Genomic DNA, 225374 nt, shown 5'->3' with positions numbered 1-225374 from the left:
TTCTGAAATAGAGTTATATAGCTCAATGGGCCTTACCTGATCAAATAAAATAAAAATGTAAGTGAAAACACATTTTGAACTCTGAACAAGCATCATAAATGCTACCATAGCAGCTAAGGGAGATGTATTTGTTTACAGGCTTGGGTTTGTTTGATGTTTAGCCAAACCACATTTGTATTTCTTGCCAATAGGGTATCATTCTGTCAGGGTTGTGCATTATGAATTAACATAACATGTTATTGGCATTTAGGGAGTGGCACTTACCAATACAAGTACTGAATGTTGCCAATCCCTGATGGGCACACATCTTGACATGAATGCAGCCTTGTTGACAATTATGCATTTGGGACTTAAAATACTATGTTCCTTCCTAGTACAATATCCAGTGATGGACATTCTTTTATAAACTCTCAATCAGTTTTTTGAAGAACTACATATTCGTGGAATTGTCTCCATTGCCAGATGTATAATTACAAAGTCAATATCATTTGAGAATGGTATATGATTACTGTAATGGAATGCATTTAATCCCAGTGTCTAATTCTCAGTCTCACACGCAGGCCACATTTTAAGCTTGGTTCATGTTGTCTACAATATATATTTTTATTATGAGATTTTCAAGTAATATGGTAACTTAATTTACCATATAACCTGGGACCAATACGACTGGGTTCCTACTGGAACAAAAAAACTCACTCTTGATGGTTAAACTGCAAGAATAAATGTGTTTTTTACATACAGTACAGTACCGAAAGATTGCATAGGACCTAGGGGGTAAACTTCAATGTACAACAAAATGAAAAAAAAAATACTCAACGATCTTTCACAAAGCTTAAAATACATTTTTAGCAAGTTAATTTAAACAGATTGTTAAAACAACTTAAAGACCTCCTTATATAGAAGCTTATTATTATTAATAGAGCTTCTCTACATGAATATATTTAATGTGACCGGGTCTGCCTCGACTTTTAATGCAGCTCCGATGGCACTGTGATGTACAAGAATAATTCACAAAAAGACCAGGGTTCTTTTTATGTTGAGGAAATGTTAATGCAGATTGCTGGAGTTGCAGAAAGGAATGAAAGAGATTTGCATTTTAAAATAATAATCTAAATATAAATTACATTAAGGAGGCTATGAAATAAGGCTTCCATATAATTATATACAAATTGATATTCATAAGCCCTACAAATATTTTGAATCAATAGTGAATTCGCTTTTCTCATCACCTTAGCCTGGCTCCGAGTACAAACGTTTTCCAAGGTTTCAATAACCTGGCTAATTATTGCTCTTAAATGCAACCCATAACAGTAAGACCCGGGTAGACTGGTAACAGACTTCTACAGGATGATACAGAAATGCGATTTAAAGATGATTGTGGACACTGGGATGAAATAAGGCACCATGCCTTCAGCATACAACACAGCCACGACCTTAAATGCACCACCAGTCAAAAATAATACTGCTGACTGATCAATGCACTGATAACTTATTTACATACCATTTGCCCTTCAATAGTGCACGAATGATTTAATTTACGTGAAGGCACAATTGAATAATGTGTCCTACAAATAGGAAAAAGATTACAGTATTTCCTGTTCTATTTTTTGCAATGTTAAATGTTCAATGCACATTAAATTTAATGTATCCTGTGTGCTATTGAAGGGCAGAGGCTCAGTTTGTGAGAAGTGAAGAATTCCACAGTTCATTCATGTTTCCATTTTTGCAGCCATGTTTCAAGTTGCACCTGCAATTTATGACGACTTAATCCCAACTCACGGCATAATTCAAAAGACGAGCCAAACTGCTCATAGAGTTGCAACTGCAGACAAATAATTATCCCTGCATCACCAATCAAACCTACACAGTTGTGTTAAAAGACCTGCCTCCACAAACGCCCCAGCAGTATAGATTCACTATTTATAAATGTGCATTATGTATGGAATTGATCTTCAAGACTGTATGTTATTTATTAAATTATTTACATTCATGTGAACAACTAAAATGGTACAGAACCATATATTTGGATGTGCTGTTTTTAAATACTTTATTTTGCAATCTTTGAAATTCTATGCAGTGTATTTATTTATCTATTTATTTTGTACTGTGACATTTAAATGCACTTTATTTGGAAAATATTATTTGAAAACCTTTTTTAAAAATAACGTCAACTTCATTAAGAGGAGACATCTGTACAAATTAATTACTGTTATGAACACAGTGGAGGTCTGTGTTGTAGGTTATTGTCAAATGTGTATATAATTAACTTAAGGAAGACATTCATTGCATGATCTCACTGTATCCAATACAAAATAAACTTGAGAAAATACATGTTGTCTCTTGCATTTCAATAACGTGGATCCATTTCCTTCAGGCGTTCATTGAAATTAGGAATTATAGCACTGCATTGTATAAACAAATGCCAGTCCCGTCCGACGTGGTTCTAATCCATGGCTAGCATGACGACGTACTGGCCTCGACTGATATGGACAAATATATTCGAATCATTCTAGTTTCCTAAGAGGAAGCACTACAACATACGATGGAATGCATTACATCTCCATTCACAAGTTATGTCCATGGACCCGTAAGACAACTCCAAGACAGCCGGGAAATTAGTACTCTGTTCATTTATTTGGCACTGAAATTCCCCAGCAACTTGAACCGCTTTGCATCACATCTCATACATTAGGGCACCCCCAGTGGCAGCTGTCCATGTGCAGCACGAGGCAACTCGGCACTGGCCTGCAAAATGGGCAATTGCCAGTAGGGGGTAATGAATGCTCGGTGTAATCCCAATTGTGAGTACAATAAAAAAACAATTTGCATCGTTATACAGTTCTTAAAAAAACGCGAATAGCATTCCATATATTTCAGATGTTTTCATGTGCAAGATCTCTTAAGAGGGTGGCAATACATCTAAATAAAGTGCAGTCAAAATTATAACAATCATGTTTCAATAAACTACCATTAATATGTATAAGGCATAAAGTTATTTGGCATTTAACTAAGCTGGAATTTCACTTCGCAGTATAATTTATTTGAATTGCATAATAGATGACAATGATTATTGAAACAATTTAATTGGCAGCTACGTTATGGCAGCGCCAGGAATCTGGTCTCTAAAACACAGGAAACTCACAGCAGTGCAAGTGTGATGACAATTTACTTCACAAATTTCTAACCACATCAAATGTCTTTTTGCCTCATGCGGCTATTATTTTTGCAGAGGTATATACATTGTATTGAAATGTATTTGATTAATCAATTGGAATACATTATTTCAATCGTGAAGTTTCTGCTCTCATGGATTGGCAAGCGGAATTTTTTATATTTCGTATTGTTTCATCGAGTATGCTGTCAATAATGGAAAATAACCGTAATAATTGAATTAATGTCATTTGTAGTTGTTTTATTGTTTTCTGGAAACATTTAAATCCTATGTGTTTTACAGTGTTTACCAAAACAAGGCTTAGGAAAAACTCAACAAGTATCATGTGTATTACATATATAGTCTTCAAAGTATTAAATAATAAAGCAAGAATTTGAATACAGGAATTTTAAAATAAAATTAATTAAATCACGATGTTTCGGGCGCAACACAAGTGTCCGTCATCAGGTGGGACAACCACAGCAAGAAGTGGGCCTACTTGATTTAATTTATTTTATTTTCTATCTACGTGACTTTACCGAAAGATCCAAAAAGTATGGATCCCTGCAGTCACGAAAACTTCAAATCTAGATAGGATTTATTTATTTTTCATTTGACCACAACTAGATTTGGTTTTGGTTTTACTTAGGCTCAGGTAAACCCCATTGAATAATACATTCTCATTTTCGATTTAGACCTGGTTACACCAGACACCTGGTTACAGCAAAGAACCAATAACAATAAAGATTCAACTGTACATGGTCAAGTTTCTCATGACAAAGTCGTGCAATCAACATGGTACGAGGACAACAAAATACAAGGCTAGAATAACGCTTCACAAACAAAAACTATAACTTACATTTTCAAACCACATACACTTGAAAGTAAATCTGAGATCCAAAAGTTATTTAATGTAGGACAAGGAAGTTTAGATCCCAAACAATTTCACTCGGTTATTCCAGACCTGAGGGACCACCACATAGAATTTAAATACGTGTAGTAAGTATATGGAGGCTTGACGACAGGATCGGAGGCACACTTATTTATTACACCAACACAGTTATTACAGGTCACTGGGCTACAGGGATTTCTCGACAGCTAACCCCTCTAACCTATACCAATTCCTCCACTACGGAACTAGGGGAGGCTATCTGTCCCAGCTTGGTTAAGCTGGGATCCCGGCTCCCTGAGTCACCAGACCAGCTTCGTCTGGGCTCTCGGGGCCACGCCACCGGCTTGCCCTGGTCGGCCCTTATAAGGACAGCGAGCCAGGGGAGCTCTGGGGCCTACACTAGCAGGTCTTCCGTCTTCTCTGGTTAAAGCTGAGTCCCGACCTCGAGCCCTCGAGCTCATCACCTTTTATAGGACTCCCCCCGAGGGGGGGCCCGTGGAGGACGCACATTCGGACGTCGGTGCGAGCGCCACCCTTGTGTACGGCCGTAACCCCGCCCCTTGTGTTTGTTGGCCATCCGTGGCCATGCATAATCACACCTCAACATTCGTAGCCGTGCGCAATTACACCTCTACATCACCCCCCCCTTGTACAGCTCGCAGCCGTCCCTGGCTGCAAAAAAAACGTGAATAAAGGTGCATACCTCACGAAAACCCCGTGCGTGTGCCTCGCGTAATTTTTAACAAGAACAAGAACAGGAAGAGAGAGAGAGAGAGAGAGAAAAAAAATAACCCGACGCGCTCCCCCCGAATAAACACCCCAAAACCAACATATATACACACTCCGGACGCCACCCCTCCCATTGTCCGCAAGGCCCCCCAACGGCCGACCTCACAATAGTCTGCGCGTTTTGGCGCGCGTTCTCGCGGCGGGCCCGTAACAAGGGCCCGTCCCGGCACGCTCAGTGACGGTTGTTGACGGTCCGGGTACAAGAGAGTCAGGCGTCGCTCCCGAGTGACCCCCGACCCCTCCGGGAGGGGTTGGTGGGTGTGGACCCGTCACTCCTGTTGCACCTGGGGACGGAATAGTTGATGTCAAGTTAGGCGAGCGCAGCGACGCCGGGGAGTCGGCGGAACCCTCACACGTTTGGCCATGCGTGTGTGCGTGTGAACCCCGGGGCGGCGCGATGAATGGTTTCAACCTTGAGGGGTGCACATACCACCGGCGCCTCCCCCACTTGACGCGAACACACTGCGGCCGCAAGACCTGTACGACCTCCACTGGCCCCCGCCACGGCCGTACCAATTTCGACGAGGTTGCCAGCGGCACCTGGGGACAGTGCAACCACGCCTTGTCCCCCGGTTTCCATTTTACCACCTGTACCCGCCCCAACCGAAGCCTCTCGTTCGCCTTCTGGCGGAGATCAGAATTTTGCGCGGCCGCTTCCCGCGCCTCAGACAATTTGCTGATGTTAAATTTAACGTGTTCGGACAAGTTAGACTTCGCCTGGGGCGCCGAGAGCTTGAGCTGGGTCGCCACAGGGGGGTTTGCCTCGCGCCCATACATTAAAAAGAAAGGGGAAAACCCGGTGGCCGCATGGGGAGCCATTCTGTAGGCCTGCAACACCCCGGCTATACGAAGGTCCCAATCCGTCTGGGATACAGACACCTGCTGGGACAGCATAGACGAGATGGTTCGATGCAGCCGTTCCACCATCCCGTCAGTTTGTGGGTGATACGGAGAGGTCCGAACCTTCTCCGTACCCAAGAGGTCGCACACCTCGCGTAGGAGTTTACCAAAAAAATTCCTACCCTGGTCAGTAAGCAGCCGTTCCGGAGCACCCTTGTCGAGGACATAGCCCTGGACAAAGGCCTCCGCGATGGCCGCTGCCGACTGGTTGGCCAGGGGCCAGGCCATAGGCCATCTCGTGAAGTACTCTACCCCCGTTAATAAATACCTATTTCCCCTGGGCGTAGCGGGAAATGGGCCGAGTATGTCCAGAGCGACGAGCTCGTTAACCCGGGAAACCTTTATGGACTGCAGCGGAGGGTTGGACCCCCTAGCAGGTGGCTTCCTTTGCGCGCATTGCGCGCACGACCCCAGGAGATCCCCCACGTCCTTTGCCATGCCCGGCCAGAAGAAATCTAGCTGGAGCGTGGCAAAGGTCTTGTGAATCCCCAAGTGCAGAAGCCGCTCATGAACAGCCCATACCACCTTACCCCTTAATGCTGCCGGCACCACGAGCCGCTGGCGGCGGGTTTTCCCATCCCAGTGCATTAAAAGACCCTGGAACAACCCCCACGAGTCAACGTTCGCCACCCCCTGACCAGCCCCCCCGACGCGACGGCGCAGAGCGAGGAGGGAGGTGTCCTCCATTTGGAGGCGTCCCCATTCCGCGACCGACAACCCCAGCAATGAATCTCTCCCTTCTTGCTCGATAGGACCCGAAGCTGAAGGCGCATCGGTAGCGGCCACGAGGACCGAATTGGTGGTGACGTTCGGGGGCCTACAACGCCCCGAACCCAAGAGGCACGCGCACTCCGAAGTGGGTGGCAATCGTGACAGGGCGTCAGCGTTCGTGTGGCGGACACCCTTACGATATGTGGTGACAAAGTCATAGTCTTGGAGGATCTCCAACCATCGAGACAACTGGCCCGATGGTTGTTGAACCCGCAGGGCGTACTGTAGTGCCGCATGATCTGTACGGACGGTGAATCGCCGACCGTACAGATACGGGCGGTACTGCTGAATAAAATAAACAATCGCCAATAATTCCCGACGGGTAACGCAGTACCGCTGTTCGGCTGGAGACAGTACCCGACTACCGTAAGCCACCACATGCTCTACGCCCCCAATGAGCTGGGACAGCACGCCCCCGATGCCCGTGTTACTCGCATCAGTATCGAGCAAGAAGGGTTGTGAAAAATCGGGGTAATTCAACGGCGGAGCCCCCACCAAAGCATTCCGGAGGGCGCGAAAAGCAGCCTCCTCCTCCGGCCCCCAATGAAACCTGACTCCCTTGGACGTCAAGGCATGTAATGGTTTCGCAATCGTAGCGAAGTCAGCCACAAATCGTCGATAATACGATGCGAACCCAATGAAACTCCTGACCTCTCCCACCGAGGTGGGAGTCGGCCAGGAGCTGACGCATTCCGTTTTGGCGGGATCAGTGGATATCCCCGAGCGCCCAACAATGTGACCCAAATATCGCACCGATTCGCGGAGTAAATGGCACTTCTGCGGTTTAAATTTCAAATTGGCAGCCCGCATTTTGAGAAAAACAGCACGCAACCTCTGGAGGTGTTCCTCGAAGGATTTGCTAAAGACGATGACATCGTCTAAGTAAATCAAACACGAATCCCATTGCAAACCTGCCAAGACCAATTCCATTAACCGCTGAAAAGTTGCCGGCGCAGAATGTAAACCCATCGGCAAGCGGTTAAATTGGAAGAGACCTTGCGGCGTACGAAAAGCAGTCTTAGGCTTTGATTCGTCATCCAGAGGAAGCTGCCAGAATCCAGATAGCAAATCGAGGGTGGAAAAGAATCGCGCCCCCGCCAAGGCATCGAGCGACTCATCCATTCGAGGAAGCGGGTACGCATCTGCCACAGAGATTTTGTTCAGACGGCGAAAGTCGACACAAAACCGCAGTGAGCCGTCGTGTTTTTTCACCAAAACGATCGGTGCGCCCCACGGACTGTTGGAAGGGGAAATGATATCGGCGGCTAGCATGTCATCAACAGCCGATTTGACATGATCCTTTTCGGCGGGACTCAACCGAAAGGGATTTTGGCGGATTGGCGCGCTGTCACCCGTGTCAATATGGTGTCGCAGCAATTTGGTACAACCAATATCAAATTTGTGTTGACTAAAAACGTCAGCAAATTCGCTCAGGAGAACTCGCAGCTGCGCGCGCTGCGAGTCGGACAGGTCCACTGAACCCGCGCAAAGCGCATCCAGCCATCCGTCATCACAGTCCGAATGCGGTCGCGACGGAGGATCGGTGGATACCTGACCCACGAGTGGTTCCTCATAGGGTACCGGCGTTGCGTGTGCAAGCACGGTCCCTTGAGGAACCACGGCCGTTCGCGATCCCACATTAAGGACTGCAATGAAGGGGTCCCCATCCCCTCTCACCATGGTCTGAGCCGCGAGCAAATCGGGTCCATTGACCCCGGCCCGAGATGGTCCCAACAAGACCCCCCTATCCGCAACCCCTTCATTAAACGGCCGACGCAACCTAAGAGGGACGAGCATCTGAGCCCCCGGAGGTACGCGCACAGTTTTTGTCACGAGCGCCTGCACGGTGGCAAACGCCCGACGCTCCGTGGTGGGGGAAGACAAAAAAGTAACGCGTCGGCCCGATGGGAGCTCAATGCACCCCTGGTCAATCAGGATACGGATGGGCATTTTGGCCAAGAAATCCGTCCCCAACAGGCACGGAACCGCGAGTGAGGAGGAAACCAAAACAGGGCCGGATAACTTAATGTCTCCGATGCAGATAGTGGCGCGGATTTGCCCAATAATGCCCAGCGAGCCCCTGTTAGCAGCATAGCATGGCACGTCAACAGGGAGCAAGGGACGACTTTGAACGGGAAGGATGTTATAAATCAAATCAGATATAATGGTCGCCGATGCCCCTGTGTCAATTAAAATCCGCACCTCTACCCCATCAATGTGACCGACCACAACCGATGATCCCGCCGACGCAGCAACAACACGATGGGCGAGCTCCGACCACTGACCTGGTTGGAGCGCTCGCCGCATTACCGAACAATCGCGCGCGACGGACGGGGAATTTGGAGCCCTGTTTAGTTGAGCGCGTGAGTGTGTGTCGGATGTGTGTGTGGGCCAAAGGTGTGAGGTGCCGCGACTCGCCGTATTTCTCTGCTGGAGCTTGGGAGGAGACGGCGTGGCGTCCTGGCGAGGTGTCGCCCCGCGCTGACGGGGAGCCCGGCATCCTGACGCAACGTGGCCTTGCAGGCCACAGTTGTAGCAGCGTGTGAGCGCCCCCGATGTCCTGGGCTGCTCCTGGCGACTCGGTCCATTCCGAGCCTGTGGCGCCGCCGATCTCCATTCCCCTCGCCGCTCCACCCCGCAGACCTCCTCCGACGGGAGGGCGGTGGCCGCCATGGCATGGCCGGCCGCTCCCTTTGCCGCCTTCCGACGTAGGGACCGCAAGCCCCCGTGTATGTGGCGCGCGATCAGCAGGGACGACATCTCCGCGTCGTCTTGAGCCAGGACGTTGACGTCCAGCTCATCAGCGAGTAGCAGCAGCTTCTCAGCTACCATGGCGTCCACTCCTTCCTCGTCCATCCTTGGAAAAGCAGCCTTTGCCAGGGCTAGGAGAGCCGTCCGGAAGGCCAGGGGCGATTCGTTAGCGCCCCGATGCCGATCGTGGAACAGCTGCCTGCAGTCCGAAGGCGGCCCATAGACGGCCGACAGCAGCTGCAACGCCAGGTGTAGAGTGGCGCGCTTTTCCCTAGGAGCCGAGGTGAGGGTAGCCAGAGCGTCGTTGTCCAGCATCGCCGGCAGCGCGCGTAGAGCCTCGGCGTCCGTCCAGTTCGCCATCTCCTGATGAGCGATGAACCGCCTCTTGAAGCCGCCCCAGTCTCCGTCTGCGCCTACGAATTCTTTCAGAGGCGGCAGACGCTGCTGCAAGGCGACGTCCGTGGCTGTAGATCGCTCTCCGTCGCTCCCCGCCGATGATACAGTGTGGGCGGGCTGTGCACATGGCATCGCCGGTCGCTCCGATGTTGACGCGCCGGCCGGTGTTGATGATGTCACGGCTTGTGCTTGGCGCTCAGCAGTCACGTGACGCGGGCCGGCCCCGCCGTCCGCTCGCACTGTAGAGATGGCGGGAAATTTAACCGCCAGCCGCGTCGGGGTGGCGGGAAACGTCGCCGCGCGCCGGCTGCTGTCGTCGACCCGCGCTGCCCCTCCAGCCCCCAGCCGCGTGATCTCCTCCAACGCAGCGGCGGTGGCGTAGAGCAGTTCCGCCAGGCGGGAGTGGGCCAGCCGGAGTCCTTCAGCCGACGCATCCCCCCCCTCTTGTCGTAGCGGCGCGGGCGTACTTGGCCCCGGCTGCTCCGATCCGACCCCGGCCATCTCTGGTGTTGAATCGGCCGCGGCGTCTTCCATCTCCGACTCCTTGGTACGTGTCGTCCCTCGTGTGTCCATCGTTTGGACGTTTTACTTCTGACACCAGATGTAGTAAATATATGGAGGCTTGACGACAGGATCGGAGGCACACTTATTTATTACACCAACACAGTTATTACAGGTCACTGGGCTACAGGGATTTCTCGACAGCTAACCCCTCTAACCTATACCAATTCCTCCACTACGGAACTAGGGGAGGCTATCTGTCCCAGCTTGGTTAAGCTGGGATCCCGGCTCCCTGAGTCACCAGACCAGCTTCGTCTGGGCTCTCGGGGCCACGCCACCGGCTTGCCCTGGTCGGCCCTTATAAGGACAGCGAGCCAGGGGAGCTCTGGGGCCTACACTAGCAGGTCTTCCGTCTTCTCTGGTTAAAGCTGAGTCCCGACCTCGAGCCCTCGAGCTCATCACCTTTTATAGGACTCCCCCCGAGGGGGGGCCCGTGGAGGACGCACATTCGGACGTCGGTGCGAGCGCCACCCTTGTGTACGGCCGTAACCCCGCCCCTTGTGTTTGTTGGCCATCCGTGGCCATGCATAATCACACCTCAACATTCGTAGCCGTGCGCAATTACACCTCTACATACGTACCCTATTATGCTTTCCAAAATTAAATGTAATGTCTTAAATAGTAGTGTAATATTCTTGGTTCTTTCGGTAAAGTCACGTAGAAGGGAAATAAAAAAAATATATAAAACAATAAAATTATCACGACGTTTCGACTGCAACACAAGCAATCATCATCAGGTGTGAAATCCACAGCAAGAAAATGTAAACTTTTCTTGCTGTGGATTTCACACCTGATGATTGCTTGTGTTGCAGTCGAAACGTCATGAGAAGTTTATTGTTTAATATTTTTATTATCTTATTCTTTCCCTTCTACGTGACTTTACTGAAAGAACCAAGAACATGAATCCCTGCAGTCACGAAAGCTTTAAATCAAAATTTAGTAGTGTAATGCCAATGTGAGTAGTCAAGCGTCAGAGTCAGAGGAGTTAAAATCAGGAAGAATTAAAAAACAACAAAGATTTAAGAAAGCAATGCAATTTTTATGCCCATTAGTACACAAGAGTTTCAGAACATTTGCTGTACACAAGTTTTTCATGGCACCCTGCATCTGGTATGGATTCCACATGCACAAGTACAGAAAACAAAAAGTGGATTTGGAAAGTGAATTGCGACCACCAAATCTGAGACAATTCAATGAATCTTTGAGGCAACAAATAATTACACCCCCTCACAGCCCGAATTCTTATAATACACTTGGTTGAAATTTGAGTGCAAAATTAGTCATACATTCCAAGTATCATACTTGTTTACATTTATAAATGTAAAAAAACCCTTTCAATTATTTACTTCTTAAAATCACATGTAGTTTGCATATGCACAGATACATACACAGTGTGTGAATATACAGTATCAGGTCAAACATATTGAGAATGTGATAATAAAGTTGTACAAACTCCTAAGCTTATCTTGAATTCACAGTTTTATGTATTAATCACATACTATTCTATAGTAACATGAGCTGATGTGTACAGTGACAAATGCAATAATTGTTAAATGTGAAGAGTATAGTAATACACGTTTTTATTGTCACGTTCTCAATGATGTTTGACTGTCCATTCCAGCCAATACTGCTCGAGTAACTACTGTGCATCTGTGCCATTTCAAAATTATAACCAACGATCATTTGCCACAAGCGATGCGTTTGCAGAAGCCGCCTTGCAGAAGCTCACAGTTTCCTTCAAATCACGATGCCTTGCTCAGTAATCCAAACAATCCCTCTTTCGTTTCATTTCATTCTACAAAATTAGACACTCTCATCACCAATGTCAGAATCAATTTGGGCTACAAATCTAAATTACATTCAGTTGCGAGACGAGTACCCTCAGAGTACAGAATAGGTTTAACCTCCATAGAGGCAATGCCGCCTATTTGTTTTGGCATTTGGTTTCAAAGGTGGAGGAAACAATGTTAGGAGAGGGTGACAAGGAAGAGTCTCATTTTATTTGGATTTGTGTGTCTCGATGGACAGGCCATTGTCAGTTCCCCCGGCGAGAGGCTTGAGTCGCCTGTGGCTGTAACGCTGGATGAGAGCTCCGGGCATCAGAGATGCAAGCGCAATGGCCAGCAGCTGCAGCATGGTCGCCCAGGAGAAGACGTCATCCAGGGAAGACACCTCGGACAGGATGCAACCCGCCTGCACGCAGATAAAGTTGTATGGCAGCAGGCCTGCGGAACAATTAGGGAGAATTGTATCCACTCGTTAAAATCCGTTTGGGATGGATGGTATGGTGTACATCAAAGTGCCAGACCCAATGCTTTGTAGACGTTGATGTAAAACATTTCTTCCGTGAAGATCTAACAGAAATATTCAGATGGATCGAAGCAGCAATACCAGCTAAATAAAAAGAACCACGGTGGAAATTTGTTCAGCCACGTCGTCATTAATGAGCTGATAAAACAGACATAAGATGATGGTTCCTTCCTTTATGCCCCTCCCTATACATTACTGCAAAGGTTTACATAACAATAAGGAATGACAAATGATGACCTATAGCGAATGCATGCTTCCGATGATTATAATTAATGATATTGACTAAAACTGTGGACTTGTTTGTTTTTATACATTGCTGATCAATCTCAACAGTGACGGAGAGATAAAATCCTGAAAAACACCGAAAACCTGTGTGCTAACGATGATGAATATAACAGCTAAAGTCGAACAAATAACAACGTAAAAATAACAAGCATAGAATAAAAAATAGGGTAAAGATTAAAATCGTTGTACTAAATGATGACACTAATGTTGAATGAAAGAAAGAAACCACCCAAAACAGAAACTGGTGATATATTATTCAAAATATTAAAGGAACAAAGTTGCATGGCAACGTAGCAGTTCAAAACTGCTGCAAAAAATTACTTCAGGTGGCTGGAGCTAACACGGCTGAAAACCTGAGTTTGAATCCAGGTTTCAGTCAACTGTGATTAAACCGGGTTCTCAAGTGAAGCAAAGTGGTAGTCTTAGTTAAGTCACCAACAATTACAAAAATAAATTCTCATTGTATTTGTTTTTTCACTTAATTAGCCTTATTCAAGCTCTAAAACTGAACATTCTCAATGTTATTGACATGCGATGAACAATATTTAGAGAGCGTTAAAAGATGTGTCCTACGTACGGATAAAAAGGTCTAAATTTATTTTGACGTAACTTCAGAATTAGTTATTTGAAGTAATCTTCAAGGTCAGTCCTCTCACACAAGACAAATGCACTCCTAGCTGCAGAATTCCGAGGATCGGACAATCGAAATATAATTGGTGGGAATGTCTTTTCAGAAAACGATTGTTTTCTGAAACCCTGTCTAACTGCCTCCATAAAATAGCACCGGGATTGAAGTTCACGATCTCGTGCTGACCTACGTTGGCCTGACCTGGCCAAGCCCTCGAGATGTATTGGCTGTCATGGTGCGTAGACGCCACAAGAGCGGCGCTCCTGAATTTGCCTTTCAGTTATTTATTTCTAAGCTTACTCGTAGAGAACATGTTGCCGCGCAATGGAAAATAATTATCATACTCTGCTCACAATCCTGTACTCGGAACACCAAAATAAATATTTTTTTTTACGTAATAAAATGCACAAATGTTAAAGTTATACTGGTAGGAACCACCTGGTTCCACCAGCCCACAGGGGATTATTGTGTCCGTCCATCTGTCATGCATACAAAAATGGGAGGGGTGGGGCTGGGTGGAGAGGGGAGGGTGGGGAGGGGCTAGGTGGAGAGGGTGGGGAGGTACTGGGTGGGGAGGGGCTGGGTGGGCAGGGGCTGGGTGGGGAGGGTGGGGAGGGGCTGGGCCGGGGGGTGGGGAGGGGCTGGTCACCCCGTGGTGCCCTTATAAAACTCAACGTTTAACCTACTCACGCCGGCTTGTGCCCGCCCTCACAGTCGCTGTGCAACGGAAAATAATTATCGTACATATATCGTACTTATATTTGCGGAATACACCACGCCGCCGTTGACCCTGGCCATTGACCGAGCAACCCAACGTTCCTACCAGCTCCCTCCGCAGGAATGAGTTAGCCATTGTAAAAGGAATCGTGTCAGTCTTTTCTATTCGTTACTCCCACCTCTTCCGTGTCGCGATCTATTATAACGATTTGCCTTCCAAACGTCTTCTGCCGTTGAAATTCAACTCAATGGCTTTTTTTGTTGCGCAGAAAATCCCATTCAGCCAGTTACGCAGCGAGTTGCTGTTGTAACGCCCGCAGAAGCCACTCGGAGCAGAGTTATTGTTGGGGTGAAGAGGGAGCCAGCCAGGAAACTCGAGGCACATATTTTTTTTAATGTTTCGAATGGACATATGCATTGTTTCATTAACATATGGACACTCAAGAGCATCAAATTGTGCATTTGAAAATGTATTATTTTATTTAATGTATATGCAATTGATATTCTTGTGCTACCTTTATGCTCGTGAAGTATACATAACTGTACGAGACGTAAAAATAGAAATATGTACAAGACAGTAAAAATAACGCAAAAAATAATCCACTCTTTGATCGATTTATGACCAAAACATTCTGATTATTTGTGGAACCAATGAGGAATGAAACCTTACAGTTGTAATATTTTTGTATTTGTATGTATTGTGTCTTATTTTAAGCTTAGTCATCGGCCTTGCTTACCTATTAGCACCGAGCAGAAGAAATGCTTGATGGGAATGTTAATGATGGGAGCTGTGATGTTCAAAAACCAGTTTGGGGACATTGGGAAGAACCTCAGGAAGAGCAGAAAGAAGAACAAGCTCTCACGGTTTTCTTCCACCTTGAAATATACACAATTACAAACACACAATTAGCATCTATATAAGACAAACGTACAAGTGTGAAACCACATGCTAATTATTCTGTGTTGTTTTAACGAATGCATTTCATGGACTCAATTAATTAGTCAGTTGCAGCAATGGAGACTTGCATATATGCATGAATTATGTACAATTCATTTTAGTGACAGCTACACATTTATAATCAAGGCCGTTTAATGGTGGGCTATAATCAAGGCCTTTTAGTGGTGGGCAGCTGTGCAAATTTAGCAAAATACCAGAGTACTGGCAAAGTAAGAGTGCTTCACTGGGTTTTTCTATGTCAATAATTGATTTGTATCCATTTGCCTAAGGCATAATCTTCATGGCTCAGCAAATGAAGATCCTTCTTCACTGATCATGAGGGTTGGACCATTGCTATCCAAATACAGGCGGTCTCCTGTTTACGACGGTCCGATTTACGAAGAACCACATTTTGACGTTTATCCTCGCAGAGGCTTGTCATCCTTGCAGTGCTTTTAGCTAACCATTGCACAAAGACAGTCACTACAACGCACGCTTTCAGATGCGCTTCTGTGGTCATCTGGAATGCTCTTCCTTCTGATATTAGGAAGCTACTGGAGCGATGCCTTTTAAATCTGCATTGAGAACTCATTGGTTAAGAACTGCTTTTTGTGTTTAGTTTGTTGTCTTTCTCCCGCACCTCCGAGTAGTACGGTTGGCTACGTACCGTGAAAAAGAAGTACATACAAACATAATGCCACCATGAATTTACGACGCAGAAACTTGATTTACGACACATCTTCTGACATGACTCCCAACACATTTGAACAGTCAGTCTGGCTTCTGATGTGACTTCGCGTGGAACTTTTGTTATTTTTGAGTGTTTTTGTAGAAAATGTATATATTAAACCCTAATAAATATGACTGATAAAAGGAGAAAAACAAGTGACGTGTCTACTGTTTATATTATGGGAAACAGTCAGATTTACAACAATCCAATTTATGACAGGGTTTCCAGGAAAGCATTGTGTCCCAAAAGCGAGGGGTGCCTGCAATGATTTTAAACGAAATAGTTGTTTGTAGTAACATGATGGTTAAGACAACACAGTCCAACAACAAGAGCCATGGATATTTTAAGAACAATTATAAAAAAACGCAAACAATGTTTATGCTGACATACTTTATAAAAGAATATCACACATGGCTCCAAAGAAGTTGGCTCAATTTAAAAGCATTTTTAATAATAATAAAAAATAGACAGTAATGTTACATGTTACATTTTCTCGTCAAGTTTTATCATGCAGCTCAATTGGCTACAGTCTGGTGTAGTGATCAGTTGTCAACAAAAAAACACGTTTTCATGTAACGTTACATAACAGAAAATGTTGCAAAGTGTCATGTCTCATTACACTTCAGTGATTGACTGGCTTTAGTTGTGCTCACCTTTTTCTGCAAGGCCTCGACTTTGCTTGGGAATTTGCTGATGATGATTTGTTTACCGAATAAGCGGGACAGTAAGTAGCAGCAGGTAGCTCCACAGGCTGTGAGCAAACAGCAGAGGGGCAGACCTCGCCAAAAGCCAAAGAGCGCGCCTCCCAGGACGTTCTTGCCACACACACACACACCGCCCGCACCAGTGTTACATTAATATGAGTAGATTTGATCCAAACAGACTCAAGAGTTGCACAAGGCTTTCATTAATAAAAATACAGCCAGTGTGCCTAAGGGGCAGATAACATTTGATGCTGAATCATTCCAGCAGAAGGAATGAGATGTACAGTTTGTCTGAATTATGAATCTTCCAAATGTACAATGTGGACAAATGCATGTGACATGTTTACTAACCTCGTTAAGAATTACACATTTAATTTAAAAGGTATACTAAGCCCTGTCTACATAACGAAAGGAGCTATCAGTAGTAGTGGGCTAAAATGAGATTGACACTTGGAGGCATAAGTGCATGCATGTATGTGTACCCGTGTGTGCCTGTATGACCAATAGGGAGCCATCTCTTGACCACACATGGGCATTGATCAGCCTCCAATTGTATCTATACTAGATGGAAATTCCCCCGGCACAGCCATGGAAATATTCTTGAACTATGTGGTTTAAAAATATATAAAATAATGTAGGAGCCAGAGGACATCCTTGTTGCACCAAAAGGTAAACAGGGAATGGCTCTGACCCCTGGCCACATATCTTTACCTGAGCCTGCCCACCATCATGAAGGTCCTTAATGATTATGGCCAGAGAGTCAGACACTACAAAAGCACACAGAACAACCCAGAGCCCTGACCTATTGATGATATTATAGGCCTTGACCAGATCAATAAAGCAAGATGTAATTCATATTGGAATTCCCTACACCTCTGCTGTAGCAGATGTACAGAGAATATGGCATCTGTGCAGCACCGCCCCAGCCTGAAACCACATTGGGGCTCCGCAAGCCTCTCCTCAGCCTATCTGACAAGGTGATGTTGATTCATCTTTTCCAGGACCTCTCCTGTCCAGTGGTCCAGACTGTTGTAATAATGTCATATAGGGCAGTCTGCACACAAACACCACCCTCCCTCAGCAGCTTTCCTGGTCTCAGACTATGGATTGCCATCCGTACATCAACAGATGGCACCTCAGCCAGCCACTCACAGGGGTGACTACTTCTTCTTCCAATATTTGAGGCACTGCAGTTCCAGCAGGGTCATCCCCACCTTGCCCCATAATGAGTTTAACCAGGCTGGATTTTGCGAGGGGCTCACAACTCATTGAAAGACCTGGACAGTCCCATTATTGAGCTCCTCTGGCCGGCAAGGCTGCATTGGCTGGGGCATATAGCCTGCATGCCGAGCCACCACATATCCAAACAGCTTTTGTTTGGCCGGATAGAGGATGCAAAATGGCGTGGCATGGGCTAAAGAAGAAGTGGACTGATATGCTACAGGAATATACGCCTTTTGGCGTCCTCTGGTCTAACACCGTTTGAGACTAGGCTCGAAAGAAAGCTGTCTCTGGTGTGGACCAATCAGTTTCAAAGACAATGCATATATTATCAGAGTATGTTTTTTGTTTGCATTCTGACCACAAGTATTGTGGTTAATGCAGACATGATTCCTTGTAAAAGGTTTCAGTTTGGTGTTTTAACATCGTAACACCTGTTTTGTTGCCAGAAAAAATAGGAAAACCTATTCTCAGGAAGATATGGAGTTGAGTGGACTTGCCGATGACTGGTACCAGTGGTGTCAAGATCGGCCTCTGTGGAGGAGGCTCGTGAAGGAGGCTACTGGGCAGTTGGAGGCAGTCGCCCTCCAACAATAGCGGAGGGCCAGTCATCTCGGTCTGTCAATCCATGGCACCTGGCTCTGTCTTGTGACCGCCTGTCAGCGGGCCTTCAACACTTCACATGGCCTCAAAGTGCACTTAGCCTGGCACAAGCGTCGTGGTGATGTCACCACCACTTAGTGGCGAATGGCGGTTGTTGTTGTTGTGCCTGTGTGCTGGCAGTGGTGGTGCAGGGGTTGCCGTGGCATGCGTACATCAGCATTGCGGATAGAAGTCCGGCCAAGTACAGTACTGGCCTCACCACTCCTGAATTACGAGCAATAGTGTCGTGATTAGCGTGCTGCAATACGAACCCAGCCACCGAGTTCAATTCCCGCTCATGGCCAACACCAGTGAAAATCATGTAAACCAGTCCTGGGCATCCCCTAAGTCGACTCAGCCTTAAATGAGTACCTTGTTGCAATGTGTAAACATTGCCACTGGGGAGAAAAAGGCAGCCAGGCATGATGCTGGTCACTCACCCCCCCACCCCATTCTCTGCACTTGCCTTCAAAAGTGCTCGCTAACGACACTTGTCCCAAAAGTCTGTTAAGGCTATACAGGAAATCTTTGTCTTTGTTTGTGCCTGTGTGCTGGCAGTGTTGGTGCAGTGGTTGCAGTGGCATGCATACATCAGCATTGGGGATACAAGTTCAGCCAGGTATGGTACTGGCCTCATCGCTCCCTTGTGTTTTACCAGCCTTAACAGGTTCCTGTTAGCAGCATTTGCCCAAACAATCTGTGTGGCTATATAAAGACATTCATGTGTGTCTGTGGGGTACAGTGGTGTAGCAGTTCATCCACTGCACTACGATCATGACAACCCAAGCTTGAATTAATGAGACACTGGGTATTAACTAATCCCTGGCTTCTTCTAGGTCAACTAAGACTTAAAATGAATATCTAGTGGATTGTGAGAACATTTATCTTGGGAACACAAAGGCAGGCATTGACCACACCACCACATTGTTAACACCAACCCCAATAGATGTGCACTAACAGCACTTGCCATGTTCTTTTAATGCTAATTGTGAGATGTTAATATTTTTAAAGCATGTGTTGATGGGGCATTGGGGCTATATGGGAGCATTTGTTAAAAAATATAAGCCAACTCACCAGAAATACGGAGCCAGGGATGGCGAAGGTCTGCTTGTACAAATAAGCAGAGCAGAAGAGCAGCAACACATAGCCTGTCTGCTCGGCCTTGTAAGAGTTGAGCACCTTCGCCAGCTGCTGCAGCTCCTCCAAGTTTGATGGGAAGCTTATGGCACTGCCATAGGGCATAATACAATAAAGGTTCATGTACTACACAGGGTTACGTGGTCATACTTCAATATGCTATTGCGTGCGGGTTAGTAAAGGTGGTGAGCATAGATGGCGAAAAACTGTAGCGTGAGGAGACACTCATTTGAGAGAGGATTAACATAAGGACAAAACATGTGCATAGTACCATGCAGGATTGGTTAGAAATCTCAATATCAATTTTACATGAATCTACTGGACATATAAAGGGGACTTTTTACCCACCCTGTACATGATATTAAACATTCAGAGCGTTCTTCTTGGTTCTTTCGGTAAAGTCACGTAGAATGGAAACAATAAAAATAATAAAATAAAACATAATAAAATAATTCTCACGACGTTTTGGCCACAACGCAAGCAGCCGTCTCCCCGACAGACCTGGTCTTCACCTGATGACGGCTGCTTGCGTTGTGGCCGAAACGTCGTGAGAATTCTTTTATTGTTTTATTTTATTATTTTTATTGTTTCCATTCTACATGACTTTACCGAAGGAACCAAGCAGATGAATCCCTGCAGTCATGAAAGCTTTAAATCGAAATTCAGAGCGTTGTTGTGGAAATGTGTATTTTTAACTAACTTGCAAGAACCATACAATTCACTAGTGCCCTGCAGAATGAATTGACTTGTTTTAAAGCGGAATATATTATTTCAAGAAGTTTATTGCAAAATTAGCACTCTGCTTCAGAACAAGCCTACTAATGTGGAATTTTTTGTTGGTACCTTGTTCTCAAAAAACATGCAGAGGTGCAACATTTTAAATGAATTTGGGAGCTCCCTTTTCAGGGGCTTTGTACTACCAAGAGCCTCAATATTATTTTAATTTACATATCTTTTTTGATTAGGCGCAATTCACAATTTGTATCGGGACTGAACAAAGATCATGTAGCAAAATATTGTCAATGCAAATTCGTACAAGTGACATTTCTTATTTTCATAAAATGAGAACTAATCTATTTAGGACAGTGATTCGCAGCCTTCTTTGGCCACTGTTGTACTCCTTGTTGAATTGTTTCAACCAAGTAACCCCCTTGCCTGACCCAAAATGGTTCTGAGGAATAAACGTATGAATAAGGAACATCAATATTTTAACTAATTGTCAATTTTGTGAAGTATCCTAACTAGTTAGTAACGATCAGCGAATAAAAAACATATCAACGGATGCTCTGCATGCATGACGTAATTTGTCCACACTCACTGGTTACTCTTAGAAACCACATTGTTTACGGGCAATGAATTTAGAATGGCCTTTTATATCGCTCTCGGTTACCATATGGATCCATATTGGCATTGTGTGCATAAGTTGAAATATATATATTTTAAAGCACAAAAATTCTGCATTAACACATTATACAAGAACAACATATTAAAGGCGAATGCTTTGGGCACTGTCTCCAGTGTGATTATGAATTACAAAAATATGAGCCTGGGTTCCACACTGACTCGGTCGTGTTGGAGAAGCCGGGCGGCTTGGAGGACAGGTGGTAGAGAGCACCGCTTGCCAGGGCAAACATGAGCAGGGGACCCAAGTAGTATCCCAGTGACATCCTCCTCCCCCTTCTCTTCCTTCTGCCGGACTTCTTGAGACCCTGCTGCTGCTGCTGCATCGACAACAGACACCGTGACTGTTAATGTCACGCCAATAATGACAGCAGACAATGCTGACATGCATTAAAGGAAATAACTACTGCCAGAGAATATATTTTAATCACATCATATTACTGTATGGCACAGTGCATTTGCCATACACTTACGCATGTAACCACACACGCATATGCAGGTATGGCGAATGTATACTGCACACTGCATACTCTGTATGTGTGTAGTTGAGTGCTATATATTATCAGGCCACAATCTGCTGAATGTGACCTTGATAAATAATGTGTTCAAATGAATGCCGGTGAGCAGTTTCAAAATCATCCTAATAATACAGTATATGACATGGGATATTGAATAATTAAATTATTGTACAATATTGATGGTTTTAGAACGTATGGATTTCTTATGGAATACAGTAAGTCATTGTATCACACACACAAATAGGAATGCTGTGGACTGAAGTTAGTAAGAGTATGTCCTCCACCCCAAGTTACTCTGATAATTTCCCCATAATTATAATAAACGAGGACACATTTTTTATCTGCATTATAGTCCTAAGTGTTGGATGTCCCTGCCGAAGTAAAAAAAGCCATCTCATGATTAGACTACCATGATTACCCACGTCTTTAAAGTGTAATAATTGAAATGTATGTCCCAAATCGTGGAACTGCCTTGCTGGGAAATATTGTTGCAGAAGGCTCACACAGGCTGGTGAACGAAACATTTTACAACATTTTAATTTACGTTGTAAAACAAACTCGTTCACGTTTGTAAAAGTTGGAAGTGTTGTGGCTTGGCTCTCCAACACACCGGTTAGTGCTGTACGAGTGACGAATTGTCACGTTCTATTTACATGACAACCCTTACTAGTTGGCTGTGTCAGGTGGTGGCGGGTTTTAACGACACATTTATATATTTACACGATCTAACCCAAAACACCTCTATTATGGACCGTTTATGTTGATTTACCTACAGTAGATCCAGAGCCGGCCCAGCCACTAAGCGACCCTTGCAATTGCAAAGGGCCCCGTGGCCAGCAGAGGGCCCCCTAGAGTCACTGCTAGCTGGTAGGTGAAAAAAAAGCATACATCAAAGGGGCCTCCAACCAAATTTTGCTTAGGGCCCCCAAAGGTCTAGGGCCGGCTCTGAGTAGATCTTTTCTACCTGCTTTCCACACCAGTCCTGTGTAGGGTAGTTTATATATATGTATGCACAGATGTGGTGTATCTGGAAATACTATACACTGCAGTTTAATTTAAGTTATTTAAAACAACTTAAACCGCACTGCAGTGATAACAATAATCTTGATTTGAAGCTTCCGTGACTGCAGGAATCCATACTCTTTGGTTCTTTCGGTAAAGTCACGTTAGGTATAAGTTAAAATAAATCACGACGTTTGGATCGCAACACAAGCGGTCGTCTTCAGGCGGACAAAAATATAATCCAGCAGTGGAACTGCTGAACCATACCTACGTGACTTTACTGAAAGAACCAAAGAGTATGATAACAATAAGTTGTGTCATTCAATTGGGATTATATTCAGCAGCAATTGCCCCAATCCCCCATTGGCCAACTCATGCCCCAGTGTCACTCTTGTGAATGAGACTCATTCTGGTCCTGGTCTCTTTAAGATTTCTCCCATACCTGTCAACCCATACAGTTTACCCGTATTCTTGTACAGGGAAATAGAGTTTTCAGGTCCATATGCCGTGCAGCCGTTTCAATACGGGCAAAATTTGTTTTGTCTATTTGTGTTTCTCCCTTGTGATGGGACTTTGTAGGATGAACGTTGAGATTTATAAGGGACACGGGGTGACCAATAAGGTCGGAATTGGTCTGTAATAAGGTCGGCACTGATAAGAGGTTGAAAGATATGGACTTCTCACCTGGTGAAATAAAATACACTTGAAACGTGTCGTTGTACACCGACTCTCATTGTATGCATGACGCCATTAATGTATGAAAAAACAAGAACACAAACATGCTCTGATAATTATATATGCATTGTCTTTGAAACTGCCTGGTCTACACCAGCGACAGTCTTCTTTAGAGCTTAGTCTCACCAGTGTCATACCAGAGAACGCAAAAAGGTGGACAGTACAAGGGCAATGCACTATCAGGACATTTATAGCTCGTCTTTTGGCATTGTTCTCTGCTCTGACACTGGTGAGACTTTGGTCCTAAAGAAGGCTGCCTGTCTCTGGTGTAGGCCAATCAGTTTATAACATAATGTCATATATTACCAGAGCATGTCTGTTTATAACCACAAGTACGTGTGGGTAATGCAAACGTGATTCCTTGCAAAGGGGATTTATATTTGGTGTTTGAACACCGAAACACCTGCTTTATTGCCAGAAAGGTAAAACCTATTTCTTTAATACTTTGATACTGGCAAAAAAAAATTGGTTCAAAATTAATCTGATTTTTTTCATACTTTGACACCGTAGTCAGTCACGTTACGGCGAGCTAAGAGCCCTGATGTCAATCTCATGCGGACTCGCGGGCTGATTGTAGAGGGTGCTTCAACAAAACGTGTGAACACTTCTGAGAAATTTGCAACAATACTACAAACACATTCCTGCGGCGGGAGCTGGTAGGAACGTTGGGTTGCTCGGTCAATGGCCAGGGTCAACGGCGGCGTGGTGTATTCCGCAAATATGCCCGACTGTGAGGGCGGGCCCAAGCCGGCGTGAGTAGGTTAAACGTTGAGTTTTATAAGGGCACCACGGGGTGACCAGCCCCTCCTCACCCTCCCCACCCAGCCCCTCCCCACCCAGCCTCACCCCCCCCCAGCCCCTCCCCACCCAGCCTCACCCTCCCCACCCAGCCTCACCCTCCCCACCCAGCCTCACCCTCCCCACCCAGCCTCACCCTCCCCACCCAGCCCCTCCCCACCCTCCCCACCCAGCCCTTCCCCACCCTCCCCACCCAGCCCCTCCCCACCCTCGACTCCCCACCCAGCCCCTCCCTGCACGTGTCTGTTGTTGTCGTATCTTCAAATCTTGTAACTAAATTTTAACCCACTTCCCAATGTGGTATCGACTGCAAACTTCGTATACTTATGTCTTACTGATGACAATACTATATTCCATCATTAAAAATAAATAAAAATATTTTTTAACCATCATTTGTATATGTTATGTTTCGGCTTGGCTCTAATTGTTGGCTGTAAATCATTGAAGCGTGTTTACATTTTTATTACTCATTTCCGTTAAAAACGATAGTTCCGTATAAGTGTTGATGTCTTGTTGAAGCACCCTGCACTTTGACCACACGTCGCCACGACGAGCAGTGTCGGGCTTGGTGAACGTGCGGGGGCGCATAGAAGTCCCGTACAACCACGCGCGCCGCTGCACTGACCTCTGCTGTCCGGTACGTCCACGTGACCTGCACGGTTCGAAGCCCAGCAAACGATAATTCTGATACAATTGTGCACAGTATTGTATCGATGCAACGTTTACATATATATACACACACACACATACTTTACTGTACATCATAACATTATCCACGTTGTGTGCTGTAGTCGGCGTGAAGCGTTAACCCTTCACTTAATGTGAACTCGTGTGCCCTGGCCACCGTGTGGTTCGATATGGGTTTCAAAAGGGGGTGGGCAAAGAACACAGACTAACCGTGTTACCACACACACACAGCTTGAAACAATACACGCAAAACCAGCATCCGAGGTACGCGGATGCTGGTTTGCCATCGCCACTGTGTGGTGGTCAAACCGAGCAGCGAATGACTTACCTCTGTGTGTGTGTGAGAATAGTGGTCCGTCTCACTGCGCTGGGGTTAAGAATCGATGTCTCGTCTCTCCGTTTACGTTAAGGTCTCTCGATCTTCTCTTAGAACATGACACCGGCATGGGGCGGAAGCGCTCGGGTTAAAGTGCAGCGACGAGTGATAATGCACGAACGTGGGTGAGAAGGCTCGAGAGCTTCCCCTTGTGGTTCGTTGTGTGAACTGCAAGGGGCAAGTTGATGCCACGTGTGTTGAATTTTACTGGTAGGAACCACCTGGTTCAACCAGCCCACAGGGGATTATTGTGTTCGTCCGTCGTGAATCAAAAAATGGGAGGGTGGGGATCGGCTGGGTGGGGAAGGAGGGGTGGGGAGGGGCTGGGTGGGGAGCGTGAGGCTGGGTGGAGAGGGTGGGGCTGGGTGGAGAGGGGCTGGGTGGGGGGTGGGAGGGGAGGGGCTGGGTGGGGGGTGGGGCTGGGAGGGTGGGGCTGGGTGGGGAGGGACTGGTCACCCCGTGGTGCCCTTATAAAACTCAACGTTTAACCTACTCACGCCGGCTTGTGCCCGCCCTCACAGTCGGGCATATTTGCGGAATACACCACGCCGCCGTTGACCCTGGCCATTGACCGAGCAACCCAACGTTCCTACCAGCTCCCTCCGCAGGAATGTGTTAACTATTTAAAGTAAAAAAAAACACTTCGTGAGATTAATTGTTGTTTTACAGCTGTCGCATATCTGTCAACCCCTTATCAGTGCCCTACCTTATTACAGACCAATTCAGACTTTATTGGTCACCCCGTGGCCTTCTAAATCTCAACGTTCATCCTGCAAAGTCCCATCACAAGGGAGAAACACAAATCCAAAAACATGTGCTCGTATTGAAACGGCTGTACGCCGTACGGACTTCAAAATTAAATTCCCCTGTACACGAATACGTGTAAACCGTATAGGTTGACAGGTATGGCTGTCGTGAAAATGCAATAAAGTTGTTTTGAAATATTTTATGCTCTATGAAAATATGAACAAAACTGAGTGTTTTCAACTTCCCACATTTAGCCAATTTTTGCATATTATTTGTCTACAAGATAAACCAAAATGCGGTATTTACCACTTGGCATACAGTTTTTTTTTTCTCATAAGAAAATAACCTTGTTATTTTTTTAAACATTACAATAGCTGGAAATAAAAAAAAACGACAAATGACCACATAGCTGTTGAACTTAGAATTGTCAATGTTGCATTTTAATTCTGGAATAGCAATGAAAGAACATCAGTACAACTTAAAAAAAATACCTCTATTACATCAAGTTAGTTTAAACCACCATATGGCACGAAGTCAATTTTCATCCAGAAGAATTTCAGAAATACAGCAAATTGCTAAAATGTACAACTTTAATCAAAGGGACCATTGCAGCAAAATGTACATGGAAATATACACAATGAGAACAGTACTTCATAGGGATTTTCACGTGCGATTTTATGACAACACGAAGTAAAGGTTTAACCATTTTAAATAAAAAATTACCAAGCGACCTTTGAGGCACGGCATTGGTGAGATGTTACCTGCCTTGCCTGGTATACAGGAAGTCGCGGATTCTATCCCAAACCTAACACCTGTATATTCGGAGTTTGCATGTTCTCCCCGTGGTTGCGTGGAATTTTCTTCAGACCCTCCGTTTTTTTCCTCCACATTTAGAAACATGCGTTTGGCTGCGATACATTTCCACATAAGCCACTTCGTTGGGCTATCATTTGTGGCCAGGTCACTTCTGAAAAATAGCTATCTAGCTCAGTGGGCCTTACCTGGTAAAATAAAAAAAATTGTTTAGTTTAACCTGGTAAGTAACTGTGAAAACAACGAAGTGCAAAATGCTAAATCTGGAGATCACCTGACTCAGTCCTTTGGTGGGGGTGCATCCAACCGCAACTGAAAATGTTCGTTCTGAAAGACACTCTCATGGCCAACTGGAGACGACACCATGGAGAGGGGACGGTACGATGCACCTTCTGAGTCCGAGTGGCTCTTGGACAACTCGGCCAAGATGGCGATCTGCACATTGGAGACAGAAACCATTTCTTAAAATACTATTCTAAATGTGTGCATCTGTCTTCTAAATGTCTGGCTACAGACTATGGCATTTTAATTCTTAAATTGTGCATGAACTTCCGAAAAATCAACGTTTCCTTGCTCATCATTCACTGCCAAACACAGTGGTACACCCTTGTAATCTAGAATGTTTGAGGCAAAGTTTGGTGGATCATACAGATGTGAAATTCCAAACACTGCTGGGCTGACACGATTAGGAGATGGCAATACAAAAACATATGCTAGAATTCATATATACAGAACCTTCAGTGGTACAGTATTCCCTCGAATGCATGGATTTTCTCTGGTTGCCGTTGCCTCCCACATGGAAAACCCTCAGAAATATGTTTGCAAACACACACACATGAGAAGACTCACCCGAGAACGCCCCTTGTTAATCTTCTGTAGCTCGTCAAAACATTTGAACTGCTCAGGATCAATGACCACTTCAGGCACCTTAAAATAAAAACGTAACCCTCATCAACCATTCTAAAAGCATTACTAGATTAATGAAAGACCACTTTACATATTGTATTGGCTTATACCAGAAGACATTAAAACTCAAGTTCTCATTCCACTCTATAGTGCTAATTTATGTCCATCAATTGATGGATGGGTGGATGCATGCAATGCAATGTGAATAACATGGCTAAATGTGAAATGTGGGAAATATAATTATCATAATGCTATGATGGTAAACATCCATTTATAGTTATTAAAAAAGCTGAAATTGGATGTACAATTGCATGTGACTACAGTCTTTTATAAAGATTTGTTCAAAAAGCTGACAATTATTAATGACAAAACACATTACATTTTTTGACAAAAGCTGACCTTTTTGCTTCCCTTTGTTGTGGCTTTTTTCTCCTCTTTTGCAGATGCAACTCTTATCTGCAATGACACATTTAAGTGTGCAATAAAACATCACCGTATAATACGCTGTAAAAAAATGTTCTACTTAAAGTGATCTGCTATTAACATTAATATGCACATTTTATATTTTATAGTTCTCAATAAATATATTGTAACGCATGCATACATAATTTTACGAGGATATTTTGAAAGTCTTGTTGGTTACAGCAATTGCCACTAAAGCAATATATTGCATGGGTTTAGAAATTGAAATCCCATCTCTACTCAAAATTCCTCATTTGACAAAAAGTACTGCAAACTAATTATACGAAAACAGTTCACACATATCTATGGACAAAATGATGAAAAAATGATGAAAAAATGAGGAGAAAATGAATAGGCTGTACCCTTTCTGGTAAGAATACAGGTGTTAAGATGTTCAAAACACCAAGTAGACACCTATTGCAAGGCATCAAATCTGCATTGACCAAACATGATCGTGGTAAAACATGCATTACAAACATGATTTAACGTGTGATTGGCCTACACCAGAGACCGCCTGCTTTATGGCATTGTCTCGACAGTGTTAAACCAAAGAATGCCAAAAGGCGAACACAAGCACCTGTTCATCTTTTGGCGTAAGACCATACAGTGTGGGGGAGATCTCGACAATACAAATCCATGGACTGACCTGCGCGAGAGAGGTGGTACGTGCGTGCGCCTGGTTTGCGATCACTCCTCCATCCCGGTTGCTTGCATGGCACAGGTAGCAACTCCAGTTGCTCTGGCCCTCAACGGCATTGTGGCAACCAGTGCCTCGCAAGCAGTCCTCGTGGTAGACGTGTCCACAACTGAACCGGCCATGGAAAAAAAACCCCAGAGAAATCCGATGAGCTATGAAGCTCTTCTTCGCAGATGTCCAGTACATGAATACATCAAAGCTGCTCTCCATCCAAAATACAGCTGAACATTTGCTGCTGGTACTGAATGTTCAAGGAAACTAGTGCCTATAAAAAATATAACTGTCAAAAGAAAATTGCATTTAACAATTAAACTGCACAAAAATTAACTACGAAAGGCAGGGAGTCTCCCTCACCCACACACGCACGCTCCGTATTTTCATGATGCGCAGTTGCGCCTCACCATGAACACGCAAACTAAATCATTGCCATGTCACCTTAAGAGTGAAATAACCCTTAGCAAGGGGCAATACACACCCAAAGATGATGATGCGCTGACCAGGGCTCTGCCGGCGGCCATAGTGCTGGGTGCACACCCCGCAGGCATCTTGCCGTGGGTGCAGGCCACGGCACACGGCCTTGCGGAGTTGTGACAGCGACCAGTGCAGGTCCTGGTTGAGCAACCCTGTAGTCGTCTCCAGAAGTGTCTGCCAGTCAAACACCATGGCAAGATGCGGCACAAAGCATTGAACTGTGGTGCAAGGGTATTATTTGCCTTTAATAGGACCTATATTGAAGAAATTGTATGTGATATTGCCTTCATACAATACGTCATAATCCAGCGAGGCTGGGGAAGTGAGAGAGAAGTGGATAGAGGTGGTACACGCCAACCCTCAAATGAATAGACAACAAATGAGACGAATGAGTAACATACAAAAACATCCCCTTGTTGGGGTTAATCCTAAAGTCCGACAACACCAAATGAGCAAATCGAGTGTACTTTGGAGGGATGGGTTATATTCTCATTCAATAAGTTTGGGGTCCCTTGCACCTGCTCGTAGCTGAATGTGTCCAACATCCCAAGCACCAGCTCCTTGATCTCTCCAAATCGGCCAGAGCCGTAAATCGGGTCCTACAGCAATCAAGAAACATCAGGTCACATGATAATTGGTCACATATATAGTTCAACTGTAGCTTTGACATAAATATATCTTAAATGGCCCATAGAGAGACCCAAATGTTTTACAGTAAAAAGATGCCTTTCAATTGTGAGCCTAAAGCATGTGGAGACAGAAGTAGGTATCACACCTGGATGATCCTCTGCAGGATCGCGGGCAAGGTCAGGAACCCCGTCATGCTGTTCAGTAACTGCTTGGTGAGGTTCTTCAGTTCTATAGCACAAGTAGTGGGGGAAACACTGGTGTACAAACTGGTGTGGACACCTCTACTCCTGCACATGTTATGTCTGTGCTTTTGTTGGTGTGCAGTGGCACTCAGATGGAGATATGTTATCAGTGTACAGAACTGCAAGTCCAACAATCTAGGTTCAACTTGTTGCCATGTAAATAAAATGCAAATTATGTCAATAATCGGGTTTTCTGCAACATTCACCTTCGGCAATGACAGACGACGTCATCTTTTTAATTTCCCTCTGCGGTGACATCATCACCTCCAGAAGGGGAAACCAAAGCCCCTGCGAACATCAAGCATAAGTTAAAGTATACATTTTTTTATGGGAGACTGAAGAAAGGCCAGTAGATTAAAAATGTCATTAGTTTTTAAAATCAGAAATGTAAAAAATATTACATTTAAAGTTAAATACATAGCGTATCCACAAGTATGCACACACACAGCATACACATTCTGTACAAGGTTCGAGGACTGATTTAGAAAGAGTGCAGGCATATCTGCGGTTGCCAGCAGCACACACCTCCCTTTCCTCCGCGCCCAGGTGCCCTGAGTTGCGCTGACACAGTTGGGTGACGTCCTCCAGTGCTGTCTGTACCCCTTCAAGGAGGCGCTGGTCCACTGCTGCACTCACAGAGAAGGTACCCAACTAAGCACGAGACAGAACCCTTCTTATTCCCATTACAACTCCAATTCTTAAATATTAAAGGAACAAGTGTGATTGAGAGGTGACTGAGTGGGTCAGAGGTCAGTGGGCTGAGCTGGCACCACAGAGATCATGGGTTAGAATCGAGGCAGCCGCCTGTGATTTAAGTATGTGCGTTCATGGTCTCAGCCCAATCAACGGCTGCACATTGCAAAACCATTACATTTATTTGGTTCTGCACTTAATTTTTGCGACATTTTAAGCTCTGGACAATCATGCAATGAATAGTACTCTTTATCGCAGGGTGGGAGCAAATGTACTGCCCCCTATTGTGTCTAGCAGAGGTCACTTGTATGATTCTCAGAGGTAACTCTGTGATAACTGCTTCCATGGGCCGTTCTATAACACAAAGGGTAAACACTGCTTTTGCAATAAATCAAAATAAACTTTGTCTTAATACATGACACGCACAGTGCAATCAGGATAGAATTTGGTGGTGGGGGATGGCTAGAAAAAAAAATGGTGTGATTAAAATGTGATTAGGTCGCCTCTATAAAAACACCTACCCTATTTCTTATCATATACACTGCTGATATGCACTCAAATATATTTTGGATGCAAATGAATGCATTCTTTCAGTCAAAGTGGAGGTCACAACCTTTTACAAGAATGCCAATAGCAGTAATGGTTTCATCAGACAAAGTCATTCATGTGTTACCCCCATGACACAGTGCACTTACACTGATTCATAGTTTCATTTAAATACTCATTTATAGCTATAATTTAAATGTCACTTCATACATTACTCCATTTTCAATTTAGTAACCAACCTTAGATGTTGATATACCACAAAAGTAGTTACACTGAATTCTAGATTTGAAGCTTTCGTGACTGCAAGGATTCATACTCTTAGGTTTTTTCGGTAAAGTCATGTAGGTAAAAAAAAAAATTTAAATTAATAAAAGTAAAATATTTAACTTTTATTAATTTTTTTTTTTTTATATTTTACTTTTATTAATTTTAATTGTAATTTTTTACCTGAGTGACTTTACCGAAAAAACCTAAGAGTATAGTCACACTGAACATTTTTATCTGTGTATGAATATTTGATGTTGTAAAGAAACGCATACCTTTCTGATTGCTTGCTGTACCCAAGCTTTGCATAAGAACATCAAGCTTTTCCTTCAAAATCTGCAATAACAAAACAATATTTCGATTTAAAGCTTTCGTGACTGCAGGGATTCATCTTCTTGGTTCTTTCGGTAAAGTCACGGCTGCTTGCGTTGTGGCCGAAACGTCGTGAGAATTATTTTATTATTTTTATTTTTATTATTTTATTATTTCCCTTCTACGTGACTTTACCGAAAGAACCAAGAAAACAAAACAATAGTTTTAAATCTCAATCAATTAGTCAGGGGAATGCTCACTCGTGAATAAAACTAGGATATATTACAAAAATTATTACAATTACAATCCAACATCAATACTGGAATGTTATTATATTACAGGCTTTCTTTACACCCTAATCAATGACAACGGATGAACATAATCATTCTTATCCAATTCACCAGTGAGCACAGATTAGATATTGAGGAATTATGGAACATAGCCCAATGCGCATCCAGTACACAATTATTGCATGGTAAAATGTCCATAATGAAAAAAACACTTTCTAAACAAATACATCTTAAGTGGTGGCAAGACAGGGGAAGGGATCGGATGCGCATGTGAGTGACTTGCTTACCTGCAGCATGATGGAGAATGCTCTTTGGACATCATTGCTCTTCTCCAGGAGGTAAGCCAAGGCATTGCTCACCCCATGTTCCTCCACAAGCTATCACATTCCCACAAACACATGGCAACATATGGCACAGTGGCATTCTTCATTATTCAAAATGCATGATTATCTTGATCAATGCTATCTTCATACTGAGACTCAAGAGATTTGTTTTAGCTCAACACAGCAATACACATAAGCCTTTAGAGACCCAAACATCAATCAGAAAGGGATGTGTTCAGGGTGTACATTTCTTAGGAGTACTGAAGAATTCATACTGTTCTTAATATTATCAGAGCAAAGATGGCCTTACCTTGATGGCTTGGTCGATGCGGTACTGCTCAGAAGTTCTCAGAAAAGGGAGGACCTTCTCAGGACTGAATTGGCACAGCAGGTCTATGTAGCGCTCATTCACGTCCGAGCTGGCAGATAGGGCATCTCGGCTAAGCGGAGAGGTCTCCCTACCATGTACACAATCCAACGCACGCACGCAAACACACAGACACATGTAAAAACACAATAGTAAGTCATATTTACATATAAGTGCTGTGTGTTGAATTTTCAGTACAGAAAACTAATTTAACTAATATTAAACAATTACCATTCATGTCAAACTCTCACTTTAAGTTTGTATTCGCTTGCAGTTTTTCTGCAAGTGTACATATTGCAATTCAACACACATATATCAAATAATATATCAGCGATGTTAGCAAAAAATGCAATGTGCAGTTCAATAACTCACCCTGTTTCTAGAATGCACTGTAAAAATCCAAACAGCAAGCGAGGATGGCCCTGAAATTACATAAATATATTATTATACCTACAATAATTGCCACTGTGTGTCTATTTGCTTGTGTTTTTTTTTTTATCATTAGATTACACATGTAACAAAATGCAAATTGCACGTTTAGCATAAATAGTATCAGTCAAGTGCTATTGGAGGAAATTGCATATAGAGAGAATTTATGGGTTGAGGTCAGGAGTGTGTAAACGAAGGCTCCTGCATGCTTGTGCGCATGTATAATGATGTGTTTGACACCACTTACTTCTAGAAGAGCCAAGATGCCAATGAGGCTTTCGGAGAGATCTGAGATCACCAGGTCGGCTGTCTTTTGTGGGCTGATGGACACCAGCTCCTGTTCAGCGGGCGCCCAGGACATTCATGAATTACAAACGTACAGATTTAGGCACCACAATGTAATCACTTTTTGGCATCATATTCTTGGTGGCAATACAGACCGTGCGGAGAGATTTCACATTTTATATTTATTTCATTTATAGGTGCAGGTGGGAGTGAAGCCTGCGGGTGCAACGTCTCTGTATGGCGATAGTTATTTCCATCGGTGGTGCCAGGTCATACAAATATAACCAACAAATAAATATATCAGGTGTAAAATAGAAGCAATGTGAGCTTAATAGATGTAGTATTAGCTGTAACAGCAGTAACGGAAGCAGTCACTATAACATTAGTATGTGCATCGTCAGTCAACAGATTTATTAGAAGTGTTAGCAGCTGCAATACAAGCAGCGGTAGCACAATTAGCGAAACTGTGCTATGGAATAGTGGCTGAGGTATTGTGAGCATTATTCTCCTGGTGAGAAGGGTGCACTTGTTAAGCGAGGTCACCTGTATATTCGCCATAACCTTCTGATGTACGAGAGCTTTCTCTTGCTCACTGTAGCCCGGAATGGACAGGATGTTGTGGACAAAGTTAAAAACGTCCTCCTGCAGCGAGGACACACAACATTCTGAGTTAGATCCTCGTACAGAAAAAAAAGAAAACCGAGTTATCTCCTCTTTATCAGGATGTTGATCTTCCAGAATGTCTGAATTCATTGATATACATGGATATTTCTACACATTTAAAATAACCCCGAAATATATATCTTGCCTCTAAAACTATCGTAAAAAACATTTTCCAAAAGTCAATTAACTGCAATGTTAGAAGCAGATGGCATTTAAAATATATAGTTTGGATGATAGGCACAAAAGAGACATGCACCTCATCTGCTATACAAGATCTAACAATAAGACTGCATTGTGCGGAATACAACAAACTGATATTTGGGGCATATAAATGTGTTGGGTATGAAACGGAGGTACTCGGAGACGGAGGTTGAGTTAGGGGCTTCCGCCAGGGTTTATTAACACTTATCACTATCCCTGGTTCCCTCTTTACCCCTTCCACTATCCCCGTTCCTCCAGTGACCCCGCTTACGTTACGAGGTCTCCCTTAAATACCCTAGGAGGGGTGACGTCACATGCACTGCCCAGTGCGTGCGACCCCACGTCTCGTGAGGTCACCGCACCGGACAGCGCACACGACGCCACCACTCTCCTCTACTCCTCTACAAATGTATGCATATTTCAATGTTTGCACTTAGTCACATATTCACTTTAAGATGTTTTTTGTTCATGTTTTTGTTTGTTACGGTTGCACCCGATTCAAGAGCCGAATGGCTCACAGGGCTATACCTAATAAATTAACTTGAAATTGATGTACAGGCTTGGGTGGAAATTTGTTTCGGAAAGGTGTGTTTTGCTACATGTCTTCCCATGGAAAGTTACGCAACCCTCAGCTGTACAAGCAAACGTGTGTTGGTGTTAGCAACCGTAACGAACCCTCCGGGCCTCATCCTTCAGGTAGCACATCACGATTTGGTCGTACATCTGTTTCTTCTCAAACATGAACTCGCACACGAGGTAGCTGTGCATAGACACGAACAAAGGATGAGCACGCTTTAAATGCTCGCAGTAGCTCACGTTACGCGAGGAAACATTAAAATGATTTCCAATTCATCTAAGCAATGAATACACATCAGCAGCAAACACTTTACATTCTGGTCTTGATAAAACAATACAAAACTGTATACTTCAAATTACTGCTCTACATAGTTTGTATCATTTTATTATGAATATGACAACATGTTAAGTACCATGGATACACATTTGAATATATTTTGAAACAGTAAATCCTTATAATAACCGCTGAGAGTTTTGGGGGAAAAAACGACAGATGTGTGCCACTTAAACACAACATTGATAGCCAGTGCATAGAGAAAGAGCATCAATTATAAAGCCATGCAGACATCTACACACAGGTAGGATACTAATTGAATGAAACATGTGAGGAAGCCCTGTGTGTGGCATCATTCCTCGGCAGGCCGTGTCATTCAGCTGGCGGTTATAAGTTTCTGGTGGTTTAATGGCAAGAGCTCTGCTCTGAAAATAGGCACCAGTGTTAAAGCTGACAAAGTAAATGCAAGCGCAGCGACGTAAATGCAACGTTTGTGCTGCACGCTCACAATTTGGCTTTCTCCTGCCAGTGCCAGCAGCTTGCTCTCATCGAAGTGGACCGTGCCCCCTGCCTGCAGCAGCTCCAGCAGGGCCTGTTGGCGCTCAGCGTGCCGTGAGTCATCGTCCGCGCCGCACAGGAACTCCAGCACCTGCGCCCCGAGTAAGTGTGGTTTGGGGGATGGGGATGAGAGGTCACAGGCTGCAGGGTAACACGAGGATACACAGCATGGGTCGACCGCTGCTAGACTATCTTACATTTATTGTTTAAAATGACAATCCATTGGGAATTGTATGATCAAATATGGAAAAAGATGGGATATGTGTATAATTGTTTTGATAAGTGTTGCTGTTGCCTGTGAAATACCAGAGTATTCTTTGTTTCCTCACCTTTATGCCTTACCGTATTCTCCAGATAATAAAACACACTCTTTGTCCCTGTATTTTAGAGCAAAGATTTGGGAGGATGTCTTATAATCCGGTAGGTGTGTGGGCGTGTATTACCAAATTAGTATACTGTATTTACACCGGCCACAGGTTTGTAGTGCATCTCACTTTCCGGAGCATCTTATAATACGGAGAATACGGTAATTATAATGTCTAATATGATATACATTCTGTGTGAGCTTCGCATACATTTGCAATTTTTCGGTATGCACAGCATTTTAACCCTCACCCATACCTTTTGACATCAAATTGAGAATGCTAGTGAATTTATTTTCTACAAAAGCTCTAGTTGTGTTCTCCCTGTCAGTCAATGCATTTTTTGACAAGTGCTCTTTTCTCATATCTCTCTGCTTCTCACGATTTCACGGTGACTAAAAATAGGAAATTAGTGTGTATCAACACAAGCCTCCTATGCCGGGGTTACTGAAGGCTCACGCTTGCCTGGTCAAAGAGGTGGCGGTTGACGAACAGCGTGTTCTCTGGTTTTGCCAGCTGCCGCGCCAGGAAGGTGAAGAGGGACCCTACCTGTGATGGGGAAAAGCCTTTCCCTTCCACCATCACCTGAGAACCCACGCGTACACACACACACACATAGAAATCCACAAATGCATGCGCATGCACACACGGGTGGAAAATACATCCACAACAACCGCCATTCACCACTAAGTGGCGGTGACTTCACACGGCGCTTGTGCCACACACACACAAAAGCAAACACATACCTACTCGCAAAAACATCAATCACCTATATGTACCGACTGTTTGGCAATTGATGTGAATTAGCATCTCTTCGGACCAGACCGCCGTTTGAGGGGTAGTTTGGCCAAAGCCATGCCGAGCTATCTTTATCTCCCCAGTACGAATGTTAACTACATACAACACTTGTTAATCTACACATAGTCACTGCTGAAGGTTTTCCTTATCTTAACATTACTGCCAAACGGGGTCTGATTGCTCGTGTCCCAGTAAGTTAGAGCTGCTACCAGCTTCTCTTTGAATTAGTTAGCAGGGCAGTGGACACGCACGCCTGTAATCCAACACTCTGGAGGGGAGGGTTGATGGATCGCATAAACGTCGCGAAACTGCCTTCCCATGGGCATTGAGGTACCATACCCTGATATGGCAGAAGGTGGTACAGCAAATGTGGACTCCGCCTGTTCTCTTCGTATGAGATAGAGTATTGTCTCTTCGCATGAGTGGGTTTTCTCCGGGTGCTCCGGTTTCCTCCCACATGTACATACTGAATTGGACAATAACACCTTCATATATAGGGAACCGCAGAGCTTGCGGGGGAGAATGTGGTACTGGCTCACTACCTGGCTGCCCTTCCCACTCGTCTAGTTCCTCATGCTCGCTGTCTTTGAGAGTTAGAGAATACTATGTGACACATTACAAGTCGAAATTATTATTCTTCCATGCGTTATCTTCCTATGGGCAGAAGTGAATGATTGTCCGGTCAAGTGAATGATTGTAAATTTGGTCATTTGCTTAGTGTAGCTGAGCTGAATTCAGATGAAGATTGGTGTTTGTGTCTGTACGAAGGTATCCACCTGTAACAAGACATCCACAATGCGCTGCTGGTACTCCACCACCTGCTTGTCATTTCTGAAGTCTTCAAACGTCTGTGGGAACCAAATCAAGAACCATTTCAACATACAGAATGCATAGCAGCAGTAGCGCTACTTGGTAACATTCCCTTATCAATCCCATATTTATTGGTTGGATGTTTAGCCACTTCTTTAAAGAGTGGTGAGAACTGGAGGGAATATGATGAGATAACACAAACATTTATACAAATAGATCACCACCCTAATTGCTGTACTGCTGGCCATGTCGTACTGATGGCCCCGCTTGATTATCAAAGCTACGTCCAAAGTGCTGGATTAAAGGCGACTGCCACCATATAAGAGCTATATAACTCAGTGGGCCATTCCTGGTAAAATAAAAAAAATGTGTTTAATATGGATATCAGGCTAAGCAGACCATTAGTGTAGGTGTTGATGTCATAGGTTAACTCTCTTGGAGAGGCTGTAGCCTCTGATCATCTACCTCCAACTGTCTCTCATCAAGTGTTGGTGCCTTGCCATACTATTGTTTCATCTCCCAGGTACATGTCTATGCAGGAGGCTGCAGGGCAGCTGTCACACGTGTTTCAGATGCCAGTGCAGACGGGGAGGGGGGGGGGGATATGGAAATATGTGGTTGAGATATGACAGCAGTGGACGTGACTCTAGGAGCACAGAATAAAACCACATCGGGAAAGGAAATATGGGTAGCTGATCCTATGCAATGATGGGCATTCACGCTTAGAAGAAGACATTCAATGTACTGTGTTACATTTAGATAATGCAACAAACAAAACTCTACAAAGCGGAAGAAAATACAAAAGATGTGGTCAAAACCAAATACAAAAGAGCAAATTCTTAAATCGAATAACAAGCCCAGAATCTTAACATAATTTTAAATTATTTGGGGGAAGAGATAAATGTATATTTCTGCCCTTTCGGTACCTCATCTTCTACCCATTCCCACTCCCTGCACATCCTACTGGTACAGCACACAGGGATGCTGTCACATGAAGCCACTTTAAAAATTAAAAAGTTATTGTAAATCATAGCATACTATTACTGTATAGCAACTCCACAGACAGCAGATAATTACGGGGTTCTCGCCACAGGTCGGTAGGCATTGCCTAGCCACTCACCAGGGTGAGCACATTGAGGAACTCCCGTGTGTCAAAGTGCAGCAGCGTGCGGACGCACGGATAGACCTCCTCCTGCACCTCCGCCTCATCCGAGTGCAGCTTGATCACAAACTCAAACACCTGGCCACATGCCCTCCACCAGTCAGCAGACTCAACATCGAACCGAGACTGTTCTGTAAAGGCTGCTCTGTTGTTATTCGACAGTACAGCTATCAGTCTCTGATACTGAATATCCATACTCTTTGGTTCTTTCGGTAAAGTCACATAGGTATAAAAATAATAGATCACGACGTTTCGATCACAACACAAGCAATCGTCATCAGGTGGGACAACCACAGCAAGAAAAAACTGAATATCCATTTGAAAAACCCCAACCTGAATAACTACGTAGTTAATTACTGTGAACTCCAAAAATTCAATGGACATTGACGCTTATCCACTGCGCATCAACACATCAAAGATCTAATATGGACAAATACTAACAAAGCTTTGACATTTACAACATTCTTAGCCATTGACTGCACAATACCCGATTTGAATGCACATTGCTGCCTTCACCTTATCGCAGTATTTTCTTCTTTTATACATCCCTCGTTAAAGGTGCAGAACAATGAGCTGGTCTGCATTCATTTGTCATTAGGACATTTAATTTCCATTTCTGATAATAAGAATAATAATACTAACACATGTGACTGGCATGGGTGAAATTCGTGATCTACAACAACCGGTCACACGTAGTGTCCCGGTCGACCAGAGGCTCAAGGCCTGAGTGAGTGTTGAAGTGCTATAGCCAGGCGTGCCTCCAATGACGACAGAGCATTTGTTATCTCAGTTACACCTCATATTTACATTTACATCATCAGCCAGTCAAACCACTGCTGGGTAAAGGCATCCCCAAGCTTCAGCTATTTCTAACGTACTTGCAAAGTAATAATCCACCTAGCACGTGTACACAAACTCATTTCATGGCTCCATCTCCACGATCGTTATAGTCTCGAATGCATTCAATTAATTGACTGCCACTAGTGACGTGTATTGCCAAAGTCCTTTAACGCCATGCACATTTACATCTCATTTACATTTCTGATCTCACCTGCTTTTTGACGGTGGGTGCCAGGTTCTTGGGAATGTCACCCATTGGGTAAGCTCTGCCAACCAGGCAGCAGCTGCACAATGAAGATGGTAGAGCAGTGTCTTTGCTTAGATATACTTATTTAGGGTGTAACCATAAGCACACAGTAGAGTTCATGCATTGTAGATACCTTATTTATTTGTATTAAGATGTCTTAGATGGTGTCCTACATGACTCTGAATAATATCACTGGTTTTAATCGGCATGATTGTGTAGAATTGCACAATAAAACGTGTGTCGGCTCACCTTAAGTAGACCAGGAGCTTATTGCCTGCAGTCACCTTGTCACCTAAGCAACAATGGTTGTGAGATTAATCAGATTTAACATGCATATGATCCTTATGGCGGTACCCCAGGGTACAAAATAATACAAAATGGCCGAGCCAATTAAATATTTTATTTCTGGGACACAATTTTTTCCAGGGGTGTACTTAACTCCGCGACTGGGGCACCAATCAATCCGAAATCAGTGCTACTCCGTGATGTTGAAACGCCAAACATTAGCATAAAAAATCCGTTATCGAAAAATTCAACTCTGAATAGAGCACCGTGTACAGCTCGCCGAGATGAGTCGATTGTCGCATCGCCAACCATCAAAAGACTAAAAATGACTGCATCACAGATATTATGTGAGAGCCGGGGTACTATGGTACATCGGGGTACCGCCATAAGGTTCATATCATTATCATAAGCTATGCTCGATAATACAGTGTATTCATTAAGCAGTCAGAAAATATTCGCGCTTTTAATAATTTTGGTGAAAGTGTGTCTCCTTGTCTGACGCCCTTACGATATGTATTTTGGCACATTCTGTGCACACTTTAAGCGTAGCTGTTGCAACTCACACTCGACAGTGTTACCTCGGTTAACAAAGTAGATGCGTTCCATGAAGTCACTTCGTTATCAGAAACTTCGTTACCAAAGTTAGATATAAGATGGGAGGCATAGGGATGCATTCCAGGACTTCAGAGAAGGGGGTACACAATAGGAAAAACGTTGCTGCACAGTAGCCTTCACTTTGTCTGCTTGGTTTAAAATGGTCTTTAAGGTGGATTGCAATAACCCTAACAAACCCACCACTTCACTTTTCATCTCTCCCGTCTCCACCCTCATTATTCTTACGATCTGCATTTTTGTTTCGCAAGAGATTTACGCTGCATTTCTAGTCCACTAGCACTAGCTGGGCGTTTGGATGATACAATGGGGATATTAAAATCACTTCATCACTGCAAAAAATTAAAGAACTTTTTTACCAACACGAGGAGCTCGAGCAATGGTGGGCGGGAAAGGAAAGACTGGCGAAGCGTGCCGCTGATTGTGCCGAGTGAGGGAGACTCAGGAAGAAGCCCTTTGCCGATTGGCTGCTGAGAATGCTCATGAATGAAACCCAACTTTGTCGTGTTTACAGGACCTGCGCAGCGCTTAAAACTTGACTCTTTTGAATGGTTTCGATTTAAAGCTTTCGTGACTGCAGGGATTCATCTTCTTGGTTCTTTCGGTAAAGTCACGTAGAAGTTAAATAATAAAATAATAAAAATAAAACATAATAAAATGAACGGATTTGCATAATTTCTGAAAAAAAAATTCATGTTTTTTCAAAAATAGGAAGGCGACGGGACCCCTCCACGGCCGACTTTGTTATAAAGGAGCTTCGTTCCTGGAGGATTCATTCACCGAGGTATTACTGTACATCGGTATATACCATGTTATATACACCCTGATAATATAGTACATTGAGAATCTTCGCAAAACATACCAAAAAGGCTCATACTAAGAAACCTATAATATTGACGTGAAACTGAAATACGATATTCTAATGTAAATGCGCCACGCAATAATATAACATACCAGGCAGCTGACGACCAGTGCTCAGTGCAGTCTGTAGGACCTTTAAGATCTCCTATTAAAAACAAATGACGATATCATTGTCAAAAATATCTGAAACATACACTAATTATGCTGGATAACTGCACTTTAAATTTTTTTATTGATATAGGTCCCATTTACAGGCACTTTCCCAAGTCAAAATAATTTTGTCAAATCAAAATTGCCAGTGACGCCATAACATTTTTCAAAAACACTCTACACTGGTACTAGTATAATATGCAGGATAGTTCTGGCATGAAACTAGTAAGACATGACGCAGGGAATCATTTCTGCATCACGTTCAATTAAGACTACAAATATAGCATATCTTAACATAACAATGAAATTATATTTTCACGAATGAAGCATTAAAGATGTCACACACATACCTTGATGGGCGTGACGTAATCATTCATTCCCGTGTTGTAGATGTAGATTACAGCATCGTACAGGCCATGAGACCAGCAAAGGTTAATCACCTTCAGAAAAATAAAACAAACTAAGACTGGTGAAGTCTAAAAACGAATCTGACAAACAAGACCTATGTATATTCTCCATTTTGAATTAATTTCAATGTGGTTTCACTTGCATATAAAGTTCATAAATGTGAAGTACCGGTGAGGACACTTGACGCCGAGGTTGAGGCACACGTATATTTATTTCACAATACGACAGTGGGCATATACACACTCGAGGGGGTATCGGCCCCCTCACCCGTATAACTCGGGATACACCCCTAGCTAACTCTGTCCTAGCCCCGAATCCTCCACTAATGGGCTAGGGGAGGCTAACTGGCCCGACACTGGTAAGTCGGGCCCGGTACCCGGAGTTCCAGACCAGCTCTTACAAGAGCACCGGCTCTGGCTTTCGGGACCACGCCGCTGGCTCAGTCCTGTCCGGCCCTGAAAAGGACATCGAACTAGGGGAGTCCAGAGCTCTATCTAAGACGTCTTCAGTCTTCTTCCCTTAGCTTAAACATAACTGACTCGAGCCCTTTGAACATCCCCTTTTATACCCAACCCCTCCCTGAGGGGTGGGGCCCCGGGGGATCATAACGTTCGAACCAGCCCCCCCCCCAGGGTGTCTGGCTCGGACGTCGTAGAGGGCACCTCCTCGTGCACTTACGTAGCCCCGCCCACTGTGTTTGTTTTCCATAGGCTGCCATGCATAACGGGCCCTCTCTTTAACACCCCTACAAATGTATGAACGTGAATATCAGCACAGTTGTTGTTGGTGGGAGTTTAATACTGCCAATGTCAATGGGTAAACAAACGATAAATAGATATAATCTATGAAGGCCAAGGCAGAATGGTATTCTTTAATGGTTAACATGAGTATGTGAATGTAGTTAATTGGTTGAGCCCTTGCTATTAATAATGAAGGTCAGTATTGAGAACCTCTATTCATGAGGATGGACTCCCAATTACTACAGACCAATCCTGACAGTGCCAACAGCCACGGATTAATTCTAGATTTGAAGCTTTCGTGACTGCAAGGATTCTCCTCCCCCCCTTAACTTGTATTTAAGAACTTGTATCTTGGAATTTTTGCCTCACTTGATACAGTAAATCTAGCTGTGACGGTCCCACCTGATGACGGAGACTTGTGTTGCCTCCGAAACGTCGTGATTTATCATTTTATTTCTATTATTATTTCTATTATTTTTATTTTTATATTTATTTTTACCTACGTGACTTTACCGAAAAAAACCTAAGCGTATATAGCCACAGATTAAGTCATAGCTGTACCTGCTGGAGGTCGAGGCTGGTGATGTCCATGTGGAGGATGCACGCCTCCACCGTGGCCATGCGTGCCTGGCCCTGGTAATGCAAGATGAGGTCGCGCATGGCCTGCGGGGTGATGCTGGTGAGACGGTCCCCCAAGACGTGGGGCTCCAGGCTCTCAAGGAACACGCCCCGCGCCACTGAGCTCTCCCCAAGCTGCTCATACATCTGGGTGAAGAGCAATTCCCTGCAAGCAAGGTTCAAGGGAACACATTTTGAGTCTTTCCTCCTTCGCTGTCCTGAACCTAAATGTAAGGGGAATTCTAAAGCAATATACAAAGCAATTATAATTAAGTAATTACAATTAAGTGAAAGGGGCACAACCAACAGTGGAACAGCTGTCCAATGTGCATACGGGGCAACTGCACCAGGGCACACAGGCCAGGGGGGGACCAGGTACCAGGCTATGAAGAGGTGTGAAATTGGACAGGGGGTTTCCATACCATTCCTTGCAGCAGGGCCCATGCCAACCATGCTACGCCAACCAACAATAATTGTGTAGAGTAGGGAATAACGTCTGCATCACGTTCATGTAAATATATAAATTCATGATAAATTTTTTTTTTACCCTTCTATCTGGCAACAAAACTGACACCTTTTTTACGAGGAGTCATGTTTGCATAGACCACAATACCTGCAGTCATAATGCAAACTAAAAAACATAACTCTGATAATGTGCACTGTCCTTGAAGTTGATTGGCCACATCCGAGACAGCTTTCCTTAGAGCCTAGTCTCACATGGGTTGGACCAGATGACGCCAAAAGGCGCACTGTCTCGGGTGTGGACCAATCAACTTCAAGGACAGTGCACATTATCAGAGTTATGTTTTTTGTTTGCATTATGACTGCAGGTATTGTGGTCTATGCAAACATGACTCCTTGTAAAAAAAAGGTGTCAGTTTTGTTGCCAGATAGAAGGGTAAAAAAAAACAATTCTATTTTTTACTGGCAAATGAGGTTCCAATGATATAAATTCATTTTTATGTTTTACATAGATCAGGTGAAATGCTAATATGCTAATGTTGACAAAATCTTACAGTGATATAGAAGTAACAGCATTAATATCTAAGTAAAACCATGACGTTGGCACTTTTTAATACGATCTTTGCAAATGCATATTCAGTAAACAGTGCATAAACTTACGTCTTGCCCAGCAGAAGGCAGTATTCGATGCACATAGGAACCACCTCCTGCAAAGAACAGAGCAAACACAATTCAATCAATGCTGCAGTAACATTCCCAGCAGCAATACGTATTCTAGTATTCATTTCCATAGTTAGTTCTAACAAAATACAAATGTGCACATGAGAAAGGTTATTGTCTCCCAGAGGTTGTATTCTCAGTACAGAGGACACAGTGTACCTCCTTTGAAAAGTTAGCTGAATGTGATTCTGCGATGCTGTTTGAAGAAAATATAAAAAGTACCAGAGAGCACTTTGTATACATCCAGAGGAAGAAAGATCAGCACGCAGTTATTGCCATGCTGCAAGAAGTAATATTTTATCTGAAGGACAATCAATCAAATGGCATTTTCATTCAATAAACTACATAGGTGGTACACAATGTGATAGTGGTATTCGAATGTAATTTAAGCTAATAACAATAGGGAAGGATGAAATGTACCTGGAAATGTTTTTCCAGAGCTTGTGTCTTGCCTGGCTCAGGGCATTTTTTCATGGAGATCATCACATACTGCATGAGGATATCTGTCATCTGTAGCCGGGAATAAAACAAGTCAGCTTCTACAACAACAGCAATTCTAACAGTGAAAGGATGGACAGAACACATGCGTTGCAAAACACCATGCACAATACAGTTTACGTATACCAAAATTTAAATCCGCTCACCTTATCTGCAACCAATGATTTTCTCTTGGCAATGTTCACTGGCAAACCTGAACAGAGCAGACCACAGTGTTACACAAGATACCCAGCTGGTATCAGCCACTGCTATACTGAATACAGTATTGTAACGTATAAAATGTGATTTCGTTAGTCATGCTTTTAGCCTAGGAAAGTGTTCCATTTCTTGTTTTAAACCGAAGTAGTTTGATGAGCTCTTGGACTACAAAACGAAGTAGCAACCCACTGAGTAATTAAAATCATCATTGTGATCTTAATGTAAATATATTCCAGCCTTGTTGCGTGTACTATGCAATTTAACTTTCCAGTCCTGGGAAGCAAATGTGAAGCTCATATATTACATTTCCACACTCGCTCACTCGCTCACTCACCCAGAACGGCCTTTGCAGAGCCTTGGTGGAAGGACCAGGCCAGATTCAAGGCGTCTGGAAACCTCTCCTGCCGCACAAGCAGGTCCACCCTCTGCGGAAAGTCACACATACACACAGGCGCACATACACAATGCTCCATCTGGCACATTTCATAATATACACCTTGTCTACTGTAAGGTGGGCTCCACATCACCGGAGTCAGTTTGCAAAACACTGGATTGCCCCCATGTGCAGATATAGATGTGACGGATTTAGTTTAATTATGCTACACAGTGGCATAATGATTTAACATTAATTTCCAGGATTTGAAAAAACGTTTATACAATTAACCAAAATAAATGTAAAAAAAACACTTTGAACATCAACATAAGAAATATATGACAGTGAACGTGGCAAATAAAAATATGTTGATAACAGTTATTAGTGTGGTAGTGGTTGAATGATGATGATGATATTGATCGGGCTAATAACAATTCATCCCCTCAGAATTATATCAATTGTCCCAATTCTGCATCTTGATTTGATTAGAGAATCAATCATGTTTTGCCACCATGATGAATGTAGAGCCTAATGGTTGCTGCAACATTCATCTCAACCAATGAAGTGCTGATTTGAAAATAATCTATTCTTACATGCCAAATTCCATTTGTTTATCATGAGCCAAATAATCCATCTTAATCATTGAATCCTAACATACTCAATGATGATGATTAGGGTGATGTGCAATCTACAATAGTCATGACAGTCCTTTATAAACCCACTAATGAATGAATGCCTCCTCACACTGTGTTGGTCATAGGGACTATTTCATCAGACCTCACCACACTGGTTAGTGTGCCTTTGGTAAAAGTGGGGCCCAGGACTGGTTCAGATATCACTCACTACCGATGTCGATAATGGCCAGGAATACAACTCAGGTTGCGGGGTCCATAGTGCAGTGCGCAAAGGACTGTACTACCACTCTCTCTGACATAAATGATACAGTGAAATACATCCGACTCACCTCTCGCCAAGTTCGCAACGACATCACATGAACTGACTGCGGGGGGGAAAAGAACACGTGTAGACATGAATATTGTTTAGTCTTAACCAGAAATTTGGAAGGAAAAAAAATTGCATAACTGTATAACATACTTTGAGAGGAAGAACTTACTTTTATTCCCAGGTAAAGCACTTGCCCTCCAAAGCTGCAGATGGATTGGTAGCATGCCTTCTCTCCCACAAGTGCCTGTAAAGCAAAGTATTCACATCGAATGATCTGAAAAACTCCAAGAAGAGGGTGGCTGGAGATCCACCAAATCTCTAGACATTCTTTATCAGCATTCACTTATTTTGTAATTGTTTCAATGACGCAAATAATATTGCGTGCACGATAATACAAAACTGTACAATGTGTCAGACTTACAAATTAACCTTATTTAGTTAAACAAATATGGAGCTTCTATGCCTTAAAAAGGATACAGTTTAGGGTAAACGGTTAAACCATTATCATTTGAGGTAAAAACTGCATGAAATGCATATGATATGTACATGTGTTTAATAATAATTTACATGCATTTGTATGGTGCCTTCCATGAATGTCTCAAGGCGCCTTGTAAGAAGAACGAAAAGTCAAGAGAGACGGAGAAGCTAAACAGAATAAACCGACTGAAGAAGATGTGTTTTAAGACGAGACTTAAAAGTATCCACATAATCGGATAAACTAATTTCCAATGGATAGGGAATTCCACAACCGTGGTGCAGGCAAAGCAAATGTCCGCTCACCTCAGGAACGCAGCCAGGATCGAGGTACGCACAGGGATGATTTAACTCATAAATATATGGTGGTGCCAGCCCATGCAAGGCTTCAAAAATTAGTAGAAGGTTCTTAAACTTTACTCGTTTCAATACCGGAAGCCAGTGTAATAGAACTGGAGAAATGTGCTCACGTAATGGAGCTCCCGAACTGCCCCATTTCTGAACAATTTGTAGTCTACGAAGGAACGCATTTATAACACCAATCAGCAAGGCATTGCAGTAACCGATTCGCAAGAGAACAAGTGCATGGACCAGCCTCTCAGAATCAGCCGGTGTAAGGAAGTTGCGCACTTGAGTAATATTTCTGAGGTGATAAAAACTAGGTTTTCACATTATTAACGAACATGAGCTTCGAAGAAAGGATAGAATATCACCCCAAGATTACTAATATCTTGCTTCGGGCAGACGTTCTGGCCATCAATAACGAGTTTTTCAATTTTTGGGGATAGCCGACGAAGAGGAGTTCAGTCTTATTTTCATTTAGTTGGAGAAAAATGTAATAGAAAAATCTTCTCAAAGCTCAAGATGTTTTATACAAAACTAATGACAAATTCCCAACATTTAATACAATAAATGCCCCGAAAGGTCCATCGATCGTGTACATGATGATTTCGTCAGAGCTGTGGGCTGGTTACCAGGGCCTGGCTAACGTTGCCGCCTGTGGCCAGCGACTTGAAGTGGCTGGAGTTGTAGACGAGCTGGAGGCTAGCTATGTCCAGAGCCTCCAGCTGCTCCTGGTTCGCCCGTTCCACCACGTGCAACGTCTCCGTGTCGTCCAGTAAGGCCAGCACGCGCGAGTTCATCCACTGTAGGGTGGGTGCATACACCAGCAGCACTTGTTAAAACAATTTTTTTTTACAATGCCGTCTTGCAGATGGTCAGGTGACACAGGCAGCAGCATTATAATACCCGTGGAACCACCACGGCTGAGCCACGGGTTTGAATCCAGTGACTTGTGAATAAACCAGGATCTCAAGTGTAGGGAGTTAGATGAGGTCACATTACAAGAGAGGTCGCAACCGGATACCCGATACCCGTACCCTACCCGATACCCGGCTACCCGTACCTGGCCGGGTACGGGTACGGGTACCCGTTTGCGACCCTGGTGCGGCCGGTACGGTACGGGTAGGACGTGAGTCACTGGTGAGTAACCGTTTGTCACTCATTTCCCAACGTCTTGTCTCTTCTCACAATTCAAGTTCCTAGAATCAACCGAACCGCGCCTGCAACATGGCTTCATCCCAGAGGTCGCAATCGGGTACCTGACACGACCCTGGTGAGGCCGGGTACGGGAAAGGAATCAAAACCCGTTCGCGACCTCTGCATTGCAATCATGTCTAATTATTAAACAAACATAACGAATATAAAACCAATTCATATCCAGTACTTTCTGTAAATAATGAGAACATCCATCATAACAGGAAGAAGTGTACAGGCGGGATATAAATATATGTAACAACACACAAAGATGTGTTCATCAACAGCAGGAAGGTGCGACTCCCATCATTTTTGACATGCATGCTATGTGACCACCAAATTGCGTGTACAATGTCCTCATAGCCTTGTCCTTTGGAATGGCCACATTTTCTACTCTTGTTCAGTGTGGCTTAAATAAAGGCCACATCGTCAGCTTTTTTTGAGCTTGTGCCTTAGATAGGTCTGAGAGTATCGTGCATGCTATGTGGTGGTCACGTGACATGCATGCAAAGTATGATGGGAGTTGCACAGTCCCGCTATTTGCCAGCAAACCTCTGTACAATACAGAATTAATTCAAAATTAAATCTACGTGAAACATATTCCACATTAAATCTACATAAAACATAAACATTTGTAATGATTACCACCTCAATAATGGGAAAATATATAATATACAACTATTTTGCACAATGACCCTTTTTCATACTCTGCAAATCTATAGGTTCGTGCTTGTATACTAGTGCTAACCCCATACCTTCCATTTCATGTAAAACAATATGAATCACAAATGAACACTAGAATGTGTGCGACCATTCAATCCCCTAGCTTATTCATCCATCATTGTTGTGGAAGTGCTCCACTTGTTAACGCCACGTGTATGCGTGCGCTGCCCTCACCGTGAGGTTGATGGGCTCATAATTCAGGTGCAGCTCCCTCTGCTTGCTGAAGTGGATGTTGTCAGAGTCTCGGCAGCTGGCCTGCAGGAGAGAGAGAGCATGTCAGAAAAAATGAAAGAGCAAGGAGAGATGTAAAAAAACATAAAACAGAGAGAGGCAAAGACATGATGGGCAACAAAGAAAATGACAAGTCGCCAAGAAAAAACTCACACATTTTAGAAACCTATAGAATCAATCATTTGTATTGTAAAATAGCTATTTATAGTACTATTTTTATCAGGCTTAATGGACCATTCCATTTGGCAAAATTGGTCAGTAATAACACATAATGCTCAAAATGGATTGCCGACTCAGCTTCTGAATTGCCTGTTGCATCGATTCAAGTGGGAAAACATTCCATTCTTTGAGTCAACCGAGGCCAAAGAAAAAGAGAAACCGCGATCTCAGGCCTGGGCGGGAGGCATAAGGACCCGGGTACCCACTAGGATGAAGTGGACGACGGAGCCCCTGCAGAACGCGAGCACAGGGTCTGCCGAGCCATTCACCAAGGTGAAGTGCCATGCCATGAGCGGCACGCTCGCCGGGTTCGTCTAAGGTGAAGGGTTGCAACATGTCCACAACATTACTCACACCACCAGCACGAGAGCAAATGTGCGTTGCAACTCATGTAAATCAGCAGCGAGACCCTCATCCGTTCCTTCATCGCATCCTAACTTGATGTGCGCAACTCTCTTCTCTGCGGCCTCCCCAAATCCCTTATCACCAAGTCCGGATCATCCAAAATGCCACTGCCGGACTTTGCAGTCGCACCTTTAAACAAGACGACGTCACCCCATGATTCCAATCCCTTCACTGACTCTTAATCAAATTCTGGATCAACTTCAGGATCGCACTCACTAGTCTTCTAAGCTCATCCATGAGCGCATATCACTCTACCTCTTAAGCATTCTCCGCTCCAGCAACCAAGATTGTTTATCAAAGACACCGGTCAAACTTCCCTGAGTGGGAGCTCACTCTTGTTCCTCTGCTGCCTCCTGGAGCCTCCCAGTCGCCAGTGCTGTCAACTCTATGCCACTGTTCAAGTCAAGGCTCAAGACTCTTTGGTTTTTGCGGTAAAGTCACGTAGGTAAAACATTAAAATAAATTAAATCATGACGTTTCGGAGGCAACACAAGCGTCCGTCTTCAGGTGGAACCGTCACAGCAAAATTACTGTATCAAGTGAAGTTCACTTTATACAGTAAACCTTTAAGTGAAGTTCACTTGCTGCAGTAATTTTGCTGTGACGGTTCCACCTGAAGACGGAAGCTTGTGTTGCCTCCGAAACGTCGTGATTTAATTTATTTAAATTTTTTACCTACGCGACTTTACCGCAAAAAACCAAAGAGTATAAATCCTTGCAGTCATGAAAACTTCAAATCTAGCTCAAGACCTTCCACATGAACGTAGCCTACAAATGTTTTTGTTCGCTTTATAATATAAATACTCATTCTTTCCACGGGATGCCATGTCTCATTGTTTCTTACATTGGCTTGACATGTGTTTGCATTTAGATGCTATAGAATCCAAATTGTACATTTCAATCTTATTAAAAATGCACATACAACTTACCTTTCCATAGGACACAGACAGCATCACTTTGAGGGATGGCTTCAGTCCAACTATTAATATCTGCAAGAATATTAAATATTTCAATTTGAAATATATCATGAAAATGCTTCAATGTGCGTACACATTGCTTCAACATGCATACATATTTGATACCAAGCAAATCCCCTCTGTAATAATTACTCGGATGTAGCAATTCAGTGATGACAACTAATTCTTATACGGACAATACATGCATCCATCGTGCATGTAAGAATTGATGATATACGATTTCTACAAATTAAACTCAACATTATATTTGATCCGATGGAACATACAAGATAAGACATCCAAGCCAGAACATATTAGACCACACAAAAAAACAGCAGAAGATGGTACAAAATGAAAAATATTTTTTAAAACGAATCATGACCCAAAACTGTGACAATTCACAGAATAGGATGGCGTTACATGCATTTTAATCGACACATCTTGCCCGATATTACATATAAAACACCAGGCATGTGTGATTATCACTAACGGTGAATGGACAGATTGCATGTCCTCTCTGCACACAGACACACGTGCACACACCTTCGTGAGAGAGGCCATGGCGAGAAGAAAGTGCTGTGACATGGGGTGTTCTTTGAGGTTGGTGGGAAACCACAGCGGCTGGATGCAGCACACCTCCCCCTTCGCGCCACTGAACAAACAGCGTGACTCGCACGTCCGCACACCCATCACCCTCCTGCAGAGGCGAGGACAGTAACTCAGAACTCGTTGTGTGCATCTCCTTGGCTCTGTATTCCTCTTCGTTCAACGTGACATCACAGGGTGTTTTGCAATAGTGAATGATTGTATTGCATTCTGGGGTGCAATGGTGTGCGAACTGTGCAATGAACTTAGAAACTGAGTTCGACCCTAGACATGGCTAACGTTAGGGGCCATCCATTTAGTACGTAAGCATGGAGGGGGGGGGGGGTTAACCCACTGACAATGTATGTACGCATAGGAAACGGAGGGGGGGGGGGGGGGTGAAGCCTCGATAATAATTTGTCTACATTGGCCTTCAAATGAGTTAGATAGTCCGGTGGTGGACTATCTGTTTGCTTAAACACGTTAATATTATTAATCCTTGATCGTTTCTGCATGGATTAAATATCGGCCGTTCTATGGGATTGGGGGGGGGGGGGTGCATCAAGCTTAAGTACGCAGGTGGGGGGGGGGTGTTAAAAGTTCGCGTGCGTACAGGGAGGGGGGGAGGGGTCAAGTTTTGATAGATTTTTGCGTACGTACTAAATGGATGGCCCCTTAGTGGCGATTGACATCTGAACTGGTCCTGGGACCCCCCTTCACTAACCCACACTGGTCAGCATAGCGAAGTATGGAAAAATAAACCCCTGTGACTGACAAGGAGTAGAAATGCCTTCATCCAGCAGTGTAGATATTAGTACTATTATTTCATTCAGTTCAAAAGAGTATGACATTTAATATAAAGAAGTATGATAATGTGCATGTGTGTAAGGAACCCACTTGAAAGCAAGCTCAAAGACGGAGCCCCCACTGTCATTGCAGATTGCTAAAGTGGGATCATCTGTGAACTGAGAACATTTCCACTTTAAAAAATCTAAAAACTGTACAACTTATCATACCAAACCAAAAAGAACAATTTACAAAAAAAAGGTATCAAGATACATATGATATCAGAATTTCACAAAGAAAAATTTAGATCATGGCAGAAAGTTGTTGCATCACATGCATCAAAACTGAATTCATACATCTTAGCCTCTTCAATGCAATCAATATACAATCCTAAGAGCTCAAACCTTCAAACAATACTTTTGGCTGGAGGCGAGAAGCTGTTTTCGGTACACGTTAATCTCTCAAATTTTTACCCAAATAATGCTGCCAGTCGCTTAATTGTTAGTCATGATGACCCGGGGTTACATGTAGGCTGGCAAGACTACTAACCTTAATGTGCAAACAGCTGTGCCAGGAGGATGTGCATCCATTATTGTTCGCAGAAGCTTTCCATTGGTCAGATCCCACATGGTGATCTGTGGGTTATCATAATATCCACACATCCACATCAACACACTCCAGCAACCATGTAAAGAAAGACACAATAAAAAACAGCTTTGATCTTGTATACACATTAAGAGGCTATATGTCCAGAACTGTTTGACGCAAATGAAGAGACAAACAAAAACACATCTCATCCAGATATACAGATCCACAATATTATAATGAAATTATAATTACAAATGTTGTCAAAAACATAATTTTGGCACACTCGTTATGTCACTACAATTCAGTTTAAAATAATATAGTTACCTAACTAGGGTGCTATGGTGGTGATCATGACTGGTTTGAAAGCCTTTAATTGGACATGTGGCTAAGATACAACGCACTTGGGTGTTTTCACTTGATTATACAATGTGCATATGAAATTTAAAATTATGAAGACATACGATGGGTGGCATATAGAAGTGGCACCACCAACATGCAGGCACTGCATGAGCTAATATAAATCACCTGCCCCTTGGCAAAGCCACAAAGAAGGCGGGTGCAGTCGCGGTTGATACCGAGGGCAGACACGGCACCATACTGCGCTCCGATAGCCGTGCTGCCCAGACACAGCCTCAGTGCCTGGTTAGGGTCTGACATAGAGCCCAGGCCAACACAGCAAACAGACAACAGGTGGTTAGAGATTTGTGTATACAACACCCAGCCTGACACAAGGACATTTAACGCCTGATAAAGATCTAACGTACAGCAACCCAACAAGCTAACTCGTAGCACCTGGCCATGATATCATATAGGCATGTAACGATGCATCCTGCAAGAAAATTAATGCATTTTCAATATTTGGGGTTGCAATTGCATTCAACAATATTTGTTCTTGTTTTTATTATCTCATTTGGAGTGTTCCTTAAATGTCCTGTCTCGTTTGAAGAATTGTGTTCACTAGTTTAGCCAAAAATAAAAAAAAAAACATCAAATGTACATTAAATTTGAATAACTTGTGAGTTATCAATTCTTACACACGAAAAATAGTATGAATTGTGAGTGTAAGATTCGGATTTAACCAAATTTATGCAATGTTACATGCCTAGAATGATGCAGGCAGCACTTATTCCAACATGCCAGCCTGTAATTATACCTTGTTAGCATCTGATGCACGCAATACCAAGGCCAAAAGAGCAATAAATAACACCTGGTTAAGGCCGAAATAAACCGTATTCAAGTCCTCGTGTTAACAATTACTACAAATCAGGCAAACAAATTCAACATGCCAAGGGTATGATGCTCGTGACCATATGCTTATCAGCAAAGTCAGTAACCCAGAAGTAAGCTAAGTTGTATCAAGCACTCAAACTACTGGAGCAGCAAGCAGAGGCAAGGCATGGTTTTTAATTAATCTGTAATGCTCGCCTAACTCAGTCCAGCTTCCCACATCCACCAATCCTTTACAGATGCAAATTATGTTATAAACAAAGTATGCATCTGAAGATTGGTAAAGTTGAAAAGTTGACCCAGAAGAGCGGGCACGATGAGCAGTCTGGGCTGCAGCTAAAATTGATCAATGTTAGGCTGTGAGCATTCCGTGAGCTTACCTCTTCCTACTCATCGTTCCGACAAAAAAGGGAAGCACACAAAAGGGTAGAGCATTGATCAACATTGCGAGGCTTACACTGCAAAAGTGCTGCAATGCCAAAGCACGTTTTAGACAATTGTTGGAGTCTATGGCAGCAGATCTTGAAAGTGCAAGCCACTACCGCTAGTTTTTGACACATTATGAGTTGCTGTTTTTACGTTTTATAACTTGCATTAACAATGTTAATAGGATTAACAGCAAATGAAAGTGAATTAAATGAACACTTAACTTACCGTACACTAGCACTAACCCATGAGCTGTGCCCACTGCGATTACATTGGAGACAGCCTAGGGTAAAATGAAAACACACACACACAAATATTTTCTGGAGATGCTTCAACAAACTTTTTCGGGAAATGCCTTTAGTGAGCATCTAATAAGACCGGTACAGGTGAACGAAGAGCTTGCATGTCCATCACTACGCCTGGCACCCTTTGTTATCCAAGTACTGACGTTTAGAGACCACTCCAGGCACTCATTCAAGGTTGAGTCGACCTAGGAGAGACCCAGGATCAATTCAGATATTTGCCACTGATGATAGCTATGGCTTTGAATCAAACCAACGTCCCAAGGTGCAAGTGACCTAAGCAGTTGGCACACAAGGGATGCATGGGTACCTTTCCCTCTCTGCTGTTACATCTCAACTGGTACTTAATATTTATGGCCAAGTCAACTTTAAGGAGAGGCCCAAGGCAGTAAGGTCTGTACCATGGAAATGCATGAGACATGGAGAAAACCTGTTTTCATTAAACCATAGTGCAGCATTGCTAAACCAACTCACTGCATTGTTTCAACCACGTTCAAACTTAAAAAGTAATGTCGGAGAAAAAATAAACGAGTTCTTCTTGTAACAAAATGTTCCATTTGGATTTGTTGAATTAAATCATGTACAAAATGTTTTGTTGGGTGTGAAAATGAATAAACATTATACAATCCATTTAAATCATTAACGTGAAAATATATTTAAAATAAATCTTGACTTAGAGCTTTCGTGACTGCAGCAATTAATATTCTTTGTTATTTTTGTTATTTTCTTTGAACCTATCTACGTGACTTTACCGAAAGACATAAAGAATATATATTTAAATTATTTAAATTTGTGACTATTTTAAGCTAAACACCTTACATACCATAGCAGTTGGCAGTCCAGCTTCAACTCGATCCTAGAATAAAACATATAGCACACAATGGATCAAATATAAAAAGTAATAACTATTAAAGAGTAGCACATGTTAATCTTGGTACTGTTTAAACATTTCATATGATCGGACCTTGTAGTTGTAATAGGCATGTTTTATAAAATAAAAGAATATACAATTCGCACCTCTTTATACTTAAATTATAGAAATACTATTGATTTAACAAAGTAAGCAGGCATGGGTACGATACACCAATTAAATAGATAAAATCCAATGGATACGAGCAGTAACGGAATTGTATTGAAAAGAAGAAAATAGTCCAATGAGACAACTACCGTGGAGAGTGAGCAATGAGATTAGTGCACGTGCAGCAAAAGCGTTCACATGAAATAACCAAGAGAGATGGCAAAGACACGAGGAGCCCTTTATTCAGGAGTGAACTGGTTGATTGTAATGGTGACTATTTACCCTACTTAATGTTGTTAGTGGGCGGGGGAGCACAAATCAAGCTAGATTAGCTAACTTCAGTATCGAGGTACAAACAGGCTCAGTATTACAGGTAGGAACAACTGGTTCCGCACTGCCCACCAGGGATTATTTGTCTGTCGTGCATATGGGGAGGGGTGGGGCTGGGTAGAGAGGGGAGGGTGGGGAGGGGCTGGGTGGGGAGGGAGAGGCTGGTTGGGGAGGGGCTGGGAGGGGAGGGAGAGGCTGGTGGGGAGGGGCTGGGTGGGGAGGGAGAGGCTGGGTGGGGAGGGGAGGGTGGGGAGGGGCTGGGTGGGAAGGGTGGGGAGGGGCTGGGTGGAGAGGGTGGGAAGGGGCTGGGTGGGGAGGGTGGGGAGGGGCTGGGTGGGGAGGGTGGGGAGGGGCTGGGTGGGGAGGGTGGGGCTGGGTGGGGGGTGGGAGAGGTGGGGCTGGGTGGGGGGTAGGAGGGGTGGGGCTGGGTGGGGAGGGGCTGGTCACCCCGTGGTGCCCTTATAACAAGTCAACGTTTAACCCACACACTACACTATACACGACACGATAGACTACACTTATACAGGTAGAAACAACAAGTTCCTACCTGATAATTGGTTCTTTACCCTTCTATCTGGCAACAAAACTGACACCTTTTTAGGTATTGCGGTCTATGCAAACATGACTCCTTGTAAAAAGGTGTCAGTTTTGTTGCCAGATAGAAGGGTAAAGAACCATTTATCATATTTTTACTGGCAAATGAGGTCCCCATAGTGTAAGTTCCTACCTGCCCACTCCGAAGAAACGTGTTTATATGGAACATAACCCCCGAGCCAACCAGCCACTGGACTCACTGCTGCAGATACAATCTGGGAAGACACGCCCTTGAGGATGACATGTTTCAGCACCGAGCCATGGAAAGGTTTCTTCTGCTCTGCCTTCTTTTTTTTCCTGGGGAACACAAATACACACGCACATACACAGGATTCCAGTCAAACACAACCAAGCAGTCACTGGATTGCCTGGTTTCACTTTTTACCAATATTGTGAGTCCTGAAGGCAATGTTTCAATTCATGATAACATTTCAGATCCTAATAAAATTCTGCAAATGTATATGTTTCATTAAACATTATAAATGAGTGTCAATATAACCAATGGGTTACCATACTTTTCACAAGTTGCCATGTGTATACGATGACCAAGATTCTTGAACAAAAATTTAGTTTGGAAATTATATAAAGTTTAAAGTGGAAGCTTGGAAAAGTTGGAGGAAATTGGCCTTGATGTATCTTGCTCCTCCAAAAGCCGACGCTCAGAAAAAAAATCACTCATATGTACAGTCCTGCATCAATTATAAGACCGATATCATCATCTTCATGGACCGGCAACCTCTCTCATTTCATATCAATCTCCTCGTGCTAGGTGCTGTCTGCTCAAACAAATCAAGCATTCCGTTAATATCTTCAGTCCATCTTGGTTCAATGTGTGATTGGTAGTTACTTCTCTACTGCTGCTCATGTATGGAATTCAATTCCTCTGCCTGTTTGCACTGCTGTATCCATTCCCTTGTTTAAATCCTCTACTCCTCTTCCTATGTAAATCAATTAGTCATTTAAGAAACGCAAAATCATGCTAATATCATCTCTTATGCGCATTGCTATCTCGTCACGCTGTATTCATTAAATACATTTTAACGTCTTAGGACACAAGATATATGATTATCCCATGTGTGTTCTTCTGCATGTATTGCACAATATTATTGCAATTCCTCCTCTGGCCTGTCCCATTCTATCATCGATATACTGCCCTCAAAAAGACCCCTCTTCTACAACCCTATATATATATGTGGATATCCCTATGTACTACATCTTGATACGTGGTCACATGTTAGATTTGATATATTTAAAAAAAATATTCCACATTGTATAGTACAAGCGATGCGCGTGCCTGGAGTCGGGCCGGTCGCCACTGTCTGTGCTGGCCAGTGAGGACGTCTCCACGGAACAAGCGTCCGAGCCGTCGGCCAAGAAGAGCGCTGGGTCATCCAGCTGGAAAGGATTCTCCTCCTCGTCATCCTGCACAACAATGTGGCACTGCCGTACTTAAAAAACACTCCACGTATACCTCGAACATAACAGAACAGAATTCACAACACGGGCCCACAGTCTGTTTCTATATTTGAAGCTTTCGTGACTGCAAGGATTCATATTCTTAGTTCTTTCGGTAAAGTCACGTAGGTAAAAAATGAAATTAAAAATTAATAAAAATTAAATAAAAATCACGTTTGTGTTGATGTGCGCTTTACGACAAACCTCGTTGAGAATGCTTTCCAATGTGGGCGGTGTGTCCACTTGAGGAAGGTCAAACTCTTTGTCATCCAACTGTATTACAAAGAAAACACGGAGCTTGCGCGTGTGCAATTGCAATTCGAGTGCATTCGACCTGCATGCAAATAGGACTGCTCAGATACTTCTAATAACCGATTCCACAGCCTGAATGCTTCGGGGTCCAGGAGATACCTAGCACTTAGAAAAGGCAGATTAATGATTCATCTCAATAAGCTTTCACCTGACAAATAAATACATCGTTCAGAGATACAGTCAATGAACCTCACCTGCTTAAATACGGGACGTTAATCACAAGAGACGACTCATCGCAATGGGCTCTTGACGAGGCTAAATAAAGGACGTCGATCACGAGACAATTCACCGCAACGGGCTCTCACCTGGTTAAATAAAAGACGTCAGTGTCGACATATTTAGAACGAACGCAACATCAATCATTGGTAATGACAATTGGTTTTTTACCCTTTTATCTGGCAACAAAACTGACACCTTTTTTACAAGGAGTCATGTTTGCATTGACCACAATACCTGCAGTCGTAATACAAACAAAAAACACAACTCTGATAATGTACGCACTGTCCTTGAAATGGATTGGTCCACACCCGAGACAGCTTTCTTTAGAGCCCAGTCTCACATGGTGTTGGACCAGATGACGCAAAAAAAGGTGTCAGTTTTGTTGCCACATAAAAGGGTAAAAAAACCAATCATCATATTTTGCTACTGGCAAAGGAGGTTCCAATGGTGTAAATCCCTCATTGGGTTTGTGAGTTCCCTACCTCCTCAATGTCGTCCGTCAGATCAGCCATAGACGCACAGCGGCTGGGGCTGGACTCTGCGGAGGACATGTCGCGCCTCGTGCTGGTTGTTGCTGCTGGTTGTTGCTGGTTGTTGCTGTTGCTGCTGGTTGTTGCTGCTGGTTGTTGCTGCTGGTTAGTGTTGTTGTGGTGCTGCTGCTGTACGCGAGTTCGATATTGACACGGGAGTCAACGCCTGACCCCTGACCCCAAGCAGCTGATCGCTGCCGCTTCCTTGAACATTGCCCGGACCGGAAACAGTGAGTTGAAACGATTTCAAGTTCCGCACCGAAGTTCTCCCAATAATTTTTGTTCTTCATTAAATAAAAGCAAACGTGTTATACAAAAAATGGAGAGTTCAAATGTTGCGTCTGCCGTTGCGACTCGCGAAAGATTACATTTTAAAGGAACGAAACGTCATACGAGACGGCAATGTGTTGATAAATCCGCGAGCGGAACCATTGTGCCGACCGCGTTTCCCCCACGATGGGGGATCATTTTACGGACAGCACACAGCGTGGACCAATCGAATTCGTTGATGCGTTGTCACGTGACGCGGTTGCCAAGCGACAGCGACGCCGAGTCAAAGTTTTTTTTTTATTTCGCAGCGATAATCTTTTTCTCTCGTAACAACAACAATTATTGTTACTTACACTCATAACAAACAGATATAACGTCAGCAATCGAATAGGAAGTAAGTTAACGTCGTGCTGCCTTTGCCGTGATGAATATAGTTTGTGTTGCACGCTTGTTTAATGTCCAACGTCGTTATCGTTTCACCGCTCGCGAAGTTAATAAACTATTGGCACATTTCGAATACATTTAAAACATTTACATTTGAAGTTCGCCGTTGCTACTGGGCTGTGTTGAACTTTGTGCACATTTCGAGTTAAATAAAGTATTATTGGTTCTTTCGGTAAAGTCACGTAGAAGGGAAATAGTAAAATTATTAAAATTAAACAATAAAATTCTCACGACGTTTAGATTGCAACACAAGCAATCATCATCAGGTGCGAAAACCACAGCAAGAAATCTTCTTGGTTCTTTCGGTAAAGTCACGTAGAAGGGAAATAATAAAATCATAAAAATAAAACATAATAAAAAAAGTTTATGTTTTATTTTATATTTTATATTACGTGACTTTTCCGAAAGAACCAAGAAGATGAATCCCTGCAATCACGAAAGCTTTAAATCGAAAATTAAATAAAGTAGTTTCAACCCAGGTCTATACGGCGTATAGCCGTTTCGATACGGGCAAAAAAAATAGAATTGTGTTTATTTGTGTTTCTCCCTTGTGATGGGACTTTGTAGAATGAACGTTGAAATGTATAAGGGCATGGGGTGATCAATGAGGTCTGAATTGGTCTGTAATAAGATAGGGCACTGGTAAGTGGTTGACAGGTATGAGTTTTTGTTAAACTCATAATTTGTTTAAATATTCAGTTGTATTCAGGTCGCCATGTGTCTCAACGAGCCCGTATTTCATCACCTGGTTACATAAATAATAACGTTACTACTTGTAGATACTTAGCCAAGCTGTACGTTTGAAGTTACATTCATGAGAAAGTAATACTGGTAGGAACCCACTGGTTCCACCAGCCCACAGGGGATTATTGTGTCCGTCCGTTCGTCGTGCAAGGAGGGGCTGGGTGGGGAGGTTGGGGCTGGGTGGGGAGGGAGGGGAGGGTGGGGAGGGGAGGGAGGGGCTGGGTGGGGAGGGGAGGGGCTGGATGGGGCTGGGTGGGGGGTGGGGCTGGGTGGGGAGGGGCTGGTCACCCTGTGGTTGCCCTTATAAAACTCAACGTTTAACCTACTCACGCCGGCTTGTGCCCGCCCTCACAGTCGGGCATATTTGCGGAATACACCACGCCGCCGTTGACCCTGGCCATTGACCGAGCAACCCAACGTTCCTACCAGCTCCCTCTGCAGGAATGTGTTATTGTAATGTACTTTAAAGATGCGGTCGAGCGTGTCTTTCTGACGCCCTTCGTAAGTTGCAATGCGTCCGTGTAGCGGTGTCAGCTCAGGACGTTCTGTATCTGCAAGAGCTGCTTGTTTTTTGGGGGTTGTCTCTTGAATATTTTTTTTATTTCAATGGTTGTGCATAATTGCTATTGTATAACTTGTATATAAAACGTGACCTCCGTAAACCACACTTACGGGCGTGTATAATACGTTTGCATTTTACAACAGCAACTTGGAATGGCAGCCAAAAAGAAGGAAATACAACTGCAGGTAAAAATAAACATTTTGGCAATTTCTTTGATTAATTTTGTTGGACCTGAATTTATTTTGAAAAGCCAGTACACAATTTGTATTCTTGTACAATTTCATAAAGTATTTGAGTGTTATGTATGTTAACAGTACAGGATTTATCTTATGAAACAATAAACATTTTCACCCGTATGTTCAGTTGACCACATATAAACATTGTATCTAAATTCGCTAATTCTACTTTAAGAGCAGATTTTCAAGAAGCTAACCCTCGCAGAAACTGAGGTCTATCCGCGAAACAAATCAGTAAATATAAACTCAATGTGTGATTTCGGACTTCCTCAGGTGCTCATCTCCAACCAGGAGCAGTGGGATGAGTTGATGGCATTGAGAGGATTAATAGGTGACAACTCCATGACCTTTCTGCAATCTCATGATTCACACATGCAAACAGGACAATGTCTTTTCATATACATTGTATACTATGTCATGAGTTAATTTACAAACATTTCAAAGTAGGTCAAGTCCGTACTCCATTTGTCATCAGGTGAACAGTTCTATTAAATACAGTAAGTCCTCATTTAACTGCGGTAGATGCGTTCCTGAATAGGGCCACGTTAAGCGAAAACAATTTCCCCATATATAACGTAAGGAGAAAGTTTGGCAGGATACAGTGTACACATACAGTAAGATGCCGGGATAAATAACTGAGGTACCGCTCAGCCACGCTTCTCAAAAAAGTACCTTGTCGACCATTCAAAAACCGCGTTATAATGGGCGCATTATACACGGACGCGTTTATGTTGTGCGAAAAGTTACAGCGAAAACGCGTGTGAACATGCGTTAAGCGAGGACTTACCATACTATATAATAATTCTGCTATAATCTAAAGCAACTTGCACTATATGTATAATGTTCTACGAAAAAAGATGTGTTGTTTTGCACATTGCAGTCATTTTGAGATTAAGTCACTTGTTCATGTCTTCTGACTATGCAGTGCTGTTCTGTTTGCCACTACAGTGACAGACGTGTATCCAGCATGGTGTGGACCCTGCAAAGCTGTGATGAGTCTGTTCCGGAAAATAAAAAATGAGCTGGGAGATGACTTACTGCACTTCGCAGCGGTATGCCGTTGTGTGTGTCCCTGAAATGAAGCTGTTTTAGAAAACATCTCCGAAATATATTTGGAGAATATCATGTACTTTATAGAATTATTTCCAGCAGTATCAGTTTGTCATACTGTGTATGCAACTGAAACATCACTTTGTGTATTGTATCTTTTGTTCATTAAAAGTGCTTTACTCAAATATTAAAAAGACACGTTTGTGGACATGATACAGCACTGTTGATATTACAGTACGGTTTCACTCCTATCATGGTATGATTTAAGTGGCATCCGATTTACAGGCAGAAGCTGACGGTGTGGAGGCATTAGAGAAGTACAGGGGGAAATGTGAGCCAACGTTCCTCTTTTATGCGGTAAGTTATTTTATGGATTGAGTCTAATTTGTGTTTAATAGTTTAAAAGTATAACATTTCTAGGTCCATATAAATATTATACAACCATATATTCCAGAGCACATTTGAATTTGGATGCTTCGAATTTTCAGCTCGGAGGTACATTTTCACACCCATTTGACCCATGTGTCACGTAGGGCGGGGAGCTCGTGGATGTAGTGCGTGGCGCCAACGCTCCCGTTCTACAGCGGAAAATCCTGGCACAACTGCAGGCTGAAAAGCGAGTTCTGGATGAAGGAGGCGAGCGTCTGGTGGTGAGCAGCAGCTGAGATGTTCCCGTTATACTGGTAGGAACGACGTGAACCAGCCTACAATAGATTATATCGTCCGTCCGTCCGATGTCCGATTAGGTGTAGCAACATCGCCCCCTACTGCAAACACTTGGCAGGACCCTACAAAAACCTTTAGACTCAGTGAGGCTTTCCTGGCTAAACAAGTGTAACATTCCCTTATAATTCCCTGAGATAGTTTTTTAATTCCCTGAGATAGTTTTTAATTAAAACATTTAAATTAAAAATTAACTCATTCCCTGAGATAGTTTTTAATTAAAACATTTAAATTAAAAATTAACTCACAGCGGCCTAAAGCCTACAGCTAGGCCTAAAGCCTAGAACTAGGCCTCAAACTCTCCCTTCGTATCGTATTTGTTCGTTCCTACCAGCCCACCCCGCAGGGACCTGTTACTTAATGGAGTAGCGTTGTGGGTTTGTGTCCAGGTAGAATGTGTTTCCACTTGACAATTTGGCTAAAGTTCGATAAACTTTCTCAATAACTAATTTTTATATGAAAGTAGGACTGATAATTACCAAACGAGCCCTCGAGAGGTAATGGATTGCTCTCATTTGCTCAGGTTTAGGGACGCTTCCATAGAGATACCATGGCCCAGTTGCAGTTGCATTCCAGGACAGAATCAGTAATGTGCACTCAAGAGAACAGAGCTTGAGTAAAACAAATTAGATGAATAATCAAAACTTAAATAAAATGTCGATTTAAAGCTTTCGTGACTGCAGGGATTCATCTTCTTGGTTCTTTCGGTAAAGTCACATAGAATGGAAACAATAAAAATAATAAAATAAAACATAATAAAATAATTCTCACGACGTTTCGGCCACAACGCAAGCAGCCGTCATCAGGTGAGGACCAGGTCTGTCGGGGAGACAGCTGTCTTGTTTCCATTCTACGTGACTTTACCGAAAGAACCAAGAAGATAAATAAAATGTGTTAGGAGTGTACAATGAAAATCAAAAGGATAGCTGCTGTTATCATTGACAGTCTTAGAAACATATATCAGAATAATCTTTGAGGTGATGCCTTCTTGAGAGCAGAGTACAGCCATATTGACTGACAGTTGGAAACTACACTATAGTTGGACATGAAGTGAATATCCTATTTCCATCCTTATAATTACTGTCAGATCACAGATCAAGTTCAAGTTCAATTATTAGGTATAGCCCTGTGAGCCATTCGGCTCTTGAATCGGGTGCAACCGCAACAAACAAAAAACTAAAACATGAACAAAAAACATCTTAAAGTGAATATGTGACTAAGTGCAAACAGAAAATCCAAGAAAAAACAGCAAAATATTGCATAAAAAACACCGAACACCAACGCTGTGTGCAAAAATCCCAGTGGGATGCAAGTCAAACAACAACAAGACAACTTAGATTAAGGCCATCAGTCTAACTCTAAATAAATTTTAATCAATTGTGCATGTACGGTTTAAGTGAGAGTTGTATCAATGGGCAATTGGGGTTGCAGGTGCAAGACACTGCCCTGCAGAGCATGGAGGACAATGACTCGGATATGAAGACCCCTCGGGGGCAGCAAGATCAAGAAGAGGAAGAAGGGGAAGAAGGTGAGGGTGCATATATTACACAAGAAGTGCAAAACATTCTTTTAAAAATGAATTGGCCAAGATACATTGCAGAACTCTAATGAAAAATATGACTACTATTTTTATTTTACAAGGTAAGGCCCACTGAGATATATAGCTCTTTTTAAGAAACGACCTGGCCACAAATGATAGCTCAACGAAGTGGCTTATGTGGAAATGTATAGCAGCCAAATACTCTAAACGCATGTTTCTAAATGTGGAGGAAAAAAACGGAGGGTCTGAAGACAATTCCACGCAACCACGGGGAGAACATGCAAACTCCGAATATACAGGTGTTAGGTTTGGGATAGAATCCGCGACTTCCTGTATACCAGGCAAGGCAGGTAACATCTCACCAATGCCGTGCCTCAAAGGCACGGCCCCCATTATGTGGAAATGTATCGCAGCCATATACTTTAAATGCATGTTTCTAAATGTGGAGGGAAAATGATCGCTCAACGAGGTGGCTTATCATGTGTAAATTTGTAGCAGACAAATACTCTAAACGCATGTTTCTAAATGTGGAGGGAATAACTGGAGGACCCGGAGAAAAATCCACACGACCACGAGGAGAACATGCAAACTCCAAATATCCAGCCGCCAGGGTCGGTATTGAACCGACGATCTCCTGTATACCAGGCGAGGTTGTTAACATCTCGCCACCGTGAGGCTTCCCAGTTAAATAAATGTGCATTTATTTTACAATTAATCCAAATCCAGTTGAACAAATTGCAGTAAATGTACATGGTACATTTTTTCAGGCAATCATCTTTCAATTTTTTGTTAGAAACAAATTACTTCACTGGCAATTCTCTTTGATTTTAGACCTAAGATATGTTTGCTTAGCATTATTTTTAATTCTTCAATAAAATTGATTTATATGAGATTGGATCGAAGCAGAAGGCTACGTATGGATGTGGTCACATTGTTCCAGGGCACTGAGTATGTTGTTGATGCTCATTCCTGTTTGCAGCTCTCACGAGCCACCCATACACTGTGGCCCTCATCAAGCCAGACGTGGTCGCTAAGGGGAAAGTGGAGGAAATCATCATGAAGGTAACAATGCATGTGCCCATCTTCACTCTTAAAGCAGCCAATGTGAGCCTCTGAGACACTCTAAATTTTCACGTTGAATTCATGTCCATTGTTTCCCCCATCGATATAGATGCTGTGTGGGTTCCTTTTGCCCCCTTAAACAGGACCCTGCGGGGTGGGCTGGTAGGAATAATACTTAGTACCGGTACAGGGATATCGACCGGGTATAGAGGAGTTAAAGAAAAAATTACTGTATTCTAGTGTAACGTTAATTAAAAGTGTTTGTTTTGACAAGAAACGCTGTGAGATTTAAAGACCCCCCAACACCACCCCTCCCACCACCCCCCACCACCACCCCCCACCACCACCCCACCACCACCCCCCACCACCACCTTCTGCACTAGGCCTCGCGAAGCCTGCCGCACTAGGCCTCGCGAAACCTGCCGCACTAGGCCTCGCGAAGCCTGCCGCACTAGGCCTCGCGAAGCCTGTCGCACTAGGCCACGCGCCGTGCTTTTCGTGAACAATTAAGGCGATTAAATGTATCTCGTCTCTGTGTTAATAAATGTTTCTTGTCTCTGTGTTAAAAAAACGTGCGCGTTTCAGGAAAGAATTTTTTTTTTTTAATAAACGTGCTGCGTTTCATCTCTGTGTTAATAAGCCTGCCGCACTAGGCCTCGCGAAGCCTGCAGCACTAGGCCTCGCGCCGTGCTTTTCGTGCAAAAAAATAAGGCGATTAAATGTATCTCGTCTCTGTGTTAATAAATGTTTCTTGTCTCTGTGTTAAAAAAACGTGCTGCGTTTCAGTAAAGTAAATTTGAAGCGAAGTTTATTATTACACTTGTTAAGCCAGGAAAGCCCCACTGAGTCAAAAGGTTTTTGTAGGGTCCTGCCAAGTGTTTGCAGTAGGGGGCGATGTTGCTACAGCTGTAGGCTTTAGGGCGCTGTGAGTTTTTTTTTAAATTTAATTTCAAAGTTTTAATTAAAAGTTTTAATTAAAAGCTATCTCAGGGAATAAGGGAATGTTACACGTGTCATGCCAAGTGTTTGCAGTAGGGGGCGATGTTGCTACCAGGATAGCGTCACTGAGTCTAAAGGTTTTTGTAGGGTCATGCCAAGTGTTTGCAGTAGGGGGCGATGTTGATATAGGGACGGACGGACAGTCGGACGGACGGACGGACACATTAATCTATTGGTGGTCTGGTCCACTTCGTTCCTACCAGTATAATTGCTCAATCTCAGAACCACTTACAAATACAGATGACATGCACACCTAGCCCTACTACCAAATTAACAATTGATGGGGAAATGTGGTGTTACTTAATTCACACCATCAGGGATAACTCCTGATTTCTGTGAAAATACAAACAACTAATGTTTAATTTATTAAACGTGTTGTGGACAGTAACCTGGAATAATTGACTGGGTTTTTCCAAAGAGCCTGTCTTCATGATTTCTGTGTTTCCGATGTTGGCTCTGATGATGCTTTCAATGGCAATGTCTGGGATAGGTGCAAGAAGCTGGGTTTGAGATTGTGGCTCATGAAGAGAGGACACTGCTGCCCGAGGAAGCACGTGACTTCTACCAGCATCGCTCAGGAGAGGTATCCCATGCACACACCCTTGGACACACAATTTACACGTAATTGCATTGTAAAGAAGGTCGGGACATTGTTGGGGATGCTAATACTATTTCAGAGAACTGAGTTGGCTATGTTCATAATCTGGGTTTGAATCCAGACAGTTACCCTCAATTAAAACAGGTTATCGTGCTAACCACGTAAAAACTGTCAAGTTCTTCTTTCAAAATTAAACAATGAATACCTCAAAACAAATTAAACAGGTTATCATGCCTTGTGATTTCATCAATTCAGTATGGTCACCAATAACATGCACAACAAATAAATAAATGTGTGGAGTTTTCACTTAATTATGCATATTCCAGCTCTGAGGACAAAAAAAATAGGTACAATAAATGTACTTAGACAATCACTCTTTACAGGACATATTAAAGGTTTGCCCATAGTGTTTAAAAAAAAACCTTGAATTCATGTGACTTAAGAAGTCGTTAAGTAACGTAATATTCTGCAGCTGTACTCTGGCACAGGGCGGTGAACTTGTCACTGTGCGAACTGAATGAAAACGTGTTATGGCAACACCATGATTGGAATATAAATTGGGAGAAAACAATTTTTTAACTGCATGTTTCTTTGCACAATCTGCACGTTTGTTTTACCACATGTCTGCTGTGAATGAAGGAGTGGTATTGCCCAAAGTGTTTGCTTAACATATGTTTGACTGTGTTGTGTTGGCAGCCCAACTTTGCAGAGCTGGTGCAATTCATGTCCAGTGGCCCGTGCCACGTGTTGATGCTGTCTCGGCCCGACGGGGCCGACTGACGTCATTCCCGCATGGAGAGAGCTCATCGGCCCCACGGACCTGGAGGTGGCAAAGGCTGAGAAACCAGATTGGTGGGAAACACACATTCATCACAGACTAGGGAGTCCAGCCCTTAAAGGCTTGGTCACAGACAAGCAGCATTCATTCTTCACTTGTAAACTGTCTAACACCTCTTACATGCACATTTTGATTGCTCTACTTGCAATGATGCACTGTGTCTCAAGCTATTCTTGCCTGTTGAATAAAGCACTTAAAAATATAATGGTAAAACTTCATCTCAAAGGCACTTCAAAATATACTGTACTTTTGCAAGCACAATCCAATGTTTCTTTAAGAGCGTACGTTTACTTTAAGTGAAAATTTGGTTGTGTAAGCTCTAAAAATATTTCATAATAATTGTCAGAGATATCTGGTTAGTATGCTTATAATATATATCGGTACAGTAGGTCAACCTTGCCCAGAGCATGATCATGTCGTAAAATGTCAAATATTTTTCCCAGAAAAGCCTCGGCAAGTTTCAAGACTCTTTATCACTAGGGTTCTGTCTCTGATTTTTCACCAATTAAATTGAATGGTGTTTTGAATGTGGGAAGAAACTAGATTATCCAGTGAAGCTCATGTATACTTTTTCATTATTATTTCTTAAAAATTGCACTTGGAAAATCCCGTGAGATACATCTCATTTACCAGGGTGTTAAGGCTGTACATACGGGGGGATAACACAAAAAGTTTTGTACCGAAAAGTTCACAACCCACGTTTGTTTCCAGCTACCTCTTGACTACCTCAGCTGAGTCGGTTTATAAGTTTCACAAGTCTGCAAGATCTGCCAATCCTTGCCTTCATATGTCACTACCCATGCAAATGACAAAATTTAAATCAGTAAAGAGAAACCAAATGGAAGATGCTACTTATTGTTTTTTGCTGACCCAGCTTGCGGGCGCAGTACGGCACGGACACCACACTCAACGCGTTGCACGGCAGCAGCAGCCAGGAGCAGGCGAGCCGCGAGCTGGCCTTCTTTTTCCCAAACCTCCGAGGCTCTTTGGGCGAGCGGGCAGAGCCTGAAGATGGGCGGCGCTCATGGGGAGACAGGGCAGCCTCAGGAACACCACGTGGTGACAGCCGCCAGGGTAGCAGGGTGGAGAGGACTCTCGCACTCATCCGCCCAGACCTGCTTAAGGAGAAGAAAGGTAACTGCGACGTATTCATTCATTGAGAAGCAGGGCATTGAGAAAGATAGGCAAAGGTAGAGGTTTCAAATTTGAAACTTTATTGTGAATAATCTGTGGGTATTTTTTTATTAGAAGAGGACTATTGTCATTGGGACTACAGGTGACCCTTGACATTAATAGAAATATGGCAGTGGTTTGTTTAGATTTGAGGTATGCGCAGCCTTGATTTAAAAATAATACTTTATTTGGGTGTGACTGCATGTGTTCACACACGTGGTAATTGTTTGGTTTAGGTGATTTAAATACAATATTTAAATTATGCATCGCATTGGTGGTTAACAGATAACTCTGCATGCTGGTACACTAATGTTAAATGTAAAAGAGGAAAGACATTGCTTTTTTTTAGGTTGGATGAACTAATCAATTATAAAAAAACAATGCTCCACAAGAGGGAATTTGAAAGGTAATGCCTTAAATATTGCAGCTGAATGCAAAATATAAAGTACATTAATTGTATGTTTCTGCATATCCTGTCCTTCCAAACAATGATGCTCTTAATTTGAATCTCAGAAGTTTTGCACATCCCTATCAAAGGATAGCAACCAGGCAGCAAATCGGTTCAAACAAAGCGAGCCCAGCAGCAACAGCACTCCTGTTTTTAATACAATTGCAGACGCAGTGTTGGGAGCGATCAAAGAGGCTGGTTTCCACATCGCAATGCAGAAGGAGGTGATACTGACCGAGGAGCAGGCGCGAGAGTTTTACCGAGAGCACGAGGGGCAGGACTACTTCAGCACACTCGTCAAACACATGACCAGGTGACCTAACCCTCTTTACTTTACTGGAAATCAACTCACCACAGCTTTAATGATTAAATCAATGCACTGTCGTTAAAACGTGGTACCTTGGTCCAGTAAGATGAATTGTGTCGTTTTACCTCTGTACAAAACTTCCTGGCTGCATGCTAAACCTTCGACTGCATTTGTCTTTGTGTCAGCGGGCCAGTGCTAGCTCTGGCCCTCGCAAGGAAGGATGCTGTACAGGGCTGGAGGGACACGTTGGGGCCCAAGGACTTGCAGGTGGCCAAGGAAGCAGCTCCCCAGAGGTCGGTGTCCAACACATTCTTGCGGAGGGAGCTGGTAGGAACGTTGGGTTGCTCGGTCAATGGCCAGGGTCAACGGCGGCGTGGTGTATTCCGCAAATATGCCCGACTGTGAGGGCGGGCACAAGCCGGCGTGAGTAGGTTAAACATTGAGTTTTATAAGGGCACCATGGGGTGATCAGCCCCTCCCCACCCAGCCTCACCCCTCCCACCCCCCACCCAGCCCCACCCTCCCCACCCAGCCTCTCCCCACCCTCCCCACCCAGCCCCTCCCCACCCAGCCCCTCCCCACCCAGCCCCACCCTCCCTACCCAGCCCCTCCCTGCCCGCCCCACCAAGCCCCTCCCTTCCCACCCAGCCCCTCCCTCTCTCCCCACCCAGCCCCTCCCTGCACGACGGACGGACGGACACAATCATCCCCTCTGGGCTGGTGTAACCAGGAGGTTCCTACCAGTATAATATGGATCACTGCTGAATTACTCAGGATATGCCGAAGACCAAATCACTCACGATGCACCTTAACTCATCCGATCTCGGTAATTTAGCAGGAATAAGCCTAGATAGCTCTTGGATGGGTGATCACCATGCATAACTCGGGTGTTATAGGCTACTTCAGGGCAATATTGGCAGTCGAGGGCAGTGCAGCAAAATCCATTGTTTTATTGCGCAATGCTCCTTCACCAACTTTGCACTGATCAGTGTTGTTAAATATAGTCAATTAACTCACGTGGCATACGCAGCATGGGAAGGTCTTCATGGAGCAGTAATTGATATGTCCTCAATCCAAAAATCAGCCTAGATACAAAATATTAGATGATTTGAAATTTTTTCGTCATATTTTATGTAAAAATGTGACTTAACAGCATGTTAATGTCTTATTATTAAAATTATAATAATAAAAAAGTAAAACAATCTACAAATATCACAATTTAATGGTTACAAAAATAAGATGTAATGTCATACAATAACGATTTTAAAAAAGTGTTTTTTTCTGGCTGCCATGTGGGCAGGCAGGTACGCATTGGTGACATCACTGCATAAAGACGTCACCCAAATCCCACGGCATTGAGCCGGGTTCGTGTGCTGACATCATGAATACCCCCCACCACCAACCCTCCATCCCGGCAGTATATCCTGCAAGTGTGCGGGCAGTGATATGTTTTTAAAATCCTTTATATTAAGTTCACTTGCTTGCTTGCTTGCGCGCTCACGACCGTGCAAATCTTTCGGTCGTTTTTTAACCCACTTCCCGTGATCCAATCGAGCTGACATTTTCCACACAGACTCGTTGTGCGTGACAATTAATTTTCGTGAAATTTTTTTTCCAAAATGTTACACTTTTTAGTAAAAAAAAATTATATTTAATTACCAATTGCTTAATGGTTCCAGGCAATCATCTGACCCATAGGTGGCAGCCATCTCAAGCCAGAGGACGAGAGGACTCTAGCCGCCACGCATATAAAGGATTTATAGTGAAAAACTTTGTTTTTACGGGTTAATTTTTTTATACTTTTATCTGAATGTCCCACAAAATTTGAATTGGTCTTAAAAAACAGAAAATCGGAAATTTAAATCTGAAACTCATCCCTGGCATTATACCTCACTGCCTATTTAGACTTACTGTGTCAAAACAGCAATAGCAGTGGTGTAATAATTGTTGGTTAAAATAACCACTGAGAGTAAACTATGCATGTTTGTTGCAGTACACGGAGCAGTGAGTGAATTCTGCTATTGTAGTCCCATTGCAATAGTGGACCCCATCATGGTACCTGTTTATGTACCTGCATTGCAGCCTCCGTGCACAGTTCGTCTCGGACGCCGCTCCCATCAACCAGCTACATGGCAGTGCGTCGCCCACCGAGGCGAAAAAGGAGCTGGATTTCTTCTTCCCCAAACAGCAAACGCTGGCTGTCATCAAGCCGGATGTGTTGCCACAGCATAAGGGTAATTAATGTGAATAACAAGATGCAACCATGACATTAACGTGCTTTGGAAAATGTGCGTTTGGATTTAATTAGGCTTGTGATGGTCAAAGTTCTGAATTTAAAAGACCCTTGGAAGGTCAAAGTGTAAAATTATAAGACTTCAGGAAGGTGAACACTTTTGTAAAGCTACATCTAGACTGCCTATACACCATCATTTGTTTTGCTTCACGACATCACAGTGATAATACGGTAACTATTCACAATTCAATGCATGCACAGGATATAGCATGGGTGGTTTTTAAATTACTTTATTCTACATTTTTACACACACTCATCTCATGCACTGAGTAAATGTGTTATATTTACTGTGTTAACATATTAGCGTGCACAACGTACATTCATGTCATATGTGCACGCGATACATGGATATCCATCTGCGGAACCTCCGTCAGTGACCATGCGCTCGACTGATTTTTCACAGAGGAGATCATGAGCACGATACGCGACGCTGGCTTCACTGTGTCCATGATGCGCGAGGTGGAGCTGTCGCAAGAGTTGGCCTCCGAGTTTTACCACGAGCACCGAGACAAGGCTTTCTTTCCCCAGCTCGTCGATCTCATGTCACGGTAGGGAGGCCTTTTGTCGATTGAACTGCAGGTGATACATGAGATTTTATGTTTTCACACAAAGACATGCTTTTTGTCAGTTAAATCTAGAAATTAAAGGAAGTTGCAACCCCGTAATAAAATAGCTCCCATGTTGTATATACTGTACATACATAGGCTGTGTATTACAGCATGTCTAACAAGAATTTGTGGCTTCATTCATGAATTATATATATATTTTTATGTTAGTCAGGTACTCTTTAGTGATTGCACTGCTGAGTCACTCCCATTGTACTCACCACAGAGAACTGTAACGACACGACTGCACTTTATGATAGTTGGCACCAAACTGTGCCACGCCCTCCCACATGGCCTTGTGGGAGCCTTGGTACTGAGAAAGTTTGTTTATTTTAGTTTTTCTTCTGGTTCCGTTCCAATGACATACACGTATGTCATTGGAGTGGAATCGGAAGAAAAATTACGATATAGACGTACGTCATCAGAACGGGAAAGGGTTCATTTCCTTCACGTAAAAAAGTTAGTGCGACAGATCAGCAGGTTTTGGTCAGTAAAAATTGATACACCTTGCATGTATGGCTTCAAAATAGGGGGCCTTCCCTGATGCTGGTGCTCAACCGTGAGGATGCCGTGGAGGAATGGAGGCGACTCATGGGGCCAACCGACCCGGATGTGGCACGCAAGACGGCACCCGAGTCCCTGCGCGCACGCTTTGCTCGCAGCGTGTTTGAGAACGCACTGCATGGTGCCTCCAACCTGCACCATGCCCAAGAGAACATCCACTTACTGTTCGGTGACATCAGCTTCTCTCCGGATGGCACTGTGCTAGGTAAGGATATAATGATTTATTGATTAATCGATTGACATTGATCTATAGTAGTGACATCGCGGACGTCACTGAGTAATGCCGGCTCTAGCGAGGCACGGCGAGCGCTGGGATAGCGCTCAGTGGCACCACGCGTGGCGTGCAGTGCTGACTCCTACAGGAGGGAGTGTGAGAGTGTCAGCCATGGGATGAGGTTACCCTAGGCCATGACACTCTGGTTGACCCTGGAAGGCACGTGACCAGTAAGATCTACACAGGGGCCCCAGGTGGGGGCTAGGGGGTGGTCACGTGTCAGGGTGAGATCCTACGGGAAGGGTCGAGAAACAGCAAGAGGTTTCTCGAAGGTGGTCGTGGCCAAGGGCGGGGCCAGCCACGACCCGGGAGCACATACACCGGGTCCCCACAGGGACCAGGGTTCAGCGTTGCTGTTGTCATCTGAAGATCTACGATCTACGTTCTACGTCCAAGAAGAAGTCACCAACACGTGGACGAGGACCCAAGTCAGGGTCCTGTCCGTTGTAGCGACTCCCAGTAACTAGCGTAGTTAGCCTGGTGGTCCACCACCATAGGTTATCTGGTAAAGGGGCAGTAACCCCTTTGTGTTAATGTGTTGGTATTCATAAATGTGTTGCCTCCAAAGAGTGCATCTGTGACTCAGTTGAATCCACTACACACTGAATAAAATAATGCATATAGGAATCAATTATGTTTGACTCATATGTTCATACCACTGATTTCTACATGCACAATGGAAAATAAAATATTCATGACTCACATTTTGTTATCTAGTTGTGACAATTTGTCACTTCATAGATGGGGTGCATTGTTACGTAACTAATACTTGGTGCTCGTGTTGGACATATTTTGTTCCAGCTGCTCAAAAATCAAGACAAAACTAATTAAAATGTATATAGATTAAAATAATTTGTCAACAGAATAGTTTAATATTTAAGCCTTTTCTCAGGAGGGTCCAGGCTGGTAGGTTTGGCCATAATCTCCTTCAGCATATTTGCATCTGGGTGAAAAATAGATCACCTGGAAAAATACCATTCATGTAAGAGGATAATATTCAAATTCAGCACAGATAGGTTCATAAATACATGTTGTAGTGCCTCATATCGGCATCTCATTGTTCAACGAGTAGTTATCCCAAAGTATTGTATAACCCACTAAAGCTGTCTGCCTATTTTATGGATTGCAGCCCGATGTCACAGCAGTGATCTGGCGCCACAGGCAGTCCCCGAGATACGATCGTCCGACTTACGAACGTCCACACTTATGAACGACCCTTCACTTAACACCCTGTCCCACATTTGCTTTTGTAGGAATGGAACCGGACCTGGATAAAGTGGAGCCGCCAGAATACAGAGACGATACAGAGGAGGACAGCACAGAGAAGCAAGATGGCGAGAGAGCCATTGAGAAGGATGCAGTAGATGGACATACACATGAGAATGCAGAGGACATAACACAAGAGGAAAACAAGGTGTATGGAGAAAAAGAAAGGGAGGAGGCTCTAAAGAAGGATGGAGAAGAGAAGGAAAGGGCAATTTCAAGGGAAGGTAATGAGAGCATTCGCAGTGGAGATGATAGTGGCAGGGATGGGGCAGCAGAGTTAAAGAGAGTGGGCACAGGCAACAGAAAAGATGATAAAGATATGAATGCTGAAGAGGGCAGAGTGGGTGATGTAGATGGTGACGAAGACAAGAAGGAAGAGCAAAAGCAACTGCACACAGGTGTATAAAACACTTAGCACCTTTGCCATTTTACAAAGTTATAAAATTCCTTGATCAGTTGCATAATCACAATAAAACACATTCCAAATGATTACTAATCTACAACTCGCATCGTAACAATAGCCTGATTACTAATCTAGTATATAATTACAATAACCCCCCCCTCAAATCTTTGCACCTGATGAGTTAATGAGTTAATGATGACGTCACCCTGCTGCTGCTCTATATAAGAACGGGAGACACAGCAGAGCCTCACCATTCTGGCGAATTGCCCGATGATGCTGGATGCAATTACCAGCGAAACGTCGTACTCAAATTGTAAATTGTTGTGGTTTCACGCTTCAACACACCGGTGGGCTAAAGCAGTGAACTAATTGTCTTTTGTCAACGTGACACTTTTTTACTGATTGGCCGTGTCGGGTGGTGGAGGGTTACGACACATTTATAAATAACGCGATCTAAACCCAAAAACGTTGATTATGAAATTCCTTGATGTTATAAGTAAAATGTAGCACTTAACCATCTGCTGCTAAACATAGGTTATGTGTTATAGTTAATAAATTGGCTGTACTATAATACATGCGTTTGGTAACCTATAGAAACTGGTCTTGTCACAGTATGGTATATGCTAGATTTAAAGCAATTTTACTCATCTCTTGTATTCCACCAATTTTTCTGGAAATACCGATTCCTGAACGTGGAGATATTAACTTGTGTGAACATGCCAAGTGTTAAAGTAATCCTTGTCACCAGACATCTGAGATGGACTGGACCATTGCCAAAAGCAGTACTGTGGAGGTTCTCATAGGAAACGCCATTGAGGGCAGGGTCTTCAGATTAAAACACGTTCCTTCGGAATGGGCAGGTAGGAACTTGGTTGGGCAGCGCATTCGTGCGATCCGTGTCACGTGGTGCGGAGCCCGAAGCGCTCTATGAAATACAAATCGGGCGTGGCTAATCACGACAGACACAAATAATCCCTGGTGGGCAGTGTGGAACTGTTGTTCCTACCTGTAATATTTGCTTATCCGTTGTCGGCATATCCGCCTCGACTGCTCAGTCATCTAAAAGCTACTGGTATTTTTGACCAAATGGGAGGAAATAGCTCGTGATCACTTGCAGTGAAGTTCAATCTCAGATGTACGTGCCATATTAACCAAAGAACAGAAGCATGGATGTCACCGAGAAAATGTATAAAAGTTCAACTCAATAGAAATGTTTAGTCTGGACTTGAAAGCGCAGATCTTTACAGCTCACCAGACTGCAGTTGACAGATTGCTGGAGACCACTGGGGCTCTAAATGCAAAGTTTTGTGGTCCCAAGCCAAATGGATTTCATAGATTGCAAATGCCAACATAGTACTGTCGACTGTAGATCTCTCAAATACAAATTCTATCCCATTTTATGTCCAGCAATGCCAAACAAAAAAATCCTGCCTCATTTCTGTAAAAATTAATGCTCCAAATAGTGCCACAATATATTTATCTTAAACAGGACTTTGGACACTTTCTCCATAAATGGAACATTAATGAGTCCAGTTTGTGATAGTGGTGAGACTTCTCAGACCATCCAACATAGTCAACGACTGCCCAATGAGATAATTCAACAGCGATCTGAAACAAATCCACGTGGCTATTCCTGTAACAGTCGAATGATATCAAATCTCGACATCAATTTGTAGATAGAATGGGGTCTACTGAAATAATATAGGACGAGGGCTGCTTGTGTTCAATGTTTCATTCATGCTGAAATCGACTCTCCTGGTGTTGTCATTGCAGAGTCCTCAGCAGAGCCACCCACAGGCAATGCAGAGGAGCCAGAAACGGCATCCCAGGGTGGACCATAGAAAGGCTTCAAAGCACAGGTAAAGTATACAATTCAGAAAAAATATATATTACACAAATGTTCATTCTCAAATAAAAAAATGTCTGTCTATTGTTTTTTTTCTTCCAGAAAACAAATTGGTGACATGGCTTGAAAATGATGTCATTTTAACCGCTCGTGTTTTTTGTGCTCGACCCTGGATGCACGTAAACAAATATGCGGTCTTTTTCACCTTGATTGTTCATGGATAATATACAAATTTCTATCCCATTTTATGAATTTCTTTTGAAACCCCATCATACGATGTTAAAATGTGAATTGCATAATTTCCAACATCTGTTTAAAGTTGCTATTTATTATAGACTGGCTTGCATGTTAGTACTATGTATAAGTAGCACTGACTTTTGAGATGAACTGTCATTAAACTATGACTAAGCCAAATGGATTTCACACAGCAGGTCTTAAATGTTGTTTTTAAGTTCGTTGTCCTTCCCCTGCACATCTGAGTAGCACGGTTGGCTACGTAGGATGTGAAATAAGTTCAAAATACATAAGATACATACAGACAAATGTACACTTGATTTATGCAACATGCAAAACATATCTTGGCAGGTGGATAGTAAGTGATAGTAAAATCTACACACATACACCAGATTTGTCACCAATAACGTTTATTATTATGTCAGTTACCAATAGAAAACAAACCAATTTTAGACTCAACCTTTAAAGCACTAATGCAATTACAATACTTTTAGCATTTCAAAAGTCAAAACCACAAACTGAACATCACGTGCCATCGAAAAGTTAACAAATTCTTGTTAAATGACACAAAGAACAAGAACAGTTAACCAGCAAAGATATCATTCATCTGAATCCTAGCATTAATTAGGTATGGTCTTGCATACAAGTGATGCAATCATGAAATAACCTAAGGCTTATAGCCATGACATTCTTAACTACAATGAAAGATGCAAGATATGCACTTTTTATAAAGTCTGCAATGGGTGTCAATTAAACGCATTAATCCAATAAATTCACAGAACTTTGTAAATTTGCTGAAGGCATCCCTACATCATGTTAATCATGTTTGACTATACTTCACAAAGCTGGTCAGTGCTGGTTGCTGTATGGCCCTCGATAACAGCAAAAAATACAGTAAGTAAATAAAGTAGAGGAATTTTCTCTTCAGAATGGCTCTTTGCCAAAATTTAGAAAAAGAGGAGACATCTTATCTTTTCTCCAAACGTCCTTTCAATTCTCCTGCATGTTGATTTTTTTAAAAATGTTAATCAGAGGGCATGGTCATTTGTGTTCACTGTAGTCAACCCGTGTAGAGACACCCACAGGTAGGAAACTGTTGATGGTTACAACTGGCACAAGGGGAGTCGCAGCAGTGGGTGCCCACCAACACTGGTCTACTTCCAGAGCTTCTTGATGGACATGTTCTTTTCGCTGTCCTTCTGCATGACCTGTGATACAAAACATTTGAGTTAATGCAGTGCTGGCAGCAACTGTAAACTTACTCATGACTATAAGACAAGCCTTTGGAGCTTGCTGCACACTAGTGAAATTTTACTTCATTACCAACAAAAAAGGCATCAACATTAGAAAATGTTTATACAGTGTAATATATAAAATGGTTATGCACTCATTCATAAAAAAATGGCGGTATGGACAAGAACTAAAAAGCTCGTGAACTTAAATCTAAACGACTTAAACAGGTAAGAGACTTTGACTTAAAACTTTTGTGACTGCAGGAATTCATATTATTTGGTTCTTTTGGTAAAGTCACGTAGATAGAAAAATAATCATAAAAATGTCAAAATAAAATAAAAACACTAATGCAGACTAGCCTGGTTCTTAATCGGAGTCAGTGTACTGGCAGTCTATAACGCAGATTGTAGCCAAGTTATTAAGCTGGTCAACGTATTGGCAGTCTATGATGTAGACTTATTCTTGCTTCTTTCAGTAATAAAATAAAAATAAAAACCACGTTTCGATTGCAACACAAGCAGTCTTCATCAGGAAAAAAACACTCATCAGCTTAAAAACCTAGCTAGTCTACATTATAGACTGCCAGTACACTCACTGATTAAGAACCAGGCTAGTCTACATTAGTGTTTTTTATTTTTTTTATTCTTTTTCTATCTACGTGACTTTACCGAAAGAACCAAAGACTAGGTAAGAGATTTATGGATCTTTTTCAGAAGTGATCTGGCCACAAATGATAGCTCAACAAAGTGGCTTGTGGAAATTTATAACAGCCAAATACGTTACACAAATGTTTCTAAATGTGGTGATAAAAACCGGAGGACCCCGTGATTAATCCACCCGACCATGGAGAACATGCAAACTCCAAATATACAGACATCAGGGTCGGGATCAAACCTACAGCCTCCTGTACACCTGGAGTGAACATCTCCGTGGTGGCGAGAATCACGTGGTAGGTAGGTGCTCGGAAAGGCTAGACAGACCAACTGCTTTATAATTCGAATGTGAATGAAGGCAGGATTCCACAGCAGCAAGACAAAGCTTTACCTTGGCGACGGCCATCTCAAAGTCTTCCTGCGTGACGTGCACGCGGCGCTCCCTCAGTGCATACATCCCCGCCTCCGTACACACACCCTTCACGCGAAAGCACATAAAAAATAAGTATAACCCGTAAAAACAAAGTTTTTCACTATAAATCCTTTATATGCGTGGCAGCTAGAGTCCTCTCGTCCTCTGGCTTGAGATGGCTGCCACCTATGGGTCAGATGATTGTCTGCCAGTATTAAGCAATTGGTAATTAAATATTTAATTTGGTTTCCCTAAACAGTGTAAAATTTTGGGGAAAAAATTTCACGAACATTAATTGTCTCGCACAACGAGTCTGTGTGCAAAATGTCAGCTCGATTGGATCACGGGAAGTGGGTTAAAAAACGACCGAAAGATTTGCACGGTCGTAAGCAAGCAAGCACGCAAGCAAGTAAGCAAGCGAACTTAATATAAAGGATTTAATAAACTTCCATACTAAACGTTTGAATTCCACTATCAACCGATAATTTTGCAGGGCATTGCCACAGTGCTCTCGGCTGTAATTTGGATTATAGATTAAGAACATTACATAGAGTACAAAGCAATGTGGATTTAAACAGAAGCTATATATCCGACAGTATCGGAAAACACAACCAAGGTAGGGAATATGGATATTGGATGTACATGGGAAAAACGATTTATTGGAAGCTACAAGGCAAAGGGAGGTAATATATGGTGATTGATTGCACTTCCTCGGGAGAAAACCAAGGTCTTTAGCCTAGACTTTAACGGAAAAGGATTGGCATTGTCAATGGCTATGGAGAGGAAATTCTAGACAATGGGTATAACCTTTGAAAAGAAACAACATCCCATTGCATACAAGTTGACTTGTGATTTTAACAGGAGGCCTTAAACTGCTGAAGTTAAGATCAAGTGCAAAGCAGTAGGACATTAAGTGATGAAAAGGTGGGCAAATCCATGGAGGATCTTGGAGACAGCCAAGACATCTGTAGTTGAACCAGGATTGTATAGGGAGCCAGTGGAAGGATCTGAAAGATTGGTGACGTAGTCTCGTTAATAGGGAGCATATATATGCAAGTGGATACTTACTTTGACCTCGGCACCAGAAGCTCCAGGCATGAGCTCTGCGATTTTGCGCAGGTTGATGCCGCGTGTCAGGTTCATCTTGCGGGAGTGAATCTTGAGGATGTCAAGACGGGCCTGGTGGAGTCAAAAAGGACAAAGGCCATTCACACATTAGTGGCATCCCACACCTCAGAGCTAATGTCTTTGAGGATTTTTTTACAGTAAAACTTCTCAAAGCCAGAATGACAAAAACACTTCCCAAACATAAAATAAAAACATTACAGCTGGAACACGTTGCATTAATAAAGCTGTCTGTGGAAGAGCATGGCATTCTGCTGTCATGCACAAGGTATCCACGGGAATGGGTTTACCAATTGTATCAATCAGTCTACCACATGGTTTGGGAGTGGTGTTTTTCATGCTGTAAGTTCAATGTAGACTTAATTAAAAATGTCTTTATCACGGCCATTAAACCTCAGCTTCATATTAAACTGTAGTAATTATGAAGTGTTATTAAATTGTAAATATTTAGACAATTGTAAAGTTGTGCGACTTAAATACAAGTGTTTAATTAAACAATGTAAACTTAGTGTTAATTTACTGTACGAAATTATTTGCAGTATGTCAGGAAACTCATCACCAGACAGGCTCGCCTTCAAATTATACAGATTTTACTATTTTGTATTAACGTGGCATAATACATTAAAGCAAGCATAGTGAACAAAGAAATACCATTCTCACGCACTGTCTAACCAGATTAAAATATACATTATTAAATAACAGTTTTCGGTTAAAATACTTTTTTCCATTTAATTTTAAATGCCTTTTCTTTTACATTGCTCCTTTACCTCCTCGTTGGGTGGAGGGAACTCAATCTTGCGATCAATGCGTCCAGGCCGCAGCAGTGCTGGGTCAAGGATGTCGATCCGGTTCGTTGCCATGATCACCTTGGGGGAAAAGATGAACGCTTTTTTGGAAGACATTCCCCCCGCTTCATTTTTTGCCCTGCACAATCGACTACTGTTTCTAGATTATTGGCAGGCACTTCATGAAGTTCACTTGCTTAAGTCATTAAAAATGCAATGCCTTTTAAAACTCTGGGATTAGCAGTGCCGATGCAAGTCGATTAGCTGCTGGTCAAGTCAAAGGGGTTTTTTTTTTCCTTTTAAAATCGCCATAAATAAAATGCGCTGCTCCATGAACACGTTCATGGCTGAATGTCGATATGCCTTTATTCGAATGTTTTTTTCTTTGTACAAGAGTTTATTAGCAATCACTGTTTAGGATCTGCAAATTATTGTGTATGTTGGCATGATACAAACATGTCAATTGAATAAGAAAATAAATTTATTGTGAAAGCCAATTCTCAGCTATATAGAATGGTCACTGCTGGAGCCACTTCTAAGACTCACACCTTGATGTTCTTGGTGGCCTCGAAGCCATCCAGCTGGTTGAGCAGCTCAAGCATGGTGCGCTGCACCTCACTGTCACCCCCTGAGCCGCCCTCCAAACGGGAGGAGCCGATGGAGTCGATCTCATCCATGAAGATGATGGAGGGTGCATGCTCGCGTGCCATCACAAACAGCTCGCGTACCATTCGGGACCCTGGCCAATGTACAGGCACACGATGACGGTTGTGGGAAGGCAGGTACATGGGAATATAGCACAACAGGTGCTTGGTGGGAAAACACAAGGGACCGCAAGAAAGAATGATGTAGAGGCAGAGAAAATGGTTATTTAACCCCCAAAAAAATCTATACTTGTATTCACCAACATGCACATAGAAATGTTTATCTACACTAGGAAAGTGTCATGAGAGAGCTCTTAAAAGACTAACAGCACACAAGAGACAATTATATATTTTACCTGCACACTCAATTCATATTGATTTTTTTGAAATGGCACCGAGTACCCATTTTAGGCTGAATTGACTTGGGGTGCACCAAAGTCAGTTTTTGATTCCACTTGCTAGCAGTGTTCAACACGGCCATGAATTGAAACCAGACCACCGGGATCAAAGCTTAGGATCCAAACTACTATGCAATCACTCTCCATACATGGATACAAACACCTAGACCAAGTGGTCTTGAGGTTTGTTTACATCTATCTAATAGATATAAAAGTAAAAAATTGTCTCTGTGGGTTTGTGTGTAGCTGTGTGTTTTCGCGCGCTTGTGAAGTATTTGGCTCTCCCAACGGTGGGGTTTAGGTTAAATAAAAATAGCCAGGTACCACGCCGTAAGCCCCGCCGTGAGCAAGCACTATTCCTTTTTCACATCCGTCAAGTTTAAATTAGTTTAATGAGCGATTTAGTGCGATCTTTGTGTGCTGTGTCTTTATTTAGTGCACAACCATACCAACTCATGCGCCTTTGGTGGGGGGACGGCCCATGCCAAGTCGCACGCCTTCGGTGGGAGTGAAGGGGACATTTTCTTTCACGTTAAAAACGCTATAAAAATAGACTAAACGCTGAGCTTAAATCTTCACTGTGTGATGTCCCCCCCACCCCGATGCGTGCAGTTACTACTATATACAGTCGCTAGATGCTACCACTATAGGCCGTTGATATTACTGCAGAGCGGCCGGGGAGATTGTGATGGGGGGGCGGTCAGGGGTAGCAGCCCAGCCCACCAAGGTGCAACCTCGACCAGCTGGGCAATCTAGGCAAGGCTGGAGGCTCTGCACGGTACTAGGCCTCACCACGCCATTGTCAGGTAAGTACTTTGTGCTACAGAGTCGATAAATACTGCTATAGAGTCAGCATGTACTACTGTAGTGATAGCAGGTACCACCACAGTCGGTATATGTACTTCCTGTAATTATAGCAGGTACCACCAGTCAGTATGCACTGCTGTTAGATTTTTAAGAGTAGGTTTGACATATTTTTTTGACCCAGGCAACGCTGGGTACTTCCCGCTAGTAGGTTTATATAAGTGAGATCTGTTTGCACCACAATACAGCGAGTGTCCCTCCCACAAGATGACCAAGCCGCAGTCATGCGTTTATCTACCTTCTCCAATGAACTTCTGCACGAGCTCAGAGCCCGACACACGGATGAAGGTGCACTCTGTGTGGTGTGCCACGGCACGCGCCAGCAGAGTCTTCCCTGTGCCTGGCGGTCCATACAGCAGCACGCCCTGCGCAAATGCACAAGCGAGTTATTTGCTGTTCAGGGGCTTGTGTTCAACAAATATGTAAATATACAATGGCTACTGTTTTCAGTGGAAAAGCAGTACTTCAGGTCATACCATATTGCGGACCTTTCTTATCTGGGTATTATCAGCCATTCGTGATTAAATAAAGGACACAAGACGATTGTGGGTCTCACCTTCGGCTGTGCGATGCCGAGTGCCTCAAAGAGCTCTGGGTGCTTGACAGGCAGCTCGATCACCTCCTTGATCTCCTTGATCTGCTTGTCGAGGCCGCCTATCATCTCGTAGGTCGAGTCGGGAACCTTCTCCACCATCATGAGAGATACCAGTGGGTCCACCTTGTTGGGAAGGATCTTATGGAGCGTGTAGCTGTCATTGCGCAGTGCCACGCGGCAATTTGGCGTCACCTGAACAAAAGAGAATCCCAAAGGACTTGATCATGCAGGCCTAAAGGACTCAATTAAAATGTTCTTTTCGGTGACAAATTTGCAATGCTTCGTATATTTGGGGAGAAACAGCCTCTGAAATGTATTTTAGCCCCTTCCCAAAAATATATGACAAAGACTTGCAACAATGATTGATCATTATTTGTGTTACTTACATCGTTGATGTCTATGTTCTTGTCAATGTCCACGACAAACTTGCCTTCTGGATGAACCTGATGGGAGTTGTGAATACAAAAATTATATATATTTCGCACACTTTGGATAACCCAAGCAAAGAGGAATAAACTTTGAAGTATTAAAAGAAAATATTCAATGTTACCATTTAAAAACCATGCCCAACTGATGACTGTGCACCATTACCTTGACAAGAACTTTCTTCTTGTCCATGGGCTTCACCACCTCCCCAACATACGAGCCCTGCTCTTGAAGCAGTTGCAATTCCTCACGCAGCATGCGCACTGGGGTAGCGGACAGAGAGAAGAGTGGGGAGGTCACCAATAAAAGAGTTGTTGAAGAAAGGTCGCTGCATCAATACTGTGCACAATACTGACAAGCTCAAATATAGTAAACGATAATCCATTTCACAAATGTCATAAGATTTTGACTTAAAGCTTTCGTGACTGCAAGAATTCATATTCTTTGGGTCTTTCGGTAAAGCCACGTTACATAGAAAAAATAATCTAAATAATAACAATATCATGACGTTTCGATCGCAACAAAAGCAATTGTCTTCAGGTGTGTTGCGATCGAAACGTCATAATATTGTTATTATTTTGATAATTTTTTCTATCTACGTGGCTTTACCGAAAGACCCAAAGAATATGTCATAAGATTATTGAAAACTTCTATATAACTTTATAATGCACCTAGGTTTCACTGTCTATAGGATACTACAGTAGACATGTATATATTTTCAGATTCTAGAATAAGCAAGGTACCATTTTTGTAAATTGTAAATGTGACAGATCAACCAAACCATTCATGAACACAAGTGAACCACATAAATCGCAAACAATCACACACTACTGCTCAATGAATAAATGTAAAGCATATATATTTAATCAACTTGATTCGTATAAAAACAATCCTGAACTAAACGGACCTTTTGCGTTGAGCTCATTTCGCTGAGCCTGCAGTCGTCTCAGGTTCTGGCTCTTCTCATTCACAACCAACTGCAGATAAAGACGGCGCAAAATGATCAACCAAAACATGTAATTGAGTGATGGCACTTTAGAAACACACTTCACACTCGTGTGAATCTGCACAAGCAAAAAGCAAATCTCCGGCTTTACCTGCAGCTCCTCTATCTTGGTCTGGTAATACTGACGAAGGCCATCACCCCCTTTGACATCATCCGTTTCCATCTGAAATAAACATCACATCCGTAAGCGCTGGTCTCGTCCAGTTTGTATCTTGACGAATGTGCAATGGTCACGTGCGGTTTTTACATCTGTGGATGTGTATTGAAAACATCAACGGTCAGTATCCCTGCTCCAATGAGGCCTGTATGTGCATTCACTACTTGGGTAATAATTGTCTCTGAATGCAGCTCAGAGCTCGGTGGTGGAAATTCTACATTTTCAAAACAGATGCCTTCCCTCAAATGTATACTCGTGTTGAGCTCAAAGGACTAATGGTCCAGGGTGAGCACAGATTAAACTGCACCATCACTCTCAAGCAGCCAAATCAAAGTGTCTCCCTATTCACACCAGCAACAAGGCAATATTAATCTTCGCTGGGGTTACTTGGGGAAAAAATAAAACATCACAGGGATATCAACACCATAAATGTAAACCAAGGGCACCACCTCCCTATATCGTCATTTAGTCAACTTTACAGTGGTTAAAGTTTGTCTAATTGAAATGTCTCCCTATTTTTATTATGGGGTTTTTTTTGCTTTTATTTTCAATGTATTAATTGTATTACATTTTTTTACATTTTTAAAAATTTTACGTGACTTTACCTAAAGAACCAAGAATATGCATCTCACTGTTGAGCCCTCCTCGGCAAATTGCAGAGTAAATCAACTACTGTACAACATAACAGGATCTCAATGCCCTCACGTCGAGGGCATTAAGATACTTGCATACAATTAAATTCCTGTACATTAACAGTTCCTGCCAGAGTTGAGTTTATTTTGATTCGTGTCGCTGACTATCCCAGACGGGACCAGTGGCGCAGTTATTAGCACACTGGCTACGATTCCAGCTACCCAAATTCTGATTCCTGGCCAGTGACAGCTGAACCGGTACTGGACTCCCCCCCCCCCCCCCCCCACAGCCTTCAGTTTAACACGTAGGTTTCCGCTACAAATATCAATAATAAAGGTGTTTTGGGGTTTGATTGCGTAAATATAAGTGTCGTTAAACCCGCCACCACCAAACAGCCAATTAGTAAGGGTCGTCACGTAAACAAAACGTAACAATTAGTTACTTCAGCACACCGATGTGTTTCAGAGTAAACCCACAACATTTACGATTAGACTCCGTTTCCCTGGCGATTACCGTACAACCAGCTTCACATAACGCGTTGACCATCGCGGTGAAGTATGGGCACAACAACCCCCAAAGCCCAATAAGACGAGATTGGAGGCCTTCGGATTTACAAAGCGCTCTTTTACCAAATCAAAGCAATGGACCCCACATTCTTATCCGAGTAACTTTCGTGGTTAAACTCGAGAGACGAATTGAAGTGAAGCCCCCCTCGCCCATATCACAGCTCAACCAGGCAAGATAGGAGCCAGCGTTGGGTGGGTGGCAATTCCACATTGACGGGATGGGGCCCACAGACATACCAAATATCCATGTTAAAAAACGAAACCACACGCGTTGTTCCGCTCAAATAGAACGTTAAAATGTAAAAACAAAACACGTTACAATTTCTACCGATAATTTTCTATGAATGCCACGGTTTTCCAAGGCCCTTTCTCTCTCTTGCGGCCTGCGCAGTCCACAGGCCGTGACTCTGCACGTTCCGTCACCGAGGGCCCAAACCGCGCGCAACCCCCCACCACCTCACCGCAGCAAACCGCGTGAAATAAAAAATAATACAGCGATTAGAAGCGACAATTAACGCGCAGGCGACCCTTAATCGCGAATCGAAGTGTCACGGCTTGTTGCGATTTAACACAAGAAAGTTGAGTTACCCTCAACGGCTCCCCACCACCGGCCATCAACATCGCAGCGGCCGCCGGCATGACTGGAAGTGACGTCACTGCGAAAACTCGACTTGTATAACTTGACGTTTATTAATGTTTTTTTTAAAATATATATTCACACGCGCACACAACAGAGAGTGCACTTGAAAGCCGATGATGTTTCACTTGCCCACTCCCGCGCGTAAAATTAGTGGCTTATAAGCTGTAAGGTGACATTTGCGTAAGCGAGTCGCTGACGCCAGCTCCCGACGCGTCTGGCAATGGCGCGCGGTCGCCGTTTTTTATTTATATAGTCGTGTGGGAATCGATTACGGAACTCGGCACGATTCCCTAGGATCGATTACTCATAGGGAATTCCATTGTATCGGAATCGATGGCAATGATGTGATTCCGAGAGTCGCTTGTACTTTGGCACGAATTCTCTATTTTAATATCATTAGACCTCCTTTGCCAGTACCAAAATATAATAATAGGGTTTTCCCCCTTTTTTTATTTTGGTACTGGCAAAGGAGGTCTAATGATGTAGATGCTCACCCAGAGCCCTCATTACTTTGATAGTGCATTGTCTTTGAGCTGTACGCCTTTTGGCGTCCACTGGTCTAGCATCAATTGGGTCGAGGCTCAAAAGAAAGCCGTCCCTTAGTGTGGACTAATCAGATTCAAGGACAATGCCAATATATTATTAGAGTGTGTTTTTTGGTTTGCATTTTGACTGCAAGTATTGTGGTTAATGCAGACATGAATCCTTGTAAAAGGTTTCAGTTTTATTGCCAGAAAAAAGGGGAAAACCCCTATTATTATAGCTCTATTTTATTTTGACTCATCATGATCATCCGTGTTAAAGGTTGTTTTCTTTTGGGGCGCCTGCGAAAGCCCATGTGTTAAACTCATCAACAGCATCGTCACGAGCCATGGGGCAGACAGCCCCGGAGGTGTCCGCTGCACATTGCGTCATTTGTTTTCCACTTTCCTCCGTCTTGTCCCAATGTGCTCAAGTTGTGGCCACGTCTGTCCTGCCACCAATCTCTAATGTCGTCGTAAAGCCATTCTCTTCTAGCTCTAACTCTTTTGGCTCATTTGACTTACGGTATTTAGGGTTTCCCAAACTCCAGTTCGCTATGTCGTTTACCAATTTACTCTTCCCCATTCAAAAACAAACAAGCTCGTTCCGCGCTGTACGCGCCCAATGATTGTTAAACGCGATAAACAATGAGCGATGTCAATCCTTATTTTACGTGCCAATGTCGCCCTCAATAATGTATAGGCATCGGTGTGTGGTGCCACAGCGACGGGGCCGCTCTGCCGAGCCAGGGAGCCGCCCGGCTTCCCCCACCGCACTGCCCCCCATCACCCGCCCCACATAAGCACACACCCACACGCATCCCCCCCCCCCCCCATAGAGCTGGAAGGGAAGGTTACCTGATCGACCGGTTTTTATCCGAGAGACCCTTATCGGGATTAATTCTCACGGTTTCCGGCGATCAGGGAATTGGATGACCTCCCCCGTGCTACGTGGTACCGCGGCGCTGCTGCCGGCCTTAATATGGTGTGGTCGCGGCGTGGGGCATTCGGCCACCGCGGTTGAGGCGCATTTCCCCCCACACACACCCCCACGAGTCGACGGGGCAAGCAGGGGAGGCACGAGACAGCATGAATAGCGGGGTCACAGGGGCTGTTGCGCATAGTCATGGGGGGTTGGGATAATTGCGCTTGAGCGCGCAGGCCCCATTGTTAGGAAGGGTAAGGGAGTAATTAGGATGTACGCCGCCAACGTCGCTCACTGATTAGCATATCAACAGCGCCTGGGGACTGCCGTGCGCGGGCTTGGGGTGCACGAGCCCATTGTTCAGCGCAGCATCCCCTTTGGAGGTAGGGAGGATAAATAGAGGAGCGCAGAGGGGAAATCGCTCTCTTACTCCAGCGCCAGGCGACCAGACGCAGCTCCAGCCAGCGACCCGGACGTCCGTGCGACGCACCGAGGCGCGCGGTGAGCACCGGGATCAGCGGACCGCCGTGGACACTTAACAGTGAGTAAGAAGGGGAATTAGAATCATAGCAGATACATAGGGAATAGGTACAGGTTTAGTGGAATAGGCCAGCCTCGTCGACTCACTGATTCAACATCAATTCGCAGGTGGCATATAATAAATCATTAATAGCGAAGCGTGGTCTCGCGTGATCTTGTCGTGCAGTGTGAGCGTGTGGGTGCGCTGTGTGCACAGTGGTTCGCCACGTGAGTGAGCGCTGCGCGGAGCGGAGCGCGCGGGTTGCGCGTGGGTACGCAGTGATTCTGTGGTGCTGCGGCTCGCCTCGGGGGAGCGCTGCGCAGAGCGGTGCGAGAGTGGGTGTCGCGTGTGTTCACTCCGTGTGTGATACAGGTGCGCGAGTATAACGTGAGTTGAGTTGGAGTGCGCGGAGCGGCGTGTGGGTGGGCGTGCGTGCGTAATCGGCGTCCCCCAGGTGCGCGCTCATAACGTAAGCGGCCAGCAGGCGGCGAGCGCTGCGCAGAGCGGCGCAAGAGTGCGTATCGCGTGTGGAGCTGTATGCGTGTGTGCGCGCACGTTCACTACGTGTATAATACGGATGCGCATTGGTAACGTGCCGCACAGGGCTATACTGCGAGCACGGCGTTTGATTGACGATGATGTGCGCACGTATGCTCGCAGCGTGGGAGTGCGGCGCGAGGCTGTAACAGTAGGGGCGTCGCATTCGAATGCCGGCGAAACCGTAGCGAGTAATAGGGAGGTGGGGTAACGTAAACGGAATAGGAGATGCAGGCGGGAGGGACCCCTGGGGCCAACGGCCCCCACAGGTGCACATTATTGCAGAACGGGAACGTAACAGGGCCACATGGAAACCCGTCACGACCCCAGCGGCTGCATTCACAGAGCCGATTTTCAAATTAATATTTAGATCTCAGCATGCGTGTGTGTAACGCAAGGCTGCGTTTTAAGTGTTTTTTTAATTCAAAGTTCAGTGCGCACAATTGCATTTTACTGTTCTATCCTATGTCTGCCTTGAAGATTAAACTTCTTAGTTTAACACGAAAGCCTTCGCGACCAATATTCATAATAAAGGTTTTTTTGGGTTAGATCGCATTAATATTAATGTGTGGTTAACCCACCAACACCCGATACAGCCAATTAGTTAGATTTGTCACGTAAACAAAACGTGCAAATTAGGAATAATGTTGTGGGTTTACAATTTGTTCACAATTTGTAGATGTGGATCTACTCTCCAACACACCAGTGTGCTGAAGTATTAACTAACTAGTGTAATTGGTCGTCAATGACGGATTCATAAAATGTAAATGTAATTATAATACGACCATTTAAAAATTTTATTCAATTTATTGAATGTAAAAATTATCTATATATTACATTTGGTGTAAATTGACGATCATCTCCCAAAAAGTTTTCCTTGAAATTAATTTTGTTGAATCAGCGGAATCTGCACACATGGAGGGAAGAATAGGACATCAGTGACGACGGGCGAAGCGCCGAGAAGCCCTCCACAGGAGCTAGAATAAGGCCGTCAAAATTCAAGAGTATACAGGTAGTCCCCGACTTACGATATTTTCGACTTACGATGGGATCGTAGTAACGCATCTCCATCGTAAGTCGGGGACTACCTGTATACAATTGGCACAGATTGTAAATGTTGCGGGTTTACTCTCCAACACACAGGTGTGTTGAAGTAGCAACAAATTGGCACAGATTGTAAATGTTGCGGGTTTACTCTCTAACACACCTGTGTGCTCAAGTAGTAATTAATTGGCACAGATTGTAAATGTTGCGGGTTTACTCTCCAACACACCGGTGTGCTGAAGTAGTAACTAATTGGCATGTTTTGTTAACGTAACATACCTTACTGATTTGCTGAGTCGGGTGGTGGTGAGTCAACGACACATGTATATTTACGCGATCTTACCCAAAAAAAAACCTTCATTATGTTTAAACGTGTCATCAACTCTTGCAACACGACATGCACACAGTGACAGGTTGACATGCATGTTTATTAATCACTCGTAAGCATCACATCACACCTTGCGTTACTACATATGCACAGACGTCATTTGCATAGATAAATCAGTTTACAAATAAAATGCAAAAAAAGCTGTTCAGTTGTCTTATGCTTTACAATTATAAAAGGCACAGTTTTTATACAAACACTGTTTCCAAAATCTGCATGTGCTATTCTAAAATTGTACTCATGTACATAGACAATACAGTGCTGTATTTAAAATGTAGCAGTTCCTTTCTTACCTTTTCACAATGCAAGTTTTACAAAACAGTCCTAAAATGGGGTTCAGCTTATACAGTACAGTATTCAAATTGGCAAAAGAGTAAAACACTAGAAAAGCCAGTCTATTTTGCGAGTTTCAAACATACCGAACACGAGTTACTGCAGTCCATTGCCAAATTTAACACCCACAAGTTGCCTCTTTATAATGGCTTCATGTAAGTCCTGCACAGATTGGACATTTTGTAAAGCTTGTACTCAATACGCAAGTGAATTACTGTACGATAAATTTACGAATGCACCACATTGCGAATTAAATGAATTTCAATTGCTGTATAACATTCAACGTTAGATTTCATAAAGCGCCATCAGGCCAGCCAGAGTGTAAAGCAAACTACCTTGTGATGCTTTACGCAAGTGTGCTTACACAATGTTCACCCATATATTTAAAACCTTAACGACAGTACGTATTCAAGTACTGTACAATCAACTTGACTGTAACTCATTTTATTGTACAGATGTGTTGATTTATACACGACAAAAAGTTATATAATATCATTACTTTTTTGTAAGTGCGTGATTTTGTACAAGGCAATTTACGTGGCAAAGGGAGCCTTGCAACGCTTTACTTAAGCTGACTAGGCCATGCTCGGATGCACCCAGGTAGAATCAAATTAAACTAAACAATATTTTATTCACTTTTAAATTTGTCACAAATTTGTTCCTAACTCAAGCGTTCGTCATCACAAAGAAAAAAAAACCCGCTTGTGTTGCGATCAAAACGTCGTAGTTATTAGTAATTTTTTCTTATTTCCTTTGAACCTATCTACGTGACTTTACCGAAAGACCCAATAATATGAATTCCTGCAGTCACGAAAGCTGGAAGTCAAGATTCAAATATGGGAGGTTGGGTCTTCTAAACTTGCCAGAAAGACAGCCACTGCCCCCACCATTCAGTGCATTTAAATGCCAGCTTAATGGCAAACACATTCAAAAACTCGCACGTAAACCATGTTTTCGTGCTCATAAGGCCATCATATAAGGAGCTGACGATCAACAATCTCAATTTCTTGGTAATGCCTACTCAACCCTGCGGTCATAGTTCTGTATCTGCTAACTATTGTACATGACAGCTGGGTTAACAATCACCCATGCTTACACACTGTGGTTTAACACTGAACTATCCCTGTGACAAATACTGTACACAAAGCAAAAACAACCCAAACAAAAATATAAAATATTAAAAATGAAAATACAGCATTGCAGACACATTGGGCCATACAAGGGGCCATTGTTTTTGTCAGTAAGGTACTGTGTCCTTAAGGTGGTGGATACTGCACAGTAATTCATGGGCAAAGCTAAATGTCACATAAAATGAACAGCACACACTGAGGGTAAAAAAAGAAATCTCATCCCATTTACCCATGAAAAAATCAGATATCCACGTATGGCGTATAAATCAATGCTCTGCAGGTGCTTAAAGAATGACGTTTGCAGAAATTAGGAGCAAGCTGCCCATTGTTGAAATGCTATATCCTGGTGGTTGAACAAATCCACAGTTGATTGTGTAGTTCCCCCAAAATGTATTTACAAACATATCAATGTAAGTGTATTTGTACTCGTGTGTGCATGCCCATACACAAGGCTAGTACATGTCATTCAAACACAAACTACAACACAGTACTTGCGATTTAAACGGCATGGGTTAAATTTCACTATATTTTTTCAGGACCATAACAGTGCCAGCAACACCACAGGTGAAATGCCCACTTACAATAGACTGGTTCACATACTCTCCAGAACAGCCTTCCATCGCAGTTACACAAAAAAATCACCGCAGCTCTAAACGCATAAAAATGTGTGTTTCATGACAGTGGGACCGAGGTGCACACTCTATGATCCAATGTGTGAACAGGCACAGTTATCCAGGCAAGGTAAGGACTTCATCTCTGTTGGGTCTTCAGGTAAACAGGCAGACTTTCACGATAGCCCTGCTGCCTGTCGGAGCTCCTGCTGCCTCCAGAGTGGCAGGGCAGAAAACTCTGCCTGTGGCATTCCTGCGTATACCTGCCAAGCACACGTGCACAAAGCAGATTAACGGTAACAAGTATAACCCGTAAAAACAAAGTTTTTCACTATAAATCCTTTATATGCGTGGCGGCTAGAGTCCTCTCGTCCTCTGGCTTGAGATGGATGCCACCTATGGGTAAGATGATTGCATGGCAGCATTAAGCAATTGGTAATTAAATATAATATTTTCGTCCTAAAAAGTGTAAAATTTTGGAAAAAAAATTTCACGAACATTAATTGTCACGCACAACGAGTCTGTGTGGAAAATGTCTGCTCGATTGGATCACGGGAAGTGGGTTAAAAAACGACCGAAAGATTTGCACGGTCCTAAGCAAGCAAGCAAGTGAACTTAATATAAAGGATTTAAAAAGCCTTGAAGGTCATCTGTGAAACTTTCTTATTCGTCTATTTCAGGGCTACCCAAACTCCAGTCACGTGGAACCATAATGTTGCAGATCTTCAAATGCAGCAATAGTCAGGTCGGTTTAATGTGTAAGGACCCTAATTGTATTTTAATTAAGAAGACTGGTAAATGTGAGAAAGGTACACCATAGCAGATCACAAAGACTGGAGTAAAAGAAGAAGCTGACAATTATAATCATACATTAATTAATCAGGTCAAATATTTATCTTAAAAGCCTCACTGAGTCTCAAGACATTTTCAAAAGCATCCTGCATGAGAATGGTTCATTTATTTTATTTAAATTTTACATGTGGGAGGAAACCAGAGTAGCCAAAGACAAACCACATATCCAAGGGGATAACACTCAAAAGTCTGCATGAACGAGTTCACAAACCCATTTGCTGTACTGCCATGAATTGGAAACCCCATAGCTCAACAGATTTCAGAGTTTAATTATTATTCTCAGGTTTTTTCGGTAAAGTCATGTAGGTAAAAAAAATTAAAATGAATAAAAGTAAAATAAAATAAAAATAAAATAATAAAAATCACGACGTTTCGGAGGCAACACAAGCTTCCGTCTTCAGGTGGAACCGTCACAGCAGGCTTGCTGTATCAAGTAAATGATACAGCAAGCAGTAGAGTGAGATAGACATACATATTATTTTATTTTTATTTTATTTTACTTTTATTAATTTTAATTTTTTTTACCTACGTGACTTTACCGAAAAAACCTAAGAATATGAATCCTTGCAGTCACGAAGGCTTCAAATCAAGTTTAATTATTACCTGTCATTGACTGGTAATTGCCTCCAATGAGCTGAATTATAGGGAAAACATTCCTTTAAAAAAAGGGTGAGTCACATTGGGACTGCAAAAACACGGAACATGTATTTCTCCATTGCTAGGATCTTTATGTATGTCTGTCTCACTCTACTGCACACAGCAATGGTCACCCACCTCTGTGTCGGGCTGTGTGGCTGGCTGGGTCTCGGCCCCCACGGGTAAGGGCCGGCCCCCCGCTGTGCCAGGATGGCTCAGAGCCTCCAGCACATCCTGCACCAGCGTGATCTGGCTGCTTGCCTGCACATTCTGTGGCCATGCACGGGGAATCAACACCGCACAAGACAATAAACTAGAGTTCTTAAAACTGTTTTGCGTTTCTGGTAACTGCATTAAAATAACTGCATTGGACAGCATTAAACGTGCATTTTTTACTTTTTAACTGAAAAAAAGGGAGCTGCCATGGTGTACATGGTTATTTCGCTGGACTTGCACAACCTAGAGGTCAATGGTTCTATTTAATCTCAGTTGAAAGAAAGGGCCAAGTTTCTTAAACCCCCCCCCCCCCACCCCACCTCTGTTCACTCAGCAGTATAAATGGATCCACCAGAGTTGATTGGCAAGATATCAGGTTAGCGCGGAAGAGTGGACCACATTTTTTCTAAGAGCTCTCTCTAATGGAGGCCCTTGCACCGACAGCAGGCAAACAAGTAATTTCACATGGTGGCCTAGGTTACCAAGTGGTATATTTGCCCTCGTTTCTCAGTTAAAAGGTAAAGGTGAATTCATTGCTAATGTTCCACTGGAAACAATTACCGGTTAGTGATTTTCATAACCTGTAATCGATTTTGGAAATGGTTATGGGCTCACCGGTTGTCAAATAACCCTACAATAAACCAATTATAATACAGTCTGTAAATGAGAAACTAATCAGGCAGAAATTTGAGATGCTGTATAAACAAATAAGAGTAATAATATATAATAAACGAGATTCCTCGACAGTAAAAGAGTGATAACCACTGGATCGGTCCTCCCATATGCCTTGCATGTCATGTGACAAAACTAGGTTCGACCTGGTCACACATAATAGCTCATCAAAGTGGCTTGTATCATACGTGGGGAGAACATGCAAACTCCAAATATAATGACATCAGGGTCAGATTGAACCCATTACTTCCTGCATACCAGGCAAGGGAGATAACATCTCGTCACTTGGCACCCCACGGATTCAGACCAACCAAAAAGAGTCAAAGTTGTGGCCATATTATTTCATAAAGCAGCAGGAAAATTACCCAACTGCATCGTGGTTTCCTTCTCGTTAGGAATCATCAATACAGTGCAGCCATCAATACAGTGCAGCCATCATTGCCAACTGCTGCCACACAGGCAACTTCAATATTACATTTGGACCAAAAGCGTGCGCCAAGAAGTGCAATGCTGGGTTGAGATGGCGGTGCAGGGCTTGCCTTCTCGTTAGGAACCATCAATACAGTGCAGCCATCATTGCCAACTGCTGCCACACAGGCAACTCAATATTACATTTGGACCAAAAGCGTGCGCCAAGCAGTGCGATGCTGGGTTGAGATGGCGGTGCAGGGCTTGCCTTCTCGTTAGGAATCATCAATACAGTGCAGCCATCATTGCCAACTGCTGCCACACAGGCAACTTCAATATTACATTTGGACCAAAAGCGTGCGCCAAGCAGTGCGATGCTGGGTTGAGATGGCGGTGCAGGGCTTGCCTTCTCGTTAGGAATCATCAATACAGTGCAGCCATCATTGCCAACTGCTGCCACACAGGCAATTCAATATTACATTTGGACCAAAAGCGAGCGCCAAGCAGTGCGATGCTGGGTTGAGATGGCGGTGCAGGGCTTGCCTTCTCACTGATTTCAGCGACATCCTGCCGATGTTCCCAGGAAGGAAACACATTGGTGAAGGTGAGGGGCTCCAGACCAGCGTGGATCAGGTATGCCTTGGGGGGGTTGCTTGGGGACTTCGCTACATCCATACATGGCATTGCACACACACAAACACACACAAATTCAATTGAGATTACACATAGCAACATCACCTCCTCCTGAGAAAATTTGTCAGGACCTAATGAAAAAATCACGAGGCTTCCGAGACAACAACAATAATAACGTATAGTAGGGATGTAACAAATGTAACAATTTTTCACTTAATCAATTAAATAAGATTTTAGCTCTCACGATACATGCAAAGAATCGCACTTGTAAAACTCAATGGTTTATGATTTACACAAATTATATACTAAATTAAATATTTAGGATAAAGGAGTGAATGAGGTAGAACAAAAACTACAATTTACAAGAGATACAATGCAAACAAGGCAGTATTCCATTTTAAAACAAGATAAAGAGGCAAGAAAATAAATCTTGAATAGAATTATGACCCTTAATCATTGCAAGTCATAGAACAGAGATGGTAAATCATTATATTGCTATTATATACAGAAAGTGCTAGTTTCGATCCAAGTGTTAGTTATTCACTTCCAAGTGCAATGAACGACGAATTTGTACGTACGCCGTCTAGTGTGAGTTGGTAACACATGCTCCCACTTCCTACCAGGGTTGGTGCCACGGGTTCGTACCTGTCTCTGCTTGATAGAATGCAACGTGCATAAGTTCAGTTGATTGATTGATGCTACTGTGCTCAATGATTAATTGTAATCAGTCTCTCACTATTGTTGACTCACCTGCGTATCACTCTTATATCACGACTACCACAGTCAATGTATGTATGTATGTTGAATTTCTTTCACACCCTACATTGCCAACCGTGCTAATTGGAGGTGCAGATAAAGGACAAAAATATGTGATACTCTGCCAATGTCAAGGACTTTTTTTCCCATCAAAATGAATATTTCCTTCCTGTATTGTGTGTTTCACCACCACATTGTAGGCTACGACATTTTTCTTCATCCTTTTTCCCTCATGCTACTTTACTTTGGAATCCCCATGATTTATTTTTGCCACATTGTTATACCCTTGGTCAATGAAAGAAAATCTGTTAAATCGTATCTGTTGAACTATGATGTCTTAATTGCTTACAACAAAAACACATTCCTGCGGAGGGAGCTGGTAGGAACGTTAGGTTGCTCAGTCAATGGCCAGGGTCAACGGCGACGTGGTGTATTCCGCAAATATGGCCGACTGTGAGGGCGGGCACAAGCCGGCATCAGTAAGTTAAACGTTGAGTTTTATAAGGGCACCACGGGGTGACCAGCCCCTCCCCACCCTCCCCACCCCTCCCCACCCAGCTCCACCCTCCCCACCCAGCCCCTCCCCACTCTCCCCTCCCCACCCAGCCCCTCCCTCCCCACCCAGCCCCTCCCTGCACGACGGACGCAATAATCCCCTGTGGGCTGGTGTCACCAGGAAGTTCCTACCAGTAAAATCCAGACTGCTGATATGCTGGCTTGAAGTCACAATTATTGGCATGAGGTACGACCACTAGATTATGAAAATATTTCTATACATATTAATGCTAGATTATCGTACCCTATATTGTTATAATCTCATGAACAGGTTTATAAAAGGACATGCATCAATGGATTCACCATTTTTGTCAGTGCGGTTTTCATAAAAATTATTTACTACTATAATGAGCCAATAATGTCTGTGTGTCCCGCGCGTGACCTCACTCCACGTCGACCAGCCCCCCTCATTAATAATCATAAACAGGTTACGTCCTCCACATGGACCCCTCCCTCATTAATTAATAATCATGAGCAGGTGCCGTCACTCCACATCGAATAGCCCCCCTCATTAATAATCATGAACAGATGACGTCCTCCAAATGGACACCCCCCCCCATTAATAATAATTAGCGGGTGACGTCACTCCACATGGGGGGGCGAGGCGCCTCCTCCCCCCTCCTCAGCATCAACTTATAACCCTCACTACAAAGGCAGAAACATCACGTCACGCGGTCTCCGTAACGTTATTGTTGAGACATAGAAGTGAAAAGGACGTCATGATGATCAAGGGATTATAACCTTAATATGAAATAAGTCTGTGTCACCACGGCCTTACAAATTGCACACGAATGGATGCAATGAATATCACGTCGCAGTCTGCTTTTTTCTTGCAAGTTTCAGATTTACTGCAATACACCTGGTCCTTGGACAGGCAAAAGGCAAGTTCAAAATAATGTCTAGAAACAGCGTTTAGGACTGTTCTGTTTGAAATTAATAACTGTGTGCTGTAATTCAAGCTGTCTGTTATTGGCTTTGGGACTATCTTGTGTCCTCTCTTTGCAGGATTCTTATAATCTTGATCAATATAAAAACTCCCTATCATCATCTATTTTTCTGTGTTCCTATGTCTTTGGCTCAATTTAAAAACAATGGGGTAATTCTTATCTGATGCACAATAATCAATGTTGTCTGTTGCTACCTGCTTTTAGTTACTTGGAAACACACACCGGAATTATTGTCCCCTACTGACAGACCAATACCCATCTGCAGGCAGGCACTGCGTCACATTGTGCCGCACAGGGACAGCTGCCATTGAATGGCTGAGATGAGATGTCATGTAAGGTGCTGTGAGATGCTGAGACATTTGATCACCATATGAATGCACAATGATAAAAGGCCATGTGGGGCACATGCTCAGCACGTGGCCCTGCACATGTGAGCACCTGTGCAGTAGCTCAGGACAGTCTGCATGGCAGCTCGGTGGGCCTGGTCCCACAGCAGGCGAGACGGAGAGTTTGAGTGGGGGTCACCCCCGTTGGGCCACCAGCCCTGCCACAGGTACACCTCCTGGTGATTGTCCACCATGAATAGGGCTGCACTCGCACACAGAGATAAGTATGCCAACTTGTAGCCATAGAGACTGTTGTGGAAAGTATTGTTCACTTGGATATGTGTGTGTATGATTAACTTCTTTCGCACCGTACGTAGCCAACCGTGCTAATCAGAGGTGCGGGGGAAGGGCAACAAACTAAACGCAAAAAGCAATTATAAAGAAATGAATTTTCAATCTAGATAAGCATGCATTGCAACCATATATACTGTTGGGGCAAGTGTTGTTCTAGACTCTAGAGCACCTGTTAATGATGGATAGGGCACATGAGTTGATGTGGAAACTTGAAACGTGTGGCCACTTCTTTGTCTCCCCAGTACCACTTTATTATATATCGCATTAGGTACTAATATAATTTTGAGTCGATTTCGAAGAGGCTCAGTACAAGTTCAGATATCACTCGCCACTGCTATTAGCAGTGGTTGGGAATCAAACTCAAGTTTCCAGGTTCATAGCGCAGCACGCTCACTTTTATCCAGACAAAAAATAAAAAAGTGGTAAGCATCCATTTATTTATTCATATTCACCACCCAGTGCAAAGCGCCGATGACTCGTACCGTAGATACACACGCCTAGCTTAGCAGGGAGATATACACGACTAAGCGGTGCCGATGTACACACATAGGCCTGGCTGACTTGGGATGGACACACACAATCCCCTAATGTTGTTCACAAACGCACGCACACACCCGGCTGGCTGCCGCTGTACAGCTCGTCCTGCAGGAATGGAGTGGAGCAAACGGCTCCGGGAATGCGCGCCGCGTACAGCCGCTCCCGCGCCACCAGACGGCCACATGACACCTCCAGGCCGAACAACCGCGGGGTGAAGTTAAACCTGCCTGGGTCTGCACACACAGACACGCGCACACAGATCCCACGTGTCCAGAGAGCATGTATTAAGGCCGGCACAGGGCAAGCGAGTCGCTGTGGAGAACACCAAGCCCGGCCTCGTTCGTCTCCCCAGTGCCGATGTTTACACAGTGGACCAGGTAGTCATTTTATGGCTTGTTCACCTTGGCGAGGCACAAGATCGGATATCACTTGACATTGATAGTAGCTCGAGCCGGGACATTAACTTAGGTTGCTGGATACATAGAGCAGTGCTTTAAAAATTATGCCACCACTCGCCCACATAAACATACAGTAGACATGCATATAAGCATGAACATATTTGAGAAGCATACATTGACACTGACAGAAAAAGGCTGAGACACAGGCAGATAAAGATATGGATGGCCACACAAACACCACAGACATTAACAAGAATACAACACAGCAAGTACTTTGGGATGCAGAGAGAGAGAGAAAATGATGATAGAAAGGGATGCACTAGTAGACAAAAATGTAGGATGAATGTGAAACAAGTGTAATGACAATAGAGCCTGCATGCGATGTGAGGGGTCAGCCTGCAGTACGAATGCACTCGTGTCCACGGGAGGTAATGACAGGTGTATCTGTGTGAGTGGGAAGGGACTGGTGGCTCAGGGAATATTCGAGAAGGGGGGCGTGGTCAGGTGACGGAAGAGGACGGTGGAGTCTGCCGGTGGAGCGAGCGTCCAGAGTCAGCTGAGAAGGATCGAGAAGGGGGGCGTGGCCTCGTGTTGATATCTAAAGGAGATGCGCGGGAGACTCGGGGCTGTTGCAGTGGGATCTCCGCCTGATGTCAAGTGAACGTGTCTTCAATAAAGTGCCATCTCAAGAGAAGTGTGTCACGTCGTCATTACACAAGGATGACTCGCAAGCAGTGGCGTAGGTATCAAGTGTGGAGGACGTGCAACTGCTCCAGGGGCCATGCAGGTTCCAGAAACTGGCCTACAAAGTGGAGGATATTGGACAGGGGGCTCCATTTAATTCCTTGCATGAGAGCCCATGCCAATCATGCTACGCCACTGGGCGCCGTGGTGGGCGAGATGTTAACTACTTCGCCTGGTATGCAGGAGGTCGTCGATTCGATTCCAACCCTGACGACTATATATTTGGAGTTTGCACATCTCTGTCCAAGTGGTTGCATGGATTTTTATCCAGGTCCTCCGGTTTTTCGCTCGACATTTAGAAACATGCATTTAGAGTATTTGGCTGCTCTAACTTGCCGCATGATAAGCCACTTGGTTGAGCTATAATTTGTTGCGAGGTCGCTTCTGAAAAAAGCACTGCATAGCTCAGTGGGCCTTGCTTGTTAAAATAAAAATAGTTTAATAATTGGTTTTTTACCCTTCTATCTGGCAACAAAACTGACACCTTTTTTTTTTTACAAGGAGTCATGTTTACATAGACCACAATACCTGCAGTCATAATGCAAACAAAAAACATAACTCTGATAATGTGCACTGTCCTTGAAGTTGATTGGTCCACACCCGAGACAGCTTTCCTTAGAGCCTAGTCTCACATGGGTTGGACCAGATGACGCCAGAAGGCGCATTATGACTGCAGGTATTGTGGTCTATGTAAACATGACTCCTTGTAAAAAAAGGTGTCAGTTTTGTTACCAGATAGAAGGGTAAAAAACCAATTATCATATTTTTACTGGCAAATGAGGTTCCAATGTTGTAAGATAGTTTAGTTTAGGTAAAGTTGCGAGGGCGCAGGTAGACGAATGGGGCGTAGAGTCGTGTGCCACACACCCTGCAGCATGCAGTCGTATGCCTTGCGGTTGCGGCGCCCGAGCGCATCCCAGAATGCCGTGGGCTCAGCCCCCTCCTCACACTCCTCAATGTTCAGGCGACTGCTGCTGTGCAGCCCTGCCTCCAGCGGGCACCTGCACGCACACACCACCAGTGGCAGCTATGTTAGGGTCAGCTGCAATGAGGTCGACAAGGTTAACAATGCCACGTAGATGAGAAACATGGGAACGTCGAAAAAGAAAATGGAACAAAAGATGAAAAAATGCATGCTTGCATATACATTGAGACACAGAGAGAGATAAACACATGGATTAGAGGACATATGCAATCTAGAGACATGATATTGATTTAATAATAGTGAGTGAGCTTGTGCAAGACTTGTCACTAAAAGAGATAATGGATGGTGGTTGAGACTAATGATAGAGTGGCAGCCAAGGGAGGGGATATGTTAAGGCTGATGATGGTAGAGTCAGATAATATTGTGCATACACATACATACAGATAAACAAATTGCTATTGCTATTAAGCATTAAAGAATATTAACTGTCAGAACAAGTGCCATTTATTATCAAGCACCTACCAACTAAAGCTGGCATTCTACAGGAGGGTTTAATGGGGCCTCTATCACGAATCCATGGCTACCTTTGCTTTTCCACTGACAATGTTGACCATACCATACCACCCTCTCGACGCCATGCCAGTGTTAATAGCTGCTTGCTGAAGGCATTTGTCTTAACAGTTTGTTAAAGGATATACAGGCATCCTTTGTCATATACATACATGTATGCAAAGACATAAATACCCCAATATAACCTATACAGGTTGTTGGGGCAAGTGCTGTTATTGAGGATCTATGAAGATAGTGCCGGACTGCATTTATCTCACCCGTTCTGATGTTTTCCATACTGCCCCTAGTACTACTTTAAGGCTGAGCTAACCTGGGTACTGATCCAGGCCCAGGACTAGTTCAGATAATCATCACTTATGTTAGCCATGGCTGGGTATCGAACTCGGGTCTCTGGGTTCAAAGCGCAGTGCTCTAACCACTACACTACCGCTCACCACCATACAAACAAAGACATCTCATATAGGCTACACAGGCAGTTAAAGAAATTGCTGTTCGAGAGCACCTATGAAGGTCAACACAGCACATGAGATGGTGCTGTGGTTACACAATGGCAGTTGCTGTTGTTTTATACAACACACCAGGTACTCATTTAAGGCTGAGTCAATATAGGGGAGACCCAAGCCGGGTTCAGATACCTGTGAGCGGGAATGAAACTCTAATCGCCGGGTTCGATACCTGCTCACAGCAAACATCAGTACACGTGCACACACTAATACACTTTTTATTTTACAAGGTAAGGCTCACTGAGCAATATAGTTTTTTGTTCAAAAACGACCTGGCGACAAATTTATAGCGTAATGAAGTAGCTTATCATGTGGAAATTTATAGCAGCCAAATCCACGAAACACATGTTTCTAAATGTGGAGGGAAAAACCACAGGACCCAGAGAGAGATCCACACAACCACATGGGGAACTTCAAATATACAGGCGTCAGGGTCAGGATCGAACCCACGACCTCCTGCATACCAGGCGAGGTAGTTAACATCTCGCCACCGCGGCGCTCCACACATACGCACGCAGCACACACAAGCACTCACAGCTCGCCGATGCGTTTGGCTGCCTGCTTTGCCACGGGCCGGCCGGATGGCTGAGCCTTGCAGCCATGCCACAGCAGGATGGACGCCTGGTGCACGTTGAGCAGCAGCATGTGGGCTCGCGAGCGCAGGCTGCTCACGTGGCACGCCACCTCCAGCAGGTGCGCCTCCACTGGTACCTCGCCTCGGACGCAGTACAGCCGCCAGTCACCTAACACAGACACGTGCGCATCCCATCTGCGGTGATTATGGTGCAACTAAAAAAAACAACGATTATACATGTATGGAGGTGCGGTGGAAGGAAAACAAATTAAACACAAAAATCAGTTGTATAGAAATGACTTTTCAATCGAGATTTGAAAGTGCGTAGCTCCAGTGGCTTCCTAATATTGGAAGGAAGAGCGTTCCAGACGGCCACAGAAGTGCATGTGAAAATGCGCGATGCAGTGACCGTCTTTGTTTTATGGCTAGCCAAAAGCCACTACGAGGATGACCAGAGTTCGCGTGATGGTTTATGCTCCTTGACAAGATCAGCAAGGTATTGCGGTTCATTTGTGGCAAGCACAAACGAATTTTCAGCCCTTTTGCGAATCATCTGCAGTCATTAGGAATGTTTGACCATACTTCACCAAGCCATGATGTACATACTTGTGGTAATATTTATTAAAATGTAAGTATGCTAATGATAATGACACTCACACCCATGTGACGAGTGACTTACAGAAATGAATTCAATGTTACGGGGGTATGACGTCAGTATGCAAAAAACTACAGAAGCTAGAGAAAAATCATGGTGGAATTCTAAAATAATAATAAATAAATGAAATCCCCCTTTTTCTGAATGTACTGTTGGATGAGGACCTTGTGGGTTGTGGGGGTCATTTGACCGGACATCAACATCCTGATTGGTGAGGGTTGGTTGGAGGCAGTTACCGCACACTTGGTAATGTACTACAGTCATGTACAACAATGGATGTTTCTGTTGCCCACAACATAGCTCCACATAAGCACCTGTCACCTGTTTAATGCATAGTGGTCACCCACGCAAGCACTTTCCAGACTCAACCATCCTTAGCTACCAAGATCTGACAGGATCAGGGACATTCCAGGTCATTTGAACACAGGCACACCTTCGACATGCTGAGCCTAGAATGCACACGTGATTTCCCTTTTTTGCTTTACGGAGGAGATAGAGGTAAGCAGATTAATTTAGGCACTCCATGCATGTGAGTGTGGATGTAGGGGCACGCATAGTCGTGTGAGTAAATAATGCCGCTGACCCTGGGTCCCAGCTTCCTCCTCTTCTCTCCGGCCAGCGTGCACGGTCATCCCACCCTGGAAGAGCTGCAGGAAAGAAGGAGGTTCTCTGCCTTGGGTCACTGGAACCTACAAAACACACAAAAAACCATGAAGGTTTAGCAAGGCACGTGAAGGAATGGTGTGGTCTGAACCACACCCAACCACCATTGTCTCCCTAGTGTTGATATTTGCACACCACACAAGGTGCTCATTTACAGCTGAGTTCACTTAGGGGTAGCCCTGGACAAGTTCTCAAACTCAAGTCGATTCTTAGATCAGTAATGCATTGCGCTGACCATTGTACCAGCACTCCTCATGCCAAAACACGCACATGGGTCATTGTTTTAGCAGTGTGGCCCTGTCAAGAGATTTAATGACAGTGATATCTAACCTATGACCAAATCACCCTGAATGTGCTCAGTGTAGTCAGATCTTATTAGTTAAGAAAGATGGAGTGTGGTAAGTATCATAAGAGAATGAAAAGAAAATGCCTTGAGATATCAAGCATTGCAGGCTTAGGCTGTCAGATGGCCAGGAGTTGGCAATACAGTCAAGGATTATTGAATCCATCTGTGTGGAGCTTTAAATGTTGTCATGTTGTATTTGTTGATTTTTTTCCCCCTGAGTACCCTTGATTCATTTCACAAACACTGTATTGATAGAATTGGCCAAATATCCCATTGCAGTACTCTCACACAAAAAAAAACTAATCCTGTGGCTCTACCATTGTTACGATTGTTATTATTGCTGACAGTGACAATGATTAAAGTTGAGGAGAAGTGACCTGAGGTCCCCGGTCTTCCCCCAGCTCCACCGCCATGAGTGCCGTCGTTCCCTTCTCGTCCACCGTGGAGTGCCGGCCCTGCCAGAAGAAGTAGGCGCAGCGCTCCGTGCCGGCCGCGGGGCCCCGTCCGCGGGAGTCTGCGCGGCCCCGGCGAACATGCGCACCGCCCACAGGATCACGATGGTTGGCCGCGTTAAAACAAGCACGAGACGCGAGTGGAAACTCGCCCGTGCAGAGAACACGCACGGCATAGCTGCGATCGCTCTCGCTGGGAAGCATAAAACACGGTACCGCCTGCGACTGCGAAGCGGAGCGAACGCTGGGGCGCGTAAGCCAACTGCTGCCCATCGAGACCATATAAAACTATTTAAAACTATTTTTAATTTTACCAGGTAAGGCCCACTGAGCTGTATAGCTTTTTTTCGGAAGGAACCTGGCCACAAATGATAGCTCAACGAGGTGGCTTATCATGTGTCAATTTGTAGCAGCCAAATACTCTAAACGCATGTTTCTAAATGTGGAGGGAATAACTCGAGGACTGGGAGAAAGATCAATGCGACCACGGGGAGAACATATAAACTCCAAATATACAGGCATCAGGGTTGGGAGCGAAACTACGACCCTCCTGTATACCAGGCGAGGTAGTAAACATCTCGCCGCCGTAGCGGTGACAACCAAAGAAATTCAGCAGCCGGCAACAACTGGCACCTTCGAGTGGCTAAAGGAACTTAAGACATCAATTTATAATAATTTGTGCCTGTTGCACATTCAGTCTCTTCTCTGTGCAAGACATCGTCAGAAAGTACAGTACTGGAAGCGTATCTGTGTTTTATGGGTGTTGGAATGAACTTGGTAAAGTAAGATGATGATGAAGCTGACACACTTGCGCCCATGTGACAACTTATAGATATGTGTGAATTAAGTATTAGGCATACTGAGTTAGTATGCTCTATGAGAGGTATGGTGCAATTATAATAATTGTTATTTTATTCATGAATAATTAAATAATATACACACTTTTATCAACCCACTGCTGGATGGAGGCCTCCAACACAAGTCGGTGATGATAATTTTTTTTTATCAGTCTTCACCATGCTGGTCAGTGTAGGTTCGTGAGGAGAAAGTGGTGGGAGATGAGGGCCAGTTCAGATATATGGGTCACCACTGATTTTAGCCGTGACGAGGTTTCGAACTCAGGTCAGTGAGCTTATAGTATGATCTGGTCACCAATGCACCTCTGACCCAATTATATGGTGCAAATTACCATTGAACACATTTATAGTAACATTGTAGTCGTATAAATATGGTAGATTTATAGATGCATTTTATAGATGGAGCAATTCAGACATTAAATAGACTTAGTTACATAAAGCTCCAATGCAGATGGGGTTATGATAGAATCATAGTACATTCTAGAAGTAGACCATATGTAAAGTGGGTATGTAACAATCCACTCCTCCAGCAATTCAATTAAATGTAACGATTCAGAGTCGTACGCTTCAACAGTTGGTGCTATTTGTGTCACATTTGCTGTTTCTCATTTTGATCATCTAGTTTGTACCCGTTCATTCGCTATTTTACCCTGAAGTTAATGTTCACAAAGCATCCGCACGAAATGCAAACAATCCAGCCGCCACATTGTTACGCGCCTTCTTAATGCACGCACGACGATTCCGAGCATGCACCGTGAGCGTAAGGGATGGGTTTCAGTGGAAGAATCGACGCGTCGTTACACACCCGGTGTTTAGCACACAAAGCCGTGCCCTCACCCGTGCCGAGCAGCACGTATCTCCACTTCAGCACGTAGGTGTCACCCTCGTGGAACTGGCCCACGCTCGACTGAGGTATCCGGCTGTAGTCGCAGTCCAGGATGTGCCACACGTCCACGCCGACTGTGGCAATGTCACGGCCGCCCATGGCGCCCCGCGCCCCCCTGCCGGGTCCTAGCCCCTCCAGAGGGGCCTCTGCGGCACCCGCCGGGTCCTGGGACTCGGACGGCTCGGTGAGCATCAGGCGAATGTCGCACGGGTGCAGCTCGGGCAGCTGGGCGTCACCCTGGAAGGAACGCACCAATCAGAAGCCTTTATTTGGCCTCGTCGAAATTACGTAATTTTTATTTTATTTTTACCAGGTGAGGCCCACTGAGCTGTATAGCTCTTTTTCAGAAGAGACCTGGCCGCAAATTATAGTTAAACGAAGTGTTAAAATTATTATTTTCTCTTTATACGTGACTTTACCGAAAGAACCGAAGAGTTAAACGAAGTGGCCCATCACGTAGAAATGTGTAGTGACTGAAATAAGGGTCACTGTGCTGTTGCGCCAGCCTCAGGTTCTGGAGTGCTGCTGAGCATCGGGAGCCTCCATTAGAGGTTTAAGGGACACGTGACCGGAGGCCGGGAGCCTGGGCTTGATACAGCAGGGGGCGTGGCCGATGACGTGGCCGAGGGGGGAGCGAGGCTGCGGCTTGGAATATAAAGGGGGAGTGCCCGAGGGCATTCAGGGATCGTTTTTGGGGATCAACTGGATTGGATACCTGTTAAGAACGTTACGGCACATGACGAGGTAAGATCGTGTCGTCATAATCGCACATGCCCAACTACCTACGCTCGATGCAGATTTTTTCGCATATCATGATAGGTCGCCATTTTAGGTTGAGTCAACCTATGGGAGGCCCAAGCTATGGGCAAAGGCGACGTGCATGGCCTGGAATTGAACCCAGGTAATCGTGATCGTGGCACAGTGCACAAATCCTGACTGCTCCACGTGAGAGAGTACGACTACTACCACAAATACCCACTGAATTTATCCATAGCTGGGAATTAATTTCAGGTTTAAGGGAGTCATAGTGTACTGTGCTCACTACTACATGGATGGTAGGGCAGGAAATATGCAGGGGAGGAGCAGAGGTGATCAAGGCTCACCCTGGCAGGATCACGAGGAGGTCCACCCGAGGGCACTGCATCAAACCAGTCGAGGAACTTCTGCTTGAAGAGGATGGTCTCGCTATGCTGGATCAGGCGGCCAAATATGGCCCAATCGGGACGGCCGCGACCCTTCCTGTACAACAGGGGACAGAAATGTGCGAATAAATTAATTGTAATGGTTAGCACACTGGACATGCAATGCAGAGGACACCGTTTTGATCTCCCAGCACAGCAGTTTAAACAAAGGACAAGTTTCTTAATACTGATGTGACTACTTTGGCTCACAAGTTGAATGTAAGTAGGGCACAGTGTTAAGTAGGGGGTCTGAGATAAGCCCATCCTCCCCCCCGCCATAAAAAAAATTCACATCAGGGTGCAATAAATTACATTCATAGGTAAGATTGCTGGTCAGGCCTCTTAAGTATTTGACTTGCATAGGCAATGCAATGCTGAGGCTCTGCCCCCATTGCAGGCATGCGCGAGCCGTAGCCCCACCCCTGTGCTGGTGTGAAGCCATCGCATTGTCAATGCGCCCAGCTTATATATATGCTCCAAGCTCGTGTGCTGTTTCATTCAGACTCTGTCGCCTCGACGGACCTGGTTTTCACCTGAGGACGGCTGCTTGCGTTGTGGCCGAAACGTCGTGAGAATTGTTTTATTATGTTTTATTTTTATTATTTTATTACTTCCCTTCTACGTGACTTTACCGAAAGAACCAAGAAGATGAATCCCTGCAGTCACGAAAGCTTTAAATCGAAATTTAAACGTTTTTGGGTTTAGATCGCGTTATTTATAAATGTGTCGTAACCCTCCACCACCCGACACGGCCAATCAGTAAAAAAGTGTCACGTTGACAAAAGACAATTAGTTCACTGCTTTAGCCCACCGGTGTGTTGAAGCATCAAACCACAACAATTTACAATTTGAGTATGACGTTTCGCTGGTAATTTGCATCCAGCATCATCGGGCAAAAGCCTACGTGTTAAACTGATCTACAGTTTGGAAGTGCCACACAGGGACTGTTTTTTGGAGGGGTGGTCGAGCATTGGCGTGGCCCACCGTGGGATGAGGCTATTGCACTCCCCCGGATCCAGGGGGTTGATGTCGCAGTTGGTGTAGTCGAAGGTGCCGTTCCAGAGCTGTTTGGCGAGCTGGAAGGCCACGGCGCGTGCCGCAGATGGGACCCCACGCCCACACCACACGTACACCTCGCTGCCGAAGTCAAACACCAGCACCTGCCACGTGTGGGTATGGATATAACAAGCTCCGTCATTGAGACCACGCGCACGCCTTAAGGCCCACTGATTTATAACGTGCCTAAAATGATCGCAACTCAGCATCATTCCCACCAAACGTTGCAAGAATTCATTTCATATTGAAAACTTTCGAAGGTAGTGCAGAAAATAGCGTCATATTTTTTTTTAAGTGTGAGAATATGTCTCCTTGCTTAAATATTAGGTGGCACCCATCTTCAGTAGCTGCCCGGAGCCACAGGTGGAAATCCAACATTTCCATGGTTAAGAGCATGCTGACTTACAGTGGTGTTTGGTGAGTGTGGTAAAGCATGGTGAATAGTGTTCTGCAGTGTGTAATGAGTGATGTTGTTCAGTATGCAGCCTCGTGTGGCGAGCAATGTTGAGTATGTGCTAGTTTATGGGGAGCGTGATCTGCAGTGTCCAGCATCATGTGGTAAGCGGTGTGTAGTGATAGTAGTGAGCAGCGTGCGGTGCAGCGTACGTCGCTGGGTTCCAGCAGCTCCTGCGTGGGGACGCGGCCCCAGGCGCCATCCTCGGGGATGAGTTTGTCGTGCACCATGCGGTAGATGCAGTTGGTCTCGGCGATCACGCCCTCGTACAGCTCGTCTTCCTCCGTGCCTCCCGATGCTACCGGGATGCGTGTGAAAACACATTAACCCACCGACTGAAGCTGGACCATTCACAAATGATTATTGGGTCAGGTCGCGTGAGTAAAATGTGCATTGGACATCCTTTTCCACCCGACATGGCCAATCGGTAAGGGTTGTCTGTTGAGCAAATGTACAAATATATTACTGCTTCGGCACACCATTCTGTGTTGTAGAGCGATCTACAACGTTTAACAATTGGGTACGTTATTTCGCTGGTATTTACAACCAGTTTCATCAGGCAGTTTCTGGAAAAAGAATAAAGAAAGCTGAAACGATTCGTCAATTAACTGTTAAAAATTGCCATTGACATACCTGTCAACCCATACGGTTTACCACTATTCTTGTCCATACGGCGTACAGCCATTTCAATACACGCAAAAAAAAAATCATATGGCCAAATAAAAAAAGTTTTTAACCCTTCATAATTTTCTGATTACTGTTGTACATTTACAACATGAGTGTGTGCATCCACATATCGAGAAAGCAGCAGCATCAGCATCCAAGATCACAGACAGTAGCATGATAAGTAGCATCATAAACACCAATGATCAATGCTAATACATAAACCAGTTTTTGTTTTGTAACATAATTTTGGTCTATTTGTTTGTGTTTATTCCTTGTGATGGGACTTTGTAGGATGAACGTTGAGATGTATAAGGACACGGGGTGACCAATAAGGTGTGAAATGGTCTGTAATAAGAAGGCACTGATAAGGGGTTGACAGGTATACATTGACTAAGTTCTAACATGTCGGCTTTCGCAACCAATATCATCCATAATACAGGTTTTTTGGGTTAGATCGCGTAAATATATAAATGTGTCATTAAACCCGCCACCATCTGACATAGCCAATAAGTAAGGTTTGTCACGTAAACAGAACATGCCATTTCGGTACTCGTACAGCACACCAGTGTGTTGGAGAGCAAAGCCAGATTGATCTCCAACAGTACTCAGATTGTAAATATTGTGGATTTGCTCTCCACCACACCAGTATTGTTGTACTAGTAAAGAATTGGCCACGTTCTGTTTACGTGACAAACCTCACTAATTGGCTGTGTCGGGTGGGGGCGGGTTTAACGACACATTTATATACTTATGTGTTATGGATGACTAATTTTTGTTTGTGGTCAATTACTCAGGCCCCTTAGAAAATGGCAGCCAAGGCGATAAAACCGCCTCCTTCCCTACATGAGACGCTTAGCTTCAAGCAGATGGCGGTGGTGACATCGCCCTGCCATTGCCCATCGCACATGAGAACAGAGATTTGAAACTTAGTTTTCCCCCAACTATTTTCGCATTATCCGGCGAGTCGATAACTGGACGTATAAGTACTTAAACACAGTGATCGGATAGCAAATGCAGCCAATACCCACAGCACACCATGGCACTGTTGCAAGGATTGTTTCATTTTCAGACCATACGGCATGGCCGATACCCATTACCGGGAAGTCAAGTTAGAGACATAGGTGTTGTGGGTTGACAGACCACATCACACGCAAAGACATAAACATGCACACACAACCTCATACATACTGACAAAAATCTCTAACATATGTGTTTAGCCAGGGAAGACTGCTGAGGCAAGCTCTGTTAGTGAGCACATTTAAGAACTGCGTGTCATATGAGGGGATGTGTGGGCCAGTCCTTGGTTTGGTGTTGACTGCAACACACCGCCTACAATGCTTATTTATAACGAGCCAACCCAGGGGAGGTCAAGTTCAGTCTATTTGCCACTGATGATGCAGGCAGCCAGCAATCAAACCTGGGTCGCAATGAATTCAGCATAGCACACTAACCAGTGGACCACTGCTTCAACACAAGGATGTATTGAAAGTAGTGTTAAAATGGCACAACAAGAACAACATTTGAAGGACTGTTTACATACATTTCTACGCAAAAGTGTTCTAGCCAAATTATATTTGAATTGCAGTATACCATGTTGAGATGATACATTTTCTATATGCAATGGTTACAAAAGGCAAAGCATCAGAGCCCATGTTAGAGAAGAGTTTCTGGAAGATGACATCAAATAACTACTTCTCTGGTCCCATCAATTGCCTCTTACCAACAACGAGCCGTGCACCTTCACATATGCTCTGCGACAGAGGTGTTTAATGCATAGCAATCCAGCTAAAATATTAAAAATCCTCGAGTTGAACTGTATCAAACTATGCTAAAAACTTAATTTACGTGATTTTTTTTTGTTCAAAGGGAACTGGGAAGAGTCCATCAATTTATCAGAAATGATAACTTAATTAAAAAAATTATGGCTGAGAGTTTCTGGAGGGGTTGCACCACCACATGTTGTTCGGCTTGATTTCCAACGTTTCACTCAGTCGAACATCATGAAACGTCGGACATCATGCTGAATAGAAAAGCCGTACAACGTGAAAACACATCGGAGGGCCATACAGCACATGCCGCAAAAACCCACGAGGCGGCAACTATCTCGGCAGCTTCTCGCTCAATGCTCTGACATGGCAACAACGGCTGCGTGCATCCGCGTCGTCCCTTGGCCTCACCCTGGTAGGGCGTGAAGCCACCGAGGTGGGCCCAGAATCCGCGCGCACGTCCACTGTCGCAGTTCACACCCTCCTCGATCACGTGTACGCTCCCGGCTCGGCAGCCAAGGTCACGGCGAGACTGGATGTATCCAGCGAGCTCCGCGGCCTGGCCAGCGTGGATGATAGAAGGACACAGGCTATAAACACGTGTTCATTGTTTTACGTACACAGAATGGGGTGAAATCGGAGAATGTGCATCTGATTTGATTGCCTTTTCAAATAATTGGTCACCGAGTCGTAAGCACCGGCTAAAAATCGAAGCAGCGCAGATGCAAAAGCGACAAATGAGTGAGGAATACCATGTTCAATTTTTCCCTTCTTTTTTGCATGCTCGGTTAATCTGCAACCCAGATAATCCGCAAATGGATAATCGAGAGTTGACCGTATGAGTTACCACGAGAAGAAGTGTGGTGCGCCAAGCACTGTGTATTTTGCTTCCCGCCGACTGCTGTGCAACACCCACGCTCATACGCGAGCTTAAGCCTCACCTTGTTGCGCTCCGCCGGGTTTGAGAAGTGTCCCACCCACAGGTAGCAGTGGTGCGGTGTCACCAGGATGAAGCAGTCTCCGCTGTTCAGGGAGGTAGCTCTGGGCTCCACAAGCCGCGTCTGAATGTGGCTTCGGCCTAAGCGTGAGCAGCACACAAAATGGAATTTTTCTCGGGCGGTGCCACAAGTGGCAAAGAGAGGGGGGGGATGCCCCCAAATTTATCAGACTCTGGGATGGGGGGTAGGGAGGAAGGGGCAACCAGCAGATACCCCCCCGCCCTCTACTAAAAATCTCTCAAGATGGGTTTAAAATTCAATGAACCTTTTTTTACACTAAAAAGTATTCGTCACGATTGATCCCCCACACCTCAGATTAGCAACATACATTGCTGTACACAAGCGTCTGTCATCAGGTGTGAAAGCAGTCTGCCTCAGCAGCAGATCAAGCTTTCACACCTGATGACGGACGCTCGTGTTGCGCCCGAAACGTCGTGATTTATTTAATTTTATACCTACGTGACTTTACCGAAAGAACTAAAGAGTATGGATTCCTGCAGTCACGAAAGCTTCAAATCAAGATACATTGCTGTATGAAGGCCTTCCTGAGCTGTCACCATCTCCCAGTCATGTGGTGTATTTATCTCAGTCACGTGGTGTATTCATCTATTAAGCACCTGCACGCAAACCGATTTCATTGTTTAATCTCAGTTTTGGATGCCCTCTCAGGTGCTTTCCCTCCTTTGGTTGCCACTCCATAATGAGTCCTGACCACTGGCCATCACGCACCTCCTATTAGCACGGTTGGCTATGTACGTTGTGAAAGAAGTTCAACATACATACATATACATCATTACCCCCTTCAAGTGATGTGTCCTGCTCAAATCCACTTCGTTTTCTTTGCCTTTTTGTATGTTCCGTAATTCGCGTCTTCCTCTTACAATATCTGAGTGTAATTTCAAGCTTCTTAGCACACTTTTTGTCTTTTGTTCCATTTTATTTTTAATTGTACATGCTTTTGTAATAATTATTATCAACACGTTTTTGTATGCTTAAATAATATGAATAGTTTTAATGACAATCATTTACTGCTTTTTGTCAATTCACTGCTGGATGATGGCCTCCCTATGCAATGTTGGTCATGGCAGTTGTTTGATCATACTTCACTATATGAGTAAGCGTTTGTTGAAGTGGGGCCTCAAGACCAGTTCAGATACCACTGACCAATGATATGAACCTTGGACGTTAATAAAGCTCAGATCACGGGTTCATAGTGCAGCACACTAACCACTGCTCCCCAATATCAACAGTGCAGAGTAATATTGAGATGGAATCAAAAAAAGTTAGGAGTTTTGCTCAGTGGAGAATTGCAGTAGCTAAGGAAGTTGAATTGAAACAATATCTGGAGAATGGATTCAAACCCATGCCATTCACATATTAAACTAAGCTGCCATCCTCTCGACTACAGCTCCTCCACACAGTTACTGCCCCTCAGCTTCCTCTACCCTGGCCCCCTAATGCCCCCCCCTCCTCCATCATGGGGTCATTTAGCCCTCCCACGCTACCAAGACTTTAAATCGTGGTACTGATCAGGGGCCAGGGACACTTTAACGTGAGTTCCTGCCAAGTGAACTGGACATATCTAACTTTCCTGAGATGCGCCCGATTGTAAACTCTAAAACAAGTTGACAAGCATCCATTGTCCACCGACTGACCTTTGACCTGCAGCAGCATGACTCGCTTGTACGGGGTGGCTGCCGTGGTGGTCTTGCTGCTGCGTGTCTTGGCCACGGCTTGTGTCTCCATGGCAACGACAGGCACTGCTGGGGCCACTGCTAGCGCTGGGGGTGGTGGTGGTGGAGCCGCTGGGGGTGGTGGTGGTGGAGCCACGGGGGCAACGAAGGGCGGCTGCTTCGTAACTGGCCGCTGGCTGGCCGATGTCCACGCTGGATCCGGTGGTTTGGTGAGCGTGGGTCGGGCCAAATATCAAACGCAATTGTCAACAAAAGCCAGTATCATTCCAATGGTCGTGTGTCCATTCACACTGTGGTCGTTTGTACGTTTCAAAAAAAGAAAAGCCAGTGCAGTTGTTTTGCTCAAAATGTAAAAAAATAAACCACTTACTATATATCAGTAATTTTCCATGAAATGGTGAGGCGGTACATTATCTGTCATCTCATACCATTTCAAGATCCATTCTGTCACAAGTATTAGCAGAACCATAGGAGGGACATTGCGTTTCTACCCATCCTGTGGCTCCACTTATACTCATGGGGGGGTGGTGGGGGGTGATCATGCCCCCAACGTGTCACAGTGAGGGAGCCAACGGTAGACATTAGCCCTTGCACTAGAAAACCATGCGAGTGACGGCAATGTTGATGGAGAAAGTGTTCGGAGCTAATGTTCTTAATTTTAACCGTACCAAAAAAATACGTATTACTATTAATTCCATTAAAATTTTCATTTAAAAAAAATTGCACATCATATTTGGAACGTTTCAGTTGATTAAAAACTGCGAAGAAATGGTGTCGCCGAGGGTGGTGAGACACTACTGGACGTTGCTTGATAGCTGAAGGAAATGGGATAGCTTTTAGTTTTAGGCCCCCGGTAGCAATAACGTTTTATTTATTATAGGCAAAACGAACCCCCTTATTTTTTGCCATTAATGCTTATTCGATCTGAATTGAAGTAGATTCTTCAAAAACGAAACACTCAAATGAGCGTATTGTAGTAATCTGAGGAGGGCAATTTATCCCCGTGTCCTTCTAACATTACACAAGGCTGCATTGTGTCCCACCTTTGAGAATCGGCACAGTTACCAAGAAAAAGTGTCACCTCTATGCCACTGCCCTCCCATTGGAGCCCTCAGTGACACAGTGGAGTCAGGTAGCATCCCCCCCCCGCCAACCTCGTAACATTGTCGTGGTACCATGGTCAAAACAGTTGCAACCCACCGATTTATTTTTTTCTACGTTCAAAAAAGCTAATGACAAATGCAGATGAGTTTCTACATCGTTAGACCTCCTTTGCCAGTACCAAAATATGAGAATAGGGTTTTTCCCCTTTTTTCAGGCAACAAAACTGAAACCATTTTACAAGGATGCATGTCTGCATTAACCACAATACTTGCAGTCAAAATGCAAACAAAAATTATGTAGATGCTTACCCCGAGCCCTCATTACTTTGATAGTGCATTGTCTTTGAGCTGTACGCCTTTTGGCGTCATTTGGTCTAGCACCAATTGAGACGAGGCTCAAAAGAAAGCTGTCTCTGGTGTGGACCAATCAGTTTCAAGGACAATGCATATATTATCAGAGTGTTTTTTTTTGCATTTTGACTGCAAGTATTGTGGTTAATGCAGACATGAATCCTTGTAATAAGGTTTCAGTTTTGTTGCCAGAAAAAAGGGGAAAACCCTATTCCTGCAGTTAAGTTGTTTTCCACAAATAACACTTGGCAAGTATAACGGGATATCGAGTCGCTTCGATAGGCAATGCGTGAGGCTTGGGGCTGGGGCACGTGAACGAGTTACGCATTAAACAAGCATGCATTGTTAAAAAACACACGCGTTCCACGTGGCCCGAGTTAAACTCACAGAGCGTGAAACTTGCAGGGACACGTGGAGGGGGGAGCAAGAAAAAAATCACAGAAAGCCACCCACGGGCTGGGACAATTTGGTTAAAACGGAGCAGCACTCGGGTTAATGAGCGTGCGGGCACGATCACACCGATCACACGCAAACACACACACGCGGGCACACCGTGCAAGCATACCGACAGGAAGAGGTGGGGGTGGTGGGGGGGGTGGTGGTGGGGGCGGTGGGGGGGGCGGTGGGGGGGCTGCGGTGTGTGACTCCATGGGCTCTCCCCGCTGGTTAGCGGCCTCCCTCGCAGGCTCAATAAACTCCGAGGATGGTTTGAGCAGCAGCGCTAGAGGAACAAGCGCTAGTTAATAGCACCGGATTGGAAGTCACCTCAATCCCCACCTTTGTGCATCGTGTATCGGTGATCTAATGCGTCATCAGGTTGCGTGGCGTTAAAAGTGGTCAAGAAGCAACAAAGTTCAAATCTCAATCAAGGCTTGACTCAGACCATCATCCTTCGAGGGTCAATCAAATGAGTAGTCTTTTGGAACGACTCACTCTTACCATGGAAATGTGGAATTTTCACTTCCAGCTCAGGGCTACCAAAGGTCCAAACAAAAGGACCAACTCTACTGACCATTTGAGCAGAGACATTTGAGCAGAGACCCTTTTTGACCTTTCAAATTAATTTGAGAAAATATTGTTTTGCGCATTCCCTAAAAGCATAATGTGAAGCATTATCCTGGCATGAAGCTGATAAATATTTCAATTTACATTCAATGCCCCCTCTCCAAAGGCGACATATTGCGTATTATGCTTGGTGATGGCCTTATGGTTTCCAGTGAACAGAATGTCATTATACTTACTAGGAATTCAATTTGCTCGCTCCGTTCTAATAACAGTCATCTATAAAGCACATCTATTTATACATGTTATACGGTGTTGGCTTGAGGTGGTACATTTTATTACCCAGCATAACACAGTAGTTATAAATTGTATTTCATTTCGCAGCATTATTTGGTCATGTATTTTGCCCCCCTTCTACCCACCCCCACAATATGAAACTTTGTATGGTTTTCTCCTCATTTATATACACATTGACAAGTGTTACATAAACAAAGTCTATGCTGATGTTGATAATGATCATACATTTTAAGTTACTACGATGATGCTGATGATAATCAACACACTTGTAATGGCGATTATAATATGATTTTCATGACTCTAAGCATTATTGTGATAATTGGTGACCATAATTAAAGGCTGGTTATGATGAAGATGATGGTGCTGATGGTCACACTGCTGATGGTGATAACTATTATGATCGCAATAGTAAAGGGTGATGACAATAACCACCAAGATAGAAATGATGTTGACGATGAAGATGGTGATAATTATAACTGTGATGATCATTATCATAATGAAAATGGCGATGATGACCACCATGATGATGACGACGACGATGCCGATGAAGGCGATGATGCTGAAGAAGATGGCGATACTGACGACCACATTGGCAACTACGACGATGATGACGACAACTGCAGTGATACCGACGGTGATGACCCCTACGATGGCCACGATAGTTAACGATGCTGCGGCGCTTGGCTCACCAGGCCGCGCGTGGCAAGCGCTGTGGGGCCGTGGAGGGCTGTTCATTTCCAGGCCCAGGGCCACATCCTCGGACCACACATCGGCGCGCGCGGCCAGCACTCGCAGCGGATTGCGGGAGGGCACGGTTCGGCGCAGCGGGCGCACGGCGCGCCGGTGCTCCGCCAGGCTGAAGTCCAGCCTGGAAAAAGCCGGGAGACAAATCGAGGCGCTCAACCCGGCGGCGACGAGAGCCTTGCCCTCGCGCTTTTTGCCCAATCCATCTTGTATCATCGTCATACATCATAAATATTCGTGATATCATCAAGCACTTATTTTGGCAGTGGAGTTGTGGCAAACCGATTCGTGCACCGTGTAATGAATCCGGTGACCTGGGTGCGATACAAGGCACGTGTTGTGGATTTTGTCAGCACGGGTTTGAAGTACCGAGCACGTAGGCCCTGCCGCCCGGCCCCCGCGCATCTGCTCGTGTGCTCACCGTGGTGTGTGCACGTTGGCCACATAGGCAAAGTCTTCATCGCTAAACTCTGAGCCAGCCCAGCCCCCTCGGCCCGTCTGCAGATAAAATCCTCCGTCTCTGGCAGTTGCCTCCCTGGCAACCGTCTCCCTGGCAACCGCATCCCGGGCCATTCGGATATGTGACCGTGCCTTCTCTGCAATAGAATTATAATTGCAAAAATAATAATAAAACATTTCAACAGAAAAATCGTCCAACAGGTTTAAAGTTTTTACTTGACATACAGCAGCTGAAAAGTTATTGCCATTAAGTGCACAGGGGAAATCCATGTGTGGAAAGGGTTTGTAGCAAAGTATGCACGGGTAGGTCTGACACCTAATTGTTATGCTGCCTCCTACAAGCACTGCTCATAAGCGAGCAGTGAATATTGTGCAATGCTCAGAGAACAGCAAAACTACTTTTAATGTCACCTCAATAGACCTCTTGTACAAAATAGGAGCATACCTTTCATATGCCCTGAAAAGAGTGTTAATTGCATGCAATTCTAACCTTTTTTCTCAGATATTGAATATTGAATATACCAAATAAAGTGAGAAACACATTGTAACATCATTGTTTCTGAGCTGAAAACATTGGAGAACCCGATGCAATCATGGGCGACTAAAACCCAGATTCAAACCCAGGATCTGAACAGTGCGGGCTCAGTGTCTCTGACACAGAATTACCCTCTGTGCCAAACTGTGAACTAAAAATAACTCTTCCTTCTTATATTAAGAAACCACTGGAGCTATGCACTTAAAAAACTAGATTTAAACAAATTTCTTTAGAACCGCTGTTTGTCTTTAGTTTGTTGTCCTTCCCCCACACCTCCGATTTCGCACGGTTAGTTACGTCTGGTGCCTCTAACTACGATGCCATGAGTTCAGAGGGATTAGTACCGGCGTGTGTCGCCCTGCGGTCCGGTGACGGCTGTGCGGAGCGGCCTTGGTGTCCGTGCGGGGCAGAAGGTCCTGGTGCCGTTCCCCGCATTGTGCGTCCCTCCTCCCTCTGCGCCAGCAGTTGCTTGCGGTCGGCGACTGTCAGCATTGCTTTGTCGCTCCTCTCTTCAGCCACTCGCGCCTCCTGCTATTTACAGAAGTAAAAAAACCCACACTGATTTGGTGCAATGGCGAATGCCATTAATGGCAGGCATGCACAATGGAATTTTTTGGATAAAAAAAATCCCAAATTTATTCCAATTGTGTGCTCAGCAGCATGTCAACATGTGAAGTATTTATTCTGAACTGTGGCAGAACAGTGAATCACCCCGTGTTGGGGAATGGCCCGTAAAAAGAGAGCTCACAGAACCACTGTTGAGATAATTGCAAATGGCTTATTTTCCACACAAGAGGCACTGTGATTTAACATTACCAGCTACAGGGAAATTTCATTTTTACCAAATGAAGTGAAACACCAAATTTCTAACGATGTTTCTTTTGTTTGTCATTTCTAACTGGCATGAGACAATGTACGCACTATACCTGGAGAACCTGGCTTTACCTTGAGTGGCTGTGACCCAGATTCCAGCAAAGAACTTTCACCCTTGAGCCACTTGGGCCACCTCTACACAACGTCATTTAATTAATTAATCTAAAGCAGGACAATTTCACGAATGGGATTAATCTAATATCGTGCCTCACACGAGCCTACTGTGCTCCTGTCATCAGCTATTTTCACAATAGTGATGTCACACTCAGAAAAAACAATTGGTCAGTGATGAAGTTAAGCACACAAACCCCATAAAATACCTAATGTGAAGGGTGAAGCCACATAACTCACCTGGAGAAGTTCAGCCTTGGAGGATCCAGTCTGTACATGGGCACGTGGCTGTTTCATTGGCCGCTGCTGCTGCTGCTGTTCTGGGAGCAGTGGCTCAGACTCCTGCCCAGGTGTCAGGTGGACTTGCTGAGAATGGCGCTGCATGGGTGGCCACTGCTGTTGCTGCTGCTGCTTTTGTGACTGCTCAGCCAGGCTGGCTGGCTGCTGCAATGGGAGGGGCGAGTGCTGTTGGGCCGGGTGTCCCCACAGCCTGGACGACGACCCCGAAGGCTCCAACCAGGGCTGAGGAGACACCTGAGGGATGGCCTGGCCCTGTGGCTGCAATGATAGCATCAGTATTTAATTTATTATTTTCTCTTTATACGTGACTTTACCGAAAGAACCAAAGAGTAATTCCTGCAGTCACGAAAGCTCCAAATTAAGTATGATAGCATCATTCATTTTGATTTACACAGCATTCACAGGCTTCCCCCACGCCACACATTCCCACCATACACAAGCACGAGTGTGTGTATGTAAGTAGGAATAGACATGCTATTAGTCACTCGCTTTTGACACGAATAATGCATTCATTGGATTGTGTAAAAAATATATATATAATTTATGTAAGTTATATGCGAATGTTAGACTTAGTGTCCAAATGGGACCGAGACAGACCGATGATCATAGACAATACAAATGGGAGATTGGCAAATTAGACAAAAAATAGTTTTTATTCTAATTTATCATTGATCCCAGATCATGACTGTTTATCAACCCGAAAGGATGGAAGGGGAAGGGATTGGGAGCTAAGGAGAGTTGAATCTTTACATGTCTCATGAACATCAGTGCAAGTAAAGCCCTTCTGTCGACCGACTACTGGATAACAGGACTCCCCACACTGTGCAGGCTATGGGAGTTGTTTAACAATAACTTCCCCACTCTGACGAGTACAGGTTCGGTGAAGGCAGGGAGCAGAGACACGGGAGCAAAGAAGTGCAATTCAACATTAGAAATTTTTAACAAAAAAAACGAATTTGAAAATTTACCGGCAAAATACTCAATTTGGAATTGTACAAGCAACACTGACCCTACAGTACAATTACTGCAGACTATGTCTGTTGTAAAAAAAGTGCCTTTGTGAAGGGCTTGTGCTATAATAATGGTGAAAATACCAAATGGACTAATGATTTGATTTGAATGGCTTTTGCTGCAAAGACCATCTGCTACCCACCACTTAGCCCCACCACCTATTACAACCTAAGCACTATCCAGGCTCAACGCTCACGTGCCTAGTATACAGACAGTATTATCCAGAAACACATACGCACTTCCATGCTGTTAACAGCACACGCAGCATAAGCACAAAGTCACCTGGTGTGACGGGCCGGTGGACTGGGTCTGCGGGGATGCCCGGTACAGAGGCCCCTCCTGTGGCACGGACACGAGCAGCACTCGCGGCTTGGGTGATGTTGGGGGCGGCTGCTTCTGCGGCAGCTGCAGTAGGGACAGAGCCGGTTGCTGCTTCTGCTGCTGCTGCTGTGGCACTCCCTGCTGCTTTGGCATTTCATTCTGGGGCGATACAATTCCCTGCTGCTCCTTCTGCAGCGGCTGCATTCCCTGTCGATCGGCCCCCTGCTTCGTGGCTGCTACCCAGGGCTTGGGTGATGAGTGCGACTGCCCGTGTGCTTGCGACGGGGCGGTAGTGGCCTGCGTCGGGGGACCCACCCAGGGCCTCGCGGCGGCATTTGTGGGTGACGAAGCGACGGTGGTAACCCAGGGCTTGGCCGCCACGTGGTGGCATGGACGCTGCCACGGCTGGAAGGCCGAGCACGTGGCGTTACCGATGCCCTGCTGCAATGGAGCGGGGCCCAATGCGTCTACGTCTGCCGGGCGAGAGGTTCAAGAGACAGGGAACTCACTGTTAATACGTGGACATGGGCAATGATTCATACACATCCATATAGGAGCATGTGGCCAAACACCTGGAAAGCACCCGATTAACAACATACAAACTTTTATGGACAAGATGAGTTATTTGTTTTTCCTGCATAATGTCATATTAGTATTATTAATAATCTATATATATATATAAAATCTATATCTGTTTTGGACTCCTCTTAACCGTACTTCAGAATGTTCAGTGCAGGTTGGTGAAGGCAGGTAGTGCAAACACAGGAGCGAGGAAGTACAGTGCAACAACTAATGCTGCTGGACCGCTCTCTGCGGCTCACCACATAGTCCCGCAGAAAAATCGAATTCTGCACGGTGGTCAACCATCTAAGCTCGATCTTGGGGGCACCCTGCTAAGATCCTGAGCTCCAATTAGAACGGGGTTCGCTCCAGGTGAGTTGACCAGAGGTGGAGGTCTCCTAGGTAAATGCAATTGATTGATGTTTGTGTAAATGAACGGGTGAGTGGATACGGAGGCAACACACATGACTGGAAGGTTCCCATGCCTCACGCACCAGCAGTAGTCGGCGTCTGTACGCCCTCCATCTCCATGGCCTCCTCGGTCCCCTTTGTCTTGGTGAGCAGCGATGAGGGTCTCACTCTCGCGTCGTCCGCTGTGGCCGTCAACTCGGTCACTCCCTGTGCCTCGATGCCCTTGCCTTTTTGCTCGGCCCACTGCTGCCTCAACGGTCTCTCCCCTGCACCAGTGACCCCTATCTCCGCTTCGAAATCCACATGTTCCTTCCTATCCCTCTGCCCCGTTCTTTTCTCTTCGACTTCCTCCAATCCGTGCCCCGTCACAATTCGCTTGTCGACACCGGTTCCCAGCCCCTTGTCAGAAACATTACCGTGCGTACCTCTCTCCGCCTTCCTTCCGTGCGCCCTCTCTGACCTCACCTCATCAATCTGTCTCTGCGTCGTCCTCTCTGACCCCCTCCTATCCAGCGCCCGGTCTACAACTTCTTCCTCCACTCCCTCGGCCACGTGCTTACGGTGGCGTTCACTCTCATCGTCGCCTCTCCTTCTCTCCCCTTCCATTTTACATTTATTCTCCTTTTTCCTGTCTGTCTTCCACTGCATTTCATTCTTTTGCTTCCCTCTCTCCATTTCAAACTCGTCCCTCTCCTTCACCACACACTCCCATTCCAACTCCCTCTGTCTTTCCACATCCCTTTTCACTTTCATCTCCCGTTCCCTCTCCAGCTCCCTTTGCTTCTCCATCTCTCTCTGCCTTTCTATATTTTCTCTTTCCAATTCCCTCTGCCTTTCGATCTCCCGTCTCTTAATCTCCCTCTGTCTCTCTGTCTCCTTTTGTCTTTGTATCTCCCTCTCTCTTTCCAACTCCTTTTGTCTTTGTATCTCCATTTGTCTCTCTAGTTCATTTTGTCTCTCTATTTCCTGACGTTCTAACTCTCTCTGTCTTTCTATCTCCTTTTGTCTTTGTATCTCCCTTTGTCTTTCTAACTCCTTTTGTCTTTGTATCTCCATTTGTCTCTCTAGTTCATTTTGTCTCTCTATTTCCTGACGTTCTAACTCTCTCTGTCTTTCTATCTCCTTTTGTCTTTGTATCTCCATTTGTCTCTCTCGTTCATTTTGTCTCTCTATCTCCTGTCTTTCTAACTCCCTCTGTCTCTCTATCTCCTTTTGTCTTTGCATCTCCTTTTGTCTTTCCAACTCCTTTTGTCTTTGTATCTCCATTTGTCTCTCTAGTTCATTTTGTCTCTCTATCTCCTGACGTTCTAACTCCCTCTGTCTCTCTATCTCCTTTTGTCTTTGCATCTCCTTTTGTCTTTGTATCTCCTGTCTCTCTATCTCCTTTTGTCTTTGCATCTCCTTTTGTCTTTCTATTTCCTGACGTTCTATCTCCTTTTGTCTTTGTATCTCATTTTGTCTTTCTACCTCCTGTCTTTCCATCTCTCTCTGTCTTTCAATCTCCATCTCTTTTTCTAACTCCCTCTGTCTTTCTATCTCCTTTTGTTTGTGCATCTCCTTTTGCCTTTCCATCTCTCTGTGTCTCTCTATCTTCTGTATTTCCATCTCCCTCTCTCTTTCTATCTCCTTTTGTTTTTGCATCTCTCTCTGCCTCTCTATCTCTCTCTGCCTCTCTATCTCCTCTCTTTCCAACTTCTTCTCTCTTTCTATCTCCCACTGCCTTTCCATCTCCCTGTGTCTCTCTATCTCCTCTCTTTCTAACTCCCTCTGTCTTTCGATCTCCTTTTGTCTCTCTATCTCCTGCCGTTCCATCTCCCTCTGTCTTTCTATCTCCTCTCTTTCCAACTTCTTCTCTCTTTCTATCTCCCACTGTCTTTCCATCTCCCTGTGTCTCTCTATCTCCTGTCTTTCTATCTCTCTCTGCCTCTCTATCTCCTCTCTTTCTAACTCCCTCTGTCTTTCGATCTCCTGTTGTCTCTCTATCTCCTGTTTTTCGATCTCTCTCTGCCTTTCCATCTCCTCTCTTTCCAACTTCCTCTGCCTTTCTATCTCCCTCTGCCTTTCCATTTCCCTCTGTCTTTCTATCTCCTCTCTTTCCAACTCCCTCTGCCGTTCCATCTCCCTCTGCCTCTCTATCTCCTCTCTTTCCAACTTCCTCTGTCTTTCTATCTCCCTCTGCCTTTCCATCTCCCTGTGTCTCTCTATCTCCTCTCTTTCCAACTTCCTCTGCCGTTCCATCTCCATCTGCCTTTCTATCTCCTGTCTTTCTATCTCCCTCTGTTTTTCTGTCTCCCTCTCCATGACTTTCTTTGCTCCCTTCTCCTCTACATCCTCCTGCTTTCCCACCCCCTCATCCACCCCTTTGCTCAGTTTGGTGCCCAGAATCTCCTGACTTAGCTGTCGGCGAATGCTTCCACCTGAGCCTCTCCTGGCACCGGTCTCTCGCTCCAATCTCTTCATCTCTCCCAGCCCCTGTGCATTCATATCTTTAGCCACATCCACGCTGTCCTCCGCACTCATCCTCTCCACACTCCCTCTGGCCGTGCTGTCGGCACTACCGGGGACATCTCTTGCCTTGACGTCCCCGCCATTGCCGCGCCCTGACACTCGCCCGGGTTGCCTGCAGTCATCTTTCACTGCTTCTTTCACTCTCCCACCACCCGACGCCTCTCTGCCTTCTTGCGGCCTTCCCCGTTCGTTCGTTTCACCTCTCCCTGCGTTGTCAACTTGAGACCACTGGGGCTCCGAGCCCTTGTTCATTGCCGGGCTGTCGGCGTGGTGCTTAGGGGCGGTTTTAAAGGGGTTTTCCATCACTTGAGCACGCGAATCCCGCGTGCAAGAAGACCCAGAGGATCTCGGAGTCCCGGGGCTGGGCGATCGCGGATGCGACATCGGCGGCTCGTCAGGGAGTGGTGGGGACTTCTCAGCTTTGCTGGAGCCGAGCGAGGACGGCGTGAGGGTCCCCGAGTTTGCCTGTGAAGCGGAGGCCAGGGAGGTCACGCAGTGAGTAGTGATGCCGGTCGTAGTGATGTTGTTAGGGATGTTGACGGCGGAATGGAAGTGATCGGAGTGGGAGTGATGTCGGTAGGGATGGTGATGGGTGTGGTCGTGTTGGGAGTGGGAGTGATGTTGGTAGGGCTTGTAACTGGGTGATGGTGAAGGGGGTGGTGATGATCGGAGTCTTAGTAACGTCTGCAGAGATGGTGATGAGGGTGGCAGCGATGAGAGTGGTTGTGACTTAGCTTGTAGTGATTCGCAAAATTAGTAAGCATTAGAAATTGTGTTTATTATTCATATTGTAAAAAGGGTGATTGCACAAACACTCCGAGTCAACCGGGTCATGCCGGGCATTTCCAGATTTTGTAAATAAATGTTCATGAGCAGCTGGGGCCTCTGTACTATCGACAAGTGGAATAACTCCGAAGCCACCCCACCTGCTTGACCTCCTCCATGGTGATGGGCTGGGTCTGGTAACGAGACGAACCGCGTCGCCTCCTGGACACCAGCCGGTCCCTGGGCGCCCCCGGAGCCGCGTCGTCGCTGGGGGTCGTGCGCCCGCGAGCGGGGGACGGCGGGGCCCCCGCGGCGCCTGGCCGGAGCAGGCGGTCGAACAGCGCCATCTTCTCCGTCAGCGTCAGGGTGCTGGTGTCCGGAGCGCCGTCCGACTGGCTCTCATCCTCGTCCCGCGCACGCGCCACGATCTCGGGCTTGCTCCCCGTGCTGTGAGCACAGCAGCAGCGCGCGTGTGTGTGGAGTGTGTGTGTGTGTGTGGGGGGGTGTGCGTGTGGTGTGTGGATGGGGGAGTGGTAGTGTAACGGTTAGCGTGCTGCGCTACGAACCTGGTGACCCGAGTTCGATTCCCGCTCATGGCCAACACCGGTGATGCTTATTTGAACCAGTCCTGGGCCTCCCCTAGGTCGACTCAGCTTCAAATGAGTACCTGGTGCAGTGTGTAAACATCGCCACTGGGGAGACAAAGGCGGTCGGGTATGGTGTTGGCCACCCACCCCCTCGTGTGCTATGCTGGCCTTCATAGGTGCTCGCTAACAGCACGTACCCCAACAGTCTGTTTGTTTTTCTTTGTGGGGTGTATGGCACAGTAGGGGGCACAGGTGGTGCATCGGCCAGTCATCTCAGTCAACCGATGGCACCTGCTGGGTCTGTCCCATGACCTCCTGCCAGTGGCCATTCGACACTTCACGTGACCTTAAAGTGCACTTAGCCTGGCACAAGCGCCATGATGACATCACCACCACTTAGTGGCGAAAGGCAGTTGTTGTTGGGGTGTGTGGAGTGTGTGAGCACACAGCCACATGAAAACCAAACATACCCACCTTAGCGCCCTGTTTCTACTATTGCATGTGGCAATGTGTTCAGGAGATAACATGCCAACGTCGGGATCTGCTCGCCATGAGGGGGCTTCAGGAGAGAGTTCATGTAGTTTTGCTATTCGTCCTCCACCGTTGAAAGAGCGCAGACAACAGTGGTCTCCGATATGGTCTATAGTTTTGGCTGCATGGCCACTTGCGCACTGTTGCTTGTCTGGAAGGAGTTGTGCTCATCGACTTGTTGATGCTTCTGATGCAGTCGATGGTCACACCAGCGTCTCCGATGAGGAATATCAAAGCCAGGAGGTGCGATTTTTAGGTCTTGAATAGATACCAATGATGCCACCACGCATCACTGTCACTTCCTTCTTTCTGCCAGCACCAGCAGTAGTTGCACAGCTGACACAGACCTCCTAGGTGTGCTGATCACAGCGTCATCGCCTCCATCTGGCTTTAGGTCTACCCTTTGTTCACCAACATCGAGGTGCCACTTCAATACCTTTTTATTTTTATTTTACTTTGATTAATTTTATTTTTTTTTATCTACGTGACTTTACTGAAAAAACCTAAAAATATACTTCAATACCTGTCTTGTTAATCTGCTCTCCTCAGTCAATACGGATGTGTTCTATCCATTGCCACCTCCTTTCACCAGCTATGTCGATAATACTTCATTGCCCTGCTCTGTTCTGAGCTTACAATTTGAGCACCTCATTTGGTCATAGAATTGCAAGCATTCGTTGCCTACATTCTTATATTCCTATAATGAAAGACCAGAAGCTTATTTTATATTTACTTTGTTAAATCCCAGCTCAATTCGTTGGCAAGCACCCACCCACCTATTGTTTTCCAAATCCTGCTGTTGACCAAACTGCAGCAGATACTAATTTTGTTCTGAGACACCCTAGGGAAGGTCCATGCCTGTTTAGGGTACCAACAAGGACACAGGGAGGGACAGGTCACAGGCAGCTTGCCTCGGGCCTGAAATCTACGAGAACATTGCAAAGGGCTGAGATGGCCTCATAGAGCGCCTCCTCATCTGGCATTTTGTTCCGAGAGTCTCCAAAAGATTTCAGCAACCTGGAATACCACGGGAGTGCACGGGCAAAATCAAACCTCAACCACCGGGTTCACTTCGGTGTGCTCACATCACACTGCTTGCTCCTCGTACACAAACATGCGCACACACAGTATTCATTTTGGAAGTCTTGCACGATGATTTTTGTCAGCCAACCTGGTCAGCTGGGGTTCAGGTTCGACTGGAATGGGGCTGTTGCTCCTTCCTTGGGCTGTTGGGCTGCCACTGGTTGTGCCCTGAGCAAATAAGCCAGCTCCACTTTGGGCCACAAGGGAAACAGATAAGGGGGCAGGCAATAGGGATTGGAAGAAGCGACAGACAGAGAGGCAGGCAGAAACAGATACAAACATAAGCATAGACAAATTGGCGAAAATAAAGACAGTTAGGCAAAACAGAGGCAGAGAGAGAGAGACAGGCGGAGGAGACATACAGACAGGCAGGCAGACATAGACATGGAGAGACAGAAAAAAAAAACAGCACAGTGAGACAGGAAAATTCAGAAAGATAGATCACATTCTGATTGGATAGGTGAACCAGCAGCACACATCCCTGGCCACCTATGTCATGGTGTACACGGCATGATATTCGCTCGTTTCAAATTTATACTTGTCAATTGTTTGAATATATCAATAATATTTCACATTTATTCTCATATCTTTCCTAACTTATTTTGTAAATTTATAGAATGCTGTGATCTGCATTGTTTTAGTTGCACACTGTAATGCGTTTCCTTTTTTTGCTCAACGTATTTAAACCAAGACCTACCTTGAAAAAGAGGCTTTCGTTTCTCAATGGGCTCTTAAAAATTATAAATATGGGCATCACTGTTCATTAGTTACATCTTTTAGAACACTGTCCTCTTAGGAGAGAACTCATATTTAGTGCAATTATAATACAAATAACGATATTCATATAAGCAAGCTGTGACCAGAATGTGGGATTGTATCAGAATGTTTTAACCATCTCATCATCACTATTATTATTATTATCCTTATTTAGGGTTAAGGATTTCTTGTATAATGAAAAAAACAGGGGTCACCGATGCTGTCGTTGAAGAAAAATAAATCTAGTGTATACAGGCAACTCACATCATAAAAAAATACTGACGAGAGAGGGATACGATTTTGCCGACAGGGTGGGTAAAATTGTATCCCTCTTATCTAGGATAATGCAAAAGAAGACAGAGGAAGACAGCAGGGAGGCCACTACTGGACAGAAACAACGAAGGAAGAAACAAGAGAAAAATGGGGGATGCCCTTGCCCAGCTGTGGGAAGTTGCAGGCTTGGATCATCGTAATTACTGCTGCGTCCACGTCGAGCAGGAGTCGGCAACCTGCAGCTCCGGCTCTTTAAAGGACTGTTTCGTGATGTTGTATATGAAGGACCATCGTCTCGTGTTTTCACATGCATTGCAGCTCTTTAAATACTGGGTTTTTTTCTCGAATTCGAAAAAAATGTCTCCACTTCTTGTTTTGATTGCCGGCACCTGCCGTAGACACAGGTGGATGATGTGTGATGACCCCCCCCCCCCACACTCCCCACCCCCCCCACACCCCCTCACCTGACGTAGACACAGGTGGATGATGTGTGATGACCCCCCCCCCCACACTCCCCACCCCCCCCACACCCCCTCACCTGGCGTAGACACAGGTGGATGATGTGTGATGACCCCCCCCCCACACTCCCCACCCCCCCCACACCCCCTCACCTGGCGTAGACACAGGTGGATGATGTGAGATGACCCCCCCCCCATACCACACCCCCCCCACACCCCCTCACCTGCCGTAGACACAGGTGGATGATGTGTGATGGCCCCCCCCCACACACTCCCCACCCCCCCCACACCCCCTCACCTGACGTAGACACAGGTGGATGATGTGTGATGACCCCCCCCCACACTCCCCACCCCCCCCCACACCCCCTCACCTGACGTAGACACAGGTGGATGATGTGTGATGACCCCCCCCCCCCCACACACCACACCCCCCACACCCCCTCACCTGGCGGGCGAGCCCGGCGGGGTGCCAATGGGCTGCGTGAACGCGCGCTTGTGCAGCCGTCGCTGCAGACGTCGCTCCACCGCCGGGTTGCGAGAGCGCATTTTCGGAGAGGCTGGAGATTCCTGGGACGCGGCTTTCTCCAGGTCCTGTGGGAGCCAGGAGCGTGGACGAGGAGGAGGAGGAGGAAGGGTAAGGAAGAGGTGAAGGACAAGGTGGCATCATGAAAGAAGAGGGAGATGTGATGTTTGGTGTGTGCAATAAACGTCATGCTGATGGATGAGATTATCAAAATCAAGAATTATGGCTTTTGTGCCAATTGCACCATGGTATTGGTGGAGTTGTGAGGCAGTGGTTAGTACACTGTTCAATGAACTCGGCTACTGAGAGTTTGATTCCCAATTACAGCAAAAATAGGTGGCAAGAGATACACGAACTGGTCTTGGGCCTCTCTTCCTTCACCAGTCGTCACGGAGCAGTGTGGCGACGTATGGGTCAAACAACCTCCATGACCGACATTGTGTGGTTAGGCTTCCATCCAGTGGCGGATTGATAAAGGGCTGTGGATTACTCTTCCTACAATAGATGCATTACAGGTCCCATGCCTTGCTTTGATAACATCAAGGGCTCTATCCATAATGACCTGGCTAATGTTCAATTATGAGTCAATAATAAATATTTAATCAGGCCAAATATCACCTTCCCTTTCTAATTTTCAAAATACATCCCCGATCGGACTTAACTCTGCGTGTGCCAATGTTGCAAAGCCACCCAACACACTTCCCAATTAACCTGGCGTGGGCCGTGGAGTGTGCTCAATGTGTAGTGCGCTGGAGGCGAATGATGATGATGATGGTGATGTTGGTACAGCATTAATACTCCACATTTGTCATGTCGCTAAAGTTAATGCATGCATTGGACAACCATAGGTCATTGCCATTGGTGGTTATGTTGGCTCCGGCAGCAGTCATTTCATGTTTAATGGCTTCACTTTCAAGGGCAGTGATTTGGCTTTCCTTGAGGGAGTGTTAATTTTGGACTGTTCCATCATTGAGAATTGGAAGCAGGTGGTGGAGTTTATGTATTTATGTTCAGTGTATTTAACTACACAGTAGTCATCCTCTATCGAAAAGCTGTGTAATTCCTCAACGGTTAAAGGCACGGTGGTAATAATCGAGAATCAAACCTTGAAAAATGACCGCTTGGCAGCCACACTCAGCTTGGCCTTGTCATCAATATTGTCCGTTTCTAGTAGAATAGCAGACACGGTATGCATGAAACACATACAAGCTGTTTCAAAATGGAGCAAAATGCACAACAACAACAATATACTTCTGTGGGCACAAGCCGATCCAAGCCATCATTGATTATGAACACATACAATAACAAATGCAATAACACGCCGCATTTACTGAACACTTCAATAGATTCCATTGTATTTTGTTGTGTATTCGCGTGTTTACGGCCTATTTATGAAACAGATAAATTGTAATGTATATTTAATTGAATACGCAAGCTTTCGCGACCAATATTATCCATAATAGGTTTTTGGGTTAGATCGCGTGAATATAAATGTGTCGTTAAAGCTGCATCACCCGACACAGCCAATTAGTAAAGTTTGTCACGTAAACAAAACATGGCAAATCGTTACCAGTACAGCACACCAGTGTGTTGGAGAGTAAACCCACAATATTTACATTCGAGTAAATTGTAAATGTTGTGTATCAGCGTGTTAAACAGCCTACGTATTGAACTGATAAATTGGCGTATATATTTCATTGCCATAGATATTTAAGTTGAGTGCAAGGATAGGCAAAGGTCCCCTCCAGTGGGGCTCTCTGATGCCACTCGAGATGAGGCCCTTCAACCAGCAGTGGAGTGAGAAAAACATTTGCGGGGTTACACCTTGACCTTTACTTTTCAACCGCAATGCAATATAGGATGTGAACGTACGTTTTAAATTGGCAAGTAGAAAACAATTTTAGCGAAGTAAATTTGATATGGTTTGATGCCAAATAGTCATGTGCAAATGTAAGGAATGCAGTATTCTTAACAGCAGACAAGAGTGTATTTAGTTTCATTGTTCTAACTCCATAATCCTCAGCTACCGCATTCTCCCACATGCACAGACAGAATACATATCTCACGTAGAAAGGATATTATTAAAATCTAAAGCTGTGGAAAGAATGTTTTCAAAACATATTGCAGCATACTATAAAAATACATTTGGCAATATTTCAAATATATATATTTTGATAGATGGGGGAAAAAAGACACGTGCCCCAATATTTAAAAATGGATCACGCACTTAATTTAAATTCACGTGTTTTTAAATATGATGTTTACATGTGTACTTATAGTAGTGATTAAGAGTGCATGTTGTGCAATGTGGTGGAGTGGTGGTGCAGCGGTGAGTCAAATCTGAACCAATGTCAGGAGTTCCCTTCACCAACTCGCACTGGTCCTCATTACTTTGATGGTGCATTGTCTTTGAGCTGTACGCCTTTTGGCGTCCTCTGTTCGAGCACCAATTGGGTCGAGGCTCAAAAGAAAGCCGTCCCTGGTGTGGACCAATCAGTTTCAAGGACAATGCATATATTATCAGAGTGTGTTTTTTGTTTGCATTTTGACTGCAAGTATTGTGGTTAATGCAGACATGAATCCTTGTTAAAAAGGTTTCAGTTTTGTTGCCAGAAAAAAAGGGGAAAAACCCTATTAGTATGTGGTGAGGTATGGTAAAGCAACCTTCCATGACTGACAGTGTGTTGAGGCCTTCATCCAGCAGTGGATTGACAGATTGAAATGTGAATGATTATCAAATGTAATGAAGTGAAAAATGGAATATACCTCCATTCGATTTTCAATTGTGTTACGGTAAATATTTATCCATTTATCAAAACATATTCCAAAATATGCCTATATATACTACATATTTCAGTGAAAATGTAAAAGTTCCAATTTTAACATTGCAATATGAGTCGACCTTTTAAAGAAAATATATAATGAGCTACACATTTTCATATTCCTTCTCCATGAGGAATACGGTATGCGCTAACTTAAAAGTATTCCACACGTGGGCTTCCACAAGTGCTGGGTGCTACCATGTTGTGTACAAGAAGGTTTTTGTGAAGGCGAGGTGTGGGTAACCCAGTGTTGAAGAGTGATGGCACTCACCAACATTGTCATCGGCATCCCCTTGCCAAGACCTGCTGCAGACATAAGCCAGGGTTACACATGCCGCGTTGCAGCCACCTCTGACGAGTGCGAAAGCTGGAATTTGCATGGCAATCCTTACCAGGCCAAGCAAAACTTGTACCATCTTATTTGACAGGTACTAGTCTATTTTACCGAATTGATGACATCCGCAGCGTTTAACAGTGCTGCTATTCTTTTCGTTTTGGAAGCCAACACCGGCCGTAATTCTTGCGGAGGTGCTTAACCTGAACCTTCCCTTCTAGCCCTGCCCCCCACCCCCCCAGTCCCTGCCACATTTAGATAAGCTCCTCCCCCCTCCCCTTAACCAGTATATAAGATCTTGTCTCTTGGATTTCCCTTCACTTGGTACAGTAAATTTGGCTGTGACGGTCCCACCTGAAGACGGAGACTTGTGTTGCCTCTGAAACGTCGTGATTTAATTGAGTTATTTTCATTTATTATTATTTTATTATTATTATTTACCTTCGTGACTTTACCGAAAAACCTAAGAGTAAGGCTCAAACGGGCCATGTAGCCTGCTATGAGTGGGCTGCATAGCTCCTTTGGCGAGCGGAAGTTACATACTTGATACTGCACCAAGAGTGCTTAAAAAGCATTTACAAAAATAACTGAGTTTCCTTTGGGATGCCGTAACATAACACATGGTATTCGAACTTTTAATGATTATTATTGTTAGAATCACTTCCTGCAGCCAGAGATGGAAATTGGAGCAACAGAAGGGGAAAGACCGAGGCGTTGGAGCCACGTGTCTATGGAAGCATTCGGGGCAACATTCAGGCTGTTTCTGGATCAGCCCAGCAGGGCTCGGGGTCTAATTTGGAAACATCGCAAGACTGCACAGCCAGCATTCGATGACTCGTGGCACCATCGGCTCCTTGACACTCAGAGTTTAATTCTACAACATAACCAATTCCACGTAGAAGGGAAATAATAAAATAAAAAATAAAAAAATTCTCACGACGTTTCGATTGCAACGCAAGCAATCATCGAAACGTCGTGAGAATTTTTATTATGTTTTATTTTTATTATTTTATTATTTCCCTTCTACGTGACTTTACCGAAAGAACCAAGAATATGAATCCCTGCAGTCACGAAAGCTTTAAATCGAAATATAACCAATGTCGTTTAGTTGTTTTAGTTGTTTATTTTTTGCATAAAAAAAAACACTTTTCTCGATACTAGTGCCACAGATTTTATATATCTTGGAAATATTGTTTGTCATGAGGCAAATGATGTAAAACACAAGGTTTAGTGTAATGTTTTTTTGGCAGTCATTTAGGACTGACACCATCAAATCTCTACACTCAAGAACCCAGTTTCATTATAGATGGCAGAAACCTGGATTTGAACCCAGGATCTCAGCTTTCTCGGCTCAGTGATCTGACACGGTATGAGCTGCTTGAAATACCTAGTCACCTCGAGGTCTCCCCATTGCTCACTAATAAATCATGCTAACCACAATGCCTGATAGCCACCATAGCAGGCATCGCCCCTCAGCACCCAATTAACCAGCATCAACAGAAAGCTGTGGCCTTTGGACCCAGGAAGCAAAAAAATTGAGAGCAAATCCAGACATGTTATGGCTTGCTGTCCGGTGGCGGTACAAAATATTTTGAGATAATCTTGATTTGAAACTTTCGTGACTGCAGGAATCCATACTTTCTGGTTCTTTCTGTAAAGATTCGTAGATAGAAAAAATAAGAAAAGAAAACACGACTTTTCGGTCATTTTTTCTCACCTGAAGACGGACGCTTGTGTTGCAAACGAAACGTCGTGTTTTTTACCGAAAGAACCAGAGAGTATTTTGAGATAGCGATAATGAGTGCAAACATTTGGATCTGGCTTTGGAAGTCTACAAAGTCCGTGTAGGATTTTACTGAGTAATTGGAATGCAAGGGAGAGCACCTTCATTGGAATTTCCATCTGAAAGTGGCATGAAATCCATGCAGCTTACCAGTAGAACGATCATTTGTACAAAACGTTCAAAGAGGAATGTTCAACTTCACAAAAGCACCAGAACTATTTGACGTAAAAATATATTTTTACGAATATATATTTTTAATAAATTGAATTTTTTTTTTCCAGCAACTGCCCGCTGGTAGAAAAATTCGCATTGTTATAAATCGTCCCCGCATGCCAATTATAAAATGGGCCATCGGCACGTGGCACGCGGAAATAGAAAACAGTAGACGGCGTTGACCTCTCCACACAGCATTCACAATCCACAACCGCTCATTATCTCGCGGATCACCGGGGGTGCAACGCGCCTGTCTGTCTGGTGCCGTTCGGCCGAGGTGACGGGTTGAGTGCGGAAGCGGTCGGACGCCCGCCGGTCGTCCCCCGGCGTGATGTAGCGCCGGGCCCTGCGCTGAGCCGGAGCCACCCCGCCGCCCACGCCGCCTTTACCGCCCCCGGCGCCCCCGGTGCCCCCGGCGCCCCCGGCGCCCACTCCCCTCCCAGCCTCAGCACGCCACATGGGCCCTCGAGGTCGCGCTTCACTGCAGCAGACAAACCGGTGTCACCCACAAGAAAACTTCTATTTTTATACAACTGCGTCGGTTGCTGTAATCGTGCTATCCGATATATGCATTCTGGTTGCACTGCCTGTTGTTCGGCATGATGTAGGATGATTCACTCGATATAGAACTGCTTTTTGTGTTTAGTTTGTTGTCCTTCCCCTGCACCTCTGATCAGCACGGTTGGCTACGTACTGTGTAAAAGCTGTCATCATTAAAACAGTTAGATTTGTTTCGATTAAAGCTTTCGTGACTGCAGGGATTCATCTTCTTGGTTCTTTCGGTAAAGTCACGTAGACTTTACCAGAGGTGGGACAAAGTCATTGTTATGCAAGTCCAAGTCGAGTCTGAAGTCATCAAATTCATGACTCGAGTCTGACTCGAGTCCAAGTCACATGACTCGAGTCCACACCTCAGAGGTGGGACAAAGTCATTGTTATGCAAGTCCAAGTCGAGTCTGAAGTCATCAAATTCATGACTCGAATCTGACTCGAGTCCAAGTCACATGACTCGAGTCCACACCTCAGGACTTTACCGAAAGAACCAAGAAGATGAGTTAGATTTGTCTATGGGTTTTTTTTCACGAGCTTCTTTTTGCTAAATGTAAACGTTAAATGTCCTGAATATCCAGAGTGGTTGTTCTATGCAGAAAGTGATCCCCACCATGGAAACAAATTACTATCTTTACCATTGGCTTAGAACCACCAACGTGGATGAGTGCCAACTCATTACTAATTTTAAATTTTATTTGTCTTTCGCCTAAATATATTCAATTTGTGCTGTTGGCATCATCAGACAAACAGCCAATTCTGAACTCGAGCAAAGCCGTGCATCACCCCATGCTGGAGAACAGCCATTGGAAGAAAACATCACTGAACTGAGGTCCCTTAAAGTGCCCACGTTTCATCCACACACCACACGACCGGCTACAGAGATATATTGGTGGTATGGCATTAACACTGACGTTTTAAAATGTTCTCGTCTGTAATTACTGCTGAGGTGATAAAGGCAACATTTTACGAGTTTTTTTTTTAGTCATTGGTAACTTGTTTGAGACAATCAATTTGTTATACTGCGGAAGCTACTTGAAACGTTGGGTGACTCCACAGATATGAATGCCAGGACCGCTGACCATTGAGCCACGAGGCAACCTCAAGAGACATTTTTTATAATCACATCAGTCTTGTATCATATGCTACCTTGCTTCACTTCCTTCTCGCATATGGTCCCAAACTCCCACACAGGCCCTCGCGAAGCTGGTGCACGTAGACAATCTGGTCCCCAGATCGAAGGTGCAATGCGCCAACTCCTGCACCGCCGCACTGCCCTTTAAACCCTTAATTGCATTCACACTCGCGTTTGGCAAGTGGTAAAATCAGTGGATGTAGGACTTGTCTAGCGGGGCACTTCTCATTTCTCTGCCCTCGGACTACTGCCACTTACACGTTCACCCTCGCCGCCGCCGCATTCCAGTCGACGGATCTGCTGCGGGCCCGAGGCTCTGGGGGCGACTCGAACAAACCCTCGCGAGGTGGCGGCCTGCCCCCGGCGTAGCCATCGGTGCCCAGCCAGTCCACGCCACCCCGCTCACACTCCCGCCCCTCGGCCATGCCCCTCTCTGCACGGGCGCCTGCCGCCGTCATCAGGAAGGCCTCCTGGGTCGCCCTCCGCATCGGCCTCGCTCTGACCAGGTTCCCCGCCGACAAGTGGGCCGGCCCGCCCCAAATCTCAGAGCTGCTGCGCATCACGGGCCCGCCGACCCCGCCGTGGGTGTCCGTTTGCGCCCCCTTCCTCTCGCCCCACCATCGCGCGGCTCCGGCGCCGTCTCCTTCGTCGTCAGGACCGCCCACGTACTCCCTCTCGCCGTCCCCTCGAGCCGACGGTGACTGCTTTGCCCTCAGGCCCCCATCGGGCGTCTGGCCGGACCTCGCTCTCCCCTCGTCGGACGGTACCTTCTGCTGCTGGCGCCGCACCTCGGAGGGCAGCACGGCCTTCCTGCTCTTCAGGAGGCGAGCGGTCGGTGGAGGCTGCAGCGGCGGAGATTCTGTCACGCTCTCATCGGCCTCTAGTTCCATTCGCCCATCTCTGGCCGTCTCCCCCTCTCGTTGCGCTCTCCGCAGGGCAATATCGTCCCCCATCTCCTCTCCTACCCCGTACTGCTCGTCGTCCGAGCGGCTGAAGTCATCGAAGCTGGCCCGTGGAGGAGTCGTGGCCGGTGGTGTCCTTGGCTCTGGTGGTGTGGCCCGCTCTGCCATCGCCATTCGGCGCGCGCTCACCACTGGCCGGAACACGCTACCCGCGCTGCCCGGGATCCGCACCGCACCAGCTGCGGGTCCGCCAGCATAAAATTCTGAGCCAGCCAGACGATCGTGCCGGTGAGGGAGACCGCGGTAGTGCTCCGGCTGCTCTGCCGACGGGCTCATTGTCTGGTTGCTGCTGTAGGACGCTCGTTGCTGAGGGGCCCGGTAATCTTGCTGCCGGCTGGGGCTCCAGACTTCAGGTGGGGCTGCCACAGCTTGAGCATGATAGTGAGGCTGCCTAGAGTGGTGCTGCTGCTGGTGCTGCTGCTGTTGCTGTAGCTGGTGTTGCTGCTGGTGTTGCGGCTGGTGTTGTTGCTGGTATTGCTGTTGATGATGGTGGTGGTGTTGGTAAAGAGGTGGTGGTTGCTGCTGCTGCTGTTGCTGCTGCCTCTGCTGGGTGCGAGGCTCAGAACGGAAGTGCAGAGGCTGCTCCGTGAACTGCTGTGGCCGCTGGTGCCAGGGCCTGGCGGTGGTGGACGCCCCGGCTTGCGGTGGGGATACGATGCGCACGGGGACGTGCTTGTAGCCCGGTTGTCTCCAGGGGACGGCACCGTCATGGCCGCTCTTGCCTCCGTCGTCACGGTGAAGGGGTCTGTGTTTGGCTCTGCAGTTCACAGCACAAAACGTACGGGGATGCACGTGGAGAAGCGTGCTTGCCAGTGCGCATACAAAACACACATCGGCACACATCGCACGCAACCGCATTCAAACCGATGCAAACGCATAGGCACACTTCGGCACGTTTGGACACGAACTCTTGTTCCGCGCGGGGTGTGCGGGCCACTCGCTGCTGCTCACCTGTGGCCCTCGTAGGGGCTGAAACCCGGCGACATTGGGGACGATGGAGGAGAGGACGGAACTGCCCTCACTGGATAAGTGGCAGCAGTCGGCTGGTAAGGGGGTGCGGCCACGGCTTGATAAGGATCACACGCCATTTGATAAGGAGGAGCAGCCATATGCTGGTAAGGAGTGACTGCTGCTTGGTAAGGAGGGGCATCAGCTGGCTGATAAGGAGGGGCAGTCACCTGATGGTAAGGAGGAACGGCTGTTGATTGGTAAAAGGCAGCAGCAGGCTGGTAAGGGGTTGCGGTCACCTGATGGTAAGGAGGGGCAGCGGTAGGCTGGTAAGGTGGAGCGGCGGTGTGTGGATACCTCTCTCCTTCTTCCTCCCATGCATATCGCGGTTGTGCCGACCTTGCTCTTTCTGATGCCTCCATGGTGTCCCCGTGCTTGCCTCTCTGCTGCTGCTGCTGCGGTTGCTGCTGCTTCTGCTGATGATGGTTATGTTGGTGGTGATGCTGGTGATGGAGCATCCTCCCTCGGCCGTCACTCACGGCACCACTGTCGGTCGCTTTTGGGTACGGTCCCGTGTACTGCACCTCTTTCCGCCCGGCTATGCGGTGCCGGGAATTTGGTGCCGGCTCTCGTTCCGACAGCGACGCCAGAACCTTCTTCTCCCGCTCCAATATCCCCGCTCCACCACTGACGCTGGCACCAGCAGCAGCGGCGGCGGTGGCGGCAGCGGCACCACCAGCCCTCTGCTGCTTCAGCCACGCGTACTTGGACACTGGGTCGTTCTCCGAGTCGCTGTCAGCTGGAATGCCGTAGCGCTCAGCTAGCTGCTGACGGCGCTCTGCCTTGTAGCGAGCGATGCGCTCGGATCGTGCGGTGGGGTCCGGCGGCTCCGAGTCAAAACCGGGCGAGAAGGGGTTGTGGGGTGGCTGACGGGGCGCCCCGGGGTGGCGCGCGATGCTGGCCGTGTGCGGCGCAGGGGCACGGAAAGCCTCCTCTCGGTCGGAGCGCCGCACTGCAAGGTCGGGACGGGATGGGGGAGGGATCAGAGTCTAATAGAACGCGCAGCCTGTGGGCACAGGTGTGCTTTGGTTCTTCAAAGTCTGTGCTTATACAAGAAGGTAAGCTTTGGGAAGAGATAATCATCTGCACTCTGAGCCTGGAACAAGAAGGCCAGTAGATGCCCTAATCCTATAATGGTACATCAGTGAATTCAAGCAGACCAAACTGTGGTTTGCATTTTTATTAGCTTGTACACCCTCATGATATCAGAAACCCTTTTCCATTACAACTTTGGTCATGCCTTTTTGCGATTTCAAATAAGGTGCCATTTGTACGGATATCTTTAAAGAATGGGCATGGCTTACGAGAAGAGGATGTGTGGTAAACGGTTGAACGCTCTATGATTAATATTTCAGTGTTCTATGCTGATTTATGATTACAGGCATATTTAAGTGGTTTTTCAACATGAATGCACAATATACATCATAAAAATTGCAATAAAATGTGTACAAGGCACAATTTCACAGACTCAAGTTCAAGCGTGACTTGGAGGCATGGAGCCTGTCATCTCCATCATCATCATGCATGCGATGAGGATGAAGATGATCACAATGAGGGCAAAAGTGACAATGGAATAAACTCCCACTTCACTATAAAACAACCATATTCACTATAACCTGCTTCCATTCCTTCGTTAAAACTACCCACCACTTCTCCCTGAGCCCATCGTGCTACTACCACTTCGTGCCCCCAGCCCCCAGGTATGTGCAAGCCAACTCCAACCCCCATCACTACCCCTACCCCAACCCATCCTTAACCTCTCCCACCTGTTCTCCTGTCACTATAACTAACACCGCCACTTTTAATAACCCCCCACGCTTTATCTCAACCACGACCATCGTTGCAAAGCGCCTTGTAATAAGGCGCTATATAAATCTACGTTAGATAAGATCACGTGTTGATGATGATGATGGTGGTGATGATTGTCACCAGGACGGGGGCTGAATCCCTCGCTGTCCGAGCCGCGTGTATAACGAGGGCCCTCTTCCTCCTCCTCTTGCAGCACGCGTTGGCTCACCAGCCCGGCTACCACTCCCGCACCCTTGGAGCCCCCACCGACCAGCGACCCCGAGACCCCCGGGTCGGCCTCAACAGCCGCGTCGCACGCCCAACGCTCCGAGCTGGGAGGCAGTACCGCCCTCCTGGAATGAAGCACAATGCACGTGGGTACGCGGCCGATGGGACAACACGTTAAGAATATATTCTTGTGTTTTTCGGTAAAGTCACGTAGGTAAAAAATTAAAATTAATAAAAGTAAAATAAAAATACTTGGTACAGCTGTCGTGCTGTGACGGTTCCACCTGAAGACGGAAGCTTGTGTTGCCTCCGAAACGTCGTGATTTTTATTTTAGTTTTATTTTACTTTTATTAATTTTAATTTTTTACCTACGTGACTTTACCAAAAAAACCCAAGAATATGAATCCTTGCAGTCACGAAAGCTTCAAATCTAGAACGTTAAGAATATGCTCCTGGGCACAAATAGTAGCAGACGGTACCGGCTTCAAGCAGGGGATGTTTTCCCCCAATGTATTTTGACCGCTGGGCTGCAGTACAAAAATAATAACTTAGCGGGGAATCCAAAGTGCCCTGTCCAAGTGCGTCGTCGACCGCCATTTAGGATAATCACAGGAGGTTACAAAAAGTAACGCGTGCCTGGACACATCCTCCAATCAGAGAAGCCGACCGGCCCCACCGTAATGTGAAAGAAAACATCGGTCGTTTTACCGATGCACAGCTAAAGGCCCATTACAAACGTAATTTCACATTATCAGTTTTAATTAAACATTTTTTAAAGAGATTAAGTATAAAAAAAAATTGGTTTGCAAGTATACATATTCAAAGTATATTCGAACCCCCTGATAAATACTCAACAGGCTGTGTTTATTGCAGCGTGGCAGCCAAAATGTGTTGGGAAAATATTGTAAAGTCTGAGGCAGCATCACCTCATTCTGTTTATACTCAACAGCACCTTCTTCATAGGAATTTAAAGCCACATTTCAAACTATTCCCAGGTATATAATACAAACAAAGACAGAAATACCCCGTATATCCTTAACAGACTGTTGGGGCAAATGATGTTAGCGAGCACCTATGAGGGCCGGCACGGCACACTCGGGGGTGGGTGGCCAGCACCCACGCCCGACCGCCTTTGTCTCCCCAGTGGCGATGTTTACACACTGCACCAGGTGCTTATTTCAGGTCGAGTGGACCTGGAGCAGGCCCAGGGTCGGCTCATAGCAATCACCGTTGATGTTTGCTGTGGCTAAGAATCAAACCTATCTCACCGGCTTCATTGTGCAGTGTGGAAACCTTGTTGATTTTATGAACATAAATGTATACACACAATGCCATATGTATGTACACACACAAAAATAAAGGTCCCTTTATAAACAAAGATAAAAAAAAGATCTACCTTTAGACTTTCTTGACTGTTGTAACAAAGTCTGTTTTGAGCAAATGTTAAAGTACTGGCACGGCACATTCTGGGGCCAGGACATCCCAGCCACCTTTGTCTCATTCCTGCTGATGTTGACCACACCATAACAATTGCTAAATTTAGGCTCAGTTAACCAAAGACAGATTGAGACCAGGCATAGATTTTAACTCCCGCTGTGAATGCACATCTTCAGCAACAATACTCAAATAACTGAGATTATGTAGGAAGTACACTTCACAGGACACAACTGATCTCCAAAACCACCTACATCCTATAAAGACTGTTGGGGGAAAACGCTGTTGATCAGCACCTTTTGAGTCCAGAATTGTGCATAAGAGGACAGTGTGGCAAGAAATATACACTGGCCACCTTTGTCTCCCCAGGGCTGATGTTTATACTGCACCAGGTACTAATTTTCGACTAAATTGACCAAGGGGAGGTTCAAATAATACTTTCCGCTGACTTTATCCATGGCTGAGAATCGAATGCAAGCTGCTGGGTTCGTAGTGCAGCGCGCTAACCACTGCATCTCCCATTCCCCTCCAAAAAGACACATGTACACACAAAGACGCAAATACAAAATATACACAAAAAAACATCCCCGTACATGCTTAAAACCGCACTGAAAAAATAAGTGCCGCAACCTTAAAGAAAATGAGATATTTTAAGATTGTTCTTGCCATTGTGGACTTGATTTGTTCTGTTGTTCTGTCTCATGTGTCTCACCCTGTTGTGAAGTCTCTGTGCACGTGTGCGTAAAGCAGCAGCCTCAATGTGAGGTCAACTGAACACAGGGGCCTCCCCACAGGGTTCTGAGACTGGGCCCACTGCCCAGACTCACTTCCAAAAGTCCTTTTCAGATTAGACCCTGCGTACACTCTCAGGAACTTTGTGGGCAGTGATGCTGAAGCGTACGCTCCAATTGCCGACAGTGATTATTACAGGACGCTGCCTAAGGTCCTCCGAAAGATCCATAGGAGACGCGACGGATGTAACATTAACCTCTATTACGGGCCATTTTCTAACCAACTGTCGTTGCAAAATTCTTGTGAAATTTTAGGTTGTTAAAAGCGATGAAAAAATGATTGTGAAGGTGTGAATTATGCACAATTGTTAGAACAATGGCTGAGGTTAGACTGTTGGGGATATGGGTTAAAGCTCATGGTCATTTGGTATCTGACTAGATTAGGATTGTTAGGGTTATAGTCAGGTTTATGGTTATTATATTTTGACATCTAATCTGATACTCCCATCTTGACTGTGCCATCTTGACTGTGTCAAGAAATTGAAAGATGTAATTCAATGCAATAGGTTCCAAACGCACACTCCCAGCACTAGCATTAAAACATAATAAAGACTAGCATAAAATAGGTATGATGGTCCATAACTTAACCCTCATCCAGTGCACCACTTATCCCACTAAACTCCTGTCAGAACATCAGAGTGTTGGAGATAGAGTGCTCAATCCTTTCAAAAAAGGTGCGTTCAGGCAGGCGGTGTGCCCTACCTGAGCATGTCACCCTGCACCCACTGCTCTCCTTCAAACACCTGGCAAAGCTCCCACACTAAACATGACATACACACACAGCAATGGGTTAGACATGATAATGGGTTATACACACACATATGAGCAACAAACTCTGCACACATTGCACTCTGGGACTGCCTTTAGTCCAAAGGGCTCCTGACTAATTTATGGGACTTTTCTGCAGAGTCTTTTGGAGCCTGCTACTCAGCCTAAGTGCTAATCTTATTTAATTTAGCAGGCCTCGTGGCGATGATCAGTCCACCGAACCCTGACAGCAGACAAGTGGGCCATGTAAATATAGCCCACACGGGGTGTGAGCCAGTTGCGTTAAAAGCAGACACGCATGCAGACACGCACATGCACACACAGCCTAATACAGACGAACACAAAGATCGCCGCAGAGCCACACATGCTCATACGGATATGCAGGCACAAAGGCAGCCATTCGTGTGTGCATGTACACACACACACACACGTGGCTAGACGTTACATCATAAAATATTTCTGCAGTGTGTGTCTGGTTTAATAATTTTAGTGGGTGGATACCAACTCAATTATTGAATCACAAATAAACGTTCTGAATTCATGCAGATTATCATTAATATTACATATCGATCGAATTTCAATGGATCATTATCAAAAAAACATTGACAACTCAATGTTTGTTTTTACTTTTTATACCTTTCTAGCAATTACGGAACCGCAATTTGAATATTCCCCGCAGGGGTGGCGCAGCAGTGCAGGTGTTAATTGCTGCAAGTAGAAAATTGTTCTTAGCCACTGCAGATTTAGCCCAAAAAGAGTGACAATTAGCGCGCGAGGCAAGCCGTTATTAATGAACAATTAAGGCAGATGACGTGGGGGCGACAGAGTCGATCGACTCCGTGCCTCAAATAGATCACAGAGCACAAGCAGCACGCGACACGCCGCACTGAAGGGCCGCACGGCACGGCTTATGAGACGTGGGTGTGCGTGCAGGGGCACACGCTGTGAGCCGAGCGTGGTTCCTGGCGTGGGTCCTGGCGGCAGAATCACCACGTGCCTCGACAGCAGTTTATTATTAGCGTCTGTGATATGCAAATCACATGTGACCCCATGGCACAAATGTCTACTGGGTTTGGTAGCGAGAAGTAAAGTCTTATCGAAATAAATAAGAAAAAAATTATAATTCACATTTTTTTAAGTGGTCTGGCGAGCATATGAGCTGCATTGCGGTTCAAGGTTCATGAGTTTTATTTGAAATGCGGTCCCCTGTAAAAACTTCTATGAGCGTAATAAAGGAGGCTTGCTTGCAGTATTTGATTTCCCTACAAATGGAATTTGGTGGCCAGAGAGAATTTTGTGCGTTAATAATATCGAGACGAAATAGTCGTGCCAATTCATACCGAGTTTAAAAAATCACTCTTTTGTTGGTGTGAGTGGTATTTCTGATATAAAAAAATAGTTTTGAAATTGATGGGGAAAAGATACGTCCTTCCAAAAAAGCTATTCCACTCGCAAATAGGATGTGACGTTGGGTTAACAATTTTGGCATCACTCTACAAAAGAAGTTGATCAGGGTGGGTAGAGTATGGGGTATCAGACTTGGACCCTGGTGGGTGAACGGACAACAGACCAGGTCCGAGTCAGCACAAAGGGTCTGAACAATTTATTTGGGTTCAGCCATGTTAAGGGAGGTGGAGGAGTAGTAGTGGCCACTGCCACAGCCTCCAAGAAACAAAGGTGGAACCATGCCTTGCCTAAACTATTACACACACACACCTAAACCATGCACAATCCCGACAGACTCACACTCAGAACAGCACTCTTGCTATTTGCCAGGTAGGTAAGATTCACTCACAACTAGTCCCTACGCAAACCCGTCATGCACACCTACACACACACACCAACAGACAATCCTTTTGCTGTACCCCTTTGCCCAGGCACAGGAACACGAGCATCCAGAGGTTTAGGTCCTTTAAGTTCTGCTCAGGGTCGCACACCTGTGCCAAACAGTGGCATGCTCACGGCCACCCTCCAGCCATTCACTACAGTAGACCCCCCTTCGTCCACTGCACACCACAGTGGCCACTTCTCCACGCTCACCTGGAGTGTACAGCACTCCCACCGTACACGAGGACCCTTCTAGGGCAACAGCAGCGGCACTAGCAGCAGATGTGCACCACGCAGCAGCAGCAGCACTAGCAACAGAGGTACATCACACAACACGAGCAGCGTTTGAAGCAGACGGGGTTGGCCCGAGCAGAGGCGCCTGGTTGCGCCCTCTTCTCACTTATCAGCTCCCTGGCCCGTCTCTCCCACCACGCTCATCCAGTTCTGTGCCTACCACCCTCACCCGGACTCGGCCGGGCTCTTGTTGTGATGTCGTTGCTGCCTCTTTGGCGCTGCATAAAAGCTGACGTGCGCTGCTGGAGCAAGGACCTTTCCTGGGCTGCCTTCCTTTACGAATTATTAGCGGTATATTAGTGTGAGCATAAGGATACATGCGACAGGAATTCCAGAATCCTCTGGCTCTGCTTGATTCTTTGGGAGAGGAAAATTGAGGAAGGTGCCAGCGACTCAATTTCATGGCCCGCGATCAATGTCTGTCATGTAGCAAAAGATGATGAGCAGCCAAACGAGTTGGTAGGCAATCTCTGCTCGGCTTCAGCTAAGCCAAGCAAACAGCATTCCCTTTGCTCCAACCAACCCCATGAATAAACTCGACATGCTAACACGAGCTTGCTTTGTGTACCACCTGACACAAAATAGGCATTGAGAACACCCCCCTTGTTTTTTTGGTTTTATTCCTGCAGCGTATAAATAATCTGAGTTATGGCTTTTTTAATTGCCGTTGGAAAACTACGCGATTGGAATAACTGGAGGGCACACGAGGAGGAGCATGTGAAGAGGAGTGTAAATAATAATTCAAGACATCACATTCACGAGCATAAAGCAGGTGGACTTGGGGAGGACATCTCAATGGAAGAGGCAACAACAGATGGAGAGAGCTATAAGCAACGAATTTGCAGCCAACAGAAGAGACTATCTTCAATGCCTGCAGCAGCCGACTATACAAAATTAAGGCAAGGATGATGGCTTTGATTTGAAGCTTTCGTGACTGCAGGAATCCATACTCTTTGGTTCTTTTGGTAAAGTTACGTAGGTAGAAATAAAATATTTGATTTTATTTAAATACATAAATACATGATCTATATCAGTAAAGCCATTGGTTCTTTCAGTAAAGTCACGTGACTTTACCGAAAGAACCAATAAGTATAATGGCTTTATTGATAGAGATTATGTATTTAAACACAATTTCTTTGGTTTCCTGGCCAATAATCATCGTATATTTTCCAATTTAGTTACCAAGATCTTTTTTTATAGAATAAAAAGTATATATCAGTTCCATCATCTGCAGTGTATGGTTCTATGCATGCCTTTACCAAAAACGTGGATTTTAAAAAATCAGGTTCTCATGACACTCCACATTTCAACTGCCCATGTCTGCTCAGCTTCTCCGGCCATGTTATGAGTTAGGGATCATTAAATACGTGACTGGTTAAACGTGCATCACGACTATAGCGGGAAAGTGAAAAGAGTAGCCGCCATTTTGTTACGGGATTTTGTGCCATGAAGAAGAGCCATTGCCTGAGACGTTGCCAATTAAATATTCTTTTTTAAGGCAGTGGTGTTGTTGACACATATTTAGCTTGTTTTGTAAATTGTACTTGTACACCATTGCTAATGCAGCATAATCAAATATTTTGTTGAAATATGCACGTCGTAGTGTGCACATTGAAACGTCCAAATGTGTGTAGAGACAACACAATAAGCAGGTGAATTTACACCGAATGTGATCTCATTGTTACGTACTCTCCCACTAATCACATCGGTACGAAACGTCATCATCAGCCATGATCAATTTACTGCTGGATGAAGGCCTCCCAAAGTTGTCACCATCAGTCATCGTTCTGGATTGCTCCATCTCCTCGGTAGTCAGACTTTCAGATGCGGCCTAGTCCGAGCGTGTCACTCTATTATTACGATCCCTTTGGCGACCTGTCCTGTCCAAGCCCAATTACTTTGCTTTACAGTTTGAATGGTGTCCTTAACTTGCATATGTTCTATAATACACTAGTTCCCCTATTCGGTCTTTGAATATAATTCCAATAATGCCGTGCTTCTTTGCGCAATTTTTCAATTTTAGTTCTGTTTTCTTGTTCAAGACCATACCAAACACATTCTTCTTTTCATTTTAGTGCTTTTTAAAAGTATTGTGTTTGCCAATATTGCTAAACATGATGCATACCTGGGGAATGGTACTGGTAAGCTGCGTGATATATTGCATGGTGACTGGTTGAAGGAATTTGCAGTTATCATGAAACATATGGACGGACAAGCAAATGGACATACGGATAGCAGACAATATATACGAGGCCGTAATAAGTTGCCTATTGGCGCCCTTACAAATCACATTACTGTGTCACATGTCACATAAGGAAACTGACTCTTCCAATAAATATTTTTCAAGGTCTCTTAGTGATAAAATATTGAATCATGTACCACTGTGCCTTTTTGCCAAATACGGTAACTACACTTTTTTATGGGCTGTTTAAACTTTAATCATTTAATTATAACTGTATTGTAAAAACGGCACGATGCGGTGATAACACAGAGCAGTCATGAATTATTTAACATAAATAGGCACCCGGCGGCAAAGACATTTTTTTGGAGGGGGTTGGCTGTTTTATGAAAAATCGAAGCTAGAATCTAGGAGGAATGGGCAGCCGTTTGAATAAGAACGGGAGTGCAGTTCGTGGCTCCAGTTTGCAAAACCCGCACAAATATTTCCTTGTGCTTGTTTAGTCCTGATCGATAATAACAATAGCAATGCTTTACTGCCGTAATAACAAACAAACATACAAAACCCTACTACATGTTAAAAAATCTGGTACTGCACATGGCCGCTCCTGATGTCCCAGGCTCTTGCACTTGATGACCAAAAGAGCCCTCACACCACCCCACCACCCCGACTGTCATGGGCGGTCAGCTGATGTGTCCGTTTTTATGGGAAGAGCCTGTTCCTCGCGGTGTCAAGTGTCAGTGTCACGCTGCACACCGAACCGTGAAATAAACAACTCTGTTCACCACGTGCGCAGTGCGGGGCGGGGACGGGGAGTTAAAATTCGATGTTCGTGGCCCGGGGGGCCGGGGGGGTGGACAGGGTTAGAGTATTCGTAATAAAGGCTTTTGGGTTAGATCGCGTAAGTATAAATGTGTCGCAACCCTCCACCACCCGACACGGCCAATCAGTAAAAAAATGTGTCACCTTAACAAAACGCCAAATAGTTACTTCTTCAGCCCACCGGTGTGTTTGAAGAGTGAAACCACAACATTTAGAATTTGATCTTGACTTAAAGCTTTCGTGACTGCGGGAATTCATATTCTTTGGGTCTTTTGGTAAAGTCACGAAGATAGGTTCAAAGAAAATAACAAAAATAACAAAAAACTACGACGTTTCGATCGCAACACAAGCGGTCATCGTTTCCTGATGACGACCGCTTGTGTTCCGATCGAAACGTCGTAGTTTTTTTTTTACCTATCTACGTGACTTTACCGAAAGACCCAAAGAATATTTTTTAATTTGAGTTAGAGTAATAGGGAGCACATGACAAGAGAATTGTGTGGCAGTGGAACAATGGAAGGATGGACACCAGTGAGTGTAGGGGCAGCCAGGAGACAATGTGGCATCTTGCCCGAGGTCACTATCGTGTGAGTGAGTATTTATACAGCTAAATTATACTCAAACTGAATTTTGATCTATATAAACAATAAACTAAAGTACAACTAAAGTACCTTTTATTTTACCAGGTAAGGCCCAATGAGCAAATAGCTCTTTTTCAGAAGCGACCTAGCCACAAATGATAGTTCAACGACGTGGGTTTTCACGTGGAAAATCTATAGCAGCCAAATACTCTTAAACGGGTTTTTCTAAATGTGGAGGGAAAAATCGGAAGATATGGAGAATTGTTTTTATAATTGACAGTAAATAGTAGAAATGTATACTCCCTGCACATTTTCTACAAGTTACTTTATACAGAACGCCCCCCCTTCTCGCACACTGCCTCAACTCGACATAGAGGTGGCAATACCGCCCCCCCCCCTACCACAAAAGATCTATCAATTGACCTGATTGCTGCTGAAAATCAGCAAAGCCGTGATCCTGATTTCGAATCTGGGTAGCAACCTCAGAGTGAACCGGGCGCTCTAGAGTAGTGCGCAGTTTTTTAGTCTTAGACCTCTCAGAAATATGACCAAACTTAACACAGTGCAGCATTGAGAGCTAAGTCATACACGCTAATACGGCAGGGGTGCAGAAACGTTTCCTTACCGAGGGCCAAAAATGACTTTCAATACATTTGGTGAAATACAAATTAACAATTCCTTCTGTGACTGCGAGGTCCTTGCAGCGACCGCTAAATTATCTTCATTCACCTCATGGTACAACTGTGGTATGTGGCACACTCGCAATAGAATTAGATGTATATATTTTGTTTGTTTAAAGGTTATTGCCTCACAAACATGACGTACATAGCACACCATCATCAGCAACCATGGTCAATCTACTTCGGGACGAAGGTCTTCTGAAGCCAATGCTATGTCTCATGGTCCAGCAATCTAACAATCCATTTAGTAACCGCACACACAATTATATCACCTCTCCATCGGCATATCATCTCTCCATAATCTTCTTTGGCTGCCACTGTGATTAGTCTCACCACCCGCCATTATATCTTCGAGTAAGCTGTCCTACTCCAGCCCTTTATGTTTCTAAACAAAAACCAAATGCATGTCTCTAACCTGTGTGCGTTATATAATCCATGGGTTTCTTTTCCTGTCAGTATAATTCCAAGTATGTGCCTCTCCAGGCGTCTTTGCGTATTCTTCACCTTTAATTCCATTGTCTTTGCCAATGTCCGTGCCTTAGAACTGCATTCGTTATAAAGAGTAGCGCACGCTGATTAAAACGATCTTCGCTAAACGATAATAAGACACACATGGAAACAAAAACACATTGAAGCGATGGCTCACCAACAGGACTGACTTGCCTGCCTCGTCTCACGTCACTGAGACGAGAGAGAGAGATTATGAAAACTGCTGCCACAAATCTCATGCTGCCCATTACACCCCCCCCCCCTCTTTAATGTGATAGAGAGCACGGCCATTAAAGCAGATCACGTAGCTCCACAAATGAACCTTATGGCAGTACCCCAGGGTACCATAGTACCCTGGTTATCGCTTAATGTCTGTGATGCAGTCATTTTTAGTCTGTTGAGGGTCAGCGATGCGGCAATCGACTCATCTCGACGAGCTGTACACGGCGCACTATTCAACATATAATTTTTTGATAACAGATTTTTTTAATTCTAATGTTTGGCGTTTCGACATCGCGGAGTAGCACTGATTTCGGATTGATTGGTACCCCAGTCGCGAAGTTAAGTACACTCCTGGAAAAAATAGTGTCCCAGAAATAGAATATTTAACTGCCTCGGCCATTTCGTATTATTTGGTACCCCAGGGTTAAGCCATAGGGATCAAATCACTCGGCGCAAGGCGAGACAGTCACACGACATGACGCACGCGAACCCAACCCACGCACAATGCGCGCACGTAACGACGCCTCTTCTCTGTCAACCACAATCGTGACCGGCGGACGGACGGACGGACGAGACTCGGCCGCGGGTGAACGTGTCAGTCAGAAGCACGGGGAGGGTTGGTTCCCACTCAGCGTAAAATCCAGCATGGCAGGACGTGCAGGCAAAAACACACATGCGTAGCGCTAAATTACAGAAGGTCACAGGTGGAGAAATTGATGAAGGGGTTGAATGTATGCTCTGCTTTTTTGTATTTCGTCTCAATTGTGCTGTACATGTATACGGACACAGGCACCCACTGCTAGATGAGGGTCACTTGAACATTCTTCGCCACACTGGTCAGTGTAGGTTGGTGAATGCGGGCAGCATTGGACGTGCAAGCGTACAAATACAGTGCGACAATGGATCTTGCCGCACTGCCCACTACATAGCCCTACAGCCTATGACACCTGCTAAGGGTGGTGGCCACCCATTAGAACGGAATCCATGGTAAACCCTGCTTAGCTTTCGAGTTCTAACGATATTGTGCGCATTCTGAGTGATTTGGTGAGAGGATTATCTCAGATAACTGTTTATATTTCAGCCTTTGATAAACAGGTTATCACACGCCTCCTTTGTTCTCAGCCCTAAAACATTATCTTGCTTTTACATGTGTAATGCGGGTGTAAACGGCCCTCCGGAGGTGCCGTCATGAGGGGAGGAGTTAGGTCACGTGGGGGGGTGAGGGGTTGAGTATAGAAGGAGGGGAACCGGAAGAGGAGAGGGAGTGACGGGGAACCAGGAACAGAGAGAGGCCACGAAGGGCGAAGCGGAGGGTGGCGAGATCGCCACGAACACGGGGGAGCGAGGATCGGCACCGTTGGCCAGCGGTGACCGACCCGAAGCAGCGAGGAGGCTGCAGTCAGCGGCGGGGCTGCATACAGAGTCAGCAGCGGGTCTGCATACGGTAGCAGCCAGAGGGTCTGCACATAGGGGTAGCAGCGGGAGTCTGCATAGAGGTAGCAGCGAGTCTGCAGGGAGGAGGTTACAGTAGATGAAGCAGAGAGTCAGAGGGAAGAAGGAGCTATAATAGCAGTGAATAGCCGGGGGCTACAAATACAGAGTTATAACAGAGTGCCGTGTGGGTGAGGACGAGAACCCAATAAAAGACACGAAGACAGAAGGAAGTGTCCGAGTCCTTTTATTACACTGGAGTCAGAAGTGAAACGGCATGGCGAAACAACTGAGGAAAAAGAATATTCCATCCCCGGCGTCGGCTTCATCTTCGGACGACGACGATCTTCCTCCTGAGGTCGGCTTCACTTCGGCGGAGGGAGAGATCCGTGAGGGCCCGGGCGTCGAGGAGGTGGCCCCTTCGTCCGACCCATCTGCGTTGAAGGACGAAGATTTAAGATGGATCCGGATGGCGGAGCAACTGGCAACCCTAAAAACCGTCATCACAGAGTTGTGTGACCTTGTCACGCCAAGGGCGGCGTTGGAAGGTGATGGTGGTGATCGGCAGGAGCCCGGGTCGTCTTCGATGGCGCCGCCATCGGCCACGCGGCGTGAAGACGCCATCTTGGGCGTGGCGCACCACGGAAGGCGGGAAGCCGCCATTTTGGGGCCGCCGCGAGGATCGTCCGCCATTTTGGCGACACAGCGTTGCGACGCCTTGCTGAACTTACCGCCGGAAGAGTCAGCGACGGACGGAAGCAAGCCAAGGAGTCGCAGTCGTCACCTTACAACCGTCAAAAAGTTCTCCATCGGGGGCGATTGGAGTGCGTTCGCCTGCAGATTTTTGGCGGCGGTACGTACGGCAAGGTGGACGGACGCTGAGGCACTGGAGGTGCTCCCGACTCTTCTTGATGATGAGTCCGTTCGTTTTTTTCGCTCTATAAAAGCTGCGAAGAAGAAAACTCTGCGAGGGGTGTTCGAGGAAATGGCGGACGCGTACGAGCCACCGGATGACGCCCATCGCCGATTCGTGCAGCGGCAACGCGCACCTGAGGAGTCACCTGTAGCGTACAGGGGCGCCGTGTTGGAACTCGCTATGGCCGCTTACCCGGAGACGGAGCCTGACCTGCTGGAACCACTCATCTTGGGGAAGATGTTGGAGTTGTCCCGAGATCTAGGCATTGCCATGCAGGCGTGCGGTCACGAAAAACTCACGTCCCGGACCGCGGCCAAGTGTTTGGACGCCCAGTTCAATCTCCGCCGCTGGAAACAGGTGACGGCGTGGACGGGCGGTCCTGTCGTCGATGGGGGGGCCGTAGGGTGGGACCCTACGAAGGCCGTGTACGTGCCGGATGCGACCGGCCCAAAGGAGTTGTCGGCCGCCTCCACTCCGTGGCCGGCTTGAAGCGGGCCAGGGCCGCGGGCTCCGCCGCCGGCGCGGCCGCGTCGGGACGGGGTGCCCGCTGCGCGCCGCCCCGACGTCGACTGCTTCCGCTGCGGCCGTCGGGGCCACTATGCCAGGGACTGCTGGGCCCGGGTTCCGGGGCCGCCCCAGCAGGAGGCCTCGACAGCGGACGCCCCAAAGAAAGACCCTCCGGCACAGGCAAGTCGGTGCGCACCAGACACCCGGCAAGGCCTGACACCTCACTCATCGCCGTTGTTATGCGACGCGGATGTTGTAAAATACGGGAGGCCAGTATCTGAGCCTTGTCGCTCGATAACGCAGTGGCGTAAGCTGGCTCGGCGGGTTGTCGCGGCCGCTACCGGTTCGTCCACTGTACCTGGGTCCATCCAAGGGGTGGACGTACGTATTTTGGTGGATTCCGGTGCGTCCGCGACCATTATTTCGGATGTGATATTCCATCTTTTGAACATCCCACCGGGGGCCGTGAGGCCGGCTTACGCTTCCTGCGTCGCTGCGAACGGGGGTAGTATGGGCATCGTGGGACAGGTGGACGCTAACATTTCTATCGGGGGTGTCTCGGCCTCGGGCGTTGTGTTGATTTCGAGGTCCCTGGCGGTTCCTTGCCTGTTGGGTACGGATTTTTTGGCTAAGATGCCCATTCTAATTAGAATCAATGAAAATTGCATAGAACTACCGGGGGGCCGGAAATTGGAATTTTTACAGTCCGCCTGGGGGCGACCGGCTCCTGTCGCCCAGGTGCAGGCGCTATCGGAAGTTTCGGTTGATATTCCACCTGGGTCTCAGATGCTCATTCCCTTACGATACCGGAAGCCGGTTCCGGGTCGGCAGGGTGCTTTTGGGATTTTGCTGTCGCCGTCCGCCGCGGTTACGGGCGGCTTAGCGCTGGTAGGGGCGCAAACTATTGTCCGTCCAGATCAGCGCCCGTTTTTGCAGGTGTTAAATGCGAGTGCTGAAAGCGTGTGTGTGCCAGCTGGTACCGTTGTGGCACATGCCACTACGGCGTTTACGGCCCAGAGTGACCTGCCGGACGGGGGGCTTGTGGGTGGTGTTTCACACGATGGAGGGGTTGATGATCGTTGGATCGCCGAATTATGTGGGGAAAATTCGGCCCTTTCCACCGAGCAGCGTTGTGCGATTCATAAATTATTATCGAGCTATTCCGATGTGTTTAGCTCGGACGATTTGGACTTGGGACGCACCTCGCTTCTCTCTCATCATATCGACACGGGGGACGCTGCCCCTATCCGGTTGAACTCGCGTCGGATGAGTCCGGCTGAGCGTGAGCATGTTCGAGGGGCAGTGGAAGACATGTTGAAAGCGGATATTATATCTCCGTCTAATAGCCCATGGGGCGCGCCTGTTGTGTTGGTTAAAAAGAAGGATGGTAAATTGCGATTTTGTGTGGATTTTCGGAAGCTGAATAAAGTGTCGGTGGCAGATGCGTATCCCCTGCCGCGTATGGACGATTCTCTCGACGCCTTGTCAGGGGCTAAGTTTTTTTCAACGCTAGATCTCTCTTCGGGCTTCTGGCAGCTCCCCCTTGACGAGCCCTCGCGAGAAAAGACAGCTTTCCGTACGCCGCAGGGTTTATTCCAATTTAACTGTCTTCCGATGGGGTTGAATGCTGCCCCTGCCACTTTTCAGAGGTTGATGGAGTTGGTGTTGACGGGGTTGCAGTGGGAGACATGTCTCATTTATTTAGATGATATTATAGTCTTCAGCCGCACATTTGATGAGCATTTACTGCGGTTGGAGGCTGTATTCGCCAGAATGCGTTCTGCTAATTTGAAATTCAAGCCTAAGAAATGTCATTTACTGCAACGCTCCGTTCGATACTTGGGACATATTGTTAGTGCGGACGGGGTGGCCACGGATCCAGAGAAAACTGCTTGTGTCCGGGATTGGGCAACCCCGGCCACGGTGGGTGATGTGCGTCGGTTTTTGGGGTTCGCCTCATATTATCGGAGGTTTGTTCCGAATTTCGCTACTATCGCCAGGCCTTTGCATCTCCTTACTGGGAAGGGGCATAAATTTGTGTGGGGACCGCCGGAGGAGGCGGCGTTTCGGAGCCTGCGCGATTTACTGGCTACTGCGCCGACGTTGGATTATCCGGATTTTGAACATCCCTTCATTCTGGATACTGATGCGAGTGACACTGGTATTGGGGCGGTGTTGTCCCAGTCAAAAGGTGGTGTTGAGCGTGTGGTGGCGTATGGGAGTCGAGTTTTGTCTCCCGCGGAAACCCGTTACTGCGTCACTCGCAGGGAACTTTTGGCTATTGTGTTTTTTCTCCGCCAATTTCGACCGTATCTGTACGGTCGGTCGTTTATTGTCCGCACGGACCATGCGGCCTTACAGTACGCTCTTAAGATGGACCAGCCATCCGGACAATTGGCGAGATGGCTGGACACGTTGCAAGAATTTTCCTTCCAAATTCACCATCGGAAGGGTGTGCGTCACGCTAACGCGGACGCACTGTCCAGGTTGCCGCAACAATCCCCTTGTGCGTGTGCGTCGGGGACGCATAGGTGTGGACCGACTCAGCCCCCCCCTCAGCCTGTCGCGCTGGCGGTGGATGTTCTCGAAACTCCGCTTACACCGGGACCGGTTGATGGGGGACCGGCTGACGGGATTTTGCGTCTTCCGAGGTCTGTGTGGATTCGGGAGCAAATGTTGGACGATTCTTTGGTGTCGTTACGAAAACGAACGGAGAAGGCGGGTAAGGAACTCGGTGCGGGTGGTATTTCGGAAACTGCTCTCCGAGATGGGTTACTGATGTGGAGGGAAGGGATACAGGAACACTGGCGTCTCGTTGTGCCTGCGTCATTGCGGTACGAGTTGATTAGATCTTTGCACTGTGACACACTTTTACACCTGGGGGTGCAGAAAACCCTATTGACGCTGCAACGAGACTATTATTGGCACGGCATGACGACGGATGTCGTCGGTCACGTTCGCGCGTGTCCCGATTGTGCCCGCCGTAAACCACCTAAACATCCATATGTTCCGCCGATACAATCGATTCAAGTATCTCGGGTTAATGAGCTGGTGGCGTTAGATATTTTGGGACCCTTTCCGCCATCCGCTAAGGGAAATAAGTATTTACTGGTGGGGGTGGAGTACCTCTCTCGCTGGCCGATGGCCTGGCCTTTGCCTGACCAGTCAGCGGCGTCTATCACTGACGCCTTTCTATTTGGGTATGTAATGGACAAGGGGGCGCCGGAGAGGCTCCTTACAGATCAGGGGCGTAACTTTTCGTCCAAATTGTTGGGGGAGGTGTGTGCGGCTTTGGGAACTAAAAAGATACGGACGTCCCCCTACCACCCACAAACGGATGGGATGGTGGAACGGTTGAATCGGACTCTGTCCGCCATGCTGTGCCATACAGTCGGGGAAAATCAATCTGATTGGGATTTGCATATCCCTGGGGTGCTTTCGGCGTATCGCATGACGCCGCACGCGGCTACTGGATACTCGCCGTTCTTCCTTATGTACGGCCGTGAGAATGTGCCGCCGATTAATGAGCAGTTGGGAACCGGTGCGAGGGGGCCTGTTAAGCCTCTTCCTGAGTATATTCAGGACAACGTTCGCCGTGTCACTGAGGCGAGGGAAAGAGCCCGCATGGCTACAGCCAAAGCTCAGGCCAGGAATGAGCGGTGTGCCCGACGTTCGAAGGGGGAGTGCCCCTGGAAGAAGGGGGACCTGGCCTGGCTTCATTGCCCACAGGTGCGGCCAGGTACCTCTCCTAAATTACACAAACCGTGGCAAGGTCCGGTCCGCCTCATTGAGGTTCCCAACCCACAGTCGGCGCGTGTTCAGGTTGGTTCGCGGCGCTTGTTCGTGCATACATCCCGGTTGAAGCCATACATTGCCCCGCGGCCGGATGCGTCATCTCCCGAAGTTGCCTTGCCGGGGTCTGTTGCTGCCGACTCGCCCTTGCCTGTGTCTGCTGACCTTGCGAAAGCGCCTGTCGTACCCTTCACAGACAAGCCGGCCGTGACAGCGCAGGGAGGAGGACGTTCCGCTCGTGGGATGCCGACCGGTGCCGCGGAACCCACGGGACCTGCAGCTCTTCCTATCCCTCCGCGGACGCGAGTACGGGATGTCTCTGGACGCGAGCGGGACAGTGGCGGGCCTCCAATGGCGACGGAAGAACTTGCGCCCGTCGCCCCTAAAACCCTTCCACGTTCCCGCTCGGCGGGTGGGCTGCCGACCGTCCGGGACGGCCCGGCTACCCGTACTCGCTCGAAATCCCTCACGTTTCGTTAGATTGTGTTGTGTTGTGTTCATTGTTATATTGTTCTTGCATGCTTCGTGTCTTTTTACGTGTTGGCCCTTTACACCCGCATTGCTTTTCAGGTTGCAATTCAGCCGAGGTCGGCTGGATTTTCTTTATGGGGGAGGGTGATGTAATGCGGGTGTAAACGGCCCTCCGGAGGTGCCGTCATGAGGGGAGGAGTTAGGTCACGTGGGGGGGTGAGGGGTTGAGTATAGAAGGAGGGGAACCGGAAGAGGAGAGGGAGTGACGGGGAACCAGGAACAGAGAGAGGCCACGAAGGGCGAAGCGGAGGGTGGCGAGATCGCCACGAACACGGGGGAGCGAGGATCGGCACCGTTGGCCAGCGGTGACCGACCCGAAGCAGCGAGGAGGCTGCAGTCAGCGGCGGGGCTGCATACAGAGTCAGCAGCGGGTCTGCATACGGTAGCAGCCAGAGGGTCTGCACATAGGGGTAGCAGCGGGAGTCTGCATAGAGGTAGCAGCGAGTCTGCAGGGAGGAGGTTACAGTAGATGAAGCAGAGAGTCAGAGGGAAGAAGGAGCTATAATAGCAGTGAATAGCCGGGGGCTACAAATACAGAGTTATAACAGAGTGCCGTGTGGGTGAGGACGAGAACCCAATAAAAGACACGAAGACAGAAGGAAGTGTCCGAGTCCTTTTATTACACATGTTTACCAAAAGAAGCGGTTGAAGCTAAATTATTCAAATTGGAAAAAAAAATGTGGAAACGCATGAAGATGAATTTGATGAAAAGAGTTATACAATTAATTGATGGTGAGGATTTAATTCAGACTTGTGTCAGAATGATCCACTGTACAGTAATTACATTTTACTTTTAATTATAAATGTGGCTGAGTTTTCTGTATAATTTGCCTGAGTTTTACATCTCGCATTTCTATACTGAGTATCATTCCCATAAATGTTTAAACTTCTTAGTTTTTCTTTTTAATGACAGTGTATCATATTAATTAAATAAATAAATACGTTCACTTTAACCATGCATGCCTGCATTGGATTTGGCACAATGTGAATGTGAATATCGGATTTAATACGAAATCTGACATGATACATGAATGATGGAAATAATATAAACAAAACATTTGCACATATGGTGCAAAATTCCACCATAGAGCCTTGACAGACTGCAGAGACAAGTGCTGTGAGCCAGGACCTATTAAGTCCGGCATGCCACACAACGGGGTGGGTGGCCTGCACCACGACCTTTGTCTCCCGAATGGCAATGTTTACACACTGCACCAGATACTCATTCAAGGCTGGATCGACCTAGCGGAGGACCCAGGACCAGTTCAGATATTCATCACTGATGTTGGCCGAGAGATCGGGAAACACCGATGATGCAGACACACAAACACACACAACGCCACCGCGAGCCAGGCAAGAGCAAGTTATTCCGTAGACAAACGCACACTTAGCTCCATCGACATGGTCAGGGTGTGGTCTCACCTCGACCAGACAGGACGGGGCTCCCAGCGCTGGGGCTTTTTGTGTCACTGTTGAACACGAGTTGTGAGTCGTCCTCTTCTGCTCCTGCCCAGCTGCAGGATTTAATGTGGAACCAGGTAACTGTGTTTTTTTTAAATCCTTTATATTAAGTTCACTTGCTTGCTTGCGTGCTTGCGTGCTTGCTTGCTTACGACCGTGCAAATCTTTCGGTCGTTTTTTAACCCACTTCCCGTGATCCAATCGAGCTGACATTTTATACACAGACCCGTTGTGCGTGACAATGAATTTTCGTGAAATTTTTTTTCAAATTTTACACTGTTTAGGGGAATTTTTTTATATTTATTTACCAATTGCTTAATGCTGCCAGGCTATCATCTGACCCATAGGTGGCAGCCATCTCAAGCCAGAGGACGAAAGGACTCTAGCCGCCCGTTTCAAACACCAATGTGGGCTGAAATAAAGCCAATGCCACGCATATAAAGGATTTATAGTGAAAAACTTTGTTTTTACGGGTTAATTTTAGCTGTGCCTCTGCAACTGTCTTGACCACTCTTCATTTCTGACATTCGAAGCCCCACTGGAACTGTGCCACTTTAAATTAGACATTTAAAACGTATTTATTTCGCACCACTTTCTCTGTTTAGTTCGTTGTCCCTCCACCACAGCTCCGATTCGTGCGGTTGGCTGCGTACGGTACGAAAAAAGTTCAACATACATACAAAGGACAGAGTACATATAGAAGCACTAGGTAAGGTAATCCATACATCTTTCCTTTTGGAAATGAGTTTCCAATGACGTCAAAATTTCGGGTCAATCTAAAACAACAACACAATTCGGATTTTCAGAAATGTTTTACTTACCCCCGATTTTCACATTTTTCAGATTCATCCCAAAATTGGGAACACATCCCTACTTCCCTTATTGCATACATTACAGCAACTGTTATCCAACACTTTGCACTGTTGAATCATGTAAAGGATGGTGAAAAATGTTCTGGTCTAAGATACTACGTAAAATGCCGAACCAACTTCATGTGTTTTTGTGGCTGGGTGGCTCAAGGGGTCGACTACTGATCTGACAACACTGAGATCTTGGATTTGAAACCTTTAGCCACCCACAATTAAATATGGTTCTCGAGTGCAGTTAATGGATGGTCTCAGGCCAGTCACTAATGCTTGCACAAGTTAAACCATAATTTTAGATTTGGCTTTTCACCTGATTTGGCAAAATTCCAGCTCTGAGAAATTAAAGGTTCAGTTTCACTGCCAAGGGACAAACATCTGCAGCAGGGTGCGTGTGGATTCAAGGTCACTCGAAGGAATCTTTGAAGGAATTATGTGATATCATCTTCCACGGGATATTCACGAACATGTACTGTTCTGAATGGACATATAATTTGTCTCATGACATGGCACTGACCGTACAATGGAACAAAAGTAGTAAATAACATTAAAATTGAAAAAAAAAATCATGGGCAAATCCTCCTCGTGGCAAATCACTGCGGCACAGTTTACCTTCACATTCATTCTTATCCTGTCTCACATCACATGGTGCCCCTACGTCTATGCATGCAATGCAGGAGAAAGTGTAGATATTGTGAGTGCTCATTAAATCAGATATCACACACAAGGCAGGGTTGGGTCAAAACCATGTTGCACACCACGAACACACGTTCGGTCGTGAAATATACATGACTCTCAAAAAAGTTTATTTTGAGATAAAATAATAAAGTTAGATTTGCAAGGCAGACTGAAGGTGGGAAGATTGTGCCACTGTGCACGCAATTGGAATGGCCCTGTGCATCAGACATGTGACCTGTGCCAAGTGTGTTAACAATATATCTTGACCAAGAAGTGAGAAAATAAACGGATGTAATCCTCCATACCTGGATGGGCAGGCACCAGGGGCTGGCTCTGGGTTTGCCCTAGCTGTGGGAACACAGACACACATACATATTAATGAAGACATACAAATGCCTCCAACCAAATCACGTAGAATGTGCCCGATCTCATCCATTCTTGAAAGCTAAGCAGGTTGAATGCCTGGTTATCACTTTGATGGGTGACCACCATGCATGACATGTTGATTTAGGCTGCAGTTGGCAGTGCACCAAAACCTTCACCAACACACAACAAAGACATATCCATAACCCAGTCACCTGAGTTCGATTTCAGGCCATGGCTGAGATTGGTGGAAAGTGATAACTCACATTGACCCGTGTGGTTAAGTACTTATTATTATTATTATTGCAGGTACAAATACACGTGTACACATATGAACACATACAAAAAGACAGACGAATAGAAGCACTAACTTTAAATATTACTAGAGACGTTATTTAAATTATTCACTAAATATTTTCCAAGTAGGCTAATATTATGCAAGTGGCAGTGTAAAGCTCATCACAAGTTATATAAGACAGCACCAATTACATATTATGGTTTATTTTAGTACTGCGGTAAAGTATTGTTTCATATATATACTGTATTAACCATATTCTTTGCGTCTTTCGGTAAAGTCACGTAGATAGATTTCGATTTAAAGCTTTCGTGACTGCAGGGATTCATCTCCTTGGTTCTTTCGGTAAAGTCACGTAGAATGAAAATAATAAAATAATATAATAATAAAAATAAAACATAATAAAATTGTATGTTGGATCATTTTATTATTATTATTATTTTACTATAAAAAACAATTTTATTGTTTTATTGTTTTTATTTATTATTTCCATTTCACGTAGATAGGTTAAAAAAATAATTTTCAAAACTACGACGTTTCGATCGCAACACAAGGGACCGTCATCAGGTGGTAAAAGGGGGTGGGAAGCCACTAAAGGCAAGCTGTTTTAAAGGTTTAAAATTAGCGTTGCCCAAGCGTCCTGGTATCAAAACGAAGTGAGCGGGGCACAAGTGCAATGGGGCCAGCACAAGCGGAGATGGTTATGTTAATGTGAAATCGGAGAATCAAGAGAATTGTAGACGCATGAGCCGTGGAGAAATTAACAACTTGTGGTACGCCCAATGCAGGGATTCGTTAATCCACCGACTGCTTCATACAAGCCTCCCCATACTGTGTTGGTCGCGTGGGTTAGCATACTTCACCAAAGTGGTCGATGCATTTTGGTAAAGGGGAGTGAGGTTGGGGGTTTAGGACAAATTTAAATATCACTCGACACTAATGTGAGCCATGGTTAGGAATCAAACTCGGGTCACGGCGTTAATAGCACAATAGGCTAACCACACATTCTTAGTTTTTTTTTCGGTAAAGTCACGTAGCTAAAAAATTAAAATTAATAAAAGTAAAAAAAAGGAAAATAATAATCACGACGTTTCGGAGGCAACACAAGCTTCCGTCTTCAGGTGGAATCGTCACAGCACGCTTGCTGTATCAAGTAAATGAGAAATTCCAAGAGATCCAGCAAGCGTGCTGTGACGGTTCCACCTGAAGACAGAAGCTTGTGTTGCCTCCGAAACGTCGTGATTTTTATTTTATTTTTATTTTACTTTTATTAATTTTAATTTTTACCTACTTGACTTTACCGAAAAAACCCAAGAATATGAAACCTTGCAGTCACGAAAGCTTCAAATCTAGGCTAAGCACATACAAATGTATTTTAATTAATCACCAGTTTATTACTGGATAAAGGCCTCTCCGCCCATCGTGTCAATTATGGGGGTTATTTGACCATACTTCACTATGCTGGTCAGTGCTGCATGGGGAATAGTGGAAGCACAGGACTGGATCAGTTGTCACTCTGCAGTGATGTTGGCCATGGTCCTTAATCAAACTCATACACGAAGCACTGCACCAAAGAACACATTCATATTTTTATTTACTATACTGCATTGAAAAAAAAATATCAGAACATAACGCCTCTTTCTAAAATTGTTTTGTTTTAATCTTGATTTGAAGCTTTCGTGACTGCAGGAATCCATACTCTTTGGTGCTTTGAGTAAAGTCACGTAGGTAGAAAAATTAAATAAAATAAAAAATAACATATCACCACGTTTCGATCACAACACAAGCAGTCGTCCTCAGGCGGAAAAAAGAATCCAGCAGTGGAACTGCTGAACCAGGAAGAACACAATAAACAACCAATATTTATAAACATGATAAACAACATAATAAAATTATGTTGAAAGCACACAAACATTCCAAGTCAACGGAAAAAAAACAATCAGCCATGGACATCAGAACATCGCATCCTCACAAATGTCCCACGTTCACTTGTGGCAAACATTCTACAACATTTCCAATAATTCAGCATCCAGTCACCACAGTTTACAATTTTACACACTCAAAATCGAAAAAGAAACACCCTCACGTTTCGATGTTCTACGTTGAACAATAAATATAAATGTCGGACTGTAGATATTTAACATCGCGTAATCAAAATCGTTGTTGGCACCACTCTGATATAAATATACCGCTGGATGTTGTTGCCAACATTTCCAAATGAATAAATTATATAAGTAATTAAAAAATTCGATGACGATGACGACGAAGGCGATGATGAAATGTAACCTGATAACAACAACAAAACCAATTCTCACAATGACGACAACAACAACAACAAGCACGGGCAGTGTGCCGACACAGACGGAGTGGCGAGACACGGGATGCGACGGTGACGTGACCGGCGTGCGCGTGCGTCAAGACGGAGAGGTTCGTGGCACGCGCGGCACCAAGCGAACAGCCGCGTGAATTACGAAATATGGAAATTCATGGAAAATCCGACAGAATCAGACGGTGTATTTATAGTGGAGGAATCCGATGAGATGTCCAGGATCGTGTTGTACAAGCTATTCTTGGGTCTTTCGGTAAATGACATAGATAGGTTCAAAGAAAATATCAAAAAATAACAAAAAAACTACGACGTTTCGATCGCAACACAAGCGGTCGTCTTCGGCAGCTTGTTATGAGCACTACAGACAGCCACTTACATTCTCTCGAGTTGAGTTTTGATCGCAATGAACCAGGTATTAATTTAAGTCAAATATAAACCAAAGGTGTGTAACATTTATATGCAGTACTGTATTTCCAAACAAGGATACATGGTTTTAAAATTCAGGACTTGTAAGTTTGATAAAGCTGAACAAATTCATTCATGACACGCATGCTATGGCTCTTTACACATTGGAGAAATAAATGATAAAACACCAATGCGGTAAAACCACACAATTAAATATAAACACACTTTCACACTACAAATACAACAACATAATTACAATACAATTTTGATTCATACAGAATCTAACTGCAACAGCAGTTAAAACATTTGGACATAAACCCATACACAACTGAGAGCAGACACGTAAATTATTGCCAATAAATAATGAAAGAAAAGCTTAAAGGTGTGCAGAGAAGCAAATATTAAGAACATCTGCAAGTTAGAGACATACAGTAAATATTGTTAGTTCCAAAAATAATTCGGCTTGGACAGGATATGTTGCAAGATGGGATGATGGGCCATGGCTTCGACAAACGATGGGGTGGCAGCCAATAGAGGGATCCGCCAGAGAGGACACCCACTGTGGAGATGGAGCGATACAATCAGCTCGTGTGCAGTAGCCAGGTGAATTCTTGCATCGAGAGACCGTGAGGGATGGCGATGGCTTAGGAAAGCCTTCATCCAGCAGCAGATAGATCATGGCTGATAATAATGATGATGACGAAGGAATAAATATGCGAAGCAAATTTAAATAAGGCCTTTCATTGCCGATATATTCTGTTGAACTTCATTTCCGCGTTACGTAACGAGTATTAGCCGTGCCCAATTTCAAGTCGTTCCGCTTAGACTGCCATCCTCCGTACCACAAGCCGCTTTCCACGGCAGCTGTTTGGAGAATTTGGCATCACACTGAGGCAGCCTTCACGCGTGACACAAACAAGGGGACCAGGCGAAAACCTTATAGATACCCTGCCTCGGGCCCAAAATTATGTGGGTGGATCATAAATCCATGCAGTTTATCTCCAGGTCTCAGGAAGTGAAGACGTAATCCAAACCTGCGATATGACACGAAGGAGGGCACAGGTGTCGAGAGAAATGTAGAGACAAATCCCTTGATGGTGAATGAGGCGACATTTTGGCGAAAGAGTATAATTTTTTATACGAGTGTGTTTGCGCAAACCCCCATGCACACATTAATGGTGGCACAAGAGATTTAAATACATATTTAAAAAATGTGTGAAACTGATTTATTTTCAAGTCTGTCGGCGGTGCAAATAGCTTCGGCTCCTATTCCTGTCCGGTTGTGCGATAATTGTTGGGGAGACGAGACATTATACTTTTTTATGCGGGAAGGGAAAGTAAAAGTAGGACGTATTTAAAAAAAAAAACAAAGTTAATTTATAGAATGAGAATAGAAAAACATTATCCCATCTGGCTAATCCCTTTATGGAGCCAATCTCAGCCACTCTAATCTATTGCTCCCGAACATTCAGACGTTTATCGTTGTCGTTTCACTCTTAATTTACTGTCGTGTCAAACCCAGTCAGCACCCTTTTGAACGCGCCCGAGTCTGCCTCCTAGTCACGCACATAAAAGCTATTTCAATAATCTACAACCTCTTGTGCAAATAATTACGTTCGAAATTGCAACTTGACCCATTCTCTTAATGTCTCATTTTGTTCATTTGAAATTAGTGCAATTCCCACTGACAAGTCAAGTTTCAACAGGACTACAGAGGACACATTCATGCACATTAAAAAAACACAAACCCTATCTTGATCCTGCATAAACCACAGTACTTCTATAAAGATACCGGAGCACGAATTATGTCGATTTTTTTTGGGATGCTGCAGAAATTCGGAATTATGCAGATTTCACAATTTTCACAATCATCATCATCGTCAACATCGCAGTCACCTTCTTCACACGTGTGCCTGCCTCCATTCCAGTGATTACGACCCCCCCCCCCCCCCAAAAAAAAAACCCCCACTCTAAGCTTTCCATAGAAAAATGTTGTGGAATGAAGGCCACAAACTTGCGGCGTGAATTGGTGTGGCGTGGGCCCTCTCTCGTTACTCTCTGCCAAAACCACACCTGGCGAAACCGCGATTCCACGCAATGACAAAAACGCTTCCACATTAACTGTGGAGGCTCTCGGCCTCTGGTTGGTTCTGCCCTAGCCGCCGCACTTTAATCCCGCTCAGTTTGAGCCATTCTGCAATTGTGGCGTCAGAAGTAGCGTCAAGGACATGTTATTGTAATGGCATCAGCCCCGCATGAATCGCAAAAGCGTGGAAAGTTGTCCACATTTGTGAACAAAATTCCCATCTTTTTGATTTAAAGCTTTCGTGACTGCAGGGATTCATATTCTAATAAAAATACCCATCGTTCTGGCCAATAAGTTGCAACGCTTTGCCAAGTGACTCTTAAAGTGGGCACAGAACACAAAGGGGATACATAGCAAGGCAAATACCTCAAACCCTGGCCTGTTTCTCTTCAATACCGAAATTTGTTAGTGCAGCAGAATTAAATACACTTCTTATGTTAGGCTGAGTTGACCTAGAGTAAGTCCACACAAGCACAACGTGCACGATCAGAAATGGCAACGTAAGCTCACTTGGTAATGCACAGCAGCAGTGAGCACTTTACTGATGATGTGACCTGTGCTACCCGCATCTCCACCTCCAGCACGATCACTTACACACGTGCACACTCAAACGTGAATAATTACGAGAAGAAAAATGACTGCGCACGGCCAATCCGTGCATTATAGAACCAGCAGAACAAATGCAGCTTCTATCGCTTTCACCGCTGCACCCACTTTCTCTCCCACTCTTTCTCATGATGCCCAAATTAACTTCCATTGGCACAGGTCCATTGCGAGGGAAGGCAGACAAGCCACGTCTTTGTTACACACACACGCACGCTGTCTGTCACAAACCAGCCTCCTGAAAGCACACATTTATTCTCACTGGCATTGTTTTGTAATACACCCGTAAAAGACACACAAAGACAAATATCCCCCGTATAGCCTGTTCGGGCAAGTGCTGTTATCGAGCACCTATGAAGGCTGGCACGGCACACGAGTGGGTGGGTGTCCAACACTACGCCCGGCGATGTTTACACATTACACCAGGTACTAATTTGAGGCTGAGTAGACCTAGGTGAGGCCCAGGTCCGGGACCGGGACCGGTTCAGATAATTGCCACTGGTGTCGGCTGTGAGCGGGAATCGAACTCGGGTCGCCGGGTTCGTAGCGCAGCGCGCTAACCGCTACACCACTGCTCCCCACTTACACGCACACTCACACAGGAGGCAAAGCTGCTACCAGCTGCGTGTGTGCATAACATTTGGAATTGTATACCTAATCTTTGTGAACCACTTTGTGGCGACGCCCCGTGCGTGGGAAGCTTCTAAGCCTGAAATTGCAGTTGCGTCGGGAGGGAGATGCCCCAGGAGGTTAATTCTTTAACCTAAAACTGGCAAAGGCCTAATTTACCGATACCTTCCACGAACATATACTACACATGCATACACGGACAATAACAGGGCCTTACAGAAACAACGCGTAGAATTTTCTTCACGAACATATTAAATGGAAAATTAAAAACTCTCCTGTATAACAAATATGCAATGGAGGTGTCATCACAGTGATGCACCACTCTGATACTCCCGGCACAATTGTCTGGCTCAACCACCTCAATGTTCCTTTCCTAACATCCTCAACTAACACATTGCTTCCAAGTTCTTTAAAAGTTCGTGTTGTGTGGCCTACAGTATTTTCAATGTCATCACAACTGCACGGGTAATAGTAAAACTCATTCAGAGCCCAGTAATTTCCATGAATATTAGCTTATATGTTTTTTTTAGCTGATGGCAGTTATAATGGCAATTGTATGATTGTGGTGGAGTGTTTATCAAGCGTTGGCATTTCAGTAATTTCTTCAGGAGCATAAACTAGATTGGGCTGAATGAAAAAAAATATATAATTAGGATGAACGATATGGAAATAAAACGTGCATCTGTGCAGAACTATATTTAAAGGCATGTCTACAACCAAGTGACATGAAGTCTGCCTGCTCTTGTCAGATCTCAGAAGCTGGAGAATGTTTGGACAATGTGACCACCAAGCACAACAGGTTGTCATAGACTTAAGAGCAGACAGGGGGCAGCGTAGCAAATCCCATCGTTTTAAAGTAGTACAGTACTTCTATGATTCTAGATTTGAAGCTTTCGTGACTGCAAGGATTCATATTCTTAGGTTTTTTCGGTAAAGTCACGTAGGTAAAACATTAACATTAATAAAAATAAAAAAATAAAAATCACGACGTTTCGGAGGCAACACAAGCTTCCGTCTTCAGGAAGCTTGTGTTGCCTCCGAAACGTCGTGATTTTTATTTTTTTTATTTTTATTAAGGAAGCTTGTGTTGCCTCCGAAACGTCGTGATTTTAATTTTTTTATTTTTATTAATTTTAATGTTTTACCTACGTGACTTTACCAAAAAAACCTAAGAATACTTCTATGATCTAGCGTCTATGCACCCTGCCTTCACCAACCTCCACTGACCAGTATGGTTAAGTTTGGTGAAATAAGCCCCACGATCCAAACTGCATGGGGGAGGCATTCGTCCAGCAATGGTTCAACGGAATAAATGTACATGTGCAACCTGGCCTGACCCTCTGTTGTGATGGTTCAGGCTTAGTGAGGACCTGCTGCAGTGTGGCCAATATCATCACCAGTGACCATGGGAGTTGCTGTGTCTTTGGCGGTGGCTACATTACATCTAAGGCGTCTAACGAGTCAAACGTTAACATTGATTCTTACAGTCACGATACACGCGTCGAAAACTGGATTGGCAGAGGGGCTGTTCGCGTGTACGTGTAAGGGCATACAGCAGTGAAGCTAAATGATCAACTGTACATTGGATGTTTTGTTCTCTCGCAGCAGCAGCAGCGATGACGCTGGCAGGATGGGCTGGTGACGCTCTCAAACGTGGCCAAAGTGCCTCGCACAGGGATTTTATTCACATACTCCATTTACAGCGATCGATGCCCGTATCCCGTTACTTGCAGAGCGTGCGGCGCCAGTGATTTGTGTCGCGATTAGAGCACCGAGCTTTAATTGACCAATGGCACGGGTTGCGAGAGGAGCATTTCTTTTCAGCCATATACGGTAGTCAACTAATCTAGAATCTACCTGCAGTATGCTCTACAGCAGCGGTCCCCAACCTTTTTGGCACCAGGGACCGGTTTCGTGGAAGACAATTTTTTCACGGATAGGGGGGGGGGGTCATCATTGGGTCTTTCCCCCTTTTCAAAGAAGCTCTCCAGCGACGTTTGTTTTTTTTACTCATTCTGGCTACTAGGGGTTAGCAGCTTGTGGGCTTACCAACACTGTGGCTGAGACAAGTACGCAGTGCGGGCAAGAGGCGCGGAGAGAATTGGTAAATAAAATAATGGGGGAGCCACGCGCGGACTAACCGCTCTCACCTCCTGCTGTGCGGCCCGGTTCCTAACAGGGGGTTGGGGACCCCTGCTATACAGTACCTATCAAGCTGTTGCCCGAAACATGATAACATCTATATATATAAGCTCAAGCCTCCGGTAAATCAAGTAACTTATGTGGCCACCCCCCACTCTGAATCCCTCCCCTCTCTCCGCCCCCTGTGGAAACAGACGTTGCTCCGTGCAGATCAATTCTGCTTGCGCCTTCCTTCATTGCCCTCTCTCATCTCCGAGGTCTTGGCCCGGTCATTCCTTCTCCCCCTCCTCCCGTTCCTTCCTGGAACTCCTTTCTTCCTGCTGCTCAGATTGAGCCATGTCCTCTTTGTCTGTCATGTTGCCCTGTCTGTCCTTTTTGCACAACTGACTCCACTTCCCTTCCTGTGGTGTGCCTACGGGTAAAATGTTTCGTATAGAGTTCACACTTCGACATCGAAAAATAAAACAATTATTTAGGTCAGCCGCATGAATCTAAATATGTGTTTGATCGTTTTGTAACGAAACTAGCCCTTGTCTAAGTATGTATTAGTTACTACCTACAACGTTTATGCGTTCTCGGAATTACATTGGGAGACAGACAGAGGCACCCGTAGATTAATGGGCACATGCAGGTTAGTTAGATGGTTCAAACTGTTCGTAAAAGTAATGTGGCTTGGCCAGAACACGGCGCTTGAATAAATAATGGTCGATGAATGAGACAGGCAACAGAATCACAGCCAAATAAAAACAAACTGAGGATGACCACCACAGAGATTAAGCAATTAGATCAGTTTACGTGCTGGAGCTACATTGAACTGTGTGTGAGGGATGCCGATAGTGTGGGAATGCCTTCACCAAGTAGTCGACAATTCATGGCTGATGATTACAAAGTTATAATTCTGTATATAACCAAAGTATAATCTGTGTAAGCTATAACTGTTCTCGGCTTGCATGCCAAGCGTTCCATTCCCCGAGGCTCATTTTTTCCATTAATTCACACGTGATGTATTCAGTGTGGAGTTCATACATGTGGCAGTGAATTCATGCTGAAGTAAGTGTTTGGTGAATATCACACATTGTCAATCTATCCATAGGACACTGACTACTTCCCACCAGGTGGTACTAATTTTATCAACCTTGAAGGCAGTGGCGGCTCCTGCTAAATCTCTCAGGGGGGGCAAATGTCTGGATGATTGATAAGGATAAGGTCCACCCATGCAATGGATAAATTAACAGCTTAAGCATGTAAAGGCAACTTCACTTCTTTAATATTAATGAAAAATAAAGTAACTCTTACAATACATCTTGTTTGTTTCTATACTCACTATTAATACAATCCACTCAAGTTTCTTTTATTAAAGATTCCACTAGCTGGCGACAAATTATATTGTTGGATGAAACGTGCTTACGTATGATGACGTAAGCACGTATGATGACGTAAGCACGTTAGGGCGAGCCCTCCCGGAAGCCATAGAGAATGCATTGCAGCGCCCCCGTTCGAAAAAAAACATCTTTGAATGTAAGTCTATGGGGCCACTCGGGGCGATTCTCAGCCAGCGTGAAATTGCTCAAAAAGAGGCGGTACTCCACAGAACGTGACATGATGCTGATTGGACTATATCCAAAGGCTGCACAGTGACGGCTAGCGTGACTCTGTGGTTGAATGACATTGGTGGTGCGTCGCCCAATCGCCCTAATGAAGAAACCGCCCCTGTTTGAAGGAAATATGGACGAAATTTACCCTGGATATTATTTCCAATAATCCTCAAAACTGGAAGTCCCACTGCTCGCCTAACTTTACAATATCCGATGCTCATATTCAGGTATATTAATAATTAATAATTCATCATGTGCATATCTAACACGTATAACATAACCAATTTAATCCATATAGTCTATGTGCTACACTCATACATGGGACTTGGAATATATGCATAGATTGAATCAAATTATCTGTAGGCATATATATTCATTATTTTTTTTATGAACAGGTACTTCTGTCTTGATTTGAAGCTTTCGTGACTGCAGGAATTACTCTTTGGTTCTTTCGGTAAAGTCACGTAGAAAGAAAATATATTAAATAATAGAATATGACGTTTCGATTGCAACGCAAGCAATCGTCATCAGGTGGAACTAAATTTGAGAGGCAAAACACAGACACGCAGACACACAGACAGACACACAAGCAGAGAGAAACAACACAAAGACACACAGAGAGAGACACACAACATAGACACTCTGTGTGTCTCCGTGTCTGTGTTTTGTCTCTCTCTCAAATTTAGTTCTACCTAATTACGACTGCTTGTGTTGCAATCGAAACGTCGTCTTCTATTATTTAATTTATTTTCTTTCTACGTGACTTTACCGAAAGAACCAAAGAGTAATTCCTGCAGTCACGAAAGCTTCAAATCAAGTTTGAACCACCTCTACGGGGAGGATATAAGTTTGTTTTTCTCTCTCTCTCTGTGTCTCTGTTTGTCAAATTTCACACTTAGCTTCTAATTTAGCAATCTTTGGAGAACGTAATCAACCAGGCTATGCGTTAACTGTGTGTTAGCTGACTCTCTGTGTTGCATTGCATTACATTTCCAAAAATGTGCTAAGTTAGTTTTTTCAAATTGCCTATTTCTCTCTCGAAAATTTACCAGGCTCTCATAGGTCCATTCGATATTTCTCTCCCCCAGCCGCTTCGGGGTGGATTTCCACACAACTCTCTCTAAATTTACCAGGCTTGTTGGGTCTTTCTCTCCCCCCGCCGCCGCGGGGTGGATTTCCACACAGCTCTCTCATTGACATGCTAATTTCACTGCTCCAGCAGACCCACCTCTCTCTCTGCCCCCCCCCTCTCTATTTAAGGCCTCGAACCAGATGCATTGGGTCTTTGTGTGTCTATGTTGTGTGTCTCTCTCTGTGTGTCTCTGTTGCCTCTCTCTGCTTGTGTGTCTGTCTGTGTGTCTCCGTGCCAGTATTTTGTCTCTCTCTCAAATTTAGTTCTACCTGATTTAGTTCTACCTGATGACGTCGTATTCTATTATTTAATGTATTTTATTTTTACGTGACTTTACCAAAAGAACCAAAGAGTATGTACTTCTGTCTTTCAGCTTGTGGCACTGGCGCTGTTACTTTATATAATATCTTGAGAAAAACACATATTCCAATGATATGTGAATCCACATTGTAAATTCTTGTAATAGTAATCTCTCCCCTGCTGAAATGTGTTTCTCTGCTGTCAGTAGTAGATGTTGATTGCTCCACAGAGCTAAGCTGTATAGCTTGGTCTTGGAGTTTTCCAACAGCTTTAAAAGAGACTACGGTATATTTTTTTACATTACAACTCTATTGACCTTAAAAGTAAAAAAAATCCACACCACCCAAAGGCTGCATTTGAACGTGCTGGAAAAAATATATGGGGGTTACAAAAGGACAATTATTCAGAGGAAGGTGATTTGGGGAGAGTGGGAGTTACATGGGGTGATAGTTTTAAATTGCAGCAACCTTGACTGGACAGCTTTAAGCCACTCAGAGGTGCCACACAGACTCATGTATAAATAGCATGTGAGCAGCAGACTGTGGCAGGGAGATAACCCCACTCAGTAGTGGCACGGCAGATTATTGGTGGTAGGGCATTGCTTGAATTGGGTCAGAGAGGTGTTTGATTTGCCCTGGTATTTCTACCAGAAGATTTCCACTCTCCTTCATCTAACATCACCTACCACACCAAAACTTACCTTACCAACACTATTTGTGTCTCTCTGTAAACCTCAATATTCTCTAAATAATGAAAGTCGGCAAAAGCATCCAGAGTATCCTTTCCGCTCAGTGACGGAAAAAAAAAACCAATAGTTTTATTAAATTTACTTGTTATTTTATTAACTAGTTCACGGAAGCTGCAACTTAATTAACCTTTTCTTGAAGAATTAAACAATGTGTTTGTGACACTGCAATAACAGTGGTGCATAAGCATGGAAAACAAAAAAACTCACAACATTCATCAATAATACTGCCCTGAAATAAAATGAAAAAATATATTTTAGGTGACATTTCAGGCAGTGGTGCTTCTTCATCGCACATAATGGGAATCAGATTGACAGTGTGCGTCATTGGACCCGATGGTGGGTCCAAGGTAGAGGAGCTTATCAGAGCGTATCTGACTCTCATTGAGACCCTGAAAATTTATATTTTATTGATAATCATTAGAGGCAATACATTCAATATATTTTTTAATGCTAATGTAGGGTCCTATTTTAAAAGCTTGAAATTTCGGAACCGACTCTGCCCGCTTCCCCCTCCCCACCCCTCCCCCCACTTCCAGCCAAGCCACACGAACGGATGCCTTGCTCGCACAATTCTCGCTTGACAGGTACAATCGCCTACACCATGTCATCTCCGTCATTCATACAGAAAGCACTCACTTGTGACAGTTGTGGCTGCACACGGATTTCGTGAGACTCAGCATGGGCAGTGAGCCCTGGCAAGCAATCATGAATGGGAAAATGTCCTTGTACGTTGCTGCAATTTTTCATTAATTGTCCAAATTTGTCTGCGACACCAGCACACAATGGTATACCGGTGAACAATGTCATGGGCTCGATTCAGCGTGTGCACAAATTAACACACGGCACGCTTGCGTTTATAGCATAGTGCAGGCACATGCAGTTTTTTTTCAGACAAGAGACACAAACGCATTATGTACCACACCCTGCTGACACGTCAGCATCCACAGAGAGATCGGAATAAACGTAAACAAAAAATACCTCACAGCAATTAAAAATCTACCACGTGATTACAAGGGGGTTGTGTGAGGTAGCAGTTGGGAAGGCAGTCCATTTAAAATGCTCCTCGTGGCTCTCCGTATATATTTGGTGACTAAATGTGGCGTGCTCTGCTAAACAATGATAAACAAATGTGTTGGGGGGGGGGGGGGGCGGCGGCGGCAAGAGTACAAAAGGACACCCCGAGAGTTGGAAAACCCAACATCAGGTGTGGGCATCAGAGACGGCCCACTGAGTGCATGCGGAGGGCAGACATTTCTCGGTCCCCTTGCTGGACTGACCCCGCGCAGTTCGTGTGACGACGGGCTTTCATGTGGGCGGTGCTGTTGTCTTGAAAACACTGTGAGACACAGAAAGCGCTGCTTTGTGTGAGAAATCTCTTCCCCGTTCTGACCAGTACTACCGTAAGAAAACGATCACGACACCTGTACGGGCAGTCCTCGACTTACGAACGGGTTCCGTTCCTGGGTCGCCGTTCGTAAGTGCGGGCGTTCATAAGTCAGGTGTCCGTAAGTTGAGGACTGCCTGCACGCCAACATAATTTTTTTTCGTGGATTTAGGTACGTTCCTTCTCAGAATAACACTTTATTCTCATGAAACCAATTTCAAAAACATTCAGGGCACTGTGAGCATTACCTCCGATGAGTACGGTTGGCATGGTCACGTGCATCCCACATATGCAACCCACAGACAAACACACAAAGATCTCTCATTATGAACTGTTGAGAGAGGCCCTATTGCCACAACGCACAGAGAGATTATAATGGTTAGCACCTTTGTCTTCGCAGTGTTGACATGAATAACCATGTTAATAGTCTGATTGGGTGACGTCTTACTTCCAGTTACATTTTTAGCTCCTTTATTTTATTAATTTCATTTAAAAAATAACAGCTTCTTATTATCTGCAAATGCTTGTAAAATCCCAAGCACGACAACCCGGTATAACATTGTAATTGCACTGTGTAGTTAAATTTTTTTTTTTTAAATCATAGCATTCATTTGTATTCAGTGTTGAATTCTGTTAAATGTTTATGGGTGGTGGGGGTGGGGAAACACTCGAACGAACAACTGAAATAACAGCGATAGCATTCACTTGTTTTCTTAACTGTGAAAAACACACGTGTATTGTGCATGCTCCGACACGTTATCACACAATGTGCACGGGCTGCTTTTGTGACGGTGCCAAGCTGTGGCATGCCGCGTTGAATCGAATGTCCGCTGTTACGTTAATATCTCATTTACGATGCGGTGGCAGAACACACGGCCATGCACACGTTGAGCACATGGTTACGAGCGAAGCCCTCGAAAACGCGAGGTGTGTAAGTTTTTCTGCTGATTTTGAACATCGCATTACTGTACCGAACACGGCTCGTGAATTATTTCCATTATTTCGTGCATCGGCCACCCATTGCTCAATTTCAAGATGATGCCTGTTCACAGGACGTCTCCAGTAACTAGACACCTAATTCTCAGCGCCTGCCTCACACCTACTGATGAGATTATTATCCTCGAGAAGGAAAGCTTGCCAAGATTGAGTTAACCTAGGAGAGACCCCATGCTTCGTACTACTTGCAGATATGACACCACAAGTATCTCAGATATTGTTGCCCTGGTGCACTACCAAGTACCCATCACAGATGATACTGGCAAAAAAAGGATCCCATAGATATCAACCACAGGCTAACTACACCTGGACATTTATTTATTTGCTTGACCAAGTTGACACCCGGTGTTGATTTCTGTTCTTGCGGTCTCATCACCAACACCACCTCACCATCTCGCTTTAGGTCTTCTCTTTTTTTTTTGCCGAGCCCCTAGGTGCCACTCCACTGTCTGTGTGCGGTGAACTTGACCTCCTCAATTCTGCACACATTTGTCCAATCCCTCACAAACTCATTTCCCCCCAATTACATCATCATCACGATCCATAGGCAGATAGCCTGTAGGTGTCCGCTGCACATTTCGTCATCTGATTACAGCAACAAAATGTTATCTTCTGAACTTCGAAGTTATTTTACGCTATCTTTACATTCAATTTAACCATCCTCCTTTTGCAAACTCAAATGTCAGAGGATAATTTTAGAATAGCTTTTTTAAAGTCCAGCCCTTTCACCAGTAAAGTACATGGTGAAGGTGCAGCTCTGCAATTGCTTGCTCATGCCACTGCTGGCAGAAGCATCTCCACTGGAAGGAGCTGTCGAGATCCCTACAAGAGGGTAATATGCCTACTACTCCATGCTGGGCAGACATCCTGGAAGAGGTGGTAGCATCCCAAATTAGCACACCACCACACGCGATCTGGTGTGCCAATTTATACTGCTGGGTGGACAGAGACAGAGAGATTTAGGAACGTGCACATTTCGTCAACTGCCGCGCCCCAAGAGATCGAACTTGGCAAGCTCTTGCTTGCAATTACCAGTGTGCTAACCATTACATCACGGTCGCATCCCAAACAGCAATGCCTCGTAAACAACCAACGACATCCATACATGGTCACCGGGTTGGATTCATTCCCAGCCACAAATGCTAACTCAGACGAGCGTTTAGGCCAGCGGTCGGGAACCTATGGCTCGCGAGCCATACATGGCTCTTCCGGTGATGGCATATGGCTCCCAGACAATTTTGAGTTGAAAAAAATAATAATAAAAAAATCAGTTTGGAACTGATTTTAAAATACTTGTGATATTGCTTAATAATACTGTGTCATTTTAAAGTAAACAGAAATTAGTTTTGAAGATAAAATTTCTCGGGTCACGGGTCCCATGACCAGAAGTCACATTAAAAGTAAGACATATTTAATGTATTATACGTTAAAAATACTATATGGCTCTCAATGAAATATATTTAGAAATATTTGGCTTTTATGGCTCTCCCAGTCAAAAAGGTTCCCGACCCCTGCTTCAGGCTTTGCAGGCGAGAGAGCCGCTGCACACAGCTGCAAACCATAATTATCCCCACGTTCATGTGAGACAACAGTCAGCACTCTTGGTTCGCTAATGGGAAATTATGACCATTATAGTTTTAACCCGTGCATATTAATGAGAGGCAAAGGCTGGGATGGGTGAACACCTCCCACCGGGATGCAGCCAGTAACCAAAGATTACCCGTATAGCCTTAACAGACTTTTGGAGCAAGTGCTGTTCGTGAGTACCTATGAGGGCCGGCATGGCGCACAAATAGGTGGGTGGCCAGCACCACACCTGGCTGCCTTTTTCTCCTTCGTGGCGATGTTTACACATCGCACCAGGTACTCATTTGAGGCTGAGTCGACCTAGGGGAGGCCCAGGACTGCTTCAAATATTCGCCAATAACCACTGCACCCACCGCCGTGAACACAGCGCAGTAATTCACACGCAAGCGTTTGTACTGCATAAGGCAACTGGGGTTGCAGTGGTGGCGCGGTGGTTAGCACACTCCGCTATGAACTCGGTCGCTTGAGTTTGATTCCCGGGCAAGGCTAAGAGTGATTTTGAATCACTTCTGGGCACCCCCCCCCCCCACCATTTACTTCACCAACCCACACTGTAAAGCATGGTCAAACAACACCCATGACCGACACGGTGTGGGCGTGCCTTCATCCAGCAGTGGATTGACAAAGGGCTATGAATTATTATATAAGGCAACTAAACAAAAAAAACTAAGCTGGCTGTATGTAGTGGGTGGGGTAACAATTGTAAATGTATTCACTTGGGATGGCAGAAACTGATTTATTAAACGGAGGCACTCACACGTTAACCTTTGCTTAAGATAGTGGTTCTTAACATTTACTGCAACATCTAAAATGTTAATAAACACATAGCTTTGATGAAACTAAATAGTTGTACTTATGTGTCCGTGCTTAATTTCTGTTTCGATGATTTACCTTCTAAAGAAATCTGGCCGTGTCTCGCATGCCCAGAAAGGGCATCTCGCACCCCCAGGGGGTGCGTGCACCCCAGGTTAAGAACCACTGACTTAAGACATCGTTTAATTAATGGCTTTCCATAAGTGCCATCAACGCATACGTTTCAGTTTCTGCAGAAGGTGATGCAGAAGGTGATACTGAAGGGCATTCAAATGATGCCACCCAACAGCAACATCAAGAGGCAGATGAGCAATACTTTACAAGTGCAAGCCGAGCAAAAAAGCAGATATAATGCAGTAAGCTGTCACAGCTGATGCATTCCTCCCCGTCTGTTATAACAATAATTCCCCTTTATTTGTCCACAAAAGCCTCATTGAACCTCGATACTGTTTTAGGGGCGTCCTGCATTGCGATGTTTGACTCGCTTTATTTATGGGTGTTTGTTGTGTGCGAAAAAAAAATCTGGTGTGGGATGTAACCTCAAAGCTCCACGCGAATGGACTTAAACGTCCTCTTTAAACCTGAGCCTGTTTTATGATGTCTGGTCCGGTGATCCATCTCCACCCATAACAGACTTACCACCTGTCGATTATATATATATTTTGGACAGTACTTCTTTCAGATGGGTCTCCGCAAGCATTTATTTTGCTTCATTCTTTTTACTCTTTAAATAGCTTGCGTCATTTGATACCGTTGTCTCAAGCACCTGTTAGCCAGAAAATATATGACTCTGAAGTGCAATGCTTTCGTGCTTGACCTTTCGTCCGCGTTTTCTTAAATTCAGAGGTTGCAAACCCTACCCACTCTCTCTGAGATGCACTCCAAGTGCACCTAGCCTGGCGTGTACACTGCGGTGTGACATTGCCCACAGCACTCGGTGCGAAATGCTGGAAACGAAGTGAGCAGTGGCATCTGTCTGGCTCAAATATTTGGTGGGCACGTGGGGGAAGAGGGGCGGTGGGGGGAAAGGGGGCAGTGAGGTGGAGGGGGGCGGTGGGGGGAAGAGGGTGAGAAGGGTGGGGGCTGTGAGGGGAAGGGGGGCCGTGGGGGGAAAGGGGGGGCAGAAATGGTTGCCAAAACGTCTAGTTACGACTCTGCCACTACTCATAGGAAAATTAAGTTTCTGATGTGGTTATAGAGTAGGAGGTGGTGATATGGGATATATATTTAACAACGTGGCCAGGGATGGCATGACATTAGACCCTCTTACATAAGTGCATTACCAATGGTCATGCCGTGCGAAGTAATCGTACGGAGAGGAACACATTCATTGCACTGTGAGAAACGCCTCTATTATTGCATTGCCATGTTTGTGAAAGTGCATTGATTACGAGGCTACCTTTCTATTAGAATCAAACGACACGCAGGGAATCCGTGTAAACATTTAACATCGGGACCTTTCTAATGGTCGCCCTCATTCGTGTGCAATGTTCTTTATGCCCAAAAGTATATTTCACATGTAATTAGGTGTAGGACATTTCCAATCTCTGCAGTTCATTGCAGAAACGGCATTTCACGCAGCAGACAGGGGGCAATTGCTTGGTCAGATAGTTTAATGGAGGAGACTAAAATTAACCACATTTACATGACTTTGCCGATTTCAGACACAAAGGATTGGCTACGCTCAGTTTAAGTGTTGCGCACAATCCACTCCATGCATGTTTCACTCACTACCGACACCAGCTCGTGCCAATGCAGAAGAGAGCACGCGTATAGCACTCATTCACACCCAAGAAACATAGCAATTCACCTTATACGCAAATGAAAGTTGCCACATCGCGATGAATTTCAGAGGCTCAGCATGCTTGATTGATCCTGAATAGTGCTTAGATGGGCAGTCAGCATGAAAGACACGTATTATGGGCTGTAGAGCTACGTGGGAGGGCAGTGGAGCAACATCAATTGTTGTACTGTACTTATATGCTCTCACAGCTATGCTCTCTTTCTCGATTTAAAGCTTTCGTGACTGCAGGGATTCATCTTCTTGGTTCTTTCGGTAAAGTCACGTAGAAGGGAAGTAATAAAATAATAAAAATAAAACACAATAAAATATTTTATTATATTATTATATTATTTTATTGTGTTTTATTTTTATTATTTTATTACTTCCCTTCTACGTGACTTTACCGAAAGAACCAAGAAGAGCTATGCTCTCCACGAACACGAACCGCCCCCCTCCCCACCGGCATTGACCAGCGTGGTGAAGTTTGCTCAAACAAACCCCCAACCACCCATATTCCACGGGGAAAACCTTCATCCAGCAGTGGATTAATAACCACCACTGAACGTGTGCGTGTGTACCAGCCACTGACCTCCACTGCGCACGTACCTGGCGTGTAAAAGCCAACGTCCCCGAACTGCACCTGCTCAAGTGCATCACCGCCGTCCGCGGCAATATTCCTCAGGTATTCTTCCTTGACCATAGCTCACGCAGTTATTTTTGTAGTTGTTGCTGTTTATTACTACTCTTACTTTGCTTGGACTGATTATCAGAATCGCCGTGAACAACGCGCGAGCTGAAAGTGCAAAACCGATGGATGTGACTGGGAAATGAGATGGGGATGTTGTGTAAGTGCCCGGGCAATTTGGGGGGTGTGCAGGGGAGGCAGTGGGAATTGTTCAATAAAGCCGAGTATCCTTCTTAACAAGCATCCGCTGACTGGCAAACTCGGAGATTAGCAATGCCTCAGTAAGCACGCCACTGCCCTGACCTCCACTGCACTGCGTCACGAGCAAACGGCATTAAAACTCGCGGTGGAAAATCAGAGCAGTGATTTAAACTGAAATGCAGGAAACTGCGTGGAAGTGATCGACTAAAAAATTGGTAGGTAGAGAGAAAAAATCAATGGAAGGATGTTATTAACCAGGTAATGCCTTAACTGGTGTGGTTGTTTCCATCATATCTGCCGGTCAACTAGCACCTTTTACTGGTAGGAACCTCCTGGTTACACCAGCCCACAGGGGATTATTGTGTCCGTCCGTCGTGCATCCAAAAATGAGAGGGGTGGGGCTGGGTGGAGAGCGGATGGTTGGGAGGGGCTGGGTGGGGAGGGGCTGGGTGGGTGGGGGTGGGGCTGGGTGGGGGGTAGGAGGGGTGGGGCTGGGTGGGGTGGGGCTGGGTGGGGTGGGGCTGGTCACCCCGTGGTGCCCTTATAAAACTCAATGTTTAACCTACTCACGCCGGCTTGTGCCCGCCCTCACAGTCGGCCATATTTGCGGAATACACCACGCCGCCGTTGACCCTGGCCATTGACCGAGCAACCCAACGTTCCTACCAGCTCCCTCCGCAGGAATGTGTTTTTGTCCCCCCACCCTGTCCACACTCAGCTTCCCACTTCTAGCCCCGCCCACTCCCCCCCAGCCTCACGTCCTCTTCCCCGAGCGCTTACGCCCCCCTCCCCCCCTCTCTCTTCCCCCCCTTGCTCCTCCCCTTTTCTTACCTATATAACCTGTTGCCACGGCAGCTCTCCCGCCTACCTCAGCATGTTCTTGCTGCGGTTGTCCCACCTGATGGGGATTGCTTGTGTTGAGATCGAAACGTCGTGATTTGTTTTATTTTATTTCTACCGACGTGACTTTACCGAAAGAACCAAAGAGTAGAGAGAAAAAAGTCGAACCGAATAATGCTGAACGTTCTTTGCACGGAAGCAAACACAAGCGTACTGCGATGCAAGATTATACCAAACTGCATGGCCCTTCATTTCCCCAAACACCACCATATGAAGCCCGTGGTTAAATCACCCAGAATGTTTTCAACTTCATGAAATCTCATAAGCTAGGCAGGCAGGAGCCTGGACAGTGCTGAGATGGGCATCCACCGTGCAGTGCTATAGGCTACAGGGCAACAGTTGTAGGCAGCAGGCGGGAGAGCAGCACAACGCATTGTTGTGCTGTATTTCTATGCTTCCATATCTATGCTTCCCTCCTTGACCCACCTGCACTGACCAGCGTGATAGAACAAGGTCAAACAATCCCCAAGACCACACGGCGTGAACAGGCCCGATCCAGCAGTGGATTGACAAAGAGGCTGGACGTGTACATATGTACCTATAACACAAAGGTTCAAACATAGATTATCAATATTGGTTGAGTGGTTCAAGGGTCAGAACACATGAGCCAGTATTGCTGACATCCTGGGTTCATATCCAGGCACGCTACATATAATTAAACCAGGTTTAAATAATTGAGTTGACGGTCTGAGTCCAGTCATCAATCACTGCACACAAAAAACACCCGTAACATTAGATTTCGTTTTTCTGTTAATTTTAAACCAACGCAGCTGAGAATGTGAATGTTGTGTTGATTGGCATTCGAAGAGCAATAATGGCAATAACTCAAAAGGTGTTCCCCAAGTGTGGATATAAATCTAATTTAACTGACTTCAAAAAGTGCTTCTTCGAAGGCCAGTTCCTGAAACAGGGTGACCCACTGCTAACTGGGAGAGCTGCAAATGTAAAATTCTGTCTCGTGACCGCACGACTGGATAGTAATTGATAAAAATAATATTGCGACAACAGTGGCATTACTCATGCTACTTGAAGAGATTATAGCATGTCTAAGAGGATGCCTGTTAATAACAAGCACCTGGGGTACCATCGTAGATCCCACCGCTCACAGAGGTAGCCACTTCCTATGCCGACTACAGAAATAGCGATGACTCATTGTTTCCTCTTGCTGTGGAAGAAGAGCAAATACATGTCACCGAAGGCAAAATGGCACTGAGATATTGCATTTTTCAGCTGTGCATGCAAATATTTCTCTCGCGTGTATATGTGCACATTTTTGTATGGTGATATAATAACTGCACGCCAGGCATCAATCCTCAGTTTTCATGTGTTTTTTTAAAAATAATTTGATGAAATATTAACTATGTAATGTTTATACCCTTTCTTACCCAGAGCGACTCCACGGGTGTCTTCCAAATTAATTAGCACATTGTCGTCTGCAGTAATTACTGATAAAAATCCACCGGATTTGTGAGCTTCCTCCACCTTCCTTTATCCTTGTCCGAGTGTAATCTCTTTGCTAATCTACATGGATCCATTGCAATTAGAGAGCATGGTCACACGATGTTTGTTGTTTAAATTAAAAGGAACATTGTTAAGGGGATGGCTTTATAAACTCCAGTCTTTATGAGGAAGTCGATCATTCACTCAGATCAACAGTTGCTGCCTTCTAAGCAAACACATAATCTGTACATTGTGTAATATAAATGGATCATATTTGTTTCAAGGAAGGGTCTTAATCTTCAGTTCTCTCCCCAAAAGCAGGTCCATGGCTCAAGCTCTCTCATCTTATCCTCCAATCCTATGAACCCCTCTCCAGCACACACGACTAGGTTCCTAAAATCACGTATATAGGCTCAACTTCGTTCACACCGTACGTAACCAACCGCGCTCGTCGGAGATGCCGGGAGTGTTTTAGTGACCACCATCACTGGATGGAGTGTTTCACATCCAGAATGAAAAAAATAAAGTGGTTCCTTTTATTAATTTAATTGTAAACAACAAAACGTTGTTTGTTTGAATATCTAAATTTCTGAAACACGCCTAACTAATGAGACTCACGTTGTTTACGAAGTCCAGAGCTCTGATAACATTTTGAGAAGTGGCTCAACAATTCAACACAACATCACGTGGCTAAACTTGGCCACAGCCACAACAGCACGTGATACGTGTCTCGGTATCTTTACAACTCAACAAGACATAAACCACTGCTGTTGGTTTAACATTTCCTGCGGAGGATGACTATTTATTTTGTTCAGGAAAGACAACAGAACGTCTCTCGGACATTGAAAATAGAATGGTCAGCATTTTCACATGTATTACAAAATACTGAAAATATTAGTCTATTATGTATTTCTAATCCTGTATGTACCCGCTGATCCTGAGTTGAATTTTCGGCCATGGCTAACATCAGTGGTGAGTGATATCTGAACTAATTGTCAGTACCACACACTGACCATCGTAATGAAGTATGGTCAACAACCCCAATTATTGATGCAATGGACTGACAAAATTGATGCAATAGACTGACAAAAGGCTGTCGAGTCACTGTAAGTATTTTTTTGTATCACAAAGGCGAAATTGGTAAGGAAGAAACGACCTTTGTTATGAGAATCAGAGTTTCGAGCCAAGGTGAAGCTGATTATGATCCGGCCAATCTATTGAGCCCATCACCTCTGTGAGATCAATTTAACGAGTACCATCTGCTAGACAATCACTTTCTGGGTTGTACATGTACAAACCATTGTGTTAATCCGCTGCGGGACGAGGACCTCCCCACGCCGTCTGGGCCGTGAGGTGTATGTACGACCATCCTTCACCACGCTGGTCACTGCGGGTTGGTGAAGGCGAGGGGAGTGCAGAGCAACAGTAGATTTTGCTGCGCTGCATGTCTAGTGCCCACAACGCCCCGTACTTCATCTCTATCCTTTGCGCTTTGTGGTCAACCCTATCTAAGCCCTCTCCAGGTTCAACCTGCTTAGCTTAGATGTGGTCATAAGTGGGAGGTAAGGGTGTACCAACCCATCTGCTATTCATAGATTTGAGTTAATCCTTACACTCTTAACACATGTATCTAATCACGTGTGAGAGTTACTTTCAGTAGTAGAGCTTGTAGTGACTTCACATTATGTTGGCTGATACTCGAAGCAACTAGACTGACCACAATAGAATAAATTGATAGAGTTGAAGATTCATCGTACCGCAAAGGAAATGAATAGTCACATGCCGAGTGAGCAATCAACAGTGGCTGTTCTCTGAACAGACTGGTACCTACCATACAAAGGTGGAATTTTTAACACCGACTCAAGACTGCCGTCGGATTCATCTTCTTGGTTCTTTCGGTAAAGTCAACGTGACTTTACCGAAAGAACCAAAAAGATGAATCCCTGCAGTCACGAAAGCTTTAAATCGAAATAAAAACTGCCGTCGAAGTTGAGCATCCCCCCGTCCTCGCCCGAGTGTTACTGATTGCAGATGCATAACGAATGTGCCAGGTCGACCTTGGCTTGAACTCATGAATCAAACTTTGAGAACCCAACTCCTCTACCAGCTGAGCTATATCCCATTGATGACACATACATACACACGAACATACGTAAATACATATTCGCTCACCCGCACACACATAGGGAACTATGACATATTTTCACGCATCTCCTCTTTGGCCTGTGTGGACTGTCGGGTCAAGTGGTGTTCGCACCTATTATGGACAGCGTGGCATATGTGGGGGTGGGGGATGCCATCGAACAGCCTTTGTCTGGACAGAGCTGATGAGGGCATCTCCACGAGTGCCCATTTCTGGAGTGGTTGACCCTGGGGTGGCCTCTGCTGGGAATTGGAGCCAGGTGGATGGGATTCGTCATGCAGTGCAAAGCTACGTGCCCACGTGTGTAAAGGCCAGTGGACACAGATGCACATATACATTTATAAACAAAGTTACATATGCACATCAGACACAGCTCCCCCTGATAGCCTAAACAACACTTTTTTTTGGAGAAAATGCTGTTTCGGAGCACCTATTAAGGCCCGCATGGTACACAAGGGGGTGGGTGGTCAGCACCATGCCTGACCGCATCTGTCTCCCCAGTGACAATGTTTACACATCGCACCAGGTACTGCTTTTGAGGCTAAGTTAACCTAGCGGAGGCCCGGGACCGTTGCAGATAATCGTCACTGGTGTTGGCCATGAGCAGGCATCGAACTCGGGCCGTCGGTTTCGTAACGCAGTGCGCGAACCACTGCACTAGCGCTCCCCAAGACAAAGACACAGGCAAATATCCCCGTTTAGCCTGCACAGACTGATGGGCCATGTGCTGTTAGGGATCATCTGTAAATGCTAGCAGAACACATGGGGGTAGTGATGGGGATCAGGGCTGTGGCTGCCCGTCACCCTTGTCTCCCCAGTGCTGACCGGCAGATACTCATTTTAGGTTGTGTCAATATGGGGGGGAAGGCCCAGACCATGTTGTGATGTCAATCCCTGCTGGTGTGAAAGGCCACAAATCAATCCCAATGAACTGGAATTACAGCGCAAGCCACCGACCATCACGTCACCGCTCAGCAAATACTCACACGCATTCCTTCACTCATATACCCAGCTGACACATTCACACACTCTCGCAACATGCAGCACATGCATACATACAGACACACGCATGGCCCTATTACTGGTACTCATAACGATAAAGATGAAGACAAAGGTCCTCCATACAGCCTGAATAGAAACAAATATCCACGCAACCACGGGGAGAACATGCAAACTCAAAATATGCAAGTGTTATGCTCGGGATCAAGCCCACCACCTCCTGTACACCAGGCGAGGTAGTTAACATCTCACGACCCTTGAAGGCCAGCGCCTATAGAGGCCGGCACAGCACACAAGGTGGTGGAGTGGCCAGCACCACGCTTGGCTACTTTTGTCTATAATAGTGGCGATGTTAATACACTCCACCAGGTACTAATTGTAGGCCGAGTCGATTTAGGGGAGGTCCAGGACCGGTTCAGATAACGGTTACTGGTGGTGGCCGCGAGCGGGAATCGGACTCGCTAGGTTCGGTAGCACATCATGCTAACCACTGCACTACCACTGCCCACTCGCAGCAACGCACGCAAACATGAGCACACAGTGCACACGGGACCATGAAGTAACTGTGAAACTATTTAAAGTGTCTTCAGCCTCCTCAGCCACTAAATTTAGACATCACCACACTAGGGTTGCACCCAAATGAAAATAGCAGGCGCGTAATGCGGTCCATGGCTGAGGGCACACAGAAAATGCCTCGTGCTCCGCTTTATTGTGCCCGATTCCTCCATTTATTCCGAATATTATCGGTACAGAATGAATGCACGCAAGTGCATTTGCACGCGCAGGAATAAACATGCCATAATTGTGTTTACAGCACATTTCCTGTATCACACACCCAGTGGCCCTTGACAAACTCGCAATACAGTACTGTATGTATAATGAACGTACGAAAGTATGTCTCCACACATTACATAAAATAAGCTTTAAGTTCATCAACTTGAGGGTGTTCTGGACCAGTGTTTTCCAACAGCATTTTCTAAAGCAGGCAACGTCACTACAGTTATATATGTTCAACTAACACTGCTGCCACATGTTATAGGCAAGAACTACCAGTAACCATGTGGGGCCCATTCAACACAAACGGAGATTTTTTTTTTAAACCTCTACGGTGTATATGATGTCGCGGGGGATTATGGGTGGTAATATAACAAATTGCCAAAAATCTTTGGTTTTTATGTGGCCCAGAAGTCGTGCCTTCGCCAATTATTGCAGTGGCTCATGCACGGTTCGATTCTGGCAGGCTGCCCTGGTTAATACTGCAGGTGTATTAATCATAATATACACGCCGACTGCTTCGCAGTGAATGTTCAAGAACCTGTAACACCATTCATAGAACAAAATGTGCATATACATCCCTTTTATAAATGCACTATTGGATGAGTTCCCTTTCCACACCTTTTAGGTCATGGGGTTATTTTACCAAACTTCATCATGCAGGTCAGTGCGGGTTGGTGAAAGTAAGATCATAGACACCGAAGCATATAAGTAGAGTACAATAATAGATTCTTGCTACACTGCACTGCACACTGCTGACAACGTTGTCAAGAGAATGTGGAGGTGTGCTACAGGTGCCCTCAATAGGATGTAGCACCCTGCTCTGACAATAACTCTAGGGAAAGCATTGATAACCATAACTTTTACTTCACCTGTGCCAATGAATTATTGTAAATGTAGATTGTATTGTTGTAAAAAGTTTATTTCTGGAAATGTACGAATAATTTTAATGCAAACATTTGTTAATTTGAATTTTTATTGTTACGTGGTAAAAAGAGAACATTTCGAAGTGACAGGAATCACTTAAGATCCTTAATATCTAATGGCTTTATCATCATCATCAGTCATCACTGCCAGAGATGAGGGTCAGGAACAGACCAGGGCTTCTTAATGTCTCACTGAATATTTTCCGGGTCACTAGTAGACTGAATCAGACACGTGACTGGTAGCCACAGCCAGAGCGAGAGATATGGTGGACGTAGTAGTGTGCAGGTGTGGAAATATTTTTCGGCTCAGTGACCCAGACAGATTCAACTTAATGTAAGCCCTGGGAATGAGTATTGTGTGTGGATCAAGGATATATCCCTCTTTTGAGCGGTAGTGCAACGGTTTGCACGCTGTGCTACGAACCTGGCAACCCGAGTTCGATTCCCGCTCACAGCCAATACTAGTTACGATTATCTGAATCGGTCCTGGGCCTCCCCTAGGTCGACTGAGCCTCAAATGAGCACCTGGTGCGATGTGTAAATGTCGCCACTGAGAAGACAAAAGCAGCTGGGTGTGTTGCTCGCTACCCACCCTCTTATGTGCTGTGCCGGCCTTCGTAAGTGCTCGCTAATAGCACTTGCCCCAACAGTCTGATAAGTCATAGTGGGACCTCCCTTGCCAGTATCAAAAATAAAAAATAGGTTTTACCCTTTCTGGTGATAAAACAGGTGTTAAGATGTTAAAACACCAAACTGAAACATTTTTCAAGGATCCATACTCTTTGGTTCTTTCGGTAAAGTCACGTAGGTTTAAAATAAAACAGATTAAATCAAGGAATCATGTCTGCATCAACTAATCATGTCTGCATCAACTAATCATGTCTGCATTAACTAATCATGTCTGCATCAACTAATCATGTCTGCATTAACTGCTAAGGTTATACGGGGATCTTTGTTTTGTCTTTTATTCCTCCTTTGCAATTGTGGACCCATCAGCTCTTTGCAGAACCCTCCCTGGCACAGACCCTCTTAAATATCCACAGCTTTAAAGGGGTCGACAGGCTTTAAGTTGGGAACTGCTGCTGACGGCCAAGTGACTCAGAGGTCAAAGTGCTGAGCTAGCAACAAAGTTGACGGTTTCAGCCCGGTCACCAATGGCTGCACAGAAAAAAAACCAATCACATGTGGTTCTTGTTCTAGCTTTTTGAGATATGTTTTTTTAAATATCAGTTTGACTGCCGTGCGATGAACATTACTCTCATGTGGCAGGGCAGTTGGGACAGTGTTAGAAAAAAATGGAATTTTAAGAAATTTAAAGTTGGCTCTGTGCCATCCGCTGTCTGTGGGCTGCAATCTAACATGAACGTCTTCTTGGTTCTTTCGGTAAAGTCACGTAGAAGGAAATAATAAAATAATAAAAAATACAACATATTAAAATAATTCTCACGACGTTTCGGCCACAACGCAATTATTATGTTTTATTTTTTATTAGTTTATTATTTCCCTTCTACGTGGCTTTACCGAAAGAACCAAGAAGATGAATCCCTGCAGTCACGAAAGCTTTAAATCGAAATCTAACATGAACGGTTGCACTCCTCTGCGAGAGATACGAATGGATACTTCATCTCGTGACATGATATCGATAGCACAATGGGGATAAAAATGGAGGTGGTGGGGGTGGGGGAGTTAAACAAAAGTTGGGAATGGCTGCGTTATGCATTGCTGAATGTTAACCCCAACTCTGTGACGATGCTTGAGCCAGGCACAGCTGGGACCCCACGATTTTCCAACTTTTATAGCTACAGCTCCTGTTTCATCCTCTAGAATGTAAACACCTCATGCTCAGGGTGTAACGATTCACACAAGACCAGGAGAAGTTTATGAACTGCCACGATCAACGTCACGATTAGATTAATATTAGTATTTGTTATTACACTTTGGTGAATGTAAGCGGCCTCTATTGGTGACAGGGGAGCATGTAAACTCTTTACATGCAACATATATGTATTGAAAACCATCGCTTCTTACACACATTTCATCAACCTGTATTCTGGGGCTCTCTAGAGCTCCCTCTATCGGAGGCCTTCCGCCAGCAGTGGAGTGAGCAAGCAAATTGCAGGGCTGCACCTTGACCTCTTTCCTGAGCTATAGAATCGATGTTAATCGATGCATGAATGCATCGTTGCACTTAGACTTTGTGCAGTCTTGGAGCTATAGCAATGCACTGCCATGAACTTCCTTGTGAAAGACCCAACGCAGAAGATGCCTGAGTTTGATCTTCCACGAAGCTCATGGTCCAGCCTAAATCGTATCCGCACAAACCATGGCAGAATGCGGATACCTGATGCATAAATGGAAAATTTTAAACTATCCAGTGTGCGACTGTGGCCATCCAGAATGGACCATACAACGTATAACGACGCAATGCCCAATCCACAAATATGAAGGCGACATCACAGTGATACACTCCGCTACTTCTGACGTGCTTATCGACTGGCTTGACCACCTGAATGTGACATTGTAGATTGTTGTTCTGCATCTACATCAGCCGTGTGAGAAAAGAAGACTCAATGCTGGTTCGCCTGCAAGGAAACAACAAGTGCTAGCGTATCGGTGTGATGTATCTGACCTTGTTCACTCATTTCTCTACCCCCCCCCCACTCCCTCCCCCCCATGAAGAAGCCAGTGATAGTAGAATTGTGGCAACTCCCAGGGGAGAGACACCGCACCAGAGAAAACGTGATGACGCGTGCCCTGCATTGACAGCCTTCAAAAACCGACGATCAATCAGAGAAAATATTTTGCTACGGCTCTTTGATCAAGGTCTTCCTGCTCTTGCCATGTTGGTCACGGGGGGGGGGGGGGCGGTGTTCGATTGTACTTAACCACGCTGGTGAGTGTCGGTTGAAAAGGGGGGGGGGGCACTCAGGATGGGTTCAGATTTTGCTCGCCTCGGTTGGGAATCGAACTCAGGTCACCAGGTTTCGAGGGATGTTCGCTAACCAATGTGTCATCGCTAAACCCAAAATAATATAATTACCTGTATTAGGGAACTAATATATATTTACAATATGATTCTAACTGGGAAGACATTTCACACACATATACTATATCAAACTGTTGGATAATGTTCAATTCCCGGCCACGGCTAACATCAGTGGTGATGTTTGGACCACTCCTGCCTGCCCTCTTTGCTTTACTAAGCCGCAATGAGGCCTTCATCCAGCAGTGGATGGATAAAGGGTTGTTTATTAATATTGTGTGTACACATGCATATCCATTCCTACCAAGATCAAGTCACACTGACATTTTAAAGGCGTGAATGTGACCTGTCAATTTCATCTTAATTGCTTGGAATAATCCCAATCATTCAATTAGCTGCAAAGGCCACAAACAGATATGGAGGCTAAAAATTGTTGGCAGCTTTGGTGTGGAGTACAGATTAAGGGTCAAGTATATTTTAAGAAAGGCACACATACTGCTGCTCAACACAAAGACAAAGGCCCCCGTATAGCCTTAACAGACTGTTGGGACAAGTGCTGGTAGCGAACACCTATGAAGGTCGGCCCGGCACACCAGGGGGTGGGTGGCCAGTACCACGCGCGGCCGCCTTTGTCTCCCCAGTGGCGATCTTTGAACATCGAACTAGGTACTAATTTGAGGCTAAGTCGACCTAGGGGATGCCCAGCACAGATTCAGAAAATCGTCACTGGTGTTGGCCGAGAGCGGGAATCAAACTCAGGCAGTTAAATTCGTAGGGCGGTGCGCTAACCGTTGCACTACCGCTCCCCACACATGCACAAACATATAACTTCCACACACGTGCAAATACAGTGCATACATCAAGATATATATATCATTTAAATGTATGATACTCGTATACGTGTTTTACAATTATTTAGGTTATATTAATATAGAAATAATTCACTTACACTTTAGCTAGTGATAAACGTCCTTAGGTAATGTAAATAAAGGATTGGTCTATGAGCCATGATTATCAACCATCATGATAACCCACAGCTGGATGAAGGCCTCCCCACGTCATTGCCATCTACCGTGATCATGCAATGCCGCAATCCAACTCGCTGCCGCGCATGAGCTGATCCCATCGCTCCATCTCCGTGGTTTTTTAATTCTCAGGTGCGTTACCTATCGCTGCCTCCCCATTGCCAGTCTCATCAATCGACCGTCACCCTTTTAGCAATGTGCCCTCCCCAAGACACTTGCTTTTCTTTAAAGTCAATACGATGTCTCTCATTCGTGTTTGTTCACAGACAACACGTGTTCCTGTCTGACGTGGAGAAGCATAATTCCATCATTCCCGTCTTGCATCTCTCCGCGCTTCTTTGTGCATTTTTCAGTCTTTGTTACATTTCCTTTGGCAGTGTCCGTGTTTCAGACCCATATGTCATAAACGGGCCATACGTACGGATCGAAAACTTTCCTCCTTGAGCACATTGGGATGTTGCTTTTCATGATCAACATTCTAAAAGCGCTCGAATCAGTTTTTTGCTCAACTCTTCAATAATTGCTCAAGACACAACTACTCCCATGTTTAATATTTATTCCTCCAACAATTATTTTATTTTGATCACCAAACTTGTTTTACACGAGTGCTCACTCGCTTGTATTTATATGCAGCCCAACGTTGCAGCCCTCTTTGTTAAGTTCTGCAAATTATTTTCGAAGTTAATTTCCATTTGGTTGCATAAAAAAGATGTTGTCGTCAGCAAATCAGATAAAATTCCTCTATTTACGCTTTTTCCCCCAATTTTTCTCCAATTCATTATTTTTTTCAGAAAATGTATATTACATCTATGTTCATCTTGCCGTGAACACCTCTCGGCGAGAGTGTATCTCCTTGTCTGACTCCTCTTTGCAATGTATTGCTTTAAACGTCTCTATAGCAAAACTAAACTGTGTTTTATTTGACCAGGTAAGGCCCACTGAGCTATATTGCTCATTTTCAGAAGTGGCTTGGCCAGAAATGATAGCTCAACGAAGTGACTTAGCACGTGTAAATGTATAGCAACCAAATACTCGAAATCGCGTGTTTCTAAACGTGGAGGGAAAACCCGGAGGACCCGGAGAAAAATCCAAGCCACCACGGGGAGAACATGCAAACTCGAAATATAAAGGCTTCAGGGTCAGGGAACAAATCCTGTATACCAGGTGAGGCAGTTACCATCTCGCCAATCAATGCATGTGATTCAGGTAAGAAAGAAGTATGCACTGCCCTTGACTGTACAAAAACATGGAAGGCTTCTGCTGCATACCGAATAAACGTGGACATTATTCTCAAAGAAGTATGGTAAAAAATTACAATAGCTATATATTCTTTATTCTACACACAAATGTGAAATTCCTCAAGTATGGAATGATGCCTCATCTATTCTTCTATTCGAAAGGAGAGACAACATTGACTGAAATTATACACTATGTAACATATTTTTTGTTCCTGGGTTATTTTTTAAGTGCTTATGCCTAAAAAGTATAGAAAATGGCTATTATTCCCCACGAACTTTGCTCTTGTGATCAGGACTTTATGTGAACGAAATACACAGATGCACACGTTTTCTCAGTGAAAATAGGTCAATTTCAAAATATCAATGCCCTGGTCTCAAAAGCAAAGTTTGTGTGAAATAATAGCAACTTTCTGTACTTTTGAAGCATAAGCAATTAGGAAATAACATTTACTACCCAGGAACAAACATTTCTTTGTTACACAGTTAATTATCACAGATCCATTAGCTTAGATCACACGCATATACTGTACATCGTTGACAAAGAGCAACAAGAATTGAATAACAAACAATTTCGACAACATTCGCACACTGGAGTTGAAAAAAAAACTTCCTTTGCCCACAAACAATAAAGTGCTATCAATCAGATTATTAAAAATACAACTCAAAATCAATTATCATTATTCCTAGCTATCGTAGACTATGAAAGGGAAAACGACTTGTATAACGTATGCAGTCATCCAAGCTCTCAAAAACCACGGACTTTTATATATTCCCAAAAATTCTCGTCCCTAGAATAAAAAAAACATTTAGAAAGATCAACTATTGGAAGGTGGAAATTCAAAATAGGGGGTTGTGATTAAATTTAGCATCCAGACAATGCACCCCAATCTGTGAGCTTTGCATTCAAGTGAAGATATCCTGCCATTAGGAGCGAGACCAAATTACGAATGCAGAAAAACTATAGAAAACAAAACTTGCCAAAAATAAGAATATTAAATAGAAATACTTACAATTCCCACCAACAGCCGCGGGCATGTTTTATCAGCGCCTCTCCGGGAACGAGACGAAGATCCAGTTGACAGCACTTTCACACATAGGCAGTTAAAAATGTATATTATAATGGTTTTATTGTGTAGTGATTTGAGAGATATTACATCAGCAATCGTGCTGAATCAATGTTATTTTCTCGAACTGCTCTGCGGCAATGTCTCGTGGTGAAATGAGTTAAAGTTCCTCCGCTGAGCGTCTCTGGTATGTGGCGTCTAAACTGCCCAACAACTCCGCCACCAAATTAGGGCAATCGCAACAGCTGAGCAAACTTGCTGGCCATACGACGGCAGTGTTTAGATTTCTAGTTTTCATCTTCCCAAGGAAGAGAACAACACATGTCCAGGCCAATGGCCAGACAGCAGAGAAGACAGACAGAAGAATAGCCAGCTGGACAGACATCCGAGTCAGATAGATGGAACAACATATTTACAATTAGCCAACAATCCAACTTGTCAAACAGTCAGCCAGACAAACGGGCGCAGTGCAGTCATATGCTAAAATAACCACCGAAGACAGTTTCCTAGGCTCCCTCTGCTATGGACATGGCAAATGTGTTAACGTTGCTGGAGGATACACTGTCTGCAATACAATAGCTTTAGAATGTATACAGAGTAGAGGAGTGTCACGGCGGTTAGCATACCGCGGCGCTCTGAATTCAGCAATCTCACTACGATTTCTGGGCATGGCTGACATCAGCGGTAAGTGATATCTGAACTGACCCTGGAAGCACCTCTTCATGAACTCGTACTGACTAGAGTGGTGAAGCATGGTCAAATGATCCCCTCGTGACCCACACAGCATGTGGAGGCCTTCATCCACCAATGGATTGACAAATGGTTCTAAATTGTTTTTGTTTAATTCGTTCATGTAAAATAGACCGATAATCATTATGGCACATTGGTCATATCAACCTGCTAATCATCATTAACCAAGAGATATACTTTGCCATATTCAGGTCTCCCCAAGCCACTGTGATTCCTGCGGAGTTGTCGGGCACTTTAGACGCCACATACCGGAGATGCTCAGCGAAAAACTTTAACTCATTTCACCACGAGACATTGCCTCAGAGCAGTTCGAGAAAATAGCATTGATTGAGCACGATTGCTGATGTAATATCTTTCAAATCACTACGCAATAAATCCACTATAATATATGTTTTCAACTGCACAGTCACACGAATGTGAGGAATCACAACAGCCCCATATAGCTTCTGCGCACGAGCTGATGTCATAGCTCTAAACATCTTCCTGCGCATGTTGGCTCCCTTGGCTGTAACGTTCTCATTATTATCGACCATCAGCCGTCTTCCCTTCGTGTAACGCGTCCTCCCCAAGCCCACTGACTTTGCTTAATCGATGTGATGTTTCGAAATTGCGAATGTTCTCGAATATATTGTATGGTCGTATTCATTACACACAAAGCGTTTGCCACAAATGAACCACAATATCTTGCCGATCTCGTCGAGTGGCATAAACCATCACGCAAACGTCGGTCATCCGCACAGCGGCTTTTGACTGGCCATCGGACAAAGACGGTCATCGCATCGTGCGGCGCTTTCAGATGCACTTCTGCGGCCGTCTGGAATGCTCTTCCTTCCGATATTCGGAAGCCACTGGAGCTATGCACTTTTACATCGTCTAGATTGAAAACTCATTTCTTTATAACTGCTTTAAGTGTTAAGTTTGTTGTCCTTACCCTGCACCTCCGATTAGCACAATTAGCTATGCACGGTACGAAATAAGTTCAACATACATCCATGGGCATTGCTAGCACCCAATTAAAACATCACCCATGACAAAATGCTGTAGCGAAACGTAAACCTGACGGGTAGGTTCGGTTGCAGCATAAGTTGAAGCTCCAGCCCCAGTGAACATGGAACGTTGGGCCAACGTTGACCCAACGTTACTGGGAGGCTTCTGCCTGACCTTCTCGCCCACACTGGCTGGCGTGTGCCTTGAGACACGTTCACTGTAGAAGATGCAATACAAAACTGACTGGCTATTGATGCGTGTGATAACGTCTTCGGATTGCAGTGTACAAATATGATAAATACGAAGAAACTTGTTCTGATCTATTTGCCGGTGAATACATAAAATATATACTGAGCACAGGTATGTCACATGATACAGCACACAAACGGATGCTGTTGTTTCAGTTTCATTTTTTTGGTATAGCCCTGTGAGCCATTCGGCTCTTCAATCGAGTGCAACCGCAATAAACAAAAAACAAAAACATGAACAAGAAAACATCTTAAAGTGACTATGTGACGATGTAAAAACAGAAAATCCAAGAAAAGACAGCAAAATATTGCAGAAAAAGCACCGTACACCAACGCTGTGTGCAAGAATCCCAGTGGGATGCAAGTCAAACAACAACAACCACAGGACAACTTAGATTAAGGCCATCAGTCTAACTCCATACTACAACAAACAAACATGGCCAAACCAGAAAACTTTTCGAAATCACCAAAATAAAGCCATCAAAGTAATGTGGTGTAATGGGTAGCGCATTGGACTTGCAGTCTCCCGGCATGCCAATTGAAACAATGGACACGTTTCATAATTCCACCCCCCCCCCACCTCTGTCCACCCAAGAAGTACTGTACATCTTCTTGGTTCTTTCGGTAAAGTCACGTAGAAGGGAAGTAATAAAATAATAAAAATAAAACATAATAAAATAATTCTCACGACGCTCTTCGCCCCTCCATCCCAGTAGCATAAATAGTCGCTCCAAGCCTGGAGCGTGCCATTCAGACTCTGTCTACTTGACGGACCTGTTCTCCACCTGAGGACGGCTGCTTGCGTTGTGGCCGAAACGTCGTGAGAATTATTTTATTATGTTTTATTTTTATTATTTTATTACTTCCCTTCTACGTGACTTTACCGAAAGAACCACGAAGATGAATCCCTGCAGTCACGAAAGCTTTAAATCGAAAAGTACTGTACAATTGGTGACACCACAAATAGTAGGTCAGCAGGCTCCATGTGGCGGGGTAAAGTATGGGTATTCCCACATCTTCCAACACATCTCGTCAAAGTGAGTGGGCCAAATACCCTTTTAGAGCTCCCTCTTAGTCGAGGCCCTTCCATCAGCAGTGGCTTGAGAAAGTAATTGCAGGGATGCACCTTTGTCTTTAACAGCAACACACTGATGGCATGGGCAGTAACACTCGACTGACATGACTCTTAAACACAGTGCTATGCAGCAATTGCAAATTAAATACCATTTTACAAAGCCATTTGATATCATAGTCATGTAAGCAATGATCAGTTCTTTAAAAAAAGTCTTCGTATGCTTCCCTCAGCACAGTCAATATTAATTATCACCACTAAACAAGCACTGTACTGTGCCTGCGTTACCTTGTCACTATCTATTTACTATCGAATGAAGATTATTAGTAATCGATGGAAAGGATGGGCTGTGGGGTGAAGTGATGGACGTTAAATTTAGAACTTGAAGCTTATTTCATTACGCAACAATTGAAATTGCATGCAAGTCAAGTTACTTTAATATTGTAACCAGATCCACAAAATATATATCTGCGAACATCTGGAAAACTCGCCACTGCCTTCCAAGCAGGTGACAGCTCTTTATGACAGATCAGCGATCAATCTATCGTCAAGAGAATCACGTGGCAGAATGTCAATCAACTACTCCTGTTTTAAAGACAAATGCCTACCCGCTGAGCCATCCTGCCACAGTTGTCCGAGTAAAAATAAGCACCCAATATGAGCGCGTTCTTCATTTCAAAGAACCACGGCTCAAAAGAAGCATTCAGAATCATTACTTCCACACATAAATAGGATAGAACATAACCTTCAGCACCATTAGTCAGATCCAGAAAAAATACTAAACCACTGCCCTGTATTAAAATTCTCCATTATCTGTAATAACATCACTTCCTTTGTATCCTCGGGAATTCTTCAATGAATATTAGGGATTATTTTCTGAAAGGCTCTGCCTTGAGTTACTTGGCCAATTCCCCTCGTTTAATGTGGATGCGTGGGCAGACATCAGAGTGCCTCAAAATAACCCAGCAGATAATGCTTTGGGTGGTGGAGCTATCCGTTTTATATAACAAAGGACATCTTCTGCAATTCTCGAACATCTGCGACATCTGGAACATCCTCCTCCTTTACTTGAACGACGATGATTTGTTTCCTAGCCTATGTGAATGGTATTGCTATGCAGCATAGAATTCCTGAAAAAATATATACGATGTTGTCTCTGTCATCCGTTACGTTTTCATCTTGCTCTCTAAGGGCTACTGTTTGTTATTTTTAGCAATCAATAACCTTTTTTGCTACTTCCATGCCGCCATTACCTGGTATGACAGTGCCAATCATTTTTGTCTTGTGTTCCTCAGTGTATGTTGGCATTCTCTTCTAATGGTTTTGGTTGAGTTTCCTATATTCTATTTTACACGCTTTCTTTTAACTCATTCTGTCTGTTGTTGTTGTCATTGTTGTATCCTCAAATCTTGTAACTCAATTTTAACCCACTTCCCAATGTGGTATCGATTGCAAACTTGGTATACTTATGTCATACAGATGACAATACCATATTCTATCATAAAAAAAATGTTAACATTATTTTTTGTATGTTATGTTTCGGCTTGGGTCTAATTGTCCACGGTCAACTAACGTTGACTGTAATTGGCCACGGCCCCTTACGTTATGGCAAGCTTCGGGCCACTTCCTGGAGTCGTGGAGTTCTGCCATTACTCGTACATCTCACAAAAGCGTGTTTAAAAAAAAGGTCTTACAAATATTACTTATTTTGGTTGGCATTATCATCCCTTTTTATATCTCGTTTTCTTCAACATACTGTACTTTATGCTGTGTTTAATATCGCTTGCTCTCATTTTATTTATTAGGTGGCCCTCACTTTCAGTGATTATTACAATTTTGGTGATTTTATTTAAAAAGTGGTAACCTCCATTTCCTCATTTTTGCTCTCTTTGGATTGTAATCTTATACCAAAGAATCAGTCGAAATGATCAGACATTTTGTAATTTCTATGTAGTTTATTGACATAATAGCTGTTACAAAGTAATCTCTGTGACCAGCTGCAGTTTTTGGGGGGTGGCCTGCATGACCGTGGTGCATTCCTCCATCAGGTATCTGTACAAACCTCTTCTGACCATCGTGGTGAAGTATGGTCAAAGACCTTTTCATCACTGTTTTGCACTTAAATAACTGTCTCCTACTCCCCAGCAACTATGGTTCTACCATCCACAGCATTGGATGGGGAGGTGAAGAAACCTGGGGGGGGGCTTCATGATTTGAATACTTGCTACATCAAATAAACGGACTGCAGCAAATCAAACCTTGTGGAATTGGAGACAGAAATTGAGAGCAACAAACGAAGATATAGTTGTAATCCTCACTCCCCTTTATAAATTGCAGCTGTTAGCACACCACGCTATGAACCCTGTGACCTGAGTTTGATTCCTGACCACAGCTAATATTCGTGCTCCCTTCTATCATCACGTGCCTCTTTGGGTATTTGCCCCCCCCCCACACATGCACATGATACTCTGCTCGAGTGTCCTCAGTCTCCTACGATTGAGGCAATTGAACACCAAAGCACTCTGTTATTAAGCCCCACATTGTCAGATATGTCTCAGACAATTCAACACAGGACGCGAAGCATAGTTACACTTCAACATCGCCAAAGACAGAACAATGTTAATTTGGAGCTTTCGTGACTGCAGGAATTACTCTTTGGTTCTTTCGGTAAAGTCACGTATAAAGAGAAAATAATAACTGTTATGTTATCCGACTCTCTGTTGTATTACATTACATTTCTAAGTATACTAGATTTGTGTTTCTATTTCATTTATACCTGATGATGATTGCTTGTGTTGCAATCGAAACGTCGTATGCTAGTATTGAATTTATTATTTTCTCTTTATACGTGACTTTACCGAAAGAACCAAAAATAACAGAACAATGTTAGCTACAGGCAAAACACAAGACATACACCGACATACCCAGAATAAAAAGGACCTACGTGTACGAGCAGATAACTCTGAAAGGTCCATACAGGTCGCTTTGTGAACCCATTTGCTCGACTGCCACAAGGCCACTTCATAGTCAAACAGCATATGGGAGTTTCACAAATCTCTGCATGATCCACCAACACTTGTACAGGTGTGCACCCTCGAATCTTGCTCAAAGGAGTCAATGACGTGTGATGAAGTGGGAAAAATATGCTTCAAAATAATATAATAAATGCATCGGATTCAACATGTGCCAGATCAAAATCCATAACAGTTGCATCTGCAATGGTAGTGTATTCCCTCGTCCGAACTCTGTAATATTGCCTGAAATCTTAACAATGACATAACACTGTTCACCAATTGTACATTTCAATATTTACTGTATTACCATGAAAGGTATATTATTTTGCACTGTGCTAAACATGACACATCCCTATACCGTATAATACATATAAGTGCAACAGCAAAACATTACTGGAACATTCGTTTTCTATTCTTGCTGACTATTGCAGTGTCCCCTTTAACATGTAATAAAATAGTTCAGCATCATCACAGTCGCGTCCGTGGTAGGAAACAATTACAGCCCCTTGTCAATCCACTGTTGGAATAAGGCCTCCGAATGGTCATAGCGGCTGATTGACCATCATTCACCACGATGTTCAATGTGGATTGGTGAAGTGGTGCCCTGGCCAGTGCTGTTTCAGATATCATTATTCATTGTAGCCGTGGCCGGGTGTCGAACTCACGGGACTTGAGTCTATAATGCCATAGGAATTACTAAACGCGTGCACAGAGCGCCTATGATTGGCATAGGCAAAGTAAAGCGCTAGGTAGAGTTAAGGTAAACAAAAGTATGAAAGAGGAAAAACTTTAATTAACCGTATTCTTGCAATTCCCATTAGCTAACTGTTACAGTGTAAACATCAGTACTGCGTGCACATGTGTACACTGCAAAGAGTGATTTCCACACCTTCTGCTGGGAAACATATACAAATTACCTACATTTCGTAAACTTATAACGACTCCAGTAAAGTGAACGTCCAGAAGAAATATGAGAGGGGGAACCAGTGATTTAGCGCTCCCTACAATCCCTGCAACCAGCCTTAAGAAAAAGCACACACACACATTTACAACTACTGCCACTACGATTTCCCCAGACAGCTTGTATCCTGACGCTTTAAATAAGCAACCACTTATCCAGACCTCGGGTTATCATCTCGACCACTGATAAATTAAACACGGTAGTTAATGATGCCAGAGAGGAAGACGCTTGAGTTCACCAACAGAATAATAAAATGTTTAACACATCATGCAACAACCATCCCAACAAAACCATCAAAGCAAATCAATTCACCTTGGGTGTGATGTCAGCTGTGTTTCTCGCCAACTCTCTCCCTCTATCAAATCACTGAAACCCCCCCCCCCCCCCCCCCCACGTAATTAACACACTTCAATGAGCCAATGTTGGGACAAACGAATTGGACCAACGTTGCCCAGCCCCAAATCTCACGCTAATATATCATCTGGACCCCCCCACCCCACCCACCCCAATCTCTCTCACCTCACCTTTAAGTGGAGTGGCAGGCAGCTCCTGATAAATCTGCGTGGTATTCCGTGCGGGGAGAGACGCTTTGCGGATTTTGTCCGCTCCACGGCAGAACCGCACGGCAGAGTTGCTGCGGCAAATGCTGCGCAACGCCGGACGCAGGCAGCCACTGCCAGGCTCACTCACTCATTCACTCACTCCCTGCCTCGCTCGCTAGCTCCGTGTCCTCTCTATCCCACACCCCCTCCCGCACAGCGGGGCTGGTTGGCTCACTCTCTCACTCTCTTGACCCCTATCTCTCTCTCTCTCACTCCCTCCCCGAGCTCCCGTGTGTGTAGAGGCTTGCTATATTGACGACGAGCAGTGCTGTGTCCGTGCTGTTAAGACTCTGGCACGGAGCAGGTGAAGGGTTAACCCTCCCCGTTCACCAATCCCTTCCCCTCGCCGCCTCCTCTCTTCCAAAAGCCCCTCCAACCCCCCTCCTCCTCCGCCTCCTCCGCACCCCCCGTCATCCACTCGTGCCCCTGCCGCCAACACCACCAGACCAGTCCCGATGTCCACCACGTGTGCCACCCTCCAGCAGCCCACCCTCCTGACTCGGCCGCGAATTAAACACGCGAGCTTTTACGCAGATGCCGTTTCCGAGTGGACACGGACGCATTAACACACTCGTAGGTTTGCATGCACACACAGACCCACACAGACACTAGCGCACGCACCCACGCTACATTTCACATTTGTCTGGCTCAAAAATAGCCACCGTAGATGCGAGTTTTTTGACCTTTGGGGTTTCATTAGCATGGCGCAGCTGTGCTGTTGCCAAACTCAAATTTCCATGGCACCTGTGTGCAAGGTGAGTCATTGTTGTATTATTGGGACTGGATATCATTGTTATTTTCTCCTGGAACTTCTGAGGAGCCATTGCTGCCTTCTGCTTAGATGAACTGTATTCAATCATAAGCATTCTCGGTCCAACTTGACTGCATCGAAATTGGCAAAGTGTTTGGTGTTACTGCGTTGGCAGTGGTAAACAAGCACAACTAAAAAAAATACTCAACCACATTCCTCTATCGCTTTGACCTCTCTATGTGCTGTCGCCTATTTACTTTTTTTAATTTTTAGGGCCACATCGTCATTGGGGAATGCGTTGCTTTTTTTGGTACTTGATTGATACGTGGGTACCTTTATTTCTATCGCTATTAAGCCAATAGAAAAAAAACTACTAACCCCGCTTCTGATAAGTGTTACGTATTTATATGTGTGCAGTATAAGTGCATTATTATATTTCGCATTTACTTTTGCTTTGCTGATATGTTTTTTTTCGGAATTGTTTTACTGGTTAATGTATTTTTGATTTTCACAATATTTCTATTTTATTTTATCAGTACAGTAATGTAAATGCTGCAATGACATCCTGTCCGGTCTCCCATAAAAAAACACACACATACGTGATTTTATTATGGGACCTCCTTTGCCAGTATCAAAACAAAAGAATAGGTTTTCCCCTTTCTGGCAATAAAGCAGGTGCTAAGATGTTAAAACACCAAACTGAAACCTTTTGCAAGGAATCATGTCTGCATTAACCACATATACTTGTGGTGAAAATACTGACAAAAACATTCTCTGACAGTATATGCAGTATATGTATACTGCTCTGACAGTATATGCATTTACACCATTGGAACCTCATTTGCCAGTAAAAAATATGATAATTGTTTTTTTACCCTTCTATCTGGCAACAAAACTGACACCTTTTTTTACAAGGAGTCATGTTTTTTTTTTGCATTATGACTGCAAGTATTGTGGTCTATGTAAACATGACTCCTTGTAAAAAAGGTTTCAGTTTTGTTGCCAGATGGAAGGGTAAAAAAACAATTATCAGTATATGCATTGTGAAAGCATGTTTTTTTTTGTATTTTCACCACAAGTATATGTAATTAATGCAGACATAATTCCTTGCAAAAGGTTTCAGTTTGGTGTTTTACCATCTTAACACCTGTTTTATTGCCAGAAAGGGGAACACCTATTCTTACATACGTGATTGTTTATTAATAGCCTCTAATTGTTTTATTGTGGTGGTTTTAATAAATAAAAATGAATTCATAAATAATCCATCCATTCTTTAAATGGGCCTGAATCCTCCCCACTATTCAGGTCTTCTTCTTTAACCGGTGAGTCCCTGTAATGGACACAAATTCTGAATTTGAATGGCTCGGACTGTAGGATTCAGGACCGGTGGTGGGTGGAAATGGCTCGTCGTGCTTTTATAATGAGACATTTCTGCCCATTTATGTTTCAACAATAACAGCTGATGGAGGGGATAAAGAAACACAATTAAATGACAGGGAAATAAAACAACCTTTCATTCGTGCCGTATCACACAGAGGAGGTACCATAATTGCCATCAATGAACGAAGAGTTTACATATTTTGTTGACGCTGGTATTAACAGTATTATTATTAATTGTTTATGCTAGTTATATTACAAGCTTTTGATTAGAAGGTTATCTATATATATGCACAATTTACATGTGAAACTTATAAAATTAGATTCATATACACAGGTTGTATACATTTAGTATGGGAGTGTGGCGTCACAATAGTGAGCACACTACGCGATCAGCCTTACCACCGAAGTTGTATTCCCGGTCACGGCTAGCATCGGGGGCAAGTGAAAAACGAACCGGTCGTGGACACCACCCTCCAACATGGTCCAGTATGGTCTTACAACCCCTATGACCAACGTTGCACGGGGAGGCCCTCTTCCAGCAATGGATTGACAAAGGCTACAGCTACTTCTTCTTCATAGAGTATGCTGTGATTAATAACATAAGGAAATTGAAACTTCTTCTATGTGTAAAAAATTAAATTAAAATTAATAAAAATAAAATAATAAAAATCACGACGTTTCGGAGGCAACACAAGTCTCCGTCATCAGGCGGGACCGTCACAGCCCGATTTGCTTTATAGCTGTGACGGTCCCACCTGATGACGGAGACTTGTGTTGCCTCCGAAACGTCGTGAATTTTATTATTTTATTTTTATTAATTTTAATTTCATTTTTTACCTTCGTGACTTTACCGAAAAAATGAATCCTTGCAGTCACGAAAGCTTCAGATCTAGAATGCTTGTATGTGCCCTGCTATTACTCGATGTTATTATTCTCCTCTTGATAATTGGTTCTTTACCCTTCTATCTGGCAACAAAACTGACACCTTTTTGCAAGGAGTCATGTTTGCATAGACCGCAATACCTGCAGTCATAATACAAACAAAAGAACATAACTCTGATAATGTGCACTGTCCTTGAAGTTGATTGGTCCACACCCGAGACAGCTTTCCTTCGAGCCTAGTCTCATATGGGTTGGACCAGATGACGCCAAAAGGCGCACAACTCAAGGACAATGCACCATCAGAGTATGAGAGCTCGGGGCAAGCATCTACACTATGGGGACCTCATTTGCCAGTAAAAATATGATAATTGGTTCTTTACCCTTCTATCTGGCAACAAAACTGACACCTTTTTGCAAGGAGTCATGTTTGCATAGACCGCAATACCTGCAGTCATAATACAAACAAAAGAACATAACTCTGATAATGTGCACTGTCCTTGAAGTTGATTGGTCCACACCCGAGACAGCTTTCCTTCGAGCCTAGTCTCATATGGGTTGGACCAGATGACGCCAAAAGGCGCACAACTCAAGGACAATGCACCATCAGAGTATGAGAGCTCGGGGCAAGCATCTACACTATGGGGACCTCATTTGCCAGTAAAAATATGATAATTGGTTCTTTACCCTTCTATCTGGCAACAAAACTGACACCTTTTTGCAAGGAGTCATGTTTGCATAGACCGCAATACCTGCAGTCATAATACAAACAAAAGAACATAACTCTGATAATGTTCTTTTGTTTGTATTATGACTGCAGGTATTGCGGTCTATGCAAACATGACTCCTTGCAAAAAGGTGTCAGTTTTGTTGCCAGATAGAAGGGTAAAGAACCAATTATCATATTTTTACTGGCAAATGAGGTCCCCATAGTGTAGATGCTTGCCCCGAGCTCTCATACTCTGATGGTGCATTGTCCTTGAGTTGTGCGCCTTTTGGCGTCATCTGGTCCAACCCATATGAGACTAGGCTCGAAGGAAAGCTGTCTCGGGTGTGGACCAATCAACTTCAAGGACAGTGCACATTATCAGAGTTATGTTCTTTTGTTTGTATTATGACTGCAGGTATTGCGGTCTATGCAAACATGACTCCTTGCAAAAAGGTGTCAGTTTTGTTGCCAGATAGAAGGGTAAAGAACCAATTATCATATTTTTACTGGCAAATGAGGTCCCCATAGTGTAGATGCTTGCCCCGAGCTCTCATACTCTGATGGTGCATTGTCCTTGAGTTGTGCGCCTTTTGGCGTCATCTGGTCCAACCCATATGAGACTAGGCTCGAAGGAAAGCTGTCTCGGGTGTGGACCAATCAACTTCAAGGACAGTGCACATTATCAGAGTTATGTTCTTTTGTTTGTATTATGACTGCAGGTATTGCGGTCTATGCAAACATGACTCCTTGCAAAAAGGTGTCAGTTTTGTTGCCAGATAGAAGGGTAAAGAACCAATTATCATATTTTTACTGGCAAATGAGGTCCCCATAGTATTCTCCTCTTGTTTCTGCTTTTTTTTTACAAAATCCACAAGTGAGGGAAAACTCATCCTACTATATTGTCATGTCAGAGCTTATCCACGGATAATCCACCTGTCAATGCAGAACATTATTTCTAGTATCCGCCAATGAGTTGCCTGAACACGGTTTTACAGAAGCGCTACATTCATCCAGATTATATCCACACGATAGCGTGGATTATAAGAAGAGTGTTCTCGAACTCGTGGCAAAATTCACGCAATTATCTGCATCTACACGAGCTTGCTCGCAAGGATAAAATAAGCAATTTCCGTGGTTAATCGATGTTAATTGGACCCCCCCCCTATTGTGCCCCCCACGTCAGCGAAGATAAGAAGAGTTTCACTGAACGATGTTTGCTTGGCTTAGGCAGGACACGACGCGAGAAGGGATGATGGCTGATGGTCAAGAATAATAACAGAGTTGCAGCCAAAGAATGGAGACACATCCAAGAGGACGTCCATCGAGGAGATTGGGCAATGACATTGGTTCGTGTGCGAGTGGTCAGTGGGGTTATAAAATTGCAGGATCGTAAAATGTGGTGGTGGCTTGGGGAGGCCTTCATCTAGCAGTGGATTGACCATGGCTGATGATGATACTAGCTGGCCGGGTGAAAATCTATGGTCATTGTTTTAAACTATATATACGAGTATTAAATCATAAATATTTAGTTACATGTTAGTTTAGTGCTAATTAAAGTGTTTTTGGTATGAATTGCGTGCAAATGTAAATAAACTTGAGCAACTGTGTATTGATTAAATAGTTACACTATACCTAACATCTCCCATAACCAGATAGGGTCTTCCCCCAAATGAGTTGGGCTTTGCGAGGTTTTAATGTGCACGGTTTCTGACAATATTTTTACATTGCAGGATTGTGAGAGATGTGTGCGATTTAGAGGAAGCCTTCATCCAGCAGTGGATTTACCGTGGCTGATCATGATAATTTCTATATTTCTAAACCAGCGAAAACCTCCCATAAATCACGCGAATTCTGAATAGCCACCTCCTTTTTTATGTTTCTATACATTATTTCCTTGAATCTACTACCCTTTCCGTGGTATGTGGCCACGGGTACAAAGTTGTACGTATTATAGAACAGTATGCACTCCCACTTTACGAATCCGTCTTTGAGGAGCAACACCAAGGCAATTGGTTCCTTAACATCGAACAAGCCAAAAAACCCCAGCACCACCCCTCCCGCTACCCCTTCAGTCTCTTTCCAATTTACAACACCATTAAAGAATATTTAAATTGTGGCTTAGCACTTTCTTTCAATAAAGCAGCAGTAAAAATCCGGTTCTAAATGGAGATTCATCAGAGCCTCATCCTTGACTGATCTAACGGGGCCTTTGACTCCAAGATTATTATGGGAGGGTTTGTCTGTTACCCGATAGCTACTACGTATTAGGTAACCATTCATATGCCAATTTAAAAACTAGCAATCATTTTAAACATTTTATTTTAATCAGGTCCCATGGTGTTAACTGCAGTCTACAACCCTTATTCTTGGGTCTTTCGGTAAAGTCACGTGGATAGGTTCAAAGAAAATAACCTATCTACGTGAATAACAAGGACGCATTTCCCCAAAACATCAGCGGGATTAATGTGCGTGAGGATGACACGTTACACAACATAACTGGAGTGTAATTTCAATTAGCACAAACATAAACGTTGATATCCTGCAGACAAAAAAAAAGTGAGCCTATACTAAATTAGAGCAGCAATCTGGTTGCAAGCAGTGATGGATAAAGCCATCTGAATTATATATACTATACTGTACTTCCGTAATGAAAACCCTATCATGTAGGCTAATAACAATCAAAGCAAACATTGCTAATATGCAAATCACATCATCCTCAGCAGTGTTCCGGAAGTTTCGTATATTAATTTTACAATAAAAAACCTCTTGATTACTTTATGTATTTTCTTCAATATATGTACAGTATCAGCCTTGACATCAACATGCATACAGCGTTTACTCATTTGTAGGACAGTGTGTATGCGATATGTTTCAGTACATTGTCAATCCACTACTGGATGAAGGCCTCTTCCGTACCATGATGGAAATGTGGGTCATTTGGAATCAAACTCAGGTCGGCCGGGTCACAGTGCAGTGCATTAACCATTGCACGACTGGCGCAGTCAATAAATTATTCGTAAACATACTTTGTCCATGGGCTGTAAGGGTGGTGTAACTTTTTCAAGTACTGTCCTGTTTATTTTCCACAGTCTACTGTACAGTATTTCCATGAAGTAATAATAATGATTAACAACAATGTAACGTTGCAACGTAAACACACTGAGATTTTAATTCCAGATTACAGCTTTAAAACATAATATATACGGTAAAGTGGAACAAAAAAATGCGTTAAAATATGCAGTGATTAATTTAAGAGTAAATATAAGCAACTTATGAGATTGTTCTCCCAAGAAAAGTGAGCTGCTCACTAGTTCAGCAGGGCTTTAAAAGGCATTGAACCCCATCCAGACCTTATCTGTTGCTATTTGACTTGGAATGTGTGACACTGCAACAATTATACATGTTGTACCAAAGTGGACAATGCTAATTAATTATAGCAACACATATTACCATATTTTTTTCACGCATTCCCATGGGATCCCACTTGTGCTCACCAAATCATTCACGCGCGCAAACTTCCGCACACACAGGCTGACAAACGCTCAGGTGCTCACGCATTACAGATGCGTGCACGAACGTGTAAACACCCAAAAACACTACGTCTTCCCTTCTGTTTCCCTGGTGTTAACATCAGCCTCTACTGACCTATGGGTAGCCAGCACCAGATATATATCTCAGAACCATAACCCTAGCACGTCTAGGAATCAAAGCCAGGTTGTCGGAATTGTAGCACACAGCATGCGTACCACCGTGCCAACACTCCACACGTACATACGCCACACACACACAAACATACGTAAACACACACACTCTCTCCCTTGGGTGCCTTACCCACACCCTCCCAAACACCTTCCCTTGTAAGGGCAGCTTGGTGGAGACAGAGTACACGTCGTGCAAAAATAGATCAAGGCTGGGCTTGAATCCAGTGCAATGGATGGAGAGGAGGGAGAGCTGTGGGATAAGGGGGCAACTCTGCCATCCCTTCTAGATTTGAAGCTTTCGTGACTGCAAGGATTCATATTCTTAGGTTTTTTCGGTAAAGTCACGTAGGTAAAAAATTAAAATTTATAAAAGTAAAATAAAATAAAATCACGACGTTTCGGAGGCAACACAAGCTTCCGTCTACAGGTGGAACCGTCACAGCCCGACAGCTACGTGACTTTACCGAAAAAACCTAAGAATCTGCCATCCCTCCTCTCCAAATCCCCTCCCCCTACAAGGAAGGGACCATCAGTACCACTGTAAATGCCCATGGCTCACCGGGCCAAACCATGGCTCTTTATAGAGGGAGGGCACGAACACACCACATGTGATGCAATGCTACAAAAGCAATGCATGAGATGCATATGTGGGTTATTAGCTAAGCCTGTCACTAAATTAATATTTGAAGGCAACTCACAGCAGAATCTTTATTCATCCTGTAGAAATACGATGAGATATAAAGCTCTTTTTCACAGATGTCCAGTTGGGAGAGATGCTTTAAAAGCGAAAACTCAATTGTTCAATGTAGCCCATGAGGTCAGGGGTTCTCAATCTTTTGGGTTTGGCAGCCCTCAAATATTTGTTAAGGACAAAATACACAAAAAGATAAACATATCCTTGCCTGAGCAGACTGTTGAGCAGACTGTTGGGGAAAGTGGTCTTTAGCGAGCACCTATGAAGGCCAGCACTGCACACAAGGGGGTGGGGGAATCACGCCTGAGCGCCTTTGTCTCCCAAGGGGCGATTTTTACACATTTCACCAGGTATTCAGTTAAGGCAGAGTCGACCAAGGAGAGGCCCAGGACCAGTTCAGATAATCGGCACTCGTGTTGCCCGTGAGTGGGAACCGCACACTCGGGTCGCTCGGTTCGGAGTGCACCACAGTTCCCTACAATACACGAAGAACACCCATGCACATACACACAATGGACTAACATTCTGTCCATAGTGCATAATGTTCGTCAAGACATTGCCTACACTGGCATCATTCAGGGGAATTCTTCATTTTCTCTTTCAATCTTTAAGCCAAATAAAAGCATTAGACCATACTATATTACAGCACAGTCATACTCATAGACACCCAGCTTGTAGTCTAAACTTTTCATCAAAATTGTTATCGTAAAAATGTAAAAGACACGTACGTGTATTGCAGTCTACCATTTCACACAGCAAACCACAATTGTCAAAAAAATAATTCGCATTAATTTAGCATCTTATTTTCATGAGTGCATATTCATGCAGAACGCTCACAGAGGGTCCTTAAAAGCCACGCTTTACATGTGTGAGATTGGCAGCTCAATCAGAGAGGACCAATAAGAGAATTGGGGTTGGTTTACTACAGACTTTGCCAATACTTACTTCAATCCAGTCAGAAGAGCATGGCCATCACTGGGAGAGGTTGTGGCTACCACTGGGCTGGGTGTGTTATGCTGGGTGGACTGGTCAACGCAGCATGATCGCCTGTAAAGAAGTCGCCCGGCCAATCAGATGCAAAACAAGTATAACCCGTAAAAACAAAGTTTTTCACTATAAATCCTTTATATGCGTGGCGGCTAGAGTCCTCTCGTCCTCTGCCTTGAGATGGCTGCTACCTATGGGTCAGATGATTGCATTGCACCATTAAGCAACTGGATAATTAAATATAATATTTTTGTCCTAAAAAGTGTAAAATTTTTGAGAAATTTTTTTTTTCACGAACATTAATTGTCACGCACAACGAGTCTGTGTGGAAAATGTCAGCTCGATTGGATCACGGGAAGTGGGTTAAAAACGACCGAAAGATTTGCACGGTCCTAAGCAAGCAAGCGAACTTAATATAAAGGATTTAAAAATTAACCCGTAAAAACAAAGTTTTTCACTATAAATCCTTTATATGCGTGGCGGCTAGAGTCCTCTCGTCCTCTGGCTTGAGATGGCTGCCACCTATGGGTCAGATGATTGCCTGCCACCATTAAGAAATTGGTAATTACATATAATATTTTTGTCCTAAAAAGTGTAAAATTTTGGAAAAAAATTTTTTTCACGAACATTCATTGTCACGCACAACGAGTCTGTGTGGAAAATGTCAGCTCGATTGGATCACGGGAAGTGGGTTAAAAAACGACCGAAAGATTTGCACGGTCCTAAGCAAGCAAGCGAACTTAATATAAAGGATTTAAAAATCATTAATATCGTAGGAAATATAAGAAGCAAAGTTAAGCGGACCGTAAGTCTCTTTCATACATCTGTCTCTCCACAATAAATCCGTGAGGCCAATATGTTTTGTAAAAAAAAACAACTCCTGCATTATTAGCTTGGTTTGTGAATCCCCCTGCTGGAAACAAAGAAATGTGGCTCAACGTTACGTGAAGTCTACGAGGTGTGTATATTTGGACGAATGGTGCTCTGCATGGCGTGTACTCAGAGTACAGGCTTAGAACCAGGTGGTAGTCCGTTGATAACAAATGTATGTTGCGAGGATAAATTGATAGTGGTACAATAATGTATGACTTAAAATGATTCATCATCTTGCACCTACTTTGGTGTCTGATCTGTACGGCTCCCATACCACCCCGCGCGGCCGGAGTGGTGCAGTGGTAACCCTCATGCCTCACAGCAACAAGTGCCTGGGTTAGACTTGGGTGCCTTTCTTTGTTGTGTTTGTACGCTCTCCCGCTATTCTGTATGGGTTTCTTTCAGGTTCTCCAGTTTACTCCCATACAACGTAACTGTTATTGGCCATAACATCCCAATGCTGAAAATTTACCTGCAAATTACTCATTTAGGATGACACACTGAGCGACATCGTCACCTACTGTGAGACTTTGCAAGACCCTCCTAAGGCTCAGTGAGGCTTTCCTGGGTAAACAAGCGAAAACAGAATATCAAAGTACCATCAGTCTCTGTACAATGGGAGGTCACCCCTTACTTTATGCTGTTCCTATAGGCTTGACACAATCTCGTTTCAGCTGTAATGTAACGATAATACATATTAGTAATTAAATTGTTCCATAAGTGCAGGCTGTAATCGGTGGACCTGGGAAGTCCACTGTGTAAAGGTCAGGCAGGATTCTGCAATGCAGAATGCGTTTTGTGTTTTCTGACATGACGGTTATCGTTGGCCAAAGTGTACTTAGTCCACTTGGACAACATTGAGACAACATTACAGCCGTAGCAATGACGAATCTCCGGGGTTCACCCTGCTTTCACAGGCTGATGAAGGTTACATGGGAGATGTTTTCCTGGATTCAACCGCATGGTTTTTCCGATATCTGCAGTCCATTTCAGGGGCCATTTGCAACCCTACAGCGGACCACCTGAGCAGGTGCTGACTCGTTCCAGGGCAGTGATCAAATCTATTAACTATCGTAAACCCAACATCCTAACAACTGCATTCTGAGGCATTTAGACTGTGGTGTGCCCACTGGGACACACCGTCTGTGGATCTGTTTCTTTGCACGTACAACCGCTTCCTCCCAATGCAGCTGCTTCTTGCGATTGATGTCTTAAGCATATCCTGAAGTGGATATGACTGCACATAACGCAAAGAAAGGGCATCGATGCTGATTCCCACCCTCTTTGTAGTTGCAGGTGGAGGTGGTTTACTGGTGGATGTGGAGACCTGGTTCTCTGCACGGCCTGGTGGCATCGGGAGGTTATATATACAATGGGTTCTGGCAGAGGACTAAATTCTAGATTTATATATTTTTTTTATCCCGGCCTGCATTCAATATTTGCCATAACAGTATATACTCTTATATTTGTACGAATGCTTTGTGCAGCATCTTCAGATGCATTTGTGTTGAGTCACCATGTCAATGATGAGTAGTACATGTTTAAAATGGATTTTTAAAGATGTGCTCATGGATGGAGCTTCCTGCTGATATACGAAGGAGAAAACCAAATTAACCGGATATCAAGAGGTCACATGGCACCAGCCCGTTATCGTCAAGAGACTTGTTGTTGATTGTGCCGTTGTGAGGTGCTGCCATGGTGCACGTCAGTGATTGGACCTGCACGGTCACAGCAGTGATTTGCCCATGGTTATGCATGTACACATTGGTCAGGAGGCACTGTTGGTACACGCTTGTAATCAAATACAGCTATATTACTCGTAATACGGCCACCACCTGCTCTCATTCACACTGCTGCATAAACAGTGGTGATGTCAAGAGCGTGTGTGTCGCTGGTCAATGTGTCAATGAAACATGGACCCCTCTAAATTGAACATCTGCGCCGATTAAACACATTCAGACTGGCCTCCCTACAATCCATCCTGGGTATAACCAGGCTGAATTGTGTGAGGAGTTCATAAATCCTTACAAGATCTGGACACATTCCCATCAGTGAGCTCCTCCGGAAGGCAAGGCTGGCTGCGTTGGTGGTGGCATGCCCAGCCACCGCATGCCCAAACAGTTTATGTTTGCCTGGATAAAGGGGGCTAAACGGCCACGACACGGGCTGGAAAAGAGATGGACTGATGTGGTACAGGAGGATATGGAGCTGAGTGGACTTTCTGAAGACTTGTACCAGCTGTGTCAAGATCGGCCTCTATGAAGGGGGCTCGTGAAGGGCAGTTGGAGGCAGTTGCCCTCCAACAACAGGAGCGATGCTCACAACAACGAGCGGAGCACCGGGGGGATAAAATACAGTAAGTTGGCACATAAGGGGGCACAGCTAATGCTTTTGCCAGTCATAACAGTCAGTTAACCCATGGTACCTGGGTCTCTCCGATGACCTCCTGTCAGCGAGTATTTGACACTTCACGTGACCCCAAAGTGCACCTGGCCTGGCACAGGCGCTGTGGTGACGTCACCGCCACTTAGCGGTGAAGGGCGGCTGTTGTTGTGTCTCCCCAAGTGAACGTAAGTCAGGGTGCTGACGCACGGGGCACATCGATTGTGGACACATTGATCAAGGTCTGTCTCTTTCAACCAGTGTATTCAATTGCAGTTTTCTGTTAATGACTTTTACACCATTAGCCTATCGTTCTTGGGGAAATGTCAGCATTTAAAGCATGCTATCATGCAGCATGGAATCGAAGGACACTAGTTTATCATCTGAGAACCAATATTGTTGAACAGCGTGTAGCTTTAAAATATGAAAATTATACTCAGGCCGAGTGTCAAACGTTTGTGTCACCTCTTGTGTACATGTGCATGTTGGAATGCACACTCAAACACGTCAACACAAATGGTTACACCCGGTCATCGGTGATTGCCGGTGGTAAGAGGCATTGCTAAAGTCCCAGTGCTCTTCCACATTCATCTACATATGGAAAACTTAAAAATAACATTTTAGAGGTGGCATGACGGCTCAGGGGTTAGAGCACTGAACTGACAATACTGACATCCTGGTTATATATCCGGGCAGCCACCCCTAGTTCAGTGTAGCGTGACAAGTCGACATTCTCAGTCCAGTCACCGATGAATGCGCCAAAAAAACACCTCTCAAATGAGTTTTTTTCCCACTTAGTTGACGGATTCCAACTCTGAGATGTTAAATATACGTTTAATTGACATTCAAAGAACAAGCCCCGCAGGAAATTATTGTGCGGCTAACGAGGCCTCGTGAAGTCCCTTGAGTCGTTGTTGTTCTGTAGCATCTTCTTCCGTGGCCGCTCTCTGCTAGCCGCGACATTGCAAATGAAAATTAAATTGATTTCCTGTGACATGACGCCGTTAGCACCATTTGGAGAAAAAAACGAATACAGTTTGATAAATCAATAATGAAATGTTGTATACTTAAAACGTAGGTTGTGGTAGCCAAGACATTGATTCAAATTTATTTTTGGGTTAAGCAATGGATTAGTTTCATATATATATACCATCTACCACCCAACACGATTGTTTTGTTGGCTACTCACGGTGCAAAGGTTTAAGAAATTCTGAACAATAAAGCTCACTGGTGGCTTAAGAAAGTTCATGACTGAATTTATACACCAATTTACGACATTTCACTTCAACTGCTTTGAGCTTCTTCAGTAAGTGCACCCATAGATATAGTAGGAGGCACTTTAAATTTCCATGGTCTAAATTATGATGTCATTTAGACCATTATGATGTAATTTAGACTAATCCAGAGAATGAGACAAAATTAACTAAATGAGCCAACGAAAGGAACAATAAAAACAAATAATATATATTTTTTAATTGTGACCAAAATTGTTACACTTCATCGAATAACATGGTAAATCACTATTCTTTTACATGCCTATTTTACTTTGCTGTGTGATTAGCACATATCCACGGTGCAATCTAGATAGTGGTCCTATCTTTGCCTTGTTATAATATATTCAAGGTCTTGGCACAGGTGAAGCTTCACCCTCAAGTGGAAGGAACCAATTGCTGCTGGTTAATATCAGAGAGGGGCAATGATGACACCCCCCCCCCCCCCCCCCACTGCTCCTGCTATCTTTTTTTTATTTTACAGGGGACACCAATTATTATCAGTGCCCTCATTGCCCCCAGGCTGAACACGGAGTTCTTTGGGGAAAAGACTGATTTGCAGCCAACTGATCAAGTATCCTGCATAAATCAAGTCACAGTGTGCAGCCACGCTCGTGTGCATACAGAACGCTTGGAGGTGCTGTTGCGTGCGCGTCCAAGCGCCACGTGAGGTTGGGAACATTTTCACGAAAGCAAGTTGCATTATCGACGCGCAATGTGCCAACGTATGCAGTCTGTACCCATTGGCCCACGGATGGGTATGAGCCATGCTTACTTTGCCCCCCCCCCAGATACACAAGCACATGGAGCAGCTGGAGGAGAGGGTGAGGATGGAACGAGTTGTCCATGGCGCCCCCCCACTGCTGAGCTGCTACAAAAATATCCTCAATTTCACCATTTCGGTAAGAGGCTGCTTCCAGCCCACTTAGTATGTCGCATTGCAAGAGATGACGTTGACATTCAAATGAGTTTTTTAACCATTACATGTGCTTCCAATATTAATACAGCTATTATAACCCCAATGCTGGAATTATAACTAATGCTGACATTCATCATCATTAGCCTTTGTCTATCCGCTGCTTGATGAAAGCCTCCCTAATGCAGTCACCATCCGTCATAGTCCAGTGCTGTTACCATCCATCTCACTCCTGCACATATCTCATTACTCCATCTCCACAGTCGTCGTCCTCTTAGCTCCATTCTCTCTTTTGGCTGGAATTCCATCGCGAGTCTCTCCCATCTTGAGCAAATAATATGATGATGCTGCATTAGCAATGGTGCACAAGCACAATAAAAAAAACTCTACACATTCGTCAAAAACTGCCTTAAAAGAAAAAATATATAGAGAATCTACGACATTTGAGGAATTGGCCCTTCTTCGTTGCAAACACACAATTTGCTAAAGTCTCTCCCATCTGCCGTCCTTCTGTCGAGCAATGTCTCTTGCTTTAGGTCATTTACTCTTCTTAATTGTCAATATGTTAATATGTTGTCTATGATGATTTGAAGCTTTCGTGACTGCAGGAATCCATACTCTTTGGTTCTTTCGGTAAAGTCACGCTTGTGTTGCGCCCGAAACGTCGTGATCTATTTTATTTTATACCTACGTGACCTTACCGAAAGAACCAAAGAGTATGTTGTCTATGATTTGTGTTTTCTCCCTGATCCATGCGTTATTTTTTTCTGTCTCTCAGTATCGTTCCAAGCATGCATGTCTCCATGCTGGCATTCATTGCCATCATTATTATGTTATTTACACCATCAATTTTAAAGTGGTAACTCATAATGGAAACTGAGACAACAGATGACATATGAACACAAATCTTCACTACCTCCTATTCTCTGCTATACCAGGATTGAACATCAGTGAAATAAGCCCATGCTTATTATTGCAGTTACCTTAAGAAAGCTCAGTTCCCGAAGGCTAGCACCCAAGATGTGGACTCGAGTCATGTGACTTGGACTCGAGTCAGACTCGAGTCATGAATTTGATGACTTCAGACTCGACTTGGACTTGCATAACAATGACTTTGTCCCACCTCTGAGATGTGGACTCGAGTCATGTGACTTGGACTCGAGTCAGACTCGAGTCATGAATTTGATGACTTCAGACTCGACTTGGACTTGCATAACAATGACTTTGTCCCACCTCTGGCTAGCACCCATGCTCGAGTCTCTTAAGGGCATCCGCAGGTGATGAATCTTATTGAATAACATCCTTCTCTCATAACCCTTGCATGCTGTGACTGTGTATGATGAAGTACGCTAGCAGGACACATCTGTTTGTGATGTGAAGCCTGGCAGGCTGTATATGGGTATGGCCACGTTCTTTTTTCAGGAGACGTTGTCCGAATTCAGCAGCTGCTATCAGGCAGTGTCACCAATTCCTTAAAGATAAAAGTCACCAAACGAACCATAAAAAAGTCACTAGATGTACTTAAGTAGAACTTATAAAGTAATTTTGAACGATATTACTCGACCATGTATTCCATATTACACGTAGTAAAGTAATTCGTAAACCCTTAATACGCACCAATAATAATCAATAATCCTCAAATCTGCAATAAATGCGATCATCCCAGAAGGTGTTTAACTTTGTCGCAAGTCACTTTGACGAAAATGCATTGCTCGGCATCGCAAAAACCTGGCTAAAGTTGGCAACACCCCTCTCAGGAAGGCTTCCAGTTGCCTCGACTCGTTAAAGTATTCCTGTGCCCGCTGTCTTCCAGCCGTGTCATCTCGTTGCATTTTCAGTGTCAGTGGTTGAGTTCCCCCTCCGGCACGCTTGCAGACCCACATCATTAAGGAATGGCTGTGTCCTGCACGCTTCAGGCCACCCGATGTTCAGCCTCATTAAGGAGCCAGTTTTCTATTCCCCGCGCGAAGGCACCTGCGGATATCTCTGGTGAAGTGTTTTAAGCAGAGAGTGGGGTTTGGCAAATTTGGCCATATAGATAACGTATGTGTGAAAGCTGACTGATTTTATGAATCAATAATGCTGTTCTCAAAATAAAATGTACATTTGTATTTTACTCGTGATAAAGTTATACAATTGTTTAATGTTCATAAAAAATTTAACTTTTGAATATTGAATGATATATAGTGTTTGCGCAGTGTAACGTAGTCTTATAATTTTAATCAATCGTGAACATATATAACAAGACAAAACAAAACATTGTCTTTATTTATTATGCTTGTTGATCCAGGAAAGTGTCAATAAGTTCCATGACTTTTTTCAGGGTGGTTCTACCAAATTTTCGCAGTAGGAGACAATGATTGCAATGAATCATAATTTTTTTGTAATTTGCGGGTACAATAATTAGGCGTATACTGCATCTAAACTGGACCCAAAGAGTGACCAACGTAGAAGTAAGAAAAAAATTGCACAGAGAAGAAGACCTTATGCAGGCAGTGACGAGAAGTAAATTGGCACTGTTTCTACACATAGAGAATGGACAACAACAGGAACATTTCAAGTGTGTTGTCTGGACAAATGGAGGGAACCAGAAGAGAGGAAGACCTCACGGAGAATGGCTCGACGACGACATCAGAAGAGATTGGTGGCAGAAAATTGTGCACTACTTGAGCATATTGGCATAAGAGATAGGAAAGTGGAAACAAATGACGAAATGTGCATTGGATACCGACGGGCTATCTGCCCATGGATCGTGATGATGATGAATAATGACACTGTAAAGTACCGTATTATGTGTGCATGCCAAACAATAAATTAAGTTTCAAATTATCTGAGTAAACGATGGTCTGGCATTTGTTAATTGATGTATTTGTTCATTCTTTGCCAATACGGAAAGACAAGGAGTATAAGAGGCTGGGTAGGCTGTCAGCAACGCGCCACAGTTGTGCACAACTCAAAGAGAACACTTCAGTGAAGCGGTCCAGGCTGAATAAACCAAGCTTAGGTCGTGGTGCATTATTTAATTCTCAAAGCTACAGAACGAAACAAGAAGTAACAATGTTGTAATCTTATTTATTTTTATATGCAGATGCATTTTAAGCCTATTTTGCTCATGTTTTAATTTGTATAATTTCACACCAATGTTATCCTGATCATGCTATTGTGTCATGTCATAAGAGGTATTAATTTGCATCTCTGAACAGAGCAGTGTAATTATTTGGGTTAGAGAACGTCCCACAGAAGAGGATATCACATAACTACCTCAGATTATTTAAGTGACCTATGGTCCACAAAGTATATCAGCATTTTCCTACCTGCTAGAATTTAGCTTTATTAAGTTCAGAGCCAAATTTAGTGTGAGAGTGTGTTTTAGTGCAATTAATGGTGACGAGGCTGAGATCATCATCTCAGCTACACTTGAGAACCTGGTTGAAAGCACGGGCAACTGTCTGGATTTAAACCTAGGATCTCAACGGTGCCAGATGAGTCCTGTGATTTTTGAACCACCTGGCCACCTCTAAACATTAATTCTATAACGTTACATACAAAATGTGTAGGGAATATGCAAGGTGATCTGTTTATAGATACTGTTGTGCCACGGCCTGGCGGGGGATCGCCTGGCGCAACGGGTTTTCTTTCGAAGGGTCCCTAGGAGGAGAGTCCCACGGTTTCCCGGTGCCAGGAGATTGGCTGACCCACGCAGGACAGATCACATTGCGGTGCCCGAGTTGGCTTAAAATTATATGGGCGGAAAAAATTAAAGGTTCACTGGTCCAGCCTCAATGAGTTATACACGACATCGGGAGGGACTGAGGGTGGAATATTAAGCAAGAAGAGCAGACCATGAGGTCAGGAGAATTGCAGCGCCACTACCCCCTCCCAACCCCCACTCGCAAGTGTGTGTTTGCCAGCCGGGCACCCTTCCAGACAATGAGCAACGAGGGACAATAGATGATCGCCGCCGCCACCGAGGCACTCCACGGAGGACACGGTAACAGGGGGCGGTAACCACAGGTAGGCTCACGATTGGCCGCGCGGTACAATGCCACCCTGGGCCTTTGAAGTTAAGGGAATAAAAATTTTAGCCCATTGTCGGTTTCTGGTCTTCAAACTCTGGGCCGCCAAGACCCACTCCCTGCCGTCCTGCTTCCTCGAGCCGCTCGCAGCATCTGTGTGATGCCAGCGAGTGCTGCTACGAGGCAGTGCTAGTTTAAGTTTTCTCTCGTCCTTCTCCCTCCGACTCTCACAGCGTCCATGCGACGCCGTGAGTACAGATTCGAGGTAGGTGGTATGACATTTGAGTGACTGGGCACTTAGGCAGCAGTAAGCTAGGCTCTTCTCGCAAAATATTTCCCCCGGTAGTGTTTATTTGCGCCGCGAATGAAAGTTAGCACAGAGCATCGGTGTGGTGTCTGTGATTTGTGTGTGGAGCGACTGCGCGGGACAACGCGCTGTGAGAGTGGACGCGGAGCCGCAGCACGGGCGCGCGGTGAGGTCATCGCTCGGTGAGGTCATCGCTCGGTGAGGTCATCGCTCGCAGGTGCGGGCGCTCGCGTGCCGCTGTCCGCTGCGTTAGCGTTAGCTGTGGTGTCCGCGGGTGTGTGGGTTAACTCCACGTGGCTGTGAGCCAGCAGCACGATCACTCGGTTGGCGGGGGCCCGGCTCGAACCGACCGACGCGGTGGAGGAGGGACCCGAAGGGGTGGACGTCGTGCCCCACCTGTCTAGCGAGGACGGTGGGGTGGACGTCGGCCCCCACAATAACGCACTAAAATGTTACGTGAAATTATAGAGACATTTTTTATTTCAAAGCCTCTACATGTCCGGCACCAATTTCAATGCACGTTGGATATTTTAACACTCCTCTGTTGAGAATAATTAAATATGTTATTTATTTCAGCAGGAAGGGCCCAATGAGGTTTATGGACATCCTGCAATGGTAGACGTTATACAGTTCAGATATTCGCTACAATCATGGTTACATAGGTCGCAATACCCACAGCAAGTATCGGTACGAGCTTCACATGTAATAGGAATAGGGAACTGTATGAAAATTAAAAAAGGTTTTACCCTTTCTGGCAATAAAACAGGTGTTAAGATGTTCAAACACCAAATATACACCTTTGTAAGGAATTAAGTCTGCATTAACCACACGTACTTGTGATGAACACGCAACAAAAACATGCTGTGATTATAATATATGCATTGTCTTTGAAACTAATTGGCCTACACCAGAGAAAGCCTTCTTTGTGGCCTAATCTCACCAGTGTCGGACCAGAAAATGCCAAAAGGTGAAAAAAGGTCCCACGATATAAATATAACTGGTCGAAAACGTAAAATAAAAAAAGCATTTTTAAAATGTGAGTTAGTGGAAATAGGTGAGTCTCCAGAGAGATACAATAAATGTAGTCCATCAGCCTATTGGCTTTCCAGACAAATATTACCAAGCAGCATTTGTTTAATCAAGATTTCATCCTTATTCCATAAGTTCATTATTCCATATGTTCACATAGATTACTTTTGCCAATACTATGATAATCCAGCAGCATTATTTTAACACGCCTGACTGGTGATGAGACCCAGAAATATCGAAACTCGAAACCAGTCCATAGTTTTCTTGCGAAATCAAATGCTGCTTGATAATATTTGGTGTGAAAAGGCAATAGGGCTGATGAACTAAAATGTAGTTTTTTTGTTTCTTTATGTATGTGAAAAGATACATACTGTAATGTACATTGAAAGCTCTTTCACTCTTGCTTGCCAAAGATCAGCCGAGTGAATGCTGATTGAATAAGGGGCTGTCCATATATGACGTCACGCACCTAGAGAGGGGGGTTTGAGAAATGTGACGTCACATCAAAATGCGCAACTTTAACTAAATATAGACAACACGTTCTACTGAATTAAATGGACCTTTTTATAAATAAATGTTTTCTCCTACAACATCAGAGTACAGCGCCACATTAAATACGCACTACAATGATAATAGTTTAAAGCGATTTGAAGCATGTTTTATTTTTTTGGGGAGGGCAGAGCTTTGTGACGTCATATTTGAGGGGGGGTCTGACTTTTTGTGACGCCTTGTGACGTAAGGGGGGGGGGTCAAAATCGTCCAAAATCGCGTGACGTCACATTTCTCAAACCCACCCCCCACTCGTCACATATCGTCACAAATGTCTGACCCACCCCACCTAGGTGCGTGACGTAATTTATGGATGGCCCCCAAACATTTGTTTGTATCTATTTGTTTGTGTTTCTCCCTTGTGATGGGACTTTGTAGGA

General features: G+C 44.6%; 5 protein-coding genes and 1 long non-coding RNA gene across 15 annotated transcripts; 2 read left to right on the top strand and 4 right to left on the bottom strand.

Annotated features, from left to right (window-relative positions):
• Window positions 1-11004: 11004 nt before the first annotated feature.
• On the bottom strand, window positions 11005-25144 carry TMEM41A (transmembrane protein 41A). 4 transcript variants are annotated; one of them, XM_061576557.1, is made up of 6 exons: window positions 24992-25144; window positions 21086-21243; window positions 19460-19613; window positions 16472-16633; window positions 14889-15027; window positions 11005-12436 (listed from the first exon to the last, which is right to left on the bottom strand). In XM_061576557.1, the coding sequence occupies exons 2-6, from the start codon at window positions 21187-21189 to the stop codon at window positions 12210-12212; spliced, it is 786 nt and encodes a 261-aa protein (XP_061432541.1). In that variant the 5' UTR covers window positions 21190-21243; window positions 24992-25144; the 3' UTR covers window positions 11005-12209. The 4 variants fall into 4 exon arrangements, with proteins under 4 accessions (XP_061432541.1, XP_061432533.1, XP_061432547.1 ...); XM_061576549.1 differs by having other exon boundaries at window positions 21086-21240; XM_061576563.1 differs by having other exon boundaries at window positions 21086-21237.
• A 1054-nt stretch (window positions 25145-26198) lies between these two features.
• VPS8 (VPS8 subunit of CORVET complex) lies at window positions 26199-59988 on the bottom strand. Its single transcript, XM_061576534.1, is given in 46 exon segments — window positions 26199-27034; window positions 27449-27526; window positions 27905-27961; window positions 28614-28773; window positions 29140-29309; window positions 29654-29734; window positions 29911-29993; window positions 30214-30295; window positions 30533-30633; window positions 31786-31846; window positions 32400-32489; window positions 32746-32893; window positions 33175-33224; window positions 33479-33568; window positions 34060-34158; window positions 35056-35140; window positions 35739-35752; window positions 35754-35879; window positions 36616-36735; window positions 37725-37796; window positions 38879-38998; window positions 39972-40044; window positions 40257-40299; window positions 41859-41910; window positions 42266-42355; window positions 43625-43847; window positions 44804-44850; window positions 45284-45373; window positions 45508-45554; window positions 45894-45984; window positions 46897-46932; window positions 47047-47121; window positions 48326-48496; window positions 49785-49865; window positions 50267-50374; window positions 51395-51454; window positions 51965-52118; window positions 52904-52971; window positions 53335-53427; window positions 53906-54030; window positions 55262-55316; window positions 56159-56191; window positions 57478-57574; window positions 58572-58699; window positions 58937-59005; window positions 59746-59988. Coding segments are annotated over 46 exon segments (4221 nt in total). The 5' UTR covers window positions 59815-59988; the 3' UTR covers window positions 26199-26878.
• Window positions 59989-60314: 326 nt separating this feature from the next.
• On the top strand, window positions 60315-78051 carry LOC133358272 (thioredoxin domain-containing protein 6-like). The gene is given in 19 exon segments (XM_061576512.1): window positions 60315-60457; window positions 61957-61998; window positions 62323-62380; window positions 62998-63101; window positions 63385-63456; window positions 63633-63749; window positions 65254-65350; window positions 66342-66424; window positions 67914-68006; window positions 68718-68798; window positions 68800-68873; window positions 69734-69993; window positions 70649-70793; window positions 70973-71080; window positions 72870-73021; window positions 73484-73628; window positions 74216-74454; window positions 75777-76187; window positions 77966-78051. Coding segments are annotated over 18 exon segments (2340 nt in total). The 5' UTR covers window positions 60315-60457; window positions 61957-61965; the 3' UTR covers window positions 78034-78051.
• Window positions 78052-78665: 614 nt separating this feature from the next.
• On the bottom strand, window positions 78666-88640 carry PSMC5 (proteasome 26S subunit, ATPase 5). Its single transcript, XM_061576522.1, has 12 exons — window positions 88358-88640; window positions 86505-86576; window positions 86315-86384; window positions 85573-85670; window positions 85368-85424; window positions 84943-85173; window positions 84625-84751; window positions 83029-83219; window positions 82463-82561; window positions 81639-81749; window positions 80550-80636; window positions 78666-79480 (listed from the first exon to the last, which is right to left on the bottom strand). Exons 1-12 carry the CDS (start codon window positions 88406-88408, stop codon window positions 79427-79429), a joined length of 1248 nt encoding a protein of 415 aa, XP_061432506.1. The 5' UTR covers window positions 88409-88640; the 3' UTR covers window positions 78666-79426.
• A 3725-nt stretch (window positions 88641-92365) lies between these two features.
• LOC133357811 (uncharacterized) lies at window positions 92366-204818 on the bottom strand. Of its 7 annotated transcripts, none has more exons than XM_061575973.1 (35): window positions 204473-204818; window positions 163653-163695; window positions 161768-161859; window positions 146009-146066; window positions 142994-143205; window positions 141008-142016; window positions 139353-140813; window positions 137661-137891; window positions 135352-135383; window positions 133364-133425; window positions 132181-132326; window positions 130337-130438; window positions 128209-128494; window positions 124858-127747; window positions 123764-124275; window positions 122411-122728; window positions 121531-121717; window positions 120614-120788; window positions 120138-120316; window positions 116657-116887; window positions 114945-115081; window positions 114415-114562; window positions 111724-111869; window positions 111046-111221; window positions 109984-110119; window positions 108832-109117; window positions 107063-107199; window positions 106260-106365; window positions 104983-105190; window positions 103317-103450; window positions 101385-101540; window positions 100529-100678; window positions 97743-97864; window positions 96042-96173; window positions 92366-94678 (listed from the first exon to the last, which is right to left on the bottom strand). In XM_061575973.1, the coding sequence occupies exons 4-35, from the start codon at window positions 146014-146016 to the stop codon at window positions 94592-94594; spliced, it is 10302 nt and encodes a 3433-aa protein (XP_061431957.1). In that variant the 5' UTR covers window positions 146017-146066; window positions 161768-161859; window positions 163653-163695; window positions 204473-204818; the 3' UTR covers window positions 92366-94591. The 7 variants fall into 7 exon arrangements, with proteins under 7 accessions (XP_061431957.1, XP_061431935.1, XP_061431943.1 ...); XM_061575951.1 differs by lacking the exon at window positions 204473-204818 and adding an exon at window positions 196863-197045; XM_061575959.1 differs by lacking the exon at window positions 204473-204818 and adding an exon at window positions 196863-197045 and having other exon boundaries at window positions 121531-121714.
• A 12208-nt stretch (window positions 204819-217026) lies between these two features.
• LOC133358265 (uncharacterized) lies at window positions 217027-221842 on the top strand. The gene is made up of 4 exons (XR_009757043.1): window positions 217027-217094; window positions 218662-218848; window positions 218969-219079; window positions 221626-221842. It is a non-coding gene; the product is annotated as an uncharacterized LOC133358265 (long non-coding RNA).
• Window positions 221843-225374: the final 3532 nt, after the last annotated feature.

The sequence above is a fragment of the Lethenteron reissneri genome, chromosome 7 (genome assembly GCF_015708825.2).
Source record: "Lethenteron reissneri isolate LAM-NWPU_2019-01 chromosome 7, ASM1570882v1, whole genome shotgun sequence".
Taxonomy (NCBI): domain Eukaryota; kingdom Metazoa; phylum Chordata; class Hyperoartia; order Petromyzontiformes; family Petromyzontidae; genus Lethenteron; species Lethenteron reissneri.
The sequence above is the reverse complement of the archived record's forward strand: the minus strand, read 5'-3'. Positions and strand labels throughout refer to the sequence as shown.

Coding starts and splice junctions, on each gene's coding strand:
- TMEM41A (XM_061576557.1), bottom strand. CDS start 21,189: ATGTCACTGGGATACTACTTGGGTCCCCTGCTCATGTTTGCCCTGGCA. Junction 15,028..16,471: donor TCGAGGCCTTGCAGAAAAAG/GTGAGCACAACT, acceptor GTATATTTCAAG/GTGGAAGAAAACCGTGAGAG. Junction 12,437..14,888: donor CTTCTGCTCGGTGCTAATAG/GTAAGCAAGGCC, acceptor ATTGTTCCGCAG/GCCTGCTGCCATACAACTTT.
- PSMC5 (XM_061576522.1), bottom strand. CDS start 88,408: ATGCCGGCGGCCGCTGCGATGTTGATGGCCGGTGGTGGGGAGCCGTTG. Junction 83,220..84,624: donor GCAGAAGTTCATTGGAGAAG/GTAGATAAACGC, acceptor TACATTGGCCAG/GGTCCCGAATGGTACGCGAG. Junction 80,637..81,638: donor CTTCTGGTGCCGAGGTCAAA/GTAAGTATCCAC, acceptor TTTCGCGTGAAG/GGTGTGTGTACGGAGGCGGG.
- LOC133357811 (XM_061575951.1), bottom strand. CDS start 196,887: ATGCCCGCGGCTGTTGGTGGGAATT. Junction 101,541..103,316: donor ATACGACTGCATGCTGCAGG/GTGTGTGGCACA, acceptor CTGTGTGTGCAG/ACCCAGGCAGGTTTAACTTC. Junction 96,174..97,742: donor TCGCTGAAATCAGTGAGAAG/GCAAGCCCTGCA, acceptor GCATGGCCACAG/AATGTGCAGGCAAGCAGCCA.